We start from the raw sequence: 243,793 nt of genomic DNA, 5'->3' as shown, positions 1-243,793 counted from the left end.
CAATAATCATGTTATTTTATGAGTAACCATTTCAAAATAACTGAGAATCACCTTGGAGAATCTTCCTTCATATCCAGACCCGTCTTAAAATCACACTGCTGCCTCATCAGATCTATCATACCCTGCTGGTGTCCATCGTTTTCTTACTCTGTACATTCATACGAAATACAAGACCATGTTTCGCTCTTACTAAATTATGTATGTTTGGAGGAAGACTATCCTTCAGTAGTCTTTGATCTGTAGTTTTGATCTGGTATCATCTGAGGAATAATTTATAGTGTGACTTCAGTGAAGACGTAATCAGAGATTAATCAAGTGCATTTTGTTTAACTGTAGTCTAATTAATCTGTTTAGCTCTCAGAGGAACAATTACCATGCTGTTCTTGTATTGGTTTGATTTTACCTCAGATCTACAGTGCAAATCTGCCAACAGTCAAAAGGCCGATTTTGAAGAATAGACCAGTTCCCTTCTGAATTCTTGATCTTGTGGCACTGGGCTGTCTTTAAAAAAAAGCCACAAAACAACCTGATATTTTGATTTTAAATTAGTTTCTCCTAGAAGGATATGTTTGGCTAGATGTAGGTGCCTACAACATAATAAATTATGCATATTGTACAAATTCTCTTGGTATGATGATGTTCAAACGTCACATGATATTACCATACAAAGCTCCGTATCTTTTGATATTTTTCCATATTTCTCAGATTGGAAAATAATAGTAAAGCAAATATAAAGATGTGAAGTAGTTCTGCTCACCTTCTGATCCTTCAAGCAATAACAGGAAAGATACCGAGAGCTGCCTTAACCTCTCATTAAGGAGTGGTTCTAAATTATTGACTCCTGGCACCTGAACATAGAGTAGCTGCAGGTGGTTGTAATTTGTGTAGGATTTGAACTGTCGGGCAATGTATAGGTGCTAGAAAGGCAGTACCATTTGGCAAAGAGGAATTTTTCTCCACAATACAAGTTTCCAGTTGATGCAAGGAGTTGATTTTGTCAACTTTTCAAAGTTTCTGACACAGAGGATATGCTGTGTGGACATTGTACTCAGTGATACAGAAATTCTGGCTTGCCAAGCAGCTACATCAGAGGGAGGCCACTGATTTCAGAGATCACTTGGATGTCTGAAGAAATAAAAAAAAAAAAAGAAAAAAGGCAAAACATGTATGTTTGAAATGGCTTTTAGCCACTGTTGGCCCTTCCATATATGTATACACAGCTAGATAGATTTGTCTTGCAAATAGTTTACAAACAGGTAACATGTTTATAGTTTGTGAACTTTGCGCTTGATTATGCAATTAGAAAATGTGTAATTATCAAGTTATTTTGATGTCGGGGTCTAACCCCAGCCAGCATCTAAGTACCACACAGCTGTGGACTCATTCCTCCCCCATCAGAGGAATCAACAAAAAAGTAAAGCTTGGAGGTTGAGATAAGAATGGTTTAATAATGAAAATAAAATATAATAATAATAGTAAAATATAATAATAATTGTCGTGAAAAGGAATATAATAAAAAAGAGACAGAGAAATAAATCCTGAGGAAAGACAAGTGATGCCCAGTGCAGTTGCTCACCACCTGCTGAGCGGTGCCCCATCAGCCATCCGCCCCCCAGCCAACTGTCCCCAGTTTCTGTACTGGGCATGACGTCCTCTCGTATGGAGTAGCCCCTTGGCTAGTTGGGGTCAGCTCTCCTAGCCATGCTCCTCCCAGCTCCTTGTGCCCATGCTCGCTGGCAGAGCTCAGAAAGTGGAAAATCCTTGACTTAGGATAAAAGCTACAACTAAACTATCAGGGTGTTATCAACATTATTCTCCCACTAAATCCAAAACCCAGCACAGTACCTGCTACTAGGAAGAAAATTAACTCTATCCCAGCTGAAACTTGAACACTTGAAAATCTCTTTCAAGTAATCATGTAAATTGATCTGAAATCTTTTGCTAATATATTTTGCCCTAAACATACATTTAGGTAAAATGAGTTACTGCAAATGGCTTTTCACAGCACGTAAACCCATCTCCCTAGTATCAGAAACAAAACATTATGTAAAGCTGGGAAGATTTGTGTTGCACATAGAAAAAATTCTCATTAATCCTGGAATTTATAAAAATGGCATAGCTAGTATTAACAGAAAAGTAGACCACTGGCCTGCTGGTTGGATATTTTATGATAATCTTTCATCTGGTATGCAAACACAGGTATTTGTTTTCATTTTACACAGAGCGTCTCCAAGTCTGGAGTGCAACTGTTACTTGCTGGGCATTGAAACAGCCATATCAAATAATACCTAAACTTAAACTGGGGTCAGCTGTGGATGTTGTACTAGGTGGCAAAGACATAAAAAAACCTGTCACACACAAATACTAAATATAAAAAATTGAGCTTCGCAGAACAGGGGCTTTGTTTTCAAAGGGACATTGTTAGAAACAGTAACCGGTGTCAGATTGAACAGGACGAATCCAAGCAAAGCGCCGTGGTTTTCTTGGCTCCTTTAAGCAACTCAAGTGGGTTTGCACTTGTTTTCACTTTTCCCCAAAGTACTCTGCTGTATCTCCTCAGCACGAAAAGCCTTTTCTAGAAAGAGCCAGAAGTGCTGACAGATTTTTTTTCTGCTGAAGGAGCGGGCAGGTGGAGGCATAATGATCCCAGAGGCAAGTCAGCACAGAACCCCGAGCGGGCGATAGTGCGAACCCCACACCACGCGGCACAGGTCGTCAGCAGCAGATGCCACGCTTGCATTTCAGACTTCCCCCGCTGAAGTAACAACCACCACAGGCTGCTTTCAGGGGAGATGACTCAAAGACATACTTCTCCATTCTTTAAGGTTAAATCTAGGAGAAAAATGGATTTCTGCTCTCTGAACACTATTTTTCCATTTAGTCTTATGTCACTGTGTCAGAATATTTTTTTCAGATATGCCATTAAGCAGCTACTACCTCTAGGATGTCGCCTTTTAGCACAGTGCTGGATTTTGTCTGAGCCTCTATATTCTCTTCTGCTGTTTTCTTACTTTACCCATTTGCTTGAGCCAGATGGTAATTTTTACTCTCAAAAAACGTTCACACAAAGTTGAAATTCCTCCCTGAGCAAGTGCTTTGTTAGCTGAGTCTCAATTAGTTGCTCAAATATGCTTTGCCCCAGTTGTATGCCATTTTGTAACAAAGGGCTGTACACTGACTATCTGCAGCATCTACAACAAATCCTGCTATCACTGCTGACATTTCCTTTACTCTTTCTGTTGTCTAGAGGAATGTGAAAACAGCAGCATGATGGACCACGCACTGACAATACATCTGGCGCGGATGCAGAGCTAGAAAGACAGAGTAATGCTGCTATCTTCTTGGATAAATTATTAACTCCTAAATTACATCCAACCTTCTGTCCTGCTTCCCTCCTCACTTAAAAATAATAAAAATGGATAATGCAATCGTTGCAGCTCAATTTTCAACTTGTTTTTCAAATTGTTACCCTAGCCTACTGGTTTAAAGTTGCTTTTTGATGGAAGTTGGCTGAAGTCCTTTGAATGACAGTAGGAAAAAAAGATTTGGCCCACAAACGCTTGAAGAGCTCTCCTGTCTTTTGTCTACATTCAGTCTCACTCAGGAGTCATTATCTTGCAGTAGGACATTTCTGTTGTATTCAGAAGCTGTAGAGTTCCTGTGCATGTGTCCTCTTTTTTTTTTGTGTCCATTCAGAACCACTGGTTACACTGTATTTCAGCTTTTTGTATTTAGAAAAAAAATTATGTATTTATACTTAGAAAAAAATACTCTTTAGTTAGAGTGGTATTTAACTTGCTTTCTAGCATCATGGTTTCTCAGAGTAATGAACTGCACAGAACTGAAAATCAGCCTAAAATACCCTAAAATGTTCAGACTGTAGTAGGATTCGATGCCTTTCCATTTATAACACTTTCATCATGTTGTACACGACACTAAAATTACTGAGAGATCTTCTTGGTCTTGGTTTCAGTGCCGGCCTGTATCAGATGTTAATGAAGCCAAAGGCCTGTTGATGTCACTAGGCCAATTTAGTTTTAGTGCTCTCACTCTACCGCTGTCCCTCGCCAGACTTGCTTTCCTGCGCTTACTTACGCCGGAGTATTATAGACGCCTTGACGTTCTCCTCCCACAAGCCTGTCTGAATTTGAAACACCACATAACAAGCACTTTTTTTCTAGTTAAAGAGCCCTAGATATTTTTCTTTTTCATTTTTTTTGGAAGCTACCGTGTGATTAGTTATAAGATAATGCACAATGTTCTGTTTCTTCAAAAGCAGAGACTGCAAAACAGATCCCCAGATGGTGCAAATTAAAGGTAGTTCCTCTGGCTTCAGTGGCTGTTTGCTGATTCACATCAGCTGAACATCTGCTCCGGCGATTAGAAAATAAACTTAGGGCTCCCACATGACTGCAAACACTGAGCAGGAGGTAGGCCTGTTAAAATTTACGATCAGAAGTTCAACGCTATCTCTGAAATAGTACATGAGCCTACTTCTGATCTCTGTTACTCTGTTTTAATATAACCTTTAATTTGGGGATTGTTTTTAATTTACATTGATGACATTTTCTACTGTTGAGCCTATACACATTCAGTTTTTAATGCATCAGATCAGACCTTTTGCAGGCAAATTTATAGATCATGAAATGACCATTGCCCAAACTGTTTCTTGGTACTGGAGCTGGAGTTGATCCCAACAACGATCAGCTGCAAATAGCCCAAGAACAGGAATCGGTCATGAGTCAGCAGATTGTGGAGCTGCACTTTCCTGCCTTTGTCCTAGCTGCTCTCCTTTCAAACAGAACAACTTCCTAATAAAGGCAAGAGAGGAAAACTTCATTTGAGATAAAGTGAGGAAATGGTGAGTGGAATGAGCCATTTCAGTACTCCCTGAAAGATTCAGGGATCTATTGTTCCCATGCTAAAAAAATTCCTTCTTAAGAAGCCCTGAGAACAAAGTCATCCTCTGGTAGCACTGCTGATGGTAAAACAGTGACAGAAAACTTTTCTGTCACAGCTGCTTGGTTTGGGTGTGTTCCATAATGTTTCTAGAAGGAAAGGAATACTTAATTATCTGCTGGCCTGGCCTGGGAACTCCAGTCTTCCGGATTCTGTTCCACTTGACTGTCTGCAGAAGGGGGAAGTCACTTGCCCTCATATCCTTAGTTCCTCAAGGTTTCAAATGGAAGGATGATCCTCAGAGCTGTATTTTAAAAATTAAGACACACAATATGCTTAGATAATTAGATGCCAGTATGAAGTGTTAGGTAATACGTGTTTCACATTGTACACAGAAATGCTAATAGGATCACAAAGCTAGAGACATTTACGGGAGCATCTGAAATTTAAGCTATCTTATTTCTGGCTCTTAACCCTGCCAGTGAGCAGAATTTAGCATATAAAATGGCATCAAATCCAAGATGCATCCTTTATGCAACAAAAATGTAAATGTCCAGATGCAGATTGCTATTGTCAATGCTGTGTTTCAGGCTAATTTTGCAAGGGAATTAGAATACATAACTGAATAAGGAATTTCGAAAGGCAGAAGGATTGATATTGAGTAGAGATTGTGAAAATACCCTCAGTATGCATATCTCTTTGTTACACTGTAATGAAGAAAATGAGTACTTCCGAGCAGCACCACTAACGAGGCCCATTCTCATAGGGATTTCTGACTGAGCTCTCCTTGATTTCCTCATGTCTGATAAAGGGCAATATTTCTATTTCAGCTTTTCTTTTGAGGGGGAATAATGGCCGCATAATTTTCCTGAAATACGTAGCTTTTCAGTAGCTTCAGGAACTCTATGCCTCTGTCAGATCACCTAGATCAACCCTTTCTTTTAATGTGCATTACTTCTTTTTGTGTTAAAATCTCCTTTTAGATACAAACTGGTATTCAAGGATCTTACAAATCACTACCAACTTCATGTGAAAAAAAAAAAAAATGAATGTTAATGGTAATTCCAGTTTAGGAGCACGTAATTATAATCTAATAAACTATGGAATAACTTTTGGGCTTTCTCCATCATGACAGTCTGAGCCTCTGAGACAGATGTGACGGATTTTTGTGGTGTTCCTGCAGGAGTGCTGCTGGCATGGAGAAGGGAGCGGGGTGGGTGTGAGACTGCTGTGGAGTGAAGTCAGACCAGGAGAACAGCAGTTGGGCTGTCCTGGGTGCTGTAATGACCGACAGAGTATTTTTTGCAGTATAATACATTTGAGTAGACTATGAATAACACTCACCTGCAACCTAGAAAATAGAAAATGGATGTAAAGCTGGCTTGCATTCCCATCTGTCACAGAGAGAATGTTGAGACGGACTTACCTGCCTAAAGATTTACTCGAGCCATAGCTGACAGTGTACATTTCACTCTAATGGTAAAAATTGCTCTTTGATAAAAATAAAAAGCGAAAGGAGAGAGAGAAAGAGGGAGAAGGGAAAGGGAAAATTCTCCCCTTGGCCAGCCAGGAAGAGAAGGAAGTGGGTCCCCAGAGAAGCTGTGTCTCCTGGGCTCCTCTCCAGTGCAGCATGTCCCCCCCAGCACCCCCCCATAATGATGAGCTGGTTTTCATTTGGAGCCACTCAACCCACTATCGATTGTTCCTGCGTGCGATGCTCTTAGTGCTGACTGGAGCACACTTTAATCAGGAGCACGTGTCGCACGCTAACGGGTTGTTAAGCTTTGGACATCTATATTACAGGGTTATGCTCACCGAACGTTGGAATCACTAGTGTGAAGTGATTACTAGTGTCTGCTTGGTTTTTTTCTCCCCTAGTATAAACCGAAGGCTACAACCAAGAGGCAGAAAAAGGAGGAGAAGAACAGGTTATTCCCATGCTGATGGCAACTGCTTCCCTTGAGAGCAGCCCTTCACGACTTGGAGGTATGTGGCCGTGGGTGTGACGGCACAAGATTCTCTCGCTGCAGGTAAGCTTGGCCACTGTCAGAGGGGGCAGCAGGTCAGGACGAGCAGTGTCACGGAATTCATCTTGACGTTACTAACATGAAATAGTACCACAGATCACTAATTTAACATTCAAATATTACACCGAGTTTTTCTCCAGAGTTACGTTCAATTCTCATTAGCTTCAAAAGCGATTTCAAGTAAATGTCAGGCTTGTTGTTTTGTTAACCATGGCTCGTTATTCATCTTAAGCTTCCCATGATATGAAAATCACTATTCCTTCGATAGAGCAGATTGCAGGAGGGATTCCCATGAGATATAAACACAGTTCTTAATCCTCTCAGCATTTACATGCCGTAAATAAATCAGAACCCTGTGAAGGAAGTATGAAAACCTTAATACAACTTGTTGTATATTTGAATTACATTGCTAACATACTTAATGGGTTTTTAATTACAGTTAGTGAGGCCTCCAAAGCAGAAGGAAAAGCATATAGAGGGAGGTCCTGTGGTACTGATGTACGTAATTGCATATAGAGGCTCTCCTGTTTCTGGCAGCTGGGTGCTGCTGTCCTTCCCCTTTTCCTCTCTCGTAGTACAGTTAACCTGCTGGGTTGGAAACGCTATGAAAGGATGAGATGATCCAAAAAAAGAAAAACTTAAAGTCAGAGGCTGTACTGCTGTGGAACCTTCTTCACAGGGAGCTACTCCTTCAGTGCACGACCCTGTGTTTGTTAGACAAACAATTCTAGCAGAGGAGCTACAAGTGCTCGTTTAACTATGGGTCATCTAGAAACTGTTTTTCTTTTTTTAAAAAATCAAAGACAAGTACAAATTAACAGAATAATAGGTATTAAGTTTTCATCAATCTGTCAAATCAGTTTTTCAAAATGATTTATCTTTAGAGAAATCTTCTGATAATTTTTAAAAATTGAATTGGAATATTTACTTTTCAAGTGACTCAAAGCAGCATTTTTTTAATCAGATAAATACCATATTAAAGTAAATGCATTTCCTTTGTTTCCACAAATTTCTGTACTTTTGTAACATTCATCTTAATGTGGAATGAAAACAAATGTGGATTTTACCTAAAGTACAGAAATTTTAATATGTAGTATTAATGACATAAAATACAAATATTTTATGTAATTTACAAATCAAAATAGTAATTACATAAAATACAAATATTTTGTAAATATTTAATTTCTGATAATAAGTCCCATCAATGTTGTAATTAGCCAGGTTTCATTTGAAAAAGTGACGTACAAGATTTTTAACTGTGTGGTTTAAACCTCTCAGAACAGAGTTCTCAAGCTCATGTTGTGACCATTTGAATTTACAACCAGATTGTTTTGTTTTTATTAACTGCAGTATGTCTTATACGCCACAAGATGTCTCAGTGTGGAAATGCTAAACTTTATACAAGTGTTTTTATAATATTGCTCAATTGAGGTAAAGAATTTCTAGTGTTTGTCTTGGGTTTTCATTAATACTTGATGGGCTTTTTAGTAGCACATGAGAAAGAAAAGTAGATACAAATTTTTCCATTAGCGTAGGCAATAAATTATTATTTTAAATGGTTAATGAACCAAATGAGTCAGTGGAAAATCTTAATCTTCAAAACAGAAAAACTCAGTGTATAGCCCAGAGTTAGCAGGTGATAGCTAAGAAATATGAATGTCTTCCTATGCAGTTAAATGGAAGAGCTATTTGAAACTACTCTGTTTAATTTCCGCAACATTTGATTTTAATGTAATGTTATATATTTTAAATTATTCACATTCAGGATTAATATTTTTTAGAGGTACTCTCAGGAGCCAGTTATTTGCACAGTATTTTCTCTAAGGTTACATTATCTTTGGGGCCCAATGTTACTAAAATCTATGAAATAGTTGCCTTTAGTATGTAATATAAGTTCAGGGAGAACACATGAGAAGTTACATATGTGAGCACATATAGGAATGCTTGCCTACGTGAAATGTCTATTTTAAAATAAGAGGAGGCTTCTTAACATACTATTATCACAAGAGGGTGTGCTGGTTTGGGCTGGGGTAGAGTGAATTTTCTTCGTGGGAGCTGGTATGGGGCCGTGTTCTGGATTGGTGCCATGAACAGTGTTGATAACACGGGGATGTTTTTGTCACTGCTGAGCCCGGCTTACCCAGAGCCAAGGGCTCTTCTGCTCCTCACCCCACCCCACCAGCGAGGGGCTGGGAGGGGGCACAGCCGGGACAGGTGACCCCGGCTGACCCCAGGGCCAGCCCACACCACACGGCCTCATGCTCAGCACACAGAGCTGGGGAGGAGGAGGAGGAAGGGGGGACGTTGGGAGTTGTGGCGTTTGTCTGCCCGAGTCACCGTTACGTGTGACGGAGCCCGGCTGTCCCGGGGGTGGCTGAGCCCCTGCCTGCCCAGGGGAACGGGGGATGACCCTGGGTTGGCTTTGCCTGTGCGTGGCTTTTGCTTCACTTATTAAACACCTTTATCTCAACCCACGAGTTTTCTCACTTTTACCCTTTTGATTCTCTCCCCCAGCCCACCACGGGGGGAGCAAGCGAGCGGCCTCATGGTGCTTAGCTACCAGCTGGGGTTAAACCACCACAGTCCTTTTCGGCACCCAGAGTGGGGCTCAAATAGTTCAAGAGAAGGACAGATTTGATTGGAATGTGCTAGATCAAAGTTACAGCTTTTATTGCCGTTTAGCTATTAATTGACAGGCTCCTGTGCTTGCCACGGGGCTTGCTTGCCTCACCGTATATTAGCCTCGTACTCATTAGTGGCTGCTTTTTGCTTTCGCTGCTTGCTGAAGTGCTTTTCACCTGGCTCTGCCGTGCCCGGCCGCATTCTGACAACAGCCCCGGCAACACGCCTGGGCTGGCTGATGGCCAGGGCGTCACTGTTGCCTCCGTGCTGCTGCACTGGCCAGGCTGGAACCCCAGTATGAACTGGGAGTCGAAGCGATGGTGAGCTGTGGATGTGTCCACGTGGGAGCTGGACACCCTGAAGCGTCTGTGGATAAGGCCATGCTGCAGCAGGTGCAGCTCGAAGCAGCAGGGGCTGCGCCTGGGTAAGCCCACGACAGAGCCGGGCTGGCAGTCTGAGCCTAAATCCAAGCCCAAGCACGAGCAAGGAGGGGGAGTTCAATGCCATGTTAAACCCTGGCCCAAAGGGACCAGGGGTGGAGATTGTAAGAAAAATACCTTTAAATTGTTGTAACCTGGGATTTGAGTTGCATGTTACAGGAATTACTACAGCAGGAAGCCCTTGTTGTAGCCAACAGGGGTTTGGTTTGCATCCAGAATCCCACGTGGGATTTTCACATGAATCTGTGATGGTCCTAAACTAAAATAGAACTTTTCAGAACTACAAATCAGTTAAGAAAAGGTTGAGAGACTAGTATTCTTTAGTGATTAATGTGTGGGCTTTAGATTAAGTAACTGAAAAGTATTGATTAAAGCCCAGTTATCCTTTAACAGCCAAGCACAGCTGTAAGGGAGATTAGCTTTTGTTTGGATCAGTGAAATTGTTGCTGCAGTTCCCAACTATATTTGCTAAAAAACAAAAGAAGACACATGGCGAAGGTTTCAGAGCTAGATGGTTTGTTTAAACTCACAAAATTACTTATTTTAGCAGATAATCCTTGAGATTCGGGCTACTTATACCAGTAATATAGGGTTTAAAAACTCTTCTTATCATTCAGGCAGTATATGAAACACAGAAGAAAAAGATGATCTTTGCACCAAAGAAAGCACGTTCTAAGTCTAAAAGGGAACAGATGAATAAATATGGGGAGAACAAGGAAACAATAAAAGAATAGTCATCAAAAGATATAGGCCAGGGCCTCCTCATAAAACCTGAACAGCTATTGTCAGGATTTTTGCATACATTATGGGAAAGGAGTGCTTTAAGGAGGGATCTGAAAGAAAACAATGAAATGGTTTTGTAAATGTGTTTAGGTAATTCCAAGTATAAGCAGCAGAAGGAGAACAAGCACAAAACCAAAAATCTAATAAAAAGACCATGAAAACTGGCATCACCGTTTTATAACTGGTGAAGCACAAGGAAAGTGAGAAAATTCTGCTGTGCAGACCTGCCAGTGGAAATACATAGCTGGGGAGGGGACGCAGAGGTGACGGAGGGGAGGTGTCTCTTGGTGGCAGCCCAACTTAGCGCTAGATGTGGTACGGTTACACCGCAAACACGTTGTGGATGAGTGGGAGAGGTACAAGAACATTATCACAGCGAAAAAACAGAATATTGTAGAAACTGAAACATAAGCTAATGCACAATTTGTTAAAATGACACACGTTCAAAGTAAGATGTGTTTGGGCTCGTTACTGTTTTATGAATTTATATTTGCAAATGCTTTGTAAGTAGGGCCTCCACCCTCAAGAATTTACATCCTAAATTAGAGACTTGTATAATCTAGTGTGCGTGACCTGATGAGATATACGTCCAGAATCCTTATGCCTGTGCTGAACAGGAATACTTGAGCTAATTATAAGTGGAAGAAGTCTAATTGTAGCGGCACAGAACTCAGCATGGGTCATTTACTTTGGGAAGAAAGCCTCCTTTAAGCAGTTTAATATGCATACAGTACTTCAAAGTATTGTCTTCCTTTGCAGTAGGCTTAGAGCTTGTTTGATAGATGAAAGTCCTTCCTTTAGCTGTTTCAGTGAACTTGCCAGAAATGAGGAGGAGATGGCAACAGAGACATTTTGAGTAACTCGCCCAGCTCTACATTACCCGCTATTGAAAAAGCCTCGTCCCACACTCCTTATACACTACACTTCCCTTTGATTCTGCAAAGTTTTCAATTATTGCGAGGGTTTTCTCCCAGGCAAAGAAGGAGGGAGTGTCGCTATCCAAATTTGCAATGGTTTCTTGTGCTGCTCCACACCTTCCCTTAAAACAGCATTTCACCCCTCTGAAACCGTGTTCAGTGAGCTCCATGACAGCTACTTCAAAACTCACAGAGCTCATCATGGTTTTATATCACTGTGATCTTATCAACGAATGGTCAGGACAGTTCCCCATCCTCTGGATTTGTCAACTTCTAAATTGTCACATCCAAACACGTCCCAGTGGATAGTCTCGAGAGGGCACAGGATACAGCATGCCTCTCGTTTCCCAGATGCTACCCTTCGTGTTTCACAATCACAGATAAGTACCATTTATTTCTTCACGGTTGACTGTTCTGTCAGCAGAAAAGAACAGGTACAGCAAACTTTGTGTAAGAAATATTATCAGACACTGGAGGACTTGTACATTTTAGCTACAATACAGTTGTAATCCTTGTACCGCTTCCTTGCAGTTGCACAAGACTGCCAGTATGCATCAAAAAAAAAAAAAAAAAAAAATTGCAAAAACCATCAGGGTGATCAGGGGGTGATTTATTAGGAAAGCTAACAAAAATTAAGTTCCAAAACCTAAAGCAATATAAACAGCTGAGGAGGGGCCCAAACTCTTTAAGCCATGCAAACTTTTCAACTCATAGCCTTTGGTTCCACTGCCAAGGGGGGCAGCACTCTTCATATTCTGACTTTTTACCTTCTCAGAGCACCCTGAACCCTTCAAGAATCCTAAAATTGTTTTTAGGGAGTAACCTATGTCAATTCTAAATAACAAAATAAACCAAAACCTGTCCAGGAATGAATTATGCTTACAGTACTGTGGATGGTATTTTTAGCACAAGCAGAATTCCACTTGTCTGTGCTCTGAAACGTTAAGACAATTCAGCTCATTAAGTTGTTCAGCCAAGCAGTCACAAGATCTAAAACCCTCCATAGCAGGATGAAGCTGTAAAATGCTTTTGTACCTTCCTTGCTATTGATTTCACTGTGGCAGAACCAAGCCAGAAGCTCCACTTCTTCTGCAACCTTCCTGCCCACATAATATGCTTTTTCAGGGATCCTTCCCAAAACATGAGGAGTAGTCAGGGAGATCCTTTACTGCAGGTGTAGAAAGGAAATTCTGAGCAGTGGATTCTAGATCCTCTATCATCGTAAAGAAGCCCCCAAGTACACTATTTACTCATGCAGTGTAGAAAAAGACCAACTAGCTCCAGGAGCAGAGAAACTAATTGAGTCTGGGCTCTGTGGATTTATGTCCTCTTGCAGGCTCTCCTGCAGCTAAAATGGAATATTTATCTCCCGGGGGATTAGTCTTTTGTACCTTATCAGCCTGGTCTTCATTGGGGGCACCAGTATGGTCACTCTTCTCTATTTCACTGATTTTTTTAATTAAACTTTCAGGCATGTAATTCCTTTGAGAGCCTGTGCCTCTATCCAACTTGACTGATATTTGTTTTAAAGCTTAAAAATTATTCAGAAAGGTAGGGGTCTCCATGGGCAGATCAAATGGGCATGGCTTTACTTCTTTAGGAAACCAAGCTCTTAGAAAAATCAATTTTAAAATCCTTGATATGCTGTGAAGTGAATGGAATAGAGTTTATTTATTTCATTTGAAGCATAAGGTAAAAGATTTTCTTCAAGTGAATGTGAGTATCATGTAATGTAATTTGGTAACCTGGAGAAGGGGCTGTGTGCCTGAAAGCAGAGTCTTTTTAAGTATTTTTTAGCTATAGGAGCTGGTGTATTATACTACTTCATTTCCCCCTTCCAAACTCGCTTCTTGTCTAATTAGAGACCCTGGTGCACTCTCATTAAATCTCTCAAGGAGTATTTCTCCCTGAGGAAGTCCTGAGGCCAGTGAACTAGATTCAGATTTATAATAGACACATGATTAGATTAAACTAGTGGGAGAATTCAGTACGCAACATACGCCTGCAAATGTTTAGAAATGTATTGATCTGCAATGCTACATTTTTTAACATTGAATTGTTGGGATTAGAAAACTAATGTTCCCATTGTGGCAGACTTTTAAAAGTCGTTTTTGGGACAGAAGATGGTATTTTATACCGAGTCTAAATCATCAGACCAGGCAATGACAAGTCTAAATACTTGCTTTCCTTTTGGAAACGTAATCTCAACATGACTCAGGATTTAGCCCACGGTAATTACTGTCAGTATTAATAACAGCTTCTGTTGAGAAACCTTCCTTTGTTTACTATTTCAGCAAATTTACCTGATGATTTTTTTGTGTGTCTTTGAATAATATATGCATGAGACAACAGGGTACGTCTGGGTGCTTTTCTTGCTGCTTCACCTTTGTATAACTTGAAATTCCTGCCTGTTTATTAGTAAGAACTAAATGTAAATTTCTTACGTGAATTACTTGGCATGATCATTTTGTCACAGCAGAAGGGCTCACAAAGTGACCCTTGCCACAATTTTTTCAGAGCACATAACTGGGAAGTTCATTTTGGCAAGGAACTGTGGAGGCACAGAGTCATTAAATGACTTGCCCGTGGTCAAAGATTGTGGTAGATGTAGGGGATAAAAAAAATCCAGCTATCTAAGCAAGCATCCTAACCACTGGAGCATCCTACCTCTGCAGACATTGCTCAAGAAGGCAGAAATAATTGGGCTGGATTTTCTAGGACTGTATAACCCATAATTAGATGGTTTCTTTTCTCTTGCTTTTAAGAGAGCAGGCCCTATTAACTTTTCAGCCTTGGTGTTTAAACTGTTTTCATGGTTGATACAGTTCAATTAGTCTTCTAGTTATCAATCCTTCAGTGCTTTAATGGCATTCAGAATACTAATTCACTCCTTCATCAATCCGGAAATCTGAACAGAAATTTCATTTGGAATTTTTTTCTACAAACTGTAGTAGTAGGATTAGCAATTCTGTGGCACATATCAAATTTAACCAAACCTAAATTTATCACTAACAAAATTTCGAGTGGCTTCAGTACAGGCAGGACAGGATCCATTAAGATCTATAAAAAAACACAACCAAGGAGCCAATCCCCCCATTCCCCCCGCTTTATCCCCCACCCCAAAACCAGTGGACTGGACTGATCCTGTGCTGGCTTCCATCGCTCTGCTCGTGGCCAAGGACAGGGATCCAAGAGTGCAGAAACAAGAAATGGGTACATGGGAATCTGTAACAAAGGGACATCAGACCCGCAGCTCACACACAGCACCGGATCTCGGCTTTGTCTGTGGCTTGATGAGGAGCAGATCCTGTTTGTTAAAACCTACTTGGAGTAATCAGCTCTAGAATGCAATAATAGCCAACAAGTATTTCAGATTCATTGGTTCTCTTGTACATAACTAAGAGTTTAAGCTCTAAACCGACTACATTTTCACATGAGAAATACATCCACGGAGCATTTATTACGAAATAACATTTTATCTCTCGCTTTGCTTGCTGAACGGACGACTTGGCTATTTTACATCTTGACAAAATGATTTAAGCATTTTAAGCACTGCTCACCTATTTTGTTTCCACTTGTTAAAATTCAAGAAGCTCAATTCCACCTTTTTCATCATTTTCAACATTTCATTTTCAACAGTCACACTTCTGAGCTGAATAACCTCGAGTATACTATCACTAATAAAATGCTGCAGAGTAGTATCTCAGAAGCATCTGCAGGTATAACAGTATAATTTAATATTGCTGAAGTTCTTTATAAATATTTATAAGAGTTCTCCAGAATCCACTATTTTCAGATTTAGTCTGTCCAACAAAATTTGTTGATTAACGTTCACCAGAATCTGATGATAGAAATTCTTAAAGTGTTTCAATTTCCTTAAAGATTGTAAAAGTCTCCTTTGATCTGCTGAAGTGTTTTGCAAATGTGGTTAGTCTTTGGAGAGCTTCTGACAAACCTTCTCCTGTGATGGCACAACAGGGTTGTACATACCAATTTCTGTCACTGCAGTACTTCTTCATGTTGAATCTCCTGGTTATTTCCTCAGCGTTCAAAGCTCCAGGCAAATCCTGCTTGTTCGCTAGCATGACGACTGGGACGCTTTTTAGAAATTCGTTCTTTAAAATGAGCTCAAATTCTTTCTTTGATTCTTCCAGACGTTGCTTATCTGAGCTGTCCACAACATAGAGCAGTCCGTCTGTGTTTTCCAGGAAATTGCACCACACCGGTCTCATTTTCTTTTGTCCTCCAACATCCCAAAACGTCATTGTAAAATCTTTCTCGATTTCGATCATATCCACATTAAAGCCAATGGTTGGAATTGTCAGAAAAACATCGTTATACTTGAACTTGTACAACAGTGTGGATTTTCCCGCAGAATCAAGCCCTAACATCAGTATGTTAGCTTGCTTGACTTTGGGGTGTTTGGTGTTGTGGAGCCCCATCTGTGCCGTGGTGGTCTCTAGCAAACCTTCAAAGCTGGAATCCTGTCTCCCGTGAAGCCAGTTTTTGTCAGGAAGATCCCTCTCTTCCTCCGTGAGATGAAGCACAAAGAGTAAGGAAGAGGAAGGGGAAGAAGCAGCTTTGTGTTATGAAAAGTAAGTAAAAGCTCTGTGCAAATACACGCTGGCTTTTATCACTCAGCAATACGCAAACAGCATTTATGAAGGTGTTTGGTGCCAAGCCTGTGGGTGGAATGACTATGAGTAACATACCCATTGGTCACAGGCACAAAGGTTACGGGCTTTGAACGTGTTTGAACAGTGAACCACACTTACAGGACCATTTAAGAACTCTTTACATTGTCAAATCGTGTGTATCGACCCAGCGGCCGCCTGGTTATGCTCCCTAATCCCATGGCCCAGGGAACCGCTAGCTGTCCGCCCCCTTCTAGTGTGATATCCCGGAGATAAATCCGCAGCCGTTTGGGAAAAGAAACGAAATACAAACACCGCCAGTGAGGAGGAGGGACAATCCTAAGGTTTGTCCATACTTATCAAGCCACCAAATGACAAGGTAGCTGGTTTATCGGTGCACCTTATCTCCCAGCAACAAATGAATCTCAAGTGGTTTCTAATGCGACTTTACACGGGCACACGGACTCGATCAAACCAGCCAAGGGCTGAAAAATGTGCTGGGCTCTAGCTGGCTGCCCCAGACCCCGTCAGGCACTCCTCAGGCATGAAGCTCTCTGATCACACTGCCCAAGTTGTAAACTTGGCGAGTTATGTTTGTACAAACAAGTTTAACTGAACTCCGTGTGGTGGAGACTAAACAGAGATCTTATGATCTGGTCACTACTGACATTCAGCTACCTGAAATTAAACATTCCTGTTAGCTTCGTGATGCTCTAGTCCATTGTTGCCCACTGATTTACGGTGAAGATTTCCTTCAGGAAAGCAACAAGCAGGGGGAAATAACTGAGTCTCAAACAAAAGATCATTTTTTTGGCCGCATTCTAAATAGAGAATAAAATAGAAAAGCGAGTCTAATATTATTTAATTCATATTGAGTCTCCATTTTTTTGACGTTAGCCTGGCCCAACGCATACCGAGTATTCCAATAGTTATTTGCCTTTATACCCAGATGCCCTAGTATTAGTTATTACCATTTGTCTTTGCTTCAGAAAGTACATAATCAGCACAAAGATGTAAAGGTCTTCTGGCCAAATGAGCTGCTGACTGATAGGGTAATCATTTTGATAATTACAACATTGGTGGCTCAGATATTACACATGTTGCGCAAAATAAACCTCAACCTTGACAGACAAGTTATAATCTGGTTTCTCTTGAAGCTAAAAGGGTTATACCAGAACTAATTGGGGGCAACAGCGGATGACAGTGACATACTCACTGCTGAACATTTTTTCATATTTAATAACTTGTATAGGTTATGTGTAGGATTTTTTTCAGTAGCAGATCATGATGTATTGAACCAGGGAAGAAAGCGTTTGCATTTCTTTATAAATAATGTGTCTGAATGAATTGAAAGATGGGGAGATGGGAAACTCCGCAAAACACATTGTTAACACAGTCAAATGAATCATAATTCCCTGCAAAATAGCACGCCAGTTCCTTGAAATATGGTGCTCAGGATCAAGGGCAAACCCTCCCTCCCGCGCGAGCCGTGGCAGTGTGGATGGATGGTCTGTGTCCCTGGGTCGGGCCGTGATTTAACCATTGCTCACAGCTCTCTGCTCTGTAGGTTTACTCCCACTATATTTGATATTTATGGCCTCAGCTGTTATCTTATTACATCCAAACTATCACTTCAAAGAACTGGTTAAGCAAAGTCTGACTTTTTACAAGCTAATTAATTTCCAGGACAGAGCAGGTACCTCCTGAAGACTCCGTGGGTTTGCAGTTTTTAACTGTACCCGAGTCAAACGCGAGTCTGGGTCAGCGCAAGATTTTGTGACGCAGAACCACTTCCAGGGGTGATTTCCCACGTTTCTTCGGAGTTTACACTCCAGCACGAGATCAAACTGGAGCCGTAGCCCACCGCAGGTTCTAAATCTGCGTTTGCCCCGAGAAGCAAGCGTTTGAGAACCAGAAATCTACCTTTGGTTTGTCCAAAGGTGTATTTGTATTTGCTTTGCGGGGAGAGGCTCGCTCGCATGTGTAGGGTTTGCCTATATGTTCAGTTTAAAAAACACGGGGTGATAAACCTGGGACATCTGAGTTACCATCAGTCCGAACTCAAACTTTGCACAATAAACCTTTTGTAGACTACGCCGGGTTACGTAAAACATGTAGGTTCCCCGAGTTGTCCAAGCGGGATATTCCACCGTGGCTGCGTGCTCCTGTGACCTTATGCGATGCTATTAATGAGGTTTGGGGGTGAATCCGCACCGCGGGCAGCCCTAGCTGCTGGAGCAAGGGGGTCCAGGGAACCTGGGACCGCCCGGTCCTTCGTCCCCGCAGGCCGCGAGGGCCGACCCCCCCTCACCCCTCCGGGGGTGGCCGGAGAAGGAACCAGCGGGAGCCCGGCCGGGAGCGACCCCGCCCCGGGGAGGCCGAGCGGCCGCCACCGCCATCTGCTCCCCGCGGCTCCGCGGCCCCTGCCAGGAGGCGGAGGAGGAGGAGGAGGAGGAGGAGGCGGGCATTTCCCGGTGTCCGCCAGCCTCCCCGGGCGAGCCCCGCGGCGCTCGCTGTGCGGGGAACCGGCCGGTACGCGCGGGGAGAGGCGCCACGCCCGGCCCGGCCCGGCCCCGCCCGCGGCGGGCGGCTCGGTAACGGGCCCGGTAACGGGCACGGCAAGGGGGCCGGGGGGACACCGCGGCTCCCCTGGGCCTGGGCGGGAGGGCGGGCTCGGGGGCGGCGGCGCCGCCGCCATTTAACGCCGTGAGGCCGGGGGGGAGGCGGCGGCGAGGGAGGGACCGGCCTGGGGGCGAGCTGCGCCCGCGGCAGCGCCCGACGCTCTGCTCTCACCCTGTCTGCCTTTTTTTTTTTTTTTTTTTTTTTAAACATAGAAAAGTTAAATGGCTTTAAGTTTTGATTCGGCTTCAGCAGGGGGCAGCAGATGTCCTCTTCATGAACCTTTTGGGCTGTTCTACTTCTTCAGTTAATATCTGCGTTGTGAAAAGCTGCCTAGAACGGAGATTTAAGATTGCTTGGGCGATTTGAAGTGAGCGCAAGTAATTGTTAAAGGTTATCTAATTTTTCAAGTATTGCTGTATTAGATCATAGCCCAGGATATTGAAAAAATTCTTCTAATTTCTCTTGGTAGTAAGTCACATGAAGAAGATGAGGAGCCAGGAACAGTACTAATGTATTTCCAGCTGATTCCTGCAGGCAGCTTGGGGACAATCCGCCCTGGGGGTTGCTGCAAGGTCTGCGACTGCACCACCGCCAAGAAAAAATGCCAGCTCAAATTTCAGACCTCACTTCTTCAACCTCGCCACTTTGGTTTAAGCATTTGAAATAGGGGATTTTTCTGTCAGAAGCTTTCCCCTTTGATTTGCCCTTTTTTTCTGTTTGAAGTCAGAGTTCTGTGCTTAATGATGTCGGAGGCAGACTGCCTGTATTTTGAATTCTCAGAGCTGCAGAAATAGCTGTCTCATGTTTCAGGGAGTGGAGTTTCTACCCTGTGGCCATTAGAAAAGCTGTGTTTTGGTGCCCTGCAGTGCAGGTTTTTCGTAAGGATACGGTAGCTTAAAGATTGTGTTTGCATAGTGTGGGCAAAGGACCTGAACTGATGATTTATTTTCCCAGATTGTTCATTATGTAGCGGCACAAGCATTGGTCTCTTGATTTCTGTTGTTCAGAATGTCATGTAACCAGGCTTTTCTGTCCATAATGAATCAAAATCCTTAGAATCAGTTTTTTTTTTTTTTTTTTTCTATTAGGGAATCAAGAATTGATCAAATTTTGATAACGCTTTTACTTGAAAAATTAATCATCAAACCCTGAGAAATGTTATTTATTTATAATCAAATGCATAAGCACTGATGTATAACTTAGGTTATTTTCTTCCAGAATGTATTTTTCATATTGTTCACTGAAAGTCAGGTTGGCATATATAAAGAGAGAAGAACTGAGCATTTTTACATTTTTACTTTTTTTTTTTTTTTTTTTTTGTTCTTCCCATAAAGCCAGGAAGTAAATACCAGATGGGCAAATCTGAGTTTTTGGCGGTTATAATCGACTTCCCTAAATGCAGTTTGAACAGTCCTGATGGTAGTTCCCTCTGCACTTGCCAAACTTCTGTTTTACTTGCACATGTTTAATCCTTATGGAGAAAAAGAAGAGAATCAACATAAAACTTCGGAGGTTCCGTGGTTTTTATAAGCCAGGATGTTGGTCATGTTAGGAAGTTCTTAATAAAACTTGTTCATCCATAGTTATGTGAGGTGCCCTTAACGAAGGATTGACTCCTGTTAGACATGTTGTGTTTTGGGAGTAACGCGGCTTTGGGAGGGATCAATCTCAAAATTCTATTTAAACAGCTATCTGTATAAATTTGCTTTAATATATTCTAAGTGATGCGCTGTGCATCACTGGTGAAATGTGCTCCAAATGCTTCCTTCAGAGGATCATTAATTTAAAGTCAAAGCATACACAGAAAAACAAGGCAGGTGGGCTCTGACAAATCAAATTCGCCTAATTTCCAGCATGCTGTGTTGAGGTTTGGATTTATTATTTTTTCATATAAAACATTTACAAGCCCTGCGGTGATCTTTTTGAAGATAAATAGTAATTAATTGTGCTGTGAAATTGAACCTTCCATCATCCTTACTGTGTCTTTGTGGGTCTTTACAGTGCAGGGTAAATATTATTACTGCAAACATTAGAAATCGTTTGGAACTCCCACAGTAAGGCACTGTAATTATTTTGGCTTAAATATATCTAATGTATGCTCACCGTGTATGTAGTTTTAAAGAAATATAACAAAGGTAAATGCTGCTAAATGGAGGGTGCAGGGCTAAGATTCTGTTTCTAAATATAGTTTTGGAAAGCTGTATTGATTTGAGTATCTAGTCCTGACACTGTAGTCATGGCTTTAGCACGGCGCGGATGGGGGTTTGTAAGGATCTGCCCGTGTAGTTGGACTCCAGACCAAGAAATGTGCGTCTTTAGGTGAAAAATGGCTTTTCCCCCTCTTGTGCCAGTTGGTGGTTGTGGTGTGAGTTGTGGGCCTGATGGAGCCGGTGACGCTGCCACCTTTGTGTGCACTGGCAGACGGGGACAGGGTTTTTCATGAAGAGAATGCAGATGGGATCCTTTCCTCTTCAAAACTTAAATATATGGAAGTAGACAGAGGATTTTGTAGTGTCTTGTTTGTCTAAATGGAAAATATTAGATGTTCCAAAACTTTGGTAAGATTTGAAGCTCGTCTGTTGCAGCGGCTTCCCTGCTGCTCCCATTATGTCAACTGTAAATCTGCTGTGACAGAGCTGGTTGCAAGGCCTCTTTCTTAAGTTTTCTTGAATTAATAAGCATATATTAGAAACTAAATGATTGCTCTGTCATGTGGTGCGTTATGGGAGCAGCCGTTCCTTTGGGCAGCGCCTGAGCTGGGGCTGCCTGGCAGGGTGGGTTTGTGTTTGTCTGCACCTCTGACATGGTTTGTAAGGGAGATAATTTTCTTCTCCCCCCATCACTTAGTCAATTCAAAACAAGTAGCTGTTCAACCCTTAAATGAGGGATGAAATACTTGCTTGTACTTCCCTTTTTACCTTTCTGATTCCTGATACCTTGGCTGATTTGCTCCAGCTTATAAAAACTAGTAGGTCTCCCTTTCTTTAAAAAAAATTACGTATTTTTTTAAGCCTCTGAACATCGATTTGCGGAGCACTTTGCTGCTGTTAGCAGCATTTTGTGCACAGCATTCCTTCCTCGAGATCTGAGCTGAAGTTGGCTGAGGCCAACTGAGGGAGTTTCTCTTAAGGCCAAATGCCGGGGGCTGCCCTTGGGCCACAACAACCCCCAGCAGGGCTACAGGCCTGGGGAGGAGTGGCTGGAGAGCTGCCGGTCAGAGAGGGACTGGGGGGGTGAGAATGAGCCAGAGTGTGCCCAGGGGGCCAAGGAGGGCAACGGCATCCTGGCTTGTGTCAGCACTGGCGTGGCCAGCAGGGACAGGGAAGGGATCTGAGCCCTGGGCTCGGCACTGGGGAGGCCGCCCCTCGATTCCTGGGTTCAGTTTTGGGCCCCTCACCCCAACAAGGCCATTGAATGACTCGAGCGTGGCCAGAGAAGGGCAACGGAGCTGGGGCAGGGTCTGGAGCACAGGTCTGCTGGGGAGCGGCTGGGGGAACTGGGGGGGTTCAGTCTGGAGAAGAGGAGGCTGAGGGGAGACCTCCTGGCCCTCTGCAACTCCCTGCCAGGAGGGGGCAGAGAGGGGGGATGAATCTCTGGAGCCAAGGCCCCAGCGCCAGGCCCCGAGGGAATGGCCTCAAGCTGCCCAGGGCAGGGTCAGGCTGGCTCTGAGGAAGGATTTCTGTGCAGAAGGGGCTGTTGGGCGTTGGAATGGGCTGCCCAGGGCAGGGGGGAGTCCCCGGGATCCCTGGAGGGGTTGAAGAGTCGGGCTGAGCCAGCGCTGAGGGATCTGGGGGAGTTGGGAACGGTCAGGGGGAGGGTCGTGGTTGGGCTGGAGGAGCTGCAAGGGCTTTTCCAACCCAGATGATTCTGGGATTCTGTGACTCTGTGCTGAGGTCTCTAGGATCACAGCACTTGATGTGGGATCTTTTGTGGAGATGGGGTTTAGGCGGGGGAATTCCCAAGGTCACTGCTATGCAGTTTTGGTCCATCTGTGGCCCCGCAGTGGCTCAGCATTCTTCTCGAGCTTGTTTCGGGGCTGGAGCGGTGATTCACGGTGTGCACGGTGCTATGTGTGACAGCCGGACCGAGGGGCCTCGGATTTGTCATCGTGAGATCACAGCGCGCTTTCAACTGACGCTTTAAGACAAGCCAAAGACAGTATTTGAGTAATAGCATTCTGAATACTACTTTTTCATTTCTTTTCCAGCAAAAAAAAGTACTTTGGGATTTGTGGTAGAGATTTTGGCGGTCACTGACACACTTCTGCAAATGAGTTATGCCCAGTTCCTGTTAGTGTCATGTACGTGAGACCATTGAAATGGATTTTTTTGTGTCTCCTTGTATCTTCTGTCCTAACAATGTGGTACATAACTTTTTCTTCCAACTCTGCACTTGAGCATACAAACGTGATGTATTTCTATGAATATGAACCCGTTTACAAGCAGCACTACCTCTTCACGCTGCGGGAGCACTTGAAATGCCAAGACATCAACCCGTTTCTAGTCATCTTGGTGTCCTCGAGGCCCAGGGACGTGGAGTTGAGGCAGGCCATCAGGATAACGTGGGCATCTCAAAACTTCTGGTGGGGACGTCGAATTCTAACCCTGTTCTTGCTAGGTCAGGCCACTCGGAGAGAAGAGACCGCTGCAACGCTGTCGGTGGAAGACGAGAGCATCCTCTACGGCGACATCATTCGCCAGGATTTCATGGACACTTACGACAACCTCACCTTGAAAACGATCATGGCGTTCAGGTGGGTCAGCGAGTTCTGCCCAAATGCAAAATTCCTCATGAAGACCGACGCCGATGTCTTCATCAACACCGCGAACTTGGTGAAGTTTCTTCTGAAGCTAAATTCCTCGGAAAATATTTTTACCGGTTATCCTCTTATTGATAACTTTGCCTACAGAGGCTTTTACAGAAAAACATACATTTCTTACGATGAGTATCCATTCAAGCTGTTCCCTCCGTACTGCAGTGGGATGGGTTATATCCTGGATGGAAAACTGGCTCTGAGGATTTACCAGCTGATGAGTCATATCAAACCTATTAAGTTTGAGGATGTTTATGTTGGCATTTGCTTAAATATACTTAAGGTAAACATCAGGATGCCAGAAGCGAAACAATTCTTTCTTTATAAAATTAACTTTGATATCTGTAAGTACAGACGGTTGATTGCGGTACATGGCGTTACATCAAGTGAAATCATCGGGTTTTGGCAGGATTTGTCATCAAGCACTTCAGTTACTTGCCCTTGATTCTGTATTAATATATAAACTTAAAACGTATTCGGTGTAAAAACGTTCAAAGTCCAAGGCAACACAAACCAAACCCACAGCCATGGAGGTGACTTTGACTGCAGGAGCTCTGTGCTGCTGGGGTAAAACTGCAATGGCGGCAGCACTTCTTGGGGACGTTCCAGTATTCTTAAAGAAAAACGTCAGGGATTGACAAAGCAGCCTTCGCCGTGCGTATGCTGCGGAGTATGCCGTCCTGTCTTCCTCTGACACTTCTCCCCGTGCTCTGCTGCAACCACAGGATTTCTACCCCAGTCCTGGGGCACGTATGACACGTCACCGAGGGATAACAGTTACGCCGAGAAGCTGGCTTTGAAGATGCTTCCCAAATTCCCACCAGGATTTTTTAAATTGGTTTTGCAACCGCATCCTCCTTTGCTACTCTGAAGTATTTGTGCTCTGCCCGGCGTGAAATGTAAAATGACCTTCTCCTTACAACGTATCACCTCTGCAATCCTTCTGACTTAAACATTCCCCCTCCGTGAGCGCGAGGAGCCTGGGGGTCTGCTGGGGTCTGCAGAAACCCGTGGGAAACTCTGAAAACGTGACGCACTTGGTGCGTGTGCATCTAGGGGTACACACACGTATGAAATAGAACTGCTGTGGTGCCTGGGATGATGTTTGCAGACTGCCAGAGGGCGAGGGGCAGGAGAGTTCACGTGCAGTTTAGTTACTAGACATTGCCCAGTTCCTCGGGTAACCAAACCCACATGTGTCTGCCTGCACGTGTGTGTACGGAGGCACCCCCAGACCAGGGAAGGTTAAAACAGATGTGTTTACGTTGTGACTCTTACCTGTTTCTGAAATAGTTTTCTTTCTTCAAATTTTAAAATGAAAAAAGTAAGAAACACTTAAGAGTCGTATTTCTTAAAGAAGACAAACTCTATTATATCTGTAAAGACGGGTATTTTAATCACTTTTATTCATATCAGCAAGGCCAAGGTTTCAGTAGTTTACACTTCTAATAGACAACAATACAGAATCTGCAATTGCATTAACATAATTATTTTTGACACATCCACTACACAGTGAAGATACTATAGTTACATCCTGTACATCTGGAATGACAGAGCACTGCCACCTTATTTGTACTACAGCTACGATGTTCTGATGTATTCACATTTGGCTGTCTTTCAGATAGTCTCTTAGAGACAAATTAGAAGAGGTGCAGAAACCTCTAGTACCAAGTTTGAGGTTTCACCAGGTTTTTTGTTGTGATTATGGTCAGTATTGAATTTTGCTCTCTTTTCATCAACTGCGCATGGTTTTTTGATGGAGTTACAGGACGTGTTACCTTGTTTAGATTAAAAAAATGAAGTCTTGGGGAGAATACTCTCTAGGCAAGTATTTCAGATGTCAGTGTTGTTAAGAATGTATGTTAAGGTCAGAGTTTTTAAAAAAAACCTTTTTTTTTGTTAAATAGCTAAAGATACAGTATTGCATAACTGAGGGAAGAATGCTGTTGTATTTCTAGAAACAGAGGTAAAACAACAGCTGTTCCTGTGGTTTTAGGATCCGTTGTTTGATTGTTGTACTGTGGTCAGATCCTGAGAGCTCTGCGAGAAACGTTTGACTTGTCCTTTTGATTGTTTATACATCTTTTAAAAAGCCCTCCTTTTTTTTTTTTTTTTTTTTTTTATAAGCCTGCCATGTTAAATGTTTAGAAATAAATTATTTGTCACAAGAACACTGATACTACAGCACGGTTTGTATTGCTTTTTTTTTTTTTTTTTTAAAAAAAAAAAAGTGATTATGAAGGACTATGCAATCTTCAGAAACAGGATAGATAAAGCAGACAGTGCTCCTGCTGAGAGAATAAGAAACGAGTATCACAGAGAGAGGGTTGCGCAGGACTGCAAGAAAAATGCAACTGTCACCAAGCAAGGTATTTGTTCTATCTGTGCCCCAAAAAGATAACACTGATCATAGATTACAAGGCTTTTGCTTTCACAAATGTATGTTTATACACAGCGATCTGTTTATGCCACCTGAAATTGTAATCTAAAGTGACATCAACTCTGCAAGAAATTTACATTGTAAAATATTCCTGCTCCTGCTTTTTAAAAAAACCCTCATTGTCAAATCTGGTTTGTAGTTGAGTCTGACATTATTATTGCTTAAAAGACCATAAAAATTCATAACTACGCTAATGTTTCTGCTTAAAGCAAATATCAGGAAAGTTTCTAGTGTGAGCAGCCATGCAAGAGGTAAAAAAAGCTTGACTAATGTAAGCAGATAAGTCGGTGGTGGGCCCAAATTTTATTGCCTCTGCCTACAATACTGTACTAAAAACGAAGCCTAAATCACGGGCTAAGATTTTTCCAAGTCCTAAGGATCTTTTTCTCGTGCAGGCAAGTGGTTCAGAAAGCTGCATTAAGCCCGAATTGCAAGCACTTGTGATTTCGATTGGGAAATAGTGGGGTTTTCTGCCTTGAAAAGCCTAATAATCATCCGTTGCTCAAAGATGTTTGGAACCTGCTGCTGGGTGGCCAGCAAAAGGGGTTCACAGTGGACACGTTCAAGCCTGTGTTGCCTGCATCTTAGTTTAAAAGAGTTAAAAAGTCAAAATGCTCAAACGTTTTGTGTGCATTGGAGAACAAACGAGTTCAAAATAAACCCTGAACCCGTCCGTGCTGCAGCTTGAGGGACGTAACTCTGATCAGCTCAGTATTAACAGCACGGAGACAGTTTGGAATATTTTCCTAAGTTTTGCCTTGCGTTTTCCAGTTGTTGCTAAAGCATTTTAGTGCAAGTTCATTGCAATTAACTCACAAATGCCTGGATGCACAATAAATAATTTTATCCTGTTTCTTTCAAATTTAAACTAAAAACCGACTGAGGGTGCACCAGACAACGTGAGGCTGAATTCCTGATGCGCGTCTGTCGGTTACGTTGGGGATGTTGAAGGGATTTGGGAGGCAGAGCTTTGCTCCATATTTTTCAAATTTTCATTCATCTCCATTTCTGTCTGAACAGCGTGTGCCATTTTGGTCATTTATTAACTAATTTACAGTCTGTCTAAGATAGAGGTGGTAGGGCAAGACGTAAAGCTTTCTGCAGTCTCCGTTAAGTGAAGCTTGCCAGGTTTTAATGCCGGTCCCGTGTATTGCATACTAAGCTGTAAACCATATCCAAACGCAGATACTCCACGTAGGGAGGAAAGAAAACAAAGTTAAAACAAAGCTAAGCGGATGGTTGGGTTTGGCGGCGTTTTTTTTTTTTTTTTTCATTTGTAGTTGAGTCCACATTTTAAAGAAACCTCAAATTGTAGAAGAAACGTCAAACTGTAAACTAAACCCAAACCCGTCGCCCTCCCTCTATTTATATATCGGGTTTCTCAAAATCACAAAGCCACTTTCTTTGACAGGACTCTCTCTGAAATGCTGCTGTTCTGTGATTCTTGGCTAAAGGCGCTATCGACCTGCAAGTCACGCGAGGAAATAGTTCCTGTGATACCACAGAGTGGGTCTCCCCTGAAACTGAGTTTCCTCCTAAAAATGAGGACTTAAAATGACAACGCTGACCCCAAGTGACCTCTCTTGAGATGCTTTATATCCCTGAGCTCTCTTTACCTCCAGCCCTCTGACCGCTGCTGCACAGCACCTTCATTTTCCAGGCCACGTTAATCCAAATTCAGGGGTTTTTTAATGGTGTTCAGGGGTTGGGTCCGTCCTGACTGGGACAGGGCTCAGCCCGGGGGTCAAGCTTTGCCTGTGGTGGTCCCACACCTCGGGGTAAAGTGCAGTCTGCCCTGAGCTTGCAAGAGAGATAAAATCTTAAACCTACTTCTGACTTGGAGTGAAAAAAACGATACAAACAAGCCTGAAGAGGCTCTTATCTATGATAATAGAGCCCTGTTGTACTGACGGAGGCTGTCGTTAACCAAGATGGATTGCTTAAACACTGCGGCTTTGTTATCTCCTGTGTCACCGAGGATTTTTGTTAATAAAGCTCTGACCTGCCCTTGCAGAGTTCTAAACCTGCGGCTCATTCTCATCAGGAGTCTCTCTCTGTTGGTTCTTGGAAAGCGTTTCCAAACGCCCCGGGGAGAAGCGCTCTTAGAGCCGCTGGCTGTCATCTTCACAGCGCAGGGGTTTCCAGGTGGTGTGTTAAAGGCTGATGGGTCTGAACGGCTTCAAAATGGGACTTTATTTGTAAATCCAGCTTTGCTGACCACTGCTTAGGTTTTGTACCCGGCTTACGCTCTTAGAACACTGAACCCAAGTGTGGAGATTCGGTGTGGAATGGAACCAGCTCCAAAAAACTTTTCCCAAATGAATTACGGTTTTAGCATAACTTCGGTTTTTCTTACCAGAAGGAGAAAATCTAAAAAATCACCCGTGGACTTTGGCAGGAGATACGGTGTAAGATTCCCGGAGAGCAATGTTTGACATTTAGATTTCTAAAACATCGTAATTGATCATTCATGTAATTAACTTGGTGGAATACAGGTTGAAGTCGATTTCTGAGGCTCAGTGATGCATCTCCACAGGCTTAAAGGACTAGAGGGCTTGGCCATTTAAATGTAGAAAAAAAAGTGCTTTATTTCCCTATTGCTCAACTAATTCGGGTTTTATCCTTAGGACTGAGCAGACCAGATGTAGGCACTGACCCGCTCGTAAAAGTGGATTTCAAATACTCAAGAATTGCTCTTTTGCGAGCCTCTATTTATGGTTTCAGACAGGCTTCGACTGCTCACATTTTGCTAAAGAGAGCCCAGAGGCTGTCACATGTAACTGGAGAGAAGTGACACCCGGAGCTTTACGGTACCGGAGGGAGAACTGGACGTAAACCAGCTGCTTCCCCAGCCTTACACAGTCAGCACTACAGAAATAAAAGTGATCCTAACTCCAGCTCCATAGTAACTGTAGGTATCTTTTTAGATACAAGCTCAGGTTTAGAAGGAGAATTTATAAATATATTGACCACACTGAGGGGCAGCAGCTCTGGTCTGCGCAGTTGCCAAACTTCAGCGGAACCTCCTGCATTTTAACCTTGCGGTTCCGTACGGCCAGGCTTGGGGATGGAGCCTAAAAACCTACTTTAGACAATGACAGGCTGGTCAGGTGGGGTTTTTTTCTTCAGCGTAACTATTACTAAATGTTTCTCTGTGTAAAGTAAGTATCAGATACGTTAGCAATGGATTAGTGTTACTTCAAGCAAGGCTGTCCTATTCTGAGAGGCAGCTGAATAACAAACCTCCCTTATTTTCAAAATGCAGCGTTAGTGTTTATGTAGCAAATGCTGTTACTTCAAGCTGATGCGCTGCTTTAGTACTAACTTCTGTATTCTAAAAGCTTCACCTTTTTTTTTTTAAAAAAAAAAAATTTTACTGTATGTAAGTGGTGTAACACTGTAAGAGCAGTAGTTTTGGTACTGACCTTGTGTTCACAAGTCAGTAGACAATACTCCATGATGTTAGATGTCATTTATTTGTATTTATCCAAACATTCTACTCAGTAAAACAGGCTCAGTGATTTCAAATTTTGTATTTTTTAGTAGTTTTAGGACTGCAGCTCTGACGCAGTCCTCACAGTGTCATCTGTGACCATCCCTCCCCCATGAGACAGGCTCAACGGGGGTTCAGTCCCGCACATTTTTCACCCGGGCCAAGAGAGCTCCTAGTAACTACGGAGTAGCACTCGGTCACGGCGCTTAGGCCGGGCCAGCCGCTAGACGGAGCTCCGAGCCCACCTAACCAGGCCAGCGCCTGCCCCCGGGGCTGCCCCGGGAGCTCCGGAGGGTGATGGCTGGGTGAGTACTGCCTCTCATCAGCACGGAATGCTCGACGGTAGCATCTTTAAAATGTACGACGTGAGTTCAACTGCTGCCTTGTAATGCTGCTGGGAAGAGCCTAAATTCTTTTTAATACTGGGTAAGATGACTAATTACAAGGTTCATTTTTTTTTTAATACTGGACCATACGAGAGACGCTTTCCGGCAGCAACTTAAAATCGCTGTTTTCTGCCACTAGAAACCATCAGTACCCGGTGAACAGATGTCACCGATGGAGCTACTCGGGCTTCAACAACACCAAACTTCCACCAGCACACAGAGCAAGAACCCGGGAGCTCGGGGACGCGTGCAGGCTGCTCTCACCCAGACACCCCTCCTGGTCTGTGGGGACGCAGCGGGATGCTGTGCGGCAGCCCTGCCTCTGCCACGCCGCCAGGCAGCCCGGGGGGGTTCTGACAACTCTTTCCAAACGTAGGATGTGTGATTAAGGCAGTGGGGGAGCAGACCCTAGATCGTTTAAGGTTGCATAAGCGATATGTATTTAACCTTGTCGCCCAACAGCTGGATGTATCACAACAGAATTTGGCACGGAGCGGTGTGACTGGGAAGTTGCAGATGTCCAGAACTGGATGAAAAGAAAACTTTAATGGGGCATAGGTAGGCACTGTGCATGTGTGTGGAAGACTACACAAAGCCTGGCATCTCCATGAGGCCTTTATCTTTAAACCTAAAGTAGCCACAACTAGTTTTTTAAAATAATAAAACCAAAAGTCAACAACTTTACCAGAGATTATTGGCATGGATGTCTTTGGCCAGGAAAGCTCTTGTTGCAAGTGCAGACACTCGGAGGTGGAAGCAGGGCTGGTTTGGTACCTGGCTGGATGGGCCTGGGAGTGACAGGGGAAATGAATCCTGGAGTAAATATCCCACCGAGTCTGCAAATCAGTTCTGTACCGCGCTGCGCTACGCGCTTCTCTGAACCCGTGAGCGTGGCTCACCAGGGTGAGCCCTCCCCTTCCTCACGGCCACTTTGGGATGCTGTGAAGGAGTCCCGTTCCTGCCACCTCCTCCTTGTGCCTCCTCCTCCGGCCACCTCCTCCTCCTGCCTGGCTGCTGTGGCAGCACCCGTGCTCGGGCGGCGGCGGCTCCCTCGGCAGCGCTCGCTGACCCCACAACATGAGCCACGGGGGCCTAGGGGCAGCCCTGAGCTTCTCGCTCCATCACCGTTAGGCTACAGTGTTTTTCCTGGATCTGACCGGTGTTGCAGTTCCAACTCCTCCAACGCCTGTGAAGGATCAGCAGTGGTGTCTCTGCTGTACACACAGCGCTCTGCTTTAGGGTTCTCTAGGCTGCTGGGTCTAAATTCTGCTTTTCCCGGGGCAGCTGCTTTGACAAACGCTGCGGCTGCGTCCTGCAGAGCCCAGGCAGTCCAGAGGAAAGCTCCCCTGGGAAGGGGAAGGAAAGGCAAACCCTGCAGGCCCCGTGAGCTGCCCGCAGCACGGCTCCGATCCCGCCGCCGCGGCATCGCTGAGCGCGTGACGAAGCGCTCCCGTGAAAACACCACGTGAGGTTTTCATTTCACAGCGCTCTGACCTCCAGTACCTTTTCAAAATAAAATAACTGAAGCGCTCAGCAATGATTAACATTCCCTGTTAGCTGCTCAATTTAACTGCACGGCTGCGTTTAGAATTCACCGACTGCACTGTTCACAAGATTTAACAAGACCGAAACCCTCCATCCTCCGGGGAAGGGCCAGCGCAGGCTGGGTGCCCGCTGGGGTCAGGGGGTGCCTGACACTTTCACACTCTTTTCACCTGCCTGTTGCTCAGAGTCAGGGGGCTCTACCCAGAGTCTGGATGAGCAGAGGCTGCTGGAGGACACGCCGACAGTTCGGACAGCACTGGTAACAGCAACAGAGCCAGTGAAGAGCTGCGATTCTCTGCAAACAAACTAAAGGAGGGAAGTTTGTTGGGAAAGGATAACCTTGGAACAAAAATGGAAAGACTAAGACGGGCGTTCCTTCTCGAACAGAAAGCAGAATTTATGCTCGTTCAGATCTGCTGTCAGCGACAGCACACCTGCTCAGCATGACCACGACACATCACAGCGTTTTGGGGACCAGCACTTGCCCCAGAATGCTGTGGTGGGTGAGGAGAAACAAGCAGCTTTTTAGCGAAGTAATAGTGTAGCTTTATCCAAGAAACAGAGAACGCCAGTTACGGCATTACACCCCTGATCCGCCTCGGGACCCCAACACTGACAACCTCCATCACCTACAAGACGGGAGACTTCAGCGGGTGGTCCCGGACGAGGTTTTGTGGGGAGGGGATCCCGAGGACAGCTGGCACACGTGGGGCATCCAAACCGCCCCTCCAGCACACGCTGCCCCCGCGCCGCTGCTGCCGCCTCTCCGTCCTGAAGCTGCCACGTAGAGCAAACTCAGACTGTCACTGCTTCAGCTCACAGGAGTCCAAAATACAATTAAATACTGAAAGTTAGATCTAAACATATTTTTAGCTAGATTTAACAGAAGCTTTCATCTTTACAGTGGTAGGACACTGCCTGGCATTTATACATTATACCGAGGAACGGTTTGAAGTGGTCTTCCCCTGGATTAACATCACAAATTAATCTGCAGTGGCACACAGAAGTCTTTAATAGGCTTGACTTCCACCTAAGTAGCTCTAAGGAATGCCCTGTTGTGATTAGTTTTCCAAACAGTCAATAACAAAATTAATTTTATCTTGCATTACTTTTTTTACATGCCTATGAAAAGTCCATGCCAAAAACCGAACCTAAGGATGAGTCGTGGTGAATGAATGACAGACATTCTTCTATCACAACAGAGCTATTTTTTGATGCAGAAGGTGTCAGACCTTCAAGTATTTTGCTGAAGTTTAACGTTAGTTGGTTTGAATACAGTATGGCGTAGGAGAAATGTTATTAGAGTAATGCACAGACTGAATAAACATGTGCCTTCAGGTAATTCGGTGACTATACCTAATCACATGCTTGGCGGGGATTTATTTAAGGGGGGGGAGGTTAAACAAAGTGAGAGAGCCAGTTCTGTGGTAGCAGGCTAATAGCTGGCTCCTCTTCCTCCTTCCTAACAGGCCAATAATCACAAACCTGTTCCTATACAACCTTATCACTGCAGATTAAAAAAGAAAGATGAGAAAGGTGAGAGCATCATTCTGAGGAGTCACAGCTACGCGGGGAAAGCAGCATCTTCCCTATCCCTCACCCGCCAGCGGCGGCGCCGCCCTGACCCTCCTGTGTGCGTCTGAACGAACCTTGGACTGCTGGAAACGAGAGGTAAGGGACCGAACGGAACGCCTACGGAGGATCCGGGAAGCAAACTCTGAAACGGAAGGTTACAGTTAGTTCTAAGGAGCAGCAAGGTCACAGGAGACAGGTATATGTGAACAAACTTAATTCTTATAATCGCTCAGAACGTATCTGTTGTATTGCTCCTTTTGTTAAGCAAAGAACAAAGACCAGAGGGATCTGTTCCTTTTGTGTAGAATCTTAACGGTATTTACTAGAGCTTTCTACTAGGTTTAAAACGTAAGAGTTTGTTGTAAGTTCGGAGTGAGGCGGAGAACCACTGGTAATTACTGTTCTTCTGTTTTGCTGCTGTTTCTGAACTTCACCACCATCACTGTTATATTATCAGGGCATCCTCTGTAAAAGGACTGTAGGACTATACTCTTGGCGCCGAAGTGCGGCTCATCCAAGCGTTCCTTGATGAATCGCACAGCTTCCTCGTTGCTGAAAGCATCCCACAGCCCATCCGACGCCAGGATCATGAACTCTGGCTGCAGTTTGTCCAGGTCAAAGGTGAGAATGTCGGGGTCGGGAATGACAACGTTCAGGTTCTTCAGAGGGTAATCCCCCAAGGAGCGGGACATGGCCAGGATCCCCTGAACACGCCACGAGCCGTTGAAGCTGATAAAACCACCTGGGGAGAAACACCGACACTTCCAGTTAAAGCATTTCTCTGGCTTCCTGCCAGACCCACCCAAAAACTCTCCCTGCTGTATCCTGACGTTCCCCGTTGCCAAAAGCAGGAGGTGCCCTAAGTAAATCTCAGGGCGCTGCAGGAAAGAGCTGGATTGTGGCCGCTAGTGCTGGAGAAGCAGCTGAGCAGAGCAGTCAGGAATGGCTCTGCCTTCAAACTAAGCTGCTTCCTGCGCTCTGCTCCCCCAGGGATGGAACTTGTTGGACACGGGAATTCCTGTACCGCACAGGCGACTGTTTGGAAAGCCTTACGGCAACGCTAAGACAAAAATAGCGAAAGCAAGGTTTATATTTTTGCGTTAGTAACCCCCTTTTTCTGTGCAGTTCACGTTTTCCCCATTTCAGAAGATCTGTGAAGGAAACAACACTGAGAACACCCTGCAGTGGGACTCACATCTCACTGTTAAGGCCAAGAAGCAAGTGCAAAAACATTTATGGGCTCTTCTGTCACGCTGCCTTGAATGAGCTGTGTCAAAAAGGACCAAAAATCTGTTGTGAACTGATCACAAAAATTTTACTTCAAGTCAGTAAAATGCAACATGGGATCTGACTGATTTTTACTCTCACCAGGATTAAGGCTGCTTCTAGTTGAAAATATGTTATTTTATATAGAGGTTGCTTCTAGCGAGATGCTTTTTGCACGGAAATCGATGACTGACACAGCCAGCACGTGGCAGTTACACACAGTCTGACCCTGCCAGGGAGGTGGAACCCGTCAGTGTTCAAGGGCAAAGAGTGACATGGAGGCACCTTCAGCTCCTCTGTGTGCATCTGCGTGCCACTGCCCGCGGCACCTCACAGCAATACTCCTGTCGTCTGACTGTGAATGAAAAGACACTTGAGGACAAATAATTTGCAAACACGGAACATTCAAACGTATGACAAAATTAGGTGTTGTATTTTCTATCTGCAAGCTGTCTGCTTTGGTGTTCTTATAAATGTCTTTGTTCTTTGTAGTTATCGGAATGTTTTCAGCTCTGCACTTCAGCCTCTGTGTTATTTGTCAGTCTCCCAGTCACCTAAATTTTACGATAACGTTTCCATTCCTGGTTGGCTGATCTAATCTGTAAATTCCTTCTGCTTTTAGGTGAAACTACATTTCAAGTCATGATTCACTGTTGCTTAAAGCCTGAAACTTGATTTTTGTTAAAACCAGCAGAAACAGAACTTTTTAGCCGGGTTTTTCCGTGAATACTTCTACAGAGTCTCCATTATGAAGATGTTTCTTTCCATGGTCCAGAAGAGGCAGGACTGGTGAGCCTACTGCAACTCCTCTTTAGATGCACAGTCAAACCAGCCTCGCCGGCTGCTGCTGTAGGTTTTGAGGGCGCCTCAGGTGAACGTTATGCAGCTGCCAACTCACCGGCCCAGGGTTCCTTCATAAATGATGGGACTGGTGGTGGGAAACGGCTTTTTCAGACTCACAACCTCTGACAAGTGGCGTCCCCCAGGGATCGATGTCGGGCCCAACGCTGTTCAACATCCTGAAGTGATCTGGATGATGGGATCAAGTGTACCCTGAACCTTAGGGAGTTCAGCGAGGTCAAGCGTAAGGTCTTGTACCTGGGAAAACATCATCCAGGAGCTCAGCACAGGCTGGGATCTGCCCGGCTGGGGAGCAGCTCTGGGGAAAGGGGCCTGGGGGTCCTGCTGGGCAACAAGCGTGCTGCAGCGGCAAAGAAAGTCCCCGGGGTGCTGGGCTGCATCAACAAGGGCATCCCCAGCAGAGATAAAGGAGTCGTTATCCCACTCTGACCAGCGCTTCTCAGGCCATGCCTGGAATCCTGTGCTCACTTTTGGTCCCCACTATGTAAAAAAGATGTGGCCAGGCTGGAGAGGGCTCAGAGAAAATGACCAAGGGACTGGGCAGCCGCGTGAGGAACGGCTGAGAGAACGGGGTTTGCTCGGCCTCGAGAGGAGAAGGCTGAGGGGAGACCTTCTCGCCACGTGCCACTGTTTGAAGGGTGGCTGCAGAGGAGATGGACAGTCCCTTTGTGCAAGGGGTCACGGGGGAAGACGAGGGGTGACGGGTACAAGTCTCCTGGGGAGACTCCCATGGGACACAAGAGGAAAATTTTTGATGCTGAGAACAATCAGCCACTGGAATAATCTCCCCAGGAAAGTGTTGGGTTCCCCAACATCAGACACCTTTAAGATTCAGCTGGACAGGGGCTGGGCCAGAAAGGTTGGAGCAGATGATCCTTGAGTTCCCTTCCAACCTGGGATTCTGTGATTCTCCGACTGGAGTAACTGCAGTGTAATCACGTGTACGTATTGGAACAGCAGGGGAAGCCAAATGCAACGACGAAGAGGCAGTTTTGAGTAGACATTTAACCCACCAGGAGAGGACAGCAGTGCTGCACCTGTTACTGTCCTTGCAGAGGAGACGCTGGTGCTGCTGACTCGCTGCTTACTTCGGCCTTTGCAGGTCGTGCTTCCGTGTACAAAGTGACTTTTTGGTGCCGTTCCCACGCGGCACCTGGAACCAACCGCCTGCGGCACGGGTTGAATTCCTGTGGTTTGCTGAAGTGTCTGCTGGCACTTGTAATATTTGCTTTTCTGAAGCCATCCGTACAGAACACGTAAAAACGCTCACGGAAAAGCAAACGTTCTGCAGTGCTGGGTGCCGCTGGAGAAGAAAAGGCATTCAAGAAATAGAAGCTTGTTGGCAACCGCACAAACACTTTGCATGTTAGTGCGAGCTGAGCCGAGAGGATTATGTTCAAGGTGAATGACTGACTTTAATTTCTATCAGTGACAGTCAGCTCGTGGCTCTATAACCGATTGTTTCTTCACGAGCCAAACCCACGGTTGTTTCAAGGCCGCTGTCTTACGCTGATGCTATATACATTGCTCAAGCTCCTGATGGGAAGGAGATTCCTCGTGTTTTCTGGGAAAACCAACACCCTTGTATCTGCAAGGAGATGGGGAAATGTAGGAGAGGCATGTCCCCATCCCCCAGGAGCGGGTCAGAGCGGTGGCACCCCGACCTCATCCAGCTGCGGGACGTGAGCGTGCGTCAGACAACGCTCAGGCCGGACCCAGCCCCTCCACCGCGGCCGTCAGCGGCACAGCCCCGCTGCCGAGCAGGCGGGATGCGGCACGCGGCTCAGCATGGAGGGTCCTGCTCTGCCCTCGCAGGTGCCGCCTCTCCTCCGGGCGATTGGCTGCAGCCTGGGGCACCCCCCGACCTCCCGCTGCGCCGCAGCGACTCCCCCGAGAAACCGGAGCGGAGCTGCTGCGGCTGCAGCGCGGGAGCGGCTCCAGCCACGCGGCCTGATCAAAGGAAGTTGGGATTTTTTTTCAAGTTGTGGGTTGACTAAGACTTCGTACGCAGTCGCTGGGGCAAAGAGAGGGACTGATTCATTCCCCGTCCACCGACCGCTGACGGCAGCGAGCAGCGAGTCTCCTTAACATCCACCATGGCAGCAAAACCCAACGGATGAGTTCAGACTTGTCATCCCAGCGTTAGCGCCTGCTGAAACGCAGAGGGCGAGTCACGCTTTGCTTTGAGCTGCTGTTCCGAGCTGCCTCAAATTGATTTTGATCAGAATGAGGTTTGAAGGATATTTTCTCAACTGTGGCTGTATGGATTTCACTTTTAAATGACATCTAATGCTCCTGACACAAACATGCAGCCGTGTTGTACCTACCTACAGGGCGTGGGACAGTGCAGCTTGGTGGTGCGATGTGAAGATGGAAACCCAAACTATAACCTAATGATGTGGTGGTTGTCGCTTTCTTCAGGTCTGCGTGACAAAGAAGTATCTAGATGGTGGAAACAAGTCACGTACTTCTGTCACTGTGGCAATGTAGGCTTGATAATTCAGTTTGGGCACTTTGCTTCGATTTTCCACTTGCTGTATGTAAAGAAGGGATGTTCCAAAATGTAAGAGTAGCTGTCTGAAATATAAACTGGATTGTATGTTTTTAACTGCACTATGAGGCCGTATCAATCATGGTAATACAGTGGGACAATAGGTAGCAGAGAAGTGAATTCCTTAAGTCACTAGGCTAGGTAGAGTATTTCTTGTTTAGCTGCAGTTACAGCATTTACCTGTCTACTAAAATAATTTCTTTCCAAGTTGGAAATTCCTGCAAAAATCCAGGTTAATTTTGCATCATGTTGTGTTATAAAGCCTCACTTCTAGACAAATGAAATAATGAAATTATTTTTTTCTCCTAAGTGAAGGCCTTCTCTAAGTGAACAGTTGCACAGGGGCCCTGGACTCAGCTAAGAGGGAAGCAATTTTAGAGATAACTCTCCAGGTTTTATCACCACATCCCCCAAGTACAGAGCTGAAGCAAAGCAAGACCAAGATTTTCCTGTTCCTCCTCCTTAGGATCTGTGTAGTTTTTCTTGCCTTTTGGGGAACATATCTGACCTCGGGGCTCTGCCCAGCAGCAGGAAGGATCCCCACTGCTCTTATGCCTCGGCGGGGATGAAAGCCAGCAGAGAGGAGCACACACGTGGCACACGTACGGGTGTTTATGCTGGGGTGAGCGTACTGATAACCTGCAGGTTTTAAACATGTTTTATACTCGGGGAAAAACTTGTTATTTCTTTATTTTACAGACTTGGAGGCAGAGAGGCGATGCACCTCTGGAGGCAATGCTCATGGGTAGGTTTAACACAAATGAAAGGAACTTTTTATTCTTCATCAAATCATTTCCTGCTGCAGGCTGCTGCGGGAGCCAAACCCAGAAACGGGTTCAAAACAGACTGTGACAAATTCACGGAGAATTGGCTGTTAAACTTGATGATCCAAATGTAACTTCTAGCCTAGGAGGTCACTAAAATGACAAGTGATGAAAGCTAGAAAGATTTATTGCCTTTCCATATACTGCTACAATTTACGTGTTTGTGCTTGTTAGCGGACACTACACGGGAACAAAACATAGCTTTGAGGAATTAGATTCCTGCTCTGCTTCTTCTCAGAACTAAAGCTCACTCAGCTTCCAACGCAGGCTCTCACAGACAGGCTGCTGGTACGGTTTGCTGCGGAGAAGCCCGCGCTGCCGCTGCTCCTGTTTATTAATTTGCTCCCTGCAGAGCTCACAAGGGAATGGTCAACTGGCTGCAGAACGTGGAGGCTGCTCTTCTCGCTCTGACAGCGGCTCATTAAGGGGCAGGGCAGTCTGCTTCCACCCCTCCGTCTGCACCGTGACATCCCACGGAAAAGCGCTGTATTAATAACGGAAGATTTTCTCTGCTGATGCCTCAGCCTAGTACTTTTCAGTCTCTCTCAGGGGAAAAGTCTCTATTATTGACAGAGCAGAGAAGAAAAAAAGATGAACTTTCAATCCAAAGGAAAAACGTTACGACTCACCAGCTCTTTTAATCCTCTTCCTCTCTTTCAGTTGGTAGGGCTTGTGATCGTGTGACAAGGGGATAGCGTTCCCGTCCTTGTCACACAGGACTCCGCGCGAATCCCCGACGTTGGCCACGGTGAGTTCTTTGTCTGACAGCAGTGCAATCAGACACGTCGTCCCTGGGAAAGAGAGAAGGGAATGGGAAGCAAAACAAATATATCGGGGGGTATATACGTAAATATGTGTGTAGCTATATAAATGATGAACAGGAAAATGTTCTTCCTATTAATAACGGCAGAGAGGGGCTGGAGGGGGAGGAGGGTATTCCAGTCTCCTCAGCCAGCTTTTCCTAATGGGCAAGGAAAGGAATCAAAGAACCAATTAGCAAGAGCCCACTCACAGCTTCTGTGAACTGGAACTACTGCACTGGACTGTGCCTGGGTAAAACAGAGCTCCCTCCCCTCATCCCCTCCAGAACTGAGACCAGATTTTTAGTTTTTGTATTGCAAAGAGGAAAAGACTTGACCTTTTTAATTATATAACCTTTAAATACACAGAAAATGTAATTAGTCATTGACCACCATATCCAACAGGCATAGTATTTGCAGGTGCAGGAAAATATTGGAAAAAATTGGCTGCTTTTCAAGTGAGAACACTATAGTTTTTATTTTCCTCATTTAAGTGGAATGAATGTTTGCAAAGCAGAATCAGGACCATGCCTTTTCTATATTCTTCCCATCTAGCCAGCGGGAGTTATATTCACAGAAACTCCAGCTATCACAAAGATTCCTTGCATGGGCTTTGGACCAGATGTCACAGTTTCACTCATACTTTCGAACAGAAAGATGGCAAGTAAGTTTTCAGATATACACTAACAAAGGTTAAAAGGGAACGTGCCTGGCTCTCAGTTTAGATTTCATGGCGCTGCTAAAATTTTTACAAAAGGTACTCTAGTATCCTTCAACAGTAAATAACATTAACTTTACTCTTTTTTTACTTTTAGGTAGACCAGAGAAGCACAGGGTTGAGTTTTCACCTCTGTTGATAATTTACATCTGATTATTTATTTTAAAAAAAGGTGCCTCCACAGCTGGGGTGCTTTGGAAGAAGCACTTGGGGCCAGCGATGATGCTCAACCAACACCAGTGTTACAAAGCACCGTGTCTCTGCTCGGATGGTTTAATTTAATTTTTAACGACGCAGTTTTAATGAAGCTGCTGGCAACGGAGCATTCCAGCAGTGCCCACCATCAGTGGCACCCTGAGCCCTGGTTTTGCTCCTGAGGAGCTGTATTAGGGTTTAAGTTTATGCTCCGTGGTCTTAAAGCTCAATTCTCATAGCTGCCGCGTGTTGTGTCGCTGTCCAAACCCAGAATTAAAACCTGTGTTTTGCAGTTCCCGTGTCAGCAGTTGAATATCCCATGACTGGTATAAATAAAATAGCCAGTAATAAACAATTTGTGTTTAGATGCACTATGTTCTGAAGATTTATTTTTAACTTAATGCTCTGACTTGCACAGCTCTAAACTTGAGCTGTTTTTTCACAAGACAGGCATATATATAATTTTTTTTTTTTTTCAGTTGACACTCACTGCAGAACGAAATGGATATAGTTGGATACCGCTAAACCCCCCCTGCTAACTGCACCCTGTTTGGACACAGGGTGTCTGGCTTCAGCACCCTGGTGAACAGACCCGCTCTGAGGCCAGAGGACTGGGTAGTTAAATACCAATATCCGAAACACGGAGACAACAAAATAATAACGAGGGTCCAGACTACTGTAGCGGGGTGCAGCTGGTCATTTAAGCAGAACAAAATGGGATTTAGCATTTGATTCTCTACCCGAACGAAATCTGTTCACACTGCAAATGCATAAAGCTCTGCTTCCCTAAGAAAATAATAGCAATAAATGGCACCTTTTCTTGCTTTTATTTATGAAACTTTCCTAAACAAACATTCAAGCAGCATCGTGCTGACAATCTGCAAGAGACGAGAGGGCTGGTACTTGCTGAAGCTGCTCTGCCATTTCATCTACATTTCAGAGAGAAAACGAACAGCTACCTTGGCAATTTGGGCTGAAAACCAAACCTGTCAGATGTAAAACGGAGGAGCACAGAGCCAAAACCATCTCCAGAAGGATCCTGGTGCGCTGCAGGACAGAGACCCCCGAGCTGCAGAGGAGGCTGCAAACCTCCGGGATCCGGCACCCGGCTGATGATGCTGGGTGGAGATCAGCGCTCGGGCTGTACCTCGCGCTCCCGCCTTGGCCTGACATTTGTGAATTTGTTGACTCTCCCGTGTCCGAGAGCACCCCCCTGCTCCGCAGATTGCCTCCCCCCCTCCCAGGGACACCAGCACAGCGTGTATTTTTCCTACAGGCAGTAGTAAAAAATCATACGTTTCCTAGTAAGGAAAATACTGCAAATAACATCCTGCAGCCCAGGCGTTTAGAAAGTAAAATGCTTCACAAATACAGTCATTATTACCACAATTTATATAAAAATGATAACTCGGAACACAGTCTTCTCAGTTGTATGATCTGTGTGAATGAAAGAGAACGAGCGTCTGAAACAGAAGATAATTTCCAAAGTGATTTAGGAAGGCTCAGTTGTGTCACGGTCCCTGACTGATGGCTGGGCTATCCTTAAGTCCCTGACCTCACGCTACCTCCTGCCATTACATGAGAAAGCAAACTTATTGTACCCTGTTTTCTTTTCCATCTATTTTTATTTCAGCCATTTAACCTTGTGTAGAGTTAGAAAACATCGCGGTCTTGTCAGCTGCCTCAGATTTAATGCAATTGCACAACGGAAAATTCCCAACATAAAGGGTCCAAAATTGAGAACACATGTTATATTAGTCCCTTGATGCAGCTGGCTGAATAATACCCTGCTGAGCAGTTTACAAAGAAAATCACCAGAAAATTTAAAACCTGTACTATACTGGCTGCAGAGATAGGCGGGTTTTTTGTTTGGTTGTTTTTTTTTTTTTTTAAGTCAGGTAAGATTATTGGTGGTGTATTTTAGCATCGGACAAGGCACCTTGTAAAAGTCAAGGCTGCACTGGCGCTACTAGTTTTTAGATAACCGCTTTATCGAAAAGCGGGAAAGTCACCAGAGTGCAAACAAGACCCGATTAACACATTAAAAGGCATTAGAGAGCCCAGGCACCATCCAGCTCACCCCGTGGCCGCTGGATATCCTGTGCTTTGTGTGTGGCGTCCAAAAATCCAGCTGATGCCTGGCTCCAGACCCCCGCTGGCAGGGCAGCTCAGGATGAGGACCAGAGCTCTTGGGCTCCAGATGGCCCAAGTTGGTTGAAATTCCCCCAGCACCCTCGTTTCATCCTAATCCATTAGCAAAAGCGCAGTGAATCTCTCCAGGTGCTCACCACGTCCCCTCTTTCCCCCCTCTTGTGCTGATGGTGTGAGAGACTTGGAAAAGAGAAGGGAAACTCAGCAATGTAACCTCTTCCCCCTCTTCAACCCTGAACCTTGCCCGTCCCTCCAGGAGAAATCACTCCTCCACCCTGCCCTCACCTCAGGCTCTTCAACAGCAGAAGTCCTTGGCCAAGGCTCTTCCTCCTGAACAACTGTCCCTCCCACACGTGTCTTCTCCCTGTATTCCCAGCCCTCCCCACCTCTTCCGTGCCTCTTTACGCAAAGTTTCTTTCTCAGACAAAACTGAGAAATAAGACTCCCCACGCCAAGGTTTCAACCACTGCTTCCCCGTTTCCACAACACGTGCCAAGGTCGCTTGCGTGCTGCCTCCCATCGCCCCCTCTTCCTGCTCTAGAGACTTGATTTCAACGTTTTTTATTCGCTATCCCCTCATCCCTAAGCTTCTCTGTCTCTTTTGCAGCGCACCTTCGTAATCTCCCTCTAAAAAACCATCATTACAGCTACCACCACTTTCCTCTCTCACCTGCAAGCTCACTGCAGATGCCGTTTGTGGTCACTGCCTGAGTTTTTCCCTCCCTCCAGCTCCACATTACCCCTCCTCCAGCGCAGCCTCTGCCCCAGACTCGCCATCGCAACGGCTTCTGCCGAGACGCACGCAGCGCTTCCCGGGCGCAGCGCGGACGGCGAGCTCCGATCCCCCTCGTGCTGCCTCCAGCACAGCCAGCTCAGCGCTTCCCCTCGAGACACTTCCCTCCTAGTTTTCCCCGTGGCTTCTCTAATTGCAGGTGTCCCTGAAGACCCCTTCGCCCCTCTCCTTGCTCAAGTTCAGCCTAGGACCGGCCGCGCTGTCCCTCCGCAGCCTTGCTTCTCTGTCCCAGAGCGGTCTCTTCTCTCAACTAAGAGATCAGCCTGTTTTCTTTGCAGGTATTTATCCCAACACTTCCCCTGACCATCTCCCACAGCCCGTTTTGGATGGGGCGACCTCAGAAACAAAGACTATCATCATTTGGAGAGACCGACACTGTCCTCTTTGCGTTTGGCCTAAAGGCATTAAACCCCAGAGGGCTGATAGTGACATTAATCCCCACACGGGTAGGGCTTGTCACGGCTCCTCTGTATTAAACAGAAGTCTACGTGATAGGCAATTAGTCTGATCTCATCTCTGGAAACAAAGCAAAGTGAGAAGAGAAAGAAAAAACCCAAATGTAATCAGTATTAATTTTTAGAGAGAGACTGATTGATGTGCAAAGAGACCAGAAAACAAGGTAGTGACTGGAAGCGCACAAAGCTTTGCAGGCGAAGGATGCGCAGCCACCGCGACGGGCTGCCGGAGGAGGAGGAGGAGGAGGGAGCACGGTGAAGCTGCAGGGAAAAAGATCCCCAGTAACCCTAATGAGAAAGGGAATATCCCGGGTGCTCGGACGGACGCGGCTTGTGCAGTCAGCCTCTCAGAGCTGGGGGAAATTTCCTATTTACACAACATGAGCCCTGGGCTACCCGGTCGGGCTTGCCAGGTACAGCCCACATGGGAAAGCCACACAGCTCTGACCAGTGCTGCCTTCTCAGTGACTCCAAGTGGGATGGGAGGTACGTTAAATCAACCCACACAACGGCCTTCTGCTTAGTCTGGGTCCCCTTTCGCACAGGGATGGTGTACACCAGCACGCTGGAGATGCCTGAGTGCCAGAGGGTTGAGGGTCTAAGTGTCACCTTTGGGCAGGAAGGCATTCAGAGCGACTGCATGTCAAGAAATTTGGTACTTACTTCCTGGACTGATTAAAAACCAACAAAAAAACAAGTCAAAAAACCCCCTCCCATCTTTTTTCAACTGTGCTCAAGCTGGAATTCACACAATAATTAAGCAAGAACTACTATTTTCGAGCTTCAATGATCTCCAGAAGGAAACAGAATTATTCAGAACAGTGCAAGAAGTGGGATTAAAAAAGTACAGATTTATATTTACACTCCAGTAGCGCCTCACACTGCATGCAGCTTCTGTCTCATTTATAGACCATGCATTTGCACTTGCCTTACACAGACTTTAAATCCTAAACAATAAGACTCCTGTAGTTCTCAGGGCAGATATGTGACGTTTTTATCATTAATATAGCTGTCCTCTGTGCCCATCTGCCTCAGCTCCTCCCGTCGAGACCAGCCATGTGTCTCCTGAATGTCTATTTTACACGCTCGGCACATACCCCTCAGGCAATGCAAATAAAATTTTGATTATAGCCTGTGGAATAGGCAAGACTCAGAAAAACACTAAGTATATGAGGGAGGGTACAGAAGTCTCTTGCTTCCCAGTCACCAGGAATATGGATAGAAAAGGATGAGGAGGGAGGAAAGGTGTTGTGAGACCGTCAAGATCATAAAACGCCGCCTCCGCGTGCCCTCCAAGTGACCCACCAATTCTAATCCAAAGCCATAAAAACAAATCTAATTACCCACTGCATATCTTACAAATAAGCAACGATAAAACCAAGCAGCAGACATTCACCTTCCATCGGTGCTACGGCAGTGAAAGGAACCGCAGGAGCTGCAGGGGCTGAGGCCCCTTCATTGCCCCGATGTCCCCCAAAGCGCCGCGTCCGCAGGGAGAAGGAGGGACAAATCAGGACTGAAAACAACACGTCTCCAAACTGAAAAAAAAAAAAAAAACAACAAAAAACCGATCCCAACAATGTGTAATTGGGGTGGGATCACCGTAAAACCTTTTGCTGGATCGCCATGATCTGTGTGCCTCCTCCCTGGCTGGTTTCTCATCCAAGGCGCCGTTTCTCACACACATTTCTCCAGGGACATTGAGCCTTCCTCAGAGATTCTGGGAAAGGCCAAGCTAATTGCGTTCATTAGCACTCCTTCATCCCTTACAGGTTATTGAAATGTTTATATAGCTACATACTTTCTTTTTTTTTAGCAGAGGCTTGGCAGGTTAGAGAAAATGCTATTATAATCTCCAAAATCCTACACAATTTTGGCAAATTACTGAGCTAACCACCTGCGAACAAAAAGAGACACTATGGCTCACAACACCTTTCAAAAACACACGTGCATTTTTAAAGTATCCACCCCCTTTCCCTCAAATGTCTTGCAAAGTATTTGGACTGAACAGCCCCCACACCATCAGGCACTCATCCTTGAATCCCCTCAGTGCTGGTGTTTGCTACAAATGAGCCACACCTGACCCCTCTTTCAGTTAACAAAATTCATCTGCAAAAGTCAATTGTGTAAAGCGCGGACCTAAAAAAAAAAAAAAAAAATTCTGAAAATTTAAGGTCTCATAATTCCTTAATCATCTCAACATAATGGTGTTTTTTTTTTTTTTTCCCCTAAAATTAAAACAACTCCCTCTTTTAAAATAAATTTAAAGAAACAACAGGTTCTTCAAAATCTCTAGAAATCATTTCAAATCCTAAGCTCGGCGCTTAATTTCCATCATCACAAAGCTATTCCTACCTGGCTGTGTGCAGTACTATTTTAAGGTTTTATATTTGAAACAGAGAACCACATTGTATTTCTCTTTAGACTGATCCTATTTCCCTGTCTAATCAATAAGTATGTATATATAACCCAATCCTGTTGATCATTAATCATATTTATCATACACAGCTATTTGGGTTATACTTACAAACTATCAGATTTACGTAGATGGAAGCGGTGTAAAAAAAATACCTAAAAGTGTCTTCCAGGCAGCAAAACAAGAGCTGGAAGTAAGTTTTGTGCATCAGGTACCAAAAGTTAATTATTGAAAAACAGAAACCCTTTTGGGCAGTCTCTCCATCTTCCAGACTGCTCTGACACCGCCTCATCAATACCGCGGCGGAAGCGGGAGCGCTCCCACCTTCGCCCTGTCCTAACACCGCGTGATTAATTTCTTGTCCTTATGAAAAATAATCTTTAATACAAAGGGAATCTCCATTTCAGCTCAAAAGTCGATTTCTTGGCATCTCTCCCATATTTAGTTTCACCGGAACATCCCACTCAGCTTTTTAATACGTTAGAAATAGAAATACGTTGAAAACGTTTTGGTTTTTGTGTGGGTTTTTTTTCTTTTTCTTTAGAAATTTCTGTGTGTCACTGGGCTAATTAAAGAGCAGAAAACCACACGTGCAATCTCCTCTGCGGATGGGCTCGGGCTTTCTGCAGCCGTTAAACCTCCCGAGCAGCCTTACAGCGATATGACAAGAAAAAATGTCTATGCTAAGGTCTGAGCATGAGAGGAAAAGAAACCTCTTGCTGACACTTCCCTGCGAGCCTTCGGTATCCCCGGGCTGAAACACGGTCTGTGCGGGCAGCGCGACGCGAGCGTTCGCACACGAGCTGCTGAGTCTGAATTCTGGTTGTGAGAGCTCCCGAAACACAAATGACCGTAGGTGACCACGGAATGTGGCGTATATACAGATTGGGATCCTGCTCCTGCTATTGCAAACCACATTCCTAGAGCAGCTCTACTCAGCTAGGCTCCAGCTTAGCGCGAGGTTTAGAGCCGTCAGGCGGAGCAGACGGAGCGCAGCCCCCAGATCATTTACTGCGTGGCGAGCGTGCAGCTTCGCCTTGCTGAAAAGCACAGGTTGTATAAACTGACAACAAAAGTCACTGCTTTCAAATAGGAATGACACCTATTTCTTTTTTTTTTTTTTTTTTTTTTCCCCCTGATCTGTTGTTGAACATGTATTCTTCAATTTCTAGACTTCCACAGCAGAACTGAAACCCTGGGGCAATTCTGTCTAATTTATCTCCTTTGAACTCGAGGTATCCGATGCCAGAACAAACGGTGGGATTTCCGTCGGATCAAAGGGCTGGCAGAAGAGGAGCCAGAGGCTAACACTCTTCCAAGCCCTGCAAAATACCCACTTCTGTTAACAAAAGCTGCTCCCGAACCCAGGGTGTTCAGGAAGGAGCTGTAAGTTTTCCACTGGGAAAGACAAGGGTATTCCCTCAAAATAAACAATACCTTAACTTTCCTAAGAAAGAGTTGCGTTAGAGGGTTTTTTAAAAAAATAAAAGTTACTAGAAGTGTTAGTAGTCTGCTTTAAGATTTGTCCCAAATTCTGTGATCTGTAAGACAGATCTATGGATCCATTAGAAATCTTCCACAGCTCTGCACCTCCCATTATGGAAACATATCAAATATCAGCTCTGCAGAACTGATGACGCCAAAAAAAAAGGAATTCCATCCTCTTTAGCAATTTCAGACAAATAAACCCCTCCACAATCACAGTGCTGAAGATACTAAAGATGTTATCTTTATGGCACTAAGTGGCTTTGAGGGAGCTGGGTCGGTACCGACCCGCTGCAGGATCCATCCCATATTTTTCAGCCACACAGAAGTTTGCCGGTGGTGGCGCAGGGACAGCTGGTGCTCGGTGATTTTAACTATCAGCAACGAGGTCAGCAATGCTGCTGCTCCACACGCTGCCCCACCGGGCACTGACCTTATCTAGTTAGAAAATGTTATGCTAGATGCTCAACAGGCTTTTATTAGCGACATTCAGCTGTAACAAGGCCTGGAAAAAGTAGGAGCAAAATGAAAATCCCACTTGGAAAAAAACCAACCCACCAAAATAATTCAAAGCATCCGATTTGTGCTGAGTCCTGTGACATCTCTGGCTTTATCCCAGTCCTGCCTAAAGGATCGAGGCTGCAAAATTTCATTTGAACCCCAGGAGTTGACATGCACTTTGCTGAGGTGCCTGAGCCATAAATACCAGCCTTAAAGCAGCAGCTATAAATAAGGTGTCAGCAGGTAAGCACTAAACTGAACTCAATACATATAATCAGCAAATCCTTCACCAACAGTGTAACTAACGGTGAGCTTACAGATGCTGCTACATCTCCGCATCCCTCAGCCTTAACAGCGCCGTTCGAAAACCCCCACTGTGGCTGGCAGTTGTATCCAACAAATGGTTTTCACCACGACTGCATTACACCTCAGCTCCTGGGGTCGGGTTTTACAAAGGACTAACACCCCTCGGCCGCAGGACGGTCTATCAGGTGGCAGCTAATTTCAGGAAGGGCCCCTGAGGCACCCCCGTGACGGATCGCTCACGTTAACTCCTGAACAAATAAGGAACTTAGTACGCTGGCAGAGCTGTGCAGCAAGGAGGTGTTTAGGAGTTATTTATTCGGTGCCCAAGGTGTATCACCAAATTACAAACACAACATGTACCCTGTCCAAAGGGACGGCGATCTCACTCCGTGCTTCCCGCGCTGGCAGAAGAGTGGGAGCGAGACGAGGAGGGAAAAAGGGGCGGGGGAGCAATAACGCACCAGAATTACACATAGTTAAGGAGGTGTGGGATCTAATTCAAGATCCTCACTCGGTCCCCATCCCCTCCACTATTCAACACACAAAATTCACCGATGCAGATTTGACTGAGCTGTAAATTGAGGCTGGCTGGCCCAAGCAAGGGTGGCAGCTTAGGTCAAACTGATGACTTTTTCCCTTTTCAGGTTAATCAAACTCTGGGGCTAATCATCTTCCAACACCCAGCCAAAAGTCACCTCAGACTGTACTTTTCTCCTTCTATATTTTCTAGCTGTATCTGATGATCCTCTGTATCAAACCCTACTTTGCCCATCTGCAAAAGCAAAATCTCATCATCTGCCGAAAGTCCATTTTCTTGGGGCAGAGCTGTCACCTTGGAAATCATCCTCCCAGCATGTGGCCGAGTGAAAACCGCACAGTTTGGGGAAACTTTTGTATGAGATCAGGAAATCCAACTGGCAGCTGGCGCCCAGGAGAACACCTTTCCAAAGACAAGACTCAAGCCGCTGGCAGACAGCGGCTGCAGCCCGTAATCCCAGAACTGCCTGGAAAAGATGCACACGGAGAGAGCAAAAACCACCAAGACTGATGAAACTTGGCCACTGCCACTGTTAGAAAGCTATTAAGGCACAAGGAAGAGCCAGTTTTTGCTTGTTTATGAGCAACTTCTTTACCTTAATGGGTTGTTACAGATTATGGATAGGGTTTTAAATAAAGCTTCGCCTGAGAACAGAAAGCCTCCTTTTGTTCCTGCTCCTTTTTCCTCCTACATCTCCCCATGTATAATTCAAACAGTGGGAAATAATGGAAAAGGCTAACAGTGATGGATTGTGGCGTGCCATGCAGTTGTGCATGCAAAGCAGGGCTGAGCACGAGCTGAACGCTGCTGCAAATGGGCAGAGCGCAAGGACAGATGACGCAAAGACGTGTGCAAGAGCACGAGCCATCTCCAGAAACACGGCAGCGCCCTCGGACTGTAAATCCCTGTGCATGTTCTTGATGTTATTACATTATGTTTGCTTCTCAATGATTTTCCTATTACAGTGTTTTCAAAAGAACACAAATATTAGCTTTTCGTACATGATATGGCAAAACTAGGGGCAGCGAGGCTGAAGATGCTCACATCAGTACTAAAATCCAGCAACTGGGGGTGGAATGAAGGGTTTTGCAAAGGTGGCCAGCAGGGACATGGAAGGGATCTGAGCCCTGGGCTCGGCACTGGGGAGGCCGCCCCTCGATTCCTGGGTTCAGTTTTGGGCCCCTCACCCCAAAAAGGCCATTGAGTGACTCGAGCGTGGCCAGAGAAGGGCAACGGAGCTGGGGCAGGGTCTGGAGCACAGGTCTGCTGGGGAGCGGCTGGGGGAACTGGGGGGGTTCAGTCTGGAGAAGAGGAGGCTGAGGGGAGACCTCCTGGCCCTCTGCAACTCCCTGCCAGGAGGGGGCAGAGAGGGGGGATGAGTCTCTGGAGCCAAGGCCCCAGCGCCAGGCCCCGAGGGAATGGCCTCAAGCTGCCCAGGGCAGGGTCAGGCTGGCTCTGAGGAAGGATTTCTGTGCAGAAGGGGCTGTTGGGCGTTGGAATGGGCTGCCCAGGGCAGGGGGGGAGTCCCCGGGATCCCTGGGGGGGTTGAAGAGTCGGGCTGAGCCAGCGCTGAGGGATCTGGGGGAGTTGGGAACGGTCGGGGGGGGGTCATGGTGGGGCTGGAGGAGCTGCAAGGGCTTTTCCAACCCAGATGATTGTGATGATTCTGTGGTGTAGCCAGTGATGATTTTGTGCTACTCCACCCTGCTACAGCACTGCTGTTTATGCTTGTCTAGATAATGATGCAGGAACATTTAATAAGGATCTCCAAATGGTCTGTCAGGTTTGTAGACAGAACAAACGTTGCTGTCTTCACTGCTACTCACAAGACCCTTCAGGCACTTATCCCTGCATCCATCAGCAGGTGACAAACCTCTGCCGAGATGGTTGGCTTTCTTTCAGAGGCCTGGAACAGATGTTATCTCTGTCTACATTTAATTTGCAGCAAGCTGCACCTTTAAATGCTATCTTCGATATCTTTTTAATAAATAATAAAAAAAGGAGATAAATCCACACTCACATCTGCCTACTCATGCCACACTTGAGTCTGAAACTGAGGAAGAACTCTATGGTACTGACAGTGACCATCTCAAGCAATGGTGCACATCAACTGAATCTATAGATTTTCAAATGAAATTAACAAAAACTTTGGCAAAATAATCCTCAAATAGTGGTTTTAATTCTCCAGAGCTTACGTACTTTTAAAGTCTTCTATTAGGCCAAAGCTACAAACAGGGAAGACGGCAATCAGGCAGCATCCCTGAAAGAATCCTTTAAAAAGTTGGAGCAGCAACCTTCCCCGAATGCAGGAGCCACCAAACCACCCCTCCGCCAGGCACAAACCAGAACCGACTCTACCGCAAGTTATGACTGAATTAAGTAACCACCTAAAAATAAGTCCATGCATTTAAGATGCTTTCTAGACTTAATCAATAAGTACACAGAAAAGAAATGGTCCATAGAGTAATAATTAGTATGAAAACCATTAAATGGTTTAAAAAACATTTTCTACTACGCTTCTGAATCTCATCACTCTGCAGGGATGTGTTGGTTTCTTTTCCTTCTGCAGGACTTTGAAAAGAGTAGAATTGTGAGTTATTTTCTTTAATTTCTACAAATGTATAAAGACCAAAGGGAAGAATACATAGCATTTATACAGTAAGACTGAAAATAGGCACACATGTTTGAGTGAGAACACAACGCATCACGCGAGCAATAAAAAAACATCCCTAATGTACTGACACGGCTCCATAGAGTCACCGGTGCACCTACACCACAGAGAGGTTTCACCATAGATATAAAAATATATTTTTTTTTGGTTTTGCCAAATATATAAATGTATCTACCAAATACTCCGAGCCAAGTACCCGTAGCGTTTACGTCGGTTCTGCAAAATCGACTGCTGGCTGACAAATTTAAATAGCTAAAGACCTCCTTCAAAAATTGATGAGGAAGTGAAGAATATTTCAGGCAAGTAGGCACCTGTCAAAGTGCTATTTCTGCTCTGAGCCTCTCCTGAAAGGTTATAATTATATGAATAACAAAAATTTATTTTAATGGAGCAAAAGAATGCAACACGCTTGGGCTGGCTTAAATACGTGTGTGTTGTTTACAAACATTGTCGATATTCTAGAAAGCTGGAAGCCCACGACGCAGGAAATTAGAGAGTGGCATGGTTTGCATCGAGGCTACACCCTGAAATGTAATTTAAATGGTTTTATGTGTACACCTACAGAGACACTTAGGCTGGCGTTCAGCTCCTAACTAGAGCTGCCTACCTGTATTTAACGCGTGAGCAAAAGCTAATTCACAGCCAACAGAAAGGAGCGGGCACGTTTAGGATATGACTCTTCACATAGTAAAGTAGATGCTTAAAATAAACTCATGAATCACCCCAGAAATGCCGTTTTCTTTCCAATGGCTATGGAAAAGCTCTAGAGAAATTGCCCAGAATTTCGTGTCTATAATGCAGATATCCAAAGGTAACAGACCAACTCTGCCCGCGGTGACCGCTCTGTGATTTCTGCTGTAGGTACTGGCCCTCTGCAGAAAAACAGAGCACTGGTTCATGGTGACCAAGTTTAAGCTGTATCTTTAACGTGTAAAAGAAATTCAATAAATCAAAGAAAGTGTGGAGCGTAAGGCAGAGATTAAATAAATTCAGCAGTAATCATCTGGCTATAAAGAGTAAAATTTCTCCTGTATTAATTTGGGAAAATCGCAACGTCGAGTTCTCACTGCAGCAACCAAAGACCCAGAGAAAGGAGTTATTTGAGATCATGTTCTTATGATCAAACACCTAAAAATCATTTAAAAAACAAACCTGAGCTGGAAAGAAAGCAGCCACGCGTGGTGGCCTGCAGGCACTCTGGTTTTCTCCTCGTCGGAAGGAAGCCTCTGGTACAGCACTGAACATTGCCCAGCACGTTTCAGTGCTGTTAGTGACACAGCCGCTGCATCAATGTGTCTGCAACACTTCAGAAAATAAATGTGTATATATGTATATGTACTACATCATCTACTCTAACCATCCTTTGCCTGTACATGGTTTTTTTTTCAGAAAAAGACAGTTTCTGGCTCTTCTCTTCCTCGCAGATTCTTTCGGCTCTCCTGGTTTGTTTTTTTTTTCATATTCTGTGCAGCCCAGTGCCTTTGCAAATGTTGTTTTTATGCTGACTGGTGTTGATTTTCCTTCCTGCTCTTTAAATCCCTCCTAAAAACTTACATAAAGCTTTTCAACCATTTTTCAGGCTCAGGCCATTTCATTTCTGGCAGTATTACATGTTCCTGCAGGACCATTATCTCTGTCTAATTGTGAGATTACAGATGTCTGCTCCTCCCAGTGCAGTCAGCAGAGCCAGCCCATGCTCTGCCTTACTGGTAACGGCTGTAGCCGAGCTTGGAGGAGAAATATTCCCAAGACTCCTTGTCAGGACAAGGATTTCATCACCTGACGAGTCACCACTATTGAAAGCATGTTCCCATATTTCCCCCCAAAACAAGCCCTCCAAGAAACGACCAAACACATACCCAAAGCACGGTCCAAGCATGAGTGTGCATTACAAAACAATATATAATTTTTAAATTTTAAAGAAGGGTATAACAAACCCAACAGATTTTAATGGGTTACTGCTGAGCACAAGCCACCTCGGGATAAACATCACGGCAAAGATAACTTAGGTTATCTTCACCGCAACGTAGAATAATGATGTCTTTACCTGGCAAAGCTCTTTACAGTGGGAAGAAAGGTTTTTTCCCCAGCAGAGTATTTATTATCCCAAATTATAGGATGTATTTCTGGTGCAATTTTACTGCTTTAATTTTCTCATTTTTTCCTTATAGTCACTTTCTCTGGGGGAAAACAGCTGCCTGCGCTGCCAGAACGGGAGCACTGTAATTGAAAAAGGGGCATCATTGGCCCCTCGATGATTAAAGTTAACCTTTTCCCAGCAGGACCACACTAGTATGGATGTTTGTGTGAAGCAGATGGATTTGCCAACCTCTCGGGCTGAAGTTTAATCTTGGATATTTTTGCTTTTCTGTACTTTTGCCAGCAATGGCAAAGGCTCATGGGACTAGAGCTATGTTGGGTTGCAGTCCTGAAGTCGGAATGAAGGGCTGAGCCTTGGATTTACGCTCGGAGCTTTTTTTCTGCAGCTGCAGCTAAGAGAGAAACCAGACCCAGCCTTCTGCGAAGCACAGAAACACAGGCTGAATGCGAGGAGCTGGTTTAATTCCTTATCCTCAGTCGTGCTGGGAGTGAGGAGCAGAGGACGATGCATCACCTGCTTTGAAGGACAGTGACTCCCTGGGAGAGCACAGCACCTGGGCACGGCTGGGGAAGGCAGAGTACAACCCCCCGTCTCACCCAGAGACAAAGCACCCCGTGTTGTAGTGCTAATGGCCACATTTTAGCTCCGCGGAACATAAATTTCGTTGCTAAAATCGGAGTATTCAGGGAATTTGGGACGCGGACTCCTAGCATAAAAACTCACTTTAAGAAACGCTATGGTACTGACAACGACCATCTCAAGCACATCAACTGAATCTAAAGGTTTTCACATGAAATCTAACACAAACTGCAGTTGCAGGGAGAGGCCGCAGAGTCCAGCAGGCACAAACTTTTGGTCCCCCCCGGGAGAATGCGCGGAGGAGCAGCCACTCACTTTCCTCGCAGGGGGCTCCAGGAAACATGGGGCACCCTGGCAAATATTAGCTAAGAAAACATATTTTGGTCTGACATCTGGCTCTGGATGCAGTGCCTAAGTATCAATATCTTTCATGACTGCTTCACAGCGGGGAAAAATGAAATTCATCTTTTTTGTCGCACAATAATGAAACTCAATTTCTACAGGACTCTGGGGGAGAGGGGCCATCCGTTAAAGAAAAACCTATTGACTGCAGTACAAAAACACCACCAGAATCTCCCAGCAGGCTGGGACCTGGAACACCAGAGTTAAACTCCAAAGTGCCTCTAAATACCTTAAACTTGTATTTGTACAGAGTAGCCACTGACCACTCCGGATGTTTAGAGATGCTATAAACCGAGGGAATAGGATTAACATCCAACGAGCGGGAAAAAACATTCTTGCACAAAATTAGCTCAGCCTCAACTAGTCAAGAATGCCACTTTTTAAACTAAGGGATTTAAAGATTATGAGAGGATTTGTACCCATCTGTCACTTTTGGCCTGCTTTCATTTTATAAAGCTTCCTTAGTCAAACTTCACTAAAAATCTTGTCAATATTTGACCATTTCTAGATGGACTCGTTTTATTTGGTAGCCCTGATATACTGATTTCCTACAAAAAAAGAGGCATTAGGATGTCGAGTCCACTGAAGCTGCACGTCATTAATATTGCATACTGCTAGAAAGGCCAAATTAACATGCAAAATTGTACCAGGAGCCCAAGCCATTTCAGTGCAGTTCTGTTTTATGCTGGCAAATGGATGCAGCTGATTTTTACCTGCTCTGGGAGACATCCCTGGGGCTGAGCACTCTGCGAACCCTCAGAAAATGGCCCTTCCAGGAGAGATGGGAAAGGTTTCCCGGATGGAGAAGGTCTGCTCTTTTGCCGTGGAAGTGCTCCCCTACATGCTGCACCCTGCTACACTTGGCTACTGACCCCGTGTACCTTCAACTTTTAACTTTCTATTTTCCCTGGCTGACATGTAGAACTCCAGCTGCTCATGATTACAGAAATTAAACCCTTGACAGTGCTCTCCAGGATGGGTTTTGTTGATGCCTCGCTAGTCCCCTGCCAGAAAAAAGTTGTATTTTTCCCTTACATCACTATCACTTTTATTTTCACCATTTTGATCTTTAAAGATTGCTTTCTTCATTTTGCAAGTATCACCAGCAGCTTGATCTTCTCATTGAATTGACTTTGGTATGGAAAAATGCTAATAAAAGAAAAATGTCACCAACACAACTGCTCGAGCACTGAACGCTCGGGATCAGGAACAGCTGCTGCAATTATATTTAACTGCCCATTTTCTGTGCTTTCCTCACAATCAGATCTTACTTCAAGAGCAGGTAGCAGCATATCTGCTTTTGTAGTCAACAAGTGACATGATTAGAATGACGAGTGGGCTCCATCTCCATGTTTTAATTTCTAGAAGTGTCTCTACCTGATTGGGAAGCTGCAATCCTGGCTTTTTACTCACAGCGAATTGTGCTCTCTCTCCATTCGGAATGTGTGTATATGCTGGGACTCCTCTAAACTAGTTATTTATGTAGCTTCTGATTTCCACATGATTGTTTTATTGCATGATATAAATCCCCCAAAGTGTGTTTCAAGCAGTTTTAATCTTTATTTTCTCTGTACAAACATGCATTTTTCAATAAAGAAAAATGCTTTCTTTTTCTTTTGACAGGAGTCGGTAATTTGCTCTGCTGCATTTTCTCCTTCCTAACAAACTTCTATCTATCCAAATGACTAGAGAGATGAAGTGACCAAACCGGGGAAAAAAGATTTATATGATTCATTGGACTGATGAATTCTGCGTTAAAAAAGATAAACAGAAGCAACAGAAAGCAACAACTTTTGAAGCTTATTTTTTATGCATCATTAAAAACAGGCCATATGTGATTAAACAAATATCCTGCGCCCTCATTTTAACTCTGTCGCCCTTCGAGAACTCTTACGACTCTGAGCTCTTTAAGGATGTGACACATATAGTCTGCAAATGACACCATACAGGGCTCGAGAGCATTTGAGATCAAAGCAGTTTAAGACAATTGAGCTTATTTATTGGGTGAGCACGTGAGTATAATTGACAGAGCACTGTAATTACTTGAAGTTCCTAAAGCACACAGCCCTCTAAGTACCTGGAACATGCAGTCCAGAAATGGCATTTTAAGTTGCTCAAGCTCCTTCGAGATCTAAGTAGCTTAAGAGACTAGTATTGCTAGTGAGTGGGAGTCTGAGTAGGAGTCTGAACAAAGTTGATAAGTAGTTTGAGCGTTTTAAGTGCTTCGGGGCACTGCAGCGTGAGCACAAAGTAATAGGAGAAAGTAACACCAGCTTGTCAGTGCTCGGTTTTCCAGAGCTGGACTAGTGACGAGAAACTCAGATGATGGTAATTTTAGCAGAGTGCCACCTAAGCAAAGAATGATCCACTCAGGCTGGTGTCTGGCAAACACGATCTAAATAGGATGAAAAGCCCACTTATGAGTTTGAGGCTTCTGCCTGAAATAGCTGAATGGAAAACTGGGAGCTGAGCTCAGAACAGTTCCCCAAGGGCACCATGGTTCCAGGTACAGTCAGGGGACTCACAGAACACCAAAGGGACAGCAGGGATTAAGAAAAAAACCCAAACAGGGACATACTAAGTGCAAACTCTCTTTCTGTACTACAAGGCTGCGGTTGGCAGGGCTGTGGATGAAAGGAGACGGTGTGTTGCAGCTCTCAGTTACGAGTGGTTTAAAGTGGAGAAATGGAGAGCAGTGTCCTTCAGACAGAGCGAAGAAACGAAGGCTGCCAAGAGATACACTACTGGGGGGAGTGCAGCGAGCCAGGCACGCACACACCCAGAGTGGAAACTCACGGCTCGTCCACACAGACCCTGAATGCACTGCCAGGCCACTTGGTGCCGTGAATATTAATTCAGCAGCAAAATAATGAACTGTTTTGTTTGTTTGATTCTTTCTTTCCAAGGTTGAGTAGTTAATTTCGATATATCTAAACACCCAGAAACCTGAGGAGTTAGGCATACAGCAGATATTAGTGGCTATTTTGGAAGACAGTGAGAAACGTCAAGAGCATCTCTTTTTTAATCTGTAACTGTAAAGACAACCATGCATCAGGACAACTCTGAAGGTTCTAAAAGCTGGAAGACATTTCTAACTACTTTAAAACAAAATGTTAGTAAAAATATTAGCCATAACTAAGAAACCTCCAAATTATTACAATGTAAATAACAAAACTGAAAGCCCCTGTACGAATACTGTTAAAATGCCTCCAACACTCTACAAATTATCTGGCTTTAGCTATCTACATGCATCATGTCACATTTAAAAATCAGATTCTGTGGCTATCCAGTACCCTCTTAGCTAAGTAAGCCAAAAAAAAAAAAAAGTTAGCAATGAAGGAGAAAACAACAGAAACCAGGTTGCACCGCTTGCAGGGACAATAAAGAGGCACAGCTAGATCAGTCAACATCAGCGCAAAGGATAAAGCGCTGTTAGAAAAATAACTGTCCTTTCAGCTAGTTAGTATTCAATCACTGAAGTGGAAAATTTTCTATCTCAACTTGATTTTGGGAGGCAGAAATATTTCACTGAGTCACCTCACACCTTTGAGAGCAAAGTTCAATTCGCCAGCACAAGCACTAGTAGTTGGGAGAAAGACTGAAAGCAGGCAATTTTTTGTTCAGTAAAATGTAACTTAGAAAGAAACACAAATATACCTGCTTCATCATAGGATACAGTCAATTTTTCCAGCATTTCTCGATCAATTGACAAAATCTGCTGTTCCAGGATTGTTTGGTAAGACAACACACTGTTCTCCTTGTCCTTCTCGTAATCTTGAAGATGTTGTTTCAGGACTTCAGGCAGACGGGACTTCACATACTCTGCTGCTGACTATGTAGAAAAGAGGCAAAGGTTTAATTAATACATGTTCTTTTGAAAAGCTTTATGCATATCCGTAGCCATTTTATTTTTTTTAATTTAAAGCATTCTCAAATGTAACTCCTCACAATAAAACAATCTTAATGCTACTAATTCCATGGTGCAAAATCCACAGGTGATTTTTCTGGCAGAATGACTCCTGCACACCCAAAACTTCCAGGAATTGGGGTTATAATGGACCAAATTCTCCCGAGCTGAGGCATAATCCACTCTTCAGCAGAGAGTTTATGGCAGTCCAGAAAGAGTTACCCATGCTGGACTAGACACATACATACCACAACAGCTCAACTTCTTCATTGTTAACATCCTTTGAAAATATAACTGAATTCTAAATTCTAATTTATTCCAAATTGTAAAGCACAAAGTGACAGAGTCACTTCACCTGCTATTGATACACAATCAGGATTGGACAGGGAGATAGAAGTGAACATTTTAACAGCACTAGAAAATGACACACATATATACACACGCATCCACACACAGAAAATTCTTTTATGTTTTTTTCTCTGACTGCTCAAGGCCATAAGGAAACAGAAATTAACACAAGGTGGCATGGTTGTACCGATGCTACGGAGCTTTGTGCAAAAATGTAAATGGTAAAAATAAGAGCATCGGTCCCCCCAGGACCCCTGCCACCACTGGAACAGCTCCCTCCCTTGGGGCTTGGGCTCAGACACCTTGGTGAGATCCAAACACAAATTAACTTTCTGGTTTTTAAGCATTAGCAGCCCTCTCCTGCGAGTATTACACTCCCCACTATAAGGGAGTCCCTCGTTCTGGCATGGGTTTGGGTTTGGTTTTTTTTTTTTTGTTTTTTTTTTGTTGTTTGCTTTCCATCTCCGATACAAATGGGAAAGGAAGATGCAGCCCAGGCTGCTGCCCCAGTGCCCAGCTTTCCTGCCAACCTCAGGACCAAAAAGAGAAATAAATGATAACAAAGGTGTATTATTTCAGGCCCGGAGCTGACCAGAAGTTACCTCTACTCAGCAACAGGCTCTTCCTGGGTTTATATTTAGTTTTCCAAAGTCAATTGCTGATTAAATCGCAACCGTAAAACATCACTGAAGTTGTGTTCAATCTTTCTGCAAGCTAAGTCATGTGAGATGAATGAAATTATTCTAGAAAAACTACACAAACGCTCTACAGGAGTACAGTTTATTTAATGTTACATTTTAATAGCGGTTTTCTTTCAAGGGAAGGCCAACAGATACACTGTATACTAATTATTTTAGTCCAAGCTGGTGTTTAATGTTTCCTTTGAGAAGAGGTTTTACTCTGCGGGAGGTATTTTTGTGCTCTCCCTAAGGCAGCAATTGTAAAGAAAACAAAAGAAGAATTTATACATATTAATTTTCTGAAATATGTCTTGCGCCAGCCGAGAGAATATTTGTATACGACTGGCTGTAAACACTTAAGGAAAAATACCCACCCTGTCCTAAAGTTCTTGCAGGCCAAGTGAAAATCAAGAGACAGATGGGTACAAGCAGATGGGAAAACCATCGGGACCATCAGCCGTGGTTGGCGTGAGGGACAGCCATCACGGGCCACGTGCAACCCCATCGCCAAGTTTTTCCACAGGCATCGAGGCCAAGGATTACACCGATTTCAAGTGTGATCTCACAGGTGGGGGGGGTTTCCCTCTCAGTGAGAAGCAAACCACAACACTCCCGCTTCGGCTGCTACCGTTCAGATTATGTCTAGATGTCATTAAAGATTTAAACTGCAAAGCGATGGTGAAACCGATACAAACTCCTCTTCTAGCAAGAAAGGTGATCAGCCACCGCTGAATAATTACACTCCTAGCTGCGCTGCAGCGATCAGACAGACAGTACTATATTCTATTCAGTGCAAAAGTAATTTTATCTTGGTTTTAAAAAGTCACTTCCAGTACCTGGAATATTAAAAAAAGAAAAAGCATGAGGGTGTGAGTGCATGTGTTTATGCACGGGTTTGCTATTAAAGAAACCAAGAGGCTAACTGTACTGGGTGAATAAAAATTAAACAACATTTTGAAAAGAAAAACTTCCACCATTTTCCGGAAATGCACTCTTCCATCTTACCTCAATTCCCACCGCACAGACCACAATATTCAACCTCTGAGTAGATCAGAAACTCCCCCCACGTGCCTCCCCCTTAGGGGTTTGGGGGCACACTGCAGCCCAGAGACCCGTGTGCTGGGACGCTGCTCCCCAGCTGCCTGCTGGCAGAGCATCCCACCACCCCTCCCCTGCCAGAGCTGGGCTCCCCCTGCTCTCATGGAAACTGTTTTCATTAATAGACGTATTCGTGCCACAGGCAGAAGTTAGGGGAAAAAAACCATTTCATTACTTTGAGGCTTCAAAATAGCTTTATCCTCTTTTCCTCCCTACGGCCCCCTCTTACTGCTGCAAGAAGGAATTACAAACATAGCTGCTCCTGGAAAACATCTGACCTCAGCCATTAGTTGTAGGTACAACTAATTGTACAACATTTGCTGGTCAGTCTTCCTCATCATCACCCCTCTGAGAAAGCAACTTGGAGCTGTAGGCACTGCAGAAGTGAGAAATGCAAAGAACCTTCCCAGGCACCTTCCCACAGATCACTGCTTCGAAACCACAACGTTACAGAAATGCACACTGCTGAGCTGTTACCTCTCTCCGCCACAATAACCTCCTATTTTCTGGCAGGAATTTATCAATTTCTTTTATAAAATTGAAACGGCAGCATCCCCTGTGAACCTGTTTTCAGTTTGAAGTACCCTTCTCCGAATTAAAAGAAGGATTGACTTCAATACCTTAATTGACTTTAGGGTATTTCATCCTACCAGGGAAAACTAATATTTCATACATATAGAATAAATTTAAAAATATCTACAGACAATGAAATATACTTGCAGAGCTTATTCACAAAAAAATCACATTTTTCTTTATTCACTAAAATAACCTCCCTATGTAAAAATCACATCAAGAAATGCCGAATTCCCTCAACTATGTGGTAACCTGAACCTCAAATGCAGCCAGCATCCTTCCGTAACCACCAAATTTCAACACATCTTTTCATTGATGAGAAACACATATCCAAAGTAAATCTTCTTTTTATACATTATGCTAACTGCCTGCTAAAATTTGCTCTGTTTTCCTCAAGTGAATCCTTCTGGGACCTCCTTTGTATGTGGGGAAGTAAAGGTCTAAAATGGCTAATTAAAGGCTTCTTTATGAAGCTACTTCAAAAGTCAAGTGGTGATATGATGAAGCCATCTCCTTACAGCTATACTGGTAATTTTGGAAAGGCTTTCAACACACAGTAGATTATTTGGCATGTGGAAAACTACCATACCTCCACTCATCCTCATCATGTTCTGCAGGAAGCTACAGCTCAACATGACCCACCTGACCTTTAAAATTCAGGTTTTCACCAGAGCAAATGCAGGGTCCTTGCGTATTTCTGGCACTTGAGACACTCAAGCAGGTCTCCTTAAATTGTGTTGCTGGCTGATAAGCACCAGTCAGTGGAAACCCCTCTCCGAGTGGCAGTGCCCTGGGAATGCGTTTGCTCTTCGCCACGTGGTGGGGCTGGGCAGGAGGAGCAGGATGGCAGAGCCATCAGGGCTGGCTCCCCAATGTGTCTCTCCACGCCAATGCCTGCACGCAGAGGAGATCCACCTGCATGGGCACGCGTGTGAACGTGCCAGAAGTGACCCGAGTGCTCAATGACAAAATGTGTTAATTAAGACAGCAAGTGTTAAGCAGCTCCATGACCCTGTGAAAATTACGAGCACTGAGAACAAGAGCTATGGGAACAGCGATCAGAACACTGGCACATAAAGCAACTGAAGGATCTAATTAGCGGGAACGGCCATTATTTATAAACACAGATTTCCAATTTTAAAAATGGAGAATAGAGATTTTATTGCCTCAGACCCGCACGCTGCACTGACTACTGTGATTTACAGGGAGAGGAGGGAAACCACAAATGTACGGTCTTAGTATTCTTGAGACAATTCATTCTCTCTGCCCGGGTACTGCAAACATTTAGAGACTAAGGGAAAATACAGGATCCATTTAAGAGTGTGGTATTGCTGGTGTATCACATACACCAGTGAAGGATTTAAAAACACACCAAGATTCCTCTATCACTCCTTGCTGCCTCTCCTTTTCACACATTTCTCTCCCCTCCCAAGACATGTGGGTCACTATGACAAGTTTCCTTCTTCAGAGATGACACACCACGAACTGCTGGGCAGGAACAAAGTTCACCTTATGAAAAAGAGGAATTTCAACTTTGTTCACCTCCTGGTTTACCTCAGGGAAATATTTTTTTAAGTAGGATCAAGTGAGTTTGACAAATAAAACCCTGAGGTGGGTACAACAAATGAACATGGCTGTAAACCCCACGGAAGATGGTGTTGGCCGTGATAATCTCATGGGAAGGAAGTGCAATGAAGAATAAAGTGGGATTGATCTGTGGACCCTAACAGACATCTCTATAAGTGTGGGGAATACACAAAAGGAGCTGGAAGAAAATTAGTACAGTATCAAAACTACAATATAATTGAGCAATAAGAGAGGCTCAGTAAATAATTCACAAAACGAGACTTAATACAGATGATATAACTTACTGAGAAAGGAGGCTATAGAAATAAAGAAGTCCCCTGCACATCAAGAGAGTATTTTCTCTTCTAGGTCCAGTCTGGAAAAGGGAGACACCTGCTGAGAGTCATTAGATAAAAAAGAGAAGCAGAAGGCACTACCATAGCGCAGGTCCGCCAGACACTGCCTGAAAAATAGAGATGTTGGGTTTTTTTAACCAGGAACTGGAATAGCCAACAAAGCACAAGATGTAGTGAAGTACTGCAACTACTCAGATATGTTATAGGAAATATATTTATCCCAGAGCACAGGTTGTCCAGCAACCCTGGAGTATGTTAGTGAGAGTAGCAAAGACCACAGTTTGGCCGCAGGATGCTCCAGCACTGAGAAGCTCCCTAAGATAAGGAAGGCAAAAGACAACTTGCATGAAGGAGACAATTCTGTAGGGAAAAAACAACATACTAAAGACAAAGGACTTCAAAGGAAAGACACTTAAAGATCTCTGAGGCCTGACAGTACAAAAGGCCCAACAGCTGCAAGTCAAAGGAGAAGAGAAGGTATGAGGAGCAAACATTTTCTGATAGAAATTATGTGAGTGAAAACTATCCCAAAAGAAAAACCCTAGGAATTAGCCTAAATCATAAGCTGCTCAGTGATCTCAAACTCAAGAAGGACAGATATACCAGTCAGAATACCACGTGAGTGAGTGTAAAAGAATAACTAACACTGAGAAACAAACGAAGACTAAAGAAAAAAGTGACTTGGAGTTAGCAAAGGTAGCAAGAAAAGGTTCTACAAGTGCATTTGTAGTAAGAAAAATCCCAGGCAAAATGCTGCTCTGCTGCTCAGCAGAGTAGAAAAGCTATTGACAGATGATGCCATAAAAGCTGAAGTATTTAATGTCTTTTTTTTGCTATAGTACTCACTATCTTTACCTTGCTGCATTCAACTGGCAGCTAATATCAGAGGCAAATAACCAAAATCTCAAGACAGAATAGGGAAAGAACATGTTGGAAAGCGCTTATAAAGATTAGATATTTTCCAGCTGGCTGGGCCAGATGAAATTCATTCAGGTATACATAGGTAATGGGCTGAAACAATCTCTTTAACGACCTCTGTCTCTGAAAATTCACAGAGGATGGCGAGACGCTATTTGGAAAGGGCAAATGTCAGGGCTACTTTTAAAATAGTATAAAGGGAGAGAAACAGAATTACAGACTAGTCAGTTTAACTTTGATGCTTAAAAAATGGGACAAAAGATCAAATGATTTCTACTCACATGAAAGGTTCGTAAGGCACAGCAAGCAAAATGGTTCTCTGAGGGTGTGAGGAGACCTGCTAATTCTGTTCCTCTCAACTGCAGTCTGGGGAGCAAACGCTCCCTGGCTCGTTCCAGCAAACACGCCTGTGCTTAGAAGTCTCAGTACCACTGATCACATCAGCTGCACAGACAAATCTTTCATGCTACTCCCTTAACCCTTAGGGGATCCCAGAAAAAAACCTTTCCATGTAAATTAGGATGCTGAATCCCACACAGATGAAGCATTTCAGAGAATCTTCCAAGATTAAGGTGCATCTCCAGAGTTGCCTTGAACCCAACACGTGTGTTTGGTGCTCCCGGGGAGCGGACGCGGGGTGGCATTGTCTGTCACTGCCACCAGCCAACCTTCATTCACAGCTCAGTCATTTCAACATGGAAGAGATTTCAGCTAGAGGTGCTATTTGATATATCTAGTGATCCCATTTGGAATTTCACATTCCACATTTCAGACTAGCACTCCTTAGCAGAAAGACTTTTATATACAGGTTTCTGGGACTCACATCTTTAAAAAAAAAAAAACCAAACAAACAACAAACAAACCAAAAACCACCCACACAATTCATTATTCTAGGAAAAGTGCACTTCACTTACTAGATATCTCCCAATAGGGTGGTAAAAACCATGGCAGGATAAGGTTGTGGACAAGAAATGTATTCCAGAGAGTCCGTTAATGATTTTTTTTTTTTTTTTTGGTAGCAATGCTATAAGGCTTTCCTGTTTACTTCAAAAAAGTACAGTACAAAACGTATGTATTTACACATATCTATATAATCAGATTGCTAGATTGAAGAAATCACATCTCAGATTAAATAACCTGAGAGTCAATCTCCCCCTCACCCACTTCATTCTTGTAGAGATGACCCTGCTTCCAAGGGTGACACAGAACAACTTCAATAAGCACATTCCCCCGGCCCAGCCATTTTTTTCAAATTTTTTCATGCACCGTTTTCAAATGCAGTGCAGTGTAGGGAGTGAGTATTTGTTCCCATTTTACTGTCATTTCAAGAATCATTTCTTGGCATCTTGATGCTCTGTTGGCTGCTTACTATAGGAAGGGAAGGGTTAAAGAATATTCTTTGGGTTCCTGCCTCCCTGAGAGCTGAACTTACTGCAGACAAACCACCTTCTCAACCTATTCACACTGCAGTGCAGGAAAGGCTGGTGTTGATTGAAGTAGTTACAAAAATTCTGCCTCCAGGCCCACATGTGCCACTTCAACTGATTTCAGAGAAATATATGTACATCAGCCCTGGCTCTCATATCTCACACTCGGCATTTAGGATCAGATGTCTCTCCTTCATCAGCATGAACCACGAATAACTCCACTGAAGTCAGTGGGATTTTGCTGAGACAAACCTCTTGGAATAAGGACTTGAAGCTATGAATAGTTATTCAAAAGGAAAACATATGATAGCAAAACATAATCTACTCTCAAGAGGATAAGACAAGATCTACAAATGGCACCAAGACAAACATTTTGCCCTCTAAGGCAAAGAATAAACATTCCACAGAAACCCGTTAATAGAGTTTTCCTATAATACAAACTTCTGGTACATTTAGCCTATTATTTCTATTAAAAAGTGTCTTTTTTTCTCCAGAATAAATATTAAACTAAATAATTTACTACTGATCAATATGTATCCTAGGAAAACAAAACTCCCCATTTAAAATAAGGTTATTAGCAAAAGCATATCTGAAAACATTTGGAGAACTCAAAAATTCTCTCCCAGGCCTTTCAGCAAGACTGAACACCAAAGCCGCCACTATTATTTTGCAATCCATGCACAATTTATTTCCATAGCAGGAAAAATATTAGCCTGACAAACATCTTTAGTTCATCAGAAGCTATATAATAATGAGAAAATTAACCTGATTCCAAGGAGATGTATAAAGTTCAAATTAGTATTCACGCTGCATTGTCAGAGATATATTAAATCCATAATTACAGTAATCCACAGCTGCTTCAACTGTAGAAAATAATGAATTGCCCAGTGAGAACTGGTGTCCATGAAATGGAAAGAAAAGGCCATCTGTTGTGGAGCTTTGCTCTGACTTCATGCTTTGAGCACAGAGAACTTGATCTTCTCTGACACAGTCTATATGTGGATTTATGGCTACAAGCAATCCACATAACCATATCACCAAACACAAAGGATAAAAATAAAAAATGATGACGATTTATGGCTTTAAATTATGCATTTTAGTTTCTTCCTTAAGACAGCACTTGTCACTCACTTCTTAAATAGGCTTATTTAAATGTCCTAGAATGGGAAGCAAGTAAGACAACAAAATTTGTAATGGAAAAATTACATGTTCTGTTCTCCCTCCCACTCCCCCCAACATTAGTCATATAGAAATGTGTGACATTGCAGTGAGCGTACACACGAACGTTGGCACGGTACTCGTTAATCTAGGACATGGATCGGAAGAGGTGAGACTAAATACAAAACAATTATTTTTCATCTTCCAGTGAGGGAGTGATTGGTGAAATACTTGTACAAGTCATTTTCTTAAATAACTAATTTTAACTAATTAATTAAAATTAACACAAATATGCTCCATGTGATATAGCCAAGCAGTCAACTCATTCGACAGATGAGGAAAGAAACAAAGCACAGAGACTGGTTTGTCAAGAGATTTCACTGCAATTGGCAGAGCTACAAGGAGTGCTCTGGAATCTGGACATCTAATTAAAAGATTAATTTTATCAAGGCAAGAGGGAGCATTATGAATATCTTGTCTGGCATCTTGCATCAGGACCATAGGACTTCCCTGTCTCGTTGTCTGAATGAGTAAGTCATTTTGAAAAATATGCGACTGTTTCAGAGACAGAGAATCTTCCATAGCCCTTGGAAGTTAATTATCCTTACTGTTAGAGGATAAATTCACATACCACAGAAAATGTTCACATTATTTCCAATCTGAATCTGCTATTATCTATGACTTTCAGCCACTGAATCAAGTAAAATGTCTGCTCACCTACATTCCTCTTTCTCATGTAAATACATGCAAATGGTTCAAATCACCCCATTATCTTCTCATTGATAAACTCAATAGATGGAGCTCATTGAATGGCACATTATTACATGTCACATTATCATGCATCTTTTCTCATCTTTTCAAGCATTTATATGGTTCTTCTTTGAACACTCCTATTTTCCAACTTTGTTCTTTAGGGGTAATCATCACAGCAAGGCAACACACCATGGAGGAAGACTGACTAATACCAAAACCCCCTCCTTACTTTTATTAACCATTTGCATTATGCTTATCAGCTCACCATTGCCTTGAGATCTTATGTACAGCTCATGTAGCCCCTGAATCTTCTTTTATGACCTACATGGTGCAGTATTAGTCATACAGACTTACAGTTGATTTTACTGAAATGCATGTTACTTGCATGCAACCACCCAACAAACGAGTTAAAATTTCTCTGGATAGTTAATCAAACATCATTATTCATTACTTCTCCAATCTTTAATGAAATTATTAAGTCACATCCCTACAAGAGCCAGGATGGTTCTCCTTATGAATATACTCACTCAACAATTTCTATTTATAGTTATCCTGAAGTCTATCACACAAGCCAAGATTAATCCCTTTAATATATACCTTATAAATTTAAAAGTATTCAAAATAACACGTGCATAAAGTCAAAACACAGGTTCCTCCTGCCAGTTTTGGCTAACCGCCATGAGAATTACTGATGAAAACAATCAAATGTTTCAATTCATACAGCCATGAAGTGGAATCCTACTCGCAAGGAAATCAAGTATATTCTCATTACTGATCCTGGATGATGGGACGGAGCGCACCCTCGGCAACTTCGCAATGATAGAAAACTAGGAGGAGCACTTAACGCACCAGATGGTCATGCTACCACTTAGAGGGACCTGGACGTGCTGGAGAAATGGGCCAACAGGAACCTCATGAAGTTCAACAAAAGGAACTGCGAAGTCCTGCTCCTGGGAAGGAACAACTTCATGCACCAGTACATACTGGGGGCCAACCAGCTGGAAAGCTGCTTGAATAAGGACCTGGAGCTCCTGGTGGACAATAAGCTGACTATGAGCCAGGAATAGTTAATTTATTAATTTTTTAGTTAATTTATTAATAGTTAAGGTTAGGTTAATGGTTGGACTAGATGATCTTCAAGGTCTTTTCCAACCTAGATGATTCTGTGATTCTGAAATAGGCCCTAGCAGCAATGAGGGCTGATGGCACAGTGGGCTGCATTAGGCAGAGCCTTGCCAGCAGGTCAAGGGGTGATCCTTCCTCTCTGCCCAGCGCTGGTGAGATGCATCTGGAGAGCTGGGTCTAGTGCTGGGCTCTCCAGTACATCAGAGACAGGGATATACTGGAGTGAGACCACAAAGATGACAAGGGACTGAAGCATCTGTCATGGAAGGAGGGGCTAAGAGAGCTGGGACTGTTCAGTCCAACAAAGACAAGGCTCGGGGGGATCTTACCCCTGTGTACAGACACAAATGACAGAGCCAGGTTCCTCTCAGCAGTGCCCAGTGAATGGCCAAGAGGCACACAATGAAACAGAGGAAATTCTGTTTAAAACCAAGAAAAAACTGTTCTTACGGTGAGGGTGGTCAAACACTGAGGCAGGTTGCCCAGAAAGATTGTGGAGTCTCCATCCTTGGAGACAGTCGAAGCCCAAGTGGACACGTTCTTGAGCAAATCTGCTCCAGCTGCCCCATCTCCAGCATCAGTTGGACTGGATGGTCCCCAGAGACACCTCCAACCTCAGCCCTCTGTGACTCTGTAAAATTATTTCTAGAGAATTCAACAGGATGGCTAATACAATCAGAATATTTATTCTGGTTGTTTAGACAACCGCATATATGCACCAAAAAAATATTTAGTAAATATATTAAGAGTAATGAGAATAAGAGGAGTTATTACTCTAGTAAAAGGAAAACGCATTAGCACTTAAATTGCATATGCACAGACACAAACTCTGAATCTTAATTGTGCTAGGAAGCCAGTTATTATTCAAGCCCTTTTTTGAAGAATTAAGATTAGTGGGTAAATTAAACTGAAAATTAGCCACAGATAAAGCACTTCTTTTATAACGCTCCTGTTAGTTTTAACAAATAGCAAGCTGAAGCTTATTGTAAAGGTGATGTATTTCATAAATCCTGGGAGATGCACAAGCACAGACACAAAAGACAAGCAATAATTATGACTACCACATCCACAGAGCCATATGTAAAGGACATTAGTATTTGGCATATGAAACTAACATCTCTATTTGCCAAAAGGCATGATTTAGCTAATGGAACAAAGCAAAATATGTTTGAATGAATTACTGAAAAAAAATAAATGTCAAGAGTTAACCCAATTTTTATGCTAATTGCTTGTAACTATTAACAGAGATGAGCTGAATATGAAATTAGGAAATGTTAAAAAAGGTTTAAAAATGCATGGAAATACTTGTCCATTACCAGTTAACAGTGCAGAAAAATCTAGGTCCCAAATTACAATTTATGGTCACAAGTGATTACTAAATATAAATGCCTATACCAGCAGGGATTGCAATTGCTGAAGACCTGCCAGAAAAATTTCACCCAACCGGGATGAACTGAAACATTTTCTTATATTACTGTAATCAAATCTAAGCAATGGGGGATCATTTTTTTATATTGGCATAAAAAAGCAGAAGTGAAAGAGAAATAACACTGAAAATAATGGTTGAAATGTCATAAAAACAACTAACTTTACAAGACTATTGAACTGCTCATTTGGCAAGCTAGGCTTCAAGTATTTTTTGATAAAGAAAAATACTGCATTTCATATTCTACTGAGCTTGTGAAGTTCAACACAGAAGGTGAAAAAAACCCCAGTTTTGCAAAACGATTGCAATTTTGTGCAAGCCCCAAGAAAATGATGTTTAAAACTTGGTGATTGTAACCTTGCGTCAATGCCGATCATGAAATGAAAGCCTTCATCAGCAATTAAAGTGCCTTAAAACTACTCCAGGGGATTTCTACAGGTGCTTCTGCGCAGATGCTTTTACAAATAGCAGTGGGATACAAGATGGTTTATGAAGAGTCAGTTTTACCAGAAGCCTTTCTGCTACTTTAGTTGAGGGAAAAATGTATTTATAGTCTATTAGACTCAATTAAATAGCAAGCAGCATTCTTCCTTCTTTGCCATTGTTCTCTCCCTCCAAGCAAAAAAAGAGTGAGTATAGTGGAATATTTTAGTCTAAATGGTCTCTCCTGATTTAGAGACATCACTTTCTGCCAAGCAGCTATCATCACAAGAACTAGAAAGATGCGGTCTGGACTGAAAAGCTCTAAGAATTAGTTTGTTATGCAGGAAACCAAAAAGACTCTATTTTCACCCGCTTCAAATTTTACCAAAATTCAACCATCTGGTCAGAAACCTGTATTCTATTTTAGATACTTATTCTGAAAAAAAAAAAAAAAAAGTCTAAGTAATTTAATGCCTCTAGAGAACAAAGTTAAGGAACAAGACATTGCTTTTCCCACATGAAGAAGTCACAGTTTTGGCAAACGTTTCCTTAAATACCTTCAGCTCACTACCACCTCGGGCCTGCAGAGCGGGGGACTGCGAACGCGGGGCGCTCCTACTTACTGGGATGTCTGTGACGGAGCGAGGCGTTGCTGCCAGGGGATGGCTGACGAGACCAGCACACAGGATGCCTCACATACAGCTGGGAATCTGCATCTCCCACGATGCCCAGCACAGAAATGTACCGGTATTGCTGTGTCCTTTGCTACCCACCATCTGTTTGCCTCCTGGTAGACCGAGGCTCGCTGCAGTCCTGACCATGACTTGTAGCTGAAATGATTTGTACAGATGGCTCGTACAGAGCTGTTCTGTATTTACAGGCTCTCATGCAGAAAGGCAGGTGCACAGGCACTGATCTGTAGGTCACTCCTCGGGGTTTAGGTCACGGCACAAGGTCCTGCCCTTCTGCATTATGATTTTAGAACTGTGTGTGGAAGACAGGTATGGTTCATTCTAAAAAGCAAATGTATAAGGGGTTTTTTTAATGGACTTAAAAGAAGAGAGGAAGCACTGTGGTTCTCACCCTGCTGTTCTGGGCATATTTTCCCCCAAGAACTAGGGTACCTGGCAAGGCTCCTGTTGCTCCTTTTCCCAATACTGAGCCCAGCACTCCCGAATGAGCTCAGCCAAAGCTTAGCAAGTAGAAAACGAACATGAGTTTTCAAATAACTGTGGAGTGTCGACATATAAAGTACTATTATTTTGCCTTCCAGAGTCATAAATCAGTTGCACATCACCACACTAGAGACCCAGCACAGCCAAAACACTGCAGCAGCAGCAGGCAGCACATCACCTACTTCTGTTCTGGAGCTCTGACCAGATGTTGTCCCCTGGAGTCCAACAGCTAAGTCCTGTCCTGATAAGGCTTATAGTAAATGGGATGAGTCTAATGCTGGAAACAATTCTTAAGCTTTCATTTGGGTCCCTATTTCTCTTACGAGTGACCTTATAAAAATTCTCTATTAAGAAATCACATTAATAATTAGCCCCATGTTGCATTCAATGCTGTGATGCGGAGATAAGAATCAAGATAAACCACTTCAGTGCGAGAAAGAAAGTATGTGAAGCTGCAGAGCCCCGGGGTTAATCCAAGCAGTTCTGCTGTGCCGTTCGCTCGGAGGAGCTGGAGGGATTAATGAATAGATGACACAACTGTGATTTGTTCCGGCCGTATTTACCGGAGTCCCCCGCTGTCTCTTCCAAAGCTGGAACAAACCCTGCACACAAACAGTTAATGAGGAAAATGTGGCTGCGTAGTCCTTTAAACAATTTACCACAGGGGCCTGATGACATTTTCCTTTAGCCATGTATATGGAAATTAAAATTTGTGAAGATAATGGCTTTGAGATTCAATGAGCTCTGTTTAAATGCAATTATGGTTCTTTTGCTTAGGTCCTCTCCTTGCTTCAGATTTGAAAAGGCCACTGTACTGACCCACGTTGCAAATAATGAGCTGGGAGCCAGTGAGGAAAGCGCCGCATTCACAGTTTATGTAAAACTAATCCAATGTCTTTCAAGAATAAAGCAAACTTTTGTTTCCTCTCTGTGTGCGCTACTGTAACACCAGTCTGCCAGGAAAAAAGATTTTTCTTGCCCATCAGACTTTGTGATCATGTGGGTGATAAGCAGCTGAAACATAAGATTATGGTACAACATAGTGTTTGAAAAGGCTACTGGAATCCTGAGATGTATAAATAGAGGAATAACAATGATTGATTGTAGTAATGTTATTATGGAATTGTTAATGGAAAACTCTCTAGCTCTTATGCTCTTATTTGAGAATCAAGAGGGTTTAAGAAAAAAACAATAAAAGAGGAAAACAATTAAAAAACCCTCAAAAGTGATGGCAGGAGAAGAAAGGATCTGTCTCAGTTTACCAAAGCTAAGGTCAAGTTGAAAAACTGGAGCCGAGTCTTCCACATAGGGATGTCCGTTTGGGCAGAAGGAAGATGTCACTCACAAACTCTCTTGGAGAACCAGGTTACTCCAAAATCTCTACTCTGTCACCAAAGTAACTGCTTCTGAGAAGGAAACTTTCCTTCTGATGAACAACATACATTAACGGGGAAAACTGGTAAGGATGAAGAGAAGGCTCTTGAAGCAAGAGATGCTTTAGTGACTCACTACTATGAATGACATGACACAAAGGAGCTGTTGAGGGCATGAAGAGGGACTACCTGCGTGTAAAGAACAACAGACCTTTCATAAACCCTAAATATCTACAGGATTACAGCAAAGAAAGAGCCAGGCTAGGTATTCTGCCAAGAGCACACAGATATTGTCAGTATTGACACAGAAAACGGATCGTAGCTCCTAAAAAGAGGAGGAATAAGATAAATTTTCGGTACATTGGTAACTGAGGGGAAAAAGAATGGTCTTAGCAAGATCTCAGTCCACCCTGCTACAGAAAGTCTTTTTACTTTGGATTCTGCATTTCTGCATGCTGTTTTGTCTCCCAAGTTGAGGGACTTACAAAGCAGCATTAAATAAAACACCTTCTTCAGTAAGAAAACACAAACCTTCCAAAGTGGACAGAATTGATGATAGATAGTAATTATGTAAACCACTTAATTAAATGGCACAGACTCAAAGACAGGGACTTCATTAAATAGAAAAGCAGCCAATTCGAATCCATAAATAGTTTCCAAAGCATGTTCATTTTCTAGTGCCATTTCACTACATAAACACTGAGAGCAGTACCCTTGAGAGAAGGAGAGGCATAAATCAGGCCTCCAGTTAGGATAAACACCGATGCCTGGATGTTATTCTTTCTTCCCTCTAAAAATGTACATAGTTAAGGAACAAAATAAGAATTTCTCGTTGCTTACTGAGCCCTACTGCCTATAAGGACGTGGGGACCAGCTAATGCTCTTGGTAGATGCGTGCACAGAGCCCACGCGTGGAACGGGCAGCACCTGCCCACGGAGAGAAGCTGGCACCGGGTTGGAAAGCAAAGCGTGCAGAGCGAGGTGGGGCAGCTTGGGCCGGAGGCGCATCACGCCCCAGGGCTGCAACAGCACCAGAGCAGAGCCACGAGGCTGTTCGCAGCGGCTTCACCTTTGGTGCCTTCTCACGGGGCATCTGCAGAGGCAGTGGACCACCAGCGGAGATGCAGAGTTCAGGAGAAGCCTCTGGGGCTTTCCACCTCCTTTTTCAACCTTACCCTCAAGCTGAGGGCCAAGTTCTTCCCTTGTTTTCTTTGAGGAGTGTCTGCCCTTAATGCACATCCCTCAGCTCCTATTACCCACCCCGGATCTCCGCCGTGCTCCAGGGCTTTGCCTGCACATGTTCGTGGAGGCAGCAAAGGAAGCATCTGCCTCTGGAGGTATTTCTGCATCATTCACATCACTTAAGTTCCTGACGGGCCAAATCACACCAAAGTAAAAAAGAAGGGAAAATAAGGAGGAAAGAGACAGACATAGGAAAAAAGGACAAAGGGATACAAGTTAAAGGAAGAACAGTAAGTAAAGGGGAATGAAGTCAGAAAAGGAAAAATGAAACCAATTCCAGGGAAATGTAAGTTACGATTTAAATTAGTTTCCTGAAACACAGTTTAATTAAACATGACAGTACACAGCATTTTTGTTTCTCTAGCTCATTAGGACAAGGGGTTGTTAATCACACTTATTAACAAGGCAGGTCAAGTAGATTTCTGGCTATTTTCATCATTGAATAGATGGAGAAAGGGGGGCTAAACAAGGAAATTATTCAGCCAAGTGACTTGTTGCTGAAACCCTGTGGCTGGGATTAGGATGCAGTGTTTCAGCAAACACCTCCTTCCCTGCATTAGCTGCCAGGGTTTAATGCCACTGCGGAACAAAACCACCAAACACAAAAGTAGAGAACCAAACATGCACAGGCAAAAAACCCCCAAACCCTCAAACATGAGCAAAATAATTGCAATGCAACCATGAATGCATTTACGTAAGGGGAGAAAAGTAACTTCATGATACACCAATTTACAGAAGTGAGCAAGCAGCAAGATGAGACCTCTGCCAGGGACATGCTGCCACTCCACTGCCTCTTAATGCACGCTCTGAGTCTTAGGATAACATTAAAGAATCTGTTGCAGTCATCACTTGAGTAGTTTTTTATATCTGTATACATCCTCACACTGTGTTACACCTAACTGGGACACTGCAGCAGCATCGGACTTGAAGTTACAGCCGTGACCAGGTTTACTCCATACTGGGACAGAACCAGCAGACTCTATCAAGAGAGACTGATGAAATGTTCAAACAGCTTCTTTTCCGTACTGCTTCACTTAGCAATTTCTTACTGTTTTTAAGAGCAGCCACAGCACGGATTAAATGGCCATGATACCACACTAAAAAAAAACTTCAAAGAGGTAACTGGAAGTTATTCTCCTTCTGCGTTAGAACCTCCTTGAAAAAGCTCCTGGTCTGAAGAGATAACAGCACAGCTTTGATTTTAAGCCTTTTGTATTGCTTAGTGTGTTTGTATATTAAAGGGACACAGCCTGAAGTTTTCAGATTTCACGGCGAGCCTCGAGACGACAAAAAACATATACCTTTTTATCAGGAGTATGTAGCGAAGCAACTTATGCAACAGAGCTTAACATTTTGGAAAGTTCCCAAAAATATTCAACCTTTCACTTCCAGGAGTTTAAACAGAAATTTAAGCAAACCTGAGCCAACATTTCTAAAGAAAAACAGATTTGAAATTCAGAGAAACCCAATATATCAGAAAGGCTGGTTGTGTTTTTATTTTGTGGGGAGATTGCTGTTTTGCAGAACGGCAAGTGCTGGCAGTGTCCCAGGGCCTGGACCGGTGCTTTAACCCATCGACCTCGGGCACATGAACCCAAACTCTTCCCCCTGGGTACATCTGGAGAACTGCTTTCGACGTGCCTGGCATATATTAAGTCTGTTGAAACCTCGACTGATGACAAATGAGCCATCACCACCCTTGTGTGTCCTATCCACAGAAAGGAAATCTCAGACACAGAAAAAAGGAATGTTTTGACCAAGGTTGCGCAGCACACCGGTAGAAGAACGAAGAAGTCAGCCCCCCAACTCATAACCATCACCCCACGGCTCCGTGCAGGGCCACAGCTGATGGAGAAGTTCCTTCCAGGCTTATTTGCAGTGGAGTTACTCTTACAAAGCGTGTTGTGCACGCCCTGCAGTCCTTAGCTCAGGAAGAGTTGTGCATCCTTCACTCCAGGGAACATGCATCATCTTTTGCATCATCACTTTTCAGCACTCCAGCACATAACGCATCTTGTGGGAAGAATAATATTGCTCAGATTTTCAACAAAAGCAACAGCAAAGTATAATACGGCTGTTCCCTGCGAACCAGATTAACATGGCTAACAAACAGCTTATCCTACAGCCTTCGCTTTCAAAAATTCATTGAGATACCTGCCTCTTGTGAATAAATTACTCATGTTTTTCTGATTCAGTTAGCTGACAGCCTCTGAGGTACATAGTTGGAAGCTGGTGAGATCAAGATTATTTTCTCAGCAAAAAAGGCTGGTAGCAAATCTTTCTTTTGCTGTCACTCAGTTTTTGATTGATTATTTTCTGCACTTTTCCCCCCCCCCCCCAAAACTCTTAGGCACTTGGTCTCTTTGGTAAGATGCTGTGCTCTGTCTTTCAGCCTGGTGCTGTGCCCTAACTTCAGTATTTCCCCACCGAGGACAGATGAACTCTGGGTTTCCCTCTCCTCCCTCTTCATTACCTGTACTCCACCTGCACAAGCACTATTCTCCCCTCTGTTGTTTTTTCTATGCCACACAACTGATGGGAGACATAATAGCTTAAAGCACTCCGAGCTGGACCTATGTGCCACAAATAGGCTCCACTAACTCAGTCTGGACTGCTACCAGAGGGACATACAGCACTGTGCACTGAACGTGCAACGAATGCCATCCGCTGCCCCAAGGACTTACAAATCCCACCTCTCCTGCAGTGCATTTCCTTGCTGCTATATACTTCTAAGTCTTGTAAAATAAACAGCTTTTTTTCCCCCTGCAGAATCCTCGTATTAAACCAACACGTTCCTTGTACTTCGACCCTACATCCAAGCTTGTACCGTGTCTGGTATGATTTGAGGCAGAAGAAACTCTGTACAGGCTGCACAGAACAGAAACAGATTTGCTGAGAGGCACGAACAAACCCATGTATTTCCAGGTAAAATTTCAAAACCTGCAGGTGTCATCAGAGAAAACAAAGCCCAGAACAAAAGAGGCAGATCAGCAGCATAACTGAGGATGACTCTCAGAGAAGGTCACACGGGCCGAGGTCTCTACCGACACGTTTCTAGACACCTCCGTCCACATCACTGTCAGTAACTTTACCATCACTGATAGTGTGGCTTTCTTGAAATGTTGCCTGAGTTAATGCCACTCTTCTTTTTCTTTTTTTCCCTGCTGCTAATTATTCCATCTGGATCTTTTTTCACAGAATTATTCCCATCCCACCTGTTATTTTCCGTGAAAGTTTCATAATGGGTGTCCAAGGCAAGGATCATGGCCGAGCCCCACTCAGAGAAACAGAATCAGCTGTAATCTTCATGCTGATGACCTGCCAATCTACCTTGGCTCTCCAGAGCTTTCTGAACTAAAATCCAGGTCAGACAGCTTTAACATTTACTTGGGAATATTCACACAGTGATGCAAGATAAAGCAGTGGAAGCACAGCTCAATCTTCTCCCGTAAGTCCTCTCACCCTCTTATCCCAGAAACCAGGACAGCCCCGGTATTATTCTTAGGAGGATGTATCTATCCAAGGTGTTATCTCTGACTTAGCTCTGTTCACTATACTTGATAACTAACCCATGTCTAAACCTTCCCCATTCTTCCAGCACATCATCTAAAGATGCAGTTCTTTTCAAGCCCACCTAGGTAACACATTCCTTCCAGGCACTGCACGATCTCAACTACTGCATCCCCCTTCACGCTACCATCTAGCTTTATTTCCAGCCGTTCAAAATGCCACTGCAATATGGCTTCTCTGCCAGTGCCACTATAAACTCTATTTTGAGCAGAAGCACATACAAAAGGGATGAACTGCGGCAAAACCAAAAAGAAGAGCAGAGCGGAAAAAAACGCTACTTGAAGTGTCTCAACAGATCAGGACAAAAATGTGAGAAAATAATTTAGAACAGGAAATTGCTGGAGTCAAGGCTTTCTGCACCAAAAAGTGGGCTGTTTCTTGGCGACTAAAGTTGGGACACAAACAGAGAATGAGAAAACAACATCTGAAAGAATCCCAGTATCGCGAGTATGGTTGAAAGAAATGTTGCCAATACTGAGCAAAAAAAGGATAAAACAGGATTTGGGAATGTTGTGGGTGTGACAGAAACTAATCTAAATAGAGACAAATAAAATACCAACAGGAAATGTTGGGGGAAAAAAAAACCTGGCAGAACACACAGTGTGTAGAAGACTGAGAAACCAATTTTGGAGCCAGCATACTGGTATAGTGCTGCAGCCAAAGAATAATGAGATTACTTAGGGAGAAAGTATACGCAGGGACGAAAAGGGAAGACAAAGGGGAAGCCCAACCACCAAAAAGCGTGTTACAGAAAAGATAACTTTTAAGAGATTTGTTCAAAGACAGCTTTGATGAAGAGGTTAAAGGAAGTTAGAGGTGCTTGAAGCATTCTGTAAAGCAGAGAACATCATCAATTGCCCAAACATGGACACGCCGGACTTCTCAATGCTCCTTCATCCCAATGCCCTTCAGCGAGATGGGTATCCAAAGATCGATGCGCCAGGCTGCAGCTACATACAGAACGTCACCGTGTTTCCCCAAAGAGAAAGAAAACCATAGATTAGAAGTTAATGCTGCTGTTAAGAGTATCACCAACTTCGGGGAGGCTTCTGCAGGCAAATCCTCAGGCTTTGGCATTATTCAGCACCCTGACAGGTATTAAATCACTACATAAACTTAAGAGTCTATCGATTCCTGTTTTCTGAGAAAAGCTTATTTGGTTTGGATGAGTACTGATAAGAGCGCTAAGCTGGACTTCACTCAAAAAGAAGCTTGCAGTTAAAGGTAGCTTTGCCAATTGCAAAGCATCATAAAAAGCCCAGTGCCAATCCCCCTCTCGGTATATATGCCAGCTCAGTAGTTCAAAACCAGATTAGTCTGCCTTGCTTGGCCTTTTGATTGAATCTTGGCTATTTTTAACCCATCCCATTATAGAAAGGAGAAAATCTCCTCCAAAATAAATACTGAGAATGAGCCTTACCTTAAAGAGCTACAGATACTTATATATAAAAGCAGAAATATCCTAGAATTAAAATGCCTGTATCTGAGAGCAAATCAATCTGATGTGCCAAACTGAACGCACGTGTTGCTTTTGTAGGCAAAAGCGATGCTTTAAGGGAACATTGCATTTCATTTCCCACCTAAGAGGCTCTACAAAATGTCAGAACAAAACATACAAGCAAAAAACCCACAAAATTTAATCAGGGCTACTTCTTCTCTCAATTTCTGAGTCCATAAACTCACTTTCCCCTACACGTAGATGCAATATTTTCAAAAAGAGAATTTTAGTGAACTGGTAAATTGAATCTGCAAGAGTAATGACTGTAGGAAATGATGATAAAATGCTTGACATTTCCTGACACTTAAAAAACCATTCTGTTTTAACAAAATCTGTTTTTCCAAAGTTCTGCAACAAACCCTACTGCTTGGAAATAAGGTAGAAATCAAAGGGGATGAATTAACTCAAACACAAAATTATGTAATGAATGTTTTCATTAGACATAATTATGAGAGATTATATTTTGAAAGAACTGTAGATTAAATGACTTAAAAGTGAAATTTTTAATCCCAGCAATAACAAAACAAAATTGGATTTGGCTTGATTTTATTCCACTAGGTAAATAGCTATTTCACAAGGAGACACTTCATGACCTACATCCATACATAGGTGTTTTGGAGAGCTTGTAAGATTTTTCTTCCATGAAGGTTATTTTGGTCATTATTCAAATTTCACATACACACGAGGAACTACAGGCTATTTTTTTGGTAGCAGTATGGTCTTTTTCCTGCTATTTTTACTTCTCATTGCCATGCTCTTGCCCTTGGCCTTTTTGCACAGCTTTCCCACTTTTATTCCTCCCTCAGCTTTCAGTTATTTGGCATCTAGTTATTAAAGCATCTAGCTGGATTCTCCTTAAACTCCTTAACAACGTAAAATTTATGGGCTCAACTTTTCAACACAGCCTAGACATGGTGTTACTCAACTTTGTCTTCCCACTGTAAATTTTTTGCATAACGAGACAGTTTGAGTATTAAAATCTATTTTACAGATTTTCTGTGGCAGGCTATGTGATATGCTAGATAGTATACTAAACACACTGAAGAAATAGAACAGTAACAGCTGTATCTGAAAACCAAACTGTGATTCTTCAAATACCACATTTAGGTAATCTGACTGGGGTGGTATTAAAATTCCTTAAAATCATTTCCCCCAAAGATGGGACTTTATACACATCAGCAAGATGTACTTGATAGAAAAGGCTGTTACGGGTAGATGTAAGACAAGGGATAGACTGGTGAGACTCAGAAACGGTCCCAGGACTGAGCTCCAGGTTCTGATTCAATTGAAAAAACAGGTTTATAAGCAGGAACAGTTCAGCCAGTCCCCTAAAGAACTTCAGCTCCTCAGGGGCAAGAGAAATGGCATCACGGCCCATGGGCTAAACCGACATGACTGCATATGGACCACGGTTAAGCTGAACACAGACTCCAGCTTAGAGAGGCAGTGGGGGATGACTAGAAAGAAAGGAAAGGCTGGTACATGCTTGACAGATGCCTTCAACAAGAGAGACCTTTTGTCTCTCCTCCCTGATGGCACCTTCCCACCAGAACTGTCTCATGAACTGAGGACTGTCACCTAAAAGTTGAGGAGAGGGTCCACATGCATGAGCTGTCATCAGCTGAAATCAAGTCTCACCCATCCCGAATCCAAGTCCAGCCACCCAGAAGTGCCCAACACGTTAGAGGGCACAGGTGATGGCTCTGGACATAGAAGGAAACTTCAGAAACACTCTTACTGGAGCTGCTTGTCCAGCTCAGCCTCATCAAGGGCTGGGATGATACTACAGAGAGCGTGGAGCAGTACGGACATACACCCTGCCTTCTCCTGGGCGCTGTGACCCCCGCAGACATTGTACACGTCAGCCTTCCCTTTCCTTCACCCCGCCAAAAAGAGTCCAACAGAAAGTGTGATGCTGACAGGACCCAAGAGTCAGTTCAACCTCAGAAACTCCAGCGTGGCACGTCCACAAGGAGGGCCCATGGACCTGCTAGCTATTTTCTGGCTTTTCATTGCTGATTCCTGTGCTTTTTTATCAGTGGCAGGTATTAGCCTTTCCCAGTGCGACAGATCACAGTCATGATGTAAAATAAAATATGTAACTACAGAGTCAAGGAAAAAAGCTGTTAAAATATTTTCAGTTAGGTGTCCAAGAAATAATCTGACTTTCACTTAAAAACCAAGTTAGAAACCTATTCATTCAAATCATGTCTCTTAGTAGTTTAGCATCATGTACTTTTTTGTAATGAAATCAATCACATGAAAAATCTGTGCTCCGTTATTCTCTTACCAAATATTGCCAAAATAACATACAGATTGTTTCTTTCTAAAAGGACTAACACTTACTTTAACTTTGAAAGGGACTAATGAAATTATTTCCATGCAACTTTATCTGAGTCTCCATCTAGAAAATTACTTGAGGCATAAATATGACAGGGAATTCAGGGTAAATCACATCTTTAATGCTTGGCTCTGCAGCAGTCCTGTGACTGTTTTCCTTTTCATTAAAGGTGTCTAGCATAAAAACATATGTCAGATTTGGCATTTTGAATTTTTAATAAAATAACAAATGTTATAACCATAAAGAAGAAAAGCAAAAACTTTCCCTTAATTATTTCCATAACTTTGTTGAACCTTCCCATATTTTTTGGTATCTCTTGATCAACTCCAGCAATCCCAGGTGACACAGGGGAAACCCAGCATAGGCAAACCCTGCTCTGGCTCTGTGGCCAAAGTTTCTGCATCACGGGAAACTGAAAGAAGGAATGAGACAGGTTTCTCCTGGTGCAACAAGACCACCAGTATCCCCACAGAGCCCAGCAGTGGAAACTAAACAAACGGGATGACAACTAGAAATCTGTACAATGGCGTTTTGTATTAATACACATAAATAATGTCATGTCCTTAGCAGTGGCCACTTTGCAGCACTGTTCTTTTGCAGCAAACAAACAAGCCAATGAAGAAACTAAAAAGTGATTTTTCTGAGGAATGGGTAAGTAGCTGGAATAAATCAAAGAATTCCCACTTTCAGGCCTAAATCTCTGCAAAAGTCACAGTAGCTGTGTATCTGCGAAAGAAAGCCTCGACTTTGTACCTCTGGCATAAATAAAATATATTTTGTGCTGATCCCACTGCCTCTTCTGACTGGAATAAATACTTCAAAGAACTATTTAGGATTTTAAAATATTTTGGCCCACCTGAAGGCTATGTGGCATCATTATATGTTGCAGCGTAAAACCCTGCTTGGAGCTTTATTGCTGGTTTGCCTCATTCTGAAGAATTAAAGAGCCCAATCAGGTCACAGAAAGACAAAACCAAGGATGTGTACTTAAACTAGCCCCTGTTTGCATAAAAGTTTCCTGGGAAAAGATGTAGTGGCTAGAATTAAAAAACCCTTGTAACTGAAAGAATATTGATTATGGCCAGCTACAGAGCAATGGTCTGAACAGAGCAAAATATCTGACAAAACCTCAATAAATGGAGGAAACAATCTAATTGTCCTGCATGGAATACAATAAACAAATAAAAACACAATTTGGGGGCTAATATACATATAGCTTTAGATATAGTCTTTGGAACATTCCTAGAGGTATCACATTCCAGGGGATAGCGTAATAATTATGGGCAGCATAATTTAATTAATTCTTTCACAACTGCATGTATGCAGGCTGAAGCAGGTAGATGCCGAACTGAAGGAACAGAAAGCAGTTAAGTCTGTCTACCTTAACGATAATTCATAAATCAAAAGAAAATGCACTGTATTTGAACTGCTGGAACAGAAAATGCTTTATAAATAGATAAAACCCCCCTAAGTTTACAGATTCTCTGTCAACAAGGAAGCAACACAAAACATTATTAATAGCAACATCCTATCCAGGGCTTTGTTTGCAGGTTTAATTTAGATGGGGAGAAAATTTTTTACAAGGTTCCTCTTTGATGTATCCCTTTTAGTATTGTCTTAAGGGACTGTTTTTGGAAGTAGTGTTCATCACAGAAGCGGACAGGATGTTTGTCTATTTTGTATTTGGAAATGGAATTATTGTATCCTGGAACAAATAGCAGTGCCTGATGTTCAGAACACATGCTTTTCATGGTAGCTGACAGAGTAAAAGTTGGAATAACATTCAACCCATGACCGGGGTAAAAACCATTCCTGGTCCAAAATCCACGCTCTGGTAGGTTTTCACAGTCCCACTGACATCAACGGTCTACAAGTATGCAGAGACATGGCTGGGACCTTGGGAAGAATGCAGTGCATACCCTGAAAAAAGCAAGCAACGTTGATATAAGACTGGAAAAGAACAAGCCACAAGTGATTACAAACCCAAGAACCCCTTAAAATGCAGGTGGTTTGGGGGAAGAAGGGAGGTGGGAAGACAGAAGTGTGACCACCTCTGCATTTGCAACTGATAAAACGTCAACTCCAAGAAAAGCCCCATGGCCACGCTTTTGTTGAGGCAGCAAAAAGGCTTCTTCGCCACGCTTTTTTTCCACACAGATGCAAGATAAGCTTGATTTAACAGCAAGTTATCATCAAAAGGGACAGTCCTGCTCTCTCCCACCACCAGGCACGCATTCCCACGTCGCTTACATTACAGGCAGCAAAAAAAAATGGCTAAGGCCTGTGTTTGGATCAGCTGAGTGATCTGACTGAAAGCTAAGCGTGGAAAAATGAAGGACTAGCACGGGATCTTTAGTCAGAAGAGTGGCTTGGTAAGGGGCTAATCCTGAGGCATCACACAACCAGAGGAGTAGCGTACCCACAGCCATCAGTAGTGCCATCCAGGAGAGACAGCACGACTCTCAGCTTCAGTATCTCAATAGAGTTATAAAACTGACTGCCAAAAAATGCAGAAAAAAATGTATGTGTAAATAGTGAGTTCTAAATCTGCATAACTAAAGGAAAACGCATTTACATGCTACACATTAATTAGTTTCACAAACTTTACCTCCTTCCCTGCCTCCCTCTTGCCCTTCTCCTACTCAGCTTGGCCTTTCCTGAGAATTTAAGATACTTTCTGATGAAGAGCATCTCGGGCTGCCAATCAGGCTAACATGCAAGTTTGTTTGGTTGTTTGCCTGAAATCTCCCATCTAATTTATTTCTCTCCGGAAAAATTTTGAAAGTGTTTCCCAATTTATTTCTGTAAGACAGCAGTGGCAAATATCAATTCTGTCTTAATTTCATTCTGCATTAATAAGTTCTTCACTGCCTCTTATTATGATGGAACCTGTGGTTCTGTCTTCATAAATCCCACATTGTCTCTGTCGCTCCTCATCCTACAACATCTCTGTGAGCACTAAGAAGTGTTCTGTTCAGCTTCATTTCCCTTGCCACTGAATCCAAATATCCCATAATGAAGAGGATTTCTAATAACAGTATTTACTAGGAAGGGACTTGCCAGCTTTTAGGAAGAGTCCTCATATTTCTGTATCTATCTGTAACACTTAAATGTTTTTGTCATTATTGGTCGTGTTAGTTTTGTCCATGAAAGTCTCCAAATGAGAATTAGCTGGACTGAAACACCAGGTTGCTCTTTGGTACTTTTTCAGATGCTAATTTATTGACTACATCCAGAATACACACAATTGTGTGTTTTAATAAACTATTATTTCTTAATTGCATTGTATGTTACAATTACAATGTCCAACATATAGCACAAGATGAAAGCAATATGAAGGAAAACCAACTTAAGTGAACCATATATACAAGTTATTTTTATTTTCTTTTCAGTGCAACCTCAAGGATTTGGAAGAATATGTGAAGAAACACACACAGAAAAGCAAGTTTGCCCAAAGGGCCTGAAAGTGAGCAGGAGTGCAGCTTAGTCATGTGGGACTGGAAAAATATTCTTTACAGAGAGAGCAGCATAAGAAGAAATCACATATTTCTTTAGCGAATCTCAGTGGGAAAGAACTAGGAGAGTGGAGAGAGAGTACGCCAGCTATAGCCTGTACAGAGTATATATACCTGCACAGAATATACATCTGGATACACACTTTCCTACTAGTACAGTGCCTTCACAAAGCTCATCTCAACTAACCACTGTCTCTCCTTCATGAAGGACAAGAACAGCAAAGTCCAAATATATAACAAATGTTCAGTAGGCCAGTGCTAATACAAGAGTTGTTGCGTTTCTCGCAAATAAAGAACCAGTCAACAGAGATCTTAAACAGGGGAGATGTATCTAGATAGTGAGATGTGTGTGTGTGTATATATATATATATATATATATATATATATATATATATGAAGAGATCAGCAGGTGTTAAGAAATAGTTATCTCACTAACTGAAAGGATTTCAGGGGTAGTGACATTGGTATACTTCAAATAACTGCTGACAGCTATAAAATAAAACACTGTGCTAGGAAAAAAAAAAAAAGAAGAGAAAAATCTGATAACAGAATATGAAATGATTTATGACTAAGTGAAGAAGAAGTCATCTGGTGCAGTTACGAAGGTCACTGCATAGAAGAACAGATAAAGGCACAGCCGGTTAACTCGCTGCACTTGAACAACCAACAAAGGAAAATGAAAGGAGGAGATGTAAGAACAACCTGGCTCAGCAGCGGGGCTGGGAGATCTTAAGGAACAGGTAGATGACGTGCAGCAACAAAAGCAGTGAGCCAGACTGCAGCCCTCCTGACAGCACTCTCCACGGCACGGCCTTCAAAATGAGCAGGAGAAAAAGGATTCAACCTCCTTTTGCAAGGATTCAACCAGAATGGTTGAACCTGATTCAACCAGAGAGGAAAGATCTCGCTGGTTTGCACAAAAACCTCAGGCTTTTGCAGGTGCTGCTGGGGATCTGCAAGTCTGGAGATCTGGTGGAGGACAACGGGGCATCAGCTGTGACTCTGACAGGAGATGTGGAGTTGTTGGCCTCCTTCAAACAAGGGGACCTGTGATCCCTCAGAGATTTTTAGAAGGCTCATGCTGGAGCAAGATACCCGATGTAAGCACTGTGTTTACTGACTTTATTGCTGTGTAAAAGCCATCAAGTCTGCAACCGAAAGGACAGAACAAAGAAAATTAAAAGCAGTTATGAGAAGGTCTCACATACAGGCTGCTTCCCGTGTTTTACAGCAAAAAGCTTCAGAGAATTCAGAAGTATAAAACTGTAACCTGTGTAATAATGGCAAGCTGAGTAAGAAATTACTAAATAACACAGCAGAAAACTATCGGTACGGGTCAATACTTAAGACTAAAGTCCCATTGGCATTCTATTACCGAGCAGGCTCTTAATATATTTATGGTTTGCTGCACTGGAAAAGAGGTTTGTTCTTCATTTCAGTTATAATGCATGTGATGAGGGGCAAACCAGCTTTCAACTCAGGTTAGCAGCTTAAATTACTTCCTTGTTATTTTAAACTGTTTTAGCTAATTCACACTAATTGAAAGAAATTGCCCTCCAAGCAACAGCCGTCAACAGAAGTCACATACACCATGGCAGTATTTTGGGAAAAGCCACAACATTATTAATAATAAAGGATGAAAATAAGAAGGATAAAGAAACTTCTATTTAAAAATAAATGAATGCAAGTAACTGCCTCCACATGTCTAAATTGTTATTCCCTTCATGAACAGCTTTCCACAGCTTATTGAAATTCACATATTGTCTCTGCGGTAGATGTAGCGTTGGAAAAATAATTACAGAAGATGACAAATGAAGTAAATTATACTCAAACTGTGGCTATAAAACAAAAAATGCTGTCTGCTTCATGTCTGATGTTTTGAGGTATTTTTAAGGCTAGAAAGTTCAGAGGTTAATCCAATAAATATAATGATAGTCATCCGTTTTAGAACCCATGTAACATCATTCTTAAATATACCACAAACCACAGCATCTACAGAGAAATGTAATTTTTCCCAGCAAAGGGAAAATCCTGCTCAAAGCCCTTCTAGAAAAAGACTGCACAAGTTAAAATTTAATGAAGAGACTGCAGAAAAAGGATTTTGAATTTATTAGAAGTCCAGACTTGCTTAAATGAAATAGCTGTTTAATTCTGAGTTCTTGGTTACTGGGTTCCAAGTTCGATTAAAATCTTGAGAAAGAGGCAAAGTCAAGTCTGGACCTAAGGAAGCTCCTCAGAGCAGCGGAGACGCATGTTTGGTGATGATGATGATGATGCAGGTATTGATTCTGGTCACGTTATGAACATCTCAGACCAGCTCCTGGCTAATCACAGGAATGATGACACTAATGTACTAAAAAGCAATTACACCTTCTTCTGCTTCCAGCAGGCAGATCTACAAACAGCTGGTATTTATTACTTATTCTCCACTTCATTAAATAAGAGCTATTATAGAAGGGAAACAACAGCGGCGTAACTATTGTTTACATCTAACCCAAAACTAGTTTTATGTACCAGAGGGAACGGAAGTTAAATCACTAGTATTATGGAAATTAAAATACAAACGGCTTGGCACAGGTATTACTTACTTTATGCAAAGGTTAGTGTTACCGTTTACTTTACTGGCACACCTAAAGGCTGAACCCGAGGCAAAGCAGGGAAACAGACTGTGACTTGCGAAGGGAGAGCATCTCTACTTAGAGATTTCCTCTTGGGAGGAGAAAGACAAGGGCACAACACTCTCCCATCACCGTCCTCAGACATCCTCCCTCCTGCCTTCAGCAGATCGGCAACTGAACACGTCTCCTTCAGGAGCGGGGAGCTGAAGATAAAATCACAGCCATGAATTTTAATTTAATCAGATGAAATTATTTTTTTCTGCTGTTAACGCAAAATTAGCATCACACTGTACCTTAAACTGCCACCGGGGGGAAAAAAAAAAAAAAGAAGATACAAATTAAATCTAAAGCTACAGGTAATAGCATGAATAGCACAGAAACTGAGCGTACGGGGGAAGCGTGGTACAAGCTACAAGGATGGGAAACTTAACTCCAGTATTTTTGAGTTTAGGGGATTATAGCCTTAAGAACATTCTTCTAACACTGCTTGAGTGTGTGCTTTTATCAACAACCTTAAAACATTTAAAGCAAAATAGCAGGTTTAATGGCATTTTCCTACACTCGCTGTATTTGTGAGTGCATATACCTCTTTCGCAGTTGCAATCCATTGAGCATATAAGGTACAACACATAAAAACGATTAATCGTGGGGGGTTCTAGTCTTGACTAAAGCTAAAGTGGCCGAATTGCTGCTGACTTGTGGCTCACGGCAGGTTTTTTTCCCTAAATTTACAATGGCATAAACATTTAATAAATAAATTTCAGAAACATAACGAAAACCTTAGTGCAGAACTGAAGGATGCTGTAATAGTTAAGATTTGAATTTCAGATGTAATCTTTGCTTCCGATGTGGATGCAAAAACATGTACGAATATAGAACTATTTTGAATGTATAAGCAATATTTCTAAGTATGAATAAACAGAGACCAAAGACTATGCTGTGGATACTCTGGAAAAGTGCTGCCCGTGTGGAGCAAAGAATTGACTGTGTAACTATTATGTCAGCTGCTGCTAACATACAGAATTATTTTTAAAAACCTGCAAGATTTGTTTCCACTTCAGAAATCCTTCATGCTAAAGAAACTCCAGTTGCCTCCTGGTCACGCTGTCATCCTTTTTTAGCTACGATGAAATTGATTTACACATCAGAGTAACGGGTAAAATTGTGTCCTGGCTTTCTGAAGCCCATTTTGGAATTTTATTCCAAAACTGTGATAACAGCTCTGCTTTGAAAGTTAAAAAGAAATGTCTGGGAGGGAGAGCTGGTAGCAGAGACCTTCTTCCATGTCTGCTGCTGGCCAGTGGCCTGCCCATGAGCAAGAGGCAGTTGGTTGAGCGAGCAGGGCGGCCGCGCGGCCGGCCAGCGGGTGGACAAAGCCTAGCCCAAGTCAGGAGAGCTATGCAAGTTCTGCCAAAGAACAACAGAGCCAGGACACCAAGCAGAATGTACCGAAATCAAACAATAATGCTACTCTGTTATTGCCTGGAAATCCCAAAACGAAACCTGAAAATGATGTTGCAGCAGGATGGATGCAGACTGTGAAACCAGTCTACGGCAAAAGGTTTGCTGTGTCTGGGTTGACTCAAGTCTAACCTCAAGTGTTTTTGTAGATGCTAACTTCATGTATGTTATCTCCATTTAATACAAAATAATTACAGCACAGTGAAAAGAAGATTTTTTCTGTTGCTTTTTTTTGTTGTTGTTGTTTTGATTTAGCATTCCCTGCAGTAAGACTGCTGCATTAACATGAGTCTCAGATTTCCTAGATTAAGGAAGAACCTAACATTAAGGCATTTCAGTAGACAAGAACAGCTTGCATCTTTTTGCCACGCTTAGATCTACTATAGCAGCCTGCTACTTCGCTAGTGCTACTTTTGCAATGCAATGTTTAAAAAACAGAAATGAAATTTTCCCCTCTGTAAAATCACTCAGAAGATGGAGCAAACAAAAAATTGAAGAAGTCTGGGCTGTAGTTCCAAGCATGATCAACCCTGGATTCAGCAGCTCCCTCGCTCTAGGTCATGGCCATTCCTACTGCATCCAGAAAGCACTGATCTCTGCTCCAGAAACGCCAAAAAAGAGACTAAAATGGTGCATGCGGAGCAGAGCTAAAGCACAGGTGAAGCCATTGCGTCGGGAGTTTCCCACCACGAGGGTGGGATTTCTCCATCTATCGGCTCACAAGCACTGACAGCGGCGTTTGGCCACCCAGGCTGCAGGCAGGTTACTGCAAACAGGCTCAGAAATGACCTCTTAGAGGTGCTCCTGATAGTGACGCCGCACCCCTTAGTGCCAGCGAAGTGATGATGCTCTCAGAATCTCTGACATACAGTAGTTCTACCAAAAATGTCATAAAAGTTGCTTGTACCATTTACATTTACTCAAGACTGGCAATCTAAAGTAATACTTTGAATGTTGAGGACAACGTTACATCAGTACAAACGACATATGCTATAATATACACACACACTTTCTATATATATTATAACATACATATAAATAATATATTTAGCATATATACTACTAGGCAAGTACTACACAAGTTCTTGCTTGACATACACTGCAACAAAATTTATCTTTCAAAAGCTGTCAACTCTTTAAACTAAAAAGTCAAATCAGAGAAAAGAAAAAACTGTTTAAAGATAAATGATGAACAACCATTTCCAGAGAGGCTAGAGAAGGAAATACAGGAAGATGCTCTTCTTTCTTTTTTATTACGAGAAACCCAAACAGCTTGCTTTGTTGTTTTTGACACAACAGTAGTAGTAAAAAGGAGATGATTTGTTTGGGTAAGTTTTGGGCGGGGGTTATTGTATTTTTTTGGAGGCTTGATATTCTGTTATCATTGCAGGCTGATGCAAATCTGAAGCCTGGCAATGGCACAGAGAAGACATGAATTGTTATCCCAAGAACAACATTCATTCTTAACTGTTGCCAGAATCACTCGGAGAAGGACAATTTTCTTTGCTGCATTTGTCAATTTTTTTGCAATGACTATGTACTATCAATATTTATGTCTTGCACTGTACATGTCTTTGATGGGACCAAGAGAAACATTATGCACTGATAGGCTTTAATCTACACAAATACATTTACGGAGACCATGCAACATTATCACTGGAAAAACAAAATAATGGGCTTAAGTACAGTTGCTGAAGTCAGTACACTGAAAATAAAAATGAGAAACCTTGTATATACAATTCACATCCATAATAAATCCACATTAATATGATGTATTTAATAAATTCTTTATCAGTGCAAGTTTGACATTGGGTTTTATTATCTCACTATTCAAGATATGCATACAAATTAAATCAGCTTCATAACCTCGGTCCTTAGCTTTACACTAATTATTGATATGGGTCCACCATGTCAAGCCTCAGGATGGAAAACATTACCAATTACCTAGCCAAAATGCAACACCATCCAGATGGATAAAGGCAAACTGTGCAACTTTCTATCATCCCTGATGAGATTTTTCAACCAAAATCCCTCCAAAATTGTAGGGTATTGCAAAACTCACCCCCTGAGGTGTGCTGCTTTCACCTGCATCCTCTTATAGGAGGCAAAGCAGCACTTTTGAAGAGTCCATTTAACAAGGAAAGCCTAGCAAAGCAAACATTATGCTGCACAAACAAGTACCCACCTGGAAAAATGACACCAAGAAAAATGAGCGATGTTATGTACCTTAACACAATCCAGCTATACTTCAACTTGGACAAGTAGTACAGAACTTGTAAGGCATGAAATATGTGTGCACACAGGCTGAACAACTTAAAAAACGCTCTTTCAACAGTCTGAATACCAACCATCAGTGCCAAGGAGACTGTAAGTTTTGGAGAAATACTGCTGAAATGACACTTGCTCCAAAACAGGAGATGCAGGTTCCTGCAGAACTCCGGGCTTCAGCCAGGCTCCCCACTTCTTCCTTCATCTCCCAATTTGTAGCCTCACAACTGCTTTTGCCTCCTGAAAAGCTTTTCAGCAGCAGAGACCTGTTTCAAACTGGTATCGCTTAGTCACTACGGTGTAGACAAGCAAGATGCATTTTTAGTGACAACTACCACCGTAATTGCTGACAGCAGAGCGCTGACGATTTGCCAAGAGAAAAAAAAAAAAGTATCACTTCTTTAAGTCACTTTTTATAAACTTTAAAACCTCAATAATTTACTCCTACCTTCCTATCTGAAACGTGTTGATCAGCAGCTCCCATTCCAGTGGGAAGTTGTCCTTCCAGGAGGAAGCTGTCAGCCTGATTAATATGAATATAAAACTCCACTATTAATACTACCCAAGGGCAGATTTTTGCTGAGTATAAACTGTCATAGCTGCTCCACTGAATTTTAGACTGCAAACTGCCATAAACTGTATCAATAAAGGGATGCTCCCCTTCCATTTTCAGGAGCCAGGAGAAACGCTGAGGCGGGCAGGGGATGCAGGGAAGTGTTTGCATGAGAGAGAAGAGGAAAGGAGAGCACCAGGACAGATACAGCTCAGCACAGATCTACCTCTTCCCTTGCTGGGAAAACGGGGTCAGGAAGCACTGCCCTCCCTTGCTGTGACAGCACAGCTGAGAAAGGGGTGGAGGAAGGAAAGGAGCCTGGGATAGGACAGTTCAAGGTCAAGGTGATCTCATGCTAACATGAAATTCATGCATTACATCCAAGTTCCACATATCCGGGCAGCCCATGATACAAACCTTGGTGTCTCTACCACAGAAGGTCAAAATCTGATTTTTTTTATATATATATAGGTGCATACCATAGCAGTCTCTCAGCAGCCACCCATAAAGAATGAACAGAGAAACTTAAATAATAATTAAAAGGCCAAAATAAAGAGATATAATCATTGTAGTGAAGATTTTAAGACACTCTTGTGAGTTTTAAGTTTTGGTAATACTCTGCTGCCTGTGGTTTTCCAGCTGTTCCCCCTTAGGAACATGACTGTACAGATTCTTATATATTAGTATATTCAGTATAGTACAATAAATCTCGTTCATCACAGTCAACTTGACAAGACATATTTTCCTGCAAAACACAGATGAAAGATAAGGGACAGTTATTCATAACTCTGTTTTATGGGTACACCTCCTGAAAGCACCTTTAATAATGTACTATATATTGGTCTTCACCAGAGACTTACAACTCAGTTGTGAATGCAAGGTGTATTTTATATTTATGACCTGCGAGAAACTTTGTGACAGACCTCCACTGAAAATAGGAACTGGAAATAGTTCTCCTCAAAAAACCATAAAGCAGGGCACCCACTTCATTTCAAGCTAATCACTGGAGCCTATTTGATATTGTTGCCACGATGCTGGAGGTAACAAAGAGAAGAGGAATTTCTGCTTTAATCTAGCAGTCAGTTCTGGTCAATGCATATAAGAAAAGTTTACTCTATAAATATCCATATGAATGGTCTTCAAAGCAACAGCTTTAGCTGCAAATTAGCCATGACGTTCATCAAGAACAGACAGTCCAGCAATCAATTATAAGCTATTTGAAGAGCCAAATTCTTCCACGAATTCAACGCAGCACTGAATCTGTAACCCTAAGGCGGGGTTAGATCTCAGCTATAAATCCAGCCGTGTGTTTGGCACTAGAGAGAAGGTTGCGAGGTACTTTCTTCCCCAGCTCCTGCCCTCCCAAGACCTGGGGATGATCGGTCATTAGGCTGAGCAGAAGCCATGTCACAGCTTTTTGCTGCAGTGAAAGCCATTAACACAAATGTTTCCCTCAAGAGCACAAAAATAGAAATATATTTCTATTATTGAAAGAGATACATCTTGCACGGTCAGCAAACGCTTTCACGTATTCTTCTGTCTCACCTCCAGGCTAATGGACCGATACCAAAGCACTTTCCCTTTCTGCCTTCTCAGCTCCTCCAAATAAATATTAATGGCAAAGTATGAAGCAAACACTCAAGTGATTCCTCTGCAGCTACTTCAAACTAAATAAGCTCTTTAAAGTATTTTTTTCCACCAAATCTTTTCCTCTGAATATTTTCTGGGCTTTGCTTGGGTTTCTCCTCAGTGACATTTACAGGCTCATATAAAACCAGGTTTGATGCTTGTGCAAAGCTGCCAGGCGTGGGGACAGCAGCTTTGCAGCCTCCGTGGCAAGTGTGTTCTAAGGAAGTAAACCAATTTGTCTGAAACCTTTCACGGAAAAAAATACCCTCTGAGGGGTGGTTTTCTAAGGTGGATTGCACCTCTGAGCGTTAAGCCTCTGGGCACCGAGGTCTGCCAACACAGCCTGTTCACCACCAGCAATCTTATGCTATGAGTAAAAGATACTCCTCACGCCCCAAAAAAAGAATTTACAGTGGGAATGTGTCCTGTGTGCTTGTATAGGGGAAATACAGGTAATATGTTAAGTATCAAAGCATTATGAATATGCTTTTAAAATGGGATGAAGGCAATAAGGACACCTATCATCTGACTTGAACATCTACTGGCAATCACTCGAACTGCAGCAATATCCCACACTCAGCCCCATGCACCCCTGCAGAGATTGTAATTCTTTCCTTAAGGTTTTTAAGGTTGTGTCTTTCTTTCCTATAATAAGTAGAAAATTAATTAAGTAGACTAAGGCAGTATCTTTGTGCTTCTGTAACGTACAAAATACCTGTATGATTTGAAAACAGCAGCAGGGCACAGTATTTTCTACGTTTCTCCTCCTCTGAGCGGACAAGACATTTTAACAGAGAACTTACTCCATGCTACACAGTATAAAAAAGAGTCTAAATCCCCAAGTAAATGTAAAATGAATGGTCTCTAGTCTGCACATTCTAAAAATAGTTCACATGTACATTATGCTATGAATAATTCCTCAGTTTAGGAATACTGAAGTGCCTTTTAAAATTTAGACCGCATAGTCTGCAATTTGGACAAACGATATTGCTAGGGGCACTTCTATTCAGAAAGGGTAAGCCTGTATAATTTTCTCTTAATAGCATTGTTGCCAGTGCTCCATTTTTCAGGATAATTTGCTTGCGTTGATGCAATACTTTACACATCCATATTCATGGAGAATACCATGGGGTGTTTTCCATTCATAACTCGCAGATATCTTTATATGTGCCAATTATGATACCCTAAATCAACACAGCACAGGATAATCTCGTATCGTCAGTCTGTCCATAAGGGGTGGGGGGGGACTCAGATGCCAAGGCCAGCTGAGACCAGCGTAATGGAGGAGGAGGAGTTGCAAGAGGAGAGGCAGCAGCAGCTGCTCCCATCCGCCTGGGTTACCCCATGTTGTCCCTGCACCCCCTCCACCACGGCAGCGAGTAGCCCACCCCCCCAGCAAACCCAGCCCCTACTCGGGGTCAGGCAGACCCCTGCGGTGCTCAGAGCCAGGCCCTGAGGAGCTGCCCTGCACAGCCCCAGGGTCCAACACTGGCCACCAAAGCCCCAGCCATCCCTGGCCCCATGGCCATGGCAACATCCTGCAGCTCCCCAGCTATCTCCCCACAGCTGGGGTTCCCTCTGTCTCCCACCCTGCAGCCCCCAGCCCCTCAAAGCCGAGGGAGACACCCCAATTGGTCTTTCCTAAGGGCTGCAGCCAGGAGGCACAACCCTCCATTCACACCTCCAGACATCAGCAATCCCCTGTGACATGGCTGGTGTGTGGCACAAGCCTGAATTTTTGGAAGTGAACTTTGATGACTTCCTGATATCTCTGTTTTGCAGATCAACAACTTGAGACAGTTCAGCTTAATATGTGAAGATACAAAGCATCCACAACTTCATTTAAAATAAAAATAAAATTAAAAGGTCTTCGAAATCTGTGGACACTATGTTCTTGGGCTTCAGATGTCTCAAACAGGACATCCGAAATGTTTTTTGTATTTCAGTCTGCCCCCAAAGGAGCATGGAAAACCAAATTTTTTTGAGAGACTTCAATAAAAGAGTTAGGTAAATATGTATTCCAGACGTAGACCATATAATTTTGTAGATGTATAAACACAAAATAATTGTTTTAGTACAAGATAGGCAAAAAATCCTTGAAAAACTGATTTAAACTGGACAGAAATAAACCTGGACACCTATTTGATTTACCGACTTAATTAGGAACTTGTTTTACTTGCAATAATTGCATATTGATCATAGCAATTACTGTTGATGAAGCTGGAGAGATCGTTTAAACACGTGCCAGGCAGCACTAATAACACTGATTTTGTCTTGCAGAGGCTGACCACTATGGAAACAAAAGCCTTTTTAAAATGAAACTCTGCTGTTACTTGCTGAATTTCTCATCTTGATGAACTTAATTCACAGTAACTTAAAAACAATTTAAGAAGAGTCATGCTTTAATTCACAGCTAATTGCCCAAAGCCTTAATTGCTTCCTTACCTGTGAAGTTGGACAGGGGAAAAGAGAAAAAATCATTCGACTATGTCATTTAAAACAGAACTTTGTGGCTCAAATAATACTGGTCTATAAATAGTTTGAACAAACGTCATGCAGTGCTGCGTCACACAATGAAGGCGAACGCACCTGACTTGGTGGGAGCAATGGGACAGACACTTGATGCCACACTTAAGCAGCTGAAAAATACACCCCAGGAGTTCCCAGGGAATCTATGTCTCCAGGTGTGGCAAACAAAAACCCAAACACAGTGAGCGTTTTTATTTTAAAAAGCAATATCCAAGTCGCAAGCGGTGACATCTCTTTGGGCTGATGTACTACTGAGCATTAACAAGTCAGATTATTCAACGCACAACAAATTAAAGAATAGTGAGCATTTCTATAATAGATGCACCAAAAAGGGCTGTAACAGTCATGTTGCTTCCCACAGTCTCTGCACAATAGCAGTCTTAAAAAGCCATTCTCTTTTCATTTATTCTTTTCTTCTGAAAGCCACAATTATTCCAACAACTCAACATGCTATGCCCTAGCAATTTGTAAATGAAAAACTGAAATGCTGTTCATCAAGACAGGGAAATTAAAACAGACTATATGTATCATGCTGTTTGTACAAAGTGAAGGAAAACTGCATGATTACCTCCCTGAATATAACCAAAAAAAGGCCCAAAGCTCTAACTTCAGCTGCTGCTGGAAGTTATTCCTAGCAGCTTCTGTCCGACAAGTTTTTAAAATCTTTTATCCCTTTTTAAAAATTTTAAACTCCTCAATAGAAAAAAAAGCCCATAAACTTGAAATTGCCATTCTTCCTACAAGATGTAGCACTTCAATCGCTAAACTTTCATTAAGATGTTATAAGTGTGAATCAAAATCAATAAATCACTCTCCATTTCAGGCCACCGAATAAAATCAACTGTGTACAACTAATTGGGATATGGCACAGACAAATCAAAGAAGCGAGAGAAAGCACATGATGCTGAGGAGGAGGGCACCTGAGATCTAGGTCTCTTCAGGGAAAATAGCTCTAAAATGGGACCTGTATCTCCTTGAATACGTAGTTCTGATAATTCATTCCTTGTGGTGGTGGTAGAGAAGAAATAACTATTCCATTCTGCCACTGATTTTCTTTTCTCTTGGCCTATAATCATACACTTCAGTATCGCTTTTGAGTACTCAATAAAAAATACACATAAATTCAAAGAGATGGATTAAAGACAGATCAAACAATATTAATCCATAATCTCTTTACTCGTTGCATATCCAGGATCAGAAGAATTTATCTTGCACGTCTGTGGCTTTGTTATAAGATGAAAGTATGTAAAGAGAAAGGTTTAAGTTTGTTCTGAAACAGCAGGACTTACAAGGTATTCAGTTATTCATGGGAGAGAATTCTATAGTAAATAATCAGCTATTTACTGGCTAAAGTAAACAGATGAAAACCAAACACAATATGAGTAATTACCGCAGCTGAACAATAGCACCAAGGAACCTGGGAGTGCCGCGAGCAGCTGGGAGCTGGAGTAGTGACTGGGATGCTGAGGGCACAGAGAGCACCGGCCGGCGGCAGGTGAGACTCGTGGTACGGCACAGACGGCAACGTGCTGCCCAGACCCCGTCCCAACGGGGCGTTTAAAACGCCTCAGCGTGAGCTGAGCAGAAAGGTGCTGCTGAAAGGGGTTTGAGTGCATGGTTAATGTATGCAAAAAAACATTTAATTGGAAAGGACATTAAGGTTCACAATCAGAGATGATATCCGAGTGCTAATGCGTGGTATAACGTATAAAAAGCTTAGTAAATCAGGACGAAGACAAAATGTATATTCAAAGAGCTGAACGATGAAGAATTGAAGCAGGTTTTCATGCTGGGAGTTGGACATGTGTTGTGGGCTGTCTCATACCATTTCCAGAAGGTACAGGCAGCCTCGCTCCAGCATTTATTTTCTACCTTGGCAGGTAACTACCGGGTTACAACCAGGACGGCCGTCCTCTGGATGAAGGAATAGGGTTATAGTTGTGCAACAGACTGCTGCCCGTGGGACATGTGGGAGTCCTGTAAACTGTCTAGTTAACGGCTTTCATATTTGCATATATATGTGTCCACAGATTATAGCATGCCACAGTTAGAGATGTTACCCAGCTACCATGACTAATTCATTCTCCTCAGCTGGCTGCCCCTGCTCCGCAGAGGAGACAGTACTTTTTCCAATAAAATTACAATCTTTCCCTCACCCACCCTGGATATTTTGTCTTAGCGTTCAAAAAATGGCTTTGTAATGCCCAGAAAAGCCATTGGTTTAGTTGCTAATGTTACTGCTGACCTAGATCTAGTCAGGACTCAAGTAAACTGAAAAATTAAAATTTTAAATTTAAATCAAAATTTAAAGCAGTTACAGAGCTTGTCCCCTCCGATACAAATTTACATAAGAAGTTGAAATGGGAATATTTTAAATCCTTTAGGTGATACAGTAGGTTTAAAATTCAATGTGAAACTATTATTTTTCAGTTTGGCCAAATTCATTGCAAAAAAGGCAGCAATTATCAACTACCACTCCCTACAAACCTCAGACAGGCCTATTCTGTTCTGAATTTGAAAGATGAGAAGGCTAAAAACACCTCCTGCATGCATACCTACCCGATAAATCTCACACCACTAGAAAAAAAGATAATATTTCTTAGGCGTGAGGTTTCTCCAGTTTTTCTTCTTACTATTGTATACAGAGGGCACTTAGGAGCATACAGTAAAGCATCAATAAACACAGTATGTCCTAAAATGTGCTGTCTGAGCAAATCCTGGCTGGCCTCCTGGTCCTGCTGCCTGTAACCCAAACCAATGTGAGACAAGTTCCTGATCCTGTAGGGTCCCAATTCTGAGCCTGCAGAGGTTATGCTGTCACCTTCCCAGGATCCACACCTCAGGGATATGCAGCACAGCCTACTTTCTTCTTTTTAAATGACAGAAAACGCGGCTGGGCCACCCCCCAAGCGCACAGTGACATAGATGGCTCTTCCCAGAATAGATGTGAAAGGGGCTGCGGAGCAGGGTGCTGGCAGCCAGGAGAGATGCACGACCCACATGGGCTTTGCAACACGAGCGCAGGGCACGCAGGGAGAAAGCCAGTCAGTGCCCAAAATTAGGCCTGCGCTCGCAGATAAACTGTGCGTACAGTCATTGTAAAACCAGCCACTTTGCAACATGGATCAGCCTGTCCCCCGATTCGAGCCAAAAATCACGTGCAACGCCACCCTCACCTCTACTCTACGCTTCTCCTGGTTTCAGAAGTATTTCTGGAAGGTGATACTTCATTACAGGTGGGGAAGGCTATTTCATTTGGGGTAAGAATTCGTTCACATGACACTTGCATGTCAGTAACACTTCACTTGTTGTTAGGACAATGCTGAAGACGTAGTGCAATCCTACAGGAAGACTTTCATGTTAATTTTGTGACACAAAACTGTTAATTGCGAGTTATCACGTGTGATTAAAGATGGCTCTAATGGTTCGTAGCGATAGAAAGCTTGATTCTTTATTGACTGTTTAAGCCTTTGTACAGCCTGCTGAAGAACAGTGACCGTCTAATACTTTCATGACCTTTTGGTTCACTAAAGGGATCCAAAAGGCACCACTCGAAGGTCCTCCAAGATCACCATGGCAGTAGGAAATGATCAGACTTCACTGCAGTGAAGGTACGAAGGCCAGAGGATTTCACAAACACAATTAAAACTCAAACAGGCCTCTTACCACTGCGTTTTGTACCAAATATTGTCATCGATGGGCTGTATCTGTGATTAGCCCCAAAGCTCTGCTATTCATCCTTTCCCCCAGCGTAGAAGAAGAGAGCACCTGGGCTGCTTTGTGCCTATCAACTGTAGATTGAACGAGACAATTTCCAGGCCATTGATTAAGCAGCGTTTTATTCTCAAAACCTTGATTTCTGTGTGGAAGGAAACGTTATTTAGTGTTATAAGGAAAAGAATTAGGAATTTTAGACCCTCTAATGCTCTGCATAAGGTAATGAATAAGGAAATCAGGCAGTGTTGGTATTTTTAAGTTTTCAGGTTCTAAAAGATACAGATCACTGACTGGCAGAAACTTGCAGTGCCCAAGTACCTCAATCCTGTTTCACCTAAATTAGGCATATAGTCACTGTGTGAAAAATCTCTGAAAATAACTAGCAGCAGGCTGTATAAACGCCTAAAATAATTTGTCATTCATTTATCTGTTCCACAGTCTAGCTTTATGCTCACCATACCTGCTGTGATTAGTAAACATAGCTTCCAATAAACAAAAAGCAACAGAGAATTTATTGCACGTTCATTTGGCACTTGATTTGTCTGTAGTTAAGAACATCAATTCATCTTTTTAAACCACTCCCCAGTTACTTACGGAAACACATGCAACCCACAGTACAAACCACCTGGCAACACAGGTACTAACATCTGAAAAAGTACTAAGCTGAGAAGCCAGATTCAAAGTTACGGCTCCCTCCAGCCACCAAACACTTGACAGGCATTAAGAAGAATATCTCCAACTGCTCTCACAGAAAAAATTTTTACTTCAGCAGGCTAAACCCAAGTGTCCCCACAGGAAAACAGACTTCCAGGCTGATATCAAAATGAACTTCATTAGGTCTAATGAGATCAATTGTACAGTTAAATACATAAAAACAATCCTCATTTTGGATTATTCATTGAAAAAATTGTTTGTTTAAAAGGTACATATTTTTTTGTGATCAATAGTGCCCTTGTTTTAACCTAGACTGTAGTATCTACAGGCCTCACAATGTTTGGTGTATTTGTGTTCAGACATTTGTAATTGCTAGGAAGAGTTCTTCTCACTGCTTCACAGATGGGGAAAGGAAGCACACAGAAGTTAAATAACTACCCAAGGTCACACAAGAATTCTGCAATGAAGAAAAGGCCAGCTGGTGATGTAGTTACTGAGCCAGTCTGCCTCTCTGGTGTATCCAAAAAAAGCACTAAGTTACAGGTTTGTATATTTAACCTAAGAGTGAATTTATTTGGGGGGAAACACCCCATGTAGCATGATCTTAAATAAGAGCATTTTTTAAAAAACAGTCCAACTTTTCATTCTGAAAAATTACTTTCCGTACTTTTCGTAAATGTAACACGGTCCTGAACAAGTACAAATTCGCTGTTTAATAATCACAGTAAATGTTTTAAGATCAAGGCAAACAGAAGTAGGAATCGTGATGTAACTGTAAAAGCCATCAACAGCAAAAGCCAAGAGGTGCTGTAGTCCTGCACCCCAGGCTTTCAGACTTGGTTTGTTCACCCATGGAGTCAACCTTCCACTACACCACGTGTGAGCTCCGAAGGAATGCATTAAAAGCTTTCTTGCCTTCACACAGCAGGTTAGAAAACACTTGAGATGGTTTCAGACTCCTCCTAAGAGGAACTGGCGCTCACAGGAACATTCTGAAACTTTAAATATACTGAAGAGGTTGAAACATTAAACCTTTTCAAATAAGTGGGAAGAAACATAATTGGAAGAGGCATCTATTCAGGAAAGGCCGCGTGCAGCCACTAAACACATGAAAACTTTTATCCTGTGTTTTTATATGATGCCATTTCTTTTCAAACCTGTTACCAACTGAAAGTTAGACTCTCAAGTTTGCAGAGATGAGGGACTGCCTTTTAAGAGGAGGACTTTTCCAGATTGCCCTTTTTTCGCAAAGTATCACCATATTCTCAACAGCCAGAGAGTCTAACAGAAAAGCAAAGAAATGAAAGTGGCAGTAGTGTTTGTGCTATCCATTTGTCAGATTATAAAAAGAAAAAAACTTTTGATAATACATAATATTTAATTAATTTATTTAATATTCATGTTATCTGGGAGTATTTATTTACAGTTAATTTCCAGATAACATGAAAGGAAACTAATCGATATGTAAATATAAAAACAACCTAACATTTCAACAGGAACAAGCACGTCAGGAGGAAACATAGATTTTCATTAATCAACTGGAAACAGCAAAGACAGAGACTACCTCGTTAATCCATGCCAATGCCCTTCAGAAGCCACCCAACTGTGACTGCATGGTTTTTAGCTTTGAGAGACAAGAGTTAAACACAAAGTGTTTAGTGCTCACAGGATAGACCTTGTTAAGAAAGAAAAGCTGAAATTGATAAAAGTGTGGAGAACGACATGGTCCTGTGACCATTCATGTCAAATTTCTAGTGGTTCCTAGGGAATTGCCTACATCACAGACAGAAGATTTTATATTCTCTACATAAAAGGACACACGTCCAAGTGGAAAGCCATGAAAGGATTCATTTCCAGATTGGGAATAAAGTCTTGTACTTATTATGGAGCTTTATTTTACCCCATAAGCCCAAAAGTGTTTGCTCTTCACATCCTGAAGCCACTCACATTACAATTAAATGTCACTCGGTAGTTTTCTACTCCTCAGATATTACTGCCTATGGGAAAGCTAGTTTTTAATATTTTGTATCATTAAAAATTTAGCTAGATACTTACATGGTCCTCAACCCAGTGATATGTAATTTGTGCCCATCTGTCTTGAAATGATTAGGGCCTAATCTAGTGAATTCATTGGGCTTGTATTAGACTCTTTCTGAATTATAATGATCAAATATCAGCAAAAGTACTGGAAGATTCTAGATGTTATTCTGAGAGAGGCCGATCTCTGTAACAGATCTGCAAGAGGAAGACACACACATCTGATTAAAGGAGTAGCAGGCTTGGCTCAGGTGTGGGAAATTCACTACAGTTACCTGGCACTGGCTGAATATTTAAATATTTATTTTTCTCCCAGTTCCGAAACACTGCAAATATGTCACTATATGCTTACCCCTCCCTCAAAGCTCACACCAGATGGTGTTAGACTATATGGGGATGTAACTAATACCACTGGACTGAGTTACTCTGCAAATAAAGAGTGATGCCAAGATGAATTTACTCCCATCTTCTGCAAATACCTAGGCAAAACCCAGTTTTTAAACAAAGTACCTAACAACCAAAGTCGATTTCTGAATGCTAATAAATAAAAAGCTCTTTTGTCAAAACAACCAAGCCTGCCTCTGAGTGGGCTGACATTCCAGCAACAGAATAAGGAGGCAAAGAGAGCAAAAGCTCTGTGAGAACAATTGCCTTCTATGAAGACACCATGCAAGGCAGGCGGATTTGGGGTTTTTGCTATTTTTTGTTTCGCACACATAAGGCATTGTTGTTCTTTGCTTTCTTTCCTTTTACTCACTGCACCCAAGCACAACTGCTGTCTACTGAGGAAGTGCCTGTGGTTTCTGCAAAGAGATAACAGTTGTTCAACTAACTGTGGGCCCAGAACTTCATCAAATTAGCAGAGCGCCACTTAGAGCTGATGACTCTGTCCGGGTGATCTCATTTGAAATCCACAAAGTGTCACAGCACTGTAAGACAATTCCTCACTCTCTTCCCACGGGAGAACCCTTGAACATGAAACAGCAGGATGCACAGTGCAAGTAGATCACCTATACACAGAAAACTTTACAAATGGCTACAAAACAAGGAATGTATACATTTGGCGTTACACATAACAAATATAACTACACTTTTTACCCTCTCCTCCATTGTGTTTCACATTTGTATTACTGAGTGATAAACCAGTATAGTAAATCTAGCCAGGTAATGAATAATGACTCTTCCAGCAAAGGAATAAATCAGAACTCGATAAACACAGTCAGATGTTGCTTACGAGAGTGAGCAATTAATGTACAAAGCTGACAAAAAAAGACGAAATATCTGAATATGCTTTGCAGTGACTTTTAAAAAATACTTTATTATATTACTGTTAGTACCTATTTCTATTATCATTCACTAAACTGCATTGAGCTCCTCTGTAAGGCTGCACACTCAGCCTATAAAATCACAGACCACAATTCACTTGAATAAAGCTAGAATATCTCCTCCCAAACCCACACAATTTGTGTAGAAATACTATACAGAGATAAGAACAAGGCAATGGGAATCCAGGAAAGGAAAAGCAGGACAGTACTGCATACAAGGCATGAGCTGGATCTGAGCATAGATCCAAGACCGAGCTCAACCAGAGAGTCGGAGAACTCAGTATTAACAACAGGTCTGGAAAAACAGTGGAGCCAAGACCATATGAATGACTGGGAATGGACTGGAGAAAATGCCTCACTATTTAGTTTGAAGCAATCGTACTCATCAGCCAGCTGGGAAACACCATCACAAAGAAACACAAACCACACCTAGTCTGGGGAAATTGATGAGCGTGTGTCAAGCTGTTGCAAAATTTAGCCCTCAGATATACAGACTGTCAGTCAAGGAAATTATAATAGTAACAGTGATAGATGATCAGGACTTGGCCATGAACACTGACATCTTACCTCAGAGAGAACTGAGGGTGAAATTTGCAGGTTTTAACTTTAGCTGTAGAAAAAGGAGGGCCGAGAGGACAGCTTCCAGGGATGCTACCAGAACATGGGGAGAGAAAGATTAAGGGAAAAAAAAAAGTGCTGAAAAGAAGTATGAAAGAGAGGAGGGAGATAACCCCAGGCCCAGGAAAAAAAATGAGACTCAAAAGCACCAGGAGCTCTAAACTCTAAGTCAATTTGGGTCATGAGATCAGACGGCTACAAAGGAGATCAGAGAGCCTGAAGTTTTAGGAAGAAAGCTGTTGGCAAGGATGTGAGAAATCACAAAACTTGCATAAAAACATGAATGAGAATACTGAAATGGAATGTAAGTTTTTGCTATAAAAATTACTGTACCAAAACCAGGCTACAGGAAGGACCACAATGATGAAGAAAAGCTAAACGAAAATTGATTTGGTTTTCCTCTCACGTTGAAGACGGTAACTATTTTCAGTATCCCTCTATTTAAGGTACAGAGAGTTTGTGGGGACAGCCCTACACACCAGAAGGCAGGCGGCTCCTTCATAAATATCAACTTTGGAGGGACTACTGGGCAGGAAATTAGATCCCTGGAAGCGTGCTTTAAAACCTGAGGAGCAGCACCCGGCTGTCTGGTGAGACACAGAGCTTCAAGAACATGGAGTATCGTTGACTTGGGTGTGATAGTACAGTGTCAAAATAAAAAAGTAGTGAAAGAAGCTCAGCCAGTGTCTCCAAGGGCTGCTCGTGCCTTTGGACAATTCTTCAGGTGCTCCAGTACTACTGGCATTTACCAGTCTGGCACATGTGGACCTGCTCTAATGAGACAGACACGTCACAAAATTATTTTAGACAGTGCTGGGATTGGACAAGATAACCTCGAACAGGCAACACTTAAGCTTGACTGTCTTCGCTCCGACAGAAGAATGAACTGGTATCTGTCAGGTCAGGGCTTTGTTTCAAGCTTGTCCCCAGCACGGCAGCGCTGCAGCCCCAGGAGACCTGAAAAAGCCACCGGGCTGTCCTACCAAACGAGTGCTTAAATTCTAAGCATTGGAACTTTTACCTCTTCTAGAGGACAGCATGCTCCACCCATACTACAGCAGCAAATGGATGATAAATATATCTAAACACAGCACTAGCAACAGTTTCTTCTCTACTGAAATTTTCATATACATTTATAGACCTCAGGATTTTTTGGAAACTATTAAAACAGTTTTCATTCAGTTCCTATGCTTACAGTCTTCACTTCATTATCGGTGCTCTAGCAACGTGGTTTAATCCCTCACTTGCCACATTATTTATAAAACTGTATTTTTACAACATATTACAATCCTTATTGACAAGCAACCTGTTAAAAGCAAGATCATATTCCCAGAAGGTTTATATGGGGAAAAAAAATAATTAGTTCCTTTAGGCTCTGGGGAAAAAAAACCCAACTTATTGATAAAATTACAATAATAAAACCACTCTATTATTTCTAGAATAGAGTACTTTGAAGGGTAATTGATTTTGCAGGGAATCAGTTGTAAAATTAGAGGTTCATTATTAATCTTAACCTCTCCAAAATATTGGCTTCATATCAGGTTGAATGAATTCTAAGAAAATAGCAACTCTTAATTTAAAATCTCTCCTTGAGTCTTTGTAACTGTGAAGTATTTAAAATTGTCACCCCTCAAATTTGCCATATGAAGCCGTTTTCATTGCGTACAGGGATTCTTATCAAGTCATTTATCTACTTCTCCCTCACTAACAGCTTGACTGCCTTATGTCATACAACACAGATTTAACACAAAGACACCTCTTTTGTGGCTGGTACTCAACAGATGGAAGTATAAAGTCACTTTTATTGTGTTCACCGCTATTTCCACAAGTTCTACAAATTAAATGGCGATAAAGCGATACTCCTGCGTATGCTTTGTCACAGGCAGGTCTGTCCTCAAGTTTTTTTAAAACAGAAGTGAAAAGAGACATTCACCTTTATTTTCAGAAACATAATAAGCAACTTTTTTTTCTTTCAGTGTGACATTAAACACTTGTGGACTAGCAGTGACCTGTGCTGGACCTAGCATGCTCCCCGAGTTAAGGATTAACAGCGTAGACAGACAGCGCAATGTATTTTGCAGAAAAAACTTTAGCCTTTAAAACTTGATGCATCAATGTCATTGCTGGTTTAAAATTGTCAGCACTGGCCTAAAGAGACTTTCTGGAGTGCAGATGAGGTGGATAAAGCCAGCAAACACTGTGCTCTGAACTGGGAATGAAGTAGCATGTTAAGAAATCCATCTGCTGAACTGTTTATAAGCTTTTCACCGTATACTTTTGCCATGTCTGGCAGGATTAGCAACCAACATTTCAGATACGTAGAGGAAAAATTTTAAACAATATTATTTATGTAACTCGTGATGATTTTCAAGTGAACTTGTTAGATGTGAAGCATTTCTTTTCCTGGCTGAATTTCTGAACTGACACTGCCAAAGAGGCAAGCACTTTTACAGAGACACAAATCTTCATCGTGAACCAAACACTGTTGCTCTGGGATGCCGCAACGGTCGCTAACAACAGTCTGAGGCTGTCAACAAAAGAGGGACATTTCTCCTGTCCTAACGACCTCTGCGATTTGAACCCAAATCACTGCCACCCAGGAAGATGAACACTCATCTTACACTACAGCACACAGTAGTTTAAAAGTAATTTGCAAAAATGGTTCCTCTTCAGCCAGTTTGTCAAGTTGTTTTTTTTTTTTTTTTTTAAACTTCCATTTAAAGACATTAGTAAAGCGCAAATTAAGAACAGCCTGTATTTTCTTCATGGAACTACTATATAATTTACACACAGAATAACCTTAACTGCTTTGTCTGTCTTTATTATTTTAAATAATGTGAATTATTTCCCTTTTATTTTGCTCTGCCTGATTTTAGTCATAGTTCTGAAGCAAACAGGAATCTTTAGTATCAGTTACTACACTATCACTGCTCATCCACATAACTCAGACTGATTCCACTGAAGAGACAGACCATATTCACCAGACTTAAATAGACAAAAATACACCTTACAAAGACTCAGCATAGACAATTACTCACTTTAAAAATAAACAAGCCCGAAACCAATCACAGAATAGCTTTAGTCCCTTGGGTCTGAAACTCATCAGTTCAGAGCTGATTGCCACCTACCACTCAGTTCCCTTTGCCATAGAGGAGTAAAACTAATTAACCCACCTTTATTACTAGAAGAAAATGCAGTGTTTAAGGCCTTATTTATAAAACTTACTGCTATTATTAGATAATCTCTGACTTTTCTCTCTAATTTTGCTGTACTGAAGAGACAACACAAACAAAACATCAAACGTAATGCCTGCTTTTACATTAAAGGAATTAAAAATTAATAAATATGGCTGAGATGATGCCAAACAGGTCAAGATGCATGAAAGCCCATTTGGAATCACGCACATTTTCAATTACAAAATGAAAATAAACCATAATACTGAGCATCTGTGAAATGCAATCAGTGAGGCCAAGAGAACAAAAGCTTAACAAACAAATGTAATAATATGTCATTTCAGTGAGATTGCAGTTTACTGGTATGTTAAATATTGGCTCAAATGAAGGCTGCACCTGAGCTCTAGCTTCAGCTGCTAACTAAATTTATAGCAATACCACATTTAGGTAAACAAAAGAAGTAGTAATACCTATCTACAGTATGGGATACTTTGTATTTTGCAACTAGCTCACATAAAAATGATGGAATAATGTGGCACAGATTTTATTTATTGATTATATAGGGATTTATCACCATCACCTTGCTTTAAAGCTGAACCAGGTTATGTCGTGGCCTGACACAAAAGAAACAACCATCTACGCTCCCTCATTCTCTGCTGCGTGGAGCTCATTTAGCCCCAGCAACTCCCATTCCAACTGCCGGTGGGGAGACAGTCCCTTTACTCTTCTAGTGACACAGTTTTTCTAGGAACACGTTGCTCCATTTTAGCCGCCTTCTGTCTGTGAAAGGCTACTGCTTACTTCACAAGACCATCGCTAGGAATCAAACATTTGTTAACATTAAGAATGCTGCACAAATTCAAAGATGCGTAAACAGAGAACAGCTTTCTTTTAACCAGAGCAGTGGTTTCAGGATACGAGTTTAGTTTGAGACGGGAGACACACACATATCGAGGGAGATATTTCATAGAGAAGACGTTCTCAAGCTGGTTTTAAGAGACCCCAGAACTGCTGGGTTATGGCACATCACTTGAGTTTATACAGGCTTCATGACAGGTTGCCTAGAGTTGGTGCCAGGAGACCTGTGTATCTTTTCCAATTGAATTTATAGAGTTCAAAATATAAAGGCTTTGCAATGCTATATTTTACTTGCCTTTTAATGGCTGGAAGGAGAGAAGTGCTGTTACTCCTGCTGCCAAGATTCTTCAGCTCCAAAAGTGCAGCAGCTACTTTTAGATCAGAGAGTCCTCAGATTCAACCCCCACAAAGTTTCTTCTCTATATATTATGTCTGTTTTGGAGCGTTGTAATGCTGTTAACTCTGTAATGAATATTAATATAGCCTTTGGGGAGATTTGTTCTGTCTCTACTATACCTCACGTATTATGAAGCACTTTCAAATCTGCAATAACAGTTTATCATATCAGAGACAAGTAATTCATTGTACCCCAGCACAATGGATGCACACACAAACCCATACACTCAAACACCACCTTAATTATCTCTCCTGCCTTCTTCCCACGAAATATATTCTTTCGCAAGACATGAACTATGGCTGGCTTCTGTTGCTGTAGTTTTTAAAAAAAACACACACAGAAAAGCAGCACTGCTAGTCTCCCACACCTCTAACATTTCTAAAGAATCAATTACTTTACCCATAGCTTCCCAGACTGACTCAAAACCACAATCAGTTTAATGTCCAAAACCAGACCTACAAAGGAAAAAAAAAAAAAGAATACAGCAAAGGATCGACAGTGAATACTTTTGACACTAAGGCCAGAGGAGCTAAACTAATCTTCAGAGGCAGTAAAAAGTTTTAAAAGGAATAAGAAAAATATTTGACAAGACACAGGTGTAAAAACTGCACAGAAATACAGGGTGTGTGTGTGTGTGTGTGTATGAAACAGAAGAGATTGAGGCACTAAAATGCTGCCCCAAGGAGCCTAACTGGAGGCAATGCCCTTCAAAGGAAAATGGGTTCTTTAAGTCATGTTTTACACAGAAAAACTAAATGTTTGTGCATTGAAATCCAGCTAAACGGTGGCGGTTCCTGTCCCACATCCCCTCTCTTCCCTTCCCACTGGCTCCGGGGTTAGCTCACACCTATAGGTATCAGCTGGAAAAAAACCAGTTACTGCCAACTGAGCTTCCAGAAGCAGCTCCTGACAGTCAGTGAAGTGTCAGGACAAGAGGAAGGCAAGGTTGGGGCAGCAGCGAGGGGAAACAGCTTCTTTTTGATCAGCTTGATACCCCAAACCCACATCCTGGTTCCTTCTGCTAGGCAACTGAACTGTTTAGCAGATGAGCTGCGATACATGCACCTCGGCGAGAAAAACACCTTTGTAGTTTCAGTCACCCCGCTGGAATAAATGAATGTATTTTTTACTCTCGAGCAAAGCAGCTGTGAGCACAAGCACAGCTGGGTGCTGTGCCCAGGAGATGCTGCAGCCAGTGGAGCCCCAGCAATGTGCTGCCTTCCACTGCCTGTGCTCACCTGGGGCCAGAGCTCTACCAGCACCGCCTGGTAGCTTTGAACTATACCTGGTTGGCTTCAGCCAGTTTCACTGGATAGAACAGACAGCTGGTTAGAAAAAAAGTACTCTCATCTCGGTGGAGCAGCTCTGAGGGGTTTTATTTTGCTTGCTTGTTTGTTTGCTATGATATAGCAGGTTATAAACAAGCAAAGCTAACCCCACAAAAACACACATCTTTTGGTTTCCAGGGGCATCGCCAACCTCACTGCATAGAACAACCTCATTTCAACTCGGGCAGCTGACAAGGTGCTGAGTTTTTATTAGGGCAGTACCCAGGGGGGACTCTGGAATTAGGAATACCACACCCCCCCCCCCCTTTTGTTTTTTTTCTTTTTAGCACAGTGAAGCTATGGAGGAAGCAAAGTCCACGGAGAGTTAATCTAACAGCCAGACAGAAAACTTTTAACTGCAGTGTTCGGAGTGTCCAGAACAAGAAGAAAACAAGTAGGGTAGGCAGAAAGCAGCTATGCCAGTTAAAAGGGTAGATCCAGGGTGAAACAGGACACCCGACGCTAGAGCATTTTTAAAACCTCTATGTTGATGCAAAGTAATTTAGTGGAAACAAATTAAATGTCAATCTACCAGAACCTCTGCATATAGATGAGCCTTAAGAAAATACAGTCTTGTGGAAGAGCTATTTTTGATGAGCATGGAAAGAAACCTACTCTGTGACTCTAAATCCAAAGGAGGAAGCTTTACATGTGGCACATTTCCTGATACCTGGTCTAACTTTAGACGGTATTACTCACTGCAGATTAGTGCTTTTTACACTGCGTCCGGTAACTGAGATGTTCTACTGTAATTGCTTTTTCTTCTTTTCAAAGCAGGCACAACATAATCCACTAAAAGAGCCACGAAAATACATGTATTTACCATATTAAAGGTTTTCTAAAGATTTCAAATGTTTTAAAATGGAAGTTCAGGAATATTAAGACATTTTTCTTTCTAGTAGTAGAAGAGCATTCCTGCTGCAGGTGTTTCTCCAAGGCAGAGGCCACCAGGAGCACCTGAAAAGCAAGGGACTCTCAGATCTCTCTTCATGATGCTGGCACTGCTCTCCCATGGCTGATTGCTACCACACCTGCATCTCTAAAAGGCAAACGGCCTAGTGTGGATTTTTTGATCAGCTGGAAATAAGTAACTCCTGACCTGTTTTCTCAGGTTTTCTTTAAAAAAAATCTCCCAATCCACAGGACTGATCAGAACCTGTTAAATATTTTAAGAGCAACCGTCAAAATAACATTTTCATGAAGTTTTCATTCACAGAGTTTGATTCCATGTACTAGTAACTTGTTGACAGGGCCAAGAACTTCTAAGTCAAAGCAAATTTCCCACTGTGCCTCTTGAAAATTTTTGCTGCCCTCCAGGCTTCAGTGGAATAGCAGTTTACATTTTGGGCTTTCCTGTATTTCATTCTTGCCACAATGGCATCTGAATTCAGCATGACATCCAAACGACCTATTGCCAATTTTTGCTGTGTTAAGTCTTATGCAAACATTTTACATCTACCAGCACAGTGAGGATTTTTATTTCTGCATTTAAAGTCTAGGACTTCACTTGTGAGCATGTGTGTGTGCATAAATACGTGTATCTAACATATATTCCTCATCTCGCTGACTAGCAGACTAAATCAAAAGACGTATGACCTAAGAAAGCTGACTGATAAATAAGATTTCTTCTAATGCTTAGATACTTAATCACCATCTTTAGCTCGGATGTTCCCTCTCTCCAGACACTGCATCTCTAACTGAACAGCAGGGGAAGAATTACTGTAGGCACATAGGCTTTGTCACAGAAAAAATAAAAAAAAAGGTTGCATTTACTTGAGCCATCTGCAGTAGAATAACCATGGCCTTTCTCATAAGGCAGAGCTAGGATCATTTCTTGAAAAACATTTATTTATATATATAAAATCCTGCCTTGGAATAAATATATATTTAAGTTCATGTATATTTAAGAGTACAAACAGGATTTTAATGCATCACAAAAAGACAATTTCCTTCCTTGCAAGGCAGTCCAAGGGCAGGGTTACTTGTGACCATTGGTTGAATGTCATCACATATTCAAGACACTGCATGGAGTTGAATTTCCTAGAATATGGTGATACATTTTCTCCCAATTACAAACAGACGATGAGGGCTGTACACTTCAGTGCAAAGTTTTTTATGTAGGAGAAAGCAAAAAGCAGATGGAGTATAACATCACATTAACTCAGACAAGCAAGAGCAGCTAGCAATAGACCGCATCCGAGACATCCTGCTACAGACATCTTACTTAGCTAGAGAAAATCCTGAACTGGAAAAATATTCAAATGAAAAAGCATGCATGAAAAAATTAGCACATTTATAGGTGTTTGAAAGTCACTGCTGTACTGGGAGGCCAGAGTAACTTCACAGCTGGGGAATTCATAGCAGTGACCACTTCTGCAAAGATTTATCAACTCCCTGCCACCTCTGCCCACTGACTGGAGATTGTACACGTACCAAAGTCTTTTTAGAACATCTTGAACTTCATCGTTTGACCTTTATTTTGAAATGTCTTTTTCCTACTCAGTCATCCAAAAGATTTAAAGATTTTTGCAAACAAATAGGTGTTTGTCACAAGACAAATGGGATCATTTTAAGTGATTATCCTACACTTATCAGTTCCTTTTTCTGTGTTGTAGCTATGCATAATATTTTGACGTCTATTGGAATAGCAAGATTATTATTTTTTCTCGTTTATTGAGCTGCTGAGCACTGAAAAAAACTGCTTATATCCAGTCAAGATACTGTCAAATTACAGATGAGTTCGGTTTCAATTTCCGGTTTCGCTTCTATGAAAAAAATAAGATTAATTCAAACTATTCCAATTTCTTTTCCCAGATAGACTTGCTCCACTAGCAAGCATCCTTCAGTTTGCATCACAGCTGTAATGGTCATTCCCAAAAAGTGTATTTCCATGTCTCTCAATCTTAGTATAAGATGTTTTCATGCAACACAGCTGCTCAGTTGATAAATCAAAGAGTCTCATCTTCAGCACAGAAGTCTTCTAACAAGTACACTGCTGCACGATTTCTACAAAGTAGTTCAGAATTAATTTTTTTTTAAAAAGTATGGTTTTGGCACAGTAAACAAGAATCAAATTCAGACTGAAAAGCTGTAGATATTAGAGATTAACAGCCTTTATAATATGGCAAAAGTTTCTCTTCTACCTTCCCTCAATATGTAAGAAATTGAAAGTCACTTTTTCAAACTTAACTTTTGAAAAAGAGAACCTGCACTGAACTCAGGATGACACCACTGTGATCAGTATTTACCACGGGACAGTCATTACCTCAAAACCAAAATAAAGCCTTACAGGATTGAGGATCTTTCTCTAAAGAAAAATCATATATTAAAATGGGATTAATTTAAGGTTGGGCTAATAAATCCAGCATTAAATACAAAAAATTGTTTTAAAGGATCATGTTTACAAGAAATACTCAAGGTATTTTGAAAGCAAACTGTGGTTTCCACAGTGGAACAAGTTTTTGTATACCACCATTCCATTTCAAAGGCAGATACAATACACACAGCAAACGCTCAACCTCTGACATAGAGGTACCAAAAAAAGAAGTTTCCTATTTTTCACTTGGAACAATTTAAAACAACAAATCTTCAAGATCCTCTTGACTAAGAGAGCGCTAAACACCAGTAATGTTCACAGATTCTCCTTCATCTTTTAGACTGTCTCTCTTAGCTTCTCTATTCCTGACATTTGGCTCTTACAAATTTTGTTGATGAGCAGCCGTAGCCTTCAAATAGCAAATTTTCAATGAGACCTCTTGCTCCTTTTCAGTTGGTGAAAAAAATCATGTTTCCTTCAAGTATTCTTACTGTTTTGCTAAAGAAATCTCCACCTTTTCTTTAAGTTGGAAAGCTTTGTTAATTGGGTTCTCTCTCATATTTTACACGTGGCTCAAGGCCTCTGTTTTCCTACATTAGCACACACTAGTTCAACAGTCTTTGAACCAGTTCCCACAGAGCACGACCGCTGTCCACCCAAGGCACTCCCCTCACATTATGAATAGTTGTCATTCCAGTCATCTTCTGTCAGCCAAACAAGGACTGAAAACACCATCTGGGAGAATCACGAGAGGATAGACTATTAGTCTTGTACATCCTAACAAAAAGTAGAAATGAATTTGATACAGCTCACAACGCTGTAATTCTTATATTCTTTTTGATCTTCCTCATCTCTTTCCTTACATACTTGCACACGCTAAATCTTTTCTTTTTTGGTCTCAAAGTTCTGCTTCTGTTTCATCTAGATAAATGCCTTGCAACTAAAGAAGTCTGGAGAACTTTTATCTGCAGAGGGAAAGGCAGCAGTCACATCAGGATTACAACCAGGGAGTGATGAATTATTCAGCCAACATAAATCTACAATTTTTACTGTATGGGCAAATTTTTAAAATGTATGAATTTCACTTTTAGGGCAGTTTTAAGCAACCTTTATGAAGCGGGAGCAAAAAGTTACTTCAACAAACTCTCCCACCTCCTCCTTTGCTAAATTCAGTCTGCACTGACATGGCAAGGATTACAGGCTAACCACTTCCTACAGTCAAATCACAAGCAAATTGTCTACCTACATGCAATGAAAGAAAAACATCACTGATCTTAAGCATATACACATGTAAGAACAGGTTTCATTTTAAAGGCAGCTCCTCTTAGCTGTTAATAAACCTCTATTAAATATACTTACAGGTATGAAACATTTATGGTTACTATCTGCTTTCAACTTAAAAAGAACAGCAACATTTTGGAGCCTGACCTCCAACTAGTTACTTATGCAGTATGACCAAACAGGCAGAATGTTTCTCTCCACGCTTGATTCATTAAATGAGTATGTATGCAAATTTCCTGTCCAGAAAAAGAGGAATTACTGACTCTGATGAAATCCAGATATAGTGCTGGCTAGTGCCTTGCAAGCTTCCCTATTAGCGTTCCAAAACAATCTAAATCCAGATTGTCAAATTTAGATTGGAACACACTTTTCAAGACAGGATATGAGGATATAAAGCCTGTACTTAAAAAGCTGTATATATAATAACAAAACCCAATATCCATAGCATGAGTAATTAGTACTAAATTCTCTCATACAGTAGAATCTGCGACAGCACTTTCATCTTCTCTTACTTGCTAGAAATCCCAATTCCATCCTAGCGAACAAGGATCTGGTTTCATGCACAACTACCAAGTACAAACTCCCACAACAGCTAACAAATATTTCACGTAAGCAGTTAGACATTTCAACATTGTTACTTGGAAAAATGAAGAGGAATTAAGTAGGTCTGGTGAAGACAGCAGAAGATACATTTATACTGAAGATCATCTACACTACTGTGCTGAAGTACTAATTTTAAATAGCTTCTTTACATATTGCTAGCATTTGGCTGTTGTAAGATGGAGACCCACACAGGCTAACTTTACACATCTTTATTCAGTCTCAGAGTGCTGCAGCAGCTACACAAGTGATGCTACTCAAGCAAGTTCAAACAAGCTGGCACATGCCACATTCACAGCAGTGACCATTAGTCTCCAAACTATCATGACCTGATACAACTGTGCATTCTATTGCATTATTTCTCCTCTTCTTAAGAAATGTTTAAAATGTTAAATCCATTATAGCGTCAGGCTTCTGTACAAGACGCTCTTTTTCTGATTAAGAACTCACATGGCAAAGCACGAGTTGGCTCTCTTCAAATCTGATGTACGTTATTAAAGTGCACCGCAATTAGAAGAGGCATACTGATAGCCAAGACTTTGCAATTGTACTCTTTTATCACCTCTCAGTCCAGCATGGGAATACCCAATCTTATGAAATGCAGAGAAATACATTAAAAGCCTGTGCATCTTGCTCATGGAGTAGCCATCTTTCCTTTTTCATTTTTGTCTCAAACAACAAACAGCTCTTCTATCAAGAGCTTTGGAAACAACACAACTGGAAACAAAAGAGACTGATGAATACCTAAGAAAACTGAGAGGCTTCTCTTTGCAGCTGCCCATGCCCACAGACATTTGCGTGTTGTCACTGCTTCTGTCCGGGCTGGCTTTCATGAGAAGGTCCTGAAGGAAAAACCATCCAGCTACAGGAGCAGTCGTGTCCATGATTATCACACACAGAGCGCACAACAAAGCCCACTTCCACAAGTCAATTCAGTATATGGGTCCCTCTTGATCCTTGTTTCAACCTTTGTTTTCAGGCTGAAACAGATTAAGAATATCTTTACCAGAATGAATCAAGAAACAAATGAATTTATCTTCATTTTGTATATAAAGGAAGGGAAAAGACTTGACTCGCTTCACTTTCATTTTTCAAACTTCCCCTCAAATCTCATTTTGGACTGATGAAATCTTTAGTTTCTGTTCTTTGATAAATTAAGAAGTCAAGATCTTTTTATGCTGTGAATAGTGTCCCACAACACTATAAATTCTGCTACTGAAAGAGGAAGACCAGGATAAGAAAGTATTACCAGGTACCTGACAGGTATGCACCAGGCAGCCCATCCTTCCTTTGGTCCCTTTGAAATTCAGCTGTAATTTGAAATAGCTCTGCTCTTTTCAAGTTCATGCAAATAAGCGATCATTAACCATTAACACATTTACTAATTCCAAGCGGTTCAAATGGTCTCAAATATTGAAAATTATCCCATTTGAAATAGTAAGGGTGCACAACAGGGGTAGGTCAAGGCAATGTCGGCCTCGTATCTCCCACTGCAGTGCAGGGAACACTGATAAATCCTAAAGCTCCCCGGATCCTTCTCTAATTTATCAACCTAAAGTACCACAGCTGGAGAGTTAGAGCACTTGCAGAGCTGCCAGTGTCACACCACCGCAAAAGCTCCTTCCCGGCGCCTGTGCACCCGCATATTCCCGCGTGAATCCCTGGCCAGAGCTTTCCAGCTCCAGACACAAAGAGGTGCTTGCACAACCTCCTAAAGTATGTCAGTGGGAGCTGTGGTCCTTGGGACACAGGCATCTGCAGAGATACATTAGTAAAAACCAGCTTGCCTGGAGTGTTTTGACTCATTTTCTTCCTATGAAGACAGTTTCATGACAGGCTCTTGAACTTTGACATCTGAATAAGTTCTAGTGTATTACAGCTTAATGACTGAAGTAGAGAAGGTACTGGTGATGCATTCTGAAACCATTTATTGGGGAATCTTGATTCTCTGCCAGCTCAGGGCTCTGGGCATTAGCTCATTCCTACCACTAATTACTTCTCCCTACAAAATATTTACATATTTGCTCCTTTTGAGCACTTTTTTTTTTTTTTTTTCAGTATCTCACTAATTCTTGCTGCACAAAAATAATGCCTGTGGGTTCTTTCCAGTGGTGTGGAGTTATTTAAGCTATAAGCTTTAGGCAATAGTAAGATCCCTGTTCAGCTGGGGTATACACATATTTTCTGCATTTGGTTCATTTGTTTTCCTCTCCTTGTACGGCCATACAGAAGTATGGTAAAACACATACACCCCGCTCCCATTTTAATTCATTTAATTTCCTTTTATTGTTCCCAGCTTACTCACCTTGAAACACTGCTCACTGCTAAGGGCAATCTTCTTGCAATACAGCACTTAATTCAAGAAAGATCAGGTGGTCTTAAATGTTTTAACAACGTAACTTTGAGAGCCAGCTCCAAAACACTTAACTAGATCTTCTAGGGTATTTCCCTATGAAATCCCATGAAAAGAATAAAAAGCCCCCTATGTTCCCTAATTTCACTTTTCTTTCCTTATTTAAATCAAAAAAAAACTCCCTGCACTCACTTCCAGCCTCCACATTGCTGCTGTGTTCACATCCCCAGCCTCTCAGAAGTTGGTCTCCTGGATCAAAAGCTTTCAGAAGCTTTTAGCCTTCCAGGGCCTTTATTTAACTCTCAACACCAGAAGATTAGAGAGAAGAAAGAGTACTGCCTCAGGAACCCATGCTGCAACACCTGCAGCAGTTAAACTGCAAGCAATAGATTGCTCGAAGTGGCTCTCCTTTATGTTGCTCAAGAGAAGACAAATTATGCCAAGTTTTCAGGTCTTGCCATTAGCTGCCTACGTGGAAGGACCCTTGCTGGCAAAGAAAGGGAACACCACCAAGTCCCCCTTCCAGAGAAGCAGGTGAGCACAGATTATGTTCAGTGTCTCCCCCTGTACAGCACTACAGAGAAGGGCTGGAAGCTCTGGGGGCTAATTCAGTTAATTGGTTATGGGCTTGGGTCTCCTGAAAGTGCCAGGCAGACCCCCTCCAGCTCTAGAAATGACTGATGAAGTGCCAGACTCACAGGTCACACGTGTGATGAGTTCATGACATCCACAGCAAGTTTCAGTTATCAAACTCCAGCCACCAAGACTGGAAGTTCACTTAATGAGAGACCAGCCCTGCTCCTCACCCCGTCATGTCCAACAGAGACACACTGGCCATCTTCTCACATTCCTGCCTTGCTATTTAGATCACTTTTTAAACAAACAATTCTGTTTTGCAACAAAATGCTGACAGAATTCATTTACAATGTGACAAACAGTAGCACGGCATTTGCCCCTGGTTCAAATCAGGGTTTCTCACAGGGACACATCAGGAACATTATTTTGGCATGAAAGATGACCGCTAAGACCCACGGTACCAATGTGAAATAAGCGTTGATGCTGCTGGGTCTTAGGTGCCATTAGGTGCCATTACTTTCCTGATAACCACATTAAGAAAAGAAACTGAAGACTGCAAAACCCAGGAGGTAGGTGATGGTGTTATGTGAAATAATGGAAGGCACACAGTTAACGATGGCAGTGTCTGGCGGAGAGAAAAAAGGAGCCGTTGCACCTGGGAGAGAAGGTCACTATAAAGTTCTATTTTCAGTTGTGTTACTGACTTGTATCACATCAGCCAAGGGACATAAGCAGAAATTTAAGCCAGTAAAATGATCTGAAAACACCTGTTCACAGAGGTATAATATGTTTTCATGACACACTTTTGATATACTTTGAATAAGAAGCACAGTGAGGTCAACTTAAAGCTACTGTGACAGACAAAATGATAAGTTTTCAATTTGTATATATATTTTTTAAAAAAATCAATTAAACTGTGTTTGTCACTGAAATCGTATTTAGCTCTCCTATCAATTGGGAGTGCTGGGAAACTCAGTGACAAAACATTCCAGTAAAAATATCTCTCTTCACTATAAGAGGCTTGAGGTTACAGCCTTTCATATTAGTCATCAACATGATTTTCATCTTTCTTTACAGTCAGGTTTTTCCTTAATAAGAGGCGCACAACCCTCATGCCAAAAAAGCTTTTAAAACCTACATTTGAAACATCTTAATTCCAATATTCAGCTGGATACACTTTCTTTTGGCTCTTCTGCCATGGCATCATAATGTTGTTTATAGTTTATTAGAAGCAACCATCTCAATTGCCAGTCTTGAAAGTTTACATGAACACTTTAGAATATACAAACTCCAACTCGTGATACTCAAAGGCGTGGAGTACAAAACCCAACACATCCCAAGAGATACTCTAATGTACTCAGTATTTTTCTAGTCCTCACACACAGACCTGCAACACAAACCAGTTGGAGCTACTGTCTTGTGCTGCTATACGACACTACCAGGCAGACTAGCACTGTTATTTACAAGGAGGTAGCTAAGTTAGATAAAAGTTGCTTTTATAGAAAACCACATTATTTAAAAATAAAACTACTAACAAAATTTATATCTCAAAACCAGAGAATATAATCTATCACCTCAGTAAGATATCTAATTACAATAACAGATTAGAACCAGCACATATTTTCCTCTGAAGGCTGAAGAGAAACAGTTACTGAACTGGTAATATCAAGGTACCACCTCCTACCAGGGCCGCTAGGACAGAGCTTTTGAGCAGATTTAGATGAGGACACCAACACTCTAGTAGAGAATACCTTAAAGGATTAGCAGGTTCTCCTAAGCAGGAAAAAATGTGGGCTTTTTGAAATTACTATCTTATCATCATTCTCTTCGAAGAGGTGGTGGGTTAGCTTGATCAAGTAGAATTACCTCCAATTCCTGTCTGTCCTGCTCACATTCAAGTTATAACAGGAGTCTGAGGAGATGGTACCTGATCTCATCACGAACAACCTGGCCACCAAGTGCAGGTCTTAGGAAGAGATGCTTGATAAGAGGAACGCCATCACAGAACCAACCTTTAAAAGCCCCAGAAATGTGTCTCAAATCAATTCACCCTCCAGGAGCTTAAAATGTTGCATACAATTAATTCTAGATGCAAATCATTCGAAAACTTCTAACAAATGTAGATATTATATTTGGCATCTTAATTAGTTTTTTGTTCTGCTTTTATTTAGTTACGATACCCTTACGATATCCACACAAAAACAGGGCAGAAAGAAAATCTCAAAGAAAAAAATTGATGGTAAATACTATTCTCCTTTTCAGAAACAACACAAAATAAAAATAATGTGAATCAGTGTATCAGGATACATAACTGCTAAAATAAATACTAAAGCAAAAAAAGAATTCAGGTTGATGATTTAAATGTTTGTTAATTCAAACCATCACCGAAAGTGCTTATTTAAAGCACTGATTGAAATCATTCCATCCCGGAGGCAGCAGATTGCTCCTGCCCTCAAAGTTAAAAATAATACCACCATTAACCTCAGCAACAATTTTCTAATTGCCAAAGATTACAAATCTTTTATGCAACATTCATCCACAGAGAATTCAATCACTCTACTTTGCCTTCCAAAACCACTACTGTAACAGCAGTTAGGCAAGTCCCTTCTTAAAAGAAGTCAAACTTACGTGATGTATTTTATATGAAAGTATAAAACATTTTGCAAAATGAAATAAAGTCTGTCGTGCCAATCTCTTTGTAAATTAATGTAGCACCTCACATGACTATGCACGAAACATAAGAAGAGAGGGTGCTTGGAGCTCTCCTTTGACATGCCAATTGGCACTACGAAACAGGCAGCTGGTCCTACATTTTGTTCTCTAAGTCCTGAGCAATAAGATCTGTCGATCTGTGCCAGCAAACCAGTGACCATCAGTAGAAACAAAGAGGGCAAAGTTTAGTTTTCAGAGCATCCAGAGTTACAAAACTGTTAGTGCTCTTTCAAGAGCCATAAAAAAACAGTGCCAAAATGCACACTCATGCTCTCTGTTTCTCTCAAACATGCACAGAGAGAGATAAAACAGTATTCATCCTAAACCCCAGAAATAACCCTGACACATACATCTCCCAGGTTCTGGATCTCAGGCAGTGTATAAACAACGTTACACTGAGAGTAGTTTTCCTATGGCTGACTGGTGATCTTGCTAGGACAGTTTATTAAATATGGTCAGGCTTGGAGCAATCTAAAATTAAGTCAAGCCATGATGCAAAAAACCACACACCGTTCTCCATTTTCTCTGCTACTCACATTCTTGTCTTCAAGTCCCAGGCTCCACTTCTCATCTCCCTCACCCCCTTCCTGTGCTGGAGTCCCTGTGCCTTGTTATTCCAGTAAGAACACTGGATGCTTTCAATTCCATGGTCAGAAAAGGTAGCAACAGTTCATTTTTTTCAAGTAGTTGGTAAAAAATTACTTTATTTGTCATGGCTCAGAGTTAACTACATCTCCAAGCATTTAGTGTAAGACAACTCACCTTCAACTCTCTCCAGTGGAACCCCAGCAGCATCCTGCCCCCAGACAAGCAGGCTTAATCCCCACAGCAGCTGTGATCAGCTGTGCTGAGCACCACCATCCCAGTATCAGCTGGTCGTTATCACAGGCCTTTTCACAACAAAATCTCATTTAATCTCAATTACAGGAGAACACAAGTTATAACACAACCATCTATCTACACGTACTGTAATCCTACATGACTTCAGTCACTTTGGCATCTCCCAGTTAACACCACTTGGGGAAATGCAATTGTCTCCTCCTCAGTGTTGCTGCTTCCCTCCTCCTTGTCAACTAAAGACTGGTTTTATCTATTCTCTTATTATTCTCCTACTTCTCCCTGCATGATTTCCCTTTTCTTCCATACCAATAAAGGGCCAAACTTAGAAAGATCAGGAGTAAATATCCAATGAATACGCTAGTTTTGTGCAGTGGGGTCATCCAGACTCTCATCCAACTTCCCTGCTTCTCAGCAGAAAGAAATCCGCTGTAACCACATCACATATATATCAGATTAAAAAAACCCCATCAAACATTAAAAGCACCTTCTACATCCTACGGTGTCCTATACATCTTTAAAAAGACCCAAGTGATAAATAAAATTTTTAAAAGCTTAGAAAAATTAGGAAAAACAACCATTCACACTCAAATGCAGAGAAGCAGATGAAAGTTCAGGGATATAAACACTGAGAAAACTACGGAGACAAGCATATTTCATCCTCCCCTTCCCCCTACTCCCACACTAAGTTTCCATCCCTGAAGCACACAGCCTTAGATAGACATTTTATTTAATGGTGATCACAATCTCATATTTCAATACCTCAGCTTCAGTGTGTGTTTAGAGGAAACAAACATTTCGGGGAAAATTTAGGCAATTCTGTGGTGCAGTCCATGTGTAGACTACCTGCAAATAAATCATGTTCCCATTTAAAATGCAAGTTTGAGGAAGAGTAAGCGAGCTGTGGCACACCAGAGAACTGTATTATGGGCCACGCACTTTAACTTATCAGAAGACATGTTTCATGCCCTCCAGCAGTTTTCTATCTGGTGGAGAATAAAAAAGTAAAGAGATTTCTTACATTAAAAAGCATATTGATCGAAAGCAGTACTGTATGACAGTTTCAGCTATTATAAGAGAACTTAATAAAATCAAGTGTTTATCCCTGAAGGGGATTTTGGAAAAAAAAAAAAAAAGTCTTTTCAACATTTACGACAATGAGAAAATTTGCAATGGATAACATTTTAGCACTGAAAGTAAATGCAAATAAATGTTCATTTCTCCAGGGGAGCTTTGAGGTTTGCCGACATGACGTGCTAAGGATAATTGCATTGTGGTTTAGCAGTTAAAACACGTACTTTGATTGTCTGGCTGGAGATGTCAGCTGCTCACACAGCTGTGAATCAGACAAGGTCGGAGATGATGAGAGCCAGCAATGTTTCAGCATCATAACCAATTTGTATCAGCAGCAGTAGGATTGGTACTCCGTGCTGCCACGCAGCTCTCAGAAGTTCGTTACCCAACCGAACGCACGATGCTTCTTCCTCTCCCCTTGTCCACTTTGCTTTATCACACGGCAGCTCGGACACGGCTCTCCCCAGATTCCAAGCCCCCGTCCTGGCTCAGTGCCGTATGTAACCACCTGACAGCTACTTTTCTGGAATGATTTTTCTACTAGAGTAGAAAGGTAGGTAGAGTTTTCCATTCAGATTATTTTATGGCCTGTAAATTAGTCTAGACCTGAAAGCCTAGTTTTAACAAGTACTTTCTGTTCATTTCTTGAATGTGATCAAGATAGTTCAATTATACCAGATCGGGAACAGCTTTGCCATCTAAATGTCAGGCCTTATGGCATATATGGGCAGTTATTTAAACTACAATTTACACATTCTCACCAGTCTCCTCTATTTACCCTGACTCAAGCGTTTATTAGTATTGTGGCATTTGCAAATCTTTGTTCTTGAAAACTGCAACAAAATTTACATTTTTTTAAAGCCATGCTGCTTTCAAATTAAATCTCTACATTTGGCAGTAAGTTTTAAACTGATTTAATAAAAACACTAGCTGAAGTGTTTAATGCTAGCTAAACAGTGGAAGTAAAAGCACACAAACAATCCAAAAGAAAAAATTCTCCCAAATTGTTGCAGCTACTGATTCTGCACACAAGTTACAACAGCGGGGAGATCACGAGCTGTCTGTATGTACATCTTTGTAAGGATGGAAACTGCCTTTTGGACTTATCTGTCGTCTTTGTTGCCTTATTACCTTCAGGATGAACTGAAATGATACAGGGCTAATAAAGACAAGGGGTCATTAAATCTTCATGACCTTCTTTTACATGGAATATCTCTTGGGCTGGCCATGAGCCAGAGAAACTGGTCTGGCCAGCTGCACTGGTATCCAGTAACAGTCACCGAACATTGATGGTAAGGTGAAGCTGACCCCAGTGCTGCTGTACAGCTCCTCCTGGGTCTGCTTGGGTCCGAGCACAGGCAAGGGGCAAAGACCCAAGGGCCAGCACGGGCACACAGAGCACAGCTTGTTGAGGTAGAGCATCCCCTGAATGGATGAAGGCGTAAGGTTCTTGGGCTGCTCAGCTACAAAAGCACTGTCACAAAATTGCCTGGATGGCAGGGAACACGGGCGTGTGGGTGAGGAGGCTTGTGGTGCAGGGGGCACAGAACAGGGAGGATGGCAGGGGAGTCCAAAGGGTGGGTGAGTTTGCTTAAACTTTAAGGTTTTAACAAATGTTACAGCGAAGAAGTGGAGCTAGAGGCATATGACACTTTGTGCATAATTATAGCAGCTGCTGCCCTTAAATTAGGTTTGGGAACTCTCCTTTTAAGGTCAAAGATTCAAACCAAAGGGCACCACAGGAGGAGTATATAAGCATTTTGTTCCTTCTTCCAGATCTATCAGTAGCTGTGCTATGCTTAAAGTGAAGAGCAAGCCCTGAACCTCGAGACCCAAGAAACCTCAGTGCCAGATACCCTTGGATTGCCTTTCTGGGTCAGAAAACCTGACCGATCCCACACGTCATGACCACGTCCAAGAGATCAGCATGTTCAAAGGCTCCTGGGGATGGGGAAAGGTGCAGCACTGCCCGTAGTTTCACATCTGTGAAGGCAACTCCTACGTGCTGAGGAAGCATGCTAGAAGGGCCAGGTGAAGCGGGACAGGGCTGAAGGATCCTGACAGCAAAGGAAAATTTAGAGCTGCCAGATCCAGTAAATGGGAACCCAGCAACTAGTACGGAGCCTTCCTACAGGGCCAAGACCGCTGTAGAGAATTGCAGGCACTGGCAAAGAGTAGACAGCAGTAAAACAAAGCATCCATATGCCAGAAGAGTGTTCAAAAAGTGAAGTTGCCATAAGCCAAAACTCAGTTTTAAGGCACAATTTACATCATAAATATTGGATCTCTAGCAACAGGGAGGAAGGAGAAATACTTCTCTGGTTCACAAGAGCTCCTGGAAGCACGACATTCAAGACAGAGCTAAAGCAATCTGCTATGATTGGAAGATTGCTAAGATATGAAGAATTTTTCTTTCTCTCACACTACTAAACAAAAAAATGTCCAAGTTGCTGACCTGCAGAACAGAATCAATCAAAATCCTACTGCCCCAAAACCTCATTTAGATTTAGTTATTATTGTCCAAGCTAGACACTAGGTTAAGCAGGACTAGCTAACCTTCACCGTTGCCTAGGTTGTGTGGTAAGCGGTATCAGTAGCACGAATCAGCCCATTTTTAAGCAATTTAAGACGTTGCTCATTTCTGAGCCTTGATCCCTCTTTAGAGATTGCTTACGTACGTAAGGATGTGGCCCCAGCAGTGCTACCGCAGGGTTTCAAGTTCAAAAGCGTCAGGCACTCTAACAGCTGTGGTCTGAACATTCCTGTTCAGTAGCTGTAAAATATCCTCCCCATCTACAGCAAAGGAGAAGCTGCTGAGCATCGACCACGCAGCAAGAGCACGCACACAAACACTTCCTATGGAGTAGTCCAAATTACTCAAGTTCACGGATAGAAACTGAAATGACTTCCATAATCTGAAAGCATCTAAGAATCAAAATTGATTTAATTAAACCAGTGGCAATCAGTTGGCTGCCTGCGCGCCCAAACATGGAAGCACCGATCCAAGCTAAGCTGGCAGACTACATTTAAAATTAATTGACTTTTTGATTTTTATAAAAATTGAAAAAGACTCAATTCTACACCCAATGATACAGCTGTGAATGGAAGCGATAAGACTACCTACTTCCAATTACATATTTTTACACCATTTTAATCAATTTTAAGTCACAGTTTTGTACAGCAAATGAGAATATAATGTAGACCTAAAAATTAATAAGTGTGGTTTTGTAGGGTGAAAATCATAACCTTGTAAAACTTGCATAAACTAAACAAAATGACAGAAATGTTCCAATGTATCGTTTTGGCTTGTATTTTCAGCCACTGGTGTGGAATTTATAAGCAGATTTGAGACTTGCATATCAACATGACCTCACCTATGTAAATATTTATTCAAACATTTAGGCACTTTGTGGAGGATTCTAGATTAGAAACTGAAGGAAATTACTGTAAAAGGAAAACCATCCCAGTAGTTGCTTTTTAAAAACTGCAAAGCCTCGAAGACTTCACCTTAAAACTAGGCTATAATATCCATAAGAACTCAAAAGCTGTTGTTTGATCTATTCTTACACTTTATAAAATCTCAAGCCATTAATCCTTAATGGCCTTTACACAAAAGTATGATAGAAAAATTTTCATCACTAAGTTTGCTGAAGTAGTTCAGTATCAGAGGAACAGGTTTTGAATTAGAATTAGCAGATACAGATAAATTTAGAAAAAAGCAAAAATTGTTAGCTTCCTCTTCTTTCGACATAGCATAAACACCTTCTGCTATTAGGAACAGAAACTAAACTAAAATAAATCTCAAGATCACCAAAATAAAAATATTAGCTCATTAGTTCATGTTTGGTAGAAAGCAAACATTATCTTCCAACTGTCAACTGATATCTTTAATTAAATGGAATGAATTTCCCCCTACGAATGCCTGAAAAGATGCTCATCATCACAGCACAGCCTACACCCAGGTGAGTTCAGGTCATCAGTTAAAAGTCACGTTAACTGGTACGAACACAAGCGTACAGACACCATGTCCTATTCTGACAGGATAATTTAAAGCTGCTTGCTGATCCCCTCACCCATCTGGTACATTTAGGGTAGTTTACCGGGTTGCCTTCACTGAGGGCACTGAAGTCATGTCATATTCATTAGAGGAGAATCCGCACACGAGCTGTGACCACGGTATGCAGCATTTCAGGAGTTCCCTTCCCGACCTAACCTTGCGGCAACTTGTTTGTTGCGGCAGGCCTGAAGACAACAGCAAGTTCACCCCAATGAATCAGGGAGGAATTAATCACACTTTCAAGTACCTGTATTTTCAATGCACGGCAGGTTCATTTAAACACAGCTGGCACGGTGCCCTCTTCTCCACGCCTTACCTCGGCATTCACGTTTCCATAATCTCAGACAATGCCAGTAAGGACTCTCATCATTATCTTCCAACCTTTCCCTTTTTTTTTTTTTTTTTTTTTTTTGACTTCGTAAGTTAATCAGTAACCAGAGACTTCTGCCAACAGTTTGCACTACTGATTTTCAAGGTCCTGTGGCACACAAAGCATTATGTGATTCCGTCTCTGGTTACAAACATCAGCCATTTATACAGCAAATTCCCTCCTTTCCCATTTAAGCTCCCCAGTCTTTCCCTACACAATAAATAAAATTGAAAAGGTGTATTTCACATACTGCAACACTCTATCAGCAACTCTAAAAACCAATGCTCTCCTCCACACCTACAGGTCCTAAGGAACAAGCCTTGCCATGTTCCCATTCAAGGAGGCAAAGAGAAATAAAAAGAGCAAAACATTTTTTATGAGACAGTTACTGAGCTTTAATTTCCCACCGTTGTTATCCACATCAGTTTATGACTGCAAACAAGCACAGACAGCATATAAGGTACTATCTATTACTATAATTATTTTTAAAGTCTTCACCTCATGGGGTTAGGAAAAAACAATGATATGCAACATAGCCATAACCATAAAACTGCAGATGGTAGCTGAGCTACTTTGTTCTTGTCTAATACTGAGATCTCATTAAACTGAATGCTTAAACCTTAAATATTTGAGAAAAGAACCCTTTAGTAAATGCTAGTTAAAACAGTTAAATCATTCTGATTAAGCATCTATCCGTCCCTTGCTCAGCTTTCAAGCTCATTGTTGGTTATTTTATCATTTTATGTGGTTTGCCACTTCTCAATCTCCTCGCCTAGACAGACCAAAACTTCTAAATAAAGGAAAAAGGAAGGGGGGGGGGGGGGGGGGGGGGGGGGGAAGTACTCGAGCCATCTTTAAGGCTTACAAAGAAGCTGGTAAGAGTCAAACACTTCCTTCTTTTCTATCACCTTGAAGACTCCTTTGGCCAAAGTCATTCAGTGAGACAACTGGCAGAAGCTCTTCAACATTCTTCCTAAGTCTACTTCTATGCCCTGTACCTGTTCCGCATTATTATTATTATTCAATCTTCAAGAAAAAAACTTTTTATAAAAGGAAGACTGCACTACACACCATGTATCAAGTTTTATCTCTGAAATATTAGTGCCTTTAACAAGTAAGTGCGGCAGCACACCAGATTCTTAGCTGTAACACAGAGCATTAATAATTATATTTGCTTATTGCTTTCTCATCAAGCCAGCAACAAAATCTAAGGAAACGGCTGCCAAACTATTCAGGCTAAAACTGTAAGATGGAAGAGGAAATGATGTAACAGAAAAGTAGAATTTATGCAAAACGTTGGCAACATTTAAGCAAAACTCAGAAATCTTCATAAATTAGCACTATCCAGTAATTCATATTACTTGATTCATGCTTCTCTATCCTTCCACTTCAACATGATACGGCAGGAAGCAATTAATGGAGACACACTTCCTTGTATATAGCTGGAAAGAATTAATCTAGCATCTCATTTGTGGTATTGTCAGTTTGGAAAAACAGTTTTTCCCCATATAGAACGGTTTGTTGCACATGTAACTCGAGATTAGCAGTTCTTTGTTCTTTCAATACACATAAAGAAATTTAATGGGAGCCCATACGGAAAATTTAATCTTCACAAAGGCTTTTCTACATACACGGGTGAAGTGTTCCACAGTCATTTATATTTAAAAAAAAAAAAGACATCCATAAAACCAATTCAGAGATCTGAAATTTAATATTATCTACTACAGATTAAATAAGAAAATTAAATTTTGCTATTTCTTCTCTTTTTTTTTCTACTCAAGAGCTGCTAACATTAAAATCTATTTTTCATAATTTAATTTTTTCTGTACTCACAGCACACAGTTCATTCTCTTCTGATCCATTTTCCATAAAATCTAAAACTAGAAAATAGTTATGTCTTCAATGATTAGGCACTACTTCTGTAGGAGTAAAGGCCACTAAGAACATCTGGGGATTTCATTAGAAGGATAAATAAGAGATACTAGATACATATAGTTTTAAAATATTAATGTTAGTAAGGTTTGGAGAGAGATCTGCTAAACCTTTCAAAATGACAGCCTCCTACTTTGCCACTGAATCAATTAGAGCAAGTTCTGAGGAATCAGAATACAGAAGACAAATAAGCTTTCCACAGATCCAGTACTACCATTAACATATCCTCTGGATGTAATGCCAAGATCCACAATAAAACAAACCAACAAACATATATAGGGCACGTGCTTGTCATTTAGCTATTCTCTGTGTTAATTCTGGATTATTTAATATACTGAGTTTGCAATCAAATGTAGGGTAGGATACGTGTATGATTTACATTAATGAAAGAGTTAAGATCGCCCTCTCACAATGCAATAGTCCAAGCGTGTGTATTTTAGTTCTATCTGTAACAGTCTTGGAATACTGTTTAAAAAACACGACACAGATATTCCTGCAAACTTCTTTTGGCTGATCAGACAAGGAAACCTGTCAGTTTAAACAAAGGGGAAGGAGGCAGAAGACAGAGCACAAGCACCTTCCATCCAAAGCCTGAGAAAACAAAAGACCCAGATGTACCAAATACACTGACCAGCACCAGTATTCCTTCAGAAGATCTGTACCAGTTTGTGATACATATAAATATATCTACTTGTATTCCTCGAAGGCCAAGGGATGGTGAACGGTATGCCACTAAGAGTTGGCACAGTCGTGCCCCAATTGAAATCAGACATAAAAACAAAAACAGGGTTCAGTCACAACCAGAATTTTTTATGAAGCCAATAATTTTCGATATCCAAAGCGTTTGCATTATTTTGAAAGGGGCAAAGCACCAGATGCTGAGAGACAGGTGACTGAGTCCCTTTACAACCGTGCAGGCAGTAGAAGAGCAGCTTTTTGATGATCTGCCTAGGGCCTGGATTTTTCAGGCAGCACTTACAGGTTTAGAGGGGCAGCAGCTGCCATCCTTGCGCTCCATGAGTGTCTGGTCACTGCCAGGGCTTTTCTAGAAGGACTCTGACTACTTGGACTGGGAAAGCAGCTGGAGCTCTCCTGCTGCCTTACCCCTCCTCAGCAAGAGCATTTATGTGAAAAACTTCAACGTGTCTCTTCAGCCTCCATCGTCCCAGCCAAACCCCAAAGGTTTGATATCCTCACACGTTTGGTATGCTCATACCCAGCATAATGGTTGCTCAAGCTCATTTGTCACACAAGGACAAATTCTTTGTCCTTTTCCACAGTTATGAAACATGTGCTTTGTGCTACACAAAAAGCTACGTGGCAGCACCACAATCCTGAAGAGGAAGGTATAGTTTCAACATTTGTCACCTGCAATAAACAGAGTGCCCCATCAAGCTGTAATACCAATTACACAGCACGACCTAAAGGAATTCACCCTGCTTCAAAAAAAGTTAAGGGGTTAAACACCAAAAAGTTTCAGAATGACAGTTTTCCTGGCTTTCCACTAGGGAGGGGACAAGCATGACAGCGCAGTTGTAATGACTTAAAAACTAGATGCAATTCACAAACATGATCCTCGTTCTCTGTGACTCGCTGGTCCTGACTTAAGAGTGAATTACTGCGAAGGCACGTTTTACGCACACCAGCTTTGAGAGGACTCCTCTCCATCCCCTGCTGATGAGCCCAGCTCCTGACAGGAGGGGGAGACCAGCCCTGTGCCAAAATCAGATCACACCACACTTCGCTGTAACAAAAGATGACTCCAGGGAGTTTGTGCTCATCATCGCTATGCCACGCACGTAAGAGCCACCTCCAACGGCTTTTACTTCAGTTAAACCTTTACTACTGCAAAGGGCAGAGGGGGTATAAACACATTCATACCGCGTCGATTGTGTAGGGGGTAACGAGAGAGAAAGGGAACGGAGTATCTCTCAACCCCTATTTAGAGACACCCCCCGTTTCAAGAAACAAGGAACCCCCACCCCCCAATGTCTCAAGATAACCGCACAGCCCCGGTGGGCAAGAAAACATCCGTCCCTTGCCCTGAAGCCATCCCCCCTCAACGCCTTCCCCCCCCCCCCCCTTTTTTTTTTTTAATCCAGCTGAGCACTTGCCTCTCCTCCGTGCCCATCAAATATCCCGAAGATAGAGGGGTGAGTCTTGTTCACCAGGTCAGTGATTACTTCGAACCTGTCCTCCATGTGATCCCTCCGGCCTTGGATGGAGTAGACAGCCACGTTGTGGCTCTTGAACTCCCAGGTCTTGGAGAACTCTGCGTCCAGCACGTCTAGCCCCCCGAGCCTGTCATTCTGCATGATTTCGGCCACCTTGCCCTTCACCATCTTCACCGCATCCCTGCTGGACTTAACAATGGTTTTCACCTCATCCGTGTGGAAGAAATAACTCCACAGGGCCAGGCTGATGCACAGCAAGAACAGGGTCTCCGGTCTAAGCAAGAAGTAACGCATGATCCGACCCAGCAGAGACAGCAAAGTCATTGTATCCTCTATCATTTATTATCGAGACCGTGTATCCCCCACACCATGCAACGCGCACCCCGGCGGCGGGGATGGCTCCGAGCCGAGGCAGCGAGTCAGTGCATGCTCCGCCGGGGCGCAGCCGGCGGGCGGGCAGCGCCGAGTTCCGCGCCCCGTCGCTCCCTCCTCCCGGCGGCGGCCTTTTTTTTTTTTTTTTTTTTTTTTGGAGTCGGGGTTGGGGAGGGGGGGGAGAGGGAGGGGGGGGGGCACCGCTCCGCGCCCCGCCGCTGCCAGGCGGCGGCCACCGGCGCGTCCCAGCCCCGCAGCGCCCCGTCCCTCCCCGCGGGGGGGGAGCGGGCCCGGCTCGGTGAGCTCCGCCGGTGCCGCAACCCCACCCCCCCCACCCCCCACCGGCGGCCCCCCTCAGAGCCCGAGCCCGCCGCGGCGCGCCCCTAGGCCGCTGCTCCGCCCGCGGGGCCCCTGGGGAGGCCGGAGCCCTCGCAGCTCGCCCCGCCGCGTCGCGGAGCCAGCGGCCGGCCGCAGCGAGGAGGCGCCTGGCAGGGCCGCCCGCGGGTACCTGTCTCCCGTGTCCCCCACGCCTTGCGCCGGGCCCTCCCCCGGGGCGGAGCGCCGCCGCCTCCCCGCCCGACTACAGGCCCCGGCGGCCTCCGGGGCGGGCGGGCACCGGGACGGGCCCGGCGCGAAGGCTTCTGGGACTCGTAGTGCGGCGGGGGCCGCGGAGCGGGGGCTCAGGCCGCGGCGCTCGGGAGCAGGAACAGCGGCGGAGCCCCATCCCTTACGGACAGCCCCGAGTCCGCCGGGAGCCCCGGGGCACCTGCCGCTCGGCCGCAGCTGACCGTCTTTTGGAAGCCGGGGGGGACCCCGTCAGCCACCCCGTCCTGTGCTGCTGCTGCTCCGAACCCCCCCGCAACACACCGCTGGGATTTATCAAGAAAATAATCTTACAAGACTATCACGTAGTTTCCAGTTACATCCACAGGCTGGCAGGTGAAGGGGAACCGAAGCAGAAATTTTGGAATTATTAAACTCACAGTAGAGCTTGCCGAGACAGCATTTTAACGGAAAAAAAAAACACACAACCCAATACTCAAAACCGTGTTTTCTCTCTTTCTGCCCCCTTTCTGTAAGTTGTCATTTTTCTGCTAACTGATAAGCAATGAAAATTACAAGCTGCGACTGTGTGAGCAGAAGTTTGCTGGAACAGAAACAATTCAGCGTAGCGCCTGAGCTGCAAATGAGCTGGAGCGGTTGTCAGCCAGCTGGCAGAGTGGGGGGCTGCAAACTGACAAAATCCCTCACCCAGCCTCAAAGAGTATGACGTGTAAGGGTCAAACAGGTAAGAGTGGTGCTGAAAATGAATTAGCAAGCCACAACACCAGTCTGAAATTTTGAGTGAAAAATATAATAGTCTTTCAGCAAAGCCTGAGTGTTCAGGTATGCGCCTTCCAAGTCTTCCAGCAGCTCCCGCTTCCTTAAGAATTTTGGTCATATCAAAGTCATACACAAACGTACATGAACTCTGGTTTTGCTAGCTTTTTCAAAGATCGGCTTAAGTAAATTACATAAACCCAAACCTGATTAACCCAAAATTAATGATTTAAGCCTTTTTGTGTTTGATTCTCACATCCAGCTCTGAGAAGCAGGAAAGTTAATGACATACGTTATATATAACGATGATAAGGCTTTAAATCTTAGAGATCCCTAACACTTTATTAGTGTCTCAAAGGACTGTCCAAAGTTGTACATATTAGGCCTGAAGAAACTCTTACCTTTATCGTCGCATCTGTCACTGTCCACTTGAGTTGAGCTGCAGGGCTCTTCACCTGAAAGGCCAAAATAAGTGCCTGTGAGTTTGGTGATATGGTAACAACACGGACTTGAGAGCACCTACAGCTCATGGTGCTGACTGAAGAGCCAACCCAACATGTGCTTCCAGGAAACAGGAGACTAAACGTGACAAACAGAGGCTGAAATAAGTTGCCTCAATGAAATAATATTTTTGCTACTACAAACTTTGTAGCTACATGTAGCCTGAAGCTAGTAGTTCTGTCACACCCCATATTGTCAATAAAACTTTTCTAGCAAAACTTCTCAGTTTTCTTCTATCTGAACTGTGTCTTAACGTGGCTGGAACACTTTATTTGTGCATTGCAACACAGATCCCTCAGCACAGTCAATTTGTCTTTGTATGTGAGCCCTCAGAGAGCTGATTTCTTCCCCCCAGCTTTTTGCTGTATCTGCTGCAGCAACTCCCCTTTGAGTTGTTCATTGTACTGGCTGGAAGCCGTATGTTGCCGCTAAGCAAAGCTGGTTCTGTAATGATTGAGTTTGTTTTCAGTAACAACTGTGTTATGGCTTCTTTCAATTCTATTTAATTTTATGTTTAACAAAAGATAAAATAAATGTAAAAATGTGGAGAATATGGCTCACTACTGCCAACCAATTCATTAATTATTTAATCATCATTTCAATGAAATATAAATGTGTATGTACCATCAGGGAACAGTGACTTGTACGAAAGTTGTGTTTCACTGATGGCAGTTTGATTTCAGACTACAGGACTGCAAAGTGAAATAACGTGGTTTCAAGCCAGAGAGCGCACAAATCGCTCTCCCAGCCACCAGCGTGCACCTCCTCATTGTTATGTCAGTTGCTGAGGACTCGTATCCAAAGTGTCCAACAACTTTCTCCAAAGAAGTAACAGGATCTGCTCTGTGCTAAATGCCCCCAGAAGCAGAAGATGCTCCGTACTACCCTGGAGCAGTCCATTAGCAAAATGTTTATTGTTGCCGATCTCCCACTGCATTATACATATTTTATACTGGAAGAGAGTTAGTTTGAGTGGGTTCCAAAAGGATCTAGGCTGTGAAAATATGATCTGAAATGCTTTGCAGCTGCAGAGTGTCTAAAGCTTTCCCTTCTGAATGGCCGATGAAACAACAGGGTACAGGCAAAGTCTTGTTCTGTTAAACACATGCAACTGTAGTAATTGTGATGGGGCCATCTCAAAGTAATCCATGTAAATATTCACCTCCTGAAATGGAGCTATCCACTAATTACATGCTAATAATCCGGGTGTTAAGTACAAGTTCTTCACGAATGTACCATGAAGTGCAAAAATCAAAGAAACACTGAGACCACCCGGTGGTCTGGTCCAGAGTGAGCCCACAAACCCCCTTACGGGTTTCATTCTGCCCTCCATGGCCGAATCCTGCACTGCTTACTCTAGCAAATCTCCCCGGTGGGGAAACAGAACTTCCAGATCCAAACACATTCTTTTAAACACTGGAAATCAATACCAAAAAAATCATAAATATTTGGCATTAAATGATTTCATTTTGGTTTTGTTGTGGGGGGAACTCTGACTCTTGTTCATTTGTGAAAGGAATGAAAATCCATCACTGAATCAGCTTCACAAATAGTATTTATACACGATGTAATGAGCTGAACAGATGGAAAAAACATTTGTTGCTCAACAGCTCCTCCTACTGCTGACAGGTAACATGAAGCTAGCAAGGCATAATTTGTTTTCATGCATCGGCTACAGAAGCAAATAATCTGCTAATATAAACATGTATTCATCGTCTGTTTAGTGCTGTAATACACAGGAATTGCGTATATTTTGCTTGATATGGAATAAAATTGGAAATTATTTTGGGACCAAGAGAAAAAAGAATAACATACACCTGTCATTCAAAGGCAATTTTCATGGCATCCAGAATTAAAATACAGGACAAGATATTGGAGAAATCACTCACTTTTCTCCTAGTCTGCATAATACCAACACTGTTAGCATTATCATTGCTTGCTTATAATATAAAAACAATGGTTTTGATTGTAAGAAGCCTCATTTTGTAAAGATAATGACAAGAATAACTTAAATAATAAGAACAATTTAAAAATATTAATTATACTCTAGTTGCAAACTGAATTTACTATTATTTTACCCTGGGGATGAACAGTGAAGATACAATACTGAATGGGTCATCAGCTTTACTGGACAACTTCACTAACATGAAGCATTTAGCTTGATGGAAATCTCCTTCTAAAAGTACTACTAAAATCTGCAAAATTTCTATTCTATAATATTCTCTGTGATGATAAAATATGGCATATTATTATTTACTGTATTCTGCTGACTATCTGAAAAGTCTCGGGATTTTCAGATTCAAGCAGTGGTACCAGCATAAACCAGGAGTGAACGGTGATGGACCTTACTGCAGGTTGGTCCTCACGCTGCAGGTCAGAACACTGAAACTTCTATTAAAGTCCTCCCAGAGCCATCTCCCTTTTCTTCTGTTAATACAGGAAATCATACTAGAAAAATTTATATCAATGATAACTAAAAAACTGGGTTTTTGCATGTCAGGAATAAAACTGGGGTGCAGTAAATTTTCAGATGTTTTAAAGGAACAAATTTTAGAATATTCAAGATAACAGCTCTCCAGAGGAATAACAGTTTAGCAATATCATAAACTGTTCTCTACTATAGTTTTGATAACAGGTAAATAAAGTTTATGTTTTCTGCCAGTGATTTTTATCCTTTCTTTTGATCTCAGTTGATATAAACAACACTTTCTAAGATTGTTTCCAGAATTTTAGGTTGCAGCAAACGCCAAGCATTGCAAGTAAATTCTGCCTTCTCCCTGGTAAACCCAGGAGAAAGCTTGTTACAGGATTTTTGCTCATCTTGCATCTCTGCTGAAGAGGAACATTTGCAGATGTGGAATGAAAACAGCAATTTTCCACACAAGTTGTTCTTTTCTATTTTCCATGATTCTCAATTCCCATTCCTCATTATAGTACATCTCTGTGTGTAAACTCTGATTTTTGTTTATTTCCTGGCAACATGAAGTGACCTTAGTGTCACTGAGAATGAGAGTCACAGGCTGCAGGGAGATTTCTGGAAAAATGGAGAGTCATGTTTTAGCAACATCTTTTATTTAAACATACGATTCTGTTATGGAATAGCGTGCACCAACCCACAACAGTGAAGCAGCGTATCGCTGTGCAGCTGAAGCACATCCTGGATATACTGGAGGGTTAAAAGTACGCAGGTACCTGCATGCAGACAGATGACATGAGAACGGGAATGCCAGACCTGGCTTACTGATGTTGGGGTATATAATTTCTGATTATAATTACAGAATTCAATACAAGCTTTCCCCAAAGTTAACATTAATTTGAGAAAACAAAAATCAAAACCCCTACCACTTCAATTTCCCAAGGAAACTAAGGGGTGTTGTTTATTAGTGTTTACACATTCTGACTTTTAATACCAGAGGCAAACTATCCTGTGATACACACAACCAAAAAAAGATGCCAATACTTGTTTTATAGAAAAATTTAACCAGGGATGTATTTCAGAAGGAAATTCTGGAGTCTTACCAACTTACAGAACCTTAAATTAATACAATGCTAGAGTTGCAAGAAAAAGTGAAACATCTTTCTACCGGTGAGCTCACATGCTGATGTAAAGACAATCTGCAGCTGGCATAAGGAAATGGGATGGAAAGAAGCTGATAGGAATACGATGTGATCCTGGTCTCAGTAGCTATACAGTTACCAGGTGATCCAAAATATATAAAAGGCTCATGAAAAAAACTGTAATATTGACAGTGACAATGAAATGCAGACAAAACCCTGAAGTCAGTGGGAGTCTTTGCCTTGGACCTTGGTGGGAGCACGATCCCCAAATTTTGATTCTCTCAAGGTCATGACATACTCTTGGAAATTCTCACCGGTTTATTCTGAGGCTTCCCAGTTAGTCCCTCTGTATCATAATTATTCAAACCACATTTTTCCCTGTCATTTTCCAGAGATGAACTCACTGAGAATTGGAGCATGACTGAAATATTGCCCAAAAAGCCCAGCAGATAAAGCTGAAGATGATCCCGACTGCCAAAGCTGCTACATAAAGTATTCTTTCATTTAAGTAGCAGCATAACTTTGCATCACTACAGGATGAAGATATCTTTGAAAATGTTTGTAAAGTATTTGCTGGTGAATTAATGCATCACAAACCACTTCAATGAAGAACTACAAAATATGCAAGGAAAATATAAATAGAAGCTAAACAATTTAGAATCACTTTGAATTAGCTACAAACTGGTGGCATTGTTATTACATCTTTCTTGGATTTGAACACAAAATGATAAAAATCAGCAACAAAGCAATCTTAATTTTCTTCTTCATTAATTTTTACTCTGTTTAGCAGATGTTTCTTGTCTTTGTTGTAGACTATTTAATTTGCATTAAGGAAGAGACTACAAATTTGATTTATACATTCCAATTCCTTGCATTTTTACTTCTTACAGGTACATTTGAATGCAAATCATTATGGGCTGCATGCTGGACTCGATCCTTAGGTCAGCCATGCTAGGCTTGTACAAAAACTGAGATGAGAAGGGAACCGAGGTTCCAGATGCCTTTTTTGGTGACTTACTCTAAAACTAAAATTAACTGTGGACTCAGCTGACCGAACAAATTAAAACAGATCCCAAGCTGCGCTCAGTTCCATGACTCTTCCAAGAGGGTAGGCTGCAGCCACGGTGAATTTCAAAGGAGCAGCAGCGATCCAACCCAGACACTTTTCCTTGAACATACTCTTCATATACCCCAAAAGTAAAGCCTTCTAAAAGGCTTGATAGAGAGAACTCGGCTCTGGGCTACTTAAGATTTCCTCGAGCAAGCCAAGTAAATTGGTTTTCTGACTGCTTTATGGTCCCTGAATGGCACGAGGCAGGCAGCCTGTGTTCCTTTTGTCTCTGGGAATATGTGATTGATTCTCACACTGCTTCATTTTCATACGCAGCCTGAGGGACAGGCTCCTTTTACTCCGTTCAAAAGGCTCACTTATTTTCCCAGATTTTGGTGATGGAGATAGAGAAATATTCATACAAGGATGGTGGAAGAATTTTGTATTGGGGCATGGAGAATTTATTAACACTCTTCCCATTTTTTCAATTATAGTGTTCGCATTCATGCCCAGCATTTGAAATTTGCTTGAAATGGGTCTGTCAATAAATAAAGATGAAGCATTCGTATTTCTAGGGCTGAAATGGGATATGTATTTTATAAATGGCAGGAAAAGGAAGAGACTCAGTCTTTCCCTAAAGAGCCAGCACAGAAAACTGCAGGAGCATTGCTGATGTCCACTGGATACAGTCATAACCTTCCTCTGAGAAAAATACAAAAGCACAGAAAGAAAGACAAAAGTAATTTTTAAAAAAATCAGAAGTTAACTGTTAGGGACATTGGCAGAAGAAGACTTTAAAAACATTCTGTGTTAGGTAAATGGTGTAAGCTGCTTAGAGATATTTAGATTACGATTAGAGACACCTGTCTATGCTCCACTGAATCATACAAGAAAGTTTGGGTTCATAAGAACCGGATGGAGTCAGGAAGGTGATAATTCCCATACACAACTCCTACTCAAGGATGTTTTAAGTAATACCTGTTCTTCTTACATGTCTGCAGTGACACACACATTTCTTTTTGTTTATTCGCCGTCTTCTCCCAGGCAATATGTCTAGTGAGATCCAAACGGCATGGTTTGTACTAAAATAGCTGCATGGGTTGGTACCTTCAGCTGTCAGAACTGTCTCTCCTTCCTTCCCACTTTTTGAAATGTACATACCACAGCACCATCTGCTTCACCAGGACGCAGATTTGCCGCATAGGAGCTGTATTTTAATGGGAAAAATCATCCGACTACAAGAGAATTTTATTACCTTGCTTTAATTTTCTTTTATATCTCCTTTTTTCCCCTGCCTTCAATTCCCACATCAGTCCTAGGTCTCCTGAGGCACCAGACTGTGAAGTTGACACCAGATGGGGGAATGAGTTTCAAACAGCTGCGGGCTTCCCTACTGCTGCTTCCAGCTATCAAGGATTCATTTCTGCACGTGCATACAGAAAAAGCTGGTGATAGCAAGACAATACTAAATTCAGTTTTCTTCCCAGCAAGCTCGACCGCTTTCAGCATTCTCACAGCTCTCAAAATATGCCACACTCCCAGTATCAGTTCAGAGAGGGCAGAATGACTGGCAGCTGCCTTCAGCTGACGAGAAAGAAGCGAACAAAGGATGAGAGTGCGTAGAAGGAATGGAATGTATTTACATGGATCCCTCTGCAGGAGGCTGTTTATCAGATGTTATGAACTGATTTATTTATAGCTAATGACTTCTCCAAAAACATTGTTCTCTGCTGACCTTTACGCTGAAATTGAAAGTCAGGAGACCTACTCTGCCAAGAAAATGAAATAATTTTAAACTGAAATACAGGGGGAAAAAAATCTTCTTGCTGTACTCTGAATCCATTTTTAACTACTGTATCTCCTGCTTTTTTACCTTCTTAGCTTTGCTGGTTACTATGGGTAGTTGGTATTCCCCAGAATAACCAGGAAACCTGGTACTTGAAAAGAAAATAACCACAACTTGATTTAGGATGGGAGTTGAGAACACTTAGCAGTAACCCCAGCAGTTGTTTATACTGTCAGCTCCTTCTACAGGGGTTCTGTCTCTCAGTGGCATGTGCAATGCCCAACCCATCAGCAACACTCTGCAAATAAGGGACAGGGGTTTGCACTTTCCCAGGCTGACATCATTAGTCGTTGCTTCCTACCAAAATACAGAGAGCAATAACCAGGCTCTTTCAGCCTGCCGGATCCCGCCTCTTGTGACTGTCAAACCCACTCACGTGTTAGAGCTCGGCTTGCAGAACTGAGCCGTTGGCACCCAGAGAGGATTGTGCCCTGTCTCTCATCACCATCTCTGCTCTCCCGAGCAGCTTCCACCAGCCCAGCGTGACGAGGTTCAGCAGTGCGGGGAATGCCGGCACGCTGGGGTCATCTGTGCCCCGGAGAGACAGGACAGCTAATTCACCTCCTGCCGCCGTCCAGCCCCGTGCCGTGGGACTGAAGACACGCGCTTCACCACTGCCTCAGCACGGCCACCAGCACCCGTCGTCGCTTTCAAAGCGGGGTGCCTCAGGAAACAGAGAGTGTCCTGTCACCTTCTCCTCTCGCAACGCTCGTTAGACGCTGCAAGCGCGCAGCAGAGACACAGAAGAGGTTGATGAATCCTGTTTGTTGCTGCCCATCGGAGTTAGGATGGAGACCGTTGCAGTAAATGGAAAGTGATGCCGTTTGCTGGAGGGATGATACTTTATTTCACACACTCGCTATGTCCCAAGCCCTTGATGGCCAAGGGAGGAGGGAGGGTTTGCTCCCTCCCCTGATGCACGGTCCCTGTTCCTGCTGCATCTCCTGCAGCTCTGCACCTCTGGCTTCCCCTTGCGCCCTTGCACCCCTGATTCTACCTATCCCCTGGTACGTGCTGGGGTGGCTCAGGGAGGCCAGAGCCACTGCGGCTTGACTTGACCTGCTACAGAAAAAGGGCCTCAACCACACTCTGTCACCAGAACTGAGAGCACAAAGAAAAAGCACCCCTTATTCTGCAGACTCTCATAACATTTCTACTTTAACTTTTAAGCCTAACAAATGTACCTCAGGTAGGCAGAAAAACTGAGCAGAAACATATTAATGATAGAATTAATCCTGTGCTTTAGAAGTAAAACTTGATAACTACGTGCAGATAGAACAGTTTCTCCTTTCTGCTCCTTGCTGTAATGGAAAAAGTAAAGTATTGAAATAATTTCACAGCTTGGCTAGGCATTAACTAACAGCACTTTCTGTGTAACAAACACGTGATGCTATGGATTTGGTAATGGAACAGGAGATGCACTTATATGAGAGGAACTGGGCTACCAGCCAAAAGTTGAGTTCTACTAGTTATGTTCCCAACCAGGAGCAACAGGAATTAATTCTTGAATTGATGAATGTGAGGATAGAAAAGCAAAATATAGCATAATGTGCAGAATCTGTGGGTTGTGTGCATATTCGTCCATCTTTCTTCTATTGCTTTTCTTTATCTGGTCTTTCTAGGTCTGAAAATTCATAAAAATCTTGAATCACAAACTCTTTGGAAGTGAAGCAAGCTATATTTACAACCTAGCTCCTGTGTAAAAGGTGGAAGACCCCCACTCTTTCAGTTCCTTGGAGCCTGGTGGCTTTTAAAGAGTTCCCTTCAGCAAGGGTTGGTTCAATCAGTACACGTGAAACCACAGAGCCACAGTGAAAAAACTAAATGCCCATATATTTTATTCCTTTTACTTGTAAGACTTTAAGATGTTTGTCTCCGTAGGTTTTCTGCCTGAAGCACTCTCAAGAAGAATCTGCACTGCTGAGGTATAAGGAGCAGCCTAAGAAATGCAAGACACGAAGCTGAAGCAGAGGCGCAACATGTTGGCTCGTGTAAAATATAGTTTTGAGGCCCTACACAAGGTTCCCTTACAGTGAGTTTTAATTCAAACGTTGAGAAGATGTAAGGAAGCTCCAGTACTTGGCTGGCACATTTAATGGCAAGTAATAAAGGCCTCTTAGCCCAAGAAAAGGGATTCTTAAATGTTTGAGAAGTCTCATGCTGACAAATATCAAGATAGGAGTGGCAATAAGAAAGCAAGTCCGACAGACCCTCTCTGAAGGAGTGAGAAACCCTCATTTTAAATGAAGAGATATATATTTTAAACTTTGGCTAAGTTGGGGTGAAGTAGTATTTATTTGAAACTGCAGTTTCCATTTTCTAAACTTGCTCTATTACTTTCTTGAGGTTAGTAAGTTCACTTAGTCTTTGTTCCTCTACGATACCAAGAGACATTTAACAAAATGTTGTGTCTTAAAATCAGTTTCTCCAAATAGCTGAGTTCTGCTGAAAATCTAAAATTAAAAGCTTTTTAACTGTGACCTTTCCCTGGAAAGGCAGTTCAGCACATAAATAGTCTCACTGACCTTCAGCTTGTGCTCTGATATACACGGCTCTCCTGAATTTATCTTGGGAATGTATATACTACTGAGATCAGTGGCACTAGTTATAAGGGTAATGATACAACTTTTTGTGGTACTTGTTTCAAAGCTGAGGACCTCACAGTTATCTGCCCTTATAGCACAGCACATGAGTAAGAAAACGGAAAAATCACGTAAGAAGAATGAGTACAACATCCTATCCTGTTAAGGCAAAACTTGATAAACTAGGGAAAGACCTGACAAAGGGTTTCTAATAATTCTTTCCACACCTCCTGTATTGCTGTTAAATACTAGTTCTTTTCACGGAATTTAGTTTCACAGTAATTTGTTTGACTATTTAATAATGTCAGTAGCTGTGTTTTTAAAAGTACAAATAGTGTAATTCCACTGTTGTGCTGCTGAACTGTATTTTGTTGCATTTAACTTCTTACACATATGAGAGGTTGTAGAAAGAACAGAGTGTCAAGGTACAGCTATACTGGACTTTTCCTCTGCAACAAAAGCGGTTGAAGAGGCTGCCACCATCACCCCACAGTTCTCTGCTTTCTCACCGTTCCTGCACAATTCCTTAGCACCATTCTGTTTCCCGACAGCCTGAGGGTCTAGTTTTAAAAACTGCCCGAGATTATTCTTCTTTATATTAGATCTTCAGAAAAAATTTTAAAGGGTATTGAAAATATCAAAGTTGCTATAAATATCAGTTTAAGGAATCACTGACCTTTGCTTTATGGTTTTCACAAATAATTTTTTCATTGAAACATTGGAAAATTACAGCAGTTTTTCCGTGGAAAACTGTCTCCCTGGCCATCTTTTAAATAAAAAAATCATTTGAAAGAACACCAAATAGTCGTGCATTAAATTTATATGGGTGAAATGTCATGTATGACTCTAATCTCTTCCATGAGACGTGAATTTCTTAATGACTCATAAAGGCCCACTGGTATCATTTAACCACATCGAAATCTTTGCTTAATACATTGCTTTCTGTTAGAATCAGTGGCAGAATTATAGCTAAAACGACTATTTTGTGTACTCAGAGCTCTCCCTTTCTCTAGCCGTTTGAAGAGTATATTGATACATATCCTTCACTGGAAGCATAATTAGTGATTGAACTTTGCATACGAAGAGAGGCAGGAGGTCAACAAATGATTACATTTATATTAGCAACACAGAGGAGGATTTCACCACATAAGTAGCAATGAGACAAACTATGGATAATTTTGCCCTTTGTTTTCAAAATAGGCTTTCTTTTCTCCCACCCTCAAATGATATCTTCACAGAGGTTCTCTAGGGTTAGATCTGGAATAAGGAAAACATGGCTGAAAGGATTTAATTTATCTTTAAAATAAAATCCAGTATGTCATTCAGACAGGAAAGCAAGCCAAGGATGAATGCTTGATATAAAAATTTATGAAACATGAAATGGGCTTTAATAGTAAGTGTGAAGTCTTGAAACAATAGGTCTCTCTGGAGTGGCAGAGTCCTATTTTTATGATGCTTTGATAGGTGGGAAGGTCATAAAAGTGTTGTGTATGAGGAAAGAATTAAAAATGTAATTGAACATGGCTCATAAATCCATGAAGATTCAAAAGCTACACTCTGGGTACTAATTCCCACTGGGAAATGTTTCTATTTAGTTACACTGTAAAGGTTAACAGTAAATACAATCTCGCATCTGCAAATCTCTGGTTTATTTTTCTTCTGAAATATGACTTACCAATGACCTTATGCTATCCATCATTTGATGATTATGTCTGCATTTTCCAGTAAAAACTGTTCTTCCCTTTTTTGATTAAATTAGACTGTGAGCTCAGATTTTGATTTATATGGAGTAGCAATGCCTCATTCTTCCAGGACTGAAAATGTCCTCGTTTAAGATCAGATCAGAAGATGGGATGAAAGCCTTTTACAATTTTGAAAGGAATCAGGTTTTTTACACCAGTCACTACATTTCTGTTATTAATCATAAAGACGGACATGCATAAAAGAAGATATTTTTACATCTATACTAAAATTCTGAAAATTCTACATTGACAAATGGCTATTAATAACAGAAGGATATAAAGTGAAAAGCAAAGAGGAATGGTAAAAATGAGACCTTCTGGCTCAAAGACCCACTGCTTTCGCAGTTTGCAGCTATGAAGGGGCAACGAGGGAGCTAAGGCAGATCAAAGATTAAAACTCAAGAGTCCCAGTTCTTATTAATTTATTGTTTACCAAATAACTGTATCATATTTAATGAAGCATCTGCCTTTCAGGTATGTATATATAAGACAGCATCCCTCTGGTAGTGTTTGATTACACTGAAAATAAAGCTACAGAACAGAGACCTCTTTGCTGATCCATAAACGAGTTCTTGCAACAGTATGAAACCATTTTCAGACGACAAAGATAAAACCTAAGAAATTTCACACAAAACAGTATTTTATAGGAATACCATTACAGCTGACAAGCAAAAAACTTCATAACAGGAGAAACACCCAATGAACATTATTGTACCACTAGTACAAGATGGGCTGTTCTGCCACTCGTGTGCATGCATGGGAACACAATATGTAAAAACAGCTACACGGACTTGTTTTGCATTGCTTTAAATGATAAGCTATGAATATATTTATTTTCCTTTTTTTTTTTTTTTTCCCTCTCTTCCTTTAGAACTATTTCTAGAATAGTTCTAATAATTCATCATTTTATTTTTGTCAGTGGTGATTTGGGGATTACACTGAAAATAAATTCCCATTTCTTATGCCATAGTCCTAAAGAAACTAGGACACATGTAAAGGAAGTATCCAAAGAGAATTCATACAGAGGAAAAGGTCTGAACCTCAGTCAAAATAATATGAATAAAGAAGCTGCATCACTGATTATCTTGGCAGTGCAGAAATGCAGAAGACTTGTCTTCTCATAGAAAACACATAAAGATTAAGAAAAATCTGCTTCAAATTCTCACTCACAATTAATCAATGTCATTATCCAGAAATTATAGGAAGAAAATATAAGGTGGATCCACTTTGCTGATAAGTGCTACTACCAGTTATAGATGGCAAGAACTAACTTTAAAAAGCTATCTGAGTAGCTTTTCAAATTCATGTGTCCTGGAGAACAATGGCCTGTAACATAGTTAACCAAAATATGTACTTCTGTGTATTTCAGCCTTCCCGTTTTATAAAGCTGCTTATATAGAAAGACTGGATGAAAAGTAAATGCAGTCAGAGAAATTAATGCACACAAAGGAGCCTAATCTTACGTATCTGGGTTTTTTGTAGACAATTTAAACTTTACTTATAGATGTTAATATTTTCTTTTAAAATAATGAACTTCTAGTCCTCTGGCTAGGGAAAGTGATTTTGAACATAAGTTGGGGCATTCTGTTCGATTTCCACTGTCTGACTCTCTCATACCTGCAAATCTCTCTCACATAGGGCATTATTTTTCAATACAAGAATAAATAATTTCTTTCCATCCTAATTAGCCCTGAAAGCAAGACTTTTCCCCTTCATGTGCCACAGTAGATACCTTAGTTTCTACTTAGTTTGAGAAGGAGTTCTGGGCAAAGGTGAAGGGTTTCTGCTTGTTTGAACAAGCCAATATGGATGTCTTCAAGCAGAAACTGTTTTATCTGCTGGTTTCACTTCTAAAACACAGGATTAATTCTAACGTTTCTGCTCAATCCACCTGCCTGTACTAAGATGCATTTATTAATATTACAGGGCAGCAACAAACAGGATTCATCAACCTCTTCTGTGTCTCTGCTGCGCGCTTGCAGCGTCTAACGAGCGTTGCGAGAGGAGAAGGTGACAGGACACTCTCTGTTTCCTGAGGCACCCCGCTTTGAAAGCGACGACGGGTGCTGGTGGCCGTGCTGAGGCAGTGGTGAAGCGCGTGTCTTCAGTCCCACGGCACGGGGCTGGACGGCGGCAGGAGGTGAATTAGCTGTCCTGTCTCTCCGGGGCACAGATGACCCCAGCGTGCCGGCATTCCCCGCACTGCTGAACCTCGTCACGCTGGGCTGGTGGAAGCTGCTCGGGAGAGCAGAGATGGTGATGAGAGACAGGGCACAATCCTCTCTGGGTGCCAACGGCTCAGTTCTGCAAGCCGAGCTCTAACACGTGAGTGGGTTTGACAGCCACAAGAGGCGGGATCCGGCAGGCTGAAAGAGCCTGGTTATTGCTCTCTGTATTTTGGTAGGAAGCAACGACTAATGATGTCAGCCTGGGAAAGTGCAAACCCCTGTCCCTTATTTGCAGAGTATTGCTGATGGGCCACTCTTCTCTGTGTCAAACAGATTACATCCCAGAATACTAAAGTTCCAGGGTCTGCTGTTTTCTTCCGGTCTATCCTAGACTTATCCCTACTCCCTCTTTCACTTCTCTAGTTCCTAGGAGTCGGCAATTAAGAAAACATCCTATTTCATGAGTCTTCAATTGTCTTTTCTGCTCCTCTTATAGTGATGAAATTTCATTGAAAGTCATCTTCTGCCCTGTGACAGGCACCCGTGAGGCACTCTGAGCTACCGTCTTAGCAGAAGATAAACTTCTAGCAATCTTCCCATTATTATACCTAATCCATGCCACTTTTTACCTTTCAGAGGTACATGGAATATTCTTCTTCCTCACAGTTATAAAGCACTAGAGATCAAACCAGAATTTTAGAAGTGTAGGGATAAAAGAAATTTACTTTAAATAAAATTATATATAGTTTTAAGTTGATGACACTGATGAAGACTTTTTTAAAGTTTTACATAAAGCACATACAGGCAGACAGAGGTGGCTTTTTGGAGAAAAACTATGTATTATTTGGACAGACTATTCAGTTTCCCAGTGCTTTCCCCTTGCATCGTTTCTACTTTTTACACCATGTATTCTAATCCGAGCAGAATTTTACCAACCAGGATTTCACTGAGAGTACCCAAATGACCATGCCATTTCTACTCAAGTATCTACAGCTCAGAGCTATTTAGATATCTAAAACTTCTTCAAGACAATTTAGAGCAATGTATTTAATAATTTCGTAAATCTAATTTTAGTTTCTGATCCTGCCAAGCTGTACATGCTCCCAGTTGTGACTGTGTGCTATGTTCCTCTGAAGGCCTGTTCACTTGGGCACAGTTACGCAACTGAGGAACAGACACCTCTGCCTTGGGTTTGGTGAGGCAAAGTAGAATCCATGCTAAAATTGCAGTAGCCTACAGAATTTAAAAAAAAAAAAAAATGCTGAAAAAATACGAAAGACACTTGCAAATCTTATTCCAGTAAAAACACCCGTGCCTACCTAGACAGAAAGAGACACATTTGAATGCCATGTACTTGAAGCACAGAAAAAACTGGAATTCTTCCTAGTACCACCTAGTACTGTCATTCCTCTGGAGACACTTTTGTCACGGTCAAAGGGAGAGTCACAGTTTAAGAACACTGAATGTCCTTAAATCTGCCTTTTCAAAGGATCACTTACACACGGCAGGAACTTTTTTTTTTGTTTTTTACCTCAGAACACTCTTAATTAATTATCTGATGCCTGTAGAAAACATATTATTGGATTTTAACGATTTTTTTCTCTTACTATAGCTAATTTGGATCTTACTCACCAAGTATATAGCTATGCTGGGTAGAAATACAGCGCAATGGTGGTTCCCTGGAGCGCTCCGCTCTGCGGGCGCCCTGATGCGAGGCCGCTCTCTCCGCCTGAGGTGAGAGACACGGACGGTCCTTCAGGGGAGAGGCTCATCTAAAACCACTTCTTGTTTGGAAAACGTGCAATAAAATAGAAGCATTAAAACCCCCGCAAGCCGTTCACACAGCGTCATTGGTTCTAGAGGAGTGGAGAGGGTCCGGGCTGGGCGAGCTGTGAAGAGGGTAGAGGCAGCAACAACCATCAACACTGTCCAAGGGGAATGTCTGAGACCTGTGTGATTGTTCGTACCCTGTCACGGACACAATCTGTTCTCTCACGCTGTGCCCACACTGAATTTTTCCTCTCACGCCGTGCCCACAACCGTGCCGGTTCTCGCGCCTTCAGCCTTTCCCCCGCCGTTTCCCCGGGACTACCGGCCCCGGCAGCGCTCGCGGCGCCCCCGTGGCGCGGGAGCTCCTGGGGCTTGTAGGCAGCTGCCGCCCCGGCGCGGCCTGGCTTGGGGGGCCCGGCGGGACACCGGCTGCCTTACCTCGGAGGGGGGAGCGGCGCGAAGCAGCAGCACAGGGCGAGGGACGGGCCGGGAGCCGCGGGCAGCCCGGAGGGGAGGCTGAGGGGATGTGAGGGGCGGCGGGAGGCTGAGGGGGTGTTAGGGGCGGCGGGAGGCTGAGGGGGTGTTAGGGGCGGCGGGAGGCTGAGGAGGTGTGAGGGGCGGCGGGAGGCTGAGGAGGTGTGAGGGGCGGCGGGAGGCTGAGGGGGTGTTAGGGGCGGCGGGAGGCTGAGGGGATGTGAGGGGCGGCGGGAGGCTGAGGGGGTGTTAGGGGCGGCGGGAGGCTGAGGAGGTGTGAGGGGCGGCGGGAGGCTGAGGAGGTGTGAGGGGCGGCGGGAGGCTGAGGGGGTGTGAGGGGCGGCGGGAGGCTGAGGGGGTGTTAGGGGCGGCGGGACGATGAGGGGGTGTGAGGGGCGGCGGGAGGCTGAGGAGGTGTGAGGGGCGGCGGGAGGCTGAGGGGGTGTGAGGGGCGGCGGGAGGCTGAGGGGGTGTGAGGGGCGGCGGGAGGCTGAGGAGGTGTGAGGGGCGGCGGGACGATGAGGGGGTGTGAGGGGCGGCGGGAGGCTGATGGGGTGTGAGGGGCGGCGGGAGGATGAGGAGGCAGGGAGAGCCGGCAGCCTGGCATACCCCTGTGGGGTCCAGGTGGCAGGAGACATGGTGCGTGCTGAGGAGATTTTGCATGGCCGCCCTTCTTCCCTTGTTCATAACAAACAGCCGAGACCTAAAGGGGTCGGGTTTTTCTGTTTGGTTTGGGGGTTTTCGTCCCCTTGGGTTTGTTTTATGGCAATGAGCACTTGGTGGGCCCTGCTTTGCCCCTCGCAAAGTAAGGACCAAGGGCTCCTGCCTCGCAGACACTGCACCCCTCACCACCGGGCTGGCTTTTGTCTCGGAGCAAGGCCAGGTCTCCTGATGATGGCTGGATGAGGAGCTATGTTCTGTTGAAATACTGAATTCAGCTTTGAGAACTTTTTTTTGGGGGTGCTAGAAGCTTCAGGTAGGCTTTAGATGCCACATCTGAAATTAAAGAGGACGTGAGTGAGGATTCATTATTCTTGCCCAGGAAGGGACACCGGTTTTGGTAGCTACCTGCCTTAGTTATAACAAGGGAAAATTACTGAGCTTATCCTTTCATCTTGCATATTTTTCTTAAAACCCCCAGATTTTAAATTCCTTGGCTTTCCTCCAGAAAACCAGCTCCTTGGACCTCACCTTATGCTAATTTATTATATGGAGAAATCTGTCCAGTGCACCAGCTCTGGTGGATCCGTAGCCCTGGCTAAGCATGTGTTGGCACCTGGGAGAGAGGACCAAGCACACAGCTCTTAGACTCTTCATGTGCCGTGAGTGCAGTGCTCTCTTGTGTATTCCAAACCCACTGTTTCCTGTGGTTTCAGCATTAGATGGGGGAGGTATCATGCTGCAATGATTTAAAATTAATTGTTTCCTGCTAAAGAGCCCTTTTTGCCTTTTTTGCTGCTGGGGTAAGTCGTGAAAGCTTTGGGGTTGCCTCAGTGCCTGTGACAGTCAGGCAGCTGAGTGTCTTCCTCGAAAAGGGTTGAAGTATTAATGGTGCACATCGGGACTGCAGCTGTTGTCATCCTGAGTTTATACATATAGAAACCCTTTACTCCACACCCAGGTAGGAGACAACTGTATTTGCTGGCAGCACAAATGAAGTTTGCAGTCGTTTTTTGTCATCTGTCGAGACTTGGTTGCTGCAGGAGCACTCGTGAGTCAGCTTCAGAGTTCTTAATTAAAGGCGGACTTTCATTGAAGTATGTAGTTGAAACATTTACTCAGACTGTTCACCAGAGGTGAACTCCTGATCTGAATGAGGAGGGCAGACGAAACAAGAGGGGCTGGCGGCGCAGGAGGATGTGATGTCCCTGACCAGTCCTAATGGAAAGTCCCCGATTCCCATCCTGTGCCACTCTGCTGTGGTGTCACTTTTAGCAGGGCATTCTGATCTAATTGTCCGTATTCCTGACAAATAGGCTAATGATGGGAAGTATGATTTTAGAATAGTTTACAGAATAAATAATCTGTTTGAGAAGATGCACTTTAAAAAAAAATCCTATTTTAATAAATTCTTCCATAATATTTGACAAAACTTTGCTTGTTATGACTGTTATTGTGCATATGACTTGCTGTATGCATGTAAAAATGTCTAAAATAAAGAAAAAATGCATCTGTTTCTCTATTAAAAGCCAAGTGAAATTTCTTCTCCTTGCTGCTTCAGTCAGCTCTTTGCATAATGTATGCTGAAGATCTGCAAGATAGCTAGGGTTGTATCACCCCTGTTTTAAAGTAAAAGCACAGAATGATCCTAGGAATTGGAGAACGGGAGAATCCCAGTCTTAGGAGAGCTCCCAGTTTAATCAGCTCTAGTCCCAGGCTGGGCATTCAGCTCTGCAACTCACACTTGTGGCTTTGTGCCTGTACACTTCTAGATTTTAAACTTTTTAGGCAGCTTCTCCTTTTCAGTTGTATTTGCTTCGCACTTGAAACAACATCAGTTACCTGTTGAGTGATACCACATCATGGGCAACACTGGGGAAGAGAAACTGATAAATATTGTTAACAGTTTAGAGAAACAAGAGGGAGGAAGCAGAGCTTAGGGGCTCAGTGTAGGAACACATAAGCTTCCCTTCTATTTTCTGTTCCGCAGTGACCCATCCTCAATTCAGAAAGAGATGTGAAAGTCTGCCAGATGAAGGAACAAGGCACAGCCTGGAGCTGGAAAATATGGTGAATTTGAATCACACTTAGAGAAGAGCCTCCGACCTCGGTGAGAGACCAGGCATGCAGGGACTGTCAGAGCAGACTGCCACGCGAGAGTGTGCTTTATCTACTGCTGGCGCACTGGTGGTCAGAAAAAACTGGCTTTGCTGGAGTTTCCTGTGCATTAGTGGTAACTAAATAAAAATTTAGGTGAGTGAGCTGTTCAGTAAGATAAGAAGCAATTGCAGCTGGGAAGGTCTAGGTTCGTCACAGCTGAGCGGGGCCAGGGGAGGCCGTGAAGATGATCAGGGGCTGGAGCCCCCCCTGTGAGGACAGGCTGGGAGAGTTGGGGGCTTCAGCTGGAGAAGAGAAGGCTCCGGGGAGACCTTAGAGCGGCCCCCCAGGGCTGAAAGGAGCTGCGGGAAAGGGTGGGGGGACACTCTGGATCAGGGGCGAGGGATGGGATGAGGGGTGACGGTTTTAAACTGACAGAGGGAGATTTAGATGAGATCTAAGGCAGAAATTCCTCCCTGTGAGGGGGGTGAGGCCCTGGCACAGGCTGCCCAGAGAAGCTGTGGCTGCCCCCTCCCTGGAAGGGTTCAAGGCCAGGTTGGACGGGGCTTTGGGCAACCTGGGCTGGTGGAAGGTGGCCCTAACCAGGGCAGGGGTTTGGAACTAGATAGTCTTTAAGGTCCCTTCCCACCCAAACCATTCTAGGATTCAGAGACATGCTTCACTCACTGTCCAACCCCTATGAAACGCTCGGTTTGAGAAATATTAAAAGGTATGATATCACCTAACTGGGTTGAAATAGTCTGTGCCTGATCCTTCTGGGCCAGCTAAGCATATTCCTTGTACTTGTGGAGATCACTGCCCTCCATAGTTTTCACTTAGTTAATTATCTGTCTTGATGTAGAATTACAGAAGTTCCTGAACTGGTCTAGCCAGACGTGGGGAAACATGCTTGGAAATCGTATGACTCTTGCAGACAACAATGTAATAATTAAAATACGTTATTTGCATTACAAACGGCACTAAGTCAAGCCCCTATAACCTGGAGCCAAGATACATTCCTCATCAAGATACATTCCTCATCTAGTTGTTACGTGGTGTCATAGAGCCTGATTACAGGTGTGATACCGCTTCAGAGAAACCTGTCATCTGGTGCCGGGATTTGTGGAGCCGCATGCCAGGTATTTTAGGGCATTTAGAACAGAGCCTTTCTAAGAAGAACACTATAGGGCAATTTTTCTCCTTTCCAAGAACAATAGCATATATTCTGTAGGTTTTTTGGTGTAGCTTGATTGTATTGGCAAGTCAAGCTAACAATATGCTATACGAGCCATTCCTTATTTCTCTGTGCCGTGGAGCTGGTGCTCAGGTGTCTTGAGGACAGAGGATAACTCTCAGAGGCTGCAGATGTTCAGAGCGGGAGGTCAGCACCACTATTTGTGTAGCAGATTAAGCTCATTTTTCCCTTGGCCTGCCCAGCCTCCAACCTGCCCTTGTCACACGTTTCCATCCCGTCCCTTCCTCCAGCACCTGCAGCTGTGTGGTCAGGTTTTGCACAAACTGAGGAGGCTGGTGTGTCTTTGTCCTGCCAGGCCTGGCTAGTTCCCGCGTGTGCCCTCCTTGCCAGCACAAGGGGAGGGCAGGAAGAGGTTGCCAGGCTGAGCAGAACCACGTTATGGGCTTGAAGCTGCAGCCAGAAGAGCTCCTACTCATGCACACGCAGACGCTGGCTGTCACGGAGAGCTGCGGAAGGCTGCCTCCCCGGCGTGTCGATAATTCAGTGGTGATGTTGCTTCTTTCCTTGTTTCCCAAGTGGTGCCGGAGCCAAAAGGGGTCAAACCAACAGAAATACGTTATTATGACAAAATAAACTTGTCTGTGCCTTGCTTTGTGTGGACAGACGGGTGGGGTAGATGAGAAACCTGTCCTGATCACCTTGACTTTTTGCTTCCATTATTTTTCCAGCCTCTAAATTTTAAGTAGACAGATAAATGAGGCGCTACAGTATATAGGTGTAAGGCGGAGATATTTCAGGCATTTTTAGCTTGGTCTTCTACAGAAGTGAGGCTTATTTTCCTTCATTATCTCTATACTCCCACATCCCATACTTTTTAACCTATGGCCAATTTCAGTTAAATCAGGAAAAGAACTACTGAAATAAAAGAGATCAGTTTTGTCAAAAGAGTTCAAGAGAAAAGCAGCATTATTACATAGTCCTTACTAGACAGCAGAGAAGTCACACAGAAGACAGCCATTCTGAAGTCAAGTGCAGAGCAAATGCCTCCGTATGGATTTACACCTTATTAGACATCAGAGGATCCCATTCTAAGGCATGAAATAATAGAGGAATTAATAACTTCTGTTTATGGAGCTAATCTGCTAAATTCCCTATAATCCAGAAGTCACTGCTTTTCCATTTGGGGAACCTCACTAAATTTAAAAAAAAGGGAACCTGGGGATTTCCTTTAGTGCAGTAGTAGTTGGAATGCTTCTAGTTTGCTTTTTTAATTCATGTTTCCCTTGCCATGAAGAATTATTGCTGTGTCACTGTATGGCTTTTATATGGCTGTGTTTGAATTTGTTGGGCTGGAAACCACAGTGAGGAGCAGTAACAAGAGGGTTTGAAGTTTAAGTGTGTGGGCAGCATGATTGAGAGACCTGAAAACAAGGGACCAGCCCCTCGGGGACATCTTAATGGTCTCACTCTCAAGAGGGAGAGTCTCTTTCCTACTCTTCAGAGTAAGATCTTTGCAAAAAAATGCTTTCTCCATGCATCTGAGGTCATCCATCGCAGTGTCTTAGGACATGTAGCAGTACGTTTTTGTCTGGGTTTTATTGTTGATGATTTTTTGTTTGTTTGTTTGTTTGTAATCTTAAAGACTGTTTCTGTTTCTTCTCTGTATGGGGAAAAGTATCCTAAAACACATAGGCTAAAACTGCCTTCAAAGGTAGGCATTTCAGGCAAATATTATATTCTGAGTGAAGCTATACACACCTGATTAGGAATTGTGAAAGGCGTTCATGAGTTCTTATTTCCCCCTGGGGTAAAAGCCGTGAAAAGCAGCTGGAGCGCTGCTCTGAAAGGGAGGAGGAGAGGATGCCCGGGGGCTTCACATATCACCTGCGACATCTGCTTACAGCATCACGTTGGGAATCCATTCTGCTTACCCCAACGTTTCCCTGCTGTGAGACCGCTTGATCTTCTGCACCACCACCTATCATCTCTTTCACAGCGTCTCTCAACTAAAAACTTTTGATGCTGTTAGAACTAAAGCAAACCCAGACGAGTCTCACTTTCTGTGTTGTTGCAACTCAGGGAATTTGTTATTGAAAGTAGTGGAGAATGACTGAAAAGAATGAAAACATCGGTACAGTTTTGCACTTGAGAACGGCAGAAGCACCTACCCGAGTTTTCCTGGCTTTTATGCAAATGTTTTTTGGAGATGATTCAGAGAGCACTGAGGTGACAGCCCTGCCCTCGGCTACCCTGGTAAATTGTTGCTCTGCCACTGCACCTTGCTAGAGGATTTGGAAGAGGCTGCTCCACCTCGCAGGGCAGGTGGGTAACATGAAGCAGGGATGCTGGCCTGCCACGAACATGGGCACTGTGGTAGTCAAATGCTTCTCCTATGTGTGCGTTGTTTTTTCCAACATTTTCATGGGGAAAAAAAAAAAAAAAAAAGACAAAAAAAACCTACTCCTCCCACCCCCCCAAACTCCATTGAAATACATCACTGAGAAAGTCTGGTTGACAATAGAAATCTTGAGATAAGAATCCTGCAGCAGTGCTTCAGGGAAACGATATTTCACGCTGGATGAGGCCATCCTCTAGGCCCCAACCTTAAGCTGTATCTTCCATGAGGTAGCAGTTAGTCCAGCTCAGGAGGTGCAGCCCTGTGGCAGAGCCCTGGCTCTGCAGGAGGAAGGCAGGCTGCCTGTTGACCACTGCTGCCAGGAGTGGTGGCTTACCATTTCTGAATTTTCTATGGAAAGTGGACAGTTTTTAAATAGAAAACTTTATTTTGTTGAAAAACATAAGGGGAAAAAAAGGTTAAGGGAGTAGGTCAGCGCTTACTAATAGATCAGCTCAGGCTGTGTTTGGTAAGGAAGGGAAGAAAAAAAGGTGAGGCTCAGATGCCTTAGACATTGCTTGTGGCATATTCTCCCCAAATGACGCCGATTCGTATTTGGAAACGATTTGACTGCAGGCAGATACTATATTATGCAGATTTCTACCTAATTTACTTGCCCAATTAGAACATTAAGATGCCTCAAGTACTTGTGGTTTGGTTTTATTTTGGAGCATTCTTAAGAAAAACTCACCATCTTTTCCTTGCAGAAATCTTGTCCACGTATTCTTTCCACCCTGGGGTTTCCGGATGAGGATGACTGGGGTGTGTATACGGGGCTGGGAGATATGGAGGCAGAGGAGACTGGGAGCTGTTTGAAAGTGGCATTAATCAAAGGTTACAGGAGGTGGTGGCTTCACCAGAGACTTTCCTGTGACATATTAATTGAGCTACATTTTTGAGGCTACTTTACTCTGACACCATATTTTTGCATGGATGTTAAATGGCAGCTTGTAGGAACTTTGGCAGCCTGCATTGTGAAGTCCCACAGAAGCAGAGAGGATTTTTTGAGATACAAAATTAGGGAACACGCTAATTGTAAACATGTTTTGCTGATTGCCCTTAATAGTATTTCAGCCTTGTATCTTCCTCCCTACCTGCAGTTCTTCAACTTTGTACAAATTATCAAATGAATGTTGTCGTGAGAGCACGGTACCGAGCCAGACGATGACTGTCCTTGTTGCATAATGCCGAGAGCTTTGGCCAGAGGAGTTTTTAGCAATAGTGAAGAAGGGCGGGGTATGGAGGACACACTCTGTAATTGAGGATCAAAGCTAATTGTTTCTGCTTCTCTATCTGTACACGGGCTGTTCAGCTGTGAAAGGCAGAAGTGTCAGGAAGCATCTCTCACCTAGACATCAGGGAGACCTGAAGAGGTAAGTTTTACTTTTTTCAAAATCCATTTTTTGTAAGAAAAGTCTGTTCTCAAAGTAGCTTGGCAATATATTTGATGATAAGAGGCTTTAGTATAACTTAGGTTTAGTAAAAACTGCAAGAAATGTACAGAAATGCGACAGATATAGTAAGGCTATTGCTAAAAGTAGTTAATAGTAATTAACTGCTGAAGATTACCTAGTTTGTCTCACCTGTTGGGCAGAAAAGAGGTGGGGAAGCCATGGAAGTAAAATGGAAAAGGCCAGGCAAAATTTTTCTAAAAACTTTAGGAGATGGCTTTTGTTAGGATAAAATCCCACTCTATATAGATCTGTGAAGTTGCATTTAATTTCTGTGGAATGAGATTTTTCCACAGATTTTAACATCACCAAAAGTTCTTAACTTTCCAGTTAAAAAGATGAATCACAGTTTTTGTTTTGTTTCCTTATTTGCCAAATGACAGCAAGCACCAGTAACTGAAATAGTCCTGTTTTCCCTTTCCCTCTCCAGTTCTGTATTTTGGTAACTAAATAATGTAACACTTGGTAACTAGTAGCATGAATTTCAACACAAAGCTTTAAAATAAATTTATATGTTTTCATTCTGGCAACAGATCAATTCAATCTCTGTTGCAAAAGAAGCTGGATAATGGTATATAGTTTCCTTTTATTGTAGTTCTGTATGTGTGGTATTCTGCATACTCCCAGTTTACATTCCAGCAGCAGCTGAAGCATAAGACATAAAATTCAGTCTGCAGTAGTAGAAATCAGACTTGTAGCCAAGTTCTATGTCAAAATCCACGAGCGGTGAAGGACAGAGGGTTTGAAGTGCTTTTCGAATTAAGCTGCTTCAACAGAGTCTTAAATAGCGCAAGGCAAAGTTATGAAAGTGAAGTTTGGCCTGGAGAATGGGATTGCAGCAATTATTATTGGGCAACCAATTTCTGGAAAAAAGAGATATTGTGGAGCCTCCTTGGTAAATAACGGGGCCCAGTACACAGTGGTCTAAATTGGACTGTTATGTTCCGAACAAAGAACACAAATAAAGGCTTTTATGGGACGGGGTAAAGGAAAGACTCATGCTAGTCTGTTACTATCTGATTGTGTTTTATGCTTTAAAATATATTTGCCATCTTGGAATTTTAGATCTCTTGTGTTTTTAAAACATCATTTACTAAAAACGATCAATATGAGTAAACTGAGTAGCATGGAGTTGCTGCCCGTACAATGTTTTTATTTTTTTTCCTTTTTTGTTTTGGTAAGGTTTCTGTTTCTACTAACTATCCTTTACTGCAATAGGGCAGGCTTTCAGACGTGGCACAAAGTCGCAGATGGATATTAAGAGCATGAAGAACTATCTGTATTGGTTGTACTGCCAGTTTGAACTCATCACCTGCAGCTATCTCATGGAGCCCTGGGAAAAACTGCTCTTCTACACTTTCAACGTTACGATGTTAGTTATGGTATTATACATGGCTTACATCTTTGTCCCTGTCCACATTACCATGGCCTTTCAATTCTTCTTGCACTTATCTGGAAACCAGCATGAAAATACTGTTTCTATCGTCAAGTAACACTGACAGCCCGACACTGACTTCTGGATCAAAGAAGTGTTTTTCTTAACACTCTGTTTTTGTTTAGAAACAGGTTCAGGGTGTGTGCAAACACAGTTTTATTCTGCAGTATCTCTTAATGTTCTTCTATATTCCGGGACTCTCTGACAGCAAATTATTTTGCCAAAACAATTGCAATCAGTCCTTGCTTTTATCGTTTGACTGACTGCTTCTTAAAGAGCTTTCAATTCTAAAGACTGGCTGGAGTTATGAAGCTGGGTTTGGTACAGAAACAACTGTGCTGCATATTTTGTTATTCTAGGGAGAGCTGCTTGGATATGGAGAGTTTTCATCAGGAGAAATTAGATGGCGTACACTTGTTCTTGTCTGCCGTAGCTTTGCTGACAGAAGAGGGGTATGCACCACAGAAGGTTTTGCACAATCCTATACAACTATAAGCTGTTTCTCTAAGCTTGGTATATGTGTATTTATAGAATGATTTTATTATTTATTTAGTGTCTTCATTTAATACAGGGAACTACTTGACTGGTTCAGCATCATTATGCAAATAATGCAGTTGATTTATTAAAAATGTGGGGATTAACTTCCATGATAATTTATAATAAAATGCTCATATTCTTGGACTTTATGAAAAAAGATAATTTTTGTTTTACTTTTAGAAGACTGGTAAAGCATGCACATCATATACAGAAGGTGAAACTACATATTCAGTGTGGTAGGGACATTTTAGCTGAAAACCAATAAAAACCCTACCTAAAATACAGTGTCTCCTTTTTTCCTGAACCCCTTATTCCCCCTCTTTTACCTCCTTTTATACTCTACCTGTTGGGCAGTGTCTGAAACACAAACTCCTGAGACTGCTGACTTTGTAACTAACGTGCTGGACACCCTGTCGTTGGCTTTGTTTCAGAGTTTTTAAGCTCCAGCCTTTCAAACACCAGATACCTGTGCTGCCGCCCTGCCGCAGTGGACACGGACTGGAGCTGGCCGGGGATGAAGTACCGATATAATTAACTTGGCAACGAGACTCGGTGTCCTGTATCGTCCTGTATCATCCCAGGAGAAGAACAGAGTAGTAGCAGGGCCCATACAGGGTAACAGAAATACAACTTGGCTCCCACCCACCCTGAAGTGAGTTTTCTTGGATCTTTCCAGCATAGAGAAGCTTCTATTATAGAATATCCTCTCCTTCAAGAGACGAGGATGTTATTAGTAAGTGGCAATCAAATGACTTGCGAAATGAGATTTGGTCATAGACGGTGATAAAAATAATTATGTTATCTGTCATCTCAACGTGAGATTCAGTTACTTTCCCAATTTATAATTAGGGGAAAATAAGATAGGGTATGAAAACAGTTTATTCAGGAAAATGAGGGCACCTGCACTTGAACTTACAACTCTTTTGACAGTACCCAAGTCACCTCTAAATTTGTAAAAAAAGATTTATTTAATACTTTCAGATTAGAATCCAGTTGTTTGTTTTATTAACATAATACAATGGCTAAAGTAGTAAATATGTTTGCTCCTAGCAGCTTTCATGCTCAGCATGTATATTGCACTTACTGATGTTTAGGAACAGAAGAGGGAAACAATAGTGTTTTATTATTATCTTAGTCAGTACATTTTATATTGACAACTTTATGTTAGATTAGTCAATTATTAAGACTATTTATGAAGAGGATAATTTTGTTTCTAAACTGTCAGTCTATAATGTAGATGAGTAAATGCAGTAGTTTGCATTGTACGTGCTGGAGGGACGTGCACGTACTACATTGTGTACCTGCTCAGTGGATAAGCAGGCCACCATAGTTATGTTTACACTAAATTATAGCAGGAGACTATACACAGACATCCAACATATTTGTGGACATTAAGGAATCTGACATCGGGCTGGAGAAGGAGGAACTCCTACCCTGGGCATGTTTTTGTTTATTGCCGCCCTTTCCCTGCCTCTCCAGCCCAAACCCACTTGCCTGAAGTGCCCGACGCCTGTTTTGCAACAGTCGGCGGAGGACAGTGTCTGTTGAGCTGCCCTGTTTGCTGTCCTGGCAGGGATGGCTCCTGCGTGTCACCTCACCTCTGCCATCCCCCAGAGCAACGATCCCAGCTCAGCTGTGTGAATCGGGGACAGCCAGGAAAGCACCCAAAACCAAAGAAGCAATCAAAGGTCTAAGCAAGTGGCAGCTGAAAAACTCCCCCACCTTCTTGATTAATTTCACTCGCTACAATCTTTTCCCCGCATGTCGCCAAGGTTCTCATCTACAGAATAGGATTTCAAATATTGCATTCAAACTCTACCTTGCAATTTCAGTTTCAAAACACGAACCTGCTTGGGCAGGTTCCCTGCTGGAAGCTGCGCTCTGACCAGCAGCCCGAGGTGTTGAATTGATAGAATAAGGCTACGGCTCCAGATGTGCTCACGTCAGGCCTGTGCATGCTCATCTGACAAGGTAAATTTGATAAGGTCAGGCACTGGTGTAATTTGATGTCTGTCAAACTAGTCATGCTCTTGATACAGTGTTTATCCCAGCTGCCTGAGACCAGATGCTATCTGCTGTGGAGCAGAGACAACTCTAACAGTCTGCTGCAATACTTTTCAAGATATTTTTCAATCAGCAGAGTTTGTACTGGCTCAGCAGTCTGCACGGAGCGGCCACAGCTTTGTTTTTTAAACCTGGTGATGTGTGGCCAATCTATATTTACTATTGCAGGGCTGAAGCTGAAAGTATTTCAAAAGGAATAGGAAATGCAATATTGCCTGCAATTCCTGCCCGCACGCCCTTCTCTGAGGACACCTGCACCAAGTTCATTTCCCAGTGACTTCTCGCTAAGCACCAGTAGCATTTCCAGCCCACTTTACCTGTTTCTTGCACAACCAAGAACAAGCAAAAGTTTTTTTGGACAGCCACCTACAGAGAGTGTTTGCACAGAGACGCTCATACACACGGGGAACCTACACGAGTAGGAGGTTGGTTGGTAGACGCTGGGGTGGCTGGTTATCTCCTCAAGGTTGTCAGAGGATCTGCTTGCTCAGCAAGAGAGTATCAAATCCTTAACGCCGATGCCTGCTGCACTAGATCGCTACTAATTCCACACCCCTGTTTTCCACGGGCCGCCAGGCCTGGGTGGTTGGGGGGGGGGGGTGTGTGGGAGAAGAGGTGGCAGGTTGCAGTTGTTTTTTACAGGGTGTTACTCTCCATCGGATGCACAAGTAAGAGGTGCTCGTTGCTCTCTCCTAGGCCTGTTTCCCCCAGTATACACCTGTATATGTAGTACGTGCTGCTTAGTGACTTTCTGTCAATACAGGAATTCACTTTAATATTTGCAAATGGGGATTTCAACATGCAGTCTGAATTTGACAAAGTTAGTTTCTGACATATAACCGACATGGTGCTCTAACATTCCCACTCCCCACCTTTGTGAACAGATCATACCTCCTGGGCTGTGTGTTTAGACAGGGGAAGTTTATGTCACTGTGGAACTATGCATTAAAAATGAAGGTGGGGGTGATGTGGAGCACCATTCAGATCACTCTTTCACTGACTTTTTAAAAGGAATCTCATATTTAAATTGCACAACTTACCAACGCTGGTTCAGCAAGTCAAAACTAAAGAACAAAATAATAAACATCCGCTAAAATAAAACTCCTCGTGCTGTTCACGATGAACTGTTTGATCTTTACAGCTATAATATATAATGGTAGATTCACAGCGTCCTCATGAAGGGTTATTATTGTAGGAGTTTGACAGCTTATCTCTCATTAAACTATAATCTGTATCTTATCGATCCAAATAGTTTAAATTTCCTAAAGGCAATGAAGATGATGGTTTTGTTCACGTGGAACTTTACCCCCTCAGCTGCTGATTACTTCTGACAGCTTTTAGAGGCCTGAGATAAGTTCATGCTCCTTGTTGTTACTGTTTTGCTCCTACAATGTATGCATTTTGTCTGTGCTACTATGTACATCTGAGTGTAATTTGAGTTCTTATCTTAGCTAATCATTATCTGACTTGAAAATCCTGTTTCTAAGATGAACTTCTCAGCACTTAATAGCCTCTGCATCCCGCAAAACATACTCCTTTTCATCTTGTCTTTGTTTAGAACAACGTTGAGTTTACAGCAAATCTGTTTCCTTTTACAAAGCTGATCTTAAATTACTCACTCCTGCTTGGCAGAAACTTTCTGCTCAGCTGAAACTACTTCATGCAACACCTTAGTCTTCTTTGGTACAGAAATTACTTGTTCCTATATCAGTGATGTTTCCAAAATACAGTGTAAATACTACATAGAAATTTTTCTAGATATTTTTCAGACGGACAAAGGTAAGAATTTGCAAGTGTCAACACTTGCCTGCTAATGCTTCCCTGCGGAGGCCGGAGCTTTGCCTCTCTCCCTCTCTGCAGCACCAGTTGCTTTGTCACATCTCCCTTCTGACCTGCCTGCCCTGTCCAAGGAGCAGGAATGAGAGGCACAGCTGAGGGCACTGAGATGAGTCCTCAGGGACCTCCCAGACTCTAAAACGTTGTCCCTTCTTATGCAGCTAACTTGGTTAGAATTACTTTTGTTTGTACAGAATGAGTAAGAGAAAAAACATTAATAAATAACCCAGTATTTCAAAAGGATGTTTCTACAAAGGCAAGAGTTAACACTTTGTGTATAATGGGATTATTCCTGTTTTGGCTTGAAGGCTATGGAAAATGCATGTAAGGATATTGCCTGTCTCACCTTAGATGCTTACTATGTGGTCCATAATCTTGTAATGCAGGTTTCCCACTCTATCTGCTGTTTAAAACTAGAGGCACTGGAGTTCCTAAAGTTTACCTGAAAATGATTCAAGGTACCTCAGTGGACAGAGGGCAGCAGCGAACGGACAAGGATTTGCCATCCCACGGGAGTTCAGGAGTTCTGTTTGCCAGTCGCACAGACAGCCGAGGCTGGTTTGTGGCTGCCGTAAAAACAGGAGAGAAATCCGGTAGCCTAATGGCTACAGCATTCATGTAGGACAGGAAGGACTAATACCATTTCCTTCGGCCAGGCACCGAACCTGTATCCATCACAATTCCCAGCAGATGTGCAGAGTGAGGCTCTCCACAACCCTCCTACTGCCAGGACTCCTCTTTAAGGTTACGCCAGACAGGAGAAGAGATGATGTGTCTGCGGGTGCGTTCAGTGAGCAGGTGACTTCTAACCGCGCTCAGATCAAGCTGCCATCACCACATAAAAAACCCCACAACGCGCAGGAGGTGAGGGTGCGATCCACCTCACGGAACAGCTTGGGGTTCAGGCCCCCAGGCAGCCACCTGAAAGGAGAGATGTGACAGCTTTGCCAGTTAGAGGAAGAATTTGTATCCGAAGAATCTGTATTCAAAACTGGCACCCTCTAAAACAGCACCAGCAAAAGGGCTGCACCGACCTGTCACCTCCCCACCTTACAATTGGTGTGTAACTTCCCATCTATACACCAGAAACGTCTGGCAACCCCTCAGCAAGGAGCCTGGTTACACCCCCGGGCCCACGCGGCACACAATTCACTCAGCAAAGCCCCCCCAGCCCCGGGGCAGCAGAGACACCCATGGGCTGGGAAAAGGGTGCAAACCAGCACCCTGCCTGCAGCCAGAGCATCACCCCGGGCTGCTGGGGGGTCCTGGCTCCTCCCTCAGCTCCAGCGTGGAGGGGGACACGCTTTGTTAGAGACATAAACCCTTTTGGCTGCATGTGGAGGCCGCAGTGTCACCCAGCAAACTAAAACATGCTGTTGAGAAGCACCTATATTTTTCAGAAAGGTGGTTAAATTCAAATAAAAGCCCAACAAACCCCATTCCAGAGCGTTCATATCCTGTAACAACCTTTTCCATTTGGAAGACTTATCAGGGCTGCTTTCACCTACACAGCTATGCACGGCTAATTCCTCTGCATAATGAAGTGATGCATTAAGTGCCATTAACACTTGACTTTTTTTTTTTTTAATTTTTTTTACATTACATTAGAAGCCTACGTTAAAAGAATTTGTTTTCGAGATGAAATAATTCTGTATGTATCTCTCATCCTGTCAGAGCACAGGGAATTGTGTATGAGCTCAACTGCATCAGATATTCCCAACCTATTATTTGGGCACATAATAGAGTGCTGTAAGTTTCTCACTGTAAGCTGTCAGTGACACCTCTAGAAGCTTTATGTTGATATTACAGGAAGTGATATTAAAAAGTCAAATCAAATTTAGAGCAAACCTGGAGTAGCTATGAATACCCAAACTTTTACAAAGCATTTTAACTCAGGCTGACCTTGTTACAGAGCAGGAAAGCCGCAGCAGTAGGAATCCTTCCAAGAGACGGCGCCTGGCTGAAGATCACGGGCTTGGGAAAGAGCAAATTCAGGCAATGAGGAAGCTGCGGGAAACGAGGGAGCTATAAATGGAGTTCAGAGGCTGCCAAGGTTCAACAGCAGCTCTCTCAACATTGTCATAATTTGGACTGAAGAGATTTTCTTTTAAATCCTATGTGGAGCCTACCCATCCTTGCGTTGGATCCGAGTCTGGGGCAATCCCAGCCACCTGCTAGACCGAGGAGCTGAGCACATGGGTATGGAAACTGCCATGGAAGCCTGGAGATGCTGGAAGGCTGAGGAGCAGAGAGCCAGCTGGAAGAGTTACCCCAGCATGACTGCTCCCGCCGGTGCTGTACGAGCACTTCCATGGGGCTGGCTCTGGCATCGCCTTTCCGAGCGTGCCAGCTTCTGCAGATCTCTGCTTTGGGACCGACTCGGTGTCTGCCGCGCTGGCAACCTGCACGCTGAGCGCTGACCGAGGCTTCCATCAGGGAACCTCACACCCAGACAGCGCAGCACAACGTGCCTCAACACCTCCGCTCCTCGGGGATTCAGGGCTCATAAAGGACCTCATTCTGGATTATTTTCAAGATTGATCCTTCACCTTTTCGTTAAAAGTCTAAAACAAACCTACAGTTTCAAAACGACTTTCTGCTGCATTCGTACTGGCTTGAATAGGTCAGACTTTCATACGTTAGCATAAATTCATTTCAGCAGAGGTATGGGCTAAAAATGCAGCCCTTTATATCTCAGATCTGCCCTACAAAAAGGTATGAATTAACAAAGACCTACATTAATAACAAAGGTGTTAATTATAATTGTTACAGCCCATGCAGCATGAAGTCTCATCACACTAAGCGGTATACAACCAACCTGCCAAGGAATTTACAGCTGAAGGAGCTTCCTTCTATCTTACAGAACTTGTCACCGAGCACAGATTATTTTAAAATTGTCTTTTTAGTCCGTGGCACAGCTGAAACATTTTCTCAGTTGATATGGAAAGGTACATTAGTTGTGGATTTGTTTCATTTTATAAATTATTTATTTTTATTCGTTTCATGAAAATTTTCAAATTACACCAAACCACTCCTCTTTCTTTACAATTATGCTTTGTTTTTCGTTATGGAACTGAAATCCTGACAAGTTTTAAATTTCATCTCCTGTTTTTCTTACATGTCCTAACCAGGTCCCCTGAAGGTACTGAAGTACAGAAAATGTCAGGAAATTCTGAAAGCAATAATATTCTTTTCCATGAGATTATGCTCTGGAATGAGCTATAGAACCACTGCCAAAACCTCTGGGAAACCAGCACGTGAGTCTCACCCCTACATTTAACTGTTCTGGGAGAATGCAGCTAAAATAAGTGGCCCTGGCCAAGCATAAGTGGAGATGAATGTGCCGGCAGAAGGAGCAGTTTGCCAGGAGTAAGTCCTTTAATCAAGATCAAAGCAGCTTTTGTCTTATTTTTCCTTAGGTTGGTGTTCTTTTAAATTTAATTGGAAATATTAGGAACTACGTCAGCATAAAAAAGTTTTCCAGAGTTTATAGCCATCTTGTCTTCAGAGCAGCTGAACAGCTTTTGGGGCCATTAACGTGAAGGAATAGTGACATCAGGTGGACTATCACATTAATCACAGGCACATCTCCATTTTTCTGTGGCAACTTCTACAGAAGAATGGGCAAGTGCTTGCCACTACGGATGCCTCCTGGCCACAGTGAGACCCCTTACCCCTCACCAAGACGATACAGCCCTTCAAACAAAGTATATTTGGCCATTCCTAAAAAGGTCCTTACAACACACCCGGCGCTTGGTGTTCCATCTCGAGGAGGTTTCAGTTACAAACAGAAAAATGTGTTTGTCTAACAGTAACTTGCCCACATCAGATCCTCAGCGATTTGACTGCGGGCAGCCTCTTCTAGAGGGGACAGTCCCCGTTTGCGAGGGCCGAACCCTGCCCTCCCTCCTGCTGCTGCCAGCCTGGGAAGGATCAGACCCAGCACCTCTTCAGAAGAAATCAACCCAGAGGCCGAGCAGAAATGGTGCTGGGTTACAGGGCCAGCAAAGCCCAGCACTGTGCTGCCCCGAGCACGCAGGGACGGATGTGAGAGGATGTAGAATTGTTACAGGAACTAATCCAAGGTTTGCAGTGGAGCGAGATCCACACCTACAGATGCATGTTGTTTTCCCCAAAGTGGTCTGAAAAGACGAGCACTGTCTTAGAGGTGTAGGTTTTCCCAAAATATGTTCTGTTTGGAAATGGTACGATCAGCTGGTTCCTTCCTCCCTGCTGTAGCTGCAGCCCTGTGACAGAGGAGGAGAGGCCGGGAGAGCCGGGACTGTTCAGCCTGGGACCAGGTGGCTCAGCAGGATCACTGAGTATTTCCCTGTTAATTCCTGAGATTTCAGCTACTTCTAAAAGAGACTAAACCAATATCGATTCTATCAGAACTCCCCACCAGATCGGCATCTCAACAACTAGCACATAACTCTGTTCCTCAGCTTGCGATTTCCCAAAATTGGCACAGAAGCAGACCTTCTACTACAACAAAGATAAGTTGTTTAGCATGATTTTAATGTTATTTTCCAGTAAACATTTCACCTGAACAGTTTCCACCTAAGCCGTATTTGGGAACCTCTGTAGTTACAGTAGAGAATCTACAGATTTTTAAAGCAGTCACAGGTAAAATTGTCATCCTTAAGCTTTTCACCATCAATATACAAGACTTATTTTTCCTATAGAAAAAAAATTTTTTCCTATAGAAAAAAAATTCAAAAAGTAGTGCTTGCATAGTCAAATCACCTCTTTCTGTCTATTTGTTTCCCTCAATCATCCAGCTTTTGTGCTGTAAGGTTTGACTTACGCAACATAACACTCTTCTTCAGCATTTGCTGTGAGCAAAACTTAGTTATTACCAAGTTCTGGACAACTTCTCTCAAGACAAATGAAAATTATTTTTTTCTTTTATACAGTAACACTGAATTCAAATAAAATGATCTAGAATCACAGTAATACATCAGGTGTTCACAGGAGCTACTGCACACGCTGTTCACTAAGTCAACCGAACCCTCCAAAAGAAGTGAGTCACCGTTAAGCAAAATGGAAATTCAGCACTAAAACCCCACAAATTTTAGATGTAGTGTTAAGAGTTTCTGTCTCCTTTCTTCCCCCCAGTAATTTACTGAGGGGTCAAAAAAGTGAAACTCCATTAGTTTAAGGCGTGACAAGGCTGCAAGGCCGCACGAAGCCTTCTTTGGTTTCTCACTGTAAAAGCCTATGTTGGTTGTTTTGAAGGACAAAGCTCTGCTCTTCTGAAACAGAACCTCATCACCTGGCCGGGCATTTTAAAAAAAAAAAACTTTAAAAAGTTTTCTTTCTTTTTAGTCTTACTACTAGCCTACTACATGTGGCAGTACTTGCCTTCATGTAACCCCAAATTTACTTAAAATTTAACCATGACGTAACTACTTCAGAAAACCCTTTTACATCTGCGTTACTAATCATAAATTACCACACATACTGCTTCTGCTTGCTACTCGCCGTCACACATCCTCTGTGCCAGATCTGGCACGCACACACGTGCACACATTCACATCTCAAAAGCGACCCCCCTCCTCCCCAAGCGAACTAGTGAGACATGATGCTTCAACTCTTCCGATTCAAAATTCATCAAAACCTGGGTGCAAGTTAATCATTCAGGAGTTACGACTTAAAATCTTGAAGCAACTTCTGCATGTGTAACAGGAGAGGAGCTTTAAGCTGTGGCTCAACCCACAGATTTTCAGAGAGATGCGGGGTAAGCGGCAGCCTTTTATCTACTGTGAATTAAGTACCTTTGTCAAATGACTCACCCGCTGTCAGTGACAAGACCTTGGCAAACATTCCCTTTGCTGGGACACCATCTAAGCCCCTGGCTCCCAACCATTTAAATGTTCAAGGGACACTGTAAACTCGAGAAGCTAAAATTAGAACTAACGTTGGTTTCAAGTACACACAGCTTACCCACTCGCTGGAGAGCTGTTACTACGCGTTACCAGCTAGCAAACAAATGCACAAAAAGCCAAGCAATGTACTTGGATTTATGACTTGTTTGCTGTAACGTGAGATCTTTCCAGGCAAGACTCCTGCTGAAAGAGGCCTGAAACTTAATACAGACTAGCAACAGACCACGGGGAGGAGGGAGAGGAAGAGGGCCATCTCCAGTACCAAACAGGATGACAGACAAACAGCAATCCTTCTGAAATTACTGAGACACTGCGAGGGAAAACAAGAGAGAGGAAGGAAAAGGGTTGATCAAAACAGCACAGTTTAAAACAAGCTTTTAGTACTCCCCCTTCAACTGCCAACAGCAGGAAGCTTATTCCCCAACCACATAAGATAAAGGCTTGATGGTTTTTACCTCTGTCAGAAAAACCACAATGCAAACCACATCTCATTCAGACAAAGAATGCGTTCACTGGCTACAGGTTACAAGTTAAACCTCTACAATTTCCACAGATTTGGTCCAATGGTCACTAGAATCGAGTTTACCTCCATCTCCCCAGCACTACTGGCAGGTGTAGCTACTCTAAGATACATACAGTGAAACATTTTCATTGCAGTGATCATTCAAGTTAGCTATGCAGCTGCATTTGTGTGAATGCTTTTTAACCAGTTTTACGCCTTCCTGATACTGAACCAAATCACTGTCATGAGGTAAATTGTACCTTTAGTTCTCAGGAGCTTTATGGATTTTTCTTAACTGCTCTTCTACATAATAAAACAACATGACAAAGCTCCTGAGAGGGGAAGCAGAATTGCTCAGCGCGACACAAACACACAGTAAAAGATGGCAGTAAGGGGAGGCTGAGCTGCCAATGCCAACAGACAGCTTAGAGCTGCGCTGCATCAAAACTGCCTCTCCAAATTTCTGTTTTCCCCCTTTACAAATGGATGGCTACAAGATTGTGAGAGAACAACAACAACAAAAAGTATGAGTAACAGAAAACTAAAATCAGCTCCACCTTTTACAGCCAGAAATCTCTTTGTCTTCTCTAGGCATTGCCTGGGCTTAGACAATGTGCTGAAATCCATCGGAGTCACACCTGTTTGGAAACACTTAAAGGTCAAAGGACTAAATTTAAACTAAACAATAAGGCAAAAATTTCACTCCATGATTGTTTCTAAGCATTTCTTTGGATATTGCAGAGAAATAGTAAATTTTCAGCCCCCTGTATTTCTCCAACAAGCACACAAATGCTGACAAACTACAACGTGTTCTCATTGAGCTTTGTGGATCCTTGACAGAGGAATCATTAACACCCTGTCAGATGAATCCTACACATCTTTTTTTTTTTTTCCAACTTTACATTATTAGTATTTTCCTCCTTTACATATGCCATTGCTTTTGAACTTTTTTTCCTGAAGTTAAAAAAATAAATGCAGTGGCAAAACCCACTCTCACTATGCTATACTGTTTCCTTATTTATACTGAGTTAAATCGAACATAAGCGCACATAAACTCTTAGTAAAACTTCTGTTGAACCACCTTTGTGCAGTGAACTGAGTTAAGACCAGGTGAATATAAGTACATAATGTCCTCCTATACCACTTAACGTCCTCTTTGAGCTTGCAGGAGAGAGAAAAGTGATTGTAAAGTTAACTAAAAAAAAAAAAATGACGGACCCCAAATATGTGAATCGTTTTTTTAATAGTTCCTATCTGGTGCATTAATTAGACATTATACATATTGCTTTTAATTCACCGATACAGGCACAGAATATACTACAATGCAAAATTCATTGTATTTAATAGAAGTTTGCAATCTTCCTGATCAAGGGCTGCATCTTCAATTTACAGGGAGGGTTTTTTTGTGTAAACATTTGTATCTGGAGTTTCTGTACCAAAGGAACAGAAGATACATTCTTGAGCTTCCCCAAAATATTATTGTGGAATAATCTAGCAGTATCCTAGAAAGCTTTAAACCTCTGTACCAAAAAAAGATTAAGACGGGAAAAATCCTTCTCGTGTGAAGACATGAAGGCACCAACCAGTAGGTAGGGGCTACACCTACAAATCCAGCAAACTACAACAAAATCCCTCTGGATATCCTTCCTTAGCAACTCTCTTCAGCACAACATAACCATTACTCCCAGCATATAAACCTCTAGTTACTCAGCCGGTCTTTACACCGCAGAAGTTGCAAGGAGAGAGCACTCAGGGGTGGAGGGAACTTGTGGAACTTGCTGTGAAAGACGACTTGTAACTTCTTGAAACAGGGTGTGAAAGAAACAGGCCTGCAAGAAACAAAGACTGAGAAAAACAGCCGGAGAGAGAGGGAAGGGATGGGGGGACGGAGGCTGTGAGAGCTGAGGAATGGCTCAGACACTTGCAAAAACCAGAACTCTCATCATGGGGTGAATAATGTGGAGTTTGGAGTTGATAAGGCTGCTGGGATGGCACAGGATGGGGCCCTGTGGAGACAGGACGGCTCTGCTCTGGGCATCGTGTGAAGTTCCCGGGGCTGTCTGTCTGGTGAACAGCCCTTGGTTCATTATCTGCAAAATGCATGTTAAAGTTGACATCCCTCCATATGCTAATGAAGATTAACAAGATCATGCTCGTTCCATCAGCCCATGAAGCACCTTACCCCCTCCCCACCCCTGGGGTGCGTAGGGGACCTAGGGGATGGACCCGAGGAAAGTGGGTATGAATTGAGGGGGGCCAGAGAGAAAGAGAGACAGAAAAAAGACATGAAGAAGTGAAGATGGACGCATCCCTGATGAACCTGGACCACTGACCTCTATTTTTCCATTCTCTTTTCCCTCACTACCATTAAGTAACACAAGACATACTATATCGCTTGCCATAACTTGTCATATACTCAGCCAATTACCATGTATCCAGTTAATACATCGCGGGAAATCAATAACTGTCCACGCGTGGACTTTGAGACTTGTCTCACCCTTGTCCACCCCGTTGGGGATTTATGAATCTAAGACACTTGTCTCCCTTGTCTGAGTGGGATGTGACAAATGCTTGCACCAGAAATTTAATTGCCAATTCTCCAAAAGATTACATATGAAATATTAATTTAGAACCATTATTTAGGTGTACAGTAGTGATCACATTACTTTCCATGTTCACGTGATCAGTTTGTAATGTTTATTTATGTTTTGGGTACTTTTTCCTCATTAAGGGAATATTTATTACATTGACTAATGTATTATTCTGTCATCATATTTGCTCCCTCCCCCCCAGTGGCATCCTGGGAAATATGGAGATCTTCTAGCATTTCAGCCAGACTGATGCGTGGAGGACCATCATCATCTGTGTCGCTCTCCACTGGAATATCTGCATCTAAAAAAACAACAGAAAAAAAAAACAACAAACCAACCACTAACAAAGAGCTAAGCAAAGAAAACAAACCCAAACCCCCCTAAACAAACCCAAGGAAGGAAGGGGGGGAGGAAGCCCTGAACAACCAATAAACCACAAGACCAAAACTCAAACAAATCCCTCCTAAAACCCAACAATCCCAGGGCAGTTGCCCTCATGGAAGATGCTGAATTATGTATCAAGTCCTTCACCCATCAGAGGCTGTGGGTGCAGGAGAAAATATGCTTCTCTCTGATGTTAAAGACAAGCAAACAAACCCCATCAATATCCACTCAGTGCATGTGAAATACCTGAAGCTATTATATTACAGCATCAAAGAATCCAAATATAGAACTTCACTAAAAATATTTTCACTCAAATATTCATGATTTCGTTACATGCAATTCAACGGTTAAGAAGGTCTTACTTCGGTAAATGTTCACATTCTTCCTTATGGCTTCATCTTCTTCGAGATCTTCAAGGAAGTCCTGGTATTGTCTGTAAGAGATGCTTATGTATTTATTGCCTTTTCCTTTGGATTTGTGCAAATTTATAAAACAAAATAAAATCAAAGAAACAAAGCCCCAAGGAAGGGCCGCGATCCGCAGTCCTTCAGATGTGCCTTCTGATAGCACTCCTACATTTCCAACTCGCTCCTTCTGCTTTTTTATTATCACCTATGAGTTTCCAAATAATTTAGTTGGCTTCTCCTCATTTAACTCCAATTGCCTCATTTTTTCTACTCAATTGAATGTTTTTGAGAATCTGCTGTTGCTGTATCAGCTCTGTCACCGAACAAACCAGCGCCAAGCGTATTTTCACAGAAGTGTCCCTTTACCTCAACAGACACCAACTGTAAGCTACTAACACAATGCTTCTGGCATTACTCATCTGTCTCATGATTTAAGCTTTTCTTGGCAAAAGCACAAAAATATTTGCATTTTGCAAGAGCAAACCTGAAAACCCTACAGCGTTAGCGTCTAAGATTTCAGGATTCAGTCTGTTTCCACACCACCCCAGTCTGCTGTCCTCAGTATCCACATTCCCTGAACACCTGGGCAGTCAAGATGTCAGGTGTAAGTGCATCTCCTTAAAGCCCTTCCTGCACTAGGGAAGAGGGAAAAAAGCAGATACTGCTCTTCAGAGAACGCTGGGATCAACCTGCCCTAGGAGCCAGCCCCGCGCTCATGCAGAACCAGCAGCGTTTGCTTGTGCCCCCTGAACAACCAGCCCATCAGCTTCAGCACTAGGCTGGGTTTATCCTCAGAGACTGAGAAATGTTATTCCTGGACACGTGCAGTATCCTGGATAGCAGAGACCACAAAGCTTCAGGGCAGATACAGAACCTTTCGTCGTCTGTATCCGTGCCTTCTTTGTCCCTTTCTAGCTCCTTCAGCTTCCAGTTTCTGCGACGCTGGCGTTTGCTACGGTCATAGCTCTTCTTTATTAAAACCTACAACGAAAACCAGCACGTATTTACACATACACACCTTCAATGCTCCTGGTGACACTTTCAAAAGCCAAATCAACACCCAGGTCTAGACTTGAGCAACTGTAACATCAGCTCAACAAGCAGCAGAGTCACTCTGGCACTCAGAATCTTCATAGAGCATTTACATAGTATTTGTCAATTCAAAAGTTTCCAAACACTTTGGATTTATGTCCTGAAGAGGCATAGACACCGTGGAGCTGTAACACACAGTTTTCACTACACAGGGTGGTAATTTGAGCAAAACCAACAAAGAGTACAGTAATTTAAAGCAAATGTATTATTTAACCACCAGTCAAAAATTTAAGTATTGAGAAAGTAATTCTCAGAATCAGATGCTATTAAAATTTCAATATTAATATCCCTTCTTCCTTTAGGCACTATGGAGCTAATGAGTATTCATTATAAAATCCTGTTCCCTAATACCCCTGGGTAACACAGAGAACTTTGTACAGAGAGAGAAAAATGGTCTTACCACATCAGGAATATTGTGTGGGTTCATCTTATTGGCAAACTCGTCATTTAAGTTGCAGTTCACCAAGTCGAATCTAAAATGAAAATAGGTATTTTATCCTACTCTTTTACACGTCTACAAAACTGAACTCAACGTATCATCTGTTTGTATTCAAGAGCAGCATAGTGTAAGTTACAGCTCCTAAGAAAGATAAATGTTTCCAAATGAAGTGCAGCACAAATAAAAATTCCACATCAATATGCAGATGCCATAACTATGAATAACTCTTAGAAGCTGCTGTTCCCAAATCCTGTTCAGTAGCACTCCCTGAACCCAAATAGCAATAGCCACCGAGGTTCTGCTGGGCTCACAACAGCTCCGATAAGTCACGTTCAAGCCTGTTTGAGAACGACCTAATTTGCCTAATCTTGCAAAATTTAACATTTGTCACTGCTGCATACAATACTCGCTATCAAACAAAAAGATCTGGTCTGGTACTTTAAAAATCCCTCCCACCTATTTGTGTCTCAACTGGTATTCCAGTCTGCACTCTTAAGTCAGTACTTGAGCTCTCTCAGTCCTAACAGCCCTCTTCATGAGATGACTTCTGCTAGAAAAAAAGATTTCCTGAATTAGGACCATCTCTTCATGGCCACGATGGAAAGATTCTATCCCTTTTGCTGATTTCATTTAGAAATCCAAACAGCTCAAAACTTTCTTGATCATACACAAGCCTGTAGAGAATCCATGAATTCAGTAATTAAATAATCATGTAATAAAAAAAAACAAGGAACAGGACAGACCCTAAGACAAGGTCGCCGGGATTCAGAATGTGCCCCAAGTGAGTACAGCAGAAATACTGACGATCCGTATCCAGCTCCGAGGTTTTCCGTACCCAGGCTTCAGCCAGCGTGTGCTTGAGGAACGAAACACAACACTCTTGTCATCAAACGCAGCATAACTTGCTGTGCTGTCAGAACATCTGCCCCGCTATATTACTGGTTTAAATTACATCTGTAATTCAACTGGTATTTCTACATCAAGCATTCAATGTACTGCTTGCTGCTACTCATTTCTCATCTTTACAAGAGTAAGGAAATGGACACGCCAACTACTGTTCACAGGAATTCCACAAAGGCTGTTTCTGTAACCAGACAGGTGTTGTGTTTGTTTGTTTGGTTGGTTTTTTTTTAAACTTTTTAATTTCAACCACATGTAGTTTTTGACTGAGAAGAAAATGTTTGGTACCGATCCATCAATTTTGATTAAAAAAAATGCTTCTATGCTTCAGCAAAGCCAATTTAATAACTGAAGAGTTACAGAGCTAATAGAAAGTAATTTCAATAATGACAGTAGCAAGTAGAGTTTAAACTCTTCAACAGAAAAGAATTTCTGAAAGTGGAATTCACGTAACGCCTGGGAAACTTCCAAACGAAAACACTGTCCACATCTTCCTGAGAAGAGCTTTTGTCAGTGGCAAGACAGAAAAGCAGAGACCTGACTTAGCAAGGCAGAATGACTCAAAACAAAAGTTGAGCTGAGTAGGGGAGGGAGGGGAGAGGAAGGCCCAAACCACCGAATCAGCTAGAGAGGAACTCTCACCTTGTTTGATCTTGCCCCTGCACCAGCACTTTTTTTCTTTTCCTGAACCCTATTGATATCCATAATGATAAATTCCTCTAGTTGTTTGGGTTGGAACAAGCTGTTGAAAGGGTGGCGCCAGTAGGTATTGCCATCGATTTCAGCAACTGGAAAAGAAAGCACCAGCACAGGCGATCACAAGGGAGAGAACTTCTTGCCAAGAAATTAAAAGGGAAGCATTAGCCAAAATGAAGGTAACTACCACACACGCATTTTGTTCATGTTTATTATTTTATTTAGTATTTAGGACATGACCCATACCGTGAACTCGTGCTACAGGAGCAGTTGCTCTGTGACAGCCAAATCACATACCATGTGTCTGAAGCACAGACCTTTTAATTCATGGGAATCACTCTCCTGGATCTATTCTTATTAGAGGTGTGTTACCAGTAGCATTTACCAGCAAATACCCAAAGCACAGTGCTTCTGGGACTGAGGTGGCTAGAGTCATAATCCAGAGAAAAACCTAGATACCACCTAATTTTAGAGGGATATACCTGACAAATTTAAGTGCTTAGCCTAAAACATCCCATGAACTTCAACCTGACACTGCACATTTTGCCTAGGATACTACAGAAATCAAGCTTAGAGAATTATGTCTTAGTTCGCTATTAAATTTCTACATCAGCAGTTGTACAGATAAATTCACAATATTAAGGTCTCAAAATAGAAAATTTCACAAAACCAAAAAACAAACAAAAAAATTGTGCCAGCATAGTGCAGAAAAGAACCCTTAACTTACTCTGCAGAGTGCAAGGATCGATGAGGTGGATGGTGCTTGTTACTCTAATGCACACACAAATCTGGCTCATGTTACCAAGACTCTGCGCCAGTTTTGGTGACAGACACACAACATTGTCCTGCATACAAATAGGAAAGAATTTACACTCATATTTCTTTAATTTTTAATCAAGTCTTCAGAGAAATCTGAAATAGATTTTTAAACTTTGTCTTTCTCTACCCAGTAACTTCAAGACAGCTGCTATCTGCACGTCCCACGCTTTGTGGGGAGCAGACCCCTCCATCCCCACAAATGCCCAATAAATCAGGTCTCCATCACCAAAACCAAACTCCACCCACTTCATACCATACCCTGAGGATGAAATAGAGAGAAGGTACCTTGCATATTGGAACAATTTCCACAGAGAAAGTGCTTTTGTAATTGTAGACATTACTATGAATATCATGTGAAATCAAACGCTGGGATGATTTTGATCTATTAAAGATAAAAATAGCGTTCAGGGAGGCAAGGACATTACTTGAAACAAGGAGATAATCGCACAAAGTACAGCAATGGAAATACAAATACAAAAATTAAGAAAAGAAAAAAAAATGCACGAGGGCTAGTTTTACAATGGCTAAGTGGAAAACACGGGACTTCCGCAGAAGGGATTTTGTCTGTTTTAGCTAGAATAAAGGTTCCTTACACCTTCGCTTACAAAATTATTTAAAAATGAAGGATAAAAGACATATCCCCAAAGCTTTTCAGTACTCAAGGCAATAAATGTAAATGATATACCTAGATGGAACTGTACACTGAAGAAAGTCAACCATCTTCTGGGCCTGTTGCTTTGAAGAATAATAAAAATCCAGGCCATCTTAAAGAAAAGAAAGCTTGATGAACATATCCATTGCAAGTACTGTGGGTTTTTTTCAAATACAATACAGAGGCTAAGTGATCTGCTGCTTATCTCTACATGCTACTAACACAAGCACCCTTCCCGTGTTAACAGCTTAGCCTGTTCTACCTCAAGACTAACAAACCACCTCACTCACCATGGATTTCTTTGATGCGAAGTGTATTTTGATGAAGCCTGTGTTTTAAAATCAGCTGCTCCAAATAGTAGAAGGTCTTCTTGTGCAGAGTCTAAAACCAAAGATAAAATTATCAAGGTTATTTAAGAATGCAGTATTTCTGAAAAATAAACATTTTTATTAAAAGATCGAGAGAAGGAATAGCCCAAAGTCTATTCCAAGTAACCAAACAGATTTCAGAGATGTGCTCTACTTATACCAAATTATTTAAAGCTTCTGTTTCTCACTGCTGTGTAACTGGTCACGAGAGAAACTATTTGAAGAAGATTTAAATATTTATAAACAATCTGTCCCACTGTTTCTAACACTACCTTAAAATACAGGAGGATTTTTAGTAATTCACACAAAATCCTCCTGCCAGCTGTCATTTAAAAAGAATATGCTAATAACACTGGACAGCAGGAAGTTTTTTCTAAACTAAGATCAGTAAGAACAAAAATCAAGCAAAAATATATCGTTGTGGCAGTGTGCAAGTATGAGTAGGTATTTTTCTAAGAAAATCCTTCAAATATTTGTCTGCCGGATTGTTCTGCCATAAAGAAATGAAAATTCAATTTGCCTCTACCTTTTGTCTGACTTGCACTACAGCTTTCCAGAAATCCTTAGCTTCAATCCTATGACAGTCTTCACACATTTGGGACTGAACTATATATTCCACGACAAACACTTGCTGAAGAACTGCTCCATTGATCACCTGCAAACCAAAAGTTTAAAAGGTCACGACTCCTGTCAAGACAGAAAGCTAGTTTACCACAGCATTCTGAAATAACTTCCACACTATACTAAAACTACACCACAGACAGCTGTATGTAGGTCACAATTATTAATAGTATTCTCCCAACTTCACTGCAACAGCCAATAACCTTCTTCAAACTGACGAATGGCACTTTAATGACAAAATTTAGGCAGGATGAAATCAATATTCAATATAAGCCAGTAAACACATGCTGGATTTTACCAAAGAAAACCACTTATCTAAAATGATTAAAAATGAAATCACATTCTTTGCCATAAAAGCTTTTACAAAGCCACACGCATAAGACTATATTCTAGTTACCTCTTTCTGAACAGTCAGCTTCAGCTTCAGCCTCTTAGAATGTGGTTCGGTCCAAATAAAGCCTGCATCAATCAGCCGGACCTGCCAGGGGGAAAGAGCAAAAACTCAGCTCCTGCCAGCAGCTGTACTAGTACACGCAGCTCTAACGACCACAGAACACAAGCTTATGGTGTAGCTCACAGTTCCTCAACCAAGCGAGAAAGTGAATAACCTTAATTAAGAACATATGTATCAGCATACCAAAGGTAATTAATAGTGCTTAGAGAGTCTGATCTACCTGAAATAACGGTGATGCAACCTCAGTCACAGCAGATGAACCAAATACATTCTTTGACAGTATCTCTGGATGCCATGTAATGATGAATTTGGACAGTATAATGGTTTTCTTGGGACTAAAAAGCCAATTTAATCTCTAAAGCTAGTAACATGCAAATTTACTGCAGCAAAAGATATGTTATATATTTAAGTACTAACCCAACGGCAAGAAGCTCAATAAGGCAACCTAATCAAACCTTGACGACGGTAACAAAACAAATTTTTTGCCTAAAACACTACCTTGGAATTTTTTCCTCTGGTAAGATTCTGAACCTGAGACGCTTTATTCAACTTAAACATGTGATTTTCAATTTAATCTATATATAGACCCCTGCAACCCTCATTCATATCGTCATAAACCAGTCAGCACAAGTGTTGCATAAGCGATTTTAAAAATGTAAAAAAAGAAAATTGTAAAATTAAAGTGCATTAAAAACATGTTAGCTTCTTTCAGTTAATTATGCTCAACTCCCATCTACACAGCAACAATTGTGTGCACACTATGTGCTCTGAAGTCACAAAATTGCACTGCAAGAGCCTCCTCAGCATGCTTGGAAGTTTTTCATTAGAGCTTGTCCTTACGGAATCTTCCAAAATTCTTGTACAGAGCTATCTGAGATCAGACTGTCATTCTCTGCCCAAAATTTTTGTACAGAGCTATCTGAGATCAGACTGTCATTCTCTACGTTTAATATAAATCTAAGCTCTACACCAGTACACATGGCTGCTCTGGAAGGATTGAATCCTGTATAAGCTACCTGGATTTCATTTTATGCAACACCAACAGACACGCTATGATATACCAGTAGGATTTGCTACTCACCTTGCTCAGCGAAGCTTTCATTTTTTTAAGACACAAAGCAAGAAGCTCCCTTGATTCTAAGGTACACTGAATCCAAGTTCCTGGAGGCTGAAGATACCTACGATACAGGAAGCATTTTACAGCACACTGAAGCTGCTTCAGCAAATTAAACCCCTGGAAAGATGAGCAGCTATTTTCCAAGCTTTCCGTTTTAATATCAACCACGCAGCTACAACTTTTGCCTCCCTCAGCAAAAAGATTCACGCCTTCCAGGTGCATCCTCACCGATTCGCCCGCTTTTTTTCCTCGCAAGCACCGCAAACTCACTCATTTACATCTTCCAGACACCACATACCGCCGCCTTTGGACTTCCACAAGAAAAAAAAAAACACAAGAACGCGCAGAAAAATCCGAAGAGACGCGAAGCCAACGTGCTCAGCGGGGTGCGCCGGCCGCCCCGCTCGCCCCTGAGGGGAGGCGAGGGCGGGAGCCCGGCCGCTCACCTTTCGCACTGCCTGCAGAAGTGGAGGGTGCCCTGCTTGGGGATGCCCTCGGTGATGTCCACCTGCGCCCGCAGGCACCCCACGCACATGTTGGCCGGGTTGGGCGGGATGGGCACGCCGCACTGGCAGCAGAGGCTGCAACACAAGAGAGGAAAAAAAAAAAAAAAAACAAAAAAAAAAACCGTCATTCACCAAACAGCCACTCCGCCCTCAGCAGTGACGGCTACGAGAACCCGCCGTGGCAACCGAAGGTATGTACAGGCTTTTAAGTTTATTTATTAAAGTGGTGGCCCAGAGGAGTCATCACCCCCCCCCTCCCCGCCCCGGTTTCTCCCGCCCTGAGGCCGAGGCCCGGCCGGCAGAGCCCCACCGCCCCCCAGCCCGCCGCTTACATATTGCCCTGGGTAGGGGCCGCCGGCCCCGTCATGTACTCCATGGTGGCGGCGGCTGCCCTCGCCGCCACAGTTTCCGGCTGTAAGAGGAAGAGGAGGAGGAAGAAGGAGGAGGAAGGAGAGCCGAGGTCCCGCGAGAGAGACGCCAGCCGGGAGGGCGGGCCGCAAAATGGCGGCCGGCAGCATGGCGGGGCTCCTTGCCCGCCGCTGTGTGAATGCAGCTGGCGAATAGCGTTGTAATTAATGATTCTTTGAAGCATTAATTCATTTTTTTCTTTGAAAACCATGGGATTTCAGCCATCTACCTTCCTCCCCCGCGGGGCGAGCGTGCTGTTGTTGCAGCAGATGGCGGCAGTAGGGTACAACCTCGGCGGCGTCTTGTATTCTTCCCTTGGCCGATAGATTTATGTCGTTTTGTTTTGTTTTTAAAATGGAACTGTGCTGCATTTATTTATTAGCATGGGGACTGATCTGACAAGTATTGCACATCCGCAAATCCTGCTGAAATTGGTGTGACCCGGTGCTGTCAGCAATAGACAAGGAGATGGCCCTTTTCAACACTAATTAATTCTTAAAGGTTGTTGCTAATTTATCTTCGAGAAATATTGCTTTGAAGCAGTTTTACTACGGTTTTCACCTATTTTTCAACTGTGGTAGAACATCTCCAAATACTTCTTTAAATGTGTTTTAAAAAGGAATTTCTAACTTTGGTGGAAACAGTAAGAATGGGGATGTTTGGCATTAAATTTATGTTACCTTCAGTATTCGTTTTGAAAGACTTGTTTTCTACTTTCAGAGGTAACTAGCTACCTTTTACATCTGCTGGCAACTTCACTTTTTGGTTTTGGGTTGTTTTTGTAAAATCAAAGTGCTTGAACTTAATTTGTTTAGTCTTCTTTTATCTGAGCAATGAGATCACATTCTTTTTGTTAAGAGCATGGATTATAGATTATATATAATACATTATGTGATGGTTGCAGATGCTTGTAAATGAAACAACTATTTCAGCTGGGGATTCTGTTTTGATTTGAAATCATCAAGCACGAATGAGCAAGAGTCCTCAACTTGTCACTAACTTATAAAGGATTAAACTATGATCATTATTAGATGCCTTTAATTTACTGTTAGGATGTGAAACTACCCCCAGAACCCATGGGCAGTTTTGAGTTTCTGAAGGGGGGATGCAGTTTCAGTAGTAGAATACGGGACATTGTCATAACTGATGCCACTAATCTATTGTTTTCTTTTTTATGATGGCCAGTTCTTAGCGAAGTCTTGTTGGATTTTGAGAACATTTGTTTAAAGTTACATTTTACAGGAAAAAAAACCCTTACATGTTTTAAGTGTTCGCCTTCCAGACCGGTGCTTGTCTCCCAGTACAAAAAAGACTTGATAAACTGGAGTGAGTTGAGCAGCAGCCACCAAGGGAGTCAGGGCTGGAGCCCTTTTCCCGTGGGGGAGCGGGGGGACTGGGGCTGGCTCAGCCTGGAGAAGAGATGGCTTTGAGGGAACCTGAGAGCAGCCACCCAGACCCGTGAGGAGATCGTGGAGGAGGAGCCAGGCTCTTCCCGGTGGTACATGGTGGGTGGATGAGAGGCAACAGGCTGAAGGTGAAACAAAGATTCAGAGTCGTTTAAGGAAAAAATTTTTTACTGTGAGAAGCCAGGAATGGGAGTGTGTTGCCCATGGAGTTGTGCAGTCTCTGTCATTGGAGGGTGTCAAGCCTAAGCTGGTTAAAACGCTGAGCAATCTGTTCTGGCTTCATGTTTGACCCTGCTCTGAGCAGGAGGTTGGACTAGAGACCTCCTGAGGTCCCTTCCAGCTTGCACTATTCAAAGCAATTAATATCTATCTTTTCAAAGTATAACTTAAAGCTTAAATACCAAATATCCAAGCCTGGCACTAGATAAACTGCACCAAGTTTCTCCTCTCCCACCCATCACCTTCTCTAAAGGATTGTTCCTTCCCCTTCAGAAAGGGGCTTTGAGTCTCCCCAGGGGCAAACAGCAGGACAAGAATCTTTCTTCCTGGGTCCATTGCTAATGCAGCTTATCCACAAAGCTGAAAAAAAACTTTACAGTGAGATTGTTGTCACCTATGCTGTCATAATTAAGAGTTACATAATACTTTGGTTTGGAAGAAGGAGTTGGTACAATCCGTTTGGGTTAGATTCTGTTCGTGGTGTACAATAACCAACCATTCTCTTTGGAAAAGAGGAACTGTCATGATGCTGAGGTACGTTTGCAGGTCAGCATTTGTTTCCTGCGGGTTTATAGTTAATGATAGAGAAAAGTAGAGCTGAATTGCATCAACACATGGTGTGTGGTTTATTTAATGCAGTGATAGCCTGATGGAAAGGAAGAGTTGTTTTGGTTGCTTTAGAGTTGCTTTGGGAACTGAAAATCACAGGCTGTCGAGCTGTCTGACTTGTTTTTTCTTTGGCACATTTTTCTTTGATGGGCTGCTTGCGTTCGCAGACTGTTACTCAGTTCTGCTCCTTTGAAATTAAGTTTCTTTGCAGACTTCTCTGGAGACTTAGTATGGACCATATTATTAAAAAAAAGAAAAAAGGAAAAAGCAAAAGAAGATAAAAAAGAAATGTTTCCCTTCACTGCAGTTTCATTTCTATACTCTTCAGAACCCTTGCTGCACAGTCAGTATTATATAGTTTTTACCTTCAAGCCCTGATGAATCACTCAATCTTTGATTTCTTTGATTTATGAAATAATATACTTCCTGTGAATTGTCACTTGGTGAGTCTCACATTGCAAGAGGGGTAAGACAAAGCCTGTCATGTATGGGAGCCAGATCTTCTCTCAAGTCACCGGGAAGAGAATTTGATACTAATAATACTTTAAATGTTTCCACTGCAGATTTATTTTCAGCTGCAGTTTCTTCCACCTTATTTCAGTGCTAATATACTAAACCTTACCTCAGCTCGAGGAACAGCCGCCATCTACTGCAAGTTAGTATCAGAACTATGTTCTTTGTAGTCACCAAGGTATTTTGTGTTGCCTCTTGTTGCCCTATGGCTTCCACCCATCCAAGTAAAATTTGTATGTTTTAAACTGTCAAAGTATTGTTACAGTCTTAGCACCGCTCCTGAAAGATTTTTCATCTTTGTACACAATAAACAAGGTAAAAAGCAAACCACAGAATTCCCTGAAAACTTGAGCAATGGTAGGTCTGGATTTCAGAACTTAGTACATGGACTTTGGCCATGTGATGTGGACTGAAAGATTTCACCCTCTCTTCTTAGCGAGGAGCCAGTATTCAAAGAAAAGCCAGTATTATTGTAGTCAAGATGGATGATATTTCCTCTAAATCGGTGGCATTTTTGGGAATGGGTTTATGGGTAAGACCTTGCTTGCTACAGGCTGGCGCTAGCCAGAGATCTGACATCTTAGGAAATAGTTTATGCTGCAAATAATTTAAAAAGGGGTCAGATTTGCATAGGTATTAGTATTAATCCTGTGGGCTATCGATTTCTTCTGAGCGTGCGATCACCACATGTCAATGGTGATGCCTGTAAAATAAAGTTATGGACATGGGTTTATTTTTCAGCCCTGTCGAGCTGCATCAGCTTGATTTGTGGTGGTCCAGATCAATCTTTTAAATTAGTACACTACCTTTGGGAAGATCACTCTGTATTTTTGCCATCGTATGCTAGTTGCTGTCTCACTGTCCTGTAGCCAGACTCAGAGAAACCATGCCGGGTATCGGACAGGCCTGGTGTGCCTTCAAAACCAGACATGCTGTCTTCTTGCTGCCCTATCAGGTACTGTATGAGGGGCACAGGTTGGAAAAAACCAGCACATAAGTACATTTGTGTGATTCTTCACCATTCTGTACATATGTTGGGCAGTCATGCTCGTAGCAGTTAATATAAAACTGTAGTGTGGAAACAGAAAAAATGGGGTTTGGGAGCGTTGAACTGTGGTCTGGTATAAATGACCAGGGGAACGCAAGGAAAATAACTACAAATGTGCCCAGTTGCTGTTTTGAACAAGCCAGGGGAAGATGTGGGGGCTGGATTTGAAGTCAGTCTGGATGTAGTGCTGCACGTGTGTTCTTGGCTTTATTCTCATTCATTCTCCCTGAAACAGCTGTGTGCTGCTTAATGGTATATAGAACACAGAAGTAAGAAAGTGGCAATAACTGCTTACCTTCCTGGGAAAAAACCTACAGGAATTACACTGCTAATGTGAGCTGAGGCTTTGAGTGCTTTTTTTTCTTTCCCTGCAAATGTCTCTGCAACTGTTATCTAAAGTGCAAGATGGTAACTCATCAGGACATTTCAGTTTTCACAGCTCCATTTAATTTCCCTTTTCACCCAGGAGCTGCAGGAATTATAAGACTCTGTACAGGCACTGCCATGAATTTAAAGGCGGCTTTGTAAATTCTGGCAGCTTGGGTGATAAAGCTGTCAGGTCTCCACCACCAGCTACTCTAGTACTAATGATGGAGAGGGGAAAGGCGGAGGGTGAAAAATGTTGTTCCCACTTCTGTGACTGCCTTTGTCTAAAACTGTATTGGCATTTCAATGTATGACAGGTTGCATGGAGTTGTTAATTACTCCTTAGGATCCTCTAAGGTCGGAAGCATGGCAAGCAGCGTGCACAAGTTCTTACTTTACCTTTTTTTTTTCTTTGCAGAATTTGGGGATGTAGAGCGATTGAAATGTTTTGTCACTTCTGACAAATTGGATTTATGGGTTGGGATGAGCGAGTGTCTGGGAAATAAATACCGGGTATGAAAAGTGTGTACCTGATAACCCTCTGTGTCTGTGTCTGTGCAGAGCTCACTTGTTCAAACGGGGAAGTCACCGTGTTATCGTGGCGTGGGTCTGAGTGCTGCAGCAGTCAGGAAAGGGTAAGCAAAAGGCCCTGCTCTTCAGTGGCCCAGGGCCTACACACTTCTCTGCACTGCGCATCGTGTCTTGTGCAGGTCTGTTTTGAAACATGTCTCTACAGTTCCTCCAAAGGTTGAGGCTGCAGGCAAAGGTAGAGAGAGGTTTTCAATAACTCATTTTTTTCTAAATCCAGTTACAGAATCAGAAAATATGAATTAAAATATGTATAAAAAAACATCATGTAGAAATATGGAATTTATTAATTGACACTGTACAGTACACACATTTCCTTTATAGAACTGCTTGATAATTAGAACGGTTGTATAATTAATTCAGTTATCAGTCTACATACTCTATTACATCCTAGAATAAACCTTTTCACTCTTCCATTAATTTTATCCCTATCAACAGCTGCAGGAAGTTTAAGTGTCATTTCACCCCAATTCATCTTTTCCAAGAGGCACATATATTTCAGTAAACATTATTTTTAATCTCATCAATCCAGAAACCAGTCGTCAGAATGATTTGTAGAAATGGGAGGTAGTGTAGAGGAAGAGCTTTTCTGGATGGGTACAGTTGCTGAAGGTGGGAATGGCTATTGGTGAAAAATATTTTTTTTTACATATTGCTGACCCTTGAGGAAACTCCTGACCTTGTCCTTTGCACCAGGAATGGCCCTCACCACTGGGCTCACATCACTTAAGCCAGTAGAAATCTAAGCAGAAAAGAGATGATAATTTACTGAACGGCTAATTGCTAGCAAAAAACTTAGACATCTGGTTAGATCTAGCTCCAAGTGAAAAACCATATCAGTTTGCACTGAGTTCTTATCTTTCTCTCTCCTGTTTTTCAATGAGTATTAAAGATTCTCTTTAAGTTATATACTAGTTTTCTGCTTGTACTGTTCTATTCTTTAGTCTCTATATAATCCGTTAGCATAAGCACACGACTTCATCTTACGCTGTATTATGTTTCATTTCATTAGGCTATCCAAATATTTAACTGATGTGCACACTGAAATTTGAATTATGTGAATGAGACTGAACTCATATGCAAGTCGAGTTTATCCCAAGATTTGCAGTAGATCCGTAGAACTACTGCTTAGTCTCCAAGCTACTGAACAGTACTGCAGTCACAGCATTAAAAGGCTCTGTGTGTTAAGCAGGGAAGCCAAGCCCACCCTTTTAAAAACAGTTTTACCAACAGCTTTGCACTCTTTGTTACATGTGGGTGACTGGGCCCTTGAGTAAAGAGCTGTATGTAGTTTGCATGAAGGCTCAAATGCCAAGGCAGGGAAAGCCAGGACATTGTTTGTGGTGTGCTCGCCAGAACAGCTGGCTCACAGCAGGTTAATTTTCAGTAGAAACTTCAATAAATAGAAGCAGCATAGCATGATAAGTTTGTGGGAAAGATATTCCTGTGATTAATTTAACAGACACCTGAGGTCACTATTCCCTCACGTAAGCTGCATCCAGGAAAGGGAGGCAGTGAAGGTACCAGAGGAGCTCCTGGGACCTCTGCTCTCACCTTCCAGCAAAGAGGTTTTCTTCTGGTCTGGGCTACTGTTTTCATTAGCTGTGTTAATTTAAATGTAAAATTCTCAAGAATTTAAGAACAAAACCAAGCAAAGTGTTTTACACTTTTTAAAATATTCACTGTAAAATAAATTTGGGATTCAGAGCGGTGTGCACAGCTTCTAGGACATTCAGTACTACCAAGTCACAAATTAATAAAAATACTCAACTGTAGAAGTATGCTAACAACATGGGAAGGGTTGTGTAATAACAGTGAAACACCTCTATGATCTTTACTGATGTAAAATTTAGTTTTTAAGAGGACTGTGGTGACACCTAGGCTGTGTTTTCAGTTCCTGAGGTGCTGAGCATGCCTGCATTCCCGGCAATTTTATTCTTCTTCCAGTTACATCAAGTAATTATTTGGAGGAATGAAGTAATTTCCACTCAGATAGCAAACAAGTAACAGAAGTCTAGTCAGTACTCAGAGTAAGGAAATAAAGGTGGTGTGCTCCCCTAGCCTGACCTTTTTTTCCCCATAACCCTGCTCAGGTGATAGCCACCAGCAGATGGGTCCAGTTGGAGTTGGGGGAGATGGATGCACCACAGTAGCCAAGGGCTAGTTTGAACAGTGCATCCGCCTGACCACGGTGCTGGGCAGTGTGCGGCTCAAGCCAAAGTTAGAAGCAGCTAACATTTGTAGTCAGTAGGTATGATTGTAAGTCAGTTCTTACTCCACGAAGAGTGGACAGCCCAGGGCCCGTTGGGCTCTCCTGCACGGCAGCGGGCTGCACGCCAGGATCTTCTCTTGAGTAGGGACACCTCTCGAGGTTACTCCTCGAGGTTGAGAGAGTCCTTGCCCCAGCAGATTCTCGGTGAGGGATTAACAGTGTGCTAAACTTTGAAATCCTAAGTGACAGAGCAGACTGATTCTGAACATACATAATCCTTTAAACCATTGACAGAGCCTGGGACTAAGTGTGGATCCAGCCACACCTAGACTCCCCTCTGAGAAGGGGTTCAGAAGGCAAGGGGGTCCTTTCTGAACCCCGTGACTCAACGGGAGGGTCTCCCTGACAGCTTTGTCTGACCCTGCCCTCTATGTAGTAAATACCAAGTGAACCTTGCTATCAAATCCCGCTAACCCACTGTCGCATTCACTGTCAAACTTTGTTAAATTGCCATTTCATATGAATAAAAACATTGCTACTTCTCTCTTACAAGTGAAGTGCATCGCTCCCTCCGTGACTGCACAAGTGAGCGGTTTAAGGGTGCAAGGTGGAGGCAGCAGCTCACTGTGCCAGTGGTTCTTGAAGCTGTAGGAGACACTGTGCTGAAAGAGATAGTACCTGGGGGGGGGGGGGGGCCAGTAACTCCCAGCTTCCAAATTTATTCTGAGCCTGGCTCTGGCTCGCAGCAGGGACGAGGCAGCTGCTTGGCTGATCAGGAGGTCCCTTCCCCAACATGCAGCAGGGCTCTTGCCTGTCCCTGCGGGCACCACTGCTCTGGGTCCTGGGCCCCAGGAGGGATGTCCTCGCATCCCTGTGGTGGATGATTGCCCTTTCTCCTGTGCTGCTTTACATTTGCAGCCAGACTCATCTAACCTCACCAATTAAGGTTTTAATCAGGCCTTGCCACGCGGGCCTTTCCTTTAGGAGAGAAGGGCTCTTGTTGCCCTTTACTGATTGCAGCTGTGAAGTTGAAAACCAGTAATTGCAACAGTGCAGCACATACAGAGCTGTGTTTTGGCAGAGGTACTGCTGTTACAACTTGTCTTCTGTGGTCTCAAGGAGCCATATGAATGGGAGGAATAATATTAGCTGATTCCACTGGGACACGACACTTCCAGGGGCTGTTTTCTGTGAGATAATCTGCACTAAATTTATTGGGATAACGCTCCAATTATTTTCCAGTTCTTGCCTATTTCTTCAGTTCATTGTGAGGAATCCAATTAGCAATCCAATTTATAGTACAAGCCGCCAACATTATTACTGCTGAACTTCAGAGGCAGGAACAAGGAGAACTGAAAAGAAACTTCTTTAAAATAGCTTTGCAACAGCAAAACACTTCACTTTCAGCTGATCAATAGCTAAAACCTGTGTGTTGCATCATCAAGCTTTAATGAGTTTTGTCGCAGTACGTGTATTTGTGGTTTAATTTCCTTTTAACTAGGTAGCGTGTTGCATGAAACTTCCGTATAAGACATATTTGATCCAGTGCAGGGAATACTTTTTGAAGAATGTTTGAAACAGCAGCAGCTTACACGCAGGCTGTGCAAGGGGTGCTGCAGAGTAATGGGTAAATGCTGCCGTTTGTCAGCAGAGGGGGATAATTCTCAGGCTTGCTGTGTGTTGAAGCAGCTGGATGCTCGGTGTGCCAGAGGCGTAGGTGCTGGTTTTGTGCAAACCCTGTCCTGCTGCAGTCAGAGGCACAGCGGATGCATGCAGCGATTTTGCACAGAAGGGCATCCTCTGCTTTCTAAATTCCGGGAGCCTTTTAAGAATCACTGCTATGCCTGTCATGGGGTTAGTATCGAATGAATTTTTCTTAGTAGCCTTTAAAAAACAAAATAACCCAAACCATCAAGTTACTTGAATTGAGTTGCTTGAACAAGGAGACATCCCACATTCAGGAAATAGGATCTTCTGGGTATGACAAGGGAAAATCCTCCTTGTACAAACTTCTGTTCTGTAGCAGCTCCCACCACCCATTTTGTGTTTATCAAACATCACAGCCTGCTGTTTCTTGATAACCACAAACCCCAAACTTTTAGTTTATCATCAGGACAGCTTCAGCAGCTCAGCCTTTACGCTGTCTTATCAACATGCTGTATTGTCAGAGCAACTCTCTTTGGTAATGAATTCTCTGTTGCTTTTTAGTAGTTAGCTATTCTCCTGGGATTGTAAAGTCTTCCTCTTTTGAAAAGGGCTGGAAAGAGGGGTGACAGTTTTAGTGTGGCACTGCTACCTTCCTTTTATTATCCATGAGAACCTGTGCAGGAAGTACAGCCAATTCCCACAGATATGTTCAACTTAGCAATTGCTTTTATTACAACTTTTCTTTCTTAGTGTAAAAGATCATGATGGATATTTTTACTCGGTTTGGCCTTCTTTTAATTTAGAGATTTAATTTTAAGCAAAAGCATGGACAGGAGCCAGGCAGTGTTGCTTTAGTACTGGTGTGTTTGTTACCTGTACCGGGATGCACTAGACCTGAACCTCAGACTAAGAAATAATTGTTTTAAAAAGGTAAATATTTGCTCATCAGAACATGATAGGAATCTTAGAGACTATAGTACAGTAGCTGTTTGCTTTCCACTTGCCTTTTGTAATCTTTTGTGTCTCAGCTAAAAACATCTCCTCCCATTTAGCCAGCTAAAGGAAACGTGGTGAGAGGGAGGGTTGTGCTGAGAGGTGTGGAGCTACCAGGAGAGAGTCTACACCAGTGTGAAGTCTGGACATTGGCATCAGTAAAATGAATGCATTTTGGTGAAAGATATATTTTCAGATATTGGCACGTTGAGTTCTCTTATGGGAGAACATGAGAATAGCAATATGCAGGTAAAAATATTTTGCACGTTGTGTCTGTTAAAAACCTGTACAGAAAAATTATGGATGGTTTTGACATTTCCTAGACTTGCCTCACTAGAGACAAAACCAGAGCGAGAAAAAGCCAAAAATCTCTTTGGTGAACTTGCTCTGGAAATAAACCCTTGTTCTTTGGCTGGGATGTGCACTGCTCCTCCTCCCTCCATCACTACTTTTGGGGGTGGAAACGGAGGACAGGGGTATGGTGGAGGCAGAAGTTAAGGTGTTTCGATGTGGATGGAGGAGCCAAAGATCAATAGTTTGTTGGGGAGAAGGAGGAGTGAGGAAAGGAGACTTTGTTGGTGGAAATGGGAGGTAAAACAAATGGAAACAATGATCTGGCTTTGCAAGGGGGCCGTGTGGAGCCAACTGGACAGCGTGGGAGAGGAAAGTGGTGTGAAACTATAGCACTGGGTGAGTTGCCTGGCACCAGGCTGGAGCAGCCTGAGGTCTGCTGTGCCTTCTCCAGAGCGCAGCAAGGGGGATGTGTTGCACTGTTCGCTTTTGTCCAGACGATGCCATCCTCAGTAAGCAGTGGCAATGCCCCACCAGTCGCTGTGCCAACCTTCTATCACTGGAATCATCCTCTGAAGCAGAGCTGGACTGCAAAATGGGCCAATGCAAAGGGACCCAGGGCAGAAGGAACCTGAGAACTCATCTTTGTCGTTGTTAGAATTACGTAATTTGTGCCAGAGAGTGTGGACCAATAAATGAAAATTGCATAAACAGTCAGGAAAACATGGAAGGAGGAGGACAGGGACACCCTGCCCGCCTGGGGCTCCAGCAGAACACTTGGACATTTTAGCATGAAGCATCTTACCAATGGTAACCTAGGACATTGCTGAAGTAGCAGGTTTGTTAAATATAATGGCAGTTAGCTCTTCCTTCTTTTATCTTTTTTTTTTTTTTTTTTTTTTTGTGGCAGTCCTCTGTGATGGCATATGCATTTTATAATTATTCATCAAGATAAATTCTCAGGAAGAGGTGTTGCAATTTTAGTGGGTTGAATTTTCTTTGCACCGCTCCCATCTTGCTGGCACATGACACATCACTATTAAAAGATGTCTGTGCAGGTATTGCTCAGCTATAAAATTGCAAAACCGGAACTTACTGTATGTATGATAGACTTTTAATATAAAAGCACTGGCTGTAGACTGTTTTTTGTGGGTGGAAACTTCCAAAGCTGCACTGAATGCTTGCAGCTCATGATTTATTTAGGAGTATATGAATTTATATAAAAGGTGACCTCAGTGATGGTGGGTTTGCTATAGAAGATTTTTTGGGAAAAAATACGCCGCATACTCAGGACTGCTGATGCAGTAAGAGGCTTATTTCAGTGCCCAAGTCCCATGTCCTTGCAACAACGTTTGGTTGGAGCGGATTTTAGAGGGCGTAGTAATTCTGAATAGAAAGCTGATACTGAACTGGGTATGGGGCTCTGAAGTAGTTTGGTGCCACCAAAATGTATTAGTGATAAGGAAGAGCTTTGGGATGCCGAAATACTCAGGTTGTCGGATAGCAAATGAGTCACGTCTAGCCAGATGTGAAAGGCTGTTTTACTACAGGAAGCACTTTAGAATGTCTTGATGTTTCTCCACGCCAAGCGTGAGGCAGCAGACAGCTGAACGCAGCGCTAGCTACAGGTACGCGCCCCTTGATAGCGGGCTGATTCCACTTGATTTCATCAAGTTGTGCCTTTTGTCCTCATGTGAGGAGAAATATCGTAAAGAGGAGTAAAAAATATTCACCTGTGATGTGGAGAGGGCTTCTTGAGATCTGAGTATTATTTACCTTGAGTGAAATACCTGGTGCGTGCTGTACTTCCCCTGGGCAAGGCACCAGGATGCGTGAAGTTGGATGCATCTACTTGGTTTGCACCATCCTTTTTTTCCAGCTGTTATTTCATAAATCACTCAATCGCTAGGCATTTTTGACAGATAATTAGTGTATATGAGTTACCAGGCTTTTCTCGTTGCGTAAGTTGCGGCTGTGGAGAATGCAAAGACCTGATACAAGCTCTTTCCTCTGCCAGCCTGATGGGTGAGGCTGTTTGCTCTGCCTTGTCACCCTGTTTTTAATTACATTGCTGCAACCCTCTTACAGCCCTCTCCGATGTTAGGATGCTTTATTCTGAGCCTGGGCTCAGTTGTTTTGTGTCAAATATTCCATGATGTACATTTTTCCTGTGTTTTCTCTTCCTGCTCATTTAAAAAAAAAAAATATCTAAAGCTCATAAAGATTCATGACATGTAACTCATCCTTGAATATGACTTTGAAATAATGAGATATTTCTCATCTACTCCATGATTGTGAAGCAAAGATAGGAGCTGTCAGAAAAAATAACTGAAACAGCACCCTAGCTGACAATATGTCTACTCCTGACACTGCCACAATTTACCTTCATTTCCTCCCTCCTCCCTCTTTGCTCAGTCATTGTAAGCAAAGCAGAATCTGATTTTTTTCATACAGATTTGCCAGATTTACCCAATTCTCCATTGTGTAGATATTTGCACTGTCCTCTTTGTCCTAGTTCTTGCTTTTCTCCCTTGCCTGAGCATGTCTTAGCAGTATTTTGATGCAAAAGGTACAGATGCAGCTTTTTAATTTCACTTTTAAACCTAGACTAATGTGTTTTGGTAATCAAGGGGGGGCTATAGCTTATATTAGGCCACATGAAGCAATTTCTACAGCCTTTTTCTAGCTCAGAGTTATTTAATCTAAAGGAGGCCTCAGTCATCCCGGTAACAACTCCAGGAAAGCCCCACTTTGGAGCTGACTGCACTGGAACCCAAGAATAGGTAGTTTATCAGCTGTTCGCTGTCCTGATGTAGCAACTACTGAAAGCAGCCTTCTCTGAAATAAGGGTGGAGCAGACACGGATGATGACAAGGTTGAACTCCGAGAGTTAATTTTTACCTCCACATGTGAATCATAGCCTCACAGCTAGGGAGTTTCCATATAAGTTGCCTGGAGATATTTTCATAACGTGGGCTCCTCAAATTCAGGAAAAATATTGCTTACTTTAGAGAATAAATATCTGAAGGACAAAATTGATCATGCTTTGAACCAAGGGTGTCTTTAGTTAGTTCAGGCTGAGTTTTCCTTCCTGTGTGTAAAGACAGAGAGTGAAGAGAGCCCGTTTCATTTCAGCTCTTGCTGCTGGAGTTGTGGGATGAGCTCTGTGCTGTGCGTTTGGATCCAGCCTTCGGAGGACCTCAGGAACATTACAGGCATCTGACCTCTTTTGTCACCTGACAAACACTGGTAGTACACTGAATTTTCATTTTTCTGAGATTTAAGGTAGTTTTAGTTTACCAGAACATGTTGCTATTTCCACCTGCCTTGGTTCCCTTGACTGCAACAAATTTGCTACAGGACTGCATGTTGGGTGAAAATTTGCTGTGGCTGTAGGAGAAGAGGATCTGTACTTCAGAGGAAGTCAAGCTTTTCTACTGACTCCCCAGTTTTTCAGTTTCTGATCAGGCTTGGCTTGGAGAGAAGTGCTGGTATGATCCGAATGAGGCACTTCAGGGCTTGTGCTGGAAAATTCTCGAGGCAGCTGGAGAGTTTAGTGCAGTCTAGGAAACACCAAATAATTTAGCTGGCTACAGAGATAGACGTGTTCCTTAATTGCAGTTTTGTATCCCCTCCATCTGACAGGCCATCCCATCATCTTTCTGGAAATAATGAGGAGCCCACCTTGTTCTGGAAGTTTAATGGGAGGGAATGTAGGAATCTCATGACAGTAAGACAACATGGTGCATTCATTTTCATGCTCCGGGAATAGATGGGGCTCTGTTTTCCTCCTCCTCTGGAGATCAATGCCTGCAGTAGAAACTTCTTCACAGCAGGAGGGGGTGTGAAACAACAGCCGCTCACTGCTCAGCCAACCCTTAATCCCATCTGGATGTAGCTGTGGTTTGGTATTTAGGAGAAAATTAAAATTACTTGGGCAGGGGCTGTCTCCTGCACTGCAAGAGGACAGCACTGCTTTTGATGCCACGTTGGATATTGATCGTTTTGGGTGATTATGAGAAAGTTATCACAAGTTCAGTAATATTTAATTGGAAAATTAGCCTTTTCTGCTTTTAATTTTCAAATGCTCAGCCTGGCACGCCGCCACTTGTCCACGTCTCCGCCCCAGGGTGCAATAATCCATCTGCAAGAATCAGCCCAATTTCGGCACATGCATTCTGGTGTGGCCCTAGTGTGATGTGCGCTTTGGATGGTTCTGCTGACTCTTACTACACCCTGCCGTACTTCTTTTACAAAGGTTTAAATTGTTGTTGTTTTTTTTTGCCTAGCTTCCAAGTAATTAGGGAAATTAAACTCTAGAAATAGAGCACTGCCTTGGTAAGAGGTGAAAGGAGACAGACACGACGTATTGTATTCACAGTCCTCCTCGGTGTGTGCTGTGAGTGTGCTGGGCAGGGCTACTTCTGCCTGTACAAGAAAATCAGGACAACATCCCTCCTTTGCAGTAGTCCAGCAGAAGCTTCCTACCATGGAGATCAGAGTGATTTCCCTTTACATACCATTTTTATTTGTAGGCAAGTTTCAAAGAGGTATTTCTGTGGAGGCACATTTCTCACACATTACAGTTTTTGTATGATATTGATTGATAATACCCATTTGCTGGTTTGGACTATCTAAAACAGGGCCTTTATAATAAAATATGTTAATGACATTTTTCACTTGATAAAAACTTGAGGGCCTTTTTATCTTTAACCATAACTGTATGAATCACTGTAAGTGGGAAAAAAAAAACCCCAACTTTTTTCACTGAATTTGCATCCAAAGCAAGAATCTTAAATTATGGCCAAATAACAGCAATAGTAAAACTTCAGAAAAAATTTGTACTTGAACATCCTTAAGAGTTCAGAACTTCATAAACATGGGGTCCCATTTTTCAGGGAATTCCACGTAGATGCAATTGAACCCTCAGATGATGGCCTGTCTCTGTAAGCAACTGGTTTGAACCCAGATGCCCTGAAGATGTGTAGGATAGGCAATGGCAGCGCTTCCCTCCCAACAGGCTTGGAGTGTTTTCCCAATCTTTTCTAGGAAGATCAAGAGAAAGGATGGAAATAGAGCTTTCTCTTTCTTCTGTTGAGCAAGCAGTCAGGCAGGAGCCACTGTAAGGCTCTCTGGGGGTATGAAAAAGTCTGAGAATATCACACTTCAAGTAAGTTAGCACTACATTTAGTCACTGCTCGTGTAAGCTGAGTTTAGCTGGCAGCTGATCATCAGAAATGTCTGTATCTCACTGACGACCCTCTGAGCTATAAAACGCTGCTACCATATTTCAAGTTCTGCATTTTAGTTCATGTGATAAAGGAAGAGCACCAAAATAACTGAGAAATAAGCCTGCTAGATGTGCCATCACTGGTGGCCACACTGATCCCTACGTTTCCTGTGCAAGACCACTGCTGAGGAAAAGGTCCCTTTTTTTAGGGAAGCTTTTTTTAATAGTCTTGGGTAAAAGCTGCCTGGAAGGGCTTCAGGAAGAAGCTTCTGGAGGTTCATGGTCTGGACATGTGCATATACAGTCATCTTCGGTGATGGATTTGAGAGGTGATCCATGAAATTGGCCAGGAAACCTTTACAGCAGGATAAATGCTAGCGTTGATTAAAAGAAATTAAGAAAATGAATTTTAAACAAGGGAGGTATGGTGCTGACCAGCTGAGCCCAAAAATTTCTCCGTGCTTAATTTAATGATGCATTTGTACTTTCAGGGTGAATGCAACTGGAACTGGTTCATCTCCCTTTCTGCTTTTGTTTCATTTATCACTGTTGGGTTATTGGTGGTTCTTATTCTTAACATAGTCCTTTCATTTGCTTTTTTTTTATAGCGTAAAAACTTCCAGCTGCTGTGCTCAGCCTGAACTACAATTAGCATAGGGTAATAATGGAGCAATTAACTACAATTAACACGGAGTAATGATGAAGCATGAGAAAAGAGAGTGCTGCCAAGGTGTTTTTATAAAGAGAGCGGCACTGTACTCTTCACAACGGAGTTGTTGCCCATATGCTGTACATACCGAGCAGTCTGCTGGCAGCCCTCCGAAATGTGACCCTCCTCCTGCGGCTTGCAGCAAATGGTGCTTCCACGTTAGTGTGCAAGATGTAAGCTGATGAAAACCTCTTTCCATCTTGTATGAATGGCTTCACCTACAGGGAAAAGAATTTTAAAACTGGAGCCATTTCCTAAACTGTGGTGTGGTCTCAAGCAGTTGAAAGTGGTATCCCACCTCCTCTCTCAGCTGGGGAAAAAATGTTTCTGTTCACTGCTGTGTGCCAGAAACGCTTCAAAATCTCCTGCTAGAACCCACTAATTTTGTATAGTAAGTAGGTAGTTATTTCAGCTTTTCAAGAAGAAAGGAGAAGGGAAAAAAATTGGCAGAGAGGTTATTTTCAGCTGTCTCCTTCCTGGTGAATACCTCTTGCCCAAAAACTTCAAAATTTCTTAAAGAAGCTGAAGAACACACACAAAAAATGTATTTTCACTTAAGTAAGGCTGCAGGACCCTCCCAACGAGAAACCACTGCTGTTTTCCTCCATCTTCCAAGCACCTCCCGCAAAGCTAAACAAAGATAACAGGAATAATAAGGAAGAGAAGTGCATTACAGGAATCCCACCATGAGAGGTTAGTGGAAATTCCCTCTTCCTGAACAAAGCCGTTTGCTTGCTCTGTTTGCTTTACGCTAAATGTTTAAATAGCAACGTTACATTGGGGTGTGTGCTCCTCGAGATATGACGCCCAGCCTTTGCATACCTATAAGAAAGTGTTTTCCTTATACTCCTAAAAGCAGGTCAGTTGTGTTTGATGCCGTAGGGAACAAATAACCTTTTTGAGAAATTAAAAAATAAAGTGTTATTGGAAACAGATTTGATCAGATGCCATGGCATTTACATCATTAAACCATCTAGTTAAAAAGTAGAATCTTTTGAGGATAGGATATTGGGAAGTATTTTTGGTTCAAGCACCAACTCTCTAGGTAAATATTTTCATTTTTTCACCTCCCAACATTTGGGTTGTTACTTTTATTCTATTTTACAGACTGCTTTCATAGAAATTTTCACAGGTACTTGACATTTCTTGTCTCCGCCAATTCTCTGTTTGTTACTGTAAACATGATTACAGCTTGGTACCTCATATCTGCAGGTTAAAAACTATGATTTTACTGATGCGACAGCTTTGGCTCCCATTGGAGCTTAAACCACTCAACTGTTGGGCCACTAGCACACACAGGTATTTGTTGCCTTAATCTGAAGCACAGCAGTGGCTGGCTGCGAGAGACTTCAGGCACCTGAACATGACCTGCTTGTTCTGGTGTTATGACCAGGTGGCTCAGTTGTGAGCCAGAACCTGAACACAACTAGCAAGGATGATCTGTAATGTGGCCTCTGTCAAGCAGGAGACCTGGGCATCTCCAAGAGTTGCCTTCAGGACCTTGTGAACTCCTCTAGAGCAGGATCTTCAATGAAGTTTCTGGCGTTTGGGTTTTTTTTTTCTTTTTTTTCCCTCCCCCACCACCAGAGAGAGGAGAGGTTTTGGGCTGGAGCACTAATGAGGATGAACCAGACCCACTTAAGGGGCACTGAAACCTTGCCCCAAAACATTTACAACAAAACAGTCTACCTGCCGTGGTGTCAGCCTGGCCCACACGCATCCAGGGTATTTATGAACAAATAGAAAACACTGGAAGAGCCGAGTCATGCACTGAAATGTTTCTGAAGAATAAAATTTTATTTTTTTCTGAAAAAAATGCATACACACATGTTCAGATCTGTTCAACCTTCAAAACATGTCTTAGTTTCCAAACAAGCCATGTTCTTTTAAGCATGCAGGACCCCACTGCAGCTTGATAAAGAAGTTAAGAGGGGTTTTTTTTAATCCTGTAAGTGCGCAAACATAATTTGAAAGCTATTTACATCTTGTACCTCTCACTTCTAATAACAGTAGCATCAACTGTTAGATACACGCACTGTATAGCTGTAACTTAGGATTTGGCATTGATGTTTGATTTAGATGTAGGGTGAAAGCCAAACAAACCTTCCATTGTTCAAAAAAACTCCCCACAGGCAATTATAATAAATATCATTTCTTCTTTATACAGCAGATCTCTTCAAGCACTCAGATTTCCCTGCAGTTATTAAAAATATTACTTCTATTCCTTCCTCTGGTGCAGACATGCACTTTGCTTGCTTTGGTGAATGGGAGCAGAAAGAAAAGATATTTTGTTTTTTTATCAAAGAAGGCAGGAGTGCACTGAAACACAGCCAGTTGTCTGTCTGTCTGTCGTTTTCAGTAAACTACAAAATTACCTATAGTATGCTTTTATTACTCTTAGACCATCTAAAGTCAGATGCAGCTGCTTAGATGCAAAAAGTTGGATTCAAGTTCCTATTACTTTCTCTTCTAATTTCCTCTCCCATCAATTAAAAACCAGAAGTTGATAACCAGCCAGATATTAGTACTCAAATCACGCTGTATTTTTTACTCATATTCTCTAACCTAGGTCAAAGAAGGCATGGCATGTTTTGCCACTGCACTCTGTTGGCAGAACTTCTTTGCGTATATTGAGCGTAGTACACCTCTTCACAGCCATCATAAACGGCCTTTGCTGGTTCATCCATGCCAGTGTGATTAAATGAGGGTGCTGAAAGTGGGAGCCGGGTGAATATTAGTTACACGTGGCATTCCAGGCGATGTGTTTTATTATCACCCAGCAAAAGCTGGCCTGTGTTTCATTGAACGGAGACTGTGCAGCCGGTAGTCAGTGCATTATTCTGGTTTTCAGCGATGGTAATTAAGCAAGCCAGATTTTTGTAAGAGAAAATGGTATTTTCATAACTGCAAAACTGCTGCAGAATAAATATACAAAATTGAAGAAGACAATGCATTTCACAATTTGCAAGAGCTGCTAATCACGACTCGGGCAAGTTCAGTTCACGATGGAAACCGTGCTTTCGGGCTGGCCTCCAAATATCTGGGAGAAGAACTCAAAAGCCAGGCGGACGTGGATGGGGACGAAGACGTAAGCCGTGTACACCACCATAGCGAAAACAGTCACGGTGATGGTGTGGAACATGGACTGCTCCCAGGGCTCCAGCACGTAGCTGCAGGTGATCAGTAGGTACTGGTAGTACAGCCAATAGATATAGTCCTTCACACGCTTAATATCCATCTTCAGCTGTCAGAGATTTCAGGAAGATGACCTGTAACGACAGAGAAGTCTGGATTACAGCTGAAGTACAAAGAAAGACCTGGAACTAAAAAGTGATGAGGTGACCAACCTGTCAAGTTTGATCCCACATGTAATTGTTACATAAAATAAAGTTCAAACAGAAATAACGCATCGGTGCCACCATCAGCCTCTGCTGCCTGGAGCAGGGGAAAACAATCTTTAGCTCTAGCAACTGCTGTTTGCAGTTATTGGAGCTGTATCAGTTGAGCACTCTTGAGTTTCTGCGTTCTGATCATGAAGGTGTTTTGCTCTTCTCTCTTCAACAGGAATTAAAGTCGGGTGAGCTTGCAAAGGCACAGGGTTCACGTGGAAGTCAGGGAGATATGCGTTTAAAAGGGAGGGCTTTGGGCCAGTTTCCATAAATGTGGATGGCAGATTCGTATGCTCTGGAATAAGGATGAGATTAAAGTAACTGCTCTGTAAAAACTCTGCTTACTTCTGATAACTTTTATTATCCTGCAATTGTTGGGAATAAAGAAAGACAAGCTATGAGAGGGAGGGGAAAAAGGAATATTAAACAGCATAATAAGTTTTTTCATCTCATTCCAAAGCAATAAGGTGCATTACAGATTAAAAGAATATTTAATGGAAGTTACAAGCCTGTGAAAGATTTTCCTCTCAGGTAATACTTTTATGCATTCATTGTTCCCGTCTCTACACAGAAAGGAGAATGGCTGAGTATTAACTAAGAAATGGGGTTTGCCTTCCACTGTTTTTTGTTAAAATTGCTTTTCAATATTTTAAATAATCTTTAAATTCAGGCTAAAAACATCTACTTAAAGAAAACACAGAGACAGAATGATAAGCAACTGTACGAGGCTTCACGGAGAGACTCCTTTATTTTTGGGGTTGAGTTTAAGGACACACATGATAACCAGGGAACACAGCAGATTTTAGTCCTGCTGGAAAACCTTCCAATGTATCATTTTGTTTTAGACTTCTGTGGCCTAAAATGCCAGGAACAGAGACGTTTGGCCATGTCACTTCCTTCCAGTCTTGTGTCTGTAGTGAGTCTGGGGCAACAGAAATCTTCTGTCCCTCAAGGCAACAAATACTAAGGTAGCACTGGAAAATTTGCAGCCTGTGATTAAAAAAACCGACGGGCCACTGGTATAGGCCAAATATGTTACAATATTCAGTGGTTTACTGCCTCTGGAGGCTGAACAGTATATTCTGGTGATATGTGGGTATTTACCAAAGGGAAGACAAATTACCAATTAAAAAAGATCTCTGGTTTGTTTTGTAACAGCTTTACTTTGGTTACTGATGTGTAAAATTTTTGTCCAGTGGATGCACTGTTAAGTGCACACACCTTGACAGACTGTATTTCTCCATCTTTCTTCCTTTAGGTCGCCAGTTGCTGAGGTTCAACATTCCCGTATCGAGTTGCAAGTGGAGCATCCTGCCAGACGAGCTTACACCTTGCCATCTGCAGATGCTGTAAGGTGGATTTTTGCCCCTTCTTCTTTGGGAGGGCAACAACTGCTGGCTCACCCTATGTGTGGCAGACTGGCTGGTTGAACTGGCACTGCAACTGCCTGTCTGGTGCTGTTGATAAGGGAGCTGCCTGTCTTTGCTCCCCCTCCTTCATCCACGTGCTGGCTCCTCTCCCACTGTTTCTCCTCCCATCCCTCAGTTTCCTCTCCAGACCTCCTTGTATCTGTTCCCCAGTTGCTCTTTACCTCTCAACACCCCCATGAAGCGCAACCTCTTTGCTGGCAACAAGTGCGGTGAAACTGTAAACACTGTGCATTAAAAAAGGGAGGGAGGCTTGTTTGTGTTAGCAGATTTTTATGCAGAAAAAATTCTTGTACTTGCCCCATCGCCCACTCAGCTTTTACTCTCCCCCAGCCCCTCCTCTTCTATGTCCTCCACCATCAGTACCTTCCCCAAGATATCTTTTTTTCCCCTCCATCTCCCAAAGCAGTGCATTTCCTTCACTTCCATCTTCCCTGTATTTCCTAGATTATATCTGCTAGACCAAGAGGCTGCCTGCAGTGCTTGGGAGGGGGGGGCGCAGATCACTTCCATTTTAAGTCTAGAAGTGACTGTCTTTGCTGTGAACAGCTTTACTTGCAAGGGTGCAGGCTGGGGAGAAAGGCCACCGCTGGTTTCTGTTGTAGTATGAATGGAAGATGATTCCTTTCAGATAAATTATTTTAAGGCAGAACACAAGAGAGGCCTTAAAGCATTGTAAATATTGCAAAGCCTCTAAGAAAAATGGCACAGCTGGCAAACTGCGACTCACTGGGAGCCAAAAGTGTCTCTATTTATACCTTCTGCAAAAAGAGCAGCATTTTTCAATGAAGAGGTTAAGCCCTTTCCTATACAATTGAAAGGAAAATGATAAGGGCCCTCTCGTACTCTCTGGGATTATGGTATTTACACTGGGGTTATACCTGTGCTAGTTAAACCCATACCTTTCTTGGGTAAATAGCTGTTAAGCCTGACTGCCGCACGGAGAAACTGCAAGGCTGGCGTGCTTGCTCTGGGTGTTTAAGGCTACGAGGTTATCAGAAGGGTGCTGCAGTGGTTTTGAGGGGAGAGATCCCAGGCTAATGGAACTTTCTGCCCACAGTGGCACATATATCTGTATATCTCAATACAGAGCTGGTATAAGGAAGGGCCACAGACAGGAAAAAAATTCCCCAGGCTGATTGTACTGATATTAGACCAGTCTACCAGGCTGCAGACTCCCCACCAGCACTTACCAGCCATTGCTGTTTTGGAGGGACACATGCATGAAGTATGAAATAATTAAAATAAGAAGCAGACTTTTTGATTGATACCAAAGACCCTGTTACACTTTCTCCAGCCTGGGGACTGTGTTTCTGTTCACCTTGCTCACCAAGTCCTAGCAGCCAGTCTGTGTTTCTTCAGGTCTTCCCGTTGACGGCGCAGGGGGATAAGCCCATCCCCAGCACAGCTGTCCTGGCATCCCCTGGGCTACCAGCACGGATGCCAGCCATCTTAATGCAGAGGCTGCGCGGTCTCCGAAGGAATGATAGAGGTTGAGATAAGTAAAAGACAAACAGTCAAATTACAGTGTCTGTCCTCACCGCTAACACGCTTCCGCTGCATTTAATCTACCCAGAGACTTTCTCCGTTAGCAGGACTGCCTTGGAAGTGCAGCAAGCGTGAGGGGTGTCTTGGGATAATGCGATTCTAGATGCATAATTTATAAAAGGAAAACATAGGAGGGAAGGGGGAAAAAAAAGCCACCTTAAACCAGCCGCGCCATCAATGAGATACAAGAATCCACTGTGTTACTGTGACATAGATCCCTTTTCTGAAGGTACCCCATTTGCATTCTTTCAAGGCCGGTTTTAAGCAGAAGCAATAACCCAAAGCTCCACGCCTCCAGCGGTCTCAGGCAGCCTTACCACCTGGGCTAATTACCTTGTAGCAATAATCATAAGGAATGGCAGATCACTAAACAGAAACTCTTGAGGCTACAAATTCTGTATTTTAAACAGGACTTGTCCTAGAGAGGCTTCCACTTATATTTTTAAGCATTACTGGGTTTTATCGTTGAAAGGGCCCTGCGTAATTAGCTCATCAGTTCCCAGTATTCCAGAACAGGAGATAATTTGCTGTTAGGCAATTTTAACTTAGTGCTCATTTGTCTACAAATTTGAATGTAAGTATTCAGTTGTGTTGTGGAAATGCCTTCCTGTTTAGAGGCCATGGGACTGTTACAACCAGCTATGAATAAAATGAATAGAATTCAGCTTCTAAAGCCATTAAGCAATATTCAAATTATTTTCAGCAATTTTACCTCCAAGCAAAAAAAGCAAGAAGAGGAACCTGTAAAGCAGCTTTTATTGTTTTAAGTGGCAACCTGATTTTCTTGCTTGTTGACACACGTCTCTGATTAGAGCAGCTGAAAAGATAAATCATCATCAAAAAAAAAATCCCAGGTTTCATTTAAGATAAGCATGCCAAATCTCAAAAATTTCTTTATTAATAACCTTAGTTCCCAGTGCTAGATTTAGCGTTTGGAGTGGTAACCTGAAGATGCCAGTGTTAGGTACTTTGCTATATCATTTTTGCTTTGAACAACAGAGGATTGGGGCACTTTGCACGGGGCAAAATGCACCTGCTGGAAAATTCCTGTGGAAAGAAACATTCTTGCAAGGGAACTGGGGTAGACTGGTTTCCAAAGAATGCTTGAAAAAGACCTTACACCCTCAGCAGGAGAGGTTGGTTGATTTAATGCATACAGAGAGAAAGGGTTTCCAACGTACGTTCAGGTCTAGAAAAATTTATCTAGAGTGGGGAAAAAAACCCTGGAGCTGGAAATAGCCCCCTAGTCATTAAACAGGTGGTCTCTGATGCTTTGAATGTAAAGCAGGACCAAGTGTTATAAATGTTTTCCTAGAAGGAAAACCAAGCAAACAATAAAGCCATCCTCAAAATGCAAACATTTAATTGGCTGAAAATTGGCCATTTGCTAAATAATTCCTGTGGTACCACAGAAAAAAAGAGTTGGTAGGTTTTTGCAGAAGCCTAGGCACTCATGCTGGAGCTTAAGTAAAATCTGCCACGAGCCCCTGAGGCTTGTATTTGGTTTCTTATGCAGGCTCCAAATGGCAGGTGTGACAAGGCAAAGTGCAATAGTGATTTTAAAGTTGTCTAATATGTAAATAATTTCAACTATTAGAAGAGGAAAGGGTAGTCATCCCCCCTGGGTACTGAAATAGATATCCTCTCTGCAAATTGTTTATCTGTAATTGTTCGTATTTATTTGCAAGAGTGTTAAATGGGTTTGTTCTGCTGAATATCCTGACTTATCCTGACTTATCTGAATATCCTGACTTATCCAAGGCACCAGACTTGCCCCTCTTAATGCTAACATAACTCTGGGATGAGCCCATTGATTTTATGTAGATGGACGTTTCTGTAAGTGCAAATAGAACGATTCACATTCCCAGTCCATCGTGCGTTTGTTTTAATATGTTTTATTCAGTGAGCACCAAGCATAGCGCATAAGGAATGAAATATAGGTCCTGTGGACCAGTAATTGGGAAGAAATCAGGAAGAAATTCAGATGAGGCAGCAGTTAAAACTGTGCAGAGAATCCAAACGCCAGCATTTCCCAGGGCCACCGTCTCAGTCTGTTCCTCTATCGCATCTGTGCTGCTCAGATTCCCCGTACGCAGCGTGGCCCGTGGCCATCGAGCATCAGCTCAGCCTAGAAAGCTGCCTATTACCCACTGACAAGCAGAACCCTCAGGTGACTGTAATACTTACACGTGGATGTTTAAATGTACCCTAAAGCTTGTTTTCACAGGGAGGTAATGCCAGACAAAGAATGTGAATGAGAACAGCACCAATAATCCCAGCATAGCTCCCAGTCTGGACAAGTATGCACCATTAAAAACGGCTTTACATACAGATTTTAATAATTAACCCTCCCCTCTCTAACTCTGGACTAAAAATGCACAGCAGCAGTCAGGCCATCTCTGGTTTCTCTTCCTCAGCATTCATCTTTCTGAATCAGCACCTCATCGCATGCTGGGCCATACATTACTGCCAGCTACTGTGCTACAGGAATTGTAAACTCTTCTTACCTACGTGTTCCTGTCACTATCCATGCAACACCAGAATGAAGTTCAGAGCTGGTAAAATTTTATTGCTGTACATGACTCAGACATCTTGCATGTGGGTGAACATGGTTCGACTGTGCCTATGGGTTTTTTTGGAAAAAAAAAAAAAATCTTCCAGGAGTGGAAAAATACTTCAGGAGTAGAAATGGTAAGGCAGAAAGGCGATGGCGTATTCAGCCATGTTTCTGCTTTACCTTGTTCAGAAGAGTGAACTCCAGCATCTTCCCAAGCTGTCAACACTAACCCTCCTTCCTGCTGACCTTAGTGCTAGATGCTATTTGGTTTCTTTTAACTGGTAGAAGTTACATAATGCATACAAGACCTAGGAGTCTAGCAGACGCCTTCTGCCATTGACGAAAAGATTTCCTTTTACCTTTGGTAGCTTCAAGCCAAACAGCAAAACACTCATTGAGTGGCACGCCAGGAGTGGCAGTGCCACACCTGCACAGAATCTGACCCAGACTTCCTCGTCTCCAGCTCTAAACACAAACCTAGTCCTCATGTGCGTGTTCTGTTAACAGCTCTTCAAGAATCCTGCGGCCCAAGCATTGGTCTGGTGCTATAACGTGGTTGTAAGTGGAGCAAACTGGATTCTTGTCAGACTATCTCTTCGCCTGGATTGCGGTACACCCAGATAATTTCTGAAATACTATTTGCTCCTTCAGTCAAGTTAAGTACACAGATCGAACGTACAGTGGCCTACAACAATGCGGGAAGTACTTCTAAATGTGATAAACTGTTGACCCTCAAGAAAAGCGAGGATGATCTGCAGCCTATAGCGATCTCATTCAGCGAGAGGCTCCCCACCATTCAAGTAACAGCACAGCAGTTCAAAGCAACTAACGTTTAGGCTGATTTCATGCCTTAACTGCTCCCTGAAAACTGTAGGCTGCTCCTAGCAAATTTTAAAAAAAATTATTTATTTTTTTTAAAAAAAAATCAACTCCCCCTAACTTTGACGCCTGGCTGATTTATTGGCACACTCTGCTTTCTCTACTTGGGCATGGAGGAAAGAGAAGATGCAGCTTTTCTAGAACAAAAACATTCTTGGAGCAGCTCTGTCCCATTTTCTTCCAAGGCCAAATTAATTTTTCAAAGAATTTTCTGTTCTTCCCTCCTCTGAAGTTTTTCTCAGTCATTTTCTTACATAATTAGCCACTTCTTACAATTTATTTACAAACCCCTTCCTTTCCAGCTTTCTCTGGGCTGAGCGTGCTCCAGGCTCTATGTCCTCCCTCTGTGACAGGACTTGCACGTTGGAGCAGAACTGGCCTTTGGTGATAAGCTCTGCCAGAGAAGACAGGTAAATTGGCAAACTGAAATCCCTGTATTAATAGTTTACTAACATGGTTTTGAACAGAGCTAATTCCCAAACAAGATCTCAAATTTGTGACTAGAGACCAGCACCAAGTTTAAATTGCAACTACTTAAAAATTAAGAGTTCTTGAAGAATTTAGAGGGGTTTGGGCTTTGTTCTTGGGGACAAGCCTCAGTTCCTGTGAGACTTTTCAGATTCAGGACACTGACTAGATCCTTCAGGGGGGCACAAAAGTCTTTAAAGCTCAACAGGCTGTGTAAACACATCACTCTGTAAACAAAATAGCTAAGATGTTTGGGCTCTACAAAAAGATTTACTTTCCAGTGTAGTTCTTATTTTATTCTTGCTTTGCTCTGAGTCATTTCTGAAGCAGCTGAAAATAATAGCTGGTCTTGGGTTATATGTAATACGAGAAGGTGAATGCTGTCATAATTATTACAGGTATTAGTGGAAAACAGGTACCAAACTCTTGTGCAAGTGCATCTCCTTTGAGATCTAATGAAAGGAAGTGGTGTTGCACCATGCCAGTTATTGGTCTAAAAGGGGAAAAGAAAAATGAAGTGAGATACTTGCAACAGAAGTATAAAAAAAAAAAAAAAGGAGTTTCCCGTTTTCCACAGAGGTTGATTTAACCCCACATACGCAAGTAAGGAACGACTTCCTTCGCAGGCCGCTTCATCCCAATGAGCAGTTTTGAACGCAGAAAACTATTGATATAGCAGGATACCCCTGAAATGTGGGGAGAGCAAAGCCACCCTTAACTTTTGGAGAGGAGAGCACTAGGAATACCCCCGCTCACGCGGGCAAGACAAGGCTCTTCAAAGTTGCAACACGGCGCTGTGCTGGTTTCTCCTGAAAAGCCACAAGGGCTGAGTTAAGTTGTGCTTAACCAGAGCAGACAGCACAGGTGAAGAGAAAGGAGGTCTCCAGGGTGCCCTGCTGACATCTTACTGCGGGTGCTTTGCACACACCAATATACACGCACACGAGGTGCTGGGAGCGGAGGAGCCAGCAGGGCAAGGCTGTTCCCCTCCGTGGGGACGTGGGGTCCAGCCCAGGCGCTGGTTTGGGGAATACTCACTCAGCTCTGCGCCAGGAACGTGGCCAGGCTTGAGGGACGCAGCTATTGTACAAATTAAAAGCTCAGTCAGAAGAGGATTGGTGGACCATGGTGCGGAGCGATGAATGGTTTTTCCTATCAGCCAGCTGGAGCACTCAGGTTTTGGTGCCATTCACCACGTAACGTGTCCTGGACACTTTTTGGGCACAGGGAGGATGGAGCAATATTGCCATGGCCCTGAGCTGCTCTCCAGGCACCCTTTCACCACATCTCCTGTTACTGCTGCATGAGCAACGTACACGCTCTGCCCAGAGCTTCCCTGCCCTTCTCTGCCAAAACCGCACCATCTAGAAATCACTCCAAGGACTCGCAGAACTGCTCTCAAGACATAGTTATTTGTGCCATACTCGTGACAGTTACGAGCAAAAGATAAACAAGCATCCCAATTCCTAAAGCTACGCAGTCCAAGAAGTACCATGCGTGCTGATCAAGTGGAGCAGTAGGTTGTTATATATACTATCCCAACTCCGCTTATACAACAGGGAGGTACTCTTGCACTTGCTTCACACTGAAGGATTACTGGGAACAACCAGCAGCTCTGAGAAAACCAAAGAGCAGAAATGTGCCACCAACCAATATTGCCACCACAATGGTATGAGCAGCACCTTCACCTTCCCTCCACCTCTCCCCACTTACTTCAACCTTTTCACTTCTGGGTGTTTGACTTGTTTTCAGTGAATCCCTTGCTAAGACAAACCACCTTCCCGACAGATCAGCAGTGACAACCTGGAAATCTCTGACTTGGGGGTCCACGGCAACAAGTCCCAAGAGAGACCTTGCTGAAGGGAGTCGGTCCTGCTGGAACGGCACCAGGTCCCTCGCAGAAGGCTGGCAGGGCACATCCTGGGGCTTTCCTCCTGCCACCCCAGGTCGGAGGCCTCTGCTCCAGCGCTTCTCACCCAGCCGCCGCGGGCAGCGCAGGGTCCGCAGGGTCCGCTCCGCCAAGGTCACCGGCCCCATCACTTGGGGCAGCCCCGGGACGGTGTCCCCACCGCGATGCCCTTGACCGAGAGGGGCTGACCACCCCCCCATCCCCCCCCAGGACCAGGACCAGGACCAGGACCAGGACCAGGACCAGGACCAGGACCAGGACCAGGACCGCAAAACCGGTGCCCCGCACCCCCCTCACCTCCACTCCGCGGGATACCGCGCACCGCTCCGCCGCTTCCCACCCCAGCTCTGCCCCGCGCTTAAATACCTACCGCTCCTCTCCGCTCCTCTCCGCGCCCCGCCGGCCGCGGCCGCGCCGGGGGCCGCTCCCCACCTCTCCGCGCCTCTCCGCGCCGCTCCGCCCCGCCCCGCCCCGCTGCCGCAGCCGCTGCGCTGCCCCGCCGGGGGAAACGCGGAGTGCTGGGGGGGAGTGTTTAGCGGGCTGCCCCCCTCCGCCGCGATGTTGAACGTTTTCCCTGCGCTGCTGCGTCTGTCGGCGGCATCGGTTTAATGCACTTGCGTCATGCGCTTCGCCTCCCCGCCGCAGGGAACCCCGGGCGCAGCGGGCACCGGCTGTGCCCCCCTGCCACCCCCCCCAAACCTCCTTCTGGTTATGTTAACGCTTTCTGTTATACCCACACCTTGTAACAGATAACCTTATTCTATAGATCAGGATCTCAACCTGTCGTCAGAAGGGGGCCACGGTGTCGTCACAGGGGGGACACGAGGGTTTAAAGCAGGGCTGGGGAACGTCCAACCTGGAAATATTCGGGCTCCAAGCACTCTGCCTTCTTTTTCCCCACCCCTCTCCCATCAATGTTCCTCCCATACTCAAGTATAAAAGGTGAAAAGAATTCTAAAAACTTTTCATCAAATTTTAATGTAAAAATTGGCATCAAGTTTGGAATTAGTGCGCTAAAATACCATAAAATAGGTCATTTGAGCAAGTTGATGCTATTATTTTAAATTAATATGGAATCATTGTGATAAAGATATTATAATAACAGTGGGTGCATTAAGAGATTAATTTATTTCCCCTTCCCTCCAAATTTGAAGACGCTTCATGAAAAAAATAGAAATAAATATTTGATGCTGTCTAGTGCTTTAAATCTTGAATTAAGTCTTGGTAGTCTGTGGCCACAAAAGGTATTTAAAGCAGATTCATGGTGAAGGGAAGGTTGAGAACTAGATTAGGGGATATCTGGGTGCACAAAGGGGTGCCCGGGGGTGCTGGCAGGTGCCTGGGAGCCCCCCCCCCCCCGAGCTCGAAGGGACCTGGGCGTTGCAGTTTGCTACAGCAGGGCTGTGAGAAACCGGTGTTACGGGCCTGTAAAGAGGGAAGTGGTGATTATATATCAGGCAGAGGAGTTTCCAGAAGGGAGAGATATGGATGGACAAGTACTTGCAAGACTTTATCTGAAATCCTGTGAAATACTACGTGATGCTGCTAACCATGAAGCTTAAGTTTCCTTAGTTTATTCTGCCCCCAGTGTAAAAAAGTGTGATTTAATGACTTGCTTGCTACCCTAAGAACTTAACTTTGCGGTATAAATGAGAAATAAAACACTTTGTTCACTGTTTTTCCCCTCGGGCAGCAAGATACCAGGTACAATCTCATGCACTAAGCGAAGCAATCGCAGAGACCTGATCTTGATAGGCTAATTCTCAGCCTTCCAAACTGTTACTATGTGACACTAATGAAGTGATAAACCAGTGGCATGTTAAGAAAGGTTGGGGTTGGAGGTATTTCAGTTAAGATTATGGGTTTTGCTGCTGGGCTGTGGCTTCAGCTTTGGGGCCAGCAGGGTAGCGGTCCTTGAGCTGAGAGGTCCCTGGATGCCTCCTGGTGACCTCTCCAAGATGAGTATTGCCAGCGTAGTGTCTGCACCCAAAACCTCGCACTGGAACTGTAGCAAAATGAACAGCTCACGGAGAATGAGCAAATTCCTTGCTGGGTACGTCGCCACGAGCCAGCACCCTGTTTAAATGGACACCTGGAATGAATTTTACAGGGTGTGCTGACTCTGAGCGCAGCGTGACAGGCTCGGTGCCACATCTGCACTTTTCACCGGAGCAGGGGGGCTCCAGGTGCTGCCGTGGGGGCTTGTGCATGCCCTGTGGCTGTGCTGCCGGCCCAGAGCTGAATTTCTGCAGTGCTGGGAGCAGCTGGTTGTCCCGCTCAGTGCTGAGCTGTTGAAGGAGCATTAAAGCAGCTGCTGTACAAAAACTGTCCTGTAAAAACTGTCTAAGCCAGGCACACCTGGGCACTGGGACGTGCCGTGACTTCTATGTGCAGCAGAAAATCCAGAGAAACTCCTGTTGCCTCTCAGGGCAAAAATCCTTAACTTCAGCCCCCCGGGTTTGGAAATAAGGGTGTTGTGAATGTAGTCTGAGTGCAGGTGGGACCAGGGCTGCTGCTGGTGCCAGGCCCTTGCCCATGGGTGTAGGGAGATGTGCCCTGCCCCTCTCCCTGCCAGCCCCTTGGGGGCACGTCCCCTTCTGTGGCAGAGGGATGAACTGGGCTGAAGGAATCATCAGCTGAAAAATAAATTTATTTTGCCAGTGACTCTCTGTGCCACAGAGGCGACAGCAAATGGCTAGCACGAGGGTGTGGCTGATGGAACAGCACTCTGAGAGTTCGACCACAGCCTCTTTGGCTGTAGGCACCCAGGTCTGTTTGCCTTGTGACTTTTGGCTTTGGCTTGTGGCTTTCGTGAGATGAAGTTTGTACGTTCTCTGCAGCCGTGCAGTGTTTTGTTGAGCTCATTGCTTCACCCTGCCAGAGGTGAGTGTCACTATAGCCCTGCCGTATGGCTGCACTCCCCGGTCTGTCTCTGCCTGAAGCCTCTGGGTCAGTGGGGACATCTCTGCAGAGAGGGGTGGCAGGTCCCGACCGTGTGGCTGTGGGAGCTGGGGTCACCTCCAGCACAGCAGGGCCACTGCCACTGCTCTGGCATCAGCTGGGCTGTTCTGAACCACAGAAGGCCGTAAAGGCACACAAACAAAGGGCCAGATGTAACTGCTGTTATTAAAGTTCTTTTCAAATTTGAACACGTTTTAATGATGCTTTAAAAATGCTCTTTCCTCAAGTAGTACCTTTAAAAGGCACTTACACAAACAAAGCTGCGCAGGTGACAAAGGGGCAGTCGGGATGTGACGCTTTCATTCCCAGCTCATACAGCAAGAACAGGGCCTCTTTCTTCAGCGGCTGTTTTTTTTTGGCTTGTTGACTTCAGAACTGATGCTCGTGCAGTCTTTGATCTTAAAAAATACTTATGCAGAGGATTTGTTTTAAACTTACAAATAGTTGTGCCCCTTTCTAGCTCGAAGCAGAGTTCCCGTCAGTCCTGGAGCGCTACCAGAGCCAGTGTTGTGTCTGGGCGTGCAGCTTAGCTTGGTAAAATACTCAGTGCCCGAGTGGACGGTGCTTGAAATGGCAAGTTTTTGCCAGTGATACAGCAACGGGTGGGTATCACTTACACCAGTCCCATAAAAATACTAGCAAAAGCATTCTCCGTTATCAGAGCACTTTCTATTTTTCAAAGAGGAGTTTACAAATAACTTATTTATCTTATTATCACCCTGATGATCTGTTACTGTTGCGTTTCACTTGGTCCTGTTGATGGTTTCATTAGGTGCACTTGGCAGTTTATATAAGATGAAGGTTCAGTGAGTATTAGGAGTGCTTCACACGTCTCAAATGCTAGGAGACGCTTTTGTCAAAACATGCACTATTTTATCAAATGGAGGATTTGCCCGACAGTCAATTACAGATCTGCTGGTAATCAAGTGGTGTTTGCCTTAAGACAAGAGAGGGCTGCAGGGCCCCGCCAAGCCCTGCTGGTGTTTCAAGGGCTGGTGTTTCCAAAGGGAGGAACCTCACCAAGAAGGATGGTCAGAACTACCTCCTGATTTGTGTTTAAATATGTTTTAAAAAGCATCTAAACCCCTTGCCAGCAGCATGGGGTTTGGGCAGGTGTGGATGCTCGGGGTTTGGGCGCTCTCTCTTCCCTGTTTGCCCTTCTCTGCCAGAGCCAGGTCAGTGCAATGACCTGCAGAGCCCTGTTGGGAAGTGGGGGGTTTGCTCGCTGGGGCTGAGACTTGTATCCTGCCCCCCGACCTTCATCCCTCGCATTTACCAGCCCAGCTCCTGGTGCAGGATAGCCCGAGGGCCATGGAGGCCCTTCTGCTCTGTGCAAAGGAGCCAAAAGCCTCCCAGTTCCTTAAAGACAGGCCTATAGAGTAGAAGAGGACTAACACCGATAAGCTAGGCCTAGCCATCACCTTCCTTGGCGTTGCCAGTCTCTTCCTCCAAACCTGCTTGAGCCTCAGGCTTCTCTAAGAGTCTTGTGCTCGTTGTAAAATTCATATCAAAGTCGTTACTTGTATAAAGTATATAAAAATAAGGGAGTTTGTTTCCTTGTCTCCCTGGGCGTTAGTGCTCTGGAAGATCTGCTCCCTTCCTTATTTTGCCACTGGGAATTTGTGTTAATTATTACTGGGGATTTGAGCATTGGCTTTTGTTCCTACAGGAAACATCCAGATTACCCCCTTGAGACACGAATAAAATCACTTACCTGCCATAAAGGCAAACATAACATTTATAAAGTCAAAACTATAGTCTTTGAATATTTCATGAGTCTTTGGGCTCTGTCACACCCTGCAAGGGGAAATACTTGCCAAGAGGCAAGATTCTTTCCAGCTGGGGTCAGCGGGTGGCTGGACTGCACACCAGGGCAGGCTTGGCTGTCCAGGTACATCTCCATCCCATTTCCTTCTGCGAGCTCCCGCAGCCTGCCTTGGCCCACACTGCCTGGGTTCAACCCACAGATGTTGGATTTGAGCAGGAGCTTAAGTAACTTCTGGAGCAGTTGCTTTCATAGAGTCACAGAATTATCTGGGTTGGAAAAGCCCTTGCAGCTCCTCCAGCCCCACCATGACCTTCCCCCTGACCGTTCCCAACTCCCCCAGATCCCTCAGCGCTGGCTCAGCCCGACTCTTCAACCCCCCCAGGGATCCCGGGGACGCCCCCCTGCCCTGGGCAGCCCATTCCAACGCCCAACAGCCCCTTCTGCACAGAAATCCTTCCTCAGAGCCAGCCTGACCCTGCCCTGGGCAGCTTGAGGCCATTCCCTCGGGGCCTGGCGCTGGGGCCTTGGCTCCAGAGACTCATCCCCCCTCTCTGCCCCCTCCTGGCAGGGAGTTGCAGAGGGCCAGGAGGTCTCCCCTCAGCCTCCTCTTCTCCAGACTGAACCCCCCCAGTTCCCCCAGCCGCTCCCCAGCAGACCTGTGCTCCAGACCCTGCCCCAGCTCCGTTGCCCTTCTCTGGACACCAAAACTTTCTTGCCGGGGAGCACCGCTGGGCAACCCAGTGCTGTGGTTGCAGCCGCATTGCTGCTGCTAGTGGGCACAGGGGGGTTCTGCAGTGCCCCTGCTCCTTGACTTCTGCTGGTTATTTCACTCACACATGCAGACATTATTCATCCTGGAAGGCAAACCACCAGGCTGTGAGGCTGCTCATTTGGGATTAAGGCAGAAAGGGCAGAAAGGGATGAGTGTTCTAAAAATAAAGACCTTTGTTTGTTAGCGGTCTGTGTTTTTATCATTGTTTGTAAACAATCTTTGAATGTCAAATATTGACTGAGTCTTGTCAAAGTGCCACGATGGTGCTTTTAGTAACTACATAGTCTGCACCTGTCTTCTGCAGAGGGTAGGCCTTCTGCCTCACGGGAAAGCTCTGGAATTTCACTTTCTTTCATGTAGCCTTATTTTGGAGAAGAATATTTTAACTTTAAGTCCAGGAGGAAAATAACTGCAGGGTCCTCTGCAGGCCTGGTTACCTGAGCAGACCTAAGGATGTTCCTGCAAACCCAATAAAACAGCAGGCCTGACCTCTTTTCTTTTTGCAATAGTGAGATATTTGGATATGTTTTTTCAGGTCTTGTCTAGTCAGGCTGCCTTGATTAATGGAAAGGAAACTTCCAGAGTAAGCATAATGCTCGGTTTGCCTGAGTTTGCAGAATATTCCTGTAAAACATCCCTAGGCTGGGATGCTGGGCAGAGGAGATGCTCTGGCTTAAACCTTTGATTATTGTCCTAATTTGGTGTTACTCTTCTCTTGTGGTCCTGTTGAAAGTCACAGACAGATCTCCTGACAAAAAATGCATGTAAAATCAACCTGACAAATTAGAGAACAACCTTTTATCTAATTAGGGGGCAGATGGGATAAAGCACCTCTGTGGGGTGTGTGTGACAACCATTTGTAGGTGATTATCTCTCCACTTGCTTTAGATGAACACCACAAAGGTCTATAGCTTCTATTTTGGGAATTAGTGCAAAGGTGCCTGTGAGGCAAATGGTGGGACAGTGGTGGCAGCAGTGGTTGGCTCTGATCCTGCCTTGTGGGGTAATTTCTTTTGGAATTTTTTGCAAGGTGAGATCCATGGTCTGGTGTGAGAAATTGTGTTGCACGGAAAACGGCTTATACATAGCATAGAGCAAATTTGTGATTATTTATAAGCAGCCTATCGCTTGTCCTCATAAATATCAATATTAACTGGTGTTCTGGGTAAATTCTGATTGGGGTAACTCTGCCTGCACCCCAGCTAGAGGAGGGGCAGGGTGGCATTCTGAGATTAGGTACAACAAGTAATTAGAAGGTAAAGGATTAATCAACTTTTAAATACAAGGGCTGGGCGGGGTCTGAAATCCTGCATGAGTCAGATCTTCACTCTGCTCTTGATGTGTCCCTTTGACAATATGAAATTGCTACAGCCAGGTTAATGCTCTGTATAAGCCAGCATGTGATCTCTTGTTATAATTGTAATCTTGTTCTTGACCTATAGATCTGACCATGTCCATACATCCTCACTCAGATATCAGGTGTGAGTATTTGTGTTTATGGATTAAAAATACCTTTTCCCCTGTGTGTTACTGGAAAATTTATTCAGTGACATACCTACTTGCTACAAAGCTTATTTGTTTGAATTATCATCGAAACAAACCAGAAGGAGGAGTGAATGCAAATCAAATCAATATTTTTTCTGGCTGGATATTCACAAGTAGGTCTAGTTATTGCAGAATACTTTCTTTCTACTTAGCAAAGTGGCTCATCTACGAGACCTTGATTTCTGATAGGCAAAGCTGCTGCAAGCTTCAGCCAGGAATGTTCATACCATCAAGACACAAGCTGTTCCTCTTCCCACATCCACCGAATGACTTGCACTAATACCGACCTTCACCCAGCAGGGAGGCAGCAACCTACGGCTGTGGTAGTGAACGCGTGGTTGGCTCCTGGAACTGCTTCCTAAGTATTTTAGAGAAAAATGGAAGTTGCTTCGGGAGTTTTAAAATTCCCCTCTAGAGAAGGCGATGGTGTTTTGTGGTGGTCTGGAAGGAATCTCTCACTGAACAGCAGTGCCAGCCAGTTTTGCAGCTGCTCTGGGTGGCACCCAGGTGTTGGAGAAGGCTTTCACCTTCATCTTCAAAACACGCAATTCCATCCACTATCTGGTTCATCTCCTCATGCTCTTTCACAATGCTGCATGAGTACAGCCAGCCTTGTGATTAATCCTACTCATTCTGATACAAGTTTGCCGTGGGAAATTGTCTTAAAATGAGCAGTTCTTACCCATAGGTGGGTTTGTTTTGTTTTCCCCTCTATACTTTGACTGTACAGATTCAGCCTTTATTGCTGCTTTCAGTGGAAACAAGTTTGAAAAGTGTAGGTCTCACAGATACCTGATTTTTTGTGTGTTTTATCTATTAATCACAAATATTCAGTGTTCAAAATTTCCTCTAGAGCCTGTTGGGAGGTTATTCTGGGGAAAAGTTTTGTATCCTGCTGGATGTCCGGGGTCTGTGGGGTTGGTTAAGGTTTAGTGCTGGGATGTTTGTGTTTGATCTTTGGATGGTGCAGGCTGTAAAACCATCCTTGGCAGGGCTGTTGGGAGCACTTGGAGTGCCCTCTTGTGCCGAGCCTCTGGCTGAAGCAGCAGTTCTCCACATTTTCAGAAACCTCGTGTGTTACCCTTCTCCATCCCACCTTCTGCCCCCTCATCCCTGTTTCTTCACAGCTGCACCTGCCAGCGTGGAAACCCCCTTCTTTGTCTTTCAGCTCTGCTTGTGAAAATATGCTCCATTTCATCGCGAGCTCTGGCATATGGCAAAGCTTGTCACTACATTTGGAGGCCAAACGGGGCTCTGTCGCCTCCTTGCAAGCAGCAGCTTCTGCTGCAGAAATCCTTCCCACTGAGACACGTTGGGCTCCTTCTCCCTTTTCAAGGCCTCTTATGAGAGATGGAAAGGGAGCTACTCTGCTCCTGCCCTGATCAGAACATCTAAAAAAATACAATGTATTTTATAATTTCTTCTTCTTCTTCTTCTACATTCCTCTGCATTATTCTTTTGGAGATACTTTTGCTGCTGCTGGGTGAGGTGCAGAGGAGGTGGAGAGGTTTGCACAGTGGCTCCTCTCAGGGGATCTTCAGGGGAAATTAGGATAAATGTGTGTGGGAGAAAGATAGATGGTGCTGTGGTGGGTGGGAGTGTAACCCGGCAGAGCAAGAGCTACTTCTGCTTAGGAAAGTCTCATAACGGAGCCTGGCAGAGCCAAAAGATGCTCTTCCAGCCCCACACTGGCAACTGCAGCCACCCCCAGGAGACCGGGGCTGGTTACACTTTTTGGGAGATGCAAACCCGATGTATGTCTCACTGCCTCTGCAGCTCCTCTCTGAGCATGCTGAGGTGTGAAATGAGCCCCAGACCACGATGTTCTTCTCACTCTGCCTCTCGCCTGTTGTTAAATGGGGAGATGTGTTTCTAGGGTAGTTAATTTTCACCTTGCAAGGGTATTTCCAAAGAAATCAGTGGGAATCTTTCCTCTGACTTTAGTCTTGATCCAGAGTCCCTTGCATCTAGTTTGTATGTCAGAAAAAACAATTTTCTCCCTTTCTGTTGCATTTTAATTTGGTAAATATTATAAATTTCCAACAATTTTGGAGTCCAGCACATACACAGACAATTTGTTCCTGGATTTTTTGCTTCCTATCATGATTTTAAGGTTGCAGCACGCAACTCTTTAAAACGCCGTGACCTGTGCTGTAAACTTGCTTTATTACAAAACGTATATTTGCCAGAGCAAAGAAGAATTTGGGTTAAAGGAAAGTAGATATTTCCATTTCCTTATTTCCAAGGAGTGTTGCAACACCTCCCAATGTGAAACAACATGCAAAGGAGTCTGTGTCACTGCGTGCGGACGTTGTGCCACAGTGGAGCAGGACAAGATTCTCTGCTGAATAAAATTTGCTGTTGTGGAGATCTCTAAGCCCTTTGCCTCATGAGATGCTTATTAACTTGGGTAATTTCAGACTGACTGGATTTCACAATATTAAAATAGATAATGATTGCAGTGTTTAGCATGGAATAAGCTTAGGACGAAAGCTTTTGCAAATGCAAAGCCCTTTGCTTTGGACAGGCTGTGTCCGACAGTGAGACATTGCCATCTCTTGGGCAGGTGCAGGTTGAACATTGACTTTGTTTAAAACCTACAATAATTAAGAGCCCGGTGGTGTAGCTGAGGAGTAGCAAAGGGCTGAGTTTATCACTGACTTCAGTGTCCTGGTATTTTAGTTGATACTATTCATCCTGTTGAGGTTTAACCCCAGCTGGCAACTGAGCCCCACCCAGCCGCTCGCTGACTCCCTCCCCGGTTGGATGAGGGAAAGAATCAAAAGGGTAAAACTCGTGGGTTGAGATAAAGGTGTTTAATAAGTGAAGCAAAAGCCACGCACAGGCAAAGCCAACCCAGGGTCATCCCCCGTTCCCCTGGGCAGGCAGGGGCTCAGCCACCCCCGGGACAGCCGGGCTCCGTCACACGTAACGGTGACTCGGGCAGACAAACGCCACAACTCCCAACGTCCCCCCTTCCTCCTCCTCCTCCCCAGCTCTGTGTGCTGAGCATGAGGCCGTGTGGTGTGGGCTGGCCCTGGGGTCAGCCGGGGTCACCTGTCCCGGCTGTGCCCCCTCCCAGCCCCTCGCTGGTGGGGTGGGGTGAGGAGCAGAAGAGCCCTTGGCTCTGGGTAAGCCGGGCTCAGCAGTGACAAAAACATCCCCGTGTTATCAACACTGTTCATGGCACCAATCCAGAACACGGCCCCATAGCAGCTCCCACGAAGAAAATTCACTCTACCCCAGCCCAGCCCAACACACATAGGTATACATCTTAATACTGGCAAGGGCAGAATCCGACTCAGAAATCAGAAATATGGCTCATCAGTTTATGTAAAAATGATTGTAGTTACCAGGTGGATGTCCCTTAAATAGTACAAGCTGTGAGTCTTTTTTTTTTTTTTTCTCAAATTATGAGACTGGAAAAGTTTAAATATAATTACGTTTGGGATTATTGTCATTTACCTCCTGGAGTCTGAGCCTTTTTAACACAAGGCTCCAAGCTGACTTTTAAAAATGAAATCTGCAATTTTCTGCAATCACAGGGTTTTAAGAGATTAAGCGTTAAGAGTACTAAATATCCTAATTCTCATGGCAAAACTACGAGGGTTGGCAGTATTGGTGCCTGACTTGCTTCTTGATACTACATTTTCCCTTTGAAAAAGAAGGTGCGTAGGCATAAGCTTCTGATTTTAATTAAATTTTGTCTTTCAGAAGGGAAAGTGGCAGGTGTATGGAGCTAGAGAGACCCTCTGTGAAATAAATAGATGAAAACTGATAATATTTGGCTTAATCCACAGTGCTGGCATAAAGTTTCTTAGGAAACACCTGCCCTTTGCTGATTAATAGCCTGCTGCTGTGTTAGTGATCCCGGCATACACCTTTGGTAAATGTTGCCTGTTCTAATAGTAAAAAAACCTTCCTAAAACTTGTCAGCTAGCCAAGTCAATTTTATTTGTCTGTGGAACTTTATGGGAACTTTACATATATGAGAATAATTGCACCTGATCCAAGTACAACAGCAGCTGTATGGCCAAATCTTCCCTGATTTAAAAAAAAAAAAAAAAAAGAATATTAGAATTTGAATTTTTAAACAATGGTGGTTCACAATTTTGGCCAAGTTTTGAACTTTAGCTGTTTGGCCTTTATGGGCCTGTAGGGTCTATGCAAAGAAAAAATGCTTTGAAATGATGGGATGTACCCCTAAAAACTTTGGGGAAGGTATGTGGGTATGTGGGATGAGCGAGACAACAGGCAGATAAAGCAGTACAATCAAGGGTACAAAAAATCAGAGACAATATAAAACTGTGGTGCACTTTTAATTCTTTGAGTTCAACAATATGCAATAGGAAAATTTCCTAGAAATACTCCCATTTATATATATGTGCATGTATATCTATGGATGTGTAATTATTTTGAATCAGATATCTGTTTAGACATAATCAATTACAAATCTGGATACATAAACCTGCTGGTTCATAATATGCTATAGGCATATTTTGACCTCAGAATAATTAGATACTGGGCTATACATCATGAAGTGTCTAGTGGCCACTTTGGGCTGCAGAATTTGCTCATGAAGGAACAAAAAGGCAGCACATTACATCATAGGTAGTAGGTACTGGGTCTAGCTCATGGATTTCATATATTAAACATGGAAAAGGGGATTTCAACCAGAAAATACAATTTTCAGTAAGCTGCAGTGAAGCAGCTGTTGCTCTGTGTGTTCTGCAAATAGTGACAGTGGAGATCTTTCTGTGCTTCTTTAAGGACTGTACAGTATATGCAGTTTTTCTTCTTTATTTTAGCATCTAATCTTGTGAATACAACAGTCTCCATGGTTTTGGGTGGGAAGGAAATTTCTGCATTGGTAAATGTTCTTCAGGTGAGGCTCTTGCACTGTGTTATGACTGTGTATCTTTTCTCTTCTTTTAGAAGTAATCATTTTGCTGGGAAAGCTCTCGCTCGTGGGGCAGTCAGCCGGTTCCCATCGATACCAGGAGCAGTGGGGGACAGGGAACAGGGCACCCGCTGTCCCCACTGGGGACATGCCACCAAAGTGGTCCCAGAGGGTGGCACTCGGCAGGTTTCTGGGCTTCTTTGGCATCCTCAGCCCCAGCATGCGGCCAGCAGAGGGGCTGACAAGCTACTATCACCAATCAGCTTGGCATTTCAAACCTCCCCCCCAGCAAATATCATCTTCCCTGAAAGGTGGTACTGGGGACAAGGAGGGAAACAATCCCACCACTTGCCATTAGCAAAGGCACGGCTATTGAGGACTATTTTGTTTCTTAAACACACTGAAGGAAAACAGCAGTACACCAGAAACGCAGGGTTTCTGTGACATCCCCAAGCCCCTCACACAAAGGGAGACCAGGGTGAAAAAGGGGAGCCAGGCAATTTGATCCCTTTTTACCTTTGGCCATCTAGAGTTTCCAGACGAGCACAATGGATGTTTTTTTAGTCAAGACCGGAGGCATCTGTAGATCCTGACAAAAGAGATCCGTGCCCTGGAGCAGGGCTCGGAGTGGGGCTACACTCTGCTGCAGCGGTATGATGCAAGGAGGGGTGCATTTGTTTGAGGGGCCATTTAACACCCCTGAAAGGGCTTCAAAAAATCAGCAGCAGTGTAGGAGTTCAGCCCGATGAGCTACAGCAACTCGTGTGCTCTAATTCCAGTCTCTCACATAAATAAGTACATGTTACTGGTATTTTAAATATGCATTTAGGGACCCTTAGAGTGATTGACTCGATAGAATGTAATAGATATCATGAAGTTCTTATAGTCCTTAAATAACTCCCTAAATGATTATTTATGTGAAACGGTAGCTTTGGGGTCCTTCTAGCCATTATACTTTAAAGTGCAATAAATCTCTATTTAGGTGTAACTGCACTGCCATCCTGCAGATTTAGGAAATTTAAAACAAAATATGGTGTAGGGTTTGTGGGATATACTGGCATAGACTGATGCAGATCTATTTCTGATCTTATTTTCCCCTTGATATCTGAATCTTGATAACACTAAATGCAATTATACTGATTGTACAGGGAGATCATTCCTTTGCATCCAATGAAAATCCCTGTGGCAGTATTTTTTTCAAGTCAAGCATCTTAAAATCCTACATGAGTAGTAGCTCCTTTTTCTACATAAATATTTAATATTTACACCACACACTATTTAAAGTTTTTGTCAGAAATGAAAGCCCCCCCAAATTTTAAGCTGAAAACAAAACAACTGTAAAGACAAATTCCTTTTTTTTTATTTTTATTTTTTTAAAAATTTTTAGGTTTCATTTCTCTCAAGCATTTAGTTCATAATTCTTTGTTTTGCAAAAAAACCCATACAAACTAGCACCTTAAATACTGTAGAAGTGGGCACAGCACACGTGACCTCCTGGCTTCCAGGATGGCTGCAGTATCCCCAGAGTGGCATCTGAATAGCAGCATCTCCAGACGGAAAAAAGATTTTGATCTTTTATATTTTATTTGCTTTGTTGTGGTGTTTTTACACCCCTTACAGCTTAGTTCCCAATAGTCATAAGTCGCACAGAAAAAATTGACATTACGAGGTGAACATGTAATTTGATGGCCGGTGAAGGTTCTCCTACAGAGCTGTATTCTGTCTATTCTGACACGTTGTTCTTAGTAAAGGGGATTTAACCACTTTATTCCTTTTTGTGGGTAAACCAGGGTACACTGGGAAGAGAGGAAAACAAGGACCCCCCAGGATGACCTGGACAGTGAGGACCAAAGGGAGAAGAACAGTGAGGTGCTCAGTGGTGGAGCGGCACTTCTTTCATGGAGGGGACAAACTGGTCCTGGAAGGCCTCCAGGATCTGCAAGCTACAAGGAGCAACTGGGTCCCAGAGGTGACACAGGACCGAGAGGTAAGTGGGGAGAAAAGGGGTCCAAGGAGGACAGAGGAGAAATGGATGAGAAGGGCTGGAAGGGACACATGGGGTCACCTGGCGTCTCAGAATTGTTGGGGCCCAAAGGAGACCCTGAAATCCCTGTATAAAAAGGGGTCAGCCTGGAAAACACGGGCTGGCTGGATTTCCAGGTTGGAAAAGAAGAGAAAGCACAGGGAAAATGAGGGAGAAAATGAAATTACAGCTTTTCCAGTGGGTCTTCAAAAGAAAAAAAGCAGCCACCTTCTTTTTTTTTTTTTTTTTTTTTTTTTTTCCGCCCAGAAAGGGTGAATTCCTGCTGTCCATTTAGTGCTGCCTCTAAGTGACAATAAGGAGGCTACAGCACACTGTGTACATAAGAGAAGAGAAAAAAAGTTGTATCTTGGCTTGATGAATTTATCTATTGCACTGTCTCATACGGAAATATTCCCGCCCCTAATTAACAACATAGCAGAAAATTTTAATTTCAGCCCATTTTCTGTTTAGCTCACTTGTTTCCTGATGATGTATAAAGGAAACCAGAACACGTTTCAGTGTTTCAGAAAATAAAATTAATGGGGGGGTGAAAGGAGGGCCTCTTCCAGGAGATCTGCTAAATCATTGTGGGAAATTTTGTGAGAAGTGTTAATTGTTTTTTCACATAGGAATGTTAATTTCCTTTTAACAGTTCTTAGCCAGCAAAAATGTAATATAATTCCATTTTTACCCACTTCCTGCTCTCTGTGAATATTCTCTTTTCCAGTTTGCCTTCTTGATACTTGAGCATTAAGATTTTAAATTACCGATTATTACAGACCTGGCTTATTTGCTATGCTGCTTCAATTTCCTCCTTCATTGTATTTCCAAACCAGATTTATTTTTTTTTTTAGTTTGTCTACCTTGTATCTGCAGGTCTAAATTTTCTATTTTCATTCGCAAATAATTAGAAGTGGACCCCTCTGCGAGGTGCTTTTTGACTCTCCTTTGCAGATCTCATTGAAGAAATACTCCGTTAATTTAATACAAACTATATTTACACAGTTTGCTGTATCCCTCTGTGTTTCAGAGGTTCAGGACCCCCCAGGGAGGAGCCTCAGGTAGAAATCAGTAGCATGGACAGTTTTTTTTTTAAATTTAACTTTGCAAATGTCAGTCAAAACCAGCTCTCTGCAAATATGCAAGGCTAGGAGTGTGTTTGAAATGTACTTTGAAGGAATCTTAATGGCCCACATGCATCATTTATATCAGTAAAATGTAGATCTAGATCCCCTGAATAAACAGAGTGATTAATCTAGTGCTAAATCTTAATTTGCACTCTCAACCTGTGAGTTTTCTAAACTGCTTCAGTAACTCAGTAAGCACTGTTTAAATTAAAAAGCTGCAGTTGTCACATAATCTAATACTACTATTCCAGACTGCTACTATTCAAGCTGTTCAGGAAAATACACTAACCCAGGATTCACAGCATCATCTGGGTTGGAAAAGACCTTGAAGATCACCTAGTCCAACCCTTAAAGCTGTGTTTCTTGCTTTAGCTTTAGTGCAATGCAGCAAATATGGCATTAAATTGGAGTCTGTAAAAGAGTCGTTTTGGTGACTACGGAGGCAACATTGTAAAAAGCAGTAGCCATGGTTAAAAATTGTTAATCTTCCCCTATTAAATAACTTCTGTTGCTAATGAAAGGTCCTGAGTTAAGATCAAAGTAAGGATTTTGTTATAATTGGTTTGATTGCCTTTTATCTTCAATTTATGTGTCCATGATCTTGTCAGGAATATGACTGCTGAAGACACAAGTATTTTTAACTTCAGTTTAAAACATTGAGTCCAATTACAGTACTGAAAAGGGTTATTAATGTTTAAAGAAGAGCTGTTTGAATTCAGGATCCAGCTCTGTTTTCAGCAGTACCAATGAGCACCAGTGAGTGCTGGTGCAGGTGTGACAAGCCCGTGTCCTACGCAGGGTTAGAGCATCTCACCACAAAACTCCGAATTGATTTCTTTGGAATGGCCTGAAAACTGGTGAATCGGTTTAGCCTAGTATGCTTACTGATAGACTTTCCTTAATTAACCTTTTATTGCTGAAAGCTGTAGACTGTTGTTCAGGAAAGGGTGGTTGAAAATAAATCATGGAGGATTACGATTCTCTCCACTTACATTAAAGGAGAATTGATTGTTTTCTCCAGCCTGCCTGAAACAAGCAGCCTTTCTTGTCCGGCAGCTGAGCTTTGAGTGTACTGGTATGTAGTAAATTCAGACTGATTGAACGAGACCGTTTCCTTGCTCCTATTTCACCAAGACAAGGCAATGAAAGGCAGCCTCACATTCCTCTGTTTCATATTGCACTCTGAACCGGGCTGGGAAATCTAAGAATAAATGCTGGCCCATTTTAAGGTCACCGGGGAAGGAAACGAGTGCTGTGATTGCTGGGAAAAAATCAATTAGCCTACGAAATCCAGAGTGGTGATGGCTTCCAATAAGAACAACGTCGTAGCAACCCTCCTGGGGTGGATTTGTCTCTTTTCCCAGCAGGGTTTTGTTCTGCTGCCCCGCTGTGCAGCACAGCCGCCCACCGAAGGTGGAGGGAGAGGAAAGCATTTGCTTGCCTTGTCTCTGCATTTACCCGGGATGGCCCAGATTTGAGGCTGAATTCCCCTTTTGGTGTGTTTCCATGCAGACACGTGCATGCATTCACTCACGATCCCATACAGCTATTTCTGTCATTTCATTTTTACCTTTTGTAAACTCCCACCTCGAGGAGGGAGGGGTGCGATGCCAAACTCTGCACACTGAATACTGAGAGAGAAACCTGGACCCTGCTGAAGCAAATACACAAATTCACGCTGAGTCTGATGGCACCAAACCCTGATGCTGTGGGTTGAAAGTGTCCCTAAAGGCCCAAAAACTGGTGCTGGGGGAAGAGCCAAAAAAGTCCCATGTGAAGAGCAGCATCCCAGCCCAGGGAGAGTGTTTGAATTTCCTCGGATTTCAATGTCACTTTGCTCCTTTCAGGGGACTTTGCCAATCCCCGCTTCTCCCCGCACCACGCAGGCTCTCATTGGCCACGGGAGAAGCTGTTCCACAAATAAAACTGATTCTCTCTGAAAATAAGATTGTCTTTTTCAAAGTGCCATGAAGGGGGGGTCATCCTGGGAGCAGAACCATTTATAAGGTAGGAGATAACACGCACGGGTCATTTATTCTTCAGGCAGGATATTTGCAATGAAGTCATAAAATTTAAGACATAGTGGCAATATAATTTGTCTCAAGACAAGTTACTGTCTGAAATGAATGTATAGATGCGTGAGGACTAGTGTTTTCCTTCCCCTGTAGAAGAACTTGAAATAATAACAGAAAGTGCGATCATCCCCCTGATATTTAAAGCTGGGAGACTGGGGTTAAATACCTGTTGCAAACTGGAATATCTAAATGCTGTCATTTTAGGGACCAAACAAAAGAATAAGTATATTATTACAATATTATTATGGGACACATGCTAATAATTAGTAGATATTTAGATCCAATTAAATGTAGATGTAGTGAACGAGATGTCACTGCAGCAGAGTTTAACTTCATATTTTGAGTTCACTGTGAATCATGATCTCTCCCAGTGGGGGGATTCAAATGAATGATTTTAGAATTGCTGGTGATGAGCTAATGTAATGAAAAAGTAATAAATTTCCATTTTATTAAAATGCATGTATATGTTTAGGGATAATTCTTTTAGAAAGTCTTGCCCATTATAATGAAAACCTGTTTAATGATTCCTTGCTCTGAGAAACTTATTTTCTCAGATTGGTAAGGTATATTTTTTTTTATTAATTGTGTTTTTCCAGTATTTGACAGCAATCCGTCAGTCTGGCTATGTAACTGGAGAGTGCCTGGTTTTAGAGCTTGTTGCAGAAGTAGTTTGTGACAGTAAAACCTAGAAAACGTTTAGATTTGAAACCTTTTTCCCCATAAAATCACTCAGTGTCTAAAGTCACTGTTTATGCTGCCAGCTTTAGGTGTGTGGAAGTTATGGGTTTATTTAGTTCTCTCCAGTGGTGAGAAAACACTCCCGCATCATGAATATATTCTTCCAAAGGAGAATTTGGGGCTTTTTTTTCTCTTCCTAGACGGCAGATGTCCCTCCTTCTCTACGACTGCGGCTGCTTCCCTGCTGCCAGCTGTAAGGTCTGGCTCCTCTCTGCCTGCCGGTGCTGAGCACTGCCCTCCCGTGCCAACCACCCCAGAGTTAAACTCTTCATGGTAAGGTTGGCAGGGGCTGGTTGGGAGCTACTATGAGCTTATGACAAAAATCAGTGCCTGGTATCCTGTCCTACTGCGACATACGCATAAGGAAGGGATAATTTATCCTTTACTGCAGCTGCTGAGGTGAAGAATGGGTTGAACGGCAGCAGTGGGCCACAGTGATCACTGGGGATTTTGTGGGGATAATCTATTTTTCATTAAATGATTTGGTTTTGTGTGAAGATAGAAAAAATCATAGCCCTTTCCTCTAAAACTTAACTCTTAAAGATGGAAAGATTATAATCCAGCCCCCAAATACCCAACTTTGAGTCAGACCTCTTTTCACCCTCCGGATGGCAAGGATAGTCAGAGTTTCTCCTGGTGACTTTTTCATGTAATGAAGTGCCTTAGCTGCTAAGGAAGGTTAGATTACAGGTCCAGCAAGAAAGGGAGTCTGTTCCATTTGTATTTACAGGTCAGTACACTGGTTTAAAAAAGAAACAAAGATGCTTTATATGACAAGTCATCTGAGAGGCGTCATCTGTCCTATAGGAAAAACTTGTGTGCTTCTTACTTTGTTCTTTCTTCCTGGTTCAGCTAAACCAACACTGTAGAAATAAAAAGAATGGATCTGGAAGTTTACACTAAAAGAATGTGCCAGTCCAGAAAACAGTCAGTAACAAAGAAAAAAAAATCGACATAAAAACTTTTGGAATACTCGATGTTTCATTTTGTTTCCATTTATTCTTTCAGAGCAAAGCTTTTTATAAAGTGCAGTTGTGTTGGACTTGGAAATCACGATTGAATTATTCCTAATCATACCCTCGGGAGAGAGACACCACATGTCCCAGTCTTGACCTGCTCTTGATACTTCCAACCACAGCAAACAGGAGCTGCTGGATGGCCAGTGCTCTGTAGGCTGATGGTCAATAGTGGGGAACAGGCAGGAGGGTTTGCTAATTTTGCTTTATTTTCCCCACAAAGCGAGGCTTTCTAATGTAGCCCTCCCATCAGATGCCCGCGTGTACCCGACACTACTCACGCAGTTCTTCTGGCTTTGTGGGGAACGAGCGGATGCATCGGGTGTCGAGCAACAGTTTATTATCATCGTGTTTGTCTTTTTCTACAGCTGCCAACATGTGGAGCTCACCGGGGTCCATCTCGGCGGTTGCGATGCTGGTTGTTACCGCCGTGCACGCGGGCATGAAGGTCACCCCAGCTGTGAAGTACACCAAGACCTTAGAGCTCGTGGGCACTGGTGCCTCTCACACCCCCCTCACTCCTCTCACGGGGAAAAGCTCACTCCTGGCAGCACCAGGCAGAGCCAAGTTACCCACCCCGAGCCCCGCGGCCCGAGGGGCCACCACGCTCTTCCCCTTCGAGAACTACACGCTTGACACAGCCGATTTCTTCTTCAACTGCTGTGATTGCTGCCCGCCTGCTGCGGGGCCCCGGGGGCAGCCAGGGGAGCGGGGACCCCCAGGTATGGTGATGCTTGTCTCATTTCTCTCTATTAAAGCCTATCAAGGAATCTCCTGCTCTTCCTTCAAGAAATGAGTTGGTGAGACTTGTGCGGCAAATACCGAATGTGATTATACCTTGTGTAAAGCCAGAGCAAACAAGTGCATGCTACCCACCTTCCAGAAGTTATAAACCACCAATATGAGTAGGAAACCCCCCCCAAAAAGATCTCCCTCCCCATGGCACTTGCTGTGGGGACCACGCTGGATGGGAGTGGTGCAGAGCTGGCCCCATACCACGTCGCTGCGTGGCCACGCTCCTCGATTCTCTGTCCCCATCCCTGGGAGTCAGATTTACTTTCACATTCACTTCAGCTGTGGTTTTATCACCCTCAAAACCACCTGCAAGCAGTTTTTGTATCTTTGCTGAAGGTTTATGATAAAAGCCTCTTTTTCCTGGATTTTTTTTTTTTTTCCCCCCACCTTGGAAAAGAGGAAGTTAAATACCAAAATAATTCTGGGTTCAAATTTAAAAATAAATACTTGCTCTCACAAGAGACAGCTCTGTATAGAGCACCTAAATATTTTATAAGACACACTTTGTCTCTTTCTTCTGCTGCTAAAATACATACCTATAGAGCAGCTAATTCTAATACTGCTGTAATGAATAGTGCCTTAGTCTGCAAATGTTCACTTTAATAGCACCAATACCAGAGATAGAAACTATTCGTCTGAGGAAAGGCGGTAAAATCATGAAATAAAATTTTCTTTTAATACAATGTACTCAAGGGATTTTCACTTCCCATAGCTCCGGAGGGATTGGCTAACGGAAATTATAGTGGCTGCAGAGGGAGTTTGCACTCATACGTCTCTAGAGTGTTGATGGAAAAGTCCTTGTGTCAAACGGGTTGTGTTGTGATGATTGAAGCTGCCCTAATCTGCTCCCAGACGTGCATCGGGAGTCTCTAGATTCCCAAGTGGATGAAAAAGTAAAAAAAAAAGATTGAAGCCATCTTGCTTGCCTTTCAATCCATCCTTTATACAGCATGGAGCTGTCTGCCAGGTTCCACTTTTATATTTGTAGACTTAATTCTTTTTAAGGAGAGGGGCAATTATGAAGCTATGGGAGCTCCTTAGATGCGCTCAAATATTAAAGACAGATTACATCTGATGTTTTATGAATGTCTGAGCTCCTGTGGCTCTGAGGCAGCTGAAAGTTGGTTTTAAAAAGTCTTTAACTACAGCCAAGAGTGAAATGCAAAACTGTAAGATCTGGGCAGAGGTTGGGGAGCTGTGTGCCTGACCAGGGGACCTGTGAGCAGGCACCCCACTAATCTCAGCATGAGCATCGTGGCGTTGCCCCTGCCACCCCTCACCTTTCACCCTGCTGTGGGATTTCAGCTGCAGTATCTGCAGGGCTCAGGGCAAACCCCTCTGTCTCACCTTTTCTTTGCATTGGTTGTATGATGTCAAATAAAATAGCCAGCTCTTCCCAGGGTGATGGAAACAGGGTTTGCCTTATGTGCATTCCCCAATGCCATGTTGCTTAGCTGTGATTGCAAATTTTATTTATAAAGTTAATCCTTTGAGTTACAAAGATAATTTTGTCGATGTAATGATGTTACAGGTCCCAAGGGGGATAAGGGAGATGCTGGTCTGCGGGGTCTGCCAGGAACGCCAGGTCCTCAAGGTCCAAAAGGTTCTAAAGGAGAAAGAGGTAAACCAGACTAACTGCTCATTTTGAAAACAGATGCTGTTGTCCTCATCAAATACCACAAAATTATAGGAAAAATTATTTTTAAAAGGAAATGGAGTACGCTGGTATGGATTGACACCCTGAGAGATTTAGCTGGCATTAGTGCAGGCACAATAACTCAGATGGTGGTAGTGTATGTGCAGGCGGTATAGGAGGAGCTGCTCATAAAGATCTCACTTGAAACCCCTTGCTCTGAATGGGAGTTTCAAAACTGAGTTCAATTTGCTTTGGATTATGGACGTAAGTAGGAAAAAAACCCACCATGGAAGCTACATGCAGCTGTCGAAACTGCATTTCTGTTTAAGCATCTCAAGCAAAATTATTTCAGCTAAGATGGAAAGCAATTATTTTCCATCAGTAGTAACCAAAAGGAAACCCTGGCCTTTATTTCAGGCTCGGAGCATCTCTGTCCTGCTGCCACAGCCCATTGGTAGGATCCTGTGGCTGCCTTTGGTCATGGAGAAACACACCACAAAGCTGGTAACGGGGGTACCAGCAGCTGCGTGCTGCGCAGCTCATCAGCGCAGCCTCTTAGGCTTCGATTCACTTCTTGAACAAGACATTTGGCAATCCTGGAGTGAGAAACACAGAGCTGTCATCTTCTCCACCTTGCCATTAAACAGCAGCAGCCGCCTCCCAACGAGGCGCTGATTAGAGTCAGAAATCCAACATTTGAGTGAGATGCAGTTGTCTGCGTGATGGTGCTGTGGGATTCAGCCGCGGTTTCTGAAGGCATTTCTTGACAACACACATTGCTCATGTCTGTTTTATTAATGAAGTGAGGGACACGTGCAAAACGGTGTCAGTCATCTTCGGTGTAACGGTTGCTGTGCTGCAGACACCACCACCACCAGTATATTAATGGTGAAATGTCCTAGGAGGCAAAGGGGAGCAAGGAGAGCGAGGAGTAAGTGGAAACCCTGGTTATCCAGGCAAACCTGGCCTGCAAGGTACGTAACATGGGCTGGGAAACCCAGGAATATTTCACCGACCTGTCCCTTTGCTGTCGGTGATGCTAACATCTTCCAATCAATCTAATATTAATATTTTAATTTTTTTTTTCCCCCCGCTTTGCCCTTTTCCTAGGTGAAGGTGGAGTAAAAGGCAATAAGGGCAACTACGGCTTCCCTGGACTGAAGGGACAAAAGGGGTCCAAAGGGGACACTTGTGAGAATGGGACCAAAGGAGACAAGGGAGATAGGGGGGATGCTGGAGACCCAGGAGCAGATGGAGAACAGGGTGACAAAGGGGAAAAGGGAGACACAGGGGAGAAAGGGTACTGCGGGGAGCCGGGGGGAAGAGGTGCGAAGGGAGAAAGAGGGGAAGGGGGGATGAAGGGTGAAAAAGGGAACAAAGGGGAGATGGGGATCGCGGGTATTCAGGGGGTGGATGGAAAACAGGGAGAAAAGGGTGAGCAAGGAAGTAAGGGTGATAAAGGGGACCTGGGACCCACTGGCATGATGGGACCTTCTGGGCCCAAGGGGGTCGCCGGCAGCAAGGGGGGCCGAGGGGCCCCCGGAAAGAAAGGCTCCCGTGGGGCAAAGGGTGCCCGAGGGGACTCCGCAAAGCTCCTGCGATCGGCCTTCAGCGCCGGTTTGTCCAAGCCCTTCCCTCCGCCCAACGTCCCCATTCGATTTGACAAGATCTTGTACAACGACCAAGAAGATTACAACCCTTCCACCGGGAAATTCAACTGCAGCGTGCCCGGGGCGTACGTCTTCGCCTACCACCTGACGGTGAGAGGGCGTCCGGCCCGCGTCAGCCTCGTGGCCCGTAGCAGGAAGGTGGCCAAAGCCCGTGAGACGCTCTACGGCCAGGAGATCGACCAGGCATCCTTCCTCACCGTCCTCAAGCTGAGCGCGGGTGACCAGGTGTGGCTGGAGGTGGCACGAGACTGGAACGGGGTCTACGTCAGCGCCGAGGACGACAGCGTCTTCACAGGGTTTCTTCTGTATCCAGATGTTTTTGAGATCCTGCTATAGATTTAAAAGGCAAAGATATTACTGAGAAGCATGCTTTGCCTGCAAGAGGAGAAATGAGCATCCGTTTAGCATATTGGTTTAGTCGCTAGGTTTCATGATCTTTTAGCAAAAACATTTATATTTGCAATCTATGGATTAGTTTTAGCTAGCAGCCCCAAGAAACAGCATGTCCTTTGTGTAGTTGGGTAATGGCTGAGAGAAACCGTTGTCCAAACGCCATCAGGATCGGCATGGGGAGGGGATTTCACATCACAGACTTCAGGTTTGAAATTAGTCTCTTAAAATTATGTAATGAAACTCATTGTCCGACTGCAGTTTTAATCAGGTCAAGTTCCTGCAATCCTTGCATGGTCAAAACTCCTCTGGAAATCAGTACTGATAACTGTTGGTTTTGGTAAAGACTGCAGTGTTTGATTTATAGAGTTTAATCAGACGTGAACATGAGAAGTAGGTTTCTTGAAGTCTCATGAAAAGATTTAAAGTTATTTTATCATTGAATAAGTATTATCTAGTACTTTAGACTTTTTCATGAATTATATAAAGGTTTTCTAAGAGAGTATTAGAGCTATTTGATCAGTGCAAAAAAACCACTAACTATTGTCCTTAGGCAAAAATATATCTGAAACTTTCAAAAGTAACTGAGAGATCCGTAATCCAATTTATTAGGCTACTCAGAAACCCAGTTTCTGAGCCACTAACAATTAATCTGATGCTGTGGGGTCAGTCCTCAGCTGCAGGGAGGAGGAGGAGGAGGAGAAGGAGGCAGCCTGGAGTCAGCTTTGGCACCTGCAGGAGTCGTGAGGCGTTGTGACGGCCCAGTAGATGTGTGGGCACATTTTTTAAAAGCTAGTTTGCCAAAATGGAACTGAATCTTGTGAAATGAAAGTATGACATTAAATAATCTCTGGATATATTTCCTTACTAATGCACCTTCTCTCATCGTAGTAACTTTATGCCACCTTTGGCATATTAACTAACACAAAATTGCTCCAATCACTCTTTTTTTTTAGAAATAAAACTCAAGCCCCATAGTTAGCCTGCAGTGGCACTGGGATTTACTTGTCTTCTCAGACAGTTGCAAGCCTGAGACATTTTCCCAGTGATCTGATGAATGCTGGGTCTGACCCCGACGTGGACAGGGTGAATTAGGCTACTCTTCCCTTTGGTCTCTGTTTCCTTGCTTAAATTGCCACGGTGCTTTCCATACCATATTTAAATACCATCATAAATCACATCCCTGTCCCTAATATCTTCTTTTTACACGACACCAAGATGAAGAATTCCAGAGACTTTTTTTATACAGTGAGAAAATTGACACCAGAGAACTGCTGTTAAATTTTAAGATAAAAACAAGGCAATTTTAAAAGGCTGATCCTATCTATCTGGTAAATGTAAAGGGTCCTTCAACTCATCAGCTTGGCAGCCCTCTTTCAATATCAGCAATTCAAATATGAGCTGTACTGGCGTTGTCAAAAAATTGATCCTTAATTTGGTGCTTAATCTGAGTTAGTTCCTATGTAGTTCAAATCCAGAGTGCTAAGTATATAAAAGATGGAGAATTCAGTTTATGAACTCTCTGGCAGCTGTTAAATATTGAGGAAAACCAAGAAGTTGTAATAAAAATTTTGGATTCCTGCTGTCACAACACCCTCGATTCTTTTGTTGTGCTTTCATGCTGCTTCCCGTACGGCCCCTGTAACAGATGGTGGTATATGGACATCTGACTAGCAATTTTCTCTTCTCCTGAAGTTTCTTACACTTTTTGTATAAATAACCTCTACAAATGCTCTTGAGAAAGCAATGCAAAAATTCAGAGTCTCTCAAGAATCTGCTCAGATCTAATCCTCTCCGTAAATTAATTGCCTGGTCCTCTTACAGAAAAGAGGAGCTGGCAACACTATACGACAAACTAACAGAGCACCTGCTTCCATCCCAAAATCTCTGTGTAAAATACACCCCTGGAGGGGGGCAGCCTGATGAGGAGATTTTTGAGCTGCTTAAATCCTGCAAAGGGGCTCTGAGAGCAGGTGAATGGCAGCAGCTGGAGACAAATCAGGCTGTGCAAAGGTCCTGGGGAAGGACTTGGGATGCACATGACACAGTCCCCCTGGTTTCTAAACCCCTCTCATGGATACGGGATAGTTGCGGTGATAGTTTGTGCTGGCTCCTGTGCTAAGGACAAGTTTTATCATTAACCAGATAGCAGTGGAAAGGATTTCTGCCTGAAACCCTCACTGGGAAGGCAAGAAGCATGCATACAAGTTACCGAAATAACACACAGCTCCTTCATATTCATAAGTTTCTTAGGGTCTATAGCTGTGCCAGTGGTACTTTTAGTTTAATTTAAAGCATTGATGTTTATTTTGAAAGCAGTTTGTTGATTAAAAAAAAAATAAATTAATTAAAATACATTAAACAAGTGTCTTGCAAAGTTGAGTGTGTTAAGCACAGTGAGAGGTGCTTTGAACAAATATGGATCTTTGTAGAGAGGGAGTTATCTTTAATATCAAATTGTATTAACAATACCTGGAAAATATTGTTTCTCTACATCATTATTTTTTCTACTTTGGTATCCTGGCCAAACCATGTGTCGTTTTTGAACCAAGTAACTTTAATCAGATCAGTCCACAGCTGGGCTCAAAAATTGTTCCAAATTAATTGAAATTTTCAGCACAATGTACACACTTCCTCCTTTTACAAGTAGAGACTCACAGGGCTGGTGGCTCAGTAAGATTTTTCTTTCTTTTAAAGGCCATGTGAAACCTCCCTGCTCAAAGGGTTTCAGAGCTTTAAAGGCAGCAGATTTGCAGGAGGGCTGGAGTGAAGGAAAGGAGGAAACAACCTGCAGCCTGGGCTTCACCCTCTCCTGCCTGCTCCTGGGTAGCCTCCCCAGGACCGTTTGGCTGGAAAACTTTAATCACTTCAAAAGGTCTTTGTTTTTGCCATGGCATTTGCAATCTCACTGCTGTGGAGTACTCTGGTGAAGCGTTCTGCTGCAGCAACTTTTTACCACAGCAAAGCGTTCTGTAAGGCGTTTCGAAGTCTTACCACCCCCCCCCCCCCTCATTTTTAGACGGTTTTCCTCATTTTTCATGCCGTGTTACAACAACGGCGAATGAATTGATTGAGGATGTGCTTTGTCTCATTATGTAGCACCGCTAAAAAAATGCCAAAATATTTGTTCCGTTTCACTTGTGCTTCTACTTAGCACAGATTTATTTTGTAAAACTGTCTCCTGTCTGGGCTGCAGTGAAGCGGTTTGACACTGGTATAAGAGAAAATAAACGCTCAGTGTACTAATCAGAAGAGCAGCTGTTTTCAATAACTAAGAAAAATTATTCCAAGCTGACACAAGGCCATAAAAAGCAGCTGCTTCTTTAATTAGGATGTTGAGGGGTAAATGTGCAGAAGGATTTGGGTGCCTTTTTAAAAAAGATGTACTTAGAGCCCCAAGTTGGGTAACTAAGTGGTAACTAAGTTACCCCAAGTGGGTAACTCGGTATGAAACCAGGAGAGGGTGAGGGGTGTCGGATGGATCCTGAGCAGTCGTGACTCCTTGCTGCAAGCACTCTTCCTAACCGCAGAGAACAAGCTGCTGGTGGGAAGGGAAATCATTCTTGATGCTTTGACAAAGCTCCTCTCTGATAGAGCTTTGCTGTATGCCATCGCTTTCATCTCAAAGTAAATAAAGCACCTGGAGTGATGTCAGGGCAGTGCTGAACTCGCTCTTGCCTGGCACAAACCATGCTGCAATCAGCTCTAACGAGATTACAAAGCTGTTCCATTTTGCAGAGGAAAACACCTCTCTTCTGGTATTTTTCATGCCTTTTCATCCCTGTCTCAGATGTTACACAAACACCAAAATATTACCACCTATTTTCAGAATTTTGTGGGCTTTTGCCCTGAGGAACAGCAGAGGCACTCTCCTACCCTGAGCAGCCTGGGTCTTGCTGTGCCTCTTGCTCTGTGGCTTCCCAGAAGCTCTGGGCTCCTGAGGGCCACCACCTGCTTTCAGACATCTCCTCCTGCTCACCAGCTGAGCTGAATTTGCCCCAGAATGAAGCACACCTGCAAAGCCTGAGTGCTGCTGTGTTGGTTAATAAAAGGGCTAATAGCCCATCAGCTGGCTTTGGGGTGCCAGTTTGGGGGTAGAGACTGCGCTGTGGTGGTCCTGGCTGGTGGGAGGTAGCCCACCTTGGTGAGACTTTCCTCCAGGGTTGATATGCTGTATCCCAGGCAGCAGCTAGGTAAGCAAACTCTTGCTGTTATAGACTGGTTTGGGTGAAAATGGGTGTGTTTCAGTGAAAGCATGATGCCCTCAAGATAAGAATTCATAATAGGTTTGAAAATATGCTGCAGTAATCCAAATTCAGGTGTTTCAGCTGAAATACACCTTCCTTCACTTCAAGCTGCCTGCCTGTAGAAAGACTTTCTCTTGGATGAAGCAAACCCACTTTTCAATGAGAATTAAAATGGATTATAGTGTGATCACTGCTAGTTATCTGGTATGCTTGTGAAATGCTGGAGCTTCTTAATGGGGGTTATTTATCAAGCGGTGTGTAGGCTGGTATTGTTTTTCTAGATATAGCCACCATTATTTATTCACAGTAAGAGCTCTGTCACAATTTTATGTGCCCTGTCTGCAAAGCTGTACCTCTGAGACTGGAGTTTCAGAAATATGACTTGAAACTGTTTCAGAATGGCGGAGTACTGCACCATGTAATGATTTAATTTCAAAATAAAAAGGGTTTCGTACAATTATCTAGTCTGGAAAAGACCTTGAAGATCATCTAGTCCAAAGTTTGCTTTTACATGGTGTTATAAGGTCTGGTTTAACAACAGCTGTACTCCTACAGAGGTGCCTAAGCTTAGATGCATATATTAAAAGTTGCAAAGTCAGTTTGGGGGTAGACTTGAATTGTTTTGTGTATTTTAATTACTTCCTTTTTTTTTTTACTGTAAATGAATCTTTTTTTTGTCTTGATGAAAAAGCATTCTGGGTGAAATTCTACTTGCTGTAGCCAGAACTTTTGTATTTTCTTCTTTTTATAAGGAATCTCTTATTTCAGTAAAACAAAATTGAGGATGGACAGAAAATGCACTGTCTTTGTTTTAACTAGTCTTTCACAGTTTAAGTTTTGTTTTGCAGTCTACAAACCAATCTGTTATAAGACTCTCCTGACTTTGACTCAAATTTAAATTAAAAAAAAGGAGTAAGTAATTTTAGAACTGAGATATCTCTGAATTTTTGTCATGAAACAGGTATTTGTATTTGAGACACTGTGGGATGAATGAGGTACCAAGCTAAAGACCTGGTATCAAATCATTATATTAGGGCCATCAAATCAAGCATAAAATAGGCATGCTGTTTGAGAGAGTAATAAATTACTTTAAGTTTTCTGTTATTTGGTCAAAAAAGCTCATGCAGCTTGTTCCACTGCATTTAAATCTTGTTTTGCTATAAATCCTTTTTATGGTTAATGTATTTGGAATCAATTATGGGACTAGGTCCAGGTGTAATTTTTTTCCTTAAACCCAAGTGGTTTTGGTTCACTTAAGCCTTAAATGTTTGCATCTGGGTGTGCACCTGTATGGAGCTTTATGCTTGTACATGCAGATGGGTGTTTTGCTGTGTGTGTATTCACTATGGGATCATGCAGGGGAGGGAGGCGTTGGTTTCACTACTGATTTTCAGGGTATGTCAAGGGTGACTGAAACTCCTGTAGACACACCGCACCTGTGGCTGGTGGAGACCACTGCAAATCCTGCTTTGGGAGTGGTGGTGTCCTGTCCCTCTTCCTCCCAGTATGGCCATGATGCTGTGGATACCAGCACCCAGTTTTGTGTTGTGTGCTGGTGGGTGCCTGCGGGTACTGGGGTGGCTCTGTACTGGATTGCACATCCTGGCTTATGTCACTGCCTACTTGGTTCTTCCTTGTGACCAAGGCAATTATTAATATTAATATACTACTTGTGAAAACAGGAGGAAAAAAAGCCAGTCTCATCCAATGGTGCAAAGGTAGCAGGAGTGGAACAGGAAAAGAGGTTGGAATGTCTTATTTTAAAAATATACATAGCATTTTAAAAATATGCCAGCTCTGTCCTAATGGCTTTGTATTTTCTGGATGTAAACAAGATGGTGGTCTGGGTTCCTCCCTGATGTGTTTGATTGGATTCAGTGAGGTTAACTGAGACTTATATCCCTGTGGAGGCTGGACCTATGTGTTCTGGAAGAGAGCGTATTACAGGAGCAGTGAGCTTTTGGGGAACCTACAATTTGGTTCTGTTTGAAGTCAATGGGCTGATGCTAATGAATTTGGTTATGAGCCACAGCGTGTCACGTTTAAAGGAGCTTGGCTGAGCTGTTTGTTGATTTTTTTTTTTGTTTCCTAAACACATTTAGATTGCAGTTGTGTCCTCGTAAAGCAATGCAGGGAGTTTTGTTAGGAGATTGGAAGTTGGAAGGATGAATTCACAGCATTGAGGAGAGCTCTGGTGAGCTCCACACAGCAAACAGAAATGCAGAGCTGAGCACCTGATCCCTGTTGCACCTCCTGGGCAATTGTGGTAAGGGCTGGCTTAGTTGTTCCAGTGTCCTTGGTGGTGTTAGAAATAATCTATGGGCGCAAAGCTAGTTTAGGAGTATTTACAGTGAAAAGTGTAGAATTATCTGAAGAGACTACAGGTTAGGTTTTAGGCAGCTGTGGTGAACATGTGTTCACTTATAGCAGGGACTACAAAACACTTACTCTTGGCTCCTTGCTGGTCCTTGACCACTTCCTATGTCTGCCCCAGCTTGGAGTTGTGTGTGTAACAGCTGAGTACATCTAACTTAATGTTACAGCATGACCAAAGTACTTTGGTAATCTGTTGTGATTCTCTTTCCCTACCTGTTCCTGTCTCTCTTTCTGGTTGGGTTTTTTGGAGAAGGTTTTTGTCTGGAAGTGCCATGTTCTGATGGCAGGTCAGCTTCCAGAGATGTGCTTCTTGGTGAAATATTTTGTCAAGGCACAGTTTCAGAGAAAAGCTCTAATTCTTGCTTTGCATAGTTTAGTGCAGGGTTTTGAGCCCGTTTCCTCACATGCTGTGTGTGAGAGCAGCACAGCAAGCCCTTGGCTGTTGCTGCTTCTAGGGGAAACCAACTTTTTCTCCCCCCCACTAGTGCTTCTGAAAAGCCTGGGTTTATTTGGATGGAAATTGGAGGTTTTTTACCCTGTGACAGATCATTGCTCCTTACTTGAGATTGCAGTAGACCAGTCAGGCTAGGGTATACCTTAAACTTATTTTCAGTTTCCCTTCCTGTGTTTCTGGTGTATGCTGTGTGAAACAGATGACTAATTTTTTTTTTTGGCAGCCCCAAGATAATATAAATGTTTAAGACTCCCATTCCTGTTCCAAGGAGCTTTCAGCTTAAGTGTTTGATGGGAGATGGATCATCTGAAATGTGCGGGGTTTTTTGTGAAGGGGCTGGTGTGTGTAGTCTGTTTTAGCCTGTCTCTGTTTCTCTTAAGAAGTCAGATGTCTGGGAGAGGAGATAACCAGAGCATGCTGCTTTTTCTTTCTCTTATGCTATTCTGGTAAGAGATCAATGTAAATATGTCTCTTCCAGACAGCACAACACTTAATTGCTCCTCTCTTAGAAGGAGCCATGAGGCAGTGGGGAAATGGCTGGTGCACCTTTTCTCCCTGGCAGAGGAAACATCTATTCTTGCTTTATGTCTCTATAGTTGCCTCTTGCCTGCCTTTATGTCCGCACTTTTTCTTTCTATACCTTAAACTTAAGCCTATTGCTCTCTAATGAAAAATCAATTATTGGTAAGTAAAAATTACATCTGTAGAGTATCTTGCTGTGCTGAGTCACCAAGTTAGTGAGAAAAGGCTGGAAAACTGAAGTTTGCTATGAGGGCAAAGTCATAAAGCAAGCACTGGGTTTTATTTTGGTTAGATTCTAAGGAGTAATACTCTATTTTATGGCACCTGTGTAATATTATTCTGACACTTCTAGTTATCTATGTAAACTTTCATTGCTCCATAACGATTTATTAAGCTATGGGGTATTCATAAATATGCGTCTAGCTTAATACGATTGTTCATCAGTTTGGTATTGAAAGGGCACCAACCTAGTCAATAAAGATATCTGTCCCTGTTTCTTTCATTTTAGAGTCGATAAAATGTCAGGATAATACAATTGCTTTATGTGAGCTAAATTATTATTTTTTCACGTTGGCTCTTGTGCTTTTTTCTTTTGGTATTCAGCCGCATAACACAGGCCAGTAAATTGGCTTTAAAGGTGTAAGATTGGGGTTATGAAGGGTAGCTTTATAAACACAAACTGTAATAATTTAGATTCAAAGCAGTTATGACCCTAGAGATCATCTTTTGCTGGATAAAACTGTAATCAGCCTGTTCAGAATATTTTTCTATTTAGTGTGTGAAGCAGCTCAGAGCCATGGAAGGTATGGCTGAAACTGCAGGGAGTCTCGACAATGGGAAGAAACAAGGAGATGAATTTTGCAAATTTTCAAGGCCTTAGTCAGCTTTTTGGTATCAAAACCAAATAAAACTCCTGTTAAAACAGGCAGGTTATCTTAAAGCTTTTAGTATCTCTGTGGCATGTAAATCACATTACTGCAACTTAGTGACTGCTTCAAGTGTGTCTTCTGGGATGAGTTACAACAGCCAAGGTGGTGGCTGTTTTCCACCCTCAAGAGCCTCCGAATAATAAAATAACCAGGGATTCATCTGCTTCCAGTGCAACAGTGTGAGTGTTTAGAGTATGGGGACACTCAGGGTGACTGCCTGCTTGAACAGGGACCTGGGCTGGATTTGATTGCTGTGAGGACACCGGGGATCCTCATGTCTCAGTTACTGCCTCGTTCATGCGGTACCTTGATTAATACCACAGACATGAGAATGTGCACAGAGCATCCCTTGGGGGGTTGTTCCTAGAGTTTTGGAAGGTCTCTGAAGGGCCAGGTTAGCTGGTGAGCTCTGGTAGAGCCACCCATGCTGTGTGGAGCAAAGGACAAACTTGACCTTCTACCAACCAACTCTTTTTTTTTTTTCCCCTGCTGAAGCATTATCTTTAAATTCTGCATTTTTGTTGTCTGTTCCATAGATTGTTTTCTTATTTCACATGTACCAATGTCATCCTCAGCTTCTCCGTTCTGCTACAAGACATGGATTGAAGGGTTCTGTATGTGGTAAAAGCTGAGGTTTCTCAAACAGCATAGCTGCTCTGCTTTTGAAAGCTGCCGAGCAGGTCAGCTGCTATCCCTGCTGTGATAAGAGGAGGAGAAACACCTATCCAATAGCTGCAGTCAGTGTTGGGGCTAGATCAGAGAGCACGAATGCCACAGACAAGAACTCTTGATGAACTCCTCTGTAGTCTGCTGTGGTTACGTGGGAGGACCTAGTTACAGGAGAAAGCTCAACTCAAATGCATTTTTTTGCTTAGTAAAGCTCTACTGCCTTTATAGCTTTTGTACATAGTCTGAATGGCCCAGAAAGGTCAAGGTCTGACCATGGCCACCACAGTGCCTGGTGGTCCAGCTGTTAGGAGAACCTAGGATCCTTCCAGTATGCAATTATGCTCTAAACAGTAGATTAAACTGTCCCACAAATGCAACTGCAGGTAGCTCTTTGTGGCATGTCCCTCTGCTTTCCCATAGAAAGTGTAATTAACAGCGCTGCAAATGAGCTCTTTCAGCAGTTTTTCCCCACTGTCCCATAAAATGTGAAAAATATGGGTCAGTGCATTTATTAGACCCTCGGAATGTGCACAGCTCTATCAGCTCCTGGCACTTAGCAATAAGTCCTCTGCTCTGCCATTAAAATGTAAATTGGAGGAGAAAATGTCTTCGGGCTGGTGGGTTTCTAACTTAGCTCTTCTGGTACTGCATGGGGAAGTTAATGGGAGAATGTGATTTTTCACAATCTCCCTCATGCTGAAAGAATTGGCTGTTTGAGGCTGATATTTAATTAGTTCTGCTTCTCCTGGATAATAAATGGGGAGAAGGGAGTTGATGCATATGTTACTTAACTTCTGCCTGTAACAATGACTAGAGGGAAAGATTGAGCAACTATTAATTCCCCAACAGTTTTTTCCAAGGCTGACACAGCTGTAACTGGAGGTTCCGGTCTTTGCAGTGCTAAATATAACTGAAAGATGGACGGGGACATCTCACATCAGTGATAAGCTAACTGTACTTTTAGACTGCTCTGTTCCATACAGACTGATTTCTGTGGACTATGGGATGTCACCGAGTGCTAGAGCCTCTCACCGAGTATATAAAATAGGTGGGTTTTTTGTAGTGTCTTGGTGATGATTTCAGATGCTTCTGCTCAAAACAGTCACTAGTCATCAATAGATATTTAAAATCTATTTATCAGAGTAGTCATCAATAGATATTTAAATAATAGATATTTAATAGTCATAATTAGATATTTAAAATCTATCAGAGTTATATTGAAATAACTGCAATGATACATGTTCTTGAACTGTTTGGCCTAGTCATGATGCTTAGGAAGGAATTACAAACTGAAGTATTTTTAATATTTTGGAGCTCTTGTTTAGCTGTTTTGTGATCTCTGTTCATTCAGACCACATTCCAGCACAGCTCCATGGCATCAGGAGGGAATAAAGTACTGATGGGGGCAGGGTGAAATGTCAGGATCTTTCTGCCTGTGTTCAGAACAGAAGTGTGGGGTTCCCTTACTTCTGCAACCTGGATTTCTGCTGGTTTCTGTTGTTCAAGAACCTAAATCCCTTAAGTAACCAAATCTACAGAATCTAAGAGGAAAAACAGAAGAATTCTGATTGATGGAAACAGTCTGAAGTCCAGTCTGACCAAAACAGGCTGTGAGTTGTAATTTTAAAAATGTATTTTGACTAATATTTTCTTTGAGGCACTGAATATTGTAGAATCAGAGTGGTTTGGGTTGGAAGGGATCTCAAAGCCCATCCAGTCCCACCCCCTGCCCCGGGCAGGGCCACCTTCCTGTAGCCCCAGTTGCCCAAAGCCCCGTCCAACCTGGCCTTGAACCCTTCCAGGGAGGGGGCAGCCACAGCTTCTCTGGGCAGCCTGTGCCAGGGCCCCACCACCCTCACAGTAAAATTTCTCTCTATCCCTTCCAGGCTACCTGTCCTTGCTTCCACCCTCTGTAGGCTTTCTTTTTCTGTTTGAGCTTGTCCAGGAGCTCCTTGTCCATCCTTGCAGGCCTCCTGATGTTCTTACCTGACTTCCTCTTAGTCAGGATGCATTGCTCCTGAGTTTGGAGAAGGCGACCCTTTCCCTCTAGGGATTTATCCCATGGTACTCTGCCAAGCAGATCCCTGAAGAGGCCCAAGTCTGCTCTCCTGAAGTTGAGGGCAGCAAGCTTTCTGCCTGCCCTCCTCACTACCCGAAGGATCCTTAACTCCTCCACTTCATGGTCACTGCGGCCAAGGCTGCCCTTGAGCTTCTTGTTCCCCACCAGCCTCCTTGTGGGTGAGAACAAGGTCCAGCGGAGCATCTCTCCTCCTTGGCTCCTCTGTCCTTTGGGGAAGGAAGTTACTAACTCATTCCAGGAACCTCCTGGATGGCTTATGCCCTGCTGTGTTGTCCCTCCAACAGATACTGAGTGCTTGAAGTCCCCCATGAGGACCAGGGCTTGTGAACATGAGGCTGCTCCTTTCTGTCTATAGAGAGCCTCAGCTGCTTGGTCTTCCTGGCTGGGAGGCCGGTAGCAGACCCCACCCATCTCTGCCCTCCCTCTAATCCTGATCCATAAACTCTCAGTTGGCTCCTCGCCCACC

The 243,793-nt window shown here is 43.0% G+C and overlaps 7 protein-coding genes and 1 long non-coding RNA gene across 14 annotated transcripts; 4 read left to right on the top strand and 4 right to left on the bottom strand.

The window, feature by feature from the left end:
- Nucleotides 1-15,545: 15,545 nt before the first annotated feature.
- Nucleotides 15,546-16,130, bottom strand: ARL14 (ARF like GTPase 14). Its single transcript, XM_074912501.1, has one exon. It carries the CDS (start codon nt 16,128-16,130, stop codon nt 15,546-15,548), a length of 585 nt encoding a protein of 194 aa, XP_074768602.1.
- A 2,675-nt stretch (nt 16,131-18,805) lies between these two features.
- On the top strand, nt 18,806-24,202 carry B3GALNT1 (beta-1,3-N-acetylgalactosaminyltransferase 1 (Globoside blood group)). 5 transcript variants are annotated; one of them, XM_074912716.1, is made up of 4 exons: nt 18,806-18,854; nt 19,157-19,311; nt 19,414-19,516; nt 23,152-24,202. In XM_074912716.1, the coding sequence occupies exon 4, from the start codon at nt 23,243-23,245 to the stop codon at nt 24,200-24,202; it is 960 nt and encodes a 319-aa protein (XP_074768817.1). In that variant the 5' UTR covers nt 18,806-18,854; nt 19,157-19,311; nt 19,414-19,516; nt 23,152-23,242. The 5 variants fall into 5 exon arrangements, with proteins under 5 accessions (XP_074768817.1, XP_074768818.1, XP_074768819.1 ...); XM_074912717.1 differs by having other exon boundaries at nt 19,157-19,321; XM_074912719.1 differs by having other exon boundaries at nt 18,814-18,854; nt 19,197-19,311.
- Nucleotides 24,203-33,282: 9,080 nt separating this feature from the next.
- On the bottom strand, nt 33,283-132,234 carry PPM1L (protein phosphatase, Mg2+/Mn2+ dependent 1L). 2 transcript variants are annotated; one of them, XM_074912714.1, is made up of 4 exons: nt 131,665-132,234; nt 58,467-58,637; nt 39,328-39,489; nt 33,283-33,938 (listed from the first exon to the last, which is right to left on the bottom strand). In XM_074912714.1, the coding sequence occupies exons 1-4, from the start codon at nt 132,065-132,067 to the stop codon at nt 33,592-33,594; spliced, it is 1,083 nt and encodes a 360-aa protein (XP_074768815.1). In that variant the 5' UTR covers nt 132,068-132,234; the 3' UTR covers nt 33,283-33,591. The 2 variants fall into 2 exon arrangements, with proteins under 2 accessions (XP_074768815.1, XP_074768816.1); XM_074912715.1 differs by having other exon boundaries at nt 58,467-58,641; nt 131,669-132,234.
- Nucleotides 39,368-40,447, top strand: LOC141963405 (uncharacterized). The gene is made up of 3 exons (XR_012634096.1): nt 39,368-39,446; nt 40,054-40,162; nt 40,314-40,447. It is a non-coding gene; the product is annotated as an uncharacterized LOC141963405 (long non-coding RNA).
- Nucleotides 132,235-158,085: 25,851 nt separating the features above from the next.
- LOC141963342 (serine palmitoyltransferase small subunit B-like) lies at nt 158,086-158,442 on the top strand. Its single transcript, XM_074912550.1, has one exon. The coding sequence runs from the start codon at nt 158,161-158,163 to the stop codon at nt 158,401-158,403; it is 243 nt and encodes an 80-aa protein (XP_074768651.1). The 5' UTR covers nt 158,086-158,160; the 3' UTR covers nt 158,404-158,442.
- An 11,867-nt stretch (nt 158,443-170,309) lies between these two features.
- On the bottom strand, nt 170,310-180,625 carry NMD3 (NMD3 ribosome export adaptor). The gene is made up of 15 exons (XM_074912524.1): nt 180,551-180,625; nt 180,159-180,293; nt 179,677-179,773; nt 178,539-178,619; nt 178,047-178,175; nt 177,443-177,533; nt 177,186-177,264; nt 176,786-176,882; nt 176,409-176,526; nt 175,628-175,773; nt 174,829-174,941; nt 174,047-174,119; nt 173,429-173,535; nt 172,510-172,580; nt 170,310-172,064 (listed from the first exon to the last, which is right to left on the bottom strand). Exons 1-15 carry the CDS (start codon nt 180,592-180,594, stop codon nt 171,931-171,933), a joined length of 1,515 nt encoding a protein of 504 aa, XP_074768625.1. The 5' UTR covers nt 180,595-180,625; the 3' UTR covers nt 170,310-171,930.
- A 17,619-nt stretch (nt 180,626-198,244) lies between these two features.
- SPTSSB (serine palmitoyltransferase small subunit B) lies at nt 198,245-209,317 on the bottom strand. The gene is made up of 2 exons (XM_074911977.1): nt 209,005-209,317; nt 198,245-199,726 (listed from the first exon to the last, which is right to left on the bottom strand). The coding sequence occupies exon 2, from the start codon at nt 199,693-199,695 to the stop codon at nt 199,453-199,455; it is 243 nt and encodes an 80-aa protein (XP_074768078.1). The 5' UTR covers nt 199,696-199,726; nt 209,005-209,317; the 3' UTR covers nt 198,245-199,452.
- A 16,315-nt stretch (nt 209,318-225,632) lies between these two features.
- Nucleotides 225,633-234,333, top strand: OTOL1 (otolin 1). 2 transcript variants are annotated; one of them, XM_074912054.1, is made up of 6 exons: nt 225,693-225,737; nt 226,684-226,816; nt 227,928-228,281; nt 229,886-229,975; nt 230,893-230,964; nt 231,101-234,333. In XM_074912054.1, exons 3-6 carry the CDS (start codon nt 227,936-227,938, stop codon nt 231,994-231,996), a joined length of 1,404 nt encoding a protein of 467 aa, XP_074768155.1. In that variant the 5' UTR covers nt 225,693-225,737; nt 226,684-226,816; nt 227,928-227,935; the 3' UTR covers nt 231,997-234,333. The 2 variants fall into 2 exon arrangements, with proteins under 2 accessions (XP_074768156.1, XP_074768155.1); XM_074912055.1 differs by lacking the exon at nt 226,684-226,816 and having other exon boundaries at nt 225,633-225,737.
- Nucleotides 234,334-243,793: the final 9,460 nt, after the last annotated feature.

This window comes from Athene noctua, chromosome 8 (assembly GCF_965140245.1).
Source record: "Athene noctua chromosome 8, bAthNoc1.hap1.1, whole genome shotgun sequence".
Lineage (NCBI taxonomy): Eukaryota > Metazoa > Chordata > Aves > Strigiformes > Strigidae > Athene > Athene noctua.
The sequence above is the reverse complement of the archived record's forward strand: the minus strand, read 5'-3'. Positions and strand labels throughout refer to the sequence as shown.

Excerpts from the sequence above, each read along its gene's own strand:
- B3GALNT1 (XM_074912716.1), top strand. The coding sequence starts at position 23,243 with ATGTACGTGAGACCATTGAAATGGATTTTTTTGTGTCTCCTTGTATCT.
- LOC141963342 (XM_074912550.1), top strand. The coding sequence starts at position 158,161 with ATGGATATTAAGAGCATGAAGAACTATCTGTATTGGTTGTACTGCCAG.
- OTOL1 (XM_074912055.1), top strand. The coding sequence starts at position 227,936 with ATGTGGAGCTCACCGGGGTCCATCTCGGCGGTTGCGATGCTGGTTGTT. Across the intron at positions 229,976-230,892 it reads AGGTTCTAAAGGAGAAAGAG|GAGGCAAAGGGGAGCAAGGA; the intron begins GTAAACCAGACT and ends GAAATGTCCTAG. Across the intron at positions 230,965-231,100 it reads AGGCAAACCTGGCCTGCAAG|GTGAAGGTGGAGTAAAAGGC; the intron begins GTACGTAACATG and ends CCCTTTTCCTAG.
- NMD3 (XM_074912524.1), bottom strand. The coding sequence starts at position 180,594 with ATGGAGTACATGACGGGGCCGGCGGCCCCTACCCAGGGCAATAT. Across the intron at positions 178,620-179,676 it reads TGAAAGCTTCGCTGAGCAAG|GTCCGGCTGATTGATGCAGG; the intron begins GTGAGTAGCAAA and ends TCCCCCTGGCAG. Across the intron at positions 174,942-175,627 it reads CAGGGGCAAGATCAAACAAG|CACACGCTGGCTGAAGCCTG; the intron begins GTGAGAGTTCCT and ends TCGTTCCTCAAG.
- PPM1L (XM_074912714.1), bottom strand. The coding sequence starts at position 132,067 with ATGATAGAGGATACAATGACTTTGCTGTCTCTGCTGGGTCGGATCATG. Across the intron at positions 58,638-131,664 it reads TGGGCACGGAGGAGAGGCAA|CAGCAGAGTATGTGAAGTCC; the intron begins GTGCTCAGCTGG and ends CTACATAGTCAG. Across the intron at positions 33,939-39,327 it reads GAAGAGGATTAAAAGAGCTG|GTGGTTTTATCAGCTTCAAC; the intron begins GTGAGTCGTAAC and ends GTTTCTCCCCAG.
- ARL14 (XM_074912501.1), bottom strand. The coding sequence starts at position 16,130 with ATGGGGCTCCACAACACCAAACACCCCAAAGTCAAGCAAGCTAACATA.
- SPTSSB (XM_074911977.1), bottom strand. The coding sequence starts at position 199,695 with ATGGATATTAAGCGTGTGAAGGACTATATCTATTGGCTGTACTACCAG.